This window comes from Chlorocebus sabaeus, chromosome 6 (assembly GCF_047675955.1).
Source record: "Chlorocebus sabaeus isolate Y175 chromosome 6, mChlSab1.0.hap1, whole genome shotgun sequence".
Lineage (NCBI taxonomy): Eukaryota > Metazoa > Chordata > Mammalia > Primates > Cercopithecidae > Chlorocebus > Chlorocebus sabaeus.
In genome coordinates, this window is record NC_132909.1 from 48,223,991 (window position 1) to 48,503,773 (window position 279,783).

Sequence of the window (279,783 nt, forward strand, 5' to 3'; positions counted from 1 at the left end):
AAGAATAAAATAGAACTTTATTTCACTCTCATGTTGCAACCCAGAAGTGAGCAGTTCAGGGCTAATAAAGAAGCTCTGCTCCACACAGTGTTTCAGGGTCTCAGGTTCTTTCTACTTTGTTGCTCCACCATCCTCTAGAAGGATGTTGCCCTTGTCAATATCCCATCCATGGGAAGGAGGTCATATAGGAGTTGCACGTGCCACATTTGCTCATACCTCATTGACTGATCTTGGTCACATGATAACACCTAGCTGCAAGGGAGGTGGGAAATGTAGTCTCTAACCAAGTGACCATGTGCCTTGTTTTAAAACTCAAAAGGGAAGAGATCTAACACTAAAAGGAAGATGAAAAGGGAGAAAAACATTCGTTACCGCCACACTACACAAAATGCACACAAGAGTATGTTTTTTATCAAAAGCAACCAACTCAGATTTGCTAATCCAACAGTTACTAAAAAGCTTAAATCATATAGAAACCCTAAAAATTAATCTGGTAATGTCACAAAGCTATATCCACCCCAGCCAATAGAGATCAATCTAGCTATATTAAATCACATGCTTAAATTACAAATTAAACTCTCTGTACACGTACCAATGTAAATATTTATCTCCAATTGTGTGTAATAGGTTCAATAAGAATCTAGATTAAAATATATTTTGTATAAAATTTCAAAATATCTTAAGGTATGAGTATTTTTATGTTGCAGCATCCATTTTAATTTGAGCATGTAATTTGTTGTTTTCATTTTAATCATAAAAATAAGACAAGTTTGGCCCGGCGCGGTGGCTCACGCCTGTAATCCCAGCACTTTGGGAGGCTGAGGTGGGCAGATCACACACGAGGTCAGGAGACGGAGACCATCCTGGCTAACACAGTGAAACCCTGTCTATACTGAAAATACGAAAAATTAGCCGGGCGTGGTGGTGGGCGCCTGTAGTCCCAGCTACTCAGGAGGCTAAGGCAAGCGAATGGCGTGAACCCGGGAGGCGGAGCTTGCAGTGAGCCGAGACTGAGCCTCTGCATTCCAGCCTGGGTGACAGAGCGAGACTCCGTCTCAAAAAAAAATAAAATAAAATAAGACAAGTTTGTTAAATTTTTTTCATAGTCTTTTGAAATATATACAGTAAAAAGTGAAAGTGACTGTCTCTTTTCCTGCTACTTTCACTTCTCAGGAAGCCAGAATTAACAGCCTGTGTGATATGTGAGATAAAATATCTATGACATTTTCCCAGAGCTTTCTCTGTGCACTTTAAGTAGAACAGACCGACACACACACAATAGCATCACACTATACAAATTGTTCCTCAATTAGTTTTACTCATTTATGTAATCTCCTTAATAATTAGGGATACATATAATGTACATATACATATATATGTGTATATATGCATACATATATAATATAATATATTCTATGCATATATAACATAATATATATTATATATACATATATAAATATACATATTTTTATATATACAATATATAGTGATTATATATTATGATAGGATATATAAAATATATATGTATATATATTATGTGTATATATGCTGTAAATACTATAAGTAGGGTGGCCTGATATCTCAGCTTACCTGGAACAGTCTCAGTTTACGTCTGTTGACACAATGTAATTATTAATAGTACCCCTTTTATTATTATTATTATCCTTATTGATACATAATATTTATATACATTTACAAAGTATTTGTGATATTTTGATTCATGCATAAAATGTGCAATGATCAAATCAGGGTATTTAAGGTATTCATTACCTCAAACATTTATTATTTCTTTCTGTTAGGAACATTACACCTCCTTTTGATCACAAAAGCCTTCCTGTTTGAATAACAAATTATATGACCCCGGCCGGGCGGGATGGCTCACACCTGTAATCCCAGCACTTTGGGAGGCCAAGGTGGGTGGATCATTTGAGGTCAGTCATTCGACATCAGCCTGGCCAACATGGTGAAACCCTGTCTCTACTAAAAATACAAAAATTAGCTGGGCGTAGCAGCACGCCTGTAATTCCAGCTACTCGGGAGGCTGAGGCTGGAGAATCACTTGAACCCAGGAGGCGGAGGTTGCAGTGAGCTGAGATCACACCACTGCACTCCAGCCTGGGCAACGGAGCAAGACTCCATCTCAAAAAAAAAAAAAAAAATTATATGACCCCTGTCTATAAATGACGAGAGTGAGAGAGAGAAAAAGCATCCAGGTTTTTAAATGCCTTATGTATGCAGCTAACACACCACTTCACATAATTTTGTCCCATACATTGTCCTAAATACTTTCTCCCATGTTAAAGTCTCATGTAATCTTTATAGCAACCCCATGAAATAGGACAATTATTAAGATAAGGGAACTGAGGCTGGGCACGGTGGTTCACACCTGCAATCTCAATACTTTGGGAGGCCAAGATGGGTGGATCTCTTGAGGTCAGGAGTTCGAGACCAGCCTGGTCAACATGGTGAAACCCTGTCTCCACTAAAGATACAAAAATTAGCAGGGCATGATGGTGCATGCCTGTAGTCCCAGCTACTGGGGAGGCTGAGGCAGGAGAATCGCTTGAACCCTGGAGACAGAGGTTGCAGTGAGTCGAGATCATGTCATTGTGCTCCAGCATGTGCAACAGAGCAAGACTTCATCTCAAAAACAAAATAAAATAAAATAAAAATAAGATGAGGGAACTGAGTTGCAAGAAGGTAAAGCAGCTTTCCCAAGATCACACAGGTAGCCAGTGCTGGCTTCCGTTTAAATCCAGGTAGTCTAACTCCAGAGTTCTCACTATTAACAGCTAACTAGAGGGGTGTTCATGCTCTTTATTAGTTTTTCAACATCCTAATCTCTGACTTCCTCCTCCCAGGATGCTGGCTTTCAAAGCAACAGCTCAGCTCTTTATCCTGGGTTGCACATGGTGTCTGGGCTTCCTACAGGTGGGTTCAGCTGCCCAGGTCATGGCCTACCTCTTCACCATCATCAATAGCCTCCAGGGCTTCTTCATCTTCTTGGTCTACTGCCTTCTCAGCCAACAGGTAAACACTGACCCCTTTCTTTGTTACTTTAAACTTAAGAAAAGTTTGGAAATGGAGTTTAATGGGGATTTAAGTCAACATTCTCTAAATGTTCCATATGAGATTATAATCCACCTATAAACACTCTCTATTTTCTCTACTTTAAAAATGCTACTAGTTGTTAAGATACATCATTTATTAACACATTTCAGAAATAATTGCTATGTCAAAAAAAATCATGCCTTCTTCTCAGTTTTCCCACTTGTAATAGTCAGCTAATGCTGTGTAACAAGCAACCGCAAAAATCTCATTGGTTTAAACACAAATATTTGCTTTTCTTATTCGTGGGTCTACGGGTCTGTTAGGGTTCACATGATCTTAGCTGAGCTCAGCTTGCCTTTGCTCCAGGATGCAGATCAAGTTTAGGCCTGCTCCTTGTGACTCATCCTGAGGCTCAGGAAGAAGTGGGAGCAACTCCCCAGCGAATATTCTTCTCCTAACAATGGTGAAATCACAAAGAGGCAGACCCTACTGGGCAAGGTCACCCAAGCCTGTGATTCTTCTTGCATTGCCTCCACTAATATCCCATTAGCCAAAGCTAGTCACACGGTCAAGCCCAAAGTCAATGGGAAAAGAACACTCAACCCACCAAGAGACTAAGACAGAGTGTAATACAACTACAAAGGAGTGAATCATGGAGATCAACAATGCAGCTAACACACCACTTCACATGAATTCTTTTTTTTTTCCAACTATTATTTTATTTACATTACTGTCTTAAGTTACATGGAAAAAGACACCTAAGCAGTTCTGCCTTATTTCAGAAAAAGTTTCCAATCGGCAGGGTGCAGTGGCTCATGCCTGTAATCCCAGCACTTTGGGAGGCTGACATGGGCAGATCACTTGAGGTCCGGAGTTCCAGACCAGCCTGATGAACATGGTGAAACCTCCATCTCTACTAAAAACTACAAAAAAATTACGCAGGCATGATGGAGGCGCCTGTAATCCCAGCTACTCGGGAGGCTAGGCAGGATAATCGCTTGAACCCAGGAGGCAGAGGTTGCAGTGAGCCAAGATCGCACCACTGCACTCCAGCCTGGGCAACAGAGCAAGACTCTGTCTCAAAAAAAAGAGAAAAAGGAAAAGCTTCCAGTCAATACCAAGTATATGGTGCCGGGATTACAGGCGTAAGCCACCATGCTGGGCTGATTTATCTCTTTTTGTTCAAGACATATCAGATGATACATGCCCCTCAGAGCCCTCACTGTCCCGAACTAGGTCACATTCCAGAATCACACAGCCTTCCTTGTAACACTGGCTGTCTTCAGGGGCAAACTCATAGATCCACCCCAGTCTGCTATTGCAATTTTTGCAACTCACATCTCAAACCATGGAACAGCAGTGGGCACGATGAGGTCTTGAACTTCACTGTACTGCAGGTTAACTGCCTTGTTAAAGAGAAACTGGGGCCAGGCACAGTGACTCATGCCTATAATCCCAGCACTTCAGGAGGCTGAAGTGGGAGGCAGAACTCATCTCCACTTGGTTCCCAGGGTCTGCTTCTGAGGTGCCCAAAACCAAGACACATTGAAGGGTACTACCAAAATATTATTGGTGATTTTCACTAGATCGAGGAATTATATGTAACTTCTAGTTTCTTCCTTTTGCATATGCATATCTTATAAATTTTCTATTTTTTTCTTTTCTTTTTCCTTTTTTTTTTAGACGAAGTGTCGCTCTGTCTCCTAGGCTGGAGTACAGTGCTGCGATCTCAGCTCACTGCAACCTCCGCCTCCCAGGTTCAAGCAATTCTCCTGCCTCAGACTCTGGAATAGCTGGGGTTACAGTCATGCGCCATGTCTGGCTAATTTTTGTATTTTTAGTAGAGATGGGGGTTCGCTATATTGGTCAGGCTGGTCTTGAACTCCTGACCTCAGGTGATCCGCCCGCGTCGGCCTTCCAAAGTGCTGGGATTACAGGTGTGAGCCACCACACCCGGCCATAAATTTTCTACAACAATTATATACCCTGTAATGGAAAACTTGTACTGTGGTAAAACATCTATAATATAAAATTTACCTTTTAAACCATTTTTAAGCATAAGATAGCATCACATTCGCAATGTTGTGCAACCATCACCAACATCCATCTCCGGAACTTTATTCATCTTCCCACACTGAAACTCCATCGCCATTAAACACTAACTCCCCACTCTCCTTCCCCCCAGGCCCTGGAAACCGCTATTCTACTTTATGTCTACATGGGTTTGACTACTTTAGGTACCTCATATAAGTAGAACCATACAGTATTCACCTTTTGTGATCAGCTTATTTTACTTAAGCTGATGTCCTCAAGGTTCATCCCTGTGGTAGAATGTGTGTCAGGATCTCCTTCCTTTATAAAATTGAATAATATTCCATTGTACGAATAGACCACGTTTTGTGAAAATCAATAAATAATAATACATCTCTATTCTCTTCCTGACTCACTGACCTTTCTGCTCTTCACCAATGTTAGCAAAACCCATCCAGGTATTTCCTTTGATGTTCCAGGTCCAGAAACAATATCAAAAGTGGTTTAGAGAGGTTGTAAAGTCAAAATCTGAGTCTGAGACATACACACTTTCCAGCAAGATGGGTCCTGACTCAAAACCCAGTGAGGTAAGTGAACATGTGAATTGTTCTAATGTTTTACATACTCCTCTCTTGACACTGCAAACTTCCTCTAGTTTGGGGGGTTTTGTTTGTTTGTTTGTTTGTTTTTAAGTTCCGAGGTTACACGTACAGGATGTGCAGGTTTGTTACACAGGTAAACGTGTGCCATGGTGGTTTGCTGCACCTATCAACCCATGAACTAGGTATTAAGCCCAGCATTGGCTGGGCGTGGTGGCTTATGCCTGTCATCCCAGCATTTTGGGAGGCCGAGGTGGGTGGATCACCTGAGGTCAGGAGTTCAAGACCAGCCTGACCAACATAGTGAAACCCCCATCTCTACTAAAAATACAAAAATTAGCCCGGCATGGTGGTGTGCACCTGTAGTCCCAGCTACTGAGGAGGCTGAGACAGGAGTATCACTTGAACCTGAGAGGCGGAGGTTGCAGTGAGCCAAGATTACACCATTGCACTCTAGCCTGGGTGACAGAGCGAGACTCTGTCCAAAAAAAAAAAAAAAAAAAACAGCGTGTATTAGCTCTTTTCCCTAATGCTCTCCCCCTCCAACCTCTCCCAACAGGCCCCAGTGAGTGTTGTTCCCCTCCCTGTATCCATTGGTTCTCATTGTTCAGCTCCTACTTATAAGTGAGAGCATGTGGTGTTTGGTGTTCTGTTCCTGCATTAGTTTGCTGAACTTCTTCTAGTTTTTTAACGTATATTTTCCTTTTTTTTTTTTTTTTTTTAAAGACAGGGTCTTGCTCTGTTGCCCAGGCTGGAGTGCAGTGGCGCAATCATAGCTCACTGCGGTTTCGACCTCCTGGGCTCAAGCAATCCTCCCATCTCAGCTTCCCGAGTAGCTGGGACCACAGGTGTGCACCACCATGCCCTGCTAATTTGTTTTTATGTAGAGAGAGATGGGGTCTCCCTATGTTGCCCAGGCTGGTCTTGACCTCCCAGCTCAAGCAGTCCTACCACCTCAGCCTCCCAAAGTGCTGGAATTACAGGTATGAGCCATCGCACCCGGCCTATATTTTCCCTTTTCAAAGATATGCTCATGTTATTCAATTTCCACAATGTAGGCCGGACACGGTAGCTCACGCCTGTAATCCCAGCACTTTGGGAGGCTGAGGCAGGTGGATCACGAGGTCAAGAGATTGAGACCATCCTAGCTAAAACAGTGAAACCCCGTCTTTACTAAAAATACAAAAAAATAGCTGGGCATAGTGGCGGGCGCCTCTAGTCCCAGCTACTTGGGAGGCTGAGGCAGGAGAATGGCGTGAACCTGGGAGGCGGAGCTTGCAGTGAGCCAAGATGGCGCCACTGCACTCCAGACTGCGAGACGGAGTGAGACTCCACCTTAAATTTCCACAACGTAAAATAACAATAATAAAAAGGAAGCCAGGGCCAGGTGCAGTGGCTCACGCCTGTAATCCCAACACTTTGGGAAGCCGAGGTGGGCAGATCACCTGAGGTTGGGAGCTTGAGACCAGCCTGACTAACATGGAGAAACCCCATCTCTACCAAAAATACAAAATTAACTGGGCGTGGTGGCACATGCCTGTAATCCTACCTACTTGGGAGGCTGAAGCAGGAGAATCGCTTGAATCCAGAAGGCAGAGGTTGCGGTGAGCCAAGATCGCACCATTGCACTCCTGCCTAGGCAACAAGAGCAAAACTCCATCTCAAAAAAAAAAAAAAAAAAGGAGCCAGGTGTTGTGGTGTTATAGTCCTAGCTACTTGAGAGGCTGAGATGGCAGGATCGCTTGAGCCAAGGAGTTTGACACCAGCCTGGGAAACATAGGGTAGCTTTGAGGAGCTAATCTGAGTACAAACTCGCTTTCCTGGAGGGTATGAGGAAGAGTCCTCTTCCTGATAACCTGGTTTGAGTTCCTCATTCTTGTTATATTTTTCCTCAGTGACTCCTCTCTACTCACTAACAGCACTTAGGCTGGTTTTCATATGTATTCTTGTTGTGCAAAGATGTATGAGTAAAACGTATCAAGAACCAATGCAATCTAACACAGACTCCCACTGGGGGAAATTTACAAGCATAGGCATAGCAGAGTGATCTTCTTCCCCCAAATGCCCCCTGTACATAAAGATGTGGATGTGAGCCCCACAGAGTGAGGGTACGCCATGGAAGAGGCTCCAGGATAGGGATTCTGCCCCAGTTGCTCTGCGTAATTACAGAGGAGGAGTGCAAGGAATCATGGGACCTTCCTGGGGGAGGAAATGGCCCTGTTAGAAAGACGATACTTCTGGAATCTGGTTGCTGGTATTCTGTTCTTCCACTGCACTAACTCAGGCTCAGTGTACCACAGAATGAGCTTCCTGCACTATGTGACATTTCGTTCCATATTTGGCTTTTTGAATAAATGACAGAATAGACGTTTAAAAAGAAGCTGGGCGTGGTGGCTCACACCTGTAATCCCAACACTTTGGGAGGCCAAGGCAGGAGAATCACTTGAGTCCAGGAGTTTGAGACCAGCCTGGGCAACATAGTGAGACCCCTGTCTCTTCTTTTCTTTTCTTTTTTTTTTTTTTTTTTTTTTTAGACAGAGTCTTATTCTGTTGCCCAGGCTGGAGTGCAGTGGTGCAATCTCAGCTCACTGCAACCTCTACCTCCTGGGTTCAAGTGATTCTCCTGCCTCAGCCTCCCCAGTAGCTGAGATTACAGGTGCCCACCACCACACCCAGCTAATTTTTTTGTATTTTTAGTACAGATGGTGTTTCACCATGTTGGCCAGGCTGGTCTCGAACTCCTGACCTCAAGTGATCTGCCCACCTTGGCCTCTCAAGTGCTGAGATTACAGGTGTGAGCCACTGGGCATGGTGGCAGGCATCTGTAATCCCAGCTACTCAGGAGACTGAGGCAAGAGAATCACTTGAACCTGGGAGGCAGAGGTTACGATGAGCCAATCTCACCATTGCACTCCAGCCTGGGCAACAAGAGTGAAACTCTGTCCTTAATTATTCTCAATAAGAGTAAAAGTGCTGACTGTTGACTGTGACCTATGAAAGGTTTCCCAGATAATCCAAAATAATTCCCAAAGCTGCCAGCATTCTAGATACTGGTTCTCCATAATGGAATAAGGAAAAACATTTTTATTACTATCACTTAACATTGTGGAAATTGAATAATATGAGTGTATCTTTGGATGGGGAAAATATCAAATATAACCTGGGTAATAGAGTGAGACCCTGTCTCTACAGAAACATCAAAGAATTAACCAGGTGTGGTGGTGCATGCCTGTAATTTCAGCTATTTGGGAGGCTGAGGCAGGAGGATTGCTTGAGCCCAGGAGGCAGAGGTTGCAATGAGCCAAGATCATGCCACTGCACTGCAGCCTGGGTGACAGAGCAAAACCCAGTCTAAAAAAAAAAAAAAGAAAAATTATATATATATATACACACACACACACACATATGCATATATATATATATGAATCTCTCTTTAAGGAATATATTAGCTTTGGCCAGATGTGGTGGCTCATGCCTGTAATCGCAGCACTTTTGAGAGAACAAGGTAGGAGGATTGCTTGAGGTCAGGAGCTTGAGACCTGCCTGGGCAACAAAGTAAGACCCCACCTCTATAGAAAAATCTCTGTGCTTCTATTTTTTAGGCACAAAGTTTGAGTAAAAAGCTAATGAAACTCTTCTTCTATGGACAAATTTGACCTTGGGTTAACTTTCTAACTCTGCTCCCAAGAAACTTGATAAAATTGGAAGATCAGTTAGGTTACTGGGCAATGTTCCCTATGGGAAAAATCATGCTTGACTTGTAAATTGCATCTGTGAATGAACCATAAATACCAGGAAGGAAGACATAACTTTGAACTTCTTGCACACAGCTCTTATAACTAGGCTAGGAACCGCTAACCTCATAGGCTTCTTCAGGAGATGTTGGTTCCTCTGTGGAGCTTGGGGCTGCTAAACCAAGCTGTTAGTTGTGGGGTGCAAAGAGACTATTTGTTGACTTCTACAGTGTGTCAGGCACTATGTTAGATAACGGGCATTCAAAGAGGAACAAAGCCAACAAGACTCTAACCTTTCTTCATAGACAAAAAACATCCAGGGGACTGAAATTCCAGAGTGGAATATTATGTCTGAAAATTTATCAAAAAGAATAATTCTTCCTGCTGAATTTTTGATAAGTCTTCCCACTCTAAGCCAAAGAAAACCACATCTGCCCTAGGATTTTTAAATGCTAAGAGATCATGCCATCCTTGCCTGCTGGTTCAAGCTGGGTTTAAATCACTCCTGCTCTTTCTCCATGTTGTTGATTTTTGTTTGTTTGCTTTATTTTACCCTTACATCCACCTTTAATCTAAACCTCTTTTATAGGGGGATGTTTTTCCAGAACAAGTGAAGAGAAAATAATAGAACTAGAACATTCAACTCCATATGGAAAATCATACCCATGGATCTTTTTGGCATTATGAAGAATGAAGCTAAGGACAAGGGACTTCATTAGACATATCATCCTTGGAGAGGAAATAATCAACCTTTACTTCCCACAGTGTTTGTTCTGCATTATAGGCTCTCAAAAAATGTGTGGTAAATTGCATTTCTCTTCACTATGCTGTATTCTGTCAATGCTTATCCCTGGAAACCCAAAACGTGACCACTGTAAATATTTCCTTGACTTTTTGTAAATGAAGAAGTCCTTTACCTCAAGTTCTTAGTCTCACTCATCCTAAACTTGCCCCTTTTTTTTTTAAGACAGGGTTTCACTCTGTCACCCAACTGGAGTGTAGTAGTATGATCATAGCTCACTGCAGCCTCAAATTCCAGAGCTCAAATGATTCTCCCGCCTCAGCTTCCCAAACTCCTGGGATTACAGGCATAAGCCACTGCAACCAGCCATAAACTTGCTCTTCTTTTTTCTTTTTTTTTTTTTTTTGAGATGGAGTCTTGCTTTGTCACCCAGGCTGGAGTGCAGTGGCACGATCTCGGCTCACTGCAAGCTGTGCCTCCTGGGTTCACAGCATTCTCCTGCCTCAGCCTCCCAAGTAACTGGGACTACAGGAACCCACCACCACGCCCGGCTAATTTTTTGTATATTTGGCAGAGAGAGGGTTTCACTGTGTTAGCCAGAATGGTCTCGATCTCCTGACCTCATGATCCTCCCACCTTGGCCTCCCAAAGTGCTGGGATTACAGGTATGAGCCACCGCGCCTGGCCTAAACTTGCTCTTTAAACTCACTCATTCCCTCAAACCGTTAGCTTCCTACTGGCTTTACTTCCTTGCTAGAAACAGGCTAACTTACTTTTTTTTTTTTTTTGAGATAGAGTTTCGTTCTTGTTGCCCAGGATGGAGTGCAATGGTGCAAGTGCAACCTCCACCTCCTGGGTTCAAGCAATTCTCCTGCCTCAGCCTCCCAAGTAGGTGGCATTACAGGCATGCACCACCACACCCGGCTAATTTTGTATTTTTAGTAGAGACAGGGTTTCTCCACGTTGGTCAGGCTCGTCTCGAACTCCCAATCTCAGGTGATCCATCTGACTTGGCCTCCCAAAGTGCTGGGATTACAGGCGTGAGCCACCGTGCCCGACCCAGGCTAACTTCTTTTTTTTTTTGAGACTGAGTCTCACTCTGTCGCCCAGGCTGGAGTGCAGTGGTGAGATCTAGGCTCACTGCAACCTCCGCCTCCTGGGTTCAAGTGATTCTCCGGCCTTAGCCTCCTGATCGCTGGGACTACAGACACATGCCCCCATGCCCAGCTAATTTTTGTACTTTTAGTGGAGACAGGGTTTCACCATGTTGGCCAGGCTGATCTCAAACTCCTGACCTCAAGCAGTGATCCACCCACCAGGGCCTCCCAAGGTGCTGAGATTACAGACATAAGCCATTGCACCTGATGAGAGATTTTAAGCGTTCTCACCACCAAAAAACAAAAAAAAAATTGTTATACGAGGTAATCATATATTGATTAGCTTGACTTAGTCATTCCACAATGTAGACATATTTCAGAACATCCTGTTGTACATGATAAATATATACATTTTTTGTCTATATAAAACAAATAAATGAATAAATATTTAAAGTGTAGAAGAGCCTGGACTCTAAATTATGCTGTCCCTCCAAATAAAAGTTTATTTTGCAAAAAGTAAAAAAATAATTAAAGAATATAAGAAGATTAAGTGCATGCCCAAAAGTTCTAGTTCTATGGAACTTAATAAAAAAAGAATACATTTAAGAAGAAATTTTGCTGGATGATTTTTATTTTTCTTTAGCACCTGTCTGCTATTGATGCTGAGTGATATTTTTTTTTTAAGTCATCACTCTCAAAAGCCAAATTTGAGTCTTTGAAGACCACGTGGGAGAAATAGCTCAAAGCACTGGGGAAAAAAGGCCAAAAGATTAAAATCTTGGAAGAATAAAAGGAAGACTGGGGTGTTTAATGTGAGAATAATAGGGATTTTGAAAGAAAAGAGAGGACACGGCCAGGCACGGTGGCTCACGCCTGTAATCCTAACATTTTGGGAGGCCAAAGCAAGTGGATCACCTGAGGTCAGGAGTTCGAGACCAGCCTAGCCAACGTGGTGAAACCCCGTCTCTACTAAAACTGCAAATATTAGCCAGGCATGGTGGTGGGTGCCTGTAATCCCAGCTACTTGGGAGGCTGAGGCAGGAGAATCACTTGAACCTGGGAAGCAGAGGTTGCAGTGATTCAAGATCGCACCACTGCACTCCAGCCTGGGCAACAGAGGGAAAGACTCTAAGAAAGGGGAGGGGAGGGGAGGGGAGAAGGAAAGAAGGAAAGAAGGAAAGAAAAGAGAGGACACATGTTCAGGCCCCTTCTATCCAAAAAGTCTCCCTTGATCTGCTTTCCTGCTACAATAGCCACTCTATCTCTCCTCCTCTTCACAGCCAAAATTCTAGAAAAAAAGGCCGAGTGTGGTGGCTCACGCCTATAATCCCAGCACTTTGGGAGGCCAAGCCAGGTGGATCACCTGAGGTCAGAAGTTCAAGACCAGACTGACCAACATGGAGAAAACCCCTCTCTACTAAAAATACAAAATTAGCCAGGCTTGGTGGCTCATGCCTGTAATCCCAGCTACTCGGGAGGCTGAGGCAGGAGAATCACTCGATCCCGAGAGGTGGAGGTTGCGGTGAGCCGAGATCGCGCCATTGCACTCCAGACTGGGCAACAAAAGCGAAACTCCATCTCAAAAAAAAAAAAAAAAAAAAAAATTCTAGAAAAAAGAAGTTGTTTCCACTGTGTGGTCTTCACTTCCTCCAACCTCCTCACTGTTCAACCACTGCAATTTAACTTCTGCTTCCAGCGCGCCAAAGGATGAATCAACGTTCCAAATGCTTCCTCGGTGCAAAGTCCACTGGTTATTTCTCAGTCTCACCAAACTTGACCATTGGGTCAACATCTGACTCCGTTGCTCAGTTTTTTTTCTTCTTGAAGCGTTCCCTTCTCTTGGCTTCCCTCATGCCACACTGTCCTATAAGGACAGTCAAGTCATTCTGGTTTTCCTAGGACTTTCCCAGGTTTAGTACCAAAAGTCCCACAATCCAGGAGTCCCTCAGTTCCAGGCAAACCAGAACCATTTCCCAAACTCATCTTTGATGATGACACTCATCCCATAGCGTCATCGTTTATGTTCTCCCAAAAGCAGACTCTGAGATAAGGAGTTTAGTGCATGCAGGTAGATTATTTTGGAGATGATCCCAGGGAACACCAGTAGAGGTGTGAAGAAATGAGGCAGGGCTGGGCGCGGTAGCTCACACCTGTAATCCTAGAACTTTGGGAGGCCGAGATGGGAAGATCGCGAGGTCAGGAGTTCGAGACCAACCTGGTCAATAGGGTGACACACCGTCTCTACTAAAAATACAAAAATTAGCAGGGCATGGTGGCATAGGCCTGTAGTCCCAGCTACTCGGGAGGCTGAGGCAGAAGAATCACTCGAACCCTGGAGGCGGAGGTTACAGTGGGCAACACAGCAAGACTCCATTAAAAAAAAAAAAAAGAAGAAGAAGAAGTGAGGCAGAGAAAGAACAAGATATGCTAAAAGATGTGTTATTGCTGGGCGCAATGGTACACATCTGTAGTCCCAGATACTCAGGAGGCGAAGGCAGGAGGATCGCTTGAGCCCAGGAGTTCAAGGTTGCAATGAGCTGTAATTGCACCACTGCACTCTAGCCTGGGCAACACTGTGAGAACCTGTCTCTAATTTTTTTTTTTTTTTTTAGCAGAATCTCGCTCTGTTGTCCAGGCTGGAGTGCACTGGCATAATCCCAGCTCACTGCAAACTTCGCCTCCTGGGTTCAAGCAAATCTCCTGCCTCAGCCTCCTGAGTAGCTGCGATTATAGGCACACATCACCACGCCTGGCTGATTTTTGTATTTTTTAGTAGAAATGGGGTTTTGACATATTGCCCAGGCTGGTCTCGAACTCCTGGCCTCCAGTGATCCACCCGCTTTGGCCTCCCAAAGTGCTGGGATTACAAGTGTGACCTACCATACCTGGCCAGAGATGTTGTCTCTCTAAAAAAAATTTTTTTTAATTAACCAAAAATGTGTTAGTTGAGCAGGCTCTGTGCAGGTGGAGCTTTACCCCAGTGGGGACTTTCAGGAGATAATTTGGAACATGCATCTCAGAGTCGTCTCTCCTGAGGAATGAGGGAGCTGGGGAGGGAGATGGAGGTTACAGTGAGCCGAGATTGTACCATTGCACCACTGCACTCACTCCAGCCTGGGCAACAGAGCAAGACTCTATCTCAAAAAAAAAAAAAAAAAAAAAAAAAGAAGATAGCTGTAGAAAGAGATCAACAGTGGGAGGCACAGATGGAATCTGAATCCCAGTTGTGCCACTTACCCACTAAATGACAATGGACAAACCCCCCAGGGCCTCAGTTTGCCCAGGTATAAAATGGGGTTGGTTAGCCAGGTGTGGTAGCACACACCTGTAGCCACAGCTACTTGGGAGGCTGAGGTGGGAGGATCACTTGAGCCCGGGAGGTTGAGGCCACAACAAGCTATAATTGCACCACTGCACTCCAGCCTGGGTGACAGAGTGAGATTCTGTCTTTAAAAAAAAAAAAAAATGGGGACTGGGCACAGTGGCTTAAGCCTGTAATCCCAGCATTTTGGGAGGCTAAGGTAGACAGATCACTTGAAGTCAGGGGTTCAAGATCAGCCTGGCCAACATGGCAAAACCCCATCTCTACTAAAAATACAAATATTTACCGGGCATCAGAGTGCACCTGTAATCCCAACTACTTGGGAGGCAGAGGCAGAAGAATCGCTTGAACCCAGGAGCCAGAGGTTGCGATGAGCCGAGATCACACCACTGCACTCCAGCCGGGGTGACGGAGTGAGACTCTGTCTAAAAAAAAAAAAAAAACAAAATAAATAAAATAAAAAGATTGGCAGGGGTTGGTAAATATTCCAATCTCACAAAGTTATGGTGAAGATTCAATAAGAGCCACTGCATTTATCTACCACCGAATATATGTTTGATAAACCATGGTTATTATTTTTATCCAACTGTTGCTCCCCTGGACCTAAAGTGGTAAAAAGTGACCTCTTTCATGTTTACCTCTCTGCAATTAGATAATCATGAGAGATGTGGAAGGAAGATAGGTTGGGACCAGCTCCACCAGGGGCCTCCTAAAGATGTGACCACAGACCCCGCTTCCCCATTTCTCAATACGCGTATCAGAAAACACTGAACTTCCCTCTTCTGATATATGGGAACTTCCCCAGACCCCAGATAAAGTTGCTTGGAACAACAGTCCCCTGGGTGGAGGGTTTACAGCAAGACACCCACACGCTCAGCAGGCTACAGACAGTACAGGAGCTGGCTTTGGTAGTGATGAGTCGGGGCAGGTGCAGAGGTGGGCGGAGGTGAGAAGAGAGGACAGAGAGGATCAAAACTCAGTAGTGGGGTCCTGCCTATGAATTGCCACTGCACTCCAGCCTGGGCAACATCTTGAGAACCCATTTCTTAAAAATAAATAAGGAAGCTGGGTGCAGTGGCTCCCACCTGTAATCCCAGCACTTTGAGAGGCCAAGGAGGGCGGATCACTTGAGGTCAGGAGTTCACGACCAGCCTGGCCAATGTGGCAAAACCCTGTCTTACTAATAATATAAAAATTAGCCAGATGCAGTGGTGCGTGCCTGTAATCCCAGCTACTCAGGAGGCTGAGGCACGACAATCGCTTAAACCCCGGAGGAGGAGGTTGCAGTGAGCCGAGATCTTGCCGCTGTATTCCAGCCTAGGTGACAGAGTGAGACTCCATCTCAAAAAAAAAAAAAAAACCTAATAACGAAATAAAAGAACAAATCAAAGAAACAGGAAGTGAAGTCAGCTCTGACCTCCCCCACCACCTCCTCTCCTCACAGTCTCCTTGCTATAATCACTTGTTCTCAGACAAAACAGGAAAGACTCTGCTATTAATTAAGGGTGCTTGTTGGTTAATAAATTGACCGCAATCCTTGCACTTTGGGAGGCTGAAGGAGGAGGATCGTTCAAGACCAGGAGTTTAAGCCCAGTCTAGGCAACAAAGCAAGACCCCTGTCTATACAAAAAATAAATAAAATAAAATTATCTGGGTGTGGTGGAGCACACCTGTAGTTCTAGTTATACAGGAGTCTGAGGAGGGAGGATCGCTTGAGCCCAGGTGTTTGAGGCTGCAGTGAGCTATGATTATAACACTGCACTGACAGAGTGAGATCTTGTCTCAAAAAATAAAATAAGGCCAGGCATGGTGGCTCACCCACTAATCCTAGCACTTTAGGGGGCTGAGGTGGGCGGATCACTTGACGTCAGGAGTTCGAGACCAGCCTGGCCAATACGGCAAAGCCCTGTCTCTACTAAAAATACAAAAATTAACCAGACGTGGTGGCAAATGCCTGTAATCCCAGCTCTTCAGGAGGCTGAGGCAGGAGAACTGCTTGAACCTGGAAAGCAGACGTTGCAGTGAGCCGAGATCGCGCCGCTGCACTCCAACCTGGGCGACAGAGCAAGACTCTGTCTCAAAAAACAGTAATAACAAATTGGTTGGTTTGGAGAATGTCTACTCACCCTTGGATGCAATTCAAGGATTGTTCAAAGGGAATATTATGTTGAGTTATACCTAGCTGGGGGTAGTACCAGCCCTCTAATTGATATTTTTTGGTTGTCACATGGCCAGGGCAGGAGGGTCAGGCGGGGGTCACTCTGACAGTTTGTGAATGTTATAGGCAAAATTGTGCCACCCCTCCCAAATGCATATGTTGAAATTCTAATTCCCAGGACCTCATAATATTGCTATATTTGGAGACAGGGTCTTTAAAGAGGTCATTGTAGGCCCAGCACAGTGGCTCATGCCTGTAATCCCAGCACTTTGCGGGGACAAGGTGAGCAGATCGCTTGAGCCCAGGAGTTCAAAACCAGTCTGGGCAACATGGTAAAACCCTGTTGCTTTAAAAAATACAAAAATTAGGCAGGCATGGTGGTGCACACCTGTAATCCCAGCTACTCGGGAGGCTGAGGCAGGAGGATGCTTAAGCCTGGGCGGTGGAAGTTGCAATGAGCTGAGATCACACCACTGCATTCCAGCCTGAGTGACAGAGCGAGACCCTGTCTCAAAAAAAAAAAAAGAAGAGGAGGAGGAGATTAGGACCCAGACACAGAGGGAGAACCAGGTGAAGACACAGGGGGAAGAGGATGATCTACAAGCCAAGACAGGAGGCCTCAGAAGAAACTAACCCTGACAACACCTTGATCTTGGACATCCAGCCTCCAGAACTGTGAGAAAATGCATTCTGTTGCTGAAGCCACCCAGTCTATGGTCCTTTGTTATGGCATCCCCAGCAAACTAACACACAGTAGACAAGGAACACCCAACAAAGTGGCATTTTGAGAAGCACTAACATTGCAAGAGCTAATAGCCCGAGAAAGTCCACACAGAAGTAAAGTGAATTTTTATTTTTATTTATTTATTTATTTATTTATTTATTTAATTTATTTATTTATTTATTTTTGTGAGATGGAGTCTTGCTGTGTCACCCAGGCTGGAGTGCAGTGGTGCGATCTCGGCTCACTGCAACCTCCGCCTCCTGGGTTCAAGCAATTCTCGTGCCTTGGCCTCCTGAGTAGCTGGGATTACAGGCACATGCCACCATTCCCAGCTAATTTTTTTGTATTTTTAGTAGAGACAGGGTTTTACCATGTTGGCCAGGCCGGTCTCGAACTCCTGACCTCAGGTGATCTGCCCACCTCAGTCTCCCAAAGTGCTGGGATTACAGGCGTGAGCCACTGTGCCCGGCAAATAAAGTGAACTATATCATCAAAGACGTTACAACCCACAGACAGCTCAAGGGCACATGTTGGCGGATATGTCCAGCGTTGTCCTGTTTGGATATGACCAGGTTATGGCCTGCCTGGCCACACGATGTAGGGGTCTTGCTTTTCAGCTGGTATGCCTTTCTAGAAGTTCCATGGACCAGCCAGGTATGAGGGTGAATGCCGGTAGTCCCAGCTACTTGGGAGGCTGAGGCGGGAGGATCACTCGAGCCCAGGAGACAGAGGAGGCAGTGAGCTATAATCGTGCCACTGCATTCCAGCCTGGGTGGCAGAATGAGACCCTGTCTCAAAAAAAAAAAAAAAAAAAAAAAAAAAAAGGATAGAATTTCCATGGGCCCAGTCTTCTGGCACAGGTCTGATTCTGCCACTTAGCTTGTGCAAACCTTACCCAAGACATTGAGAAAGTTGCTGGTCCAAAATACTTTTGATAGTTTCTGGGTTATTTGTGCTGTTTGAGACCAGGAAGGAAGCAGTGTCTGCAGAGGACAACATGGGGTAAGTCTAGAAGCTCTCCTGTCTTCTCTGCTGATGTTCTGTAATTTTTAGGTTTGTAATTTGCAAAGATGGCGGGGACTACATGAGGCCAGTCCCTTTAATGTATTTCTGTGCAAGGCAGATCTAGAGGTCTAGCTCTAAGGGAAATTTTGCTGTCACCACTTTCAAAGCTTTCATTTAAAAAAAAAAGGAAAAGATGGGGAAAGTAAAAATAAAAATAAAAATATCGGCCAGGTGTGGTGACACATGCCTGTGATTCCAGCACTTTGGGAGGCCGAGGCAGAAGGATTGCTTGATCCCAGGAGTTTGAGACCAGCCTGGGCAACAGAGTGAGACCTCATCTCTATAATAATAATAATAATTTTGAGCCAGGCACAGTGGCTCACACCTGTAATTCTAACAATTTGGGAGGCCCAAGTAGGAGGATCAATTGAGGCCAGGAGTTTGAGACTGGCCTGGGCAACATAGTGGGACTCCCTCTCTTTAAACACTACAAAAAATTGGCCAGGCATGGTGGTGGTGCGCATGTGTAGTCCCAGCTACTCAGGAGGCTGAGATGGGAGGATGGCCTGAGCCCAGAAGTTTGAGGCTGCAGAAAAAGGAGCCCAGTCCCAGCTCTTTGTGGTTCAGAGGCGCCAGGATATTTCATCCCAGGTTCAATACCAGCCCCAGGGTCTTCAGGGCTAGTATCACTTCCCAAGGGTCATGATCAGGAATTTGGTGAAGATCCGTTCAACCCCAGAACTGGGAGACCTCCCACCACCAAGCTCTGAGCGTCCTCCCAGCTCACCATCTACTAGCACAAGCCCAAGTCTTCACTCTAGAGGCAGCCTGACTTGCATCCCTGGGAATTTGCTGCATCCAGGGTGCCAATCCTGCGTGGGGCACATCTGTGTCCACTCATGAAGAGGCAAGGCCGTCCATGAAAGGGCAGGAGAGTCTCATCTCAAAGAGTGAGGGACGCTTGAATATGGACCCCCCAGCCTCGATCTGGGCTTCAACAGGAACATTTCCGCTCGCAAATCCAATACGTAGTTTTGTAGCAAGACAGATCATTCCAGGTGCCATCTTTGTTCATGGCAGCACAGTCCTCATTGTAGATGTTATTGGGTTCCTCTGGCTCCCAGAAGCTGGATGGAGGAAAAAGTGGGCAGAGGGACGGGGATCTTTAGGGGTGGTGAAACTCTTCTGTATAATACCGTAACGATGCATACCTGGCACTACGTATTTGTCAAAACCCGTGTTAAGCAGCGCGCGGAGGTTTACACCTGTGATCAATTTCTGAATCTGGTCAGTTTCTGTCTTGTCTTCCAAAGACTCTTTCCTTTACAACCTCCCAACCCAACCTTCCCAACCTTCTAAGAATTGTTTAGATCATGTAGGGTCTTGCTTAAAGCAGGGCCTGATTCAGGAACTCGAGCGTGTAGGATTTATTAAAGGATGTTCTTAGGAGAGAGGTGAGGGAAGCCAGATGGAATGGGGAAGGAATTGAGCAGGAGCATGGACTCAGATGACTCTAGCCTCAGCCCGACCCCAGCGGAGACCCCTGGGATGTGAACAGCACCAGGGTCATCCCAATTTGTCACAAGGGGTCCAGGCTTCTCTTAGGCTGTCACTGGTTGTGAGCTGACCCCAGTGGAGTTGGGTAACATCTTAGGTGAGCAGGCTCCCATTCAGCTGAGAACAGCTTTCCAGAAATGGCACTCCTGTGAGCCTTTAGCAGCCAATGTTCCACCAGGTGCGGTGGTTCACACCTGTAATCCCAGCACTTTGGGAGGCCGAGGCAGGCGGATCGCTTGAGGTTAGGAGATCGAGACCAGCCTGACCAATATGGTGAAACCCCGTCTCTACTAAAACTACAAAAATTAGCTGAGTGTGGTGGTGGGCAGCTGCAATCCCAGCTACTCGGGAGTCTGAGGCAGAGAATTCCTTGAACCCAGGAGGCGGAGCTTGTAGTGAGCCGAGATCATGCCACTGCACTCCAGCCTGGGTGACAGAGCAAGACTCCCTCCATCTCAAAACAAAGAAAAAGAAAAGAAACAGCTCCTGACTCCTTCAACCATGTACTCCATCACCTTCTCCCCTCCCCATGGTCAGGTCCCACAGAGGAAGCAGAGAGACCCCAGGAAACCCGAGCACTTGCCTTAACGTCACAGGAGACCCATCCAGCCACCTCCAGTCCCCTTCTTGCCCCCTGTCATTCAGCCCCAGCCAGTACACCCGTGGAGAGCCGTGAGCCTTGGCCACAAAATTCTGCAAATACAAACTCCATTCAGACAGCCATTCCTCTGCATGACCCTCAGGGTGAGGACCTGCCCTCTACCCCATCCCACACATTTAGGGCTTGGGAACGTCACCTCCCACAACCCGTCCCCATCCCCATGGTATGCAGAACAGGATCAATGTCTTCCTCCTACTGTAGCGTGTGTAGTGGGAATAATCGTGCTACTTTTTCTCATGCAACCTGTGAACTGCTCTGTGCCTCAGTTTCCTCACCTGTAAAATGGGTTAACAGTAGCTATCTCCTGGTAGTGTTGTGAGGATTTTTTTTTTTTTTTTTTTTTGAGACGGAGTCTTGCTGTCACCCAGGGTGAAATGCAGTGATGGGCTCTCAGCTCACTGCAGCCTCCGCCTCCTGGGTTCAAGAGATTCTCCTGCCTCAGCCTCCCGAGTAGCTGGGATTATAGCTACCAGGCCCACCAGGCCCAGCTAACTGTTGTATTTTTTAGTAGAGGTGGGGTTTCGCCATGTTGGCCAGGCTGATCTCAAACACTTGCCCTCAGTTGATTCACCTGCCTCAGCCTCCCAAAGTGCTGGAATTACAGGCGTGAGCCACCACACCCGGCCTAATTTTTTTTTTTTTTTTTTTTTCTGAGACAAAGTCTCACTCTGTCAACCAGACTGGAGTGCAGTGGTGCAATTATGGCTCACTGCATGTCCCAAAAGTCACTGTAAGTCTCCCAAAGAGCTAGCATTACAGGCATGGCCTCATACTGTGACGTCTTAGTATTTAGCATTATAACATTTAAGTGACATTTTTAGCAATAGTAACTGATGTTTTTTGGTTTCTCTTGCACTTTTGTGACACTCCATAGCCTTAATCTGCATCCAAACAGCACAGAAGTTCATTGTTCCAGGAAAAGAAAGAAGGAAGATGGAAAGTAGGTTTCCTGGCTTTGATATTTCAAAAGGCCAGGCCTTTGACAAACACTGCCTCATACCCGTAATCCCAGCGCTTAAGCCAAGGAGGGAGGATCGCTTGAGCCTAGGAGTTTGAGACTAGCCTGGGCAACATACTGAGACCCCCCATCTCTACAAAAATTTGTAAAAATTAGCCATACATGGTAGTGCGTGTCTATAGTCCCAGCTACTCAGGAGGCTGAGGTGGGAGGATCCCTTATGCCCAAGAGTTCAAGGCTGCAGTGAGCTATGAATGCACCACTGCACTCCAGCCTGGGCAGCAGAGCCAGACCCTCTCCCAAAAAAAATCAAAATCCCAGGCCTTTGGAAGAAAAGAAAGGACTTATGACAAAGATAAAAGATAGGGAAGAAAATATAGTTAGAAGCAACTCCTCTCCAGGCAAACTAATTTATGGCGAAAGAAACTAGACTGGTGGTTGCAAGTGGCGGCAGGGAAGGATTAACTAGAAAAAGGATATTAAAAAGCTTTCTAGGGTGGTGGAAAGATTATAAATATTGGTTAGTTTGACAGTTACACAGGCGTATGCATTTGTCAAAGTTCACTGAACATACACCAAAGACCTGCACATTTTACTGTATGCAAATCACATCTAACTCACCCAACTTACCACCAAACCAAGATTTCTTAAAATGTGGAGAGGTGGCCAGGCACGGTGGCTCACGCCTGTAATCCCAGCACTTAGAGAGGCGGAGGCGGGTGGATTACCTGAGGTCAGGAGTTGGAGACCAGCCTGGCCAACATGGCAAAATCCCATCTCTACTAAAAATACAAAAATTATCCAGGCCTGGTGGCATGCCTGTAATCCCAGCTACTCGGGAGGCTGAGACAGGAGAATTGCTTGAAACCGAAAAGCGGAGGTTGCAGTGAGCCGAGATCACGACAGTGCACTCCAGCCTGGGCAAGAAAACACGAAATCCCATCTCAAAAAAAAAAAAAAGTGGGGAGGTCAAAGCACTGGGATTACAGGCGTGAGCCACCACGCCTGGACCATTTTAGACTTTTTGACTGCCCTATGGTATCAGTATCAGTTAGCTAATGAGGTTAGGAAAACTTATGATTTTATAGTTTATCTGGCAATTGTTGCTGCACGGGTGTGAGTAACACTCATCCCAGCTTTCCACATCCTGGAATTATTTGTGCTTTAAGAATTTTTTACTATAATCTATTTCATGTGTTCTACTATAAGCAATGCCAATTGATATTTGCTTTTATTTACTTGCAGTTTTGATTTCTTCTTTAACCCAAAGTTATCTAGTGACTTTTAAAAAAAAAAAAATTTTTTTTTTGGAGACAGGGTCTTGCTTTGTCTCCTATACTGAAATGCAGTGGCATGATCCCAGCTCACTGCACCCTCTGCCTCCCGGGTTCAAGCGATTTTCCTGCCTCAGCCTCCTGAGTAGCTGAGATTACAGCCGCGCTCCACCATACCCAGCTCATTTTTGTATTTTTAGTAGACAGGAGGTTTCACCATGTTGGCCAGGCTGGTCTCGAACTCCTGACCTCAGGTGATCTGCCCACCTCGGCCTCTCAAACTGCTGGGATTATAGTGTGAGCCACTGCAGCTGGCTGACTTTAAACATTTTTAAGGTGATTGAAATTTTTGTAAAAGAAAATATTTCTGTCGTTATAGCATTGTGGTCAAAGAATGTGGGCAATAAAATTTCTGCTTTGAGGGAAAAAAAAAATGTGGGGAGGTAAGGTCACCATGGGAAGGAAATAATGAATGTGTAGACATGGAAGGCCCCTGAGAGAAGAATCTGGCATCTCATTTCCGGTGAGCATCAGGTCATGGTAAAAACCCCAGATGGGCTTGGAGACTAAAAAGCAGAAGGGGCCTGGGCACTATTTCCTGGGTAAAGCCCCAGGGAGGTGTCAGAAAATCAGAGAGCGGAAAGGGCTTCCTGTCCCATCAGATTAGATGGAGGCTTAGAAGGCCTCACAATGTCTTAGACCCCAGAATGGGGTAGGAGGAGCAGAAAGATCTCTTGTGCCCAAGAACAGCAGAAAAAGACCTCCAGGCCCAAAGGCTTTGCTGATGGAAGAGTGGGATGCCTCGGGGGCAGCCTAGGTGGTCCAAAGACTGAGCCCCAGAAAATCAGAAGACTGTTTAACATTTAGAGAGTCCTTGCTATTTCTAGGCGCCAAAATCAGAACAGTTTAAGAAGAGGGAACTCATATGTCTTGGTCATCTCTGGATCCCCAATATGTAGAATAGTCTCTAGCACATAGTAGGTGCTCAGGAAATGTTGGTTGACTTAATGAATTAAGAAGTGAGCTATGGACTAGGCATGGTGGCTCATGCCTATAATACCAACACTTCGGGAGGTCAATCAAGAGAGGCAGATCACTTGAGATCATTAACTAGAGAGCGACCTGGCCAACATGATGATACTCTAACTCTACTAAAAAAAAAAAAAAAAAAATACAAAACTTAGTTGGGAGTGGTGGCATGTGACTATAGTCCCAGTTACTTGGGAGGCTAAAGCAGGAGGATCACCTGAACCTGGGAGGTAGAGGCTGCAGTGAGCCAAGATCATGCCACTGCACTCCAACCTGGGCAACAGAACAAGACTCCATCTCAAAAAAAAAGTGAACTATGCTACTTTGCGCAAATTGTCTCATTGGATTCTTATCACGACTCACTGAAGCAAGTATTATCATTATGCCCGTTTTGCAGATGAGAAAACTGAGGCACAGAAAGGTTAAATAACCTTCCCAGGATCATTCAGTCTGTAGATGTCCCAGTAGATATCAGTTTGGAGTAAAGACAATAAAGACCCGATGTGTGCTTCCCTCCACCTTGACCCCATAAAAGCTGTCCCCATTTAGAAGTAAATTGGCGGACCCCAATTGACTGAGAGTAAATGTACACCAGTCTAGTAGAATGAAAACTCAAGAGAGAAACTAAAATGAGTAATTTAAAGGAAATTTAGTTGCATTTCTTGTGAAACTGAGTTAGGGAATATGATTTGTACCTGCCTCATTTACATTACCTAATTTAATTTCTTCAAAAGCCCTGTTTTGGCCGGGCACAGTGGCTCATGCCTGTAATCCCAGTACTTTGGGAGGCCGAGGCGGGTGGATCACCTGAGGTCAGGAGTTCAAGATCAACCTGGCCAACATGGAGAAACCCCATCTCTACTAATAATACAAAAGTTAGCCAGGCGTGGTGGCGCACACCTGCAATCCCAGCTACTCAGGAGGCTGACGCACGAGAATTGCTTGAACCCAGGAGGCGGAGGTTGCAGTGAGCCGAGATTGTGCCACTGCACTCCAGCCTGGGTGACAGAGTGAGACTCTATCTCAAAAAAAAAAAGAAAGAAAGAACCTCTTCTGACTGACATACTAATTTATAGGTTGTCCTGAGGATTGCACGTGTTAATGAATGTAAGATGTAAAATATTTGGAATACAACCTGAAACACAGAAAGTGCTACCTAACAGATATTCATTGTTGTATTTTCATGTTAGAGATAAAACTGAAACTTGAAACCTACAGTGAAATCAACACAATCAGAATTCGAACTCAAAAAACAAAGCATGTCTTCTTAACCTCTGCATGATACTATCTTAGGAAGAGCTTGCGGTTAAAGTTTTAGTAACTGAAAAGTATTTCTAATTTCTTGCCATCCGGGGAAGGGAGGGATGTGTGCACCCTGGAAGAGAAGCGGGCTGTCCCTGAATGTTCTCAAAGGTTCCGTGGGAACAACTCACGTGCTCAGCAAAGCTATTGATGATGACCAAGTGAGAGTAATTCTCCTGGCAGAACATCCGGGCTTCATCCCATGACTTGGTGATTGGGGAGAAGTAATAACACTTGCCCTCAAAGGGCAGCCAGCCTTCAGGACAGGTAACTCGGCGGCAGCCTGGGAACCAGAAAGAATGCTGTCAGGATGGCCCCAGAACCTGAGCCATGTACATAGTATGCCATGTACAATTGTGCAGGCTGTACACTGCTCAACTCCAGCAGGGAGACACCATTCGCATAGATTGCACTGAGAGTCACTTCACAATGGAGTGATATAATGCGCCAGTTCTGCCATGCCCCCCATCCCTGGGCAATTCCCCAAGTCTCACTCACCTAATAAGCCCCGAAGTTCCACCAAGGACTGGTTGGTGTCAGCTCTTACACGGTCAATGTCATGCTTCAGGCCAGCTAGCCCTGACATGCCAGTCACTGTCAGAAGGGATAGGCCTGAGGGTTAGAGATTCAAAACCCACCCTACCCATCCACCACGTACTGCAGACACATCGGAGAGAGAAGCAAGGTTTGCTCTCCCCACTATGTCCACATTCCAGTGGGTCATGCTTGCGCCCAAAAACCACATGTACGGTGCTTAGAATCCGAGAATGGCTCAGAGGAGGGATCAATCCCGGGGATGTGGGGAAGAGAAGGGGTGGTGGGCACCCTGGAGGAAGTGGGTTTTAAAGGAAGAAAGTTATTCGATAACTGTGAGGTAAGGAACAGGCATATTAGGCAGGGACTATCTTAAAAGCAAAGATGCAGGCTGCCCGCGGTAGCTCACACCTGTAATCTCAGCACTTCGGGAGGCCGAGGTGGGCAGATCATTTGAGGTCAAGAGTTCAAGACCAGCCTGGCCAACATGGTAAAACCCCATCTCTACTAAAAATACAAAAATTAGCCGGGCATGGTGGTGCATGCCTGTAATCCCAGCTACTCAGGAGGCTGAGGCAGGAGAATCACGTGAACACCGAAGGCAGAGGTTGCAGTGAGCCGAGATCACAACCCTGTGCTCCAGCCTGAGCGACAGAGCCAGACTTCGTCTCAAAAAAAAAAAAGCAAAGATACAGAGGCAAGTATGTTGTGGTAACCTGGCAAAGCCTATAAGAGTGAAGGGAAAACTCAGAAAAGCTTGAGATCAAAGTAGAATGAGCTCGGATGCCTGGATCCTTTATTTTATTTTTTTAGACAGAGTCCTGCTCTATCCCACAGGCTGGAGTGCAGTGATGCAATCGTGGTTCACTGCAGCCTCGACATCTTGGGCTCAAGTGATTCTCCCACCTCAGCCTCCTGAGTAGCTAGGACTACAGGTACACGACATCATGACTGGCTAATTTTTTTTTAATTTTTTGTAGAAACAGGGTCTTGCTAGGCCGGGTGCAGTGGCTCATACCCACAATCCCAGAACTTTGGGAGGCTGACGCAGATGGATCACCTGAGGCCAGGAGTTCGAGACCAGCCTAGCCAATAGGGTGAAACCCCATCTCTACTAAAAGTACAAAAGATTAGCCGGGAGTGGTGGCAAATGCCTATAATCTGAGCTACTCAGGAGGCTGAGGCAGGAGAATCACTTGAACCTGGGAGGGGGAGGTTGAAGTGAGCCGAGATCGCATCGCTGTACTCCATCCTGGGTAACAAGAGCAAAACTCTGTCAAAAGAAAAAAGAAAGAGAGAAAGAAAGCAAGAGTGCAAGAAAGTAACAAGGAAAGAAGGAAGGAAAGAAGGGAGGGAGGGAGGGAGGGAGGGAGGGAGGAAAGAAAGAAAGAAAGAAAGAAAGAAAGAAAGAAAGAAAGAAAGAAAGAAAGAAAGAAAGAAAGAAAGAAAGAGAAAGAAAGAAAAGAAAAGAAAGAAAGTTGGCCATCCAAAGTGCTAGGATTACAGACATGAGCCACTGTGCCCAACCTAGTATGTGGATCCTTGAATGCCAAGCTAAAGGTTTCACCTTGGACTCTGGACAATGAGAAGCCATTGATGGGATTTGAGCTTGCTTGTTATGAAGCACAGGGTGAGGCAGTGTGGAATGGAGAAATATTCAGACTTCAGCAGTCATGATGAAAGCCATGGTCAGAAGATTCTTCTGTAATTAATGTGTGTGTTATCACTACTCCCCCCATGAACTCTTCCCTTTTTCAATACTCCCTAGCTCAGTAGCTGGTCCTTCAGTTGGACAAAACGGAAACACAGGTTTTAGGCCAGGCACAGAACACTTCAGGAGGCTGAGGCAGGAGAAACACTTGAGGTCGCGAGTTTGAAACCAGCTTAGTCAACATAGTGAAACCTCTTCTTTAGAAAAAAAAAAAAAAATTAAAAATCAGCCGGGTGTGATGGCACGCGCCTGCGTCCCAGCTACTCAAGAGGCTGAGGCAGGAGGATCTCTTGCGTGCGATCATGGCTCATGATCAACCTCAAGCTCCCTGATTCAAGAGATGCTCCCACTTCAGCCTCTTGAGCAGCTGGGATGACAAGCACACACCACACACCACCACACCCTGCTAATTTTTTTTAGAGATGAGGTCTTGCTGTATTGCCCAGGCTGGTCTTCAACTTCTGGCCTCAAGCAATCCTCCTGCCTCAGCCTCCAAAAGTGCTAGGATTACAGGCATGTGCCACTGCCCCTGGCCCAGTGTGTATTTTATAGTTAGAGCACATCTCCATTTGGACTGGCCACATTTCAAGTGTTCAACAACCACATGTGGTTTGTAGCCACCATATTGGATGGTGGAGGTCTAGACACATATACACATGCACACTTCACAGGGACGGGGACTGTGTCTGACATGCTTACCATTTTACCCCCCTGGTACCTAGCACAGTGCCCAGCAAAGATGGGGATGAGGTTGGATTTTGGAGTTGGAGCTGAGGATTGGGTTAGGGCTCAATAGGAGTGGCATGAAGGAATGACTGAAAGTACTCACTATTTGCTCGCCACGTCATCTGCTGAAAGCTTAACATTCTCAGTTCTTCCATCAACTTCTGGTCTATGAAGACGAGTCCACATTGAGCCCAGATCCTCCTGTGCTCCCTCCCCAATCTCTCCCCATGTCCCATCATGGCCCTACTCACATTTAATCACGGTCACAGTGAGACCCAGGCAGCCCAGGAACAAGGAAGTCACCACCATCAGACACAGGTACATCATCCACCTCTTCTGGCAGCAGCCAGGACCTTCAGACATCTGATTGAGCCAGGGCGCTGGAGTTGCTGGGGAGTGGGCATGGGGACAAAGAAACTAATACTGGGGCTTCAGAGAGTGAGGAAGAGACTCTTAAGTCTTTCTCCAAGAGCAGGGGGCAGAAGTCTGTAGTCATGACTGTTTCAGCAGACAAGGTCAGCAAGAGAGGGTTAGGGAGAGTGAACCCTGGGGAGGCTCAGGATCTTTTTGATGCATTTACTGTGCGCTAAGCATCATGTTGCATCCTTCTCTTTTTCCTTCTTGAAACAAAGTTTCGCTCTGTCTTCCAGGCTGGAGGGCAGCGGCGCAGTTACAGCTCACTGCAACCTCTAACCCCTGGGCTCAGGCAATCCTCCCACCTCAGCCTCTCAAGTAGCTGGGTCTATAGGTGTGTACCATTAGGCCCAGCTAATTTATTTTATTTTTTTGTAGAGATGGGGATCTCGCCATGTTGCCCAGGCTGGTCTTGAACTCCTGGCATCAAGAGATCCTCCCTGTTTCAGCCTCCCAAAGTGCTGGGATTACAGGCGTAAGCCACTGTGCCCAACCTACATCCTTCTTATCTTATTGGAGTCTCATCCTTATGATGCAGGTTATAAGTATTATCTCCATTTTGCAAGTGAGTAAACTGAGGTTTCGTGAGGTTAGGCATGACTTGGACACAGCTTTGTTCTTCATATCTACGATGCATCATCTTCTACTCTCCAGAAGCCCTTGCCCAAGTTGCTCCTGGGTCAGGGAAGCTTGTGGACCACGGCTTCTAGAGCAGAGAACATTTCCCATATCATATGCAAGCAGACATCTGAGTTTCTGGAGATTTGGCCTAGACTCGGAAAGGAGCAGCTTCTTTTTTTCTTTTTTAACACGGTCATCACTGACACCACCACTACCTCCACCACCGCCACCATTATCACTCCCAACAACACCATCACCACCTCCATTACCACCATCATCTCTACCAACAACACCATCAGTACCTCCATCATCACCACCATCATCACTACCAACACCATCACTATCTCCACCATCACCACGATCATCACTACCAACATCGTCACTACCTCCACCATCACCACCATCACTACCAACAGCATGATCACTACTTCCGCCATCACCACCATCATCACTACCAACAGCACCATCACTATCTCCAACATCACCACCATCATCACTATCAACAACATCACTACCTCCACCATCACCACCATCATCACTACCTCCACCATCACCACAATCATCACTACCAACATCATCACTACCTCCACCATCACCACCATCATCACTACTGACATCATCACTACCAACACCACCATCACTACCTCCACCACCACCATCATCACTACCAACACCACCATCACTACCTCCACCAACACCACCATCATCACTACTGACATCATCAGTACCTCCACCATCACCACCATCATCACTACCAACAACACCATCACTACCTCTACCGTCACCACCATCACTACCAACATCATCACTACCTCCGCCATCACCACCATCATCACTATTGACATCATCACTACGTCCGCCGTCACCTCCATCGTGACTACCACCACATCATTACCAACAACACCATCACTACCTCCACCACCACCATCATCACTACCAACAAGATAATCACTACCTCCACCATCACCACCATCATCACTACCAACATCATCACTACCTTCACCATCACCACCATCATCACTACCAACATCACTACCTCCACCATCACCATCATCATTACCTCCACCATCACCACCATCATCACTACCAACATCATCACTACCTCCACCATCACCACCATCATCACTACCAGCAACACCATCACTACCTCCACTGTCACCACCATCATCACTACCAACAACACCATCACTACCTCCACCATCACCAACATCATCACTACCAACAACACCATCACTACCTCCACCGTCACCACCATTATCACTACCAACAACACCATCACTACCTCCACCGCCACCACCATCATCACTACCAACATCATCACTACCCCCACCGTCACCACCATCATCACTACCAGCAACACCATCACTACCTCCACCGTCACCACCATCATCACTACCAACAACACCATCACTACCTCCACCGTCACCACCATTATCACTACCAACAACACCATCACTACCTCCACCGTCACCACCATCATCACTACCAACAACATCATCACTACCTCCACAGTCACCACCATCATCACTACCAACATCATCACTACCTCTGCCGTCACCACCATCATCACTACCAACATCATCACTACTTCCACCATCACCATCATCACTACCAAAAAGACCATCACTACCTCCACCATCACCACCATCATCACTACCAACACCATCACTACCTCCACCATCACCACCATCATCACTACCAACATCATCACTACCTCCACCACCACCATCATCAGTACCAACAACACCATCACTACCTTCACCATCACCACCACCATCCCACTAACACTATCACTACCTCCATCATCACCACCACCAACCCACTAACACCATCACTACCTCCATCATCACCACCACCACCATCACCAACAACACCATCACTATCTCCACCCACCATCACCACCCTAACACTATCTCACTACCATTATCAATATTAACAGCACCATCACCACCTCCACCATTACCATCATCATCACTACCAACAGCACTGTCATCACCAACACCATCACTGCCTTCACCATCACCATCATCATCACCAACAACATTGTCATTGTCAACAATACCATCACTTACTTCTACCATCATCACCAACACCATCACCACCAACACCATCACTACCACCACTATCAGCATCACCATCCCACTAACACCATCACTGCCTTCACTATCACCACCACCATCACCAACAACATCATCACTACCTCTACCCCCCATCACCACCATATCACTGTCTCTACCATCATTACCATCATCAATACCAACAACACCATCACCATCTCCACCATCACCACCATCATTAGTATCTCCACCATCACCATGAGCACTCAACAATGCCATCACTACCTCTACCATCATTACTACCACCAACCATCCTCTTCCTTTCCATCATCTCCTTCTTCATCCTTCCATCACAATCACCAACAGAACCATAAGTACCATCATCATTATTAAAAACAAAACAACCACATAACTCTGGTCCTCAGAAGGACAAAAAAGAAAACATGTTTGCAAACTCTGATGTCAAAGAATGGCTTTCTCACTTAGAGCAGCGCCCACTGGAGTAACTCAGAACAGTGCAGCAGGTCCTGAAGGAGCAACTTCTTAAAGGAGAAGTTCCTCTGACTCAGGGTCTCACTGTAGAGTCATAGGTCTCGATCAGATACACTAGCCACTGTCAGAAGGGAAATGGGAGGACATTTGCAGGGGATAATAACTTACCGGCCAGGGATGGCTGCAATGGAGAAGGCTCAAGATGCACAGCTGGGAGAAAGGGGGAGAGAGGTTTATTCAGAAGATGCCAAAAGACTCTGTCTTCCAAGATCAACAACCTCTGCTCTGTTCTCTGGTGAGAATTTAGGGGGCTGGTTGGGGGCAGTGGCTCATGCTGTAATTCCAGCAGTTTGGGAGGCCGAGGCGGGTGGATCACCTGAGGTCAGGAGTTCAAGACCAGCCTGGATAACATGGCAAAACCCTGTCTCTACTAAACATACAAAACTTAGTCAGGTGGTTCGTGTCTGTAGTCTTAGCTACTCGGGAGGTTGAAGCAAGAGAATCACTTGAACCCAGGAGGCAGAGGTTGCAGTGGGCCAGGATCGTGCCACTGCACTCCAGTCTGGATGACAAAGCGAGACTCTGTCTCAAAATAAATAAATAAATAAAAATTGGGGAATTGAAAGGAAACATCCAGGTATCCCCTCTTAAGCATCTTAAAGGGTCTTCCCACTGCTCACCCAGTTGAGGAGGTGGACAGGTGACAGAGACGAGGTCCAGTCCTAGAAGAGATGAGAAAGTCATTTCAAGAAGGGCTTCAGCCAGGTGAGCAGGAAAACCCCAGCCCTCAGCACTCACCTGTCATGTTCCGGGGCTTGCAAGGAAGTGGGGGTTTCTCTGTTTCCTTTTCTGAGGAGGGAGGAATGGTTGCTGAGGCCCAGAGCAGGGCAAAGCCAGCTCTGGGTCTCCTACACTCCCAGCCCCAACTCACTTGCTCTTGGAGGTCTTGGTGGAGCACTTGAACCTGGAGAAGAGAAGCTCAGGGTGAGAGCTCGGCTGAGGATGGGAATGAGTCAAAAGGCAGTGATGGAAACAGGGTTAGGACTGCAGTGGAGGGTTGGAGATTGGGTTGGAGATGGGGTGGGACGTGAGAATGGAATTGGGATTAGGGATGGAGATAGGATTAAGCTAGGATGACCAACCAACCTGGATTGCCTGGTGTCTCCATTTTTTTTTTTTTTTTTTTCAGACGGAGTCTCTCTCTGTCTCCCAGGCTGGAGTGCAGTGGCGCAATCTCGGCTCACTGCAAGCTCCACTTCCCAGGTTCATGCCATTCTCCTGCCTCAGCCTCCCGAGTAACTGGGACTACAGGCGCCCGCCTAATTTTTTGTATGTTTAGTAGAGATGGGGTTTCACCGTGTTAGCCAGGATGGTCTCGATCTGACCTCATGATCTGCCCGCCACGGCCTCCCAAAGTGCTGCCATTATAAGCATGAGCCACCGTGCCTGGTCATTTTTTTTTTTCCCCCTTGAGATAGAGTCTTGCTTGCCCTGTTGCCCAGACTGGAGTGCGGTGGCGTGATCTCATCTCACTGCAACCTCTGCCCCCTGGGTTCAAGCAGTTCTGCCTCAGCCCCCCAAGTAGCCAGGATTACAGGCATATGCTACCACGCCCAGCTAACTTTTTTTTTTTTTTTTTTTTTTTTTGAGACAGAGTCTCGCTCTGTCGCCCAGGCTGGAGTGCAGTGGCGCAATCTCGGCTCACTGCAAGCTCCGCCTCCCAGGTTCACGCCATTCTCCTGCCTCAGCCTCCCGAGTAGCTGGGACTACAGGCGCCCGCCACTGTGCCCAGCTAATTTTTTTCTATTTTTTAGTAGAGACGGGGTTTCACCATGGTCTCGATCTCCTGACCTTGTGATCCGCCCGCCTCGGCCTCCCAAAGTGCTGGGATTACAGGCATGAGCCACCGCGCCCAGCCCAACTTTTTTATTTTTAATAGAGATGGGGTTCCACCATGTTGGCCAGGCTGGTCTCGAACTCCTGACCTCAAGTGATCCACTCACCTCAGTCTCCCAAAGTGCTGGGATTACAGGCATGAGCCACCGTGCCCAGCCATATATATATATATATTTTTTTAAAGATAGTGCCTTGCTCTGTCACCCAGACTGGAGTGCAGTGGTGCCATCATAGCTCACTGCACCCTTGAACTCCTGGGCTCTAGCAGTCCTATCACCTCGGCCTCCTGAGAAGCTGGAACAACAGGCACACATCCCACAACTGGCTAAATTTTTAATTTGAAAAAAAAAATGTTTTCATATAGCTGGGGGTTTCACTGTGTTACCCGGGATGGTCTCTTTTCTGGGGCTACATTGATTCTCCCACCTTGGCTTCCCAGAGTGCTAGAATTACAAGCATGAGCCACTCCTCCTGGCCCAAACCTCCACTTTTCTCTTTCTTTTTTCTTTGGTAGAGATAGGCGTCTTGCTCTCTATTGCCCAGGCTGGTCTGGAACTCCTGGACCCCAGTGAACTCATGGCCAAGTGATCCTCCCACCTTGGCCTCCCAAAGCAGTGGGACTACAGACACACACCATTGCAACCAGCCCAAACCTCCACTTTTACATCCTCTGATCAGACTCTTGCTGAACCCTGCGCTATGCCTTGGGTTTATTGAGATCCCAGACTAATAAAGCCCTGGGCTTTGAGTGGTAATGAGAGGAGACTGAGGATCCCACAGTCCACTCCCAGTTTCTCAAGCACCAGCTTTTATGACTCAGGGACTTTGTACCCCACAATTCTTTCCTGTGCTTCTCTACTTCAGAAATGTCTACTCGGCAGGGCGTGGTGGCTCATGCCTGTAATCCCAGCACTTTGGGATGCCGAGATGGGCGGATCACCTGAGGTCAGGAGTTCGAGGCCAGCCTGACCAATATGGTGAAATCCCATCTCTACTAAAAATACAAAACTTAGGCATGCATGGTGGCGGGCACCTGTAATCCCAGCTAATCAGGAGACTGAGGCAGAAGAATCGCTTGAACCCAGGAGGCAAGGTTGCAGTGAGCGGAGATTGTGCCACTGAACTCCAGCCTGGGCAACAGAGTGAAACTCCATCTCAAAAAAAAAAGAAACGTCTACTCATCCCTCAAGTCCCACCCCAAAGTCCCTTCCTCTAGTTGAGTCCGCAGTCCCCCTAGGATTTTGCCAGTCTCCTGACCCCTCCTTTCTCAGCAATGCTCAATAAGGCTGTGTCCAAAACTGCCTCCCCCATCAGACTAGTAGATCCTCCTGGCAGGGTGTGGGTTCCACGGTGTCCGGCATGGGCTGGGTAGAGAGGAGACTGACTGTGTGTCTACAATGCCCAGCCAATGTCCCCTGAAGACCCTGTTCCCTGTATTCCCCCACGTCACACTCCAAAAAGTCCTCTTACCTGGCTTGGGAGGAAGGTCCTTGTAGGGAGGTGTTGAGTTCTCATAGTCATCATCATCCTCCTCCTCCTTCATGGTCCCTTCCAGGGGAAGGGCAAGTTAGAGCCCAGCCATTCCCTCCTCCCTCCATCCCTCAAGCCCTGGTCTCTGCCTCCACTGCCCCATGATGGGAATTCTGTACCCTGGGTCCTGACCACACCTGGGCCCCAGCCCCAGCCCGGCCGGGGCCTTACCTGGTGGGTCCGGACACCCAGCGATAGTATGCAGGTTGTACATGGCTACAGTTAACACCAAGAACATGGCAAGTGGCAGCCAGGTTTGTCCCTCCTATTCAGGTGTCTAAGGCATCTGTCTGTTTCCCTCTCCTTTCAAAGTCAAGTACACGCAAATCCATCTTGGGGGAAGCCCCCAGACCTCACACACACACACACACACACACACACACACCTGTCTCCAGAGTTTGGATTCACACATAGAAGAAACAATGGGCCAGGTGTGATGGCTCACATCTGTAATCCCAGCACTTTGGGAGGCTGAGGCAGGCAGGTCGCCTGAGGTTGGGAGTTCAAGATAAGCCTGGGCAACCAACGTGGTGAAACCTCGTCTCTACCAAAAATACAAAAACTAGCCTGGCGTGGTGGTGCACGCCTGTAATCCCAGCTACCTATGAGGCTGAGGCAGGTGAATCACTTGAACCCAGGAGGCAGAGGTTGCAGTGAGCTGAGATTGTACCACTGCACTCCAGCCTGAGTGACAGAGTGAGATTCTGTCTCAAAAAAAGAGAGGAAGAAGAAACAATGACAATAACCCCCCTTGCAGTGAGCTGAGATAGTGCCACTGCACTCCAGCCTGGGCAACAGAGTGAGATTCTATTGAAGAAGAAGGAGGGGGAGGAGGAGGAGGAGGAGGAGCAATGACAACAGCCACCCCCTCCCCACTCCCCACTCCCAGTTGAGCTCCCCTATAGAGCACCAAGTCCTGGGTGGAAGAGATGGATAAGCTTCTTCCTTCAATCTAGACCAGAGACACAATAAACCAGTAAAGAGACATAGAAATAAGCTGGGCGCAGTGGCTCATGCCCATAATCCCAGCATTTTGGGAGGCCAAGGCAGGAGGATTGCTTGAGGCTAGGAGTTCAAGACCAGCTTGGCCAACATAGCAAGACCCTATCTCTGTTAAAAAAAAAAAAAAAAGAAAAAAGAAAAAAAAAGAAAAAACCATCCAGGCATGGTGGTGCACACCTGTAGTCCCAGCTATCAGGACACTGACGTGGGAGGATTGCTTGAGCTTAGGAGGTTTACGCAGCAGTGAGCCATGATTGCACTACTACACTCCCACCTGGGCAACAGAGGGAGATCCCACTCTTAAAAAAAGAAAAGAAAAGAAAAGAGGCTGGGCGCAGTAGCTCACGCCTGTAATCTCAGCACTTTGGGAGGCCGAGGCAGGCAGATCACCTGAGGTCAGGAGTTCGAGACCAGCCTGACCAACACGGAGAAACCTCATCTTTTCTAAAAATACAAAATTATCAGGGCACGGTGGCGCATGCCTATAATCCCCGCTGCCAGGGAGACTGAGTCAGAAGAATCACTTGAACCTGGGAGGCGGAGGTTGCGATGAGCCGAGATTGCACCATTGCACTCCGGCCTGGGCAGCAAGAGTGAAACTCCATCTAAAAAAAAATAATAATTGTAAAGAAATTAAGAAACATTAAAATATGTTTTTATATAGACTAAGTATTATTGCTCTAAACCTAATAAAACGGAGCAATGGGATAGGATAAAAGCTAACATAGAGAGGTAGTCAGCAAGTACCTCCTGGAAGTGGTAACATTTGTAACAAGATGTTAAGGGGATAGGTGCTAAGTATTCCCCCACATTCCAGGGTGAAGTACCAGCAGAGCACTGGGTCAGTTATTTATGGCTGTGTAAACAATTACCCCAAAACGTAGTGACTTTAAACAACCATAAGCATTTATTATCTCACAGTTTGTGTGGTTCAGGAATCTGAGAGCAGCTTAGCTGGGTAGTTCTAGCTTGAGATCTCTTGTGTGATTGTAGTCAAGACGTTGCCTGGGACTGCAAGTCATCTATCTGCAGGCTTGACTGGGGCTAGGGGATCTGCTTCCAAGATGATGCACTCACATGGCTGTTGGTGGGAGGCCTCAGTTCCTTGCCCTGTGAGCCTCTCCAAAGGGATGATTGGGCATCTTCACAACACGGCAGAGGCAAAGATAGAAGCCACCATGCTTCTATGATCTACCCTCACGACTCGCAAGGGATGGTCTCCGCTATACAGTATTCTGTTGATCACACGGACCAGCTCTGAGTCATTGTGGGAAGAGACTACACAAGGGCATGAATACGAGAATGTAAGGGTCATGGGGAACCCATCTTGACTATCACAGTCATCTCTGCAGAACTTACAGCACCTGAGAGTCGTATGAGCCATATATGCAGACCCTGAGCTTCACATGAGGCTTTACAGAGAGTGGCTCATGCCTGTAACCCCAGCTACTCGGGAGGTTGTAGTAGGAGGATTGCTTGGACCTAAGAGCTCAAGGCTGCAGTGAGCTATGATTGCACCACTGCAGGGCAGCCTGGGTGACAAGCAAGACCCTGTCTCAAAAAATTTTTTTAAAAAATTCTCTGGTTTCCTCTCATAAAACTAATGCGCAGACAATTCACAGTTCTCTGTGTGTCTCTTTGAGGGTTTGATTGAAAGGAGAAGGGAAGGAAGGGGATGGAGGGGATTTCAAAACACAAAAACACAGTTGAGTTTGAGGACGGGGATGAAGATGAGGTGGGGTTTGGATTAGCATTGGAGTTGGGATGGGGTGGGATGGGATGGAAGATGGGTTGGGGACAGGGGTGGATATGGGTAAGGTCACGATGTGGTTAGAATGATGAACAGAATCCTTGCCAGGTTTGGGAATGGGGAAGGAGTCGAGGCTGGGCTGCAGTAGAGAGGGTGATGAAGATGGATTGGAGAGTGGATGCGAGGTTGCATGTGGAGGTGAGGACAGGACTGTGCTTTTGGAGGAGACGTGGCCCTGAAGAAGGGAGTGGGATTGGTTGGTCATATATGTAGACCCAGGGCTTGAGGGTCACATTAGGACCATAAATTGGAGATGAGGCAGTGAAACAACACAGCCCAGTTCACCTCCTACCTCACGCAAGTCCCATCATATTTCTGGACCTCCCAGGTGGCCCTACTCTGGACCCAGAGATGAGGGATATACAGCCTTAGCCCTCACAGAATGGCCCCTGTCTAAGGTCACCTGGACCAGACTATCAGCATATCCCACGGATTTTGTGTTTTGGGCCCCCGGGATCTCTCACGGCCTCAGGGTCCCTGGTGGCAGTAAACCCTGGAAAACCTCAACAACCTCCAGTTTCATTTTCTTTTCTTTTTTTAGAAGTGGGGTCTCGCTATGCTGCCCAAGCTGGAGTGCAGCGGCTACTCACAGGAGCAGTCGCACTACTGATCAGCTCAGTAGTGTCCAGCTGCTCCATTTCCAACCTGGAAACCCCTCCTCAGACACCTTAGGCAACCTAGTGGTCCCCACCTCCCAAAACGTCACCATATTGATGCCAAACTTAGTGCAGATGCCCGATCACATAGTTCACAATAGCCTAGAACTCCTGGGCTCAAGCCATCCTCCTGACTCAGCCTCCCAAGTAGCTGGGACTACAGACGTGTGCCACCACACATGGCCCAAACCTCTACTTTTTTTTTTTTTTTTTTTTTTTTTTTTGGCAGAGACAGGGTCTTGCTATGTTGCCCCAGCTGGTCTCAAACTCCTGTCCTCAAATGATCTCCTGCCTTGGCCTCCCAAAGTATCGAGACTACAGACGCACACCACTGCAGCTGGCCCAAACCTCCACTTTTACAACCACTTAGACTCTTGTTGAACCCTGTGCCATGCCTTGGGTTTGAGATCCAAGTCTAAATAAAATCTGGGCTTTGGGTGGAAAGGTGAGGAGATTGGGAGCCCACAGTCCACTCCCAGTTTCTCAAGCACCAGTTTTTGTGACTCAGGGACTTTGCCCCCAACATTTCTCTCCTGGACTTCTCTTCTTAAGAAATGTCTACTCATCCCTCAAGTCTCACCTCAAAATCCCTTCCTCTAATTGAGCCCTCAATCCCCCAAGGATTTGGCCAGTCTCCTGACCCTTCCTCTCTCAGCCCTGCTCACCAAGACTGTGCCCAAACCTGCCTCTGCCATCAGACTGACAGGTCCTCCTGGGCAGGGTGTGGGTTCCACAGTGCCCAGCATGGGCTGGGTACAGAGGAGACCGTATATCTACAATGCCCAGCCAATGCCCCCTGGAGACCCTTTTCTCTGCATTCCCCCAGGTCATGCTTCAAAAAGTCCTCTTACGGCCGGGCGCGGTGGCTCAAGCCTGTAATCCCAGCACTTTGGGAGGCCGAGACGGGCGGATCACGAGGTCAGGAGATCAAGACCATCCTGGCTAACCCGGTGAAACCCCGTCTCTACTAAAAAATACAAAAAATCTAGCCAGGCGAGGTGGCGGGCGCCTGTAGTCCCAGCTACTCGGGAGGCTGAGGCAGGAGAATGGCGTGAACCCGCGAGGCGGAGCTTGCAGTGAGCTGAGATCCGGCCACTGCACTCCAGCCTGGGCGACAGAGCGAAACTCCGCCTCAAAAAAAATAAATAAATAAAAATTTAAAAAAAAAAAAAGTCCTCTTACCTGGCTTGGGAGGAAGGTCCTTGTAGGCAGGCGCTGAGTTCTCATAGTCATCATCCTCCTCCTCCTCCTCCATGGTCCCTTCCAGGGAAAAGGCAAGTCAGCGCCCAGCCATTCCCTCCTCCCTTCATCCCTCAAGCCCTGGTCTCTGCCTCAGCTGCCCCATGGTGGGGATTCTGTACCCTGGGTCCTGATCACACCTGGGCCCCAGCCCCTGCCTGGCCGGGGCTTTACCTGGTGGGTCCGGACACCCAGTGATGGAATACAGCTTATGCATGTCTAACACAAGGAACCTGACAAGTGGCAGCCAGGGTTTGGCAACCTCTGTCCCCTGTCTCTCCTACTCAGGCATCTGGGGGCTCTCTCAGTTCCCTTTTCCTTTCAAAGTCAAATACATGCAAATTCATCTTGACAGGAAGCCCTCAGACATCACACGTGCTCACCCAAACACACACACACACACAGAGCCTTTCTCCCCACTTTGGATTCACACACAGAAGAACAATGACAACTGACCTGGCGTGGTGGCTCACGCCTGGAATCCCAGCACCTTTGGAGACTGAGGTGGGTGGATCACTTAAGGCCAGGAGTTTGACACCAGCTTGGCCAAGATGGTGAAACCCCATCTCTACTAAAAATACAAAAATTAGCCAGGCATGGTGGCAGGTGCCTGTAATCCCAGCTACTCAGGAGGCTGAGGCAGGAGAATCGCTTGAACCCGGGAGGTAGAGGTTGCAGTGAGCCGAGATCACATCATTGCACACCAGCCTGGGCAAAAAGAATGAAACTCCATCTCAAAAAAATAAAATAATCCATATAAACTAATCCATTTCTGGCTGGGTGAGGTGGCTCACGCCCGTAATCCCAACACTTTAGGAGGCTGAAACGGTGGATCACTTGAGGTCAGGCATTCGAAACCAGCCTGGCCAACCTGATGAAACCCTATCCCTACTAAAAATACAAAAAAAAAAAAAAAAAGAATAGCTGGGCGTGATGGTGGGCACTTGTAATCCCAGCCGGCACCTGTAATCCCAGCTACTCGGGTGGCTGAGGCAGGAGAATTGCTTGAACCAGGGAGACAGAGGTTGCAGTGAGCCAAGATCTTGCCACTGCATTCTAGCCTGGGCCAAAGAGCAAGACTCTATCTCAAAATAGTAATAATAATAATCCATTTCCATTGTTCTGAGTCACTCAATGTATGGGAAATTTTTTAGAGTCACTATAGGAAACTAATATGTACCCCAAGGGACAAGACCCCAATTTTCCTTTGTAGGGGTTTTTACTAAAAGTAAGAGGAAATGCAACTCAAATTGGCTTCAACAACAATGAACATTCATCAGGCCCATGGGGAGCATTAGGTTGAGTTTCCATAACTGAGACTCAGAACAACAGTGTCTCAAACAAAACAGAATGTATTTCTTACCTGACAGGCTCACTATAAGCAAGTGAGGGTCTCCACAAATAGAAAAACCTTCCCCCGCACCGCACATGGGCAATGGGGTAGCCCCGGTCTTCATTGAGGCAGGAAGGCGGCAGCAGATTAACCTCCCTTTCCATTCAAAGCTGACTGCAGCCGCTGGGCTTTCCCCTGTTACATGGCCTGATGTCATAGAGCCTTCCCAACCTGTAGGAGGGCAAATATGACTGTACCCGTTCTAGAGATGGGAAAATGGAGGCCTGTCTGAGAAGGAAGAAAGAGCCCGTCTGTTTAGCCAACATCTGCTAAGCACACACAGGGCTAATCAGACTCCAGATGGATGGGGGTGGGGAGCAGATCCAAATAGACATAGGAGGATAGGAGAAGGGGAAAAGTAACAGGGGGAGGGACAGGTAAATAGGTCAAAAGGACTGACGGTGTATCTGCCAGTCAAGAGCACTTTTTGGGCTGAGCATGGTGGCTCATGCCTATAATCCCAGCACTTTGGCAGGCCGAGGCAGGAGGATCTCTTGAGGCCAGGAACTTGAGACCATCCTGGGCAACAAGGTGAGACCCCAACTACACAAAAAAGAAAATTTTTTAGGCCGGGCACAGTGGCTCATGCCTGTAATCCCAGCATTTTGGGAGGCCGAGGCGGGCCTATCACCTGAGGTCAGGAGTTCAAGATCAGCCTGGCCAACACAGTGAAACCCCGTCTCTACTTAAAAATACAAAAATTAGCCGGGTATGGTGGCAGATGCCTTAATCCCAGCTACTTGGGAGGCAGAGGCAGGAGAATCATTTGAACCCGGGAGGCGGAGGTTACAGTGAGCCGAGATCGAGCTATTGCACTCAAGCCTGGGGGACAAGAACAAGACTTCTCTCAAATAAAAAAATTTTTTAATAAGCTGGGCATGGTGGTGCACACCCGTAGATTGAGCTACTTGGGAGGCTGAGGTGGGAGGATCGCTTGAGTCCAGGAGATTGAGGCTGCAGTGAGCCACGATCACACCACTACACTCCAGCCTGGGCAACAGAGCAAAACTCTGTCTCCGGAAAAAAAAAAAGGCACTCTTAGAAGTGAGGGGACCTTTCTACAATAAAGGCTGGGTGGTCTCATGGTACAGGGATGATAGCTATATGGCCCATACCATCCCTCGGGACCTGGCACACAGTAGGTATTCAGGAACAGATGTTGGAATCCAGCCCCATTAACTGAAATAACAAGGCTATGAGCCCAGGCTGCTTCCAGCTCAGGCTCATTCTTGCTGTGTGACCTCAGGGGTGTAGAACAACATCTCTGAGCATTGGTCTCCTGATATGTCAAACAGATTCATTTGTTCATTCATCGATTCAACAGATAAGTACTGACCACCTACTCTGTGTTAGGCTCTAACACATAAGAACCAGAAATACATTGGTGAACAATAACAAAAAATTTTACCCATGGGAGCAGCAACAGGGAGAAAGAGAGTGAATAAAATAAATAACTCAACTATCTTAGAAGTTATGTTAGATAGTCATAAATAGAAAAAGAAGGAAAACACAGGTGCAGTGGCGTGAGCCTACAGTCCCAGCTACTCAGGAGGCTGAGATGGGAGGAGTCCTCGAGCCTAGGAGTTTGAGGCTGCAGTGCATTATGGTCAGCCTGTGAATAGCCACTACACTCCAGCCTGGGCAACATAGTGAGACCCCATCTCTAAAAACAAGAAAAGAAAAACAAGTAGATGGCCAGGCACAGTGGCTCATGCCTGTAATCCCAGCACTTTGGGAGGTTGAAGCCAGGGGATCACCTGAGGTCAGGAGTTCGAGACTGGCCTGGCCAACATGGTGAAGCCCTGTCCCTACAAAAAATACAAAAATGAACTGGGCAAGGTGGCAGGCACTTGTAATCCCAGCTACCAGGGAGGCTGAGGCAGGAGAATCTCTTGAACCTGGGAGGCGAAGGTTGCAGTGAGCCAAGATCGTACCACTGCACTCCAGCCTGGGCAACAGGAGACTCCATCCCAAAAAAAATAAAAAATAAAAAAAGTAGAAACAGAAAAAGAAGAAAAAGGAAGCCAGAGAAAGGAATCACATGTACATGGAGGATTGCAATAAGGAGGAGGATCAGGCTGGGCATGGTGGCTCATGGCTCACACCTGGAATCCCAGCACTTTGGGAGGCTGAGGCGGGTGGATTACCTGAGGTCAGGAGTTCAAGAACAGCCTGACCAACATGGAGAAAAACCAACCTGGGCAAGATAGGGAAGCCTTGTCTCTACAAAATTAATGAAATATCCCTCTGATATTTATCAAATCACAGGGCTTACACACTGTGATATTAATGAAAAAATTAACCAGGCATGTTGGTACACACCTGTAGTCCCAGCTACTCAGGAGGCTGAGGTAGGAGGATCCCTGGAGCCCAGGAACTTAAGGCTGCAATGAGCTGTGATTGTACCACTGCACTCTGGCATGGGCAACAAAGTGAGACCCTGTCTCAAAAAAATACAATAAAACTAAAATTCCAGATCAGCCCTTCTCATCCACTCTTGTCTGCCATTTTTCCCCTTAACCATTGTCAAAGTCTTATCATATCTCACATTGCACATACCTCACTTCCTAATCTTGTTCTCTGCGTGTCTTCCACCTATTAGCAGCTCAACTCCATGAGGGCAGGGATTTGTGTCTGGCTTGTTCCCTGCCTGCCATTCAGTAGGTGCTCAATGAATGTTTGTTGAATGAGTGAGTGATCTCCTGCCTGCCAAGCCCTGTCTAAGGCCACTCCTAAAGCCCCGCCCCTCCAGGCTCTCTCATCCCTCCAGTACCACCCAGCCACCCTCAGTGCACACAGCAGCAAACCTTGGGTGTCGGTAGCACTCCCGCCTGGATCAGAGACAAGTGTTCTGTCTGCCCCATAGGCAGAAGCGGGGCCTGCCCTGGGAGTCTTCTGCTGAGGCCTCACTGACCTTGTTTTTCCTGCTTCCGTAAAACTGAATCCCCCAGAGCATCTTGTCTCCCAACCAGCAGACTGTGGCAAGGTGCAGACACTACTCAGAATTTCCTTCCCCACCTCAGGTCCCACGTGGGCCCTCTGAGGCTGCTCTGCTCACAAAGTGCGAATACAGCCCCTTCTGGTGCAGACCAGATAGGGTGGGACAGGAGATCAAGGGAAGAAAGAAAGGGGAGAGGCGGGAGCTGTGGCCAATAAACCAGGTCCTGGCCGGGTGTGGTGGCTCACACCTGTAATCCCACCACTTTGGGAGGCCAAGGCGGGAAGATCACCTGAGGTCAGGAGTTCGAGACCAGTCTGCCTAACATGGTGAAATCCCATCTCTACTAAAAACACAAAAATTAGCCAGGAGTGGTGGTGGGCACCTGTAATCCCAGCTACGCAGGGGGCTGAGGCAGGAGAATTGCTTGAACCCAGGAGGCCGAGATTGCAATGAGCCGAGATCTCACCACTGCACTGCAGCCTGGGTGACAGAGCAAGACTCTGTCTAAAAAAAAAAAAAAAAAAAAAAAAAAAAACCATGTCCCCTGGGAGTGGTGGGCAAGGGACACAGGAAGGTCTCCTTGGTGGGTGGTTGATAAAGAAAACAACAGGAAGGATACGGATCATGGGTGATGGAGGCCCCCACATGATGCCTAAAATCACCCTCACCCTAGTATTGATACACAGGACACAGAAAGAAATTATTTAGGCAGATAGTGAGGGTAAAAGAGTCCTTGGCAGAGCTTTCCTTTCAATAAAAAGCATCCCAGGCCAGGCACGGTGGCTCACGCCTGTAATCCCAGCACTTTGGGAGGCTGAGGCGGGCGGATCTTCTAAGGTCAGAAGTTCAAGACCAGCTTGACTAACATAGCGAAAACCCGTCTCTACTAAAAAAATAATAATAATAATAATACAAAAAAATTATGGCCGGGCACAGTGGCTCAAGCCTGTAATTCCAGCACTTTGGGAGGCCGAGACGGGCAGATCACGAGGTCAGGAGATCGAGACCATCCTGGCTAACACGGTGAAACCCCGTCTCTACTAAAAATACAAAACAAAAAAAAATAGCCGGGCAACGTGGCGGGCGCCTGTAGTCCCAGCTACTTGGGAGGCTGAGGCAGGAGAATGGCGTAAACCCAGGAGGCGGAGCTTGCAGTGAGCTGAGATCCGGCCACTGCACTCCAGCCTGGGCGGCAGAGCAAGACTCCGTCTCAAAAAAAAAAAAAAAAAATTAGCTAGGCGTGGTAGCGGGTGCCTATAATCCCCGGTACTTGGAAGACTGAAGCAGGAAAATCACTTGAACTTGGGAGGCGGAGTCGACAGCAAGCCAAGATTGCGCCATTGTACTCCAGCCTAGGCAACAAGAGCAAAACTCCAGCTCCAAAAAAAGGAAAAAAAAAAAAAAAGCCCAAGAAATTTTTTTTTTTTAACAAAGAGCATCCTGAGAAATCGAGCTGCAAGCATAGGTAAGCAGGCTGGACGCTTGCACGAGAGGATGCCAGCAGCTGTGCCAATAGAAAAGGGCTACCTGAGGGCCAGGCATGTTCAACATGGAGACTCCATCTTCCCTTTTATTATCATGTGTACAGTAAAAAAAAAAAAAAAAAAAAAAAAAAAAAGAAAAAATAAAGCAAAAAATGGGCAACAGGGTGCAGGCCAGGCAGAGAACCTACCTGCATAATGAAAGATTAGGGTGAGGGGACTACCAGAAATTTGTGCCCTATGCAAATGGCACACCTAGTCCTAACCAGTTTTTGCGCCCTATGCAAATAGCACACCTGATCCAACCAATCTTTCAAGCCCTATGTAAATCAGACACTGCCTGCTCACCAGGCATCTATAAAACCCCTGCATTTCACCTCAGAACCGGCAACCTGTTCGGGACCTCTCTCTCCACAGCAGAGAGAGATATTCTTTCACCTATTAAACTTCCGCTCTTGGCCAGGTGCGGTGGCTCACGCCTGTAATCTCAACACTTTGGGAAGCCGAGGCGGGTGGGTCATTTGAGATCAGGAGTTCAAGACCAGCCTGGCTGACATGGTGAAACCTATCATCTCTACTAAAACTCCAAAAAATGAGGCAGGGCACACTGGCTCACGTCTGTAATCCCAGCACTTTGGGAGGCTGAGGCGGGCAGATCATGAGGTCAGGAGATCAAGACCATCCTGGCTAACACAGTGAAACTCCATCTCTACTGAAAATACAAAAAATTAGCCAGGTGTGGTGGTGTGCGCCTGTAGTCGCAGCTACTCAGGAGGCTGAGGCAGGAGAATGGCGTGAACTGGGAGGCAGAGCTTACAGTGAGCCAAGATGGTGCCACTGCACTCCAGCCTGGGTGACAGAGTGAGACTCCATCTCAAAAAAACATAATAATAATACAAAAAATTAGCCAGGTGTGGTGGCACGCACCTGTAATCTCAACTAATCAGGAGGCTGAGGCACGAGAATTGCTTGAACCCAGGAGGCAGAAGTTGCAGTGATCTGAGATCCTGCCATTACACTCCAGCCTGGGCAGCAGAGCAAGACTCCATCTCAAAAAATAAGCAAATAGGCCAGGAGGGTGACTCACACCTGTAATCCCAGCTACTTGGGAGGCTGAGATGGGAGAATCACTTGAACCTAGGAGGTGGAGGTTGCAGTGAACCAAGATTGTGCCACTGCACTCCAGCCTGGGTGACAGAGCAAGACTCCATCTCAAAAAATAAATAAATAAATAAATATAAACTTCCACTCTTAACCTCACTCCTTGTGTGTCCACATCCTTGATTTCCTCCACTGTAAGACAATGAATCTCAGTTATCACCCCAGACAATGGCCTTTTCAATATCATTCTCCCCACTTCCCCAGTGCTCAGTAAGGCTAGGCCAGGCTGAACCATTTGAGTCCCAGAAGCTTAGAATGGAATGGGCCACATGCCTCGGTGCCCACCCCTAGTCATGCCTGGCTTGAATCCCTTCAGCCTCCGGTGAAATGACTGGTCACAGTGGCCTCCTTTGTTTGGCTTTCTAGCGCTAGACTGTGACCTGGATGAAAGTAACAATAGTGAGCATGTATTGAGTGCCTACTGGATGCCAGGCACTAAGCGCTTTTCATGCAACCATCTGATTCTTCCACCTTCTCTATTTATTCGTGTGTGTATTTAACAAATTATTTATTTTATTGTATTGTTTTGTATTTATTTTCATAGACAGGGTCTTGCTCTGTTGCCCAGGCTGCAGTGCAGTGGCATGGTCATTGCTCACTGCAGCCTCAACCTCCTGGGCTCAGGCGATCCTCCCACCTCAGCCTCCCAAATAGCTGGGACTACAGGTGCATGCCACCAGCCCAGCTAATTTTTTTATTTTTTGTAGAGACAGAGGTCTCCCTATATTGCCCAGGCTGGTCTCAAAGTCCTGTTCTCAAGTGATCCTTCTGCCTCCACCTCCCAAAGCCATGCAATTACAGTTGTGAGCCACTGCACCCAGCCTATGCAACAAATATTTACTAAGCATCTGCTGCATGCCAGTTCTGTTCTAGGTGCAGTAATATGACAGTGAACAAGACAGACAAAATTCCCTGCTTCCCAGAGCTGAGTTGAGAGGAGAGACCAATGATAAACAAAATAAATAAGGCAAATGGATCACAGTTTAAATGGTGCTAAGTGCTAAGAAGGAAAATAAAGGCCCAGCATGATGGCTCACGCCTGTAATCCCAGCACTTTGGGAGGCCAAGGCGGGTGGTTTGCTTGAGCCCAAGAGGTTGAGATCAGCCTGGGCAATATGGCGAAACCACATCTCTACAAAAATACAAATATTAGCTGGGTGTAGCGGTGCACACCTGGAATCCCAGCTACTTGGGAGGCTGAGGCAGGAGGGTCGCTTGAGCCCAGGAGGCAGAGGCTGCAGTGAGCTGAGATCATGACACTGCACTCCAGCCTGGGTAATAGAGCAAGACCGTGTCTTGAAAAAATAAAAAAGTAAAGCCAGGAAAGGGGTGGAATCCAACAAGAGGGGCGCCCTTGCTGGCTGGGAACATTATGAGATAAGTATCACAAACCTCATTTTACAGATGAGTAAACTCCATCTCCGAGAAATGAAGTCACTTCTGGAGGTCACACAGGGAAAGTGAGCTAGTACTGTAATTTGGCTCTCTGGACTACCTTTGAGCTCTGACCTCTGGGTGAGCAGCTGAAGCACAGAGAAAGGGAGATTAAGGAGACACACCTAGAACAGGGCAGCGGTACCAGGTGCAGCTGTGCAGGTTGTACACTGCACAACTCCAGAAGTACCATTCATAGACATCACAATGTGAATACTTGCCCCCTTGAGTCTGGAAGGGCACAAGAATCACAAATTAATGTGGTGGCCTGGAGATAGGAACAGGTCACATAGGTAACCCTGGAGAGAAAGTTTCAGCCAGACGTGGTTCACGCCTGTAATCTCTGCACTTTGGAAGGCCAAAGTGGGTGGATTACCTGAGGTCAGGAGTTCAAGACCAGTCTGGCCAACATAATGAAACTCCATCTCTACTAAAAATACAAAAAATTAGCTGGCCATGATGGCACACACCTGTAATCCCAGCTACTCAGGAGACTAAGGCAGGAGAATCGTTTGAACCAGGAGGCGGAGGTTGCAGTGAGCCGAGATCACATCACTGCACTTCAGCCTGGGCAACAAGAGCGAAACTCCATCTCAAAAAAAAAGAAAGAAAGAAAGAAAAAAAAGTCTCTATTGCCAGCTGCCTATTCTCATAGCTTACTTTTTTCACTTAATATATCAGCAGCCACTTCCGCATGTCAACACATAAAGATCTAGCTGAGTAATTCTCCCAAAGTTGGTCACTAGACCTGGGCTGAAGCAATCCTCCTGCCTCAGCCTCCCGAGTAGCTGGGACTACAGGCGTGCACCACCGCACCTGGCTTTTTTTTTTTTTTTTTTTTTTTTTTTTTTAGAGACAGAGTCTCCCTATATTGCCCAGGCTGGTATCAAACTCCTGAGCTCAAGTGATCCTCCCATCTCAGCTTCCCAAAGCTCTGGGATTACAGGTGTGAGCCACCGTCCTGGCCCATATTTTTTTTTCCATTAGACTGTTTTTCTGTTCCATTAGACTGTAAGCTTGCAAGGCAGGAACCATGTCTGCCTGTCTGACCACTGGACCCAGCATACAGTAGATGCCTAATACATGCTTTGTCAGATTGGAGGAAAATATATATTAGATATTAATATTATATCTAATATATATTTTAAAATTATATAAAGATTACATGGATATATATAAAATCAATGTAATTTATTTAACATTTCAGCTTTAAATAATTGTTTTTGGCCAGGCACAGTGGCTTACGCCCATAATCCCAACACTTTGAGAGGCTGAGGCAGGAGGATCCCTGGAACCCAAGAGTTCAAGGTTACAGTGAGCTATGATTGTGCCACTGTGCTCCAGTCTAGGCAACAGAATGAGACCCTGTCTCAAAAAATAATATAATAATAATTGTATTTATGAATAACTTTTATTTAAATCAAATTTATCAAAATATTTCTTGGACAGGCGCAGTGGTTCATGCCTGTAATCTCAGCATTTTGGGAGGCTAAGGCAGGAGAATCACTTGAGGTCGGGAGTTCAAAACCAGCCTGGACAACATGGCAAAACCCCCGTCTCTACTAAAAATACAAGAATTAGGCCGGGCGCGGTGGCTCAAGCTTGTAATCCCAGCACTTTGGGAGGCCGAGATGGGTGGATCACAAGGTCAGGAGATCGAGACCATCCTGGCTAACACAGTGAAACCCCCTCTCTACTAAAAAACACAAAAAACTAGCTGGGCGAGGTGGTGGGCGCCTGTAGTCCCAGCTACTCGGGAGGCTAAGGCAGGAGAATGGCGTAAACCCAGGAGGCGGAGCTTTCAGTGAGCTGAGATCCGGCCACTGCACTCCAGCCTGGGCGACAGAGTGAGACTCCGTCTCAAAAAAAAAAAAAAAAAATACAAGAATTAGCTGGGTGTGGTGGCTGACGCCTGTAATCCCAGCTACTCAAGAGGCTGAGACAGGAGAATCATTTGAGCCCAAGAGGTGGAGGTTGCAGTGAGCGAAGATGGTGCCAGTACACTCCAGTCTGGGCGACAGGTACTGTGTCTCCAAAAAAAGAAAAAAAAAATTATTAAAGTAACTTTATTCAAAAGTACATACATTAACGATATAATCGATATTGTGCCTTTTTTTTTTTTTTTTGAGACAGAGTCTCGCTCTGTAGCCCAGGCTGGTGTACAGTGAGTGGCGCGATCTCGGCTCACTGCAAGCTCCGCCTCCCGGGTTCACGCCATTCTCCTGCCTCAGCCTCCTGAGTAGCTGGGACTACAGGCGCCCGCCACCACACCCGGCTGATTTTTTGTATTTTTAGTAGAGACGGGGTTTCACCGTGTTAGCCAGGATGGTCTCGATTTCCTGACCTCGTGATCCGCCCGCCTCGGCCTCCCAAAGTGCTGGGATTACAGGCATGAGCCACCGCGCCCGGCCGATATTGTGCCTTTTTTAAGATAAATGTTAATGTTTTAGAAGAAAAAACTTTTTGGAAAATGATATGAAAAATAATTTTAATACGTGCTTTAGCCTCGGGCTACCAGAAGAGCCCCAGATAGGGTCGAGGGAGGCCTCAGTCCTACATCTTCCCCTTCTACCCTGTCCAGATGGATTTCCACGCTCAGGGAAGTCCCCTCTCCGGTCCAACCACATCCTGCGAGGGGACGAAGCACCTGTCCCGCCTCCGCCTGTCCGCGAGGTGACGCCAGGCGGACCGGAGCGATCCTCTGGAGTCCTTCATCTCTATGATCTCCGCAACGGCCTAAGCGACCCGGAAGCCGTGTCTGGCTGAGGGGTCAGTGGTTCCGGGTAGGAGCTAGGTGACCCTCGGCTGCTGCAGGAACCTGTAGCGACTGCAGCCATGGGGGCGCACCTGGTCCGGCGCTACCTGGGCGATAGCTCGGTGGAGCCCGACCCCTTGCAGATGCCAACCTTCCCGCCCGACTACGGCTTGCCCGAACGCAAGGAGCGCGGTGAGGCCCAATGCGCAGGCGCGACCAGAGGGAGTGGGGCGCGGGCGCCTGAACCCCCGAACCCCTGGAACCCCAAGACTTGGCTCTAACTTCAGGTGTTGTGTCTGTGTTTGGGTCTAGACTAGGAGTCCAGAGGACGTGCGTGTCCCCGCCTGAGGGTGGAGGCGTTCCAGGCCAAGGGCACGGCTTGAGCAAAAGCCAGGGTGCAAAAATGAGACGCAAGTAGGGAATCGGGCAGGAATGCGGCGCGCAGAGCTCAGTCGAGTCTTTTTTTTTTTTCTTTTGAGAGGGAGTCTCGCTTTTTCTTTCAGGCTAGAGTGCAGTGGCGTGGTCTCGACTCACTGCAGCCGCCACCTCCCAGGTTCAAGCGATTCTCCTGCCTCAGCCTTGCGAGTAGCTGGGATTACAGATGTGTACCACCACGCCCGGCTAATTTTTTGTATTGTTAGTAGAGACGGGGTTTCACCCTGTTGACTAGGCTGGTCTTGAACTCCTGACCTCAAGTGATCCGCCTGCCTCGGCCTCCCAAAGTGCTGGGATTACAGGCGTGAGCCACCACTCCCGGCCTCGGGCCGAGTCTTGGGAGACGTGGGGAGTCACGGGAGGGCAGGGACATGTTCATTGTACCCCTTTCCTAATGTCGCAGCAATTGTGGTGCATGCACAAGAAAATAAGGAAGATTCGCGCCACGAATACCGTCCTGCAAAGTGCTTTGTTTTGCTTTGAGATGGGATCTTGCTCTCTTGTCCAGGCTGAATGCAGTGGTGCAATCACAGCTCACTGCATCCTTGACCTCCTGGGCTCAAGTTATACTCCTGCCTCAACCTCCCGAGTAGCTGGGACTACAGGAGCGTGCCAAGATGCCAGGCTGATTTTTTATTTTTTGTAGAGATGGGGGTCTTGCTATGTTGCCCAGGCGGGTGTCAAACTCCTGGGCTCAAGCGATCCTTCTGCCCAGCCTCCCAAAGTGCTGGGATTGGAGATGTGAGCCACTACGCCCAGGACAGTTTTTTGGTTCGTGTGTTTGTTTTTGCTTTTAATGTAATATCACAGGCATACCGAGAGCCAGCTCTGGGCCATGTCCCACATTAGGCACCGCGGATACAGCAGGGAACTGGAAGGATGCAGGCACTGTCTCCAGAGAACTCACAGCACAGTGGGAAAGATGGTGGAATCAGGCAGAGCTGGGTGGTGTCAAGGCAGGCTTCCAGTAGGCAGCCGCTGGAAACAAAGACGTGAAGGGTGGCCGGGCGCAGTGACTCATGCCTGTAATCCCAGCACTTTGGGAGGCTGAGGTGGGCAGATCACCTAAGGTCAGGAGTTCGAGACCAGCCTGGCCAACATGGTGAAACACCGTCTCTACTAAAAATACAAAAATTAAGGCCAGGCACGGTGGCTCATGCCTATAATCCCAGCACTTTGGGAGGCCAAGGTGGGCAGATCATGAGGTCAGAGGTTCAAGACCATCCTAGCCAATATGGTGAAACCCTGTCTCTACTAAAAATACAAAAATTAGCCGGGTGTGGTGGTGCGTGCCTGTAATCCCAGCTGTCTGGGAGGCTGAGGCAGGAGAATTGGCTGGAACCCGGGAGGCAGAGGTTGCAGTGAGCTGAGATTGGGCCACCACACTCCAGCCTGGGCGACAGAACAAGACTCTGTCTGGAAAAGAAAAAAAAAGATGTGAAGGGGCATGAGTAGGGGTTGACCAAAGAGAGGTGGCAGAGCCAAAACTTCTAGGCCGAGGAGGGACACAGTCAGGTTTGGTCAGTCAAAAGATCCCGCTGTCTGCTGAGCGGGCGACAAGCTTGAGACAGAGACCTCTAAGCAGCCTGGATTTGAGAGAAAGTTGGGAAATGGTATAATCGCTCCAGTGTCCTCACTCCAGGCAGTCCTTCCACCCCAGCTGAACCTGCAGTCCATTGGTCCGTCCACCTCCCTCCCATTGCCTCACATACCTTGCTTTGCCCAAGATCAGCTTTGCAAATGTTAGCGACCCGCTGCCCTTCTCTCGCTTGCTGTGGATAAACTCACCTCTTTCCCTTCCTTGGTGCCTATCCCCATGCAACTGAACATGATGCGGGGGAGATAAGAAAAAAACAGCTCTAAGCTAGGCAAAATGGCTCATGCCCAACGCTTTGGGAGACCAAGGCAGGAGGAGTGCTGGAGGCCAGAAGTTCAAGAATAGCCTGGACAACATAGCAAGACACTGTATCTACAATTTTTTTTTTTTAATTAGCTGGGTGTGGTGGCACATTCCTGCAGTCCCTGCTGACTGGTCTCCCGATTGGTTCTCCAGTGGATTCTTCATGCTGCCTGGCCTTTCTGTTACCTCCTGGATCCTTCACTCTCTCCCTCCCTCGTAGACCACTGTCCCCTGCCCTCTCTTTCCTCCTTCCCACCCCCTTTCAGCCAGTCACTTTGCTAACTGCAACATCCGCCTTCCTGGTTCAAGCAGTTCTCCCACGTCAGCCTCCCGAGTAGCTGGGATTACAGGTGCGCACCACCACACCTGGCTCATTTTTGTATTTTTAGTAGAGACAGGGTTTTACCGTGTTGGCCAGGCTGATCTCAAACTCCTAACCTCAAGTGATCCACCCGCCTCAGCCTCCCAAAGTGCTGGGATTACAAGCATGAGCCACCGCGCCCAGCCCATATTTATTTATTTGTTTATAGAGATGGGCTCTCACTCTGTTGCTTAGGCTGGAGTGCAGTGGTGCAGTTACCACCCACTGCAGCCTCAAACTCCTGGGTTCAAGCGATCCTCCCAAGTAGCTCTGCCTTCTCTGTGTGCACCACCGTGCCCAGATAATTTTATTATTTTTTCTAGACATGGGATCTTTCTGTGCTCCCCAGGCTGGTCTCCCTAATACTTAAGCACTGCCAGACACGCTGTGGTGCTCTGTCTTCTCTCTGTTCTGTGTCTCCCTCCGAGGGCAGGGACACTTGTGTGTTGTGTTCCGTGCTATATCCCCACCACTAAGCACACAGTAGGCGGTCTAAAGTCCTTGCTGCTAGCTGATTATAAGTTTGAGACAAAAGAGGGAGGAGTCTAGGATTGCCACCTGGAGCTCCAAGTGCAGATAGGGAACAGCCAGGGGCTGCAGGTGATACCCAGGCCTGGGGCTCAAGCGAGGTGTGGGGTGGAGGGACCACATCGGGCTCATCTACCTAAGGGGTGGCAGCAGAGAAAAAGGATCTCAGACTGGGCGTGGTGGCTAGCACCTGTAATCCCAGCACTTTGGGAGGCCAAAGTGGGTGGATCACCTGAGGTCACGAGTTCGAGACTAGCCTGACTACCATGGCGAAACCCTATCTCTACTAAAAATACAAAAATTAGCCAGGCATGGTGGTGGATGCCTGTGGTTCCAGCTACTTGGGGAGCTGAGGCAGGAGAATCGCTTGAACCTGGGAGACAGAGGTTGCAGTGAGCTGAGATCTTGCTACTGCCCTCCAGCCTGGGTGACAGAGTGTGAGACTCCATCTCAAAAGAAAAGAAAAGAAGAAGGCTCTCAGAACAAAGCTTAACGCAAGGCAGCCATAGAGATGGGAGGAAACCTGGGAAGGCGGGATGTGGGAGGCGGCACAGGAAAGAAGGAAGTGGGAGGCTGGGGTCCTGGGCTGTTGGGTGGCCCTGTGAGAGCCCCTGTCTGGGCAGTGAGAGGGTGGGGCAGAAGCCAGAGAATGGAACAAGGGGCAGGAGAGGAGGACCTGGGCCTGAGTGGGATGAGAGAATCACGGCTGGAAAGCAGAGGGGAGAGAAGCCAGCCTGGGATGACTGCCATTGAGATGTGAGTATGTCTCCTCTCACTTGCGCAAATGGGAAGGAGCTGGGACTAAGAAAGATGTGGACGTCAGGAGGGCTAGGGAGGCTGGGTCTGAGGGAGGCAGCGGGGAACAAGTGCAGGATTGCCAGGCACAGGCTCCAGGGTGAATGTCCAAGGTTCCTCAGGCTCCCATCAGCCTCCTGAAGGTTGATTTGTCCGGAGTCGGGTTTGCTAGGTGAGTGGGGCACCGGGACCCAGATACTACTCCAGCTGTCTTCTGAGCCCACGCCTAAGTATCTTACAGGTACTGTTAGCTCAGTGGATGCTCAGGTAACTTCCATGAGCTGATGGTCAGTTCTGAGGCTCAGAGAGAGGCCACGCCGCCGGCCAGTGCAGAGCCAGGACTCGGGCGGGTTGCAGACAAGCAAGGCTAGAAGTCTGAATGGAGCTGCAGGTGCAGGTGGAGAGTCTGAGGGGGTACTCTGGGAGAAGGTGGATTCTGAGAGCGGGGCTGTAGAGAGTTGGGGACGGGCATCCCTGCGGGAGGGGAGGCAAGGATCCAGCGCAGGATGTTGAGGTGCCTCAGGGTGATGGGGAGCCACCTTCTCCTATCTGGGCTTTGGTGTCTGGAGTTGCCTTTGTGCAAATTAGAAAAGGAGGCCCCTTCAGGACAGTGCGTCCGTCAAAGGCATCTGCCATCCACTACCATCTGCCACCTGGATGTTAATGGGGGACACCCCGAGCTGTGGCTTCCTGATGCCGTGTGCCTGGGTCCCCTGGGGATCCCTGGAATTGGGGTGGTAGGCCTTCAGCCTGGTTGAGCCGCGCCCACTCCCTGCAGAGATGGTGGCCACACAGCAGGAGATGATGGACGCGCAGCTGAGTCTCCAGCTGCGGGACTACTGTGCCCACTACCTCATCCAGCTGCTCAAGTGCAAGCGCGACAAGTTCCCCAACTTCCTGGCCTGCAAGCAGGAGCAGCACGACTGGCACTACTGCGAGCACCGCGAGTGAGAACCCCCACACCAGCCCCCCAAGACCCTCGGCCCGCAGCACCCCACACCCCCAGCCTTCCACAACCCCGGCCCACCCAAGCACCCCACACCCCCGGCTCGCCCGAGCCCCCTGCCAACACCCACAGCCTGCACCCCACCCAGGCCCTGGCCCCTGGCAGGATGTGGCTCCAGAGGCCAGGGACCTGAACTGCCACTGAGGTTTCTAGCCGGGCCCCACCTTAGTCCCAGAGAGGGCTTTCTAGGAGCCTGTTGGATGGCGACAGGACAGGTGGCTGAAGCCACCTAGGGGAGTGGCCAAGCCCAGGTTCCAGCGGGAAGCCCTGTCCTCTGCGTGGACAGACCCCAGACCTAAACCACAGGCACTCGGGTCTGTCTTCTTCAGAGGCCTCCCCCACAGTGCTGTGGGACAGCCCCACTACTTCCCAGGGCTTGGAGGGCGTGTCCTGGCCAGCGGCCCTGACAGCCCCTCTTGTGCTTTTCCCTCAGCTATGTGATGCGCATGAAGGAGTTTGAGCGGGAGCGGAGGCTGCTCCAGCGAAAGCAGCGGCGGGAGAAGAAGGCGGCAGAGTTGGCCAAAGGCCAGGGACCCGGGAAAGTGGACCCCCAGGTGGCCCTGTAGGGGGTGCACCCCCCACCCTATGGACCAGTCAAATAAAAACCTTCAGGCCCCTCACCAGAGTCCCCTCTTACGGCGCCAACGCGAGGGTGGGGAGAGAGCGAGGGGCATGTGGTGGTCCCCAACCTCGGACAGAAACACACGAAGCCCGAGTCCGACAGGGGCAGGCGGGGTTTATTCCGGGTGCTGGAGAGCTGTGGGCCCCACTCCTCCCCCAGAATGCCACCCGGTGAGGGGCTGAGCCCCAGCAGGGGCGAGCGCTCAGAGCAGGAAGGGGATGATGGGCATGCGCAGGGGCGGGTAGTCCCGGAACTCCTTCAGGTAGCTGCGGTGCTTGCCCTTGGCCCAGATGGTCATCTGGGTGAAGCCCACCAGGGAGAACAGGGCCACTGCAGGAAAGAACGGGCGTCAAGGCGGGGCTGCAGACCCGGAGGGGCAGGGCCCCGCCGAGGGAGGGCGGCAGGCTCACCTGGGAGACACTGCGTCATGATGGCGAAACCGATCCAGGACCCCACCTGTGGGCAGGGGCGGAGGGTGAGGGTGGCCAGGGCTGGACAAGGCCCGCTGTTCCGCCAGTCTCGCACCCTGTGGCTGTCCTGGACTCAGTCACCCACGTCCCCCTGCTTTCTGAGTCAGGGATGGGAACCCAATTCCAGTGGAGGCGGAGCTGTATACTGCGAAAGCCCAACGGCACATGCCTCCCGGCCCCCACAGCAGGGAGGCCGCGGTCTCTACCTCCCAATGCTCCCAGTGCAAAAGCAGCCGCCCAGTCAGGCGCCCCCTCCTAGGGGCTGGCCCCTCCATATGGGACCCCAAGTCCCAGGGCAGAGAGGGGTAGGGCAGCCCCTCACCTCGTAGGTGTAGTTGGGGCAGGACACCAGCAGGAAGAGCCACGTGAAGGGGTTCTTGGTGGGGTATGGGATCTTCCGGGTCTTGGACCCTGGCAGGCAAGACAGGAGAAAGTCAGACCCCCTCACCCAGCCCAGCTGTCCCCCTGCCCCAGCAGGCACTCACCAGCGGGCCGCAGGTCCCGCAGGGCCATGTGGATGGAGAAGTTGCCAAGCTGGCAGATCTGTCAGAGAAGCAGGATCAGCCTAGGGTCGCCCAGATTTCCCCCACCCCGTCCCCACACCCAGCCTCCTTACCACAAAGATGGCGAGCGCCAGTTTCACCTGCTGAGCTCCGTAGGCTGCAGAGGAAGCAGCGAGGGGAGGCCCATGAGGGGAGGACCCGGTGGGTGGGGGCCGTGGGGGAGGGAAGGACGGTCTGAGGTCACTTACTAGGCGGCGTGTAAAGAGGGTGGTTGATGTAATAGGCCATCCACGCGGCGAAGCCCCAGTAGTAGGTGCAGTTCTGAAAGGGAGCGGGGTAGGGATGGGACTTGGGCCAGCGCCGGGCAGGGCGGATTCTGTCTCATCCATAGGGGCCTAGGAGCATGGTGGGGAAGGGCAGGAGGGGCCTTGGGGCGGGGCTGGGGAGGATAGGTGGGGCCAAGGGGTGAGGCTAGGGCAGGGCTCTATGAGGGCGTGGTGGACAGGAGGGGCGTGGGGTGAAACTGGGGCAGGGCTCTGCAGGGGCGGGGCTGGGGAGGACGGGCAGGGCCTAGAGCCTCTGCGGGGGCGGCGCTGGGGAGTTAGGTGGGGCCTAGGGGTAGGGCTCTGCGGGGGCGTAGTGGAAGATAGGAGGGGCTATGGGGTAAGGCTCGATGTGGGCGGGGTGAGGCGGAAAGGCGGGGCTCAGGGGTGAGGCGGGGGCGGGCTCTCACCTTGAAGATGTTGCGCAAAGGCATGGTGCCATGGGAGAAACGGTGCACGAAGAGCGTCTCCAGCAGGCGCTTGACGTAGTGGAATGAGTGGCAGATGCAGGCGAGGCTGGTAGGGGGGGAGCGGGCTCAGCTGGGGGCTGGTCCGGCAGGTCTTCTGCCTTCCCCTACCCTCCTCCCGCCTGCCCCACTTACTGCACCACCGTGTGCCGACTGGACGTGAAGTCATATTTGTGGCCATAGATGAAGGGCACTCGGAAGTAAAAGAGCAGGTAGATGAAAAGGGGCCCCGCGTACTCTGTTAGGAAGACCTGAGGGTAGAGGGAGGCAAGATGAGTCACCCAATGTGGCTGATGGGAAAGGAGGCCATGGGTAGGGTCAGGACTCACCGTCACCCAGCTAATCTGGGCCCCCAGGTCCCGGAAGTAGAGCGTGGCCGTGGTGCCCACGGGCAGCTTCTGTAGAACATCCTCATCCTTCAGGGACTTGCCCTCTGCAGAGAGGCGGGCCAGGGCTCAGGGGCTGCCCGGGCCTTCTCCCACTGCCACCCAGGAGCCTAGGGGGCGGGCCGAGCAGACAGCTGTACTCACTGGGGTCCAGGCGGAGGGACTGGCGGGCGGGGTACCACTGCGGATCTGCGGGGAGAACAGGGCGGTCACAGCCCACAGACTGGCAGAGCTCAGCCGGTCCGCTGCCCCATCGCTGTGCCAACTTCTCAGGGTTCCCAGGGTGCAGGGACCCCAGGACTCCACAGCTCCTCCCACCCGGGGGCAAAGCCTCAGGCCTGTGCAGCTCCAGGACACAGGCTGGAAGAGCGCGGGCAGAAGCAGGATCTTGTCCTTCCCAGAGCCTAGCAAGGGCGTTCCTGCGGCGTGCCACGTGGGGGCGCCTGACCCAGTCACGCCCCAGAAGCCTAGGCCACGCTCGGGCATCTCTGCAGGCCCCTGGGAGAGGGGTGCAGGATGGGATCCCTCCCCCTCTAAGGTCCCTGGTCAGAGGGGCTGCAGGGGCAGTGTGGCCAGGCCTAGGACTCACGGGTCTTGGTGAAGAGGTTCTTGATCTCCGCAATGGTGGCGTGGGGCTCCACCTGGAGGAAGCACAGGCGCAGGGACGTCAGCTCTGCAGGGAGCCCAGACCCAGGATGGGGAGGTAATGAAGGGGATGGCAGGCTTGGGGTTGGGCTGCAGCTATGGGAAGGGGGAAGGGCTGGGGTCTGGAAGGCAGAGGCCTGGACAATCAGGGAAGAAGCAGGGAGGGCCCTGCCAGTGCAGTGACAGCAGGGGTCTGGGGCTCCAGTTTTACCCTCAGCCAGCAGGCCCCCAGCCCAGCTAGTGGCAGATTAAGCAAGGGAAGGCAAACGTGCTTCTCTGCCCCTCCTCGCTACTCCTCACCCATGACTTCCCTGGGTACAAAGGCTCTCTTTCCTCCCCAGGGACAGCCCAAGCCCCTTCCCCCAGGGGGAAGGCTCAGCAGGGGCAAGGCTCACTCCTCCACCACCCTCCCAGGACCAAAATCCCCGCAGGGTCTACTGAGACTCCCATGCCTCCATTTCCCCACCACACCCAGGGGATGGGGCTATCTACCCTACCCCAAGTGAGGGCATACCCCTCCACAGGGCCCCACTGGACAGCTCCTGGGCTAGAAGGAGGGGGATCTCGGGCCCAGCGCCCTTGGCCCAGTGCAGCCCATGTTCCGGTCCTACCTTGTCCAGGAAACACAGCTTCTCCCTTGTCTTTGCATCCAGAATCTCCACCTCGAAGAAGAGAACAGCCTTTTTAGGTTTCTTGGCCACCTTTGGGGGTGTGGGCCTGGGGAGCCCATTGAGGCCAGGGAGGAGACCTGGGGTGGCCTCCCGGGCCACCAAGTTCAAGCTCATGTCCATGCCGCCTGCCACCAGCCCTGCCGCTCGGCTCTGCCCACAGTGGCCAGCAGCCCCAGCTGCCAGCCGTCAGCCCCCACCACCGACCTCCCCACGCGAAGCAGCCCTGGGCCGGGCAAGCGCGATCAAATTCTGCCGCGGTGCTGGAAACGAGCCCGTGCCGGCCCTGGCACTGCCGGCTTCTGTGCCAGATGTAACCCGAGTGGCAACCACAGCCACAGCCCAGCTAAATATAAAACCACCCCGGACTGCGCCCCCCTCCCAGGAGCCGTGCCACAGAACTTCTCTGAGGGGGGTTTAGGAGTTGACCCCCGGGAGCCAGGCTGCCCTGAAAGCAGTTTTTGAGGGGTCACAGTCCCTCAACAGCACCAGCACAGGGAAAGCCCCAGGGGCAGGCATGGGACACCTCCCAGCCCCCGCCCTGCACAGAGCCAGTGGCCTGAGGAGAGTGAGAGGTCAGCAGGCCGTGCAGGCCCCAGCTCACAGCTCAGGCCTAGGGAGTTCACTGGGCTTGGAGAAATCCCAGCTATTTTGAGAATCCGAGAGACAGATCATCCATTTCCCCTTCGGAGCTGTAAGAGACACTTTGGATTATTTTCCTTGTGCATTTGTGTTACCAGGGAGGTGACAGATTCCGGAGTTATGGGTGCAGAGAGCTTCTCTCAAAGTGTGGAAAGGATCGGGGTGCTTGGAAGTTTTAGGCAAGCGCCTCCAGTCTGGGCTGAGGAGGCCTCCCCGACCTTCCTCCCCACCCACTTCTCACCTTGTAGCCACCTGTGAGGCAGGCTTCCCACCGAGTCAGCCCAAACACTGCACCCCTACCCAGGACCTGCACCCCACTAAAGCCCGGTGCTTCCTGCGTCCAAGAGCCAGGCCTGTGCCAGCCTCTGAGGGAGGAGTTCGGCCCAGCCCTCCCTGAGCTCCCAGGCCAGTGATGAACGATGGGGGTGCAGAGGGGCAGGGCTGGAGGGAGGCAGCCCCCGCGGATCTGACCCACCCTATGCAGGGGTCAGTGCAATCCTATCACACAGGGGTCGTGGCAAGCAGGCAGGCCTGATACCAAGTCAGCCACCGGCCAGCAATTCTTGGGGGACCCTTCCTACCCACAGAACCCCCAGCGGGGGCCCCCAGAGGCTGCCTGAGGAAAAGGAGCAGGACATAATGCTCAGAAACAAACCTCTGGGCCGGGGCCATCCCAGGGCAGGTCCACCCACCCAGAGCCCAGGGAGACTGGGCCATGGCAGCTAGGGCCCACCCTGAGGGAGAGGGCACCACGGTCAAGCCAGAGAAGGTGGGCACCCCTCCTGCACACTCCCAACGACAGTGGGAGACAAGGGGGCTTGGTGGCCTGCACTTGGGAACCGTAACCAGCCCTGCCTTGTAGTCCCTGGGGGACCCCAGGAATGTCACGTCTCTCTAGGCCTCAGAAGGGGGCAGGCAGGAAGCGGACTACCTCCCAGGACTGTGAGGGTCTCCTGCGATGGTGCGTGGGGTGCACCAGGTGACCCCTGACAGATGGGCGCACCCCATGGGATGGGAGGCGTTGTTGCCTGGGGGTTTGGTTCAGATCCCCACTCCCCTGCTGGCCTGGCAGTCACCACACCATGGGGGCCTATTTCCCCAGCTATGACACGCTCGCCCCCACTTCCTGGACAGGAAGGTGGGAATGGGCCCAGCAGCCAGGAAATTCTGGCCCGTGGGGCCTCCTGAGTCCCTGCTGTCAACTCCAGGCACTGCCTGGCCATGTGGCCTCTAGGGGAAGGTTACTGAGCTCCTCCAAGCCACAGCGATAACAAGGCCAAAGAGCTGGCACATGGAGGGGCCAAAAAAAAGAGCTCGGTCACACCACGCGGGACGTCTGACCCCACCAAGGGGATTTGTGGGAGAGGGACAGAGGACAGGGGGCGGGATGCACGGGAAAGGGTTAGCACAGCAGGGCCCTGGGCGGGCACGGGGCCTGGCCTGTGGCTGCAGGTATATTAATAGTTCCCGGGCCCCAGGCAGGCAGTGCCCACATGCTTCTGAGCCCGTGTGGCCCGCAGGAAGGCAGCCTGGCGTCCACAGGGAGAGGAGGCCTCCGAGTTCCTGCTGAACCACTCAACAGCTTAAAATACAACCAGCCCCTCTCCCTGTCCAGCCAGCTGCTAGGGGGAGGGGTGAAATCCTACCCTGCTCCCCCCAACCTGGGCACCGAACCAGGGCCCAGGAGGGAGAGTACGGCCATCGGGGTCCCGGCTAGCTGCTGGGAGAGGACGCCAGGCTGCGGCAGGAGGGGGCGGCCGAGAGAGGGGCCACACGCACAGCTGCAGCAGCGGCGCCCAGGCCAGCCTGAGCCCAAGGAGAGGAGACGCCCGAGCCTGCAAGGAGGTAAGCCCGGGCTGCAGGGGACAGGAATGCCCAAGGCTAGGGCCACCTGGGCAGGATGAGTCCTCAGTGGGACGGCTGCCCTTCTCCCGTTTCCTGCCCCAAATCCCCAGCTCATCAGCCATCTCCTCCTAGAGAGAGGACAGAAAGGCTCTGGGGGGAGCATGGGACCTCTCCATACTATTTTTGCAATTCCCCTTTTTTTTTTTTGAGACGGAGTCTCACTCTGTCACCAGGATGACCAGGATGGAGTGCAGTGGTGCGATCTCGGCTCGCAGCAACCTCCACCTCTCAAGTTCAAACGATTCTCCTGACTCAGCCTCCCGAGTAGCTGGGATTACAGGCACACACCACCACATCCAGCTCATTTTTTGTGTTTTAGGAGAGATGGGGTTTCTCCATGTTGCCCAGGCTGGTCTCGAATTCCTGAGCTTAGGCAATCCGCCCACCTGGGCCTCCAAAAGTGCTAGGATTATAGGCGTGAGCCCACCTGGCCCGGCCTGTAATTATTTCTAAGTAACAAAGTTAAATAAGATATTCCAGGTGGGGTAAAAGAAATGTTACGCTAAGTGAGACAAGCCAGACACAAAGGGTCCCATATCTATGTCAAATGCCCAGCGCAGACAACGGGCCAGGGGCTGGGCGGGGGCGGGGGAATGGGGAGTGGCTGCTGCTGAGTCTTCTTTCGGAGTGAGGAAAATGTTCTGGAACGAGACAGAGGTGGAGGCTGCACGATGCTGCGTGTGCACTCAATGCCACTGTTCACTTTTAAATCGGTTAGTTTCATGTTACGTGAATTTCACCTCAATAAATTATTTTTCAACAGGGTGTGGGGTAACAAACAGGCCCTAAATACCCATCAAAATAAAAACAGTCGGGTGGGAGGAGCAGGAGAGGTTCCCCACCCCCGCAGAGGGAGGGCCGAATGGGAGACCTCGAGGCCTCCGCGCCCCATATCCCACTGCCACTGCAACCTCTGCTCTGTGCCTGCCACACACACACACACACACACACACACACACACACACACATATACACACCTGCCCAGGCCTAAGGCCAGTAGGGGGCAGGGGCTCCCAGGGGAAGCCCAGGGCTGCAGAGGGCACAGGCAGCTGCTGAACAGAGCCCCAGGCAGGGGGTCCTGAGCACAGACAGGGAGGCGGCAGGCTCTGGCCCCATCTCCAGGAGAAGCGGTGAGTCAGGGAGGAGAGGCAGGCCCTCCTGAGGAAGCCCACAGAGCCACGGGGCTGGGAGGGGCTGAGATGCTCTGGGCGGATGAAGGGATACCTGTGGGAGGGGGCTACTGGTGTCAGCGAAGTCCCAGCACTGGCCATGGGCAAGGGCAAGGGGTGTGACCCCATAGCCTCAGGCACGATGGGCAGGGAGAGGGCAGGAACGGGCGGGCGGGCAGGCAGGCGCTCTGGCCTGGGGCACGGGCTGGTGGCTCTGCCGGCCTGTGGCTCTGTGATGACAGTTCCACTAGCCTGAGAGGAATTCTCACCAGGAGGCCCACGATTCCCGGGCCCAGCCAACAGCAACTCGTGGCAGCACGAGGTCAGGGCAGGGCCGAGCGCCAGGATGCAGGGTCGGGCGCGAAGCCCACGCTGCAGGAGGGGGGCAGGGCCGAGGTTTGTGCCTCCCAAGCCCGGAGGGGAGTGCCACAAGCAACAGGACCCCTGTCTTCACTGTCTTTGTGATCATGAAGATATTAATAATGGGGGCAGGAGGAGTGAAAAGGGGGACTCTCGTTTTCTAAGCACGTGTCACAGCTCCTGGGATTGCGCCCGCCTGGTGGGTGAACAACCCAGAGAAGCAGACCTGCCCATTTACTAGCTGTGTGGCCCTGGGCGTCACCCAACCTCTCCGAACCTCCATATCCTCATGGCAAAGTGCGCTGTCCCCATCTGCCATCTGACAGGGTTACCGTAATCATCCCCAGTTTAGGATGAATCTTAAATAAGAATAAATATGATGACTGGGCACGGTGGCTCACGCCTGTAATCCCAGCACTTTCGGAGGCCGAGGCGGGTGGATCACGAGGTCAGGAGATCGAGACCATCCTGGCTAACACAGTGAAACCCCATCTCTACTAAAAATACAAAAAAATTAGCTGGGCGAGGTGGCGGGCGCCTGTAGTCCCAGCTACTTGGGAGGCTGAGGCAGGAGAATGGCGGGAACCCGGGAGGCGGAGCTTTCAGTGAGCCAAGATCGCGTCACTGCACTCCAGCCTGGGAGACACAGCAAGACTCCATCTCAAAAAAAAAAAATAAAGAAAGAATAAATATGATGACTGGGCACAGTGGCTCATGCCTGTAATCCTAGCACTTTAGGAGGCCAAGGCGGGTGGACTACCTGAGGTCAGGAGTTCAAGACAAGCCTGGACAACATGGTGCAACCCCGTCTCTACTAAAAATACAAAAATTAGCCGGGTGTGGTGGTGCATGCCTGTAATTTCAGCTACTCAGGAGGCTGTGGCAGGAGCACTGTTTGAACCCAGGAGGCAGAGGTTGCAGTGAGCTGATACCGCACCACTGCATTCCAGTCTGGGAGACAGAGCAAGACCCTGTCTCAAAAAAATAAATAAATAAGTATGGTTAGACCAACACTAGCAGAACAGCCATTCCAGGTGCACAAGGGGGCCAAGCCCTGGCAGGACCCACAGGCCCCTTCTCCCGGGACACTGACCATGCTCTTGAAGAGGCCCATCCACAGGAAGCCAGGGCCAGAGAGCTGGTGCAGTGACGCCTCGCCCAGTTGGCCACAGTGAACCCAAACCCTAACAATAGCGAGATGCTTTCAGTGCAGAGGCCGAGCTGACCCGTCACCACTGGGATGACTGGCAGCAAGCAGCGGAGACCGCGACGCTCTCCACTGCCCCCTTGTGGCTGCACAGCCTCACTCCCGCCTGCTGGAAGGGCGTCCGCAGCAGCCGGCTCAGGCATAGTTCCAAAGCCGATGTCAGGGAGGGGGACAGCTCTGGTGCAGAATGGGACCTTAACCCTGGCCCTGCCACCAGCCAAGAGAGCTCAGGGAGCCTGCATTCATTTATCCATTCATTCATTCCTGCCTCCCTCCATCCCACATCCCAGGCCCTGTTCCAGCTCCCGGGATATGGCAGTGAAAAACACCAAGCCAGCCTCTGGGGTTCGTGGGACCTGAACTCTAGCCTGTGCGTGCTGGGGAAGCAGGGGGTGGGGTCAGACAGCCACTAGCATGTTTTGTCACCAAGAGTTGTGAACAAAACTAGAGGGTTGAGGGGGAGGTCAGATTTAGGTCAGATTTTTTTTTTTTTTTTTTTTTTTTTTTTGAGACAGAGTCTCGCTGTTGCCCAGGCTGGAGTGCAGTGGCGCGATCTTGGCTCACCACAACCTCCAAGAGGATGGCCATTTTCGAGTGGTCAGGGAAGGCCTTTCTGAGAAAGGGGCGTGTGAACAAAGGCCAGTAGACAGTGGGGGAACCAGTGCAGTCCAGGCAGAGGGAACAGGAAGTGCCAAGGCCCTGAGGCTGCACTATACGTAGCATGTCTGAACAGGAAGGAGGCCAGCGTGGCCTGAGCAGTGAGCCACGGAGACAGTGGGAGGAGGTGAGGGCAGAAAGGTGATGTGGCGGTCTGTGCCACAGTTTTGTGGGCCATGGGGAGGACGCTAGCTTTTACTCTGAGTGAAGTGGCAGCCATAGAGGGTTCTTGAGCAGAGGAGGGATGAGACTTGGCTCAGGTTCAAGACGTGGCTTCCCCAGCTTTACCTGCTTGCCACTGTTGGGTGGAAGAGCCTGGAGGAGTGAGGGCAGGAGCTGGGAGCAAAGAGGGAGCTGCAGAGAGGTGAAAAGTGGGCTGGGCGCAGTGGCTTACACCTGGAATCCCAGCATTTTGGGAGGCTGAGACAGAAGGACCACTTAAGCTCAGGAGTTCAAGACCAGCTTGGGCAAAATAGCAAGGCTCCACCTCTACAAAAATTATTTATAAAAATTAGCTGGGTTCGACCAGGCGCAGTGGCTCGCGCCTGTAATCCCAGCACTTTGGGAGGCCGAGGCGGGCGGATCACAAGGTCAGGAGATCGAGACCATCCTGGTTAACACGGTGAAACCCCGTCTCTACTAAAAATACAAAAAATTAGCCGGGCATGGTGGTGGGCGCCTGTAATCCCAGCTACTCAGGAGGGTGAGGCAGGAGAATGGCATGAAGCCGGGAAGCGGAGCTTGCAGTGAGCCGAGATCGCACCACTGCACTCCAGCCTGGGTGACAGAGCAAGACTTCATCTCAAAAAAAAAAAAAAAAAAAAAATTAGCTGGGTCTGGGCACGGTGGTTCATGCCTATAATCCCAGCACTTTGGGAGGCTGAGGCAGGCAGATCACCTGAGTTCAGGAGTTTCAGATAAGTCTAACCAACATAGTGAAACCCCATCTCTACTAAAAATACAAAAATTAGCTGGATGGGGTGGCGCACACCTGTAATCCCAGCCACTTGGGAGACTGAGGCACAAGAATCACTTAAACCCAGGAGACGGAGGTTGTAGTGAGCCGAGATTGTGCCACTGCACTCCAGCCTGGGCAATAGAGTTGAGACTCTGTCTAAAAAATAATAAAAATGAATAAATAAAAATACAAAAGAAATAGCTGGGCATGGCAGTGGGCACCTGTAATCCCAGCTACTCGGGAGGCTGAGGTGGGAGAATCGCTTGAACCCAGGAGGTGGAGGTTGCAGTGAGCCGAGATCGCACCACTGCACTCCAGCCTGGGCCACAGAGCAAGACCCTGTCTCAAAAAATAAAAATAAAAATAAAAAATTAGCCAGGTGTGGTGGCTCGTACCTATAGTTCCACCTACTCCTCAGGGGCTGAGGCAGGAGGATGCTTAAGCCTAGGAGTTCGAGGCTGCAGTGAGCCATGATTGCATTACTGCACTCCAGCCTGGGTGACAAAGCAAGGCCCTGCCTCAAAAAAAAAAAAACAAGGTCAGGTGCAGTGGCTCACACGTATAATCCCAGCACTTTGGGAGGCTGAGGCAGGCGGATCACTAAGTCAAGAGATCAAGACCAGCCAGGCTAACATGGTGAAACCCCATCTCTACTGAAACTACAAAAATTAGCCGGGCGTGGTGGTGCATGCCTGTGGTCCTAGCTACTCAGGAGGCTGAGGCAGGAGAATTGCTTGAACCCAGGAGGCGGAGGTTGCAGTGAGCAGAGGTCGCGCCACTGCACTCCAGCCTGGGCGACACAGCAAGACTCCATCTCAAAAAAAAAAAACACAAGGCAGAGACAAGTGGTGAAATTCGGGATTCTGGACAGACTATGGAGGTAAAGGCAACATGGCCTGAGAGTGGAGTGGGTGTGGGATGAGAGCTACAGGGAAGGAGGGAGGAGCAGGCACCACCTGAGCCCAGGCTAGAAGAGCTGAGCCTGCAACTCCCGCCCACCCCCTGGAGGCACAGCCTGCAGGCCTGGCGCACACAGCCAGGCACAGAAGGCCTCTAGAGCTTCGGCCGCAGCTTCACAAACAAGCCAAGCCTGGTGCTTCCCAGTCCCCTCCCAGCTGTAAACAAGCAGGCTCAATGGCCTTGCTGGCGGCAGAGTCCACATCACAGGACCCAGCAAGGTGCCCGCCCGCCCTCTCAGCCCCAGACTAGGGGCAGACCTGGGCCAGATGGGGAGCTGGGATTCTGGGCCGGCCTCACCCACCATGGCTTATGAACCTGCAACTTCTGTGTGTCCTAGGACTCGACCTGCCCGATGGTGACGGGTGAGAACAGCTACCAACAGTTATTTCACATTCCCTGCCCGGGGCTGGAACTGCCGCAGCTTCCCAGACGTCTCTCCTACAGCGGCCGGAGGGGAGCAGGAACCATTAACTCCGTTTCACAGATGAAGAGGCCAAGATCTAAGCAGTAAATCCCAGAGCCCAGAAGACCACGCATGCATGTTCAAAGCCAGGCCATACCCCACCACACATGGGCCTCCAAGGCCCCCTCGCAGAGCTGATGCAGTGCCACACAGCCCACCTCTTGAGCTCAAAGCTCCAGCAGGCTCTCTCGGACCCCACAGGGGACTGCACTCCCTGGTAGGAAGCATCTTCTCCCAAGTCTGGGGCACAAGAGGCCTGGCTGGAGGTGCGAGCCCTGGTCGGTGCAACCAGGGCCCCAGGTAGACACACAAAGGGTACGACAGGTCCTGCAGCTGGCCAGCCGGGCACTCACCGTCCCTGCGCCGGGCACAAGCACTGCTGCACTCACCGCCTGAGCTCCCTGTCCAGGCAATGCCCAGCACAGAGGTCGGAGGCCTGGCCCGATCATGCCCAGAGCCAAGCCGGCCACCTCACCCCCATCACCTCGCCCCCATCACAAATGCAGAGACTCCGACACATTCATCTGGACTCTGGCTCAGCGGGTCGGCCCTCTCGGCTCCCTTTCCTTCCCACTTCCAGAAATATCAAGTCAACCTGCTAATGCCAGGATGGCTGAGAAGACCTAGGGCTCAGCTGCCAGGAACCCTGCACAGGCCACGCCTGCTCAGCCAGAAATACCACCTTCCCCAGTGGCCTCAGCATGTGACCTCATTTCTCAGCAGCACCCGGGGGTGGCCGCACCTGCCTCCCCCAGGCGCCACGGCAGAAGCAGAATGTCACCCGGAGTGGGGAGGAACCCTGAGAGACACTGACCTCCCACTCCCAGGCCCCTGGACCACTCTGCTCCTGTCTCCCACCCGTGCGGGCAAGTCGAGAGGTGCCAGGGTCTCAATGCCAATGTCCCTAGGCTCTTGGATCTGAGGCCAGGGTCAGGTGCAGACACAGCGGTAGCCCAGGACCTGGAGAAGCTGGAATTGCTATTCCCACCCAGCGGAGCCCCAAGAGAGCAGGGAGCAATCCAGCCTTGGAGGATGGTCATCGGACGCACGAGCTCCTGGCTGGGGCGATGCAGCCACAGGAGTCGGAGGACGAATATGGCACAGGACAAACACAGCGGGAAGTCGGAAAACCTGGGTCTCAGCCCTGGGCCTGCCCCCATTCTCCGTGGCACCCATAGCCTACACCCCTCCCTGGGGCTGTGCCCTCGGGCCTCCGACGAGCACTGGGCCATGCAGAGCTGCGCCGCTCTGGCCTGTTTCATTCAGATGTGCCACCAACAGTGACATCTATCAGATGCTCACCCCGTACCTAGGACTGTGCTGAGACTGCCACCCAGGCCTCACCAAGGCACAGGACTGTGATGCCTGTTAAATGGCTCGGAAAACTGGGGCTTGGGAACGAGGAAGCCCTTGCCCGAGGTAAGTAGCCTGGAAGTGCCAATGTGAGTGTCCACCCAGCTTGCTCAGGCCCAAAGCTCCTACAATAAAATAACGCCTCCATTCTAGAGAACAGGGCTATATGCAACAGAGAAAGGAAAAGGCAGGCCGGGCGCAGTGACTCACACCTATAATCCCAGCACTTTGGGAGGCCAGTCTGGGAGGATTGCTTGGGCTCAGGTGGTCAAGGCTGCAGTGACCTATCATTGCACCACTGCGCTCCAGCCTGGGGGACAGAAGCCATGCTATCTCAAAAAAGAAAAAGAAAAAGAAAAAGAAACAGGCCGGGCACAGTGGCTCACACCTGTAATCTCAACACTTTGGGAGGCCAGGGTAGGTGAACTGCTTGAGCCCAGGAGGTCAAAGCTGCAGTGAGCTATCACTGCACCACTGACTGTACTCCAGCCTGGGTGACAGATGAGACCCTATCTCAAAAAAAAAGAAAGGCCAGGCACGGTGGCTCACACCTGTAATCCCAGTACTTTAGGACGCCGAGGGGGGCGGATCATGGGGTCAGGAGATCGAGACTATCCTGGCTAACACAGTGAAACCCCATCTTTACTAAAAACAAAAAATTAGCCGAGCGTGGTGGCACGCGCCTGTAATCCCAGCTACTCGGGAGGCTGAGGCAGGAGAATCGCTTGAACCTGGGGGCGGAGGTTTCAGTGAGCCAAGATCACGCCACTGAACTCCAGCCTGGGAGACACAGCAAGACTCTGTCCAACGAAAAAAAAAAAAAAGGAAAGGAAGAGAGAAAGAGAAAGAAAGAAAGAGAGAGAGAGAGCGCGCGGAAGGAAGGAAGGAAGGAAGGAAGGAAGGAAGGAAGGAAGGAAGGAAGGAGAGAGAGAGGGAGGGAAGGAAGGAAGGAAGGAAGGAAGGAGAAAAGAAAGAGAAGGGAGGGAGGGAAAGAAAGGAAGAAAGAGAGAGAGAAAGAGGAAGAAAGGAAGAAATAAATAAGGGTAAAACCAAAACCAAAAACAAAAAAAACACCACCACCACGCTGGATGCAATCCTCCGGCAGACACTGAGGACTGAGCCTCTGCCTGGCCTGACGACCCAGCCCGCTGGCCTCTGCCCCACAGCCTCACACAGCCAGGCTGTACCAGAGCAGAAGGTCTATCAGCAACTCATACCACAGGGGGGCCCAGGCAGGGTTTACAGCTGGACAATGCCTCCTGCATGTTTTCCTGTCACAAACTAAGACCGTCAATGGGCCTGGAAAAACAGGGGCATGTCCTCAATGCTGACTGAGAGGCACTGCCACACGGGGCGGTGTCAGATCTGCCTTGCCTGTCTGCTTCTCCAATTAGTAAATGGGTGTGCCTGCAAGAGGATCTAACACAGGGACTGCTTATGAATTAGGGAATTCCTGCAGCCTGGGCAACATGTCACAACTCCCGTCTCTTACACAAAATATAATAATTGGCCAGGTGCGGTGGCTCATGCCTGTAATCCCAGTACGCTGGGAAGCCAAGGCAGGTGGATCACCTGAGGTCAGGAGTTCGAGACTAGCCTGGCCAACATGGTGAAACCCTGTCTCTATAAAAATTAGCTGGGCATAGGGGTATGGGCCTGTAGTCCCGGCTACTTGGGAGGCTGAGACAGAAGAATCGCATGAACCCAGGAGGTGGAGGTTGCAGTGAGCTGAGATCATGCCACCACATTCCAGCCTGGGCAACAGAGCAAGACTCCATCTAAAAAAAAAAAAATTGATGCTCCTGGCCACTGGGGCCAGCTCTCAAGGAGCTCCAGTGCAAGAACCAACTACCCAACTCCCCAGGTCCCAGACCCCCGGGGAATGGTACAGAACTGCATCCCTGCACCCACGGCTGGGTGGCAGTTGGTGACCACACCTGGGTCTCTCTCCAGCTCAGGGCAGGAAGGCGCTGTCGGACCAGGAAGCTGGAAGGGGGCCAGAGGCTGAGCCCTGCGGACACAAACTGACTGAAGGAGCCAAGCCCCCCACTGCCCAAGTCCAGCAGACAGGTTAGTCCACCCCCATGAGCTCAGCTTGCCAAATAGCCTAGACCGGGATCTATGTGTCTGGCCTTATACAAGCAGCAGCAGCTACCACCACCTGCCCACTCACAACCAGCCAGGCACCGAGGCTTATCCTCAACACGAATCATCTCCTTTGCAATATATTCATCCTCTTTTGCAGATAAGGAAACTGAGGCTTGTTTGTTCACTGACACATGCCAGGCACTGTTAAGAACTTTGGGGTTCAGCTAAAGAAGGAAAGACAAAAATCCTTGCTCACATGAAACTGACATCTTAGCAAAGAAAGAATGACAATGAAATAAATCGCTATATGTAATATATCCAAACGTGACATGTGACATGGAAAGAAGAAAAAAAGGAAAGCGGACAGGGAGTGGCAGTTGATGGGGCCAGGTGTACAGTTTATTTTTTATTTATTTTTTTTGAGACAGAGTCTCACTCTGTTGCCCAGGCTGGAGTGCAGTGGCACAATCTCGGCTCACTGCAACCTCCGCCTGCCAGGTTCCAGAGATTCTCCTGCCTCAGCCTCCTGAGTAGCTGGGATTACAGGTGTGTGCCACCATGCCCAGTTAATTTTTGTATTTTTAGTAGAGATGGGGTTTCACCATGTTGGTCAGGTTCGTATCAAACTCCTAACCTCGTGATCTGCGCACCTCGGCCTCCCCAAGTGCTGGGATTACAGGCATGAGCCATCGCACCTGGCCTACAGTATTTTATAAAGTGGCCAAAAGCAGAGTGCAGGTCAGGTACACTGGCTCATGCCTGTAATCCCAGCACTTTGGGAGGCCAGGGCAGGAGGATCACTTGAGCCCAAGAGTTTGAGGCCAGGCTGGGCAACATAGCGAGACCTCTATCTCTACAAAAACTATTAAAAACTTAGCCGGGTTAGGAGGCCGAGGGCAGATCACAAGGTCAGGAGTTCAGCCTAGCCAAAATGGTGAAACCCTGTCTCTATGAAAAATACAAAAATTAGCTGGGCATGGTGGCACATGCCTGTAGTCCCAGCTACTTGGGAGGCTGAGGCAGGAGAACTGCTTGAACCCAGGAGGTGGAGGTTGTGGTGAGCCGAGATCGCGCCACTGCACGCTAGCCTGACGACAGAGTAAGGCTCCATCTCAAAAAACAAAAACCGTCCAATTAAAGGTTGTAGAAATAATTCTGTGAAGATAATGATGGCTTAGACAAAGGGGTCAGCAAACTACAGCCGAGAGGGCGACTCTGGTCTACTGCTGGCTTTTGAACAAACTAAAAATGGCTTTAACATTTGTTTTATCTTTTAAAAAATAAATGAGGTTTTTACCATTTTTAAGCGGGTGGAAAAGAAATCAAAGAAACCTATTTCATGACACGTGAAAATTAAATTCAAATTTCGGTGGCCATAAATAGAGTTGTATTGAACGTGCCATGCTCACTGGATGACGTCTGTATGTGATATATTCATATATGGCTGCCACTGTAGTGGTATCACTGCCACTAAGATGTCTGAGATGGTTGGATGCGGTGGCTCATGCCTGTAATCCCAGCACTTTGGTAGGCCAAGGTGAGCAGATCACTTGAAATCAGGAGTTTGAGACCAGCCTGGCCAATATGGCGAACCCCTGTCTCTACTAAAATACAAAAATTAGCTGGGCGTGGTGATGCGCACCTGTAATCCCAGCTACTTGGGAGGCTGAGACAGGAGAATTGCTTGAACCCGGCAAGCGGAGGTTGCAGTGAGCTGAGATCGCACCACCACACTCCAGCCTGGGCAACAGAGCAAAACTCCGTCTCAAAAAAAAAAAAAAGAAAGAGACAGCAGAGATGAGTAGTGCTGCAGAGACCCTTAGGCAAAGCCTAAGATCTTTACTAGCTGGATTAAGTTTGCCAACCCCTGGCTTAGGCCTGGTAACAGCAGTGAGGCTGATGCGAAGCGGTTAAATTCTAGAATGCTGAGCTAAGGGACGTGCTGACATTTAGACATGAGGTATGAGAGAAAGAGCAGAGTCAAACAGCTTAGGGCCTGGGTAACAGGCTGGAACTGCCACAAACTGGAGTGGGGAAATGCAGGTTCAAGGGGAAAAATCTGAAGCTCCATTTTGGACATGTAAAGTTTGAAATGTCCATTAGGGTCAGGCATGGTGGCTCACACCTGTAATCCCAGCACTTTAGGACGCCGAGGGGGGTGGATCATGAGGTCAGGAGATCGAGACTATCCTGGCTAACACAGTGAAACCCCATCTTTACTGAAAACACAAAAAATTAGCCAAGCGTGGTGGCATGCGCCTGTAGTCCCAGCTACTCGGGAGGCTGAGGCAGGAGAATCGCTTGAACCCGGGAGGTGGAGGTTGCAATGAGCCGAGATCACACCACCGCACTCCAGCCTGGGAGACAGAGCAAGACTCCATCTCAAAAAAAAAAGAAATGCCTATTAAACATCCACATGGTTGGGAAGCCACGGCAGGAGGATCCCTTGAAGCCCCCAGTCCAAGACCCAAGACCCAAGACCAACCTGGGCAACATCGCAAGACCCCATCTCTACCAAAATTAAACAAAAGTAGCCGGCTGTAGGTGGCATGCACCTGTAGTCCCAGCTACTTAGGAGGCTGAGGCAGGAGTATTGCTTAAGCCCAGGAGGCCCAAGCTTCAGTGAACTATATTAGCACCATTGCATTCCAACCTGGGTGACAGAATGAGACCCTGACTCAAAAAAATATACATATTAGGCCAGGCACGGTGGCTCACGCCTGTAATCCCAGCACTTTGGGAGCCCAAGGCAGGTGGATTACCTGAGGTCAGGAGTTTGAGACCATCCTGGCCAACATGGTGAAAACCCATCTCTACTGAAAACACAAAAAATTAGCCGGGTGTGGTAACACACGCCTGTAGTCCCAGCTACTCCGGAGACTGAGGCACAAGAATGACTTGAACCTGGGAGGCAGAGGTTGCAGTGAGCAGAGTTCGTGCCACTGCACTCCAGCCTGGGCAATAGAGTGAGACTCTGTCTCAAAAAACATAAAATAAAATAGGCCAGGCGCAGTGGCTCACGTCTGTAATCCCAGCACTTTGGCAGGCCGAGGCAGGCAGATCACGATGTCAGGACATCGAGACCATCCTGGCTAACACAGTAAAAGCCCATCTCTACTAAAAATACAAAAAACAAAAACAAAAAACCGGGCATGGTGGCGGGCACCTGTAGTCCCAGCTCCTCAGGAGGCTGAGGCAGGAGAATGGCATGACCCCGGGAGGCAGAGCTTGCAATGAGCTGAGATTGCGCCACTGCACTCCAGCCTGGGCGACAGAGCGAGACTCGATCTCAAAAAATAAATAAATAAAAAATAAAATAAAATAATAAAAAATCCACATGGAGAGATCCAGTTCATTGAGAAGCACCAGCTGCCACCACCCTCCCATCCTGAATCAGACAGAAATATCTGAGTGTGCAAACTCAGTGCTCTGCAAACTTTTTGCTCCTAAAATAATTTTGCAAATGTTATATACACCCCCAACATTTTTAAGGTGACATCTAGTATTTTTTACCTAAGCTTTAAGAGTTGCCAAAGATGTCATTTTTGGCCTACTGTCGGTATTAAAATTTTTACATAAACATTTACAGGGCTCTGTTAAATCTATCTACAGAGTCTAAATGCTTTAGTAATTTGAACCCTACCATTATCCCTTTAAAAAAAAAATAAGAGGCTATGAATAAGCTCTTTAACATTTGCTCTCTTTTTGCTTTGAAGTTGGTTTCTGTTCCCCTCCTTCATAGGATCTTATTCTAATACATGTTTATGACCGAAGGTTAGCACTAATTACCCTATCACATTGAATTGAAATTTAATTTTTAGGCTGGGTGCAGTGGCTCACGCCTGTAATCCCAGCACTTTGGGAGGCCAAGGTGGGCAGACCACTTGAGGTCAGGAGTTTGAGAACAGCCTGGCCAACATAGTGAAACCCTGTTTCTACTGAAAATACTAAAACTAGCTGGGTGTAGTGGCGTGCATCTGTACAGTCCTAGCTACCTGGGAGGCTAAGATGGGAGAATGGCTTGAACCCGTCCTCAGAGGCGGAGGTTGCAGCAAGCCAAGATTGCGACATTGCACTCCAGGCAGGGCAAGAGAGCAAGACTCCGTCTTAAAAAAAAAAGAAAAGAAAAAAAGAAATTTAATGTTTAAGAAATATTTCAGTGACCAAAGGTTCTAAACATAAAAGAAAAATCCAGGCTAGACATGGCAGTGCATGCAGCCAGGTCGAGATAGTGAGAGCCCTGTTTCTATAATAAATAATTAAGAAAAAGAAAATTTCTTCAGGAGGTTGCTCACTACAACCTCTCCCTCCCGGGTTCAAGCAATTCTCCTGCCTCAGCCTCCCAAGCAGCCAGGATTACAAGCACGTGCCACTGCACCTGGCGAATTTTTGTATTTGTAGTAGAGGTAGCGTTTCAGCATGTTGACCAGGCTGGTCTTGAACTCCTGACCTCAAGTGATCCGTCCACCTCGGCCTTCCAAAGTGTTGAAATTACAGGTGTGAGCCACCGCACCTGGCCTAGGGTGGAGTTTTCTTAGAGCAAAAAAGAATCCCAAATCTAGAATTACTTCCGAGTTAGATGCCCAAAAACTTTCACTGCGATCCACGATCGGAAATGTCTGTAATGATTTCCAGGCTGAGTAGCCCCCAGCCCTGCCCCCATGATTTTTCTGAAAGCAGATTTGTGACCACCCCAGGTGCAGCAGGACTCGGTCCCCAGGGATGAGCTAGCCTGGATCACTTCCTCACCTTCCAGGCAGGTCTCCAAGAGTCAAGTGGCATGGCGGGCATGACCTGGCCAGGGAGGGAGATCAGGGTCCCAACTCCTAGTCCAGCCATGTCCTGGGGGCTCTATGTGGCCCAGAGGAGCTCTGATCAAGCCTTGAATGGAACACTGAGCCACTCAGCTCTGCCTGAGGGCGGCTGCAATTACCTGCTGCGTTGTGACCCATTTCCAATGTTCCTCAGGGACAGCAGGAAGAAGCTGGGGAACCCACACAGCCCTTTCCCAAGCTGCAGCCCTTTCCCAAGCACAGCAGGGAGGTACTTGTCACATGGAGACCTACAAAGGGCTCAACCGTGTGCAGGGGTGTCTGTCACTCCCAAAAACCTTTTCTGCTAACTGTGCAGTTTGCAGTCGCCATGCAAGCAACCAACATGGACTGTGCCTCTTGCTGGGCCGGGCCTGCCTGTGCCAGTTGCTGGGCTCGGTGATGAATGGCAGTCAGGCGGGTCTACGTGTGACAGGAGCGTGCGGGCAGTGATCCAGGGGCCGGGATATGACAGTGTGCACGACTGAGAGAGGCCATCCCCCCCACCCCCCAGGCTTGCTGGTGCTCAATGGGACGTGAACAAAGCACCTATTACATAATACGGGGTCACGATGTACCAGGCGCTGTGGAGAGGAGACAGCAGGGCAGAGGGCCAGAGGGCCACAGTGGGTGTGCCTGGGAAGGCCCTGCTGAGGAAATGGGATTTCAGCAGAGGGCCAGCATGAGGTTCCCTGGCGGGGAATGCAAAGGCCCTGAGGTAGCACAGAGCTTTGGGGAAGCGGGTGACACCCGAGACTGGAACTGAGTAAACTGTAGGGGGAGCAGCTGAGCAGCAGGCTGGAGTGGAGCCAAGACAAGTGCTTTAGGTTTTACCCTTGAGCAATGAGGAATCGCTGGAGTGCCACAGGTTGCTTGGGTTTCTCGAAGAATCATCTCTGCTGGGGATAGAGGAACAGTAGGGGAGCAAATGTGGCTTCGGAGACAGCGGTGAGAGGCTTGGAAACAACCCAGGGCAGAGCCTCAGGTGGCTTGGACCAGGGAGGGAATAGAGGAGGGAAGTAGTGAAAAGGACACCCTAGTTCCCAGATTCTGAGGTGTCACTGGTTCAAAACAAGCCACCTGCTGGGCGTGGTGGCTCATGTCTGTAATCCTAGCACTTTGGGAAACAGAGGCAGGAGGATCACTGGAGCCCGTGAGTTCAAAACCAGCCCAGGCAACACAGCAAGACCCTGTCTCTACAGAAAATTTTTAAATTAGCTGGGCGTGGTGGCACGCACCTGTGGTCTCAGCTACTTGGGAGGCTGGGGCACAAGAATCCCTTGAACCCAGGAGTTGGAGGTTGTAGGGAGCCGTGATCGTGCCACTGCACTCCAGCCTGGGTGACAGAGCGAGACCCTGTCTCCAAAAAAAAAAAAAAAAAAAAGGAATGGCCAATCTCCACAGCAGCAAAAGATGAGCCAGGTTCAAGGAAGAGCAGAACCCTCCACTACTGTCATCAAGGATATGCTATAAGCTCAGGACCCACCCTCAAAGCCAGACCTGCCAGTCCCGCAGAATGGCCGCACACCCTGAGATCCTGCGAGCACCCTTGTCCTCATCAGCTGCAGTGACTTTTGAGGGCAGACATCAATTATGCGGCTGAACCCCTGAACCTGTCCCGTGCTTTGCTCTGTAGGACAGTGGCCTCTAACCAACATTCACATACTCATTCCACAAGTATCTGGAGACCCTCCCCAGGGCCAGGGTTACAGGGTAGAGCCGGGAGCTTACACAAACATGCCTTATCAGAAGGTGCCAAGTGCTGTGTGGTGAACTCAAACATGAGTGGTGACAAGGTGATGAGTACAGCCTGGGTGAGTCAGGGGCAGAGGCCTCTTGGAGATATTTTGTCACATTCAGACCAAGACCACACAGTCAGCCTCTCCAGAAACCGTCCCCACACCAGTATTTGGATCGGGATTCTCCAGCTCTGTCCTCTGTGGATCCCTCACCCCTGGCTGGGAGACTTCGTTAAAACTATTCTCTGGGCCCGGCGCATTGGCTCACCCCTGTAATCCTAGCACTTTGGGAGGCTGAGGCGGGAGGATCATTTGAGGTCAGGAATTCGAGACCAGCCTGGCCAACATGGTGAAACTCCGTCTCTACTAAAAATACAAAAATTAGCCAGGCATAGTGTGGTGCATGCCTGTAATCCCAGCTACTCAGGAGGCTGAGGCAGGAGAATCGCTTGAACCTGGGAGGCAGAGGTTGCAGTGAGCCAAGATCGTGTCATTGCACTCCAGCCTGGGCAACAAAGGGAGACTCCGCAGGGGTGGGGACCATTATCTGAAACAAGTAGTATATCGACAATACACTGTTTCCAACCATACATGTCTCCTCAGGAATTCCAGTATCTGTACACACACCCCCACCCCACCCTCTGCAATCCTCCAACCCCACCCAGCTCCTGAGAAACGTTCATTCAGCAGCTCCACCCACCTGCCCGCCTCCTGAGTTAGACACTTGAGGAGTGTCTGGAGGAACAGCTTCTCCCCAGGAGGAGCCTCGAGGCTCAGCTCCATGACTTCAGCCTGTTTCCAGATGGTTCCTGAAGCCCCAGGGCTTGTGTTAACTTCCCACCCCCACCCCCAACTTGGCCCCCACCCTGAGGACAAGCCCAGTTCCCACGCTCCGGCCAGTGATCCCTGTTCACTTTCAAATGGGGGGAAAAAAAAAAAGAATTCAGAAGGACCCAGGAGACCGCACAAAGCCCTGCAGTCTCTCAGGCAGTCTGTGAGTGGCTGCCTCGGCTTACATAAGAGCCTGGTTCGAGCAGGGACAGGGCCAGGTCAGTGTGACACAGCTACAGGGCCACAGAGACGGCCTTCACACCTTGCAGGGCTGGGAAACACTCATGACCCACGTCCAGCCAACCATGGAACTGGGGTAAGTCGATCTGCTCCCGGTAAACCCCACACGCAATCCACGGTACGCTTCTCAGAGTAAGGAGCAAGTGCTCTGTGCATTTTCACTACAAACACCATGGTGGCCGGGCACAATGCCTCAACGCCTATAATCCCAACACTTTGGGAGGCCAAGGCGGGTGGATCACCTGAGCTCAGGAGTTCGAGACCACCCTAGCCAACAGAGCAAAACACCGTTTCTACTAAAAATTAAAAAATTAGCCGGGAGTGGTGGTGGACACCTGTAATCCCAGCTACTCGGGAGGCTGAGGCAGGAGAATCAACTGAACCCAGGAGGCAGAGGTTGCAGTGAGCAGAGATTGTACCACTGCACTCCAGCCTGGACCACAAAAGTGAAACCCCATGTCAAAAACAAACAAACAAACAAACAAAATACACTATGAGGGTCCTCTAAGGATTTAAAAAATGAACTGCCCTCCAGTAGGGAACCTTTTAGGTAAAATACAGAATGTGGTCAGGCATGGTGTCTCACACTTGTAATCCCAGCACTTTGGGAGGTCAAGGCAGGAGGATCACTTGAGCCCAAGAGTCAGAGACCAGCCTGGGCAATATAACAAGACCCCGTCTCTACTAAAAATAATAATTCATAGGTAATTGAATAAAACAGGAAAGGAACTTTCATTGCCATCAAAATGAGGCAGGGCACAGTGGCTCACGCCGGTAATCCCAGCACTTTGGAAGGCCGAGGTGGGCGGATCACTTGAGGTCAGGAGTTCGAAACCAGCCTGGTGAAACCCTGTCTCTACTACAAATACAAAAAATAAGCCAGGCGTGGTGGCACATTAGCTGGTAATCCCAGCTAATCGGGAGGCTGAGGCAGGAGAATCGCTTGAACCCAGGAGGCGGAGATTGCAGTGATCCAAGATTGCGCCACTGCACTCCAGCCTGGGTGACAAGAGTGAAACTCCATCTCAAAAAAAAAAAAAAAAGAAATGAAGTCCACAGGTCTCTCTGGGTGGCTACAAAGCACTGCCCCGTCAGCCTCATCCCTCAACGTGGGACATCTGCAAACCCCGGGCTCCATGCCTCTGCACACACCACTCGGTTCCCTCTGCCTGGAACACCATTCTCCTCCCTGGCCCCTGGCCCCAAACCACTCAGTTCCCACTGCCTAGAACACCATTCTCCTCCCTGGCCCCAAAGACCTCGACCTTCAGGCCTTGGCTTAAATGAAAAGATCTTGAGGGCAGAGAAAGTGGTTCGTTCTTCCCAGGATTCTTAGCATTGATAAGAGGGAAAAAAACATGTTGGAACGAATGAACTAATGAATAAGTGATAGACTGGAAAAGAGAGGCAGGGCCCCATGACGGGAAAAGGCCTGGACCAGCAGAACCTGCCCACAACCTGTGTGGTGAGGGGCAGGCCCCAGTGTTGTCTTGGCAGCTTCCATCTCAGAAGGGCCCCTGTGCCAGGAGGGTTGAGATGATGGGGAACAGGACAGCCACGGGCAGGACAGGCCCAGGGCTTGTGGCCAAGAGGCTAGAAGAAGCTGGTTTCCAGCCAGGCACGGTGGCACACACCTAGAATCCCAGAGCTTTGGGAGGCTGAGGCAGGAGATCACTTGAGCCAAGGGATTCAAGACCAGCCTGGGCAACATGGTGAGTCTGTGTCTCTACCAAAAAAATCCTTTAAAAATTAGCCAGGCACTGGCCGAGTATAGTGGCTCATGCCTGTAATCCTAGCACTTCAGGAGGCCGAGGTGGGCAGATCACTTGAGCTCAGGAGTTCAAGACCAGCCTGGCCCACATGGTGAAACCCTGTCTCTACTAAAAATACCAAAATTAGCCATGTGTGGCCTGTAGTCCCAGTTACTCAGGAGGCTGAGGCAAAAGAATGGCTTGAAACCGGAGGCGGAAGTTGCAGTGAGTCGAGATCATTCCACTGCACTACAGCCTGGGCAAAAGCAACACTCCATCTCAAAACATAAATAAATAAATAAATAAAATAACAGTCAGACATAGTGGTACACGCACCTGCAGTCCCAGCTACTTGGGAGGCCGAGGCGGGCAGATCACTTAAGATCAAGAATTCAAGGCCATCCTGGCCAACATGGTGAAACCTCACTTCTACTAAAAATACAAAAATTGTGGCCAGGCATGGTGGCTCATGCCTGTAATCTCAGCACTTTAGGAGGCCGAGGCAGGTGGATCACCTGTGGTCAGGGGCTCAAGACCAGTTTGGCCAACACAGTGAAACCCCATCTTTACTAAAAATACAAAAATTGGCCGGGAGCAGTGGCTCACACCTGTAATCCCAGCACTTTGGGAGGCCGAGGCGGGCAGATCACAAGGTCAGGAGATCGAGACCATCCTGGCTAACACAGTGAAACCCCATCTCTACTAAAAATACAAAAAAATTAGCCAGGCGAGGCGGCATGCACCTGTAGTCCCAGCTGCTGGGGAGGCTGAGACAGGAGAATGGCGTGAACCCAGGAGGCAGAGCTTGCAGTGAGCCGAGATTGCGCCACTACACTACAGCCTGGGTGACAGAGCAAGACTCTGTCTCAAAACAAAACAAAACAAAACAAAAAAAGAACAAAAATTAAGGGGGTATGCTGGTGGGCACCAGTAATCCCAGCTACTCAAAAGGCTGAGGCAGGAGAATGTTTGAACCCCAGAGGTGGAGGTTGCAGAGGGCCAAGATCGCACCACTGCACTCCAGTCTAGGCGACAAAGCAAGACTCTGCCTCCAAAAAATATATTTTTTAATAAATAAATAAAAATACAAAAACTAGCCAGGCATGGCGGCAGGCACCTGTAGTCCCAGCTACTCAGGAGGCTGAGGCAGGAAAATCCCTTGAACCCGGGAGGTAGAGGTTGCAGTGAGCCGAGATCCCACCACTGCACTCCAGCCTGGGCAACAAGGCAGGACTCCATCTCAGAAAAAAAAAAAAGAAAGAAAACACAACCCAAGTCCAGATGGGCTGCGAAGGAGATGAGTGGGGTGGCGGGGTGACAGGCAAGGGGATGGACTCTAGATTGGATGGCCAAGGAAGGTCTTTCTGGGGGACATGGAAGCTGAGTGCTCGGTAACAGGAAGGGCCAGGCGTGAGAAAAGCAGAAGGAAGGGCATCGGGAGCCGAGGGAACAGCATGGACTCAGGGCAGGAACGTGGCTTTGGGTATCTGCAGAGATGAACGACAGCAGCGCAGTGACAAGTGAGGAAAGCAGGGGACAGATGACAAGAAGCCTCTGAGGGAGGGTTCTGAGTCATGGCACACTAAGATCCTCTCAATCACAGGCAAAAAGGCCTTCTGCCTGTGGCTGGGTGAGGGACAGCCAGCCAGGAGGGAGCAGGAACAGAAGCAGCATGCTCCTACTGAGGCAGCTGTGATAGGCACCTGGTGGCCAGACTGTCTTCCAGCCTCCACTTCCTGGGATGATTCTTTGTCATAAGAGATCAAAAACTGGCTCTGAGTGTGTTGTGACTTCCCCAAGGGTCTTCCCATGAGAAAAGAAAGAGCTGATCATCTCAAAATGTGACTTGCGGCCAGGTGCAGTGGCTCATGCCTGTAATCCCACTACTTTCGGAGGCCGGGGCAGGCAGATAACAAGGTCAGGAGATTGAGACCATCCTGGCTAACACAGTGAAAACCCGTCTCCACTAAAAATGCAAAAAATGAGCCAGGCATGGTGGCGGGCGCCTGTAGTCCCAGCTACTCGGGAGGCTGAGGCAGGAGAATGGCGTGAACCTGGGAGGTGGAGCTTGCAGTGAGCCAAGATCGCATCAATGCACTCCAGCCTGGGCGACAGAGTGAGACTCTGTCACACACACACAAAAAAAAATGTGACTTGCATAGTGTGTGACATTATATCAAAACTGAGGCACTGGCATCTGGGTTTCTTCCTCTATCTTCTGGGCATATATTTGGCATCAGTCTGTCTTCTGGCGCCTGGTGGACCTTCTTCATTAAGTTATGAGGCCTTTCTCAGCCAGGCGCGGTGGCGCGCCTGTAATCCCAGCACTTTGGGAGGCGGTGGCGGGTGGATCACGAGGCCCGGAGTTCAAGACCAGCCTGGCCAAGATGGTGAAACCCTGTCTCTACTAAAAATACAAAAATTAGCCAGGCACGGTGGTGCACGCCTGTAATCCCAGCTACCTGGGAGGCTAAGGCAGGAGAATCGTTTGAACCCAGGATGCGGAGGTTGTAGTGAGCCGAGATTACGCCACTGCACTCCAGTCTGGTCACAGAGTGAGACTCCATCTCAAAAAAAAAAAAAAAAAAAAAAAGTTTTGAGGCCTTCCAAAGAGGTCAGATGCCAAAAGCATCTCAGGCAGCCCTGGGGATGCCGACCTGTCCTTACCTGCCTAACGTGGGTCCCTCTCTGCTTAATGATGTTTACCCTGCCTGTGGGCCACGAAGCGTGCTGGGAACTTCACACTCCCCCACAGGCCTCCAGGTGTCCTTATCCTGGTCTCACAGGTGACAAAACTGAAGCTTAGGTTAAGTCACTGTCCCAAGGGCAGAGTGGGTGGCCTCCAAGTCCTTTACCGCCACCACACGCTTCATTCTTCCCCCAGTAAACGACCCACAGCAAAGCGCACTCTGGTTCTAAAAGAATCCCAGCTCTGCTACCCACTAGCTGTGGACAAGTCGCTTCACCTTCTGCGCCTCAGTTTCTCCATCAGTCAAGTAGAGATAAGAACAGCATCTATTTCTTATGTTTAGTATGACAGTTAGATATGTTACTAGATAAGAAGCACTGACACTGCGGGGCGCCGTGGCTCATGCCTGTAATCCCAACATTTTGGGAGGCTGAGCTGGGCGGATCACCTGAGGTCAGGCGTTTCAGATCAGCCTGGCCAACATGGTGAAACGCCGTGTCTACTAAAAATACAAAACCTAGCCGGGTGTGGTGGCACGCGCCTGTAATCCCAGCTACTCGGGAGGCTGAGGCAGGAGAACTGCTTGAACCCGGGAGGCGGAGGTTGCAGTGAGCCGAGATCGCGCGCCATTGCACTCCAGCCTAGGGGACAAGAGCGAGACTTTGTCTCAAAAAAAGAAAAAAAAAAAAAAAACCCACTTAGAATTAAGCACTGTATTCACCGTAATTTACTAGGACGATTACTATGTTCTGGCTACTGCGGGAAATGTCCCAGGTATTAAAATATTCTCAGCTGCCACTGTCAATATCAGCAAGAAGGTGTTAAGACTCGGCCTGAACTTGACCAACTAGCTCAAGGTCTCTGGCCTTTCTCACGCAGCCAGACTTGTCAGTGAAAGTGCAGGATTCCCGACCAAACCCAACCACCTTATCAGAGCTGCAAGGCCTTTCCAAGCACCGCCCTTACTCAAGGCTGTCAACCCTCCTCTGATCTCCTTAGGAATCAGTCAGTCCAGAGGGCTTTGCTGGGCCCAGCTGGTGGAGCCTCTAAACCCAACTGGGTGCGGCTGAAATAGCTACTGCACCTGGCACACACCAAAGCCACCACTCATCCCGTCCCACTTTCTTGCTACTCGGTCCAGTCTCCCCCACCCGGGTCCCGCCTCCCCCTCCTGGGTCCCACGGCTTCCTCCTTGCCCCGCCTCCTCCTCCTGATCCCCACCTCTTCCTCCTCAGCCTCGCCTCCCCATCCCTGGCCCCGCCTCTCACATCCCGGCCCCGCCTCCTCCACCTCAGCCCTGTCCCCTCCTCCTCCGGACCTGCCTCTTCCACCTCGGCCCTGCCTCCTCCTCCTCCGCAGGACACGCCTTTTCCTGCTCAGCTCTGCCTCCCACTCCTCGGGACCCGCCTCCCCCTCCTCGGGACCCGCCTCCCCCTCCTCAGCACCCTTCCCCTTCCTCAAGCCCCGCCTCCTCGGCCCCGCCTCCCCACATCTGCCCTACTGTGTCCAGAGGTGAGTAGGGTCGCACTACTTGTCAAATGTTAGCTGCTGCAAGGTGCTGCACCAAGCTGAGACTTTCCAGGCATGTATCTGCTCATCCAATGTTCACCAGACCAAGAACCCCTTCAAACAATAATAACCCTGGGATGCAGGGACAACTATCCTGGTCAATATGAACATCAGGCAGGAGACAGCAAGGGGCTTGGGCTGTAGCGCTTGCCACTTTCCGTGGTGTAAATACCCTACCTGTGACTTAGCGATGTCAGCCTGCTATCCCTGAACACAGAGTTGGGAAGATGCACACCATCAGACAATGTGAGCCGGGTCTCGCACACCCAGGTGTCATTTTATGGATGAAAAAGCTAGCTCAAGGCCAGCCGTGGGGGTTCACACCTGTAACCGAGGTGTGGAGGATCACTTAAGGTCAGGAGTTCGAGACCAGCCTAGCCAGTATGGTGAAACCCCATCTTTACTAAAAATACAAAAATTAGCCAGGCATGGCAGTGGGTGCCTGTAAACCCAGCTACTCAGGAGGCTGAGGCAAGAGAATCACTTGGACCCGGAAGGCAGAGGTTGCAGTGAGCCAAGATCATGTCATTGCACTCCAGCCTGGGCGACAGAGGGGGTACTCTGTCTCAGGAAAAAAAAGAAAAATACAACTAGCTCAAGAGGCTCAAGAACTTGCCCATGGGCTCCAAACCTTGTCAGTGGCAGTTAAGCATATGAGACCAGCACTGATCCAAAGCTCGCAGACACTGCCACCTTCCCAGGAAGAGTATCAACCATCAATACTGCCCAACCCAAAGGGGAACTGGCCTGCAGCCCTGGAAAAGGCCTTCTTCTGTAACTTTACAGAAGTTAAACAAGAAAAATTCCCTCAAGCCTGGGGCTCTGAGATTCTGAGTGCCTACAGCAGAGAAACTGCCTAAGCACAAAGCTACGTCCAGGAGAACAGAAGGGACTCCACCAGGAGAATCTGCCCAGTGAGTTACCATCTGCTCAAAGCAAGAAGCCTGCAGGAAAATCTGAAAAGCCTAAGAGCCTCCCCAACCCCCTGAGGAATTTGGCCTCAGTCCGGCTAATATAGGAAAGATCTTTATAGTTCACCACAGCTCAAGGCTTGCCACTTTCTGTTTTTTTGTTTTGTTTTTTTGAGACAGACTCACTCTGTTGCCCAGGCTGGAGTGCAGTGGCACAACCTCGGCTCACTGCAACCTCTGCCTCCCAGGTTCAAACGAATTCTCCTGCCTCAGTCCCCCGAGTACCTGTGATTACAGGTGCGTGCCATGATGCCCTGCTAATTTTTTTTTTTTTTTTTTTTTTTTTTTTTTTTTTTTTTTTTTTTTTTGAGACGGAGTCTGGCTCTGTCGCCCAGGCTGGAGTGCAGTGGCCGGATCTCAGCTCACTGCAAGCTCCGCCTCCCGGGTTTACGCCATTCTCCTGCCTCAGCCTCCGGAGTAGCTGGGACTACAGGCGCCCGCCACCTCGCCCGGCTAGTTTTTTGTATTTTTAGTAGAGACGGGGTTTCACCGTGTTCGCCAGGATGGTCTCGATCTCCTGACCTCGTGATCCGCCCGTCTCGGCCTCCCAAAGTGCTGGGATTACAGGCTTGAGCCACCGCGCCCGGCCGCCCTGCTAATTTTTATATTTTTATTGGAGAGGGGATTTTGCCATGTTGGCCAGGCTAGTCTTGAACTCCTGACCTCAGGTGATTCTCCTGCCTCGGCCTCCCAACGTGCTGGGATTACAAGCGTGAACCACTGCACCCAGCCAAGGCTCATCACCCTCAATCCTGCCCTTACTCCAAGGGGCAGCCCATCTGATTTTAGGGCAGACAGAGATCTTCTCCCAGCAGTCCACACTGACCCGCAGCACCTCACCCTCCCTTCAGGGATGCTCTGTCCTCTGAACATAGCAGGACAGCCACCAGCTGTCCTAGGGCAGCATCAGCAGAGAAGCCATCAGCGTGGAGAAAACTGGAGTCGGACAAACCCAGGTTCAGCTCCCCAGCTTCCAGGCTCTGTGACCTTGACCAGCTGAGTTTACCTCTCTGAGCTTGAGCTGCATTAACTGTAAAGTGGAACACTAGTTCCCATCCAACCAGGTGCTAATAAGACTCATCCCTGGGTGAGGCACGGTGGCTCACAACTATAATCCCAGCACTTTGGGACACCAAGGCAGGAGGATCGCTTGAGCCCAGGAGTTCGAGACCAGCCTGGACTAACATGGTGGAACCCCATCTCTACTAAAACTACAAAAATTAGCCGGGCGTGGTGGCATGCGCCTGTAATAACATCTACTTGGGAGGCTGAGGCAGGAAAATCACTTGAACTGGGGAGGTGGAAGTTGCAGTGAGCTGAGATCGCGCCGCTGCACTCCAGCCTGGGTGACAGAGGGAGACTCCGTCTCAAAAAAATAAAAGCAATCATCCTAAATGCGGGTTGTGGGGACCCCAAGAGGCTGAGGCTTCCTCACCTCTGGGTACTCGGCTGCGGGAAATAGGCAGCGACCTGAACAGCTGGAGGCTGAAGAGACTGATTTTCTCTGGAATTAACAGGCTCATTTACAAGATGTAGTGGCTGTTTTTCCAGTTGCTACTGGGCTCATTGCTTTGAGTCTCATCTGCAGTGGCAAAAACAGCAATAAAATAAATACATACGCACATACACACACACACACACACACACACACACACACACACACACAGCTGTGTCCTAGGATAAGCAGTTCGCTTACCGACCTAGCTCTGACCCCAAGACAATGCCAAGGCCTGCTCTGGCATTCTAAGAAGAGGGTTTCAGCCAAGGCCTGGAGGTGACCTGTTCTAGCTAGAGGCTTCACCTCAATCAGGCCACAGAATGGATAACTTTTCCTCTCAGATCAGATGAGATTTGGCAGTGATATGAAGCTACTATGGAAACAGCCACCAATCTCCCCTCCTGCTGGGATCCCAACTGCCATGATATCAGTCCTCAGCCAGACACTAATTCATTGTGTGACAGTCAGCGCGTCCTGCACCCCTCTGGGCATTACCTCTATCAACTGTAACTTGCACTTCATAATCTCCAAGGTCTCTCCAGGAGCCAAAAAGTCTTTTGAAGGGGGCTAACCTCTCAGTGGACAAGAGACTGCTTGAGGGTGGGAGGATGGATTTAGTCCCAAGCAGAAGTAGATTCTTTTTTTTTTTTTTTTTTTTTTTTTTGAGACAGAGTCTCGCTCTTGTCACCCAGGCTGGAGTGTAATGGTGCAATTTCAGCTCACTGCAACCTCCGCCTCCCGAGTTCAAGTGATTCTCCTGCCTCAGCCTCCCAAGTAGCTGGGATTACAGGCGCCCACCACCACACCCGGCTAATTTTTGGTTTTTTGGTTTTTTCTTGAGATGGAGTCTTGCTCTGTCTCCCAAGCTGGAGTGCAGTGGCGCGATCTCAGCTCACTGCAAGCTCCACCTCCCGGGTTCACGCCATTCTCCTGCCTCAGCCTCCCGAGTAGCTGGGACTATAGGCGCCCACCACCACGCCCAGCTAATTTTTTGTATTTTTAGTAGAGACAGGGTTTCACCGTGTTAGCCAGGATGGTCTCGATCTCCTGACCTCATGATCCGCCCGCCTCAGCCTCCCAAAATGCTGGGATTACAGGCGTGAGCCACCGCGCCCGGCCTAATATGTGTATTTTTAGTGGCGATGGGGTTTCATTATGTTGGCCAGGCTGGTCTCGAACTCCTGACCTCACGTGATCTGTCCACCTTGGCCTCCCAAAGTGCTGGGATTACAAGCATGAGCCACTGTGCCCAGCTGAAATATATCCTTTATTATTACTTTTTTAAAACGGAGTCTCGCTGTGTCACCCAGGCTGGAGGACAGTGGCGTGATCTTGGCTCATTGCAACTCCGCCTCCCAGGTTCAAGTGATTCTCATTCCTGAGCCTCTGAGCCAGTAGCTGGGACTACAGGTACGTGCCACCATGCCTAGCTAATTTTTTTGTTTTTAGTAGACACGAGGTTTCACCATGTTGACTAGGCTGGTCTCGAACTCCTGATCTCAAGTGATTCACCCGCCTCAGCCTCCCAAAGTGCTGGGATTACAGGCATGAGCCACCTCATCCGGCCAGAAATACATTCTTTGATGTAGATAAACCTTTTCTCAAATTGCTTGTTAAATGTGAATGAAAGCATCTTTTCTATTTTTATTGATCTATAATAAACACAGGCAGTTAAACTAATCTGCTTGCTATGCAATCCGCTAGGCCGGGAGACAACTGCTTCTCCCACCCAGAAGCCCTGTCACTTTCGCCTCCATGGGTACGTGGCAAAGGTTGGCAGCGAATAACAAAGAACACAGCAAAATATCAATTTATTATTTTCCTCCAAGGTCACTTTGAACAGTGAGTTTGAAGCTTCCCCCTTTTTTTTTTGTTTTTTGGTTTTTTTTGAGACAGACTCTCACTCTCTCGTTCAGGCTGTAGTGGCATGATCTCATCTCACTGCAACTTCTGCCTCCAAGTAGCTGAGATTACAGGCGTGTGCCACAACACCCGGCTCAATTTTGTACTTTTAGTAGAGACGAGGTTTCTCCATGTTGGCCAGGCTGGTCTCGAACTCCTGACCTCAAGTGATCCAGCCACCTCAGTCTACCAAAGTGCTCAATTACAGGCGTGAGCCACCATGCCCAGCCAAAGCTCCCCCTGTTTTCTGGGAGAGAAAAGGATTAAGTATGGTAGAGCATGTTCTCTAGTCCAAGTCTTGGGCCTCAGGCTGTGCCCAGCTTCCTGAAACAAAAGCGCTCACCCCCAGGGTGCTCAGAGGCCTACTTTATCTGACTGTTAACTAGCAAAACTAAACCAGCTACATTTTGCAAAATGCCATATGGATGTTCCAAACTGCATGTTTCAAGCTGGACGTGGTGGCTTTTTTTTTTTTTTTTTCTTGAAACAGGGTCTCTGTTGCCAAGGCTGGAGTGCAGTGGCCTGATTTCTGGACTCACTGTAGCCTCAACCTCTTGGGCTCAAGCCATCCTCCTGCCTCAGCCTCCCGAGTAGCTGAGACTACAGTAGTGGGACTACAGGTTTAGACACAGAGTTTGAGAGGGGAATCCATATCAGAACTTTATTCTAGAATGAAAACTTAAATGACATATTAGAGATTATTGAATACAAACCTCCTTATTCTTGATACCACGTCAAAAATTACAGGATTTCTGGGTTAAAGGTTTCTAAGCGGCCAGGCGCAGGGGCTCACGCCTGTAATCGCAAGACTTTGAGAGGCGAAGGTGGGTGGATCACCTGAGGTCGGGAGTTCGAGACCAGCCTGACCAACATGGAGAAACCCCGTCTCTACTAAAAATACAAAATTAGCTGGGCGTGGTGGCTCATGCTTGTAATTCCGGCTACTCAGGAGGCTGAGGCAGGAGAATCACTTGAGCCCGGGAGGTGAAGGTTACTTGAACCTGGAAGGTGGAGGTTGCAGTGCGCCGAGATCACGCCACTGCACTCCAGCCTGGGCAACAAGAGTGAAATTCCGTCTAAAAACAAAAAACAAAAAAACAAAGGCTTCAAAGGATTGTGGGTAAATTTCCAAAAATAATAACAATAAAGAGGGCAGGGAGTAGAGGTAGTAATACTCAACTTGTGAATACGAACAAACAGCCAAGCGTGCTAGCTCACACCTGTAATCCCACTACTTTGGGAGGCCAAGGCAGGCGAATCACTTGAGGTCAGGAGTTTGAGGCCAGCCTGGCCAACATAGTGAAACCCCCGTCTCTACTAAAAATACAAAAAATTGGCCGGGCATGGTGGCAGGCACCTGTAATCCTAGCTATTCGGGAGGCCGAGGCAGGAGAATCGCTTAAACCCAGAAGGCGGAGGTTGCAGTGGGCCAAGATCGCGCCATTGCACTCCAGCCCGGGCAATAAGACCGAAACTCTGTCTGTCTCCAAAAGAAAAAAAAAAAATTCCTTCTACGTATCCAGGGTACCTAGAGTAGTCAATTCATTGAGACGGAAAGCAGAATGGTGGTTGCCAGAGGCGGAGGTGACGAGGAATGGGGAATTAGTATTTAAGGGCTACACCTTCTGTTTTGCAAGATGCAAAGAGTTCTGGAGATGGGTGGTGGGGATGGTTGCACAACAACGTGAATGTTCTTAATGCCACTGAACTGTACACTTAAACATAGTTAAGATGATAACTTTTATGTGTATTTTGCCAGAATTTTTTAAATTGGAGGGGAAGTGAGAAACAAGAAATCGCTCCACCTGCTGTTTTTCGTTTGAGGACCAGCATGGCATAGTGGCTAGGAACTAAGACCTTGGCGTACTGAGTTCTCCTATCTGTTTTGCATTTACTAGCAAGGGGCCTCTGAACAAGTCACCTGATATCTCTGAGACTTTATTCATCCTTACAAACAGGAGTAATAATAGTTCTTATACAAGGTAACAGAATCTCACCAGCACAACAGTAAGCACTTGCTAAATTGTTCTTATTTTGAATTCTGGTAACAAATTTTATTATTTGATGATAGTTACTTAAAAGTCAGCAATAATTCAGGGACAATTGGTCGAATTATTAATATTATATTATCATCTAGGGCGATAAGCACATCAAACGGCTTCGTTTTAGGGGAAAAAGTGACCCAAGTTAGGAGTCAGAAGACATGGGCTTCAAGAGTGGCTGTGCGTGGTAGAAGATTTCTCCTTGATGACACCCAAGGGTTGACGGAGATGACCTTAGATAACCAGAAAGCAAGATCGGCTTCGCTGCTCTGCGAAAGCCAGCAGTGGAGCTGCACCTCCCTCACCGCCTAAGTCTCCCGGGAACGTCCCGGGCGAGGGAAGGGGTCCAAAGGTCATACATAAAAAGACTGATTGCAAAGCCCCTTCCTACGCTGGTGGCGGCAGCGTGGCGCAAGATTTGTGCAAGACTCCCTCGGATTGGGAGCAAGGGTCCCGCACCTTCGTGGCTCCCATGACAAAGTCTGCAACTCAGCCCGCTGGGGGAGCTACAAGGAACCTGCAAGCGTCCCAGCCCCTGCAGAGACCCCCCAAAAAAAGCACCCCCAAAACAGCCTGGGTTGCAGATTTATAAATACCTCCTCCGCACATGCGCACTGGAATTTACGAGTGGCCCGGGGCGCAACGCTTGCCCACTGCGCCTGCGCCGTCCGACCCTTCGGGGCACTGGACCAGAAAGTGGGGTTCCGTGGTCCCGCAAAGAAGGAAAAAGAATGGGTCAGCAGTGGCCACACGGTCCCTGTTTCTCGCTTCTTACCTCGTAGTGCTTCATGGCTCCCTCCCACGGCGGCTACTCCTCCGCGGCTGCTGCTGCCGAACTGCGCGGCACAGCACAGGATACCCAGAGCGCTCGCGACCGCTGCGCTAGACTAAACGCGACTCTGCGTCCGCCCCGCCCCTCCCGGCCGCGCGCGCCCCGTCGGCCAATCAGGGCACGAGGCGCCCACCTTCGCCCCAGCTCCTTGGGGCCGGTCCGAACCAAGACTAGGGCTAGCACCAGGGGATTGACCAATCAGCTTGCGAGAGCCACCGAAGGGGGCGTAGCGCCTGTAGGAGGGGCTAAAGAGAAGGGGCTTGACCATCCGCCAATCCAAAGGAGGCCTCTGCGCCGCGCGTCCCTTTGCCACGCCCCCTGATGGCGTCGCTGTGGAAACCAAGGTAAGCGACCGTTAGGCCAGACGGGGGGGCGGGGCAAGAAGTTGAGTGACAGGCAAGGCAGCATCCACATGACAGGCGGCGCCGATGGGGTAAATTCTGAGGTGGGAGGCTCCCGGGGTACAGCGGGAACAGCAGGAGAGGGCTAGGGACTGGGGTCGCGGGCTGCGGAGTCTGGATGGCAATGCCACTACGGGAGGAGACTCTTGAGTGGAAGGGAAGGAAGGGGGAAAATGGGGTGACGAAAAGCTCCCCATTTGGGAACCCCCAACCTGCAACCTTGAGCCCCAGCCCCATTCTGAAGGGGGTGGCTTCACTGCCGTTTTTAAGGAAAGCCCCCGCCCCACTTTGTTTTTTTGTTTTGTTTTGTTTTTGAAACACTTTCATTCTGTCCCCCAAGCTGGAGTGCAGTGGCACAATGACGGCTGACCGCAACCTCCACCTCCTAGGTTCAAGCGATTGTCATGCCTCAGCCTCCCGAGTAGCTCAGATTACAGGCGCCCACCACCACGCCCGGCTAATTTTTGTATTTTTTTAGTAGAGAGGGGTTTCGCCATGTTGGCCATGCTGGTCTTGAACTCCTGACCTCTGGTGATCCTCCCGCCTCAGCCTCCCAAAGTGCTGGGATTACAGGGGTGAGCCACCGCGGCCGGCCCGCTCCCCACTTTGCTCCACCCCATGGACAGGGGAACTACATTTGTCTCTGCTTGACTTGGTCCAGAATGCTGTCTAGTGGCTCCATGGGGCCACTGAGTCCTTGAAATGGGGCTGGTCTAGGCCAGGCGCGGTGGCTCACGCCTGTAATCCCAGCACCTTGGGAGGCCAAGGGGGGCATATCACCAGGTGAGGAGTTGGAGACCAGCATGACCAATATGGTGAAACCCCGTCTCTACTGAAAATACAAAAATTGGCCGGGCGCGGTGGCTCAAGCCTGTAATCCCAGCACTCTGGGAGGCCGAGAGGGGAGGATCACGAGGCCAGGAGATTGAGACCATCCTGGCTAACATGGTGAAACCCCGTCTCTACCAAAAAATACAAAAAAACTAGTTGGGCGAGGTGGCAGGCGCCAGTAGTCCCAGCTACTCGGAAGGCTGAGGCAGGAGAATGGTGTGAACCCAGGAGGCGGAGCTTCCAGTGAGCTGAGATCCGGCCACTGCACTCCAGCCTGGTTGACAAAGACAGACTCCGTCTCAAAAAAAAAAAAAAAAAAAAATCCCAGCACTTTGGAAGGCCAAGGCGGGTGGATCACGAGGTCAGGGGATCGAGACCATCCTGGCTAACACGGTGAAACCCCGTCTCTACTAAAAATACAAAAAAATTAGCCAGGTGTGGTGGCGGGCGCCTGTAGTCCCAGCCACTTGGGAGGCTGAGGCAGGAGAATGGCCTGAACACGGGAGGTGGAGCTTGCAGTGAGCTGAGATCGCGCCACTGCACTCCAGCCTGGGCAACAAAGCGAGACTCTGTCTCAAAAAACAAATAGAGAAAGAGAGAAAAGAGAGCGGGAGGAAGGGAGGAAGGGAGGAAGGGAGGAAGGGAGGAAGGAAGGAAGGAAGGAAGGAAGGAAGGAAGGAAGGAAGGAAGGAAGGAAGGAAGGAAGGAAGGAAGGAAGGAAGGAAGGAAGGAAGGAAGGAAGGGAGAAATGGGACGGGTCCAAATTGAGATGTACTGTAAATGAAAAACACATAAATTCCTGGCCAGGCACGGTGGCTCACGCCTGTAATCCCAGCACTTTGGGAAGCTGAGACAGGCGGATTACTTGAGGTCAGGAGTTCAAGACCAGCCTGGACAACGTGATGAAACCCCTCTCTACTAAAAATACAAAAATTAGCCAGGTGTAATGGCGGATGCCTGAAATCCCAGCTACTAGGGAGGATGAGGCAGGAGAATCACTTGAACCTGGGAGGTGGATGTTGCAGTGAGCCAAGATCACACCATTGCACTCCAGCCTGGGCAACAGAGCGAGACTCTGTCTCAAAAAAAAAAAAAACGACTTCTGACAGGCAAAGGAACAAGCAGTACCTGGCACACTTCTTTACCTCCTCTCCTTACTGTTGTTTCCAGATCCTGCCCCTGAGCTTTCATGAGCTGTTGAACCATCTGGAATTCACAGGCCTGCCATGAGAGACACGATGAGAAGTCCTTAAAGGTAGATCGCTGATTCACAGGGGAGCAGGCGGAGCCAAGGGTGAGTCAGTGCTTGGAACTCAGTCATCCAGATTCAGCTCTGGAAACTTCTGAAGCTGTAGCCTTTGGGGATCCCTGACTGCGAGTATAGGAAGCCAATGCTATGTGGTCTTCAGGAAACTCCTTATCTTTTTCACTGGCACTATCTGGGAAAAACAGATGAAAACATGAAGGTGTTTTGTATATGTGCTTTCAAAAGCAAGGATCTGGCCAGACGCAGTGGCTCACGCCTGTAATCCCAGCACTTTGGGAGGCCGAGGCAGGCAGATCACCTGAGGTCAAGAGTTTGAGACCAGTTTGGCCAACATGGCGAAACCCTGTCTCTACTAAAAACACAAAAATTAGCTGGGTGTAGTGGCAGGCACCTGTAATTCCAGCTACTCAAGAGGCTGAGGCAGGAGAATCGCTTGAACCTACAAGATGGAGGTTGCAGTGAGCAGAGATCACACCACTGCACTCCAGCCTGGGTGAGAAGAGTGAAACTCTGTCTCAAAAAAAAAAAAAAAAAAAAAAGCAAAGATCTTTTTCTGGTGGCAGTTTTGAGTTTTGAGGCCCTCAGTGTCATGACAGGCCCCACTCCCTACCCTTCTGGGGTGCTGGGGGAGAGTATTTGCTTTCAGGACACAAGTTAATTTTTTGGTAGAGATGGGATCTCATTATGTTGCCCAGGCTGCCCTGGCCTCAAGTGACCCTCCCTACTCAGCCTCCCAAAGCGCTGGGATTACAGGCATGAGCCATCCCACTCGGCCTGAGACCACAAGTTAAAATCCTATCGGATTGAGTTACCTGAGGTACTTGATTGTGAGGGGCTGTGGGGATAGGGTTTGAACCCCTAAGACCCAGCCACGTGTTGCTCCTTCACCAGTTATGCAAATTTTCAACTTATTTAATGTGATCGGAAGAGGTGACTCGTCTGTCTCTGGGTTGCAGCCAGATAGGGCATGACAGTGTACGAGTAGGTGTCATTTTGAAGAGATTCTATACATATTCCCATAAACTCAGAACATTTTGGAAATTCCCTTTTGAGACTGCTTTTCTGAGCCCCACACTTACTCAATAGGCGCCAAATCATCCTCGTGCACCTACTATGCTGTGTGTCAACCGGAACATACAAAGAATTTCCACCCCCTCCTCACCCATAAGAAGCTGGCAGAAAGGCAGGATCCAGCCTCCAAAGTAGAATTCCTCTTTGTTTTTGAGGGGTATTGCAGGCTCGAGGAACCCCTTGTTTGCCCATCTGGCTTGCGGTACCCAGGCTGTCAGCAGAAATGAAATCCACCCTTGGAATGAAGACTGGCCACTTTGTTCAAGCCACTGAGGACACTGTACTGTGGCCCACTGACGGTGCCTGTCTGTAGGGAAAGCTAGATCCTGCTGGTGTCTTCACAGTCCCAGCAGTGGCTGAATCACAAAGGTGACTGATAGATCTGTTGGGTGCTTGCTGAGCTGATTGTAACTAGCTCCTTTATTAAAGTAATTTCCAAGGGAGAAACTGCAAGAGATGGCCAAAGCTGTGGCAGCTTCCAAGGATGAGCTTTTTTGGACCTCAGGTTTGGGGGAACCCGAGATCATTTGAATGCCAGAGATGTGATGTGTTTGGTAATGTCGTGTCTCACAAGCTCCTTTTGTATTTCCCATGGGCAAGTCAGGTCGGCTCTTGACTTTTTCCAGAACCTGGCTTGGCTGGTTTGGGGTGTGTGTGAATGAGCTGGCTCGCCAGTGTGTGAGGTGATGTGAAGCTGGGACTAGACAAGCCAGGGCTGGTTAGCAAGTTTCTGCTGTGTCAGGAATCCCAGAAAGAAGTTTCCTAAGCCCTATCTTGTCTTGCCTGGGTTGTTTGGTTTTTCTCCTTCTTCGTTTTTTTTTTCACTGAAGTGTAATTGACATGCAGTAAAATTCACCCGTTTTAGTGTATAGCTCTGAACACATACAGTCATACATACAGTCATGCAACCACCACTACAATCAAGATATAGAACATTTACATCAACCCAAAAAATTCTCCAAACTACTCCATTTGTTGCAGGTCCCAGCCCCTGGCAAGCATTCATCTGCTTTTTGTCCTGATACTTTTGCCTTTTCCAGAAGGTTGAGTGAAATGGAATCATGCAGCCTTTTGAGCCTGGCTTCTTTCACCCACATAATGGATATGAGGTTCATCTGTAATGTTGCTTTTTTGTATCTGTAGCTCATTCTTTTTTATGGCTGAATAGTATTCCATTGTGTGGATGGATCACGTTTGTTTATCCATTCATCCATTGAAGGACAGTTAGGGTTTAACTGCTGTTAGTGATAACTAATAAAAGCTCGGCAAACATTCGCTCATTTTTTTTTTGAGACAGAGTCTTGCTCTGTCACCCAGGCTAGAGTGCAGTGGGACAATCTCAGCTCACTGCAACCTCTGCCTCCTGGGTTCAAAGTGATTCTCCTGCCTCAACCTCCCAAGTAGCTGGGATTACAGGCACGCACCCCTACACCCAGCTAATATTTGTATTTTTAGTACAGACTGGGTTTCCCATGTTGGTCAGGATGGTCTTGATCTCTTGACCTTCTTATCCTCCCGCCTCAGCCTCCCAAAGTGCTGGAATTACAGGCATGAGTCACTGCACACAGCCATGAATTTTTATATGTGAACAAAGGCTTTCATTTCACATGGGTATCTCATTAGGAGTGGGATTGCTGGCTCATATGGCTATAGTGCTTTTGAACGTCTTTTTTTTTTTTTTTTGAGATGGAGTCTTGCTCTGTTGCCCAGGCTGGAGTGCAGTGGCCGGATCTCAGCTCACTGCAAGCTCCACCTCCCGGATTCACGCCATTGTCCTGCCTCAGCCTCCCAAGTAGCTGGGACTACAGGCGCCCGCCACCTCGCCCGGCTAGTTTTTTGTATTTTTTAGTAGAGACGGGGTTTCATTGTGTTAGCCAGGATGGTCTCGATCTCCTGACCTCGTGATCCACCCGTCTCGGCCTCCCAAAGTGCTGGGATTACAGGCTTGAGCCACCGCACCCGGCCATTATTTTATTTATTTATTTTTTTTTTGAAAAGAAGTCTTACTCTGTTGCCCAGGCTAGAGTGCAGTGGCACCGTCTCAGCTCACTGCAAACTCCACCTCCCAGGTTCAAGTGATTCTCCTGCCTCAGCCTGCCAAATAGCTGGGATTACAGGCACACACCATCACACCTGACTAATTTATGCATTTTTAGTAGAGATCGGGTTTCACCATATTGGCCAGGCTGGTCTCGAACTCCTGACTTCAAGTGATTCACCTGCCTCGGCCTCCCAAAGTGTGAGATTACAGGCATGAGCCACCGCACCCGGCCTTGAAGATCTTTTCAAAATTTATTTGGATTTTTATTTATTTTTGAGACAGGGTCTCACTGTCTCTCAGGCTAGTGTGCAGTGGCACACCCGTAGCTCACTGCAGCTTGGCATTCCTGAGCTCAAGTGATCCTCCCACCTCAGCCTCCCAAGTAGCTGGCATGTGCCACCATGCCCAGCTGATTTCTTTTTTATTCTTTTTAGATATGGGATCTCGCTATGTGGGCCAGGCTGATCTGGAACTCCTGGGCTCAAGTGATCCTCCTGCCTTGGCCTCCAAAAGTGTTGGGATTACAGGTGTGAGCCACCACACCTGGCCTGAAGGTCTTTTTTTCAACAGGTGAAGAGCTGAAGACAGGAGTAATGCAATTTTCTTAAAATTAAGGCTTTATGGGCCCCAAGTAGTGGCTCACACCTGCTGGGAGGCTGAGGCGGGTGGATCATGAGGTCAGGAGATCAAGACCATCCTGGATAACACCGTGAAACCCTATCTCTACTAAAAATACAAAAAAATTAAACGGGCATGGTGGCGGGTGCCTGTAGTCCCAGCTACTTGGGAGGCTGAGGTGAGAGAATGGCGTGAACCTGAGAGGGGGAGCTTGCAGTGAGCCGAGATTGCCCCACTGGACTCCATTCTGGGTGACAAAGCGAGACTCCATCTCAAAATAAATAAATAAATAAATAAGGCTTTACGATCATCTGAGTCACATTATACACAAGCTGAGTGTCTACTGTAAGCACTCAGTATGCTAAACACTTCAGCATTTTACTCACTGAGTGACCCTAGGGAAGTCACATGACCTCTCACAATCTCCATCTCCCCACCTGTCAAATGGGTGTAATGATAGCCCAACCTCATGGGGCTGTTGTGACAATTATAGGAGTTAATATTCATTGAGTCCTTGGAACAGGTTTGGCCATGTCAGTGTTAGATGTTATCATAGGCCAGGCACTGTGGCTTATGCCTGTAATCCCAACACTTGGGGAGGCCAAGGCCAGGAGATCACTTGAACTCAGGTGTTTGAGACCAACCTGAGCAACAAGGCAAAACCCCATCTCTACCAAAACTATAATACAAAAAATTAGCCAGGCATGATGGCAGGCACCTGTGATCCCAGCTACTCAGGAGACTGGGGAAGGAGGATCATTTGAACCCGGGAGGTGGAGGCTGCAGTGAGCCAAGATTGTGCCACTGTGCTCCAGCATGGGTGACAGTGTGAGACCCCATCTAAAAAAAAAAAAAAAAAAAAAAAAGCAAGGCCGGGTGTAGGGCTCACTCCTGTAATCCCAGTACTTTGGGAGGCCAAGGTGGGTAGATCATGAGATCAGGAGTTTGAGACCAGCCTGGCCAACATGGTGAAACCCCTGTCTCTACTAAAAATACAAAAAGTGGTGGTGCACGCATGTAATCCCAGCTACTCAGGGAGGTTGAGGCAGGAGAATTGCTTGAAACTGGAAGGTGGAGGTTGCAGTGAACTGACATCACACCAGTGCACTCCAGCCTGGGCAACAGAGTGAGACTCCATCTCAAAAAAAAAAAAAAAAAGAAGTGGCCGGGTGCAGTGGCTCACGCCTGTAATCCCAGCACTTTGGGAGGCCAAGGCTGGTAGATCATGAGGTCAGGAGTTCAAGACCAGCCTGGCCAACATGGTGAAACCCCATCTCTACTGAAAATACAAAACTTAGCCAGGTGTGGTGGCGGGCGCCTGTAATCCCAGCTACTCGGGAGGCTGAGGCAGAGAATCGCTTGAACCGGGGAGGTGTAAGTTGCAGTGAGCCGAGATCGCACCACTGCATTCCAGCCTGGGTGACAGAGTGAGTGAGACTCCATCTCAAAAATAAAAATAAAAAAGATGTTATTATCATGTTCATTTCCTGGCTTCTCTCAATTTCATCCGCATAGCAACATCAGCAGGGTAAAATCTACTCTTTTTTTTTTTTTTTTTTTTGAGACAGAGTCTCACTATGTTGCCCAGGCTGGAGTACAGTGGTGCGATCTTGGCTCACTGCAACCTCCGCCTCCCAGGTTCAAGCCATTCTCATGCCTCAGTCTCCTGAGTAGATGGGACTATGGGCACATGCCACCACTTTCACCACCAGCTAATTTTTGTGTTTTTAGTAGAGACAGGGTTTCATCATGTTGCACAGGCTGGTCTCAAACTTCTGACCTCAAGTGATCCACCTGCCTCAGCCTCCCAAAGTGCTGTGATTACAGGCGTGAGTCACCATGCCCAGCCTAATCTACTCTTATCTCCAATTTATGGAGGACAGACCTAATGCTCCCAAAGATCAAGCAGGTTGTAGAAGATCACACAGGTAGAGAATAAGTAAACAGTTGGTCCAGGATTTGAACTAAAGCAACTGTCCTCAGATTCACTTGCATAGTTCCTACATCAGTCAGGATTTTACCAAAGAAACAGAGCCAGAGCCAGTAGCGGGGGGGGGGGGGGGGGGAGAGAGAGAGAGAGAGAGAGAGAGAGAGAGAGAGAGAGAGGGAGGGAGTGTGTGTGTGTGTGTGTGCAGAGATTTATTTCAAGGAATTGGCCTGCATGCTTGTGGGGGTGTCTAGACAACGCCAAAATCTGCTGGGTGGGATAGCAGGCCGTAAACTTAGGCAGGAGCTGATGCTTTTTCTGCTGAGAAACCTCAGTGTTTGCTTTTAAGGCCTTTCAGTGTTGGAAGGCCTTTCAGTGTTGGCTTTTTTTTCTTCTTCTTCGAGACAGAGTCTTGCTCTGTCACCCAGGCTGGAGTGCAGTGGCCAGATCTCAGCTCACTGCAACCTCTGCCTCCTGGGTTCAAGTAATTCTCCTGCCTCGGCCTCCCGAGAAGCTGGGATTACAGGCGCCTGCCACCATGCTCAGCTAATTTTTGTATTTTTAGTAGAGACGGGGTTTCACCATCTTGGCCAGGCTGGTCTCGAACTCCAGACCGCGTGGATCTGCCTGCCTCGGCCTTGCAAAGTGCTAGGATTACAGGCGTGAGCCACCACACCCGGCCTTAGTGTTGGCTTTTAAAGCCTCTAGACTGATTGGATGAGGCCTACTTACATCCTTACATCCTTGAGGATCATGTCCTGCTTTTAAAGGCAAGCAATTGTAGACATGTTCACCTAGATTAGTGTTTAGTTGAATAACTAGGTTCTAGAGCTTAGCCACGCTGACACAACAAACAACTATCACAGCTTCTCCAAGAGCCCAATATCCGCTGAAGTTTACGCAGAGGCCATTTTTTCAGTAATCTGAAGTTCTCAGTGAGTGTTCAGGTCACAGTACCATGTCTATTAGGAGAGAGTTACTGGGTTTGTTTGTTTTTTGTTTAATTTCCTGGCTCCTAGAACTGACTTAAAAAAAAATTAAAACTTCCCAAACTGGCCAGGCATGGTGGCTCACGCCTGTAATCCCAGCACCTTGGGAGATCAAGGTGGGTTGATCACCTGAGGTCAGGAGTTCAAGACTAGCCTGGCCAACATGGTGAAACCCCGTCTCTACTAAAAATACAAAAATTACCCAGGCGTGGTCGCAAGCACCTGTAATCCCAGCTACTTGGGAGACTGAGGCAGGAGAATCACTTGAACCAGGAGGCGGAGGTTGCAGTGACCCAAATTTGTGCCACTGCACTCCAGACTGGGCGACAAGAGTGAAACTCTGTCTCAAAACAAACAAACAAAACTTCCTGAACATGACCCAGGCTTACTTAAGGAGGGGAGAGTTCCCAGCCCTAACATTGACCCCAAGCACAAAAACATCCCTTGCGCAGTGTTTTTGGCAAAATGTTGCCCTCCAGTGTGGCAAAAACTTTATTTTTATTTGTTGAGACTCTCACTCTGTCACCCAGTCTGGAGTGAAGTGGCACAATCTTGGCTCACTGCAACCTCTGCCTCCTGGGTTGAAGCAATTCTTCTGCCTCAGCTTCCAGAGTAGCTGGGATTACAGGCATCTGCCACCACGCCTGGCTAATTTTTGTATTTTTAGTAGAGACAGGGTTTCACCATGTTGGCCAGGCTGGTCTCGAACTCCTGACCTCAGGTAATCCAGCCGCCTCGGCCTCCCAAAGTGCTGGGATTACAGGCATGGGCCACCGCGCCTGGCCTATGGTGAGAAACTTTAGAACAACCAGAAAGGTCCACCTGGAGCCATGTTAAGGCCTTTGGAGGCTGCTGCATTTGTAATTCTAAATTAAATTTACATTATAAAATAATAGCTTGTCAGTATATAAAGTCACAAGCTCTGGATTTTTCCCCATAATGCTCCTGACAGTTATTTAAGTTTTTTATGGGGAAGCTCAGGGTCTCACTGTCACCCAGGCTGGAGTGCAACTGGCACAATCATGGCTGACTACAGCCTCAAATTCCTGGGCTCAAGTAATCCTCCTGCCTTGGCCCACTGAGTAGCTGGGACTACAGGCTCATATCATTGCACCCAGCTAATTTTTTTATTTTTTGTATAGATGGGGTCTCACTATGTTGCACAGGCTGGAACTCCTGGCCTCAACTGATCCTCCCGCCTCAGCCTTCCAGAATGCTGGGATGACAGGCATGAGCCACTGTGCCCAGTCTAGTAACTTTTTACAAAATATCAAGTTCTCTCTCCCCATAATTGCTTCAGGACCCCTGCTCAAGTATGGTTCTTGATGTCTAGGGAATTTCAGCCCTATCCTCCCGGGTTGCCCAGTTGTAGTCCAGAGTTCTTGCTGATGCAGTTACCTCGGAGGTCAGTGAGTGGGCAGAGAGAACCAGATCTGCCTGCTGGATGCTCCTGATAGTTATTTATGCAACTATCCGCCATGATGCTCCTGATAGGTATTTATTTAACTTTTTTATGGGGAGGCTCAGGGTCTCACTGTTACCCAGGCTGCAGTGCAAGTGGCGCAATCATAGCTGACTGCAGCCTCAAATTCCTGGGCTCGAGCGATCCTCCCACCATGGGAGGCAGGAGGATGGTCTTCTTCCTCAGGAGTCCCTGTCTGCCCAGGGGCAGCTGTCACTGGAAGCTTCTAGCTGTGATACTGCCAGGAATGGGGTGATGGCTGAAGGGCCCACCACTAAGAAAATGGTTAGTCACCCCTTTGACAATTGCTTCCTTTGTGCCATGCCTGTTCTGAGCACTTTGCAAATGTTGACTCATGTAAACTTCAAAGCCCTCATGATGTGGGCACAACTGCTATCCTCGTTCCTCATTGTGCCGATGAGGAAGCTGAGGCCAGCAATGGCTAAGTAACTAACCCAAGGTTACCCAGCCGGGAAATGCTGGAGGCGGGAATAAGCCCGGCTATCTGGTTCCAGAGTCAGTGTTACATGGCTCTGACCTCCCAGGCAGTTCTTCCAGGAACCTCCCTCACTTCCCAGGGCCCTTCCTAGGTGGAACCCCTTTCTGAGCCTCCTTTTTCCCATCAGCCCTGTCCTTGACCGAGGCACGCCAGACTTTCAGAGCCAAACGCGATCACGTTGCCTACAATTGAAGAAACAGAGGCCTTGAAAGGTGTGTGACACACCTATGTCCCCACCAAATCATAAAGGTAGTTGGGGGAGAAAAAGCAGCACGTGTGTAAGAACGGGGAATATTTATGAGGTTCTCACTGCATTCCAGGCACTGGAGACCCAATGCAGACAGGACCTGGCCCCTGCCCAGGTGGCGATCTCAGACTGGGAGGGAGGACACATTGAAAGCCAAGAAACAAAATAAATTTCTAATTTAGCAGCAAGTGCTCTTGAGAGGGCAGTAAAGTGAAGAAGGCGGGACTGGGAGGACCTCGGGAGGTGAGCTTTCGCCCAGATCCTCACCTCGCTTTAGGAAGGGAGAACAGAGGCAGTCTTCTGTCCCAACATCCTTCTCCCCACAGTTGGAAGAATAGCGCTGGTGGATTGTTTGTTTGTTCATTTTATTTTACTTATTTATTTATTTATGTATTTTATTTTGAGACGGAGTCTCGCTCTGTCACCCAGGCTGGAGTGCAGTGTCCCGATCTCGGCTCACTGCAACCTCCGCCTCCCCGATTCAAGCTATTCTCAGGCCTCAGCCTCCTGAGTAGCTGGGATTACAGGTGCGTGCCACCACGCCCGGGTAATTTTTGTATTTTTAGCAGAGACGGGATTTCACCATGTTGGCTAGGCTGGTCTCGAACACCTAACCTCAAGTGATCCGCCCACTTCGGCCTCCCAAAATGCTGGGATTACAGGCGTGAGCCACCGCGCCCGGCCTGTTTGTTCATTTTAAAAAGAAACGGAGTCTCCTTATGTTGCCTAGGCTGGTCTCCAACTCCTAGGCCCAAGAGATTCTCCTGTCTTGGCCTCAGGAAGTGATGGAAATTACAGTCGTGAGGCTCCGTGTCAGGTTCTCTTACTGCCATATTGTAGAAGGAAAGAGACCCCTGGGTTAAGCAGACACGGGTTAGGTAGTTCGGCGTCACCCGGCGGAGGCCCACCGCAGGTCCCGCCAGACATGGGCTGGAAGGTTTATCACCTCCTGGGGAAAAGAGGGTAGTCCCAGGCCCCACCCCTTCCCGGAACATCACCTTCGCGACGGCTCCTGACCCACTGACCCAGGCGGAGGGCGGGACGCAGGGTCGCTGGGGCGGTGCAGAGTGTGAAAGAAGATCGCGATTGGCTCGTCCAGGAAGGTGGGCGGGGCCTCCTCCGACCTGTGCGCGCGCCGCGGGGAGGCGTTGTCGAGGGCGGAGCGGGAGGGGGCGTGGTCCCGCGCCTGCGGCCGTTGACGGCAAAGCCCCGCCCCGGATGTCGCGTGTCGCGGAAAGGGCGGTGGCGATTGGCCGGCGCCGCGGGCGGGGGGGCGGGGCGGAAGGTTCTGGAGGGGGCTGGCGGGCTCTGGAAGCTTCCGCCGGACGGGTATATAGAGTCCGGGACCGGGCGGCGGGGGAGCCGGGGGACGGCGACAGCGGGTTGGCGGGCCGCAGCGGGGGGCCATGGGCAAAGACTACTACCAGACGCTGGGCCTGGCCCGCGGCGCGTCGGACGAGGAGATCAAGCGGGCCTACCGCCGCCAGGCGCTGCGCTACCACCCGGACAAGAACAAGGAGCCTGGCGCCGAGGAGAAGTTCAAGGAGATCGCCGAGGCCTACGACGTGCTCAGCGACCCGCGCAAGCGCGAGATCTTCGACCGCTACGGAGAGGAAGGTGTGTGCGCGCGGCCAGGGGCGCGGTCCCGCCGTTTGACAGGGAAACCGAGGCATACCGGCCCCTCTCGGCGGCCCCCCGGGAAGGACGCCCCGGGCCCGGGGGCCGAGCTGCCCCGCCCTCCGGCCGCTGGGGCCTCCGCCCTTGGATTGGCGGCCGCGCGGTGGGAGGAGGAGCCTTGGCCCAGCCGCTCGCCCAGAAGCTTCTAGCATGTCTGGGGCTGCCCCTCCCCGGGTGCCTCTTCCCGCGGCCCCGAGCAGCCCCGGGGTGCGGTGCAGGGGGGTGGGGGAGCCGGGGGTGACGACGGGGACGGCACGGCGGAGCCTGCTGCGGACCCGGGCTCACCTGGGCTTAGCCGCCGGGGTCCGTAGGGCGGCGCCTCCGGCTCAGCTGCGGGGCGCGGGGCTGTAAATGCAGGCGCCGACCCCGCTCGTGGGCCTTGGGGCTGGGCTGGGGTGATTTCCGGGAAGTGATGACCTGGTCCCGGCCGGGCACGCAGGAGGCAGCGGCCGCCTAGATGCGGAGAGCTGGGCCGCCTGGGGGTTGGGGGGGACGGAGAGTGGGGCTTTTTGTCCCTGTGCCCCTTGATGACTCAGGCTGGTTTCTGGGCTTGATCTGGGACTGACATTATGCAAGGATGGTGGCAGTGAATGCTAGTGTGAGGGTTTAAAAACTCTCTTTTTTTTTTCGTTATATTTACTCTTCGTACACATCAGTAGTCCTAAAATGTTGAAAGTAAATACCGAAAGCCGACCCTGGACCGTGTGTCTTTAGCCATCCCTTGGTGACATTGCCAGGAGGATGGGTCAGTCCAGGAGTGGCAGGGCCCAGGTGGCACCTGTAGGTGGACCCCTAACCGCATGAGTTCTTTTCCACTGTCAGGCTACGCGGAAGTACTTGGTGGTGGGGGGGCGCCTCTGCTGCTGCAGTGAGGGGTAGAAGCTTGGGGTTCTTCCTTGCTCTCCCCTGGCAGGCTAAAAAAAGTTCCTCCCCCATGGCTTCCAAGCTTTTTTCCCCCGTAAGGGAAGCTCGAGAGGGAGTCTGCTGTCAGCCATCTGACTGCTTCTAATTCTGCTTTTCAGGCCTAAAGGGCAGTGGCCCCAGTGGCGGTAGCGGCAGTGGTGCCAATGGTACTTCTTTCAGCTACACGTTCCATGGAGACCCTCATGCCATGTTTGCTGAGTTCTTCGGTGGCAGAAATCCCTTTGACACCTTTTTTGGGCAGCGGAACGGGGAGGAAGGCATGGACATTGATGACCCGTTCTCTGGCTTCCCTATGGGCATGGGTGGCTTCACCAACGTGAACTTTGGCCGCTCCCGCCCTTCCCAAGAGCCCACCCGAAAGAAGCAAGATCCCCCAGTCACCCATGACCTTCGAGTCTCCCTTGAAGAGATCTACAGCGGTTGTACCAAGAAGATGAAAATCTCCCACAAGCGGCTAAACCCCGACGGAAAGAGCATTCGAAACGAAGACAAAATCTTGACCATCGAAGTGAAGAAGGGGTGGAAAGAAGGGACCAAAATCACCTTCCCCAAGGAAGGAGACCAGACCTCCAACAACATTCCAGCTGATATCGTCTTTGTTTTAAAGGACAAGCCACACAATATCTTTAAGAGAGATGGCTCTGATGTTATTTATCCTGCCAGGATCAGCCTCCGGGAGGTAAGGTGCCAGGTGGGGCGGTGTCTGTAGAGAGCGATGGCTGCTCTTTGAAGCAGTTGATTTAGGATTTGCTGAACACGGATTGGGGGTGTGGCGCTTGCCAGGCTTGGGGCACAACAGTGAACAGGACTGATCAGGGTGCTGTTCTGGAGCTTTCATGGTGGAGACATGTAGATTTGGGGGCCAGGTGTTGGCTGCAGAGGCCTGATGAGTCTTACTCTATGCCAGATGGTCTCCGGGCAAGAGCTGAGCCTCTTGAGCCAGCTTCCATCTAATGCTTATCCCTTTGCTTTTCAAGGCTCTGTGTGGCTGCACAGTGAGCGTCCCCACTCTGGACGGCAGGACCATACCCGTCGTATTCAAAGATGTCATCAGGCCTGGCATGCGCCGAAAAGTTCCTGGAGAAGGCCTCCCCCTCCCCAAAACGCCCGAGAAACGTGGGGACCTCATTATTGAATTTGAAGTGATCTTCCCCGAAAGGATTCCCCAGACATCAAGAACCGTACTTGAGCAGGTCCTTCCAATATAGCTGCCAGAGACTGACCAGGGACCTTTCCAGAGCTCAAGGATTTCTGGACCTTTCTACCAATTGTGGACCATGGGAGGGCCCAGGGAGGACTTTCATACTGCTGAATGTTTTCCAGAGCATATATTACAATCTTTCAAAGTTGTACACTAGACTAAAGTGGTTTTTCGAGCGATAGGGCATCAGGTGGTGGGAACAGCAGGAAAAGGCATTCCAGTCTGCCCCACTGGGTCCGGCAGCCCTCCCGGGATGGGCCCACATCCTCCTCCTCCAGTCCCTGTCCAGGGGTGAGAGGCAGACCAGCAGCTGGACTTGATCCCTCTGTGTCCCTTTGCTTTTGACTGGTAGATAATGTCAACCTGCTGTCTTGGTTCCCAGACCCTGTACACTCCTCTGTTTTCTGTTGTGTGATCAGTTCGTGGTTTATTCTGTATTTGTCTCCCATGTCTTGCTCTTCAGCTGGAGAATTCTGTCCTCTCTTTGGCCATCTCAAATTGAGAACCTAAACTATTCCTGCAGAACTGCCGGGCTGGTGCCCCACAAGCAATACCTCTTGTTCCAGCAGGACCAAGGGAACCAGCCTCCAGTGAGTGACTCCAGCAAGTGCAGCCACCTCTACCTTGAGTGTCTCGGAGCCTGGCCCCAGCAAGGGCCCTCCTGACTTCTGGCTCTAGTGAAGCTGAATGTCCTCACTTCGTGGGTCACACTCTCCATTTCTATAAGGCAATCTTGGCACACCTGGGGCTTACCAGTGGCCCAGGTAATTTTTTGTTTCATGGACTATGGACTCTTTCAAAGGGATCTGATCCTTTTGAATTTTGCACAGCCCTAGATATAATCCCTTTTGATAAAAGGGTCTTTGCTTCTGATTACAGGAGCACTGTGGAACGTCTGTAAATATGTTATTTTATAATTCCATGTATAGTTGGTGTACACTCAAATAAAACCTGTCCCCGGCAGCCACTGCTCTCTGTATAGGGCCATAATGAAATTCTGAAGAAATCTTGGGGAGGGAAGGGGAGTTGGAACAAATGTCTGTTCGCTGGAGGCCAGTCTGGTGCTCAGACCTTTAGACTCATTGTAAGTTGCCACTGCCAACATGAGACCAAAGTGTGTGACTTGTCAATGCAGCGCGACAGCATTAAAGACTGATGCTAAACCTCAGGGGAGCGGTCCTGCGACTCTGTTTGAGGGTTCTGCTGGTTTTGGGGGTGGATTGGGGACCTGGGCATCCCTCCAAATGCAGTCAAGGTGGGAGGGTGGGATGGGCGGGAGGCAAGTACCCTGCAAGGGAACGGTAAGTCACCCTTCCTGGGCCATAAGTGGGGTGGAGAACTTCCACCGAGACTCTGGGTCCAAGAAACCAGAGACCCAAGCACCGTGGCCTTGGGGATGGTTTTTTGGTGAAGGTTGCAGTCAAAGTAGAGGTGTGGGGAGGCAGGGTCTGGCTCCTAATTCCCCTGCCTTTCTTCAGGGCCCCTGGGTTTTTCAGTGGACCTTGGCTCTGGGGCCAAGGGGCCAACCCAGGGTTTGGCCTCTTAATTCCCTATCGCTCCTTTCCTGCTATAATGGGCTGGGTGTCCTGAAGGCTGGCCAAACCAGAGCTCAAGGCCTAGAGAAGACATTTCCTGCCTTGGCTTTATTTGCAGGCCACTGAAGCTGCTTTTACTTTGTAACTTTTTAAAAATAACTGGTTTAATTATAAGGTAAGTAGTTACTCAGGCTTAAAACAAGGTATTGCTGCTTTGATACAAAGTGTTCTAAAGTGGAAACACTGTATATAGACCAGGAGCAAGTGGCTTAGGCCTGTAATCCCAGCACTTGGGGAGGCCAAGGTGGGCAGATGACTTGAGCGCAGGAGTTTGAGACCAGCCTGGGCAACATTGTGAAACCCCATCTCTACAAAAAATGTAAAAATTCAGCTGGGGGTGGCAGCGTACACCTGTAGGCCCAGCTATTTATGGGACTGAGGCAGGAGGATCACTTGAGCCTAAGAGGTGGTGGCAGCAGTGAGCTGTGTTCGTGCCACTGCACTCCAACCCGGGTGACAAAGTGAGATCCTGTCTCAAAGAAAACTAAAACACAATATTCAAAAGTCAAACTGGGCCAGGTGCAGTGGCTCACACATGTAATCCCAGCACTTTGGGAGGCCAAGATGGGCAGATCACCTGAGGTCAGGAGTTTCAGACCAGCCTGGCAAACATGGCGAAACCCCATCTCTATTAAAAATACGAAAAAATTAGCCGGGCGTGGTGCCACGTGCCTGTAGTACCAGCTACGCAGGAGGCTGAGGCAGGGGAATCACTTGAACCTGGGAAGCAGAGGTTGCAGTGAGCGAAGATCCCACCACTGCACTCCAGTCTGGGTGACAGCAAGGCTGTGTCTCAAAAAAAAAAAGTGTCAAGCTAAGAGTTGCTTTCCCTTCCCACTGAAACAGTTTAAGCGCTTAAAACAGTCTAGGGGCAGCCCTGCCAGTCCAGGAGAACTTTCTGCGATGACTAGAATGTTCTGTGTACCATTTATTTAAACATCTTATAAATTCAATAAGAACAGAATCAGTTCCTCAGTCCTGCCACACTTCAGTTGCTCAGCAGCCACACATGTATGTGGTCAGTGGTAACTGTTGGACAGACTCAAGTCTAGAGGGCTTTTCCCCAAAGACATTGCAGGGGTGACTTTGAAGAGAAGCCACATTAAGCCAGGAGGCACCACCCCCGTCAGGAGGTGACCGTGGAATATCAGAGCTAAGAGATGTTTACCAAGGTATCCCAGGCACCAAGGTCACATTGTGGAACTGACCTGACCTCACTGGTGACACAAATCCCAGGGCTGCCATCCCCACCCCCAAGTCTCCATTGTACATCACGTCCCTGTGAACTGCATACTGAAGTGTCACAAACACAAAAGTGCATGAAGCCTTAAGGTATGGAACTTCACAAAATACACGGCCCAGCAACCTACCGGGTAGCAGTGTGAGGAGTGGGGCAGTGGGATTTTGAGGGCAAAATCTTAGTGGTAATAGGACCCAAAGACGACTTGCACATGCATTTTTTTGCTCAAAAGCCACTACTTGGCTTATCTTGGTCAGATATCTGGTGCACCCACATACAAACTTTTCCCAAAGTCTTGGGCTTTTTTTTTCAGATAGAGTCTCACTTTATCACCCAAGCTGGAGTGCAGTGGTGCGATCTTGGCTCACTGCACCCTTCACCACCCAGGTTCAAGCGATACTCAGCCTTCCGAGTAGTTGAGATAACAGGCGTGTGCCACCATACCCGGCTAATTTTTGTATTCTTAGTATAGAGATGGGGTTTCACCATGTTGGCCAGGCTGGCCTCAAACTCCTGACCTCAAGTGATCGGCACCCCCTCAGCCTCACAAAGTGCTGGGATTACAGGCCGAGCCACCATGCTCAGCCTTTTTTTTTTTTTTTTTTCTTTTTTTGAAGACAGGATTTCACTCTGTTGCCCAGGCCGGAGTGCAGTGGTAGCATCATAGCTCATTGCAGCCTCAAACTCCTGGGCTCAAGCAATCCTGCCTCTCAACCTCTTGAGTAGCTAGGACTACAAGTGCTCCACACCACACCCAGCCAATTTTTCTAATTTTTGTAGAGATGATTTGTTGATATGTTGATATCTTGGTAACTTCTTTTTTTGGGGGGGGGGGTGAGGGGGACGGAGTCTCCCTCTGTCACCCAGGCTGGAGTGCAGTGGTGCAATCTCGGCTCACTACAACCTCCCCCTCCCAGGTTCAAGTGATTCTCTTGTCTCAGCCTCCTGAGTAGCTGAGACTACAAGCATGTGCCATCACGCCCAGCTAATTTTTGTATTTTTACTAGAGACGGGGTTTCACCATGTTGGCCGGGATGGTCTCAATCTCTTGACCTCATGATCTGCCTGCTTTGGCCTCCCAAAATGCTGGGATTACAGGCATGAGCTGCTGCGACCTTCCTTTTTTTTTTTTTTTTTTTTTTTTCTGAGACAGAGTCTTGCTCTGTTGCCCAGGCTGGAGTGCAGTGGCACGATCTCAGCTCACTGCAACCTCCACCTCCTGGGTTCAAGCAATTCTCCTGCCTCAGTCTCCCAAGTAGCTGGGATTTCAGGTGTATGCCACCATACCTGGTTAATTTTTGTATTTTTAGTAGAGACGAGGTTTCACCATGTTGGCCAGGCTGGTCTTGAACTCCTGACCTCAAGTGATCCACCGGCCTCAGCCTCCCAAAGTGCTAGGATGACAGGTGTGAACCCGGACTGGCCAATATCTTGGTATCTTGATATATTGCTCTGGCCTCAAGTGATTCTCCCACTTTGGCCTTCCAAAGCTCTGGGATTACAGACTCAGCCTTGGATTTTCCTTGAATGGATTTATTTTCCTTTTCCATGCTGCCTCTCTGATCAGGTCTCAGAGCTCCTTCCATGACAGTACGTGTGCAATTGACTCATTCTTTGACCCATCTGCATTACAATCCATTATACCAGCAGCGTTTTATTTTTATATAATCATAGGACAGCACCCAATAGGTCCATTTGGCCTATGGTGAAAAGCTGAGTCCTCCCATCCCTCCCCTGGCCCTGAAGTTCCCCATCCTACTGCACCACAATAGACAAAGCATTGGTATCGCAGATTTTTTTTTTTTTTTTCCTTTTCTAATTTTTGAAAGAGTCTGGCTCTGTCACCAAGGCTGGAGTGCAGTGGCACAATCTCGGCTCACTTCAACCTCTGCCTCCCAGGTTCAAGTGACCCTCCTGCCTCAGCTTCCTTAGTAGCTGGGATTACAGGCGCCTACCACCACACCTGGCTAATTTTTGTATTTTTCGTGGAGACGGGGTTTCCTCATGTTGACCCAGGCTAGTCTCAAACTCCTGACCTCAAGTGATCCGCCCACCTCAGCCTCCCAAAGTGCTGGGATGACAGGCATGAGTCACTGCACCCGGCCTTTTTTTTCCTTTTTTTTTTTTTTTTTTTTTTTTTGAGACGGAGTCTCGCTCTGTCGCCTGGGCTGGAGTGCAGTGGCTGGATCTCAGCTCACTGCAAGCTTCCCCTCCCGGGTTTACACCATTCTCCTGCCTCAGCCTCCCGAGTAGCTGGGACTACAGGTGCACGCCACCTCACCCGGCTAGTTTTTTGTATTTTTTAGTAGAGACGGGGTTTCACCCTGTTAGCCAGGATGGTCTTGATCTCCTGACCTCGTGATCCGCCCGTCTCAGCCTCCCAAAGTGCTGGGATTACAGGCTTGAGCCACCGCGCCCGGCCTTTTTTCCTTTTAAAAAAAAAAAAAATGTTGTGCTTCCTCCAAGAGATGAGTCTGTGCTTACATAAGCATAAACACAATTTCTAAATTTTCAGTTTTATTTTTTGACTGTGTAATCACAATACAACACTGGAAAGGATACAGAGAGTGAAAGTCCTCCCTGCCACCCTGCCATCCGATCCCACACCCCCGAAGCGGGTACGAACGTCCCCAGTCTCTCCTGCGCCTTTCCTGAGATGCTGCTGCAGGGAATACATTTTTCTTTTTTTTAACACAAGGAGTACATACTGTATATTCTGCGCTTTTTTTTTTTTTTTTTTTTCCTCGCACAAGATGCTGTGAACATAAAGAGCTTCCTCATTCCTGTTCTATTCCACACCTTTATTCTGGCAGGCCCACCCAGATGGGCGTGAAGACCTGAGTTAGTGTTTGGCAACCCCTGACTCCTCTCACAGAGTTCTTCCTTCCGGATTTGAGTCCTAGTTCGATCACTTTCTTTTGTTTTTGGTTTTTTTTTCTTTTCTTTTCTTTTTTAAATTTTATTTATTTATTTATTTTTTTGAGACAGAGTCTCACCCTGTCATCCAGGCTGGAATGCAGTGGTGCCATCTCAGCTCACTGCAACCTCCGCCTCCTGGGTTCAAACAATTCTTCTGCCTCAGCCTCCTGAGTAGTTGGGATTATAGGCGCCCGCCACCACGCCCGGCTAATTTTTGTATTTTTAGTAGAGACGGGGTTTCACCATGTTGGTCAGGCTGGTCTCGAACTCCTGACCTCAAGTGACCCACCCTCCTAAAACATTGGCTAAGTGTTAGCCAGGTGTGGCGGCTCATGCTTGTAATCCCAGCTCTTTGGGGGGCCGAGGCAGGCAGATCACTTGAGGTCAAGAGTTCAAGACCAGCCTGGCCAGCAGGGTGAAACCCCATCTCTACTAAAAATACAAAAATTAGCTGGGCGTGGTGGCAGGCGTCTGTAATCCCAGCTACTCAGGAGGCTGAGGCAAGAGAATCGCTTGAACTTGGGAGGTGGAGGCTGCAGTGAGCCCAGATCCTACCACTGCACACCAGCCTGGGCAACAGAGAAAGACTCCGTCTCAAAAAAAAGAAAAAGAAAAAAAAGAAAGCAGAAGAAACAGGAAACAGAAGTGCAGCTCTCATAGAGATGCTGTGACATCTGGGCGAGGTGGTGCATTTAGGAAGCCAAAGAACATAGCCATGAAGAACTCAGCTTCTGGGGTGAGGGGGTGCCAAGTCCAAGTTCTGCTCACCACATTTCCTTGAACAAATGACAAAACCTTTCAGAGCCTCAGCTTCCTCCCATGGATAACAGAACTAATCATACATCGCAGCCCCTCCTTTCTCACTCTCCTGGAGCTAGAACTCAGACAGCTAATCCCTGAGAAGCGCTTTATCCAGGCCAGGAATAGAGCAAGTGTGAATAACATTAGCAAATATATCTAAAGCACTTAGCAGAAAACCTGTCCCAGGCCAGGCGGAGCAGGTCACGCCTGTAATCCCAGCACTATGGGAGGCCAAGGTGCATGGATCACTTGAGGTCAGGAGTTCGAGACCAGCCTGGCCAAAGTGGTGATACCCCATCTCTACTAAAAACTAAAATACTATATCTAAAAGTCAAGCTGGGCAGGGCACAGTGACTCATACCTGTAGTCCTAGCACTTTGGGAGGCCAAGGCAGGTGGATCACCTGAGGTCAGGAGTTTCAGACCAGCCTGGACAACATAGTGAAGCCCCATCTCTACTAAAAATACAAAAATTCGCCGGGCATGGTGGCAGGCACCTGTAATCCCAGCTACTCGGGTGGCTGAGGCAGGAGAAGTGCTTGAACCTGGGAGGCGGAGGTTGCAGTGAGCTGAGATTGCCCCACTGCACTCCAGCCTTGGCAACAGAGCAAAACTCTGTCTCAAAAAAAAAAAAAAAAAAAAAAAAAGAAAAGAAAAGAAAAAAAGAAATCTCAATGCACCAGACTTCCACTAAATACTAAAAATGGGCCAGGTGCAGTGGCTCATGCCTGTAATCCCAGCACTTTAGGAGGCTGAGGCAAGAGATCACTCGAGGTCAGGAGTTCGAGACCAGCCTGGCCAACATGTTGAAACCCTGTGTCTACTAAAAATACAAAAATTAGCCAGATGTGGTGGCAGGCACCTGTAATCCCAGCTACTCTGAAGGCTGAAGCAGGAGAATCACTTGAACCTAGAAGGTGGAGGTTGCACTGAGCTGAGATGGTGCCACTGCACTTCAGCCTCGGTGACAGAGCAAGACCCTGTCAAAAAAAAAAAAAAAAAAAAAAAAAAAAAAAACCTACAAATGGCACAACACAAACAAGAAGCATCTATCTATATTCTCTATTAAAATCTAGGCCTTGGCTGGGTGCGGTGGCTTGTGCCTGTAATCCCAGCACTTTGTGAGGCTCAGCCGGGTGGATCACCTGAGGTCAAGATCTCACCAGTGCACTCCAGTCTGGGTGACAGAGTAAGACTCTGTCTCAAAAAAATAAAATAAAAATCTAGGACTTAAAGAACATGCATTCATCTTCTCTCCCACAGACCTGAGAGCACTTTTTTTTTTTTGAGACGGAGTCTCGCTCTGTCACCTAGGCTGGAGTGCAGTGGTGTAATCTTGGCTCACTGCAACCTCTGCCTCCCAGGTTCAAGCAATTCTTCTGCCTCAGCCTCCCGAGTAGCTGGGACTACAGGTGCATGCTGCCACGCCTGGCTAACTTTTTTGTATTTTAGTAGAGACAGGGTTTCACCATGTTACCCAGGCTGGTCTCGGACTCCTGAGCTCAGGCAATCCACCTGCCTCAGCCTCCCAAAGTGCTGGGATTATAGGCATGAGCCACCACGCCCAGCTGAAAGTACTTTCATAGTCTGTTGACATCACACTTGCCCGAGAGGAAGTGGAGCCTGATTTCTCAAACTCGGTGATTATTAGGTGAGACACCTTCCCTCTTTGTCAGGGGAGCAGGAGGGACAACTGCAGGAGAATACTCAAAAACGTCCCCCAGTTTCTGGCAACTGTGAGTTCCCTTGAGGTCACCAACTACATCCTAATAATCTGCATCACCAGTTGCCAGAGTGACGCTTGCCCGAGAACTGACCCTTTGAGTGTTTGTTAAGTGAGTAATTAAGTGACAAAGTGATTCAGACAAGAGGACCTGCAACATTTTTCCTACGATAGTTCATGTCACTGTATGTGCAGAGGAAGGATAACCCAGCCCTGGGGTCTGCTGGTAGTCCCCACCACCCTTGCCAGGGATCCCATTCCCATACGCCAATTCCTTCAGCTCTCCTACCAAGGAAAAGCAGATATTCACTCAGGGAGAGCCCCTCTTTCCTGGGGGACCTGTTTCTTTTTTTTTTTTTCTTTCTTTTCTTTTCTTTTTTTTTTTTTTTTGAGACAGAGTTGTGCTCTGTCATCCAAGCTGGAGGTCAGTGGTATGATCTCAGCTCACTGCAACCTCTACAGAGCTCCCAGACTCAAACAATTCTCATGCCTCAGCCTCTTGAGTAGCTGGGACTACAGGTGTCCACCACCAAGCCCAGCTAATTTTTGCAATTTTAGTAGCGACGTGGTTTCACCATGTTGGCCAGGCTGGTCTTGAACTCTTGGCCTCAGTTGATCCTCCTACCTTGGCCTCCCAAAGTGCTGGGATCACAGGCATGAGCCACTGCGCCTGGCATGGGGGACCTGTTCCTACTTCATGATTTGTAGACTAGTCTACGGGCACAGTTCCCGAGGGACACCTCAGTGCTAGGCCTAGCAGATGCGCCAAGCAGAAAACTTGGCCATCTGGGGTAGAGGAGGGAGGAGGGAGCTTGTGAAACTCACAGTCTCCCAGGAAACACACCTGTGGGTTTCAGTTTCCTAGGGCTGCCACAATAAACCGGGTGGCTTCAAACGACAAGTAATTTGTTGCTGTTGGTAGTGATGGTGGTAGTGTTGAGGCAGAGTCTCACTCTGTCGCCCAGGCTGGAGTGCAGTGGCGCGATCTCAGCTCACTGCAGCCTCCGCCTCCCGGGTTCAAGTGATTCTCTTGCTTCAGCCTCCCAAGCAGCTGGGATTACAGGCACACATCACCACACCCAGCTAATGTTTTGTATTTTTAGTAGAGACAGGGTTTCACCATATTAGCCAGGCTGGTGTCGAACTCCTGACCTCAGGTGATCTGCCCACCTCAACCTCCCAAAGTACTGGGATGACAGGCATGAGCCACCACACCCAGCCTGCTTGTTTGTTTTGAGACAGGATCTCACTCTGTTGCCTAGGCTGGAGTGCAATGGCACAATCACAGCTGACTGAAGCCTCAGTCTCTTGGGCTCAAGCGATCCTCCTATCTCAGCCTCCCGAGTAGCTGAGACCACAGGCATGCACCATCATGCCAGGGTAATTTTTTTTTTTTTTTTTTTTTGAGACGGAGTCTCGCTCTGTCGCCCAGACTGGAGTGCAGTGGCGGGACCTCAGCTCACTGCAAGCTCCGCCTCCCGGGTTCATGCCAGGGTAATTTTTAAATTTTTTCTAGAGACAGGGTCTCACTGTGTTTCCCAGGCTGGCCTCGAACTCCTGGGCTCAAGCGATTCTCCTGTGTTGACTTCCCAAAGTGCTAGGATTACAGGCCTGAGCCCCTGTACCTGGCATTAACAAGTGGGGATGGCTTTCTTCTGGCTACTGGTGGATTCAGCGATCCTTAGCCTTCCTTGGGCTTGTAGCTGCATCGCTCCAGTCTCTGCCACTGCCCTTCTGTGGCCCTCCCCTCTGTGTGTCTCTGTGTCTTCTCCTTTTCCGTCTCTTGTAAGGACACCCGTCATTGGATTTCGGGGCCAGTCACCCTAATCCAGGATGATCTCATCTCGAGATCCTTCACTGACTTACATCTTTGAAGACACTCCAAGTCAAGTCACATTCACAGGTTCTGGAATGTGGACATATATTTTAGGGTGGGGCATCATTTAACTCATTAAACTGACCCAGCCACTTCCCATAGCCCACAGCGTGAAGGGGAAGACGCCTGGCAGGCCCTGGACACACAGGCCAAGGGACAGGAGCTTGTTAAGGTGCAGGGAGGGGCTCCTGCAACCGAGGCCTGGGGATGAGGCCCCCAGGCTGGGGATCCGGGAACCACTCCCCAACAGGGCCATCCACACACACACACACACACACACACAGCCCTGGTGCGGCTGGAACCGAGAGAACAGGAGACAGCAGGGCAGGGCGTGTCTAGGAAAGAGACAGGCCAGGCCCTGCGTTCTTGAGTTGGAAGAGAAATTGAGAGTTAGGAGGGACAAGGCCCGATTTGCTTTTACCCAGAAGTCAGAGCCGGGACCTGAGTGGTTTGCCTACATGGGGACCCAAAGTTCCCCAATCAAAGTTCCCCAATAATATTATGCTGGACATCAATGTAGCCAGGCGTGACACCTAAAAAAAAAAAAAAAAAAAAAAAAAAAAACCCTTTGGCTTACAGGAACGGGTTCTTTGGGGACACATGGCCTCCTTGGGGGAGGTCCTCCGAAGAGAAGGGAGGTGACCTGACTTGGGTGCTCACGGGCGCCCCCTGGCCTCTGTGCTGAGAACTGACTGTAGGTGTGAGGGCAGAGCGGGAGGACCAGGACCAAAGCCATTCGCTCCACCACCAGGCAGGAGGTGATACGGCTGGCTGGACCAGGAGAGGTGTGAGCAGGTGTGGGGAAAGTAGTCCAGGATTTTTTTTTTTTTTTCTTGAGATGGAGTCTCGCTCTGTCACCCAGGCTGGAGTGCAGTGGCGCAATCTCGGCTTACTGCAACCTCCGTCTCCCGGGTTCAAGCGATTCTCCTGCCTCAGCCTCCGGAGTAGCTGGGAGTACAGGCGTGTCCCACCACGCCCGGCTAATTTTTGTGTTTCTATTAGAGATGGGGTTTCTCCATGTTGGCCATGCTGGTCTCAATCTCCTGACCTCAGGCAATCCACCCGCCTCGGCCTCCCAAAGTGCTGGGATTACAGGCATGAGCCACTGCACCTGGCTGATTTTTTGTTTGTTTGTTTGGCTTTCCTTTGTTTTGTTTTGTTTATTAGAGACAGGATCTCATTCTGTTGCACAGGCTGGAGTGAAATGGTGCAATCATAGCTCACTGCAGCTTCAACCTCCTGGACTCAAGTCATCCTCTTACCTCAGCCTCCCAAGTAGCTGGGACCACAGGCACAAACCACCACACCCACCCAAGAATACATCCTGGGGCTGAGCACGGTGGCTCACACCTGTAATCGCAGCACTTTGGGAGACTGAGGAGGGCAGATCACTTGAGCTTAGGGGTTTAAGACCAGCCTGGCCAATACAATAAAACGTCATCTCTACTAAAAATACAAAAATCGGCCGGGTGCGGTGGCTCAAGCCTGTAATCCCAGCACTTTGGGAGGCCGAGACGGGCGGATCACGAGGTCAGGAGATCGAGACCATCCTGGCGAACACGGTGAAACCCCGTCTCTACTAAAAAGTACAAAAAAACTAGCCGGGCGAGGTGGCGGGCGCCTGTAGTCCCAGCTACTCGGGAGGCTGAGGCAGGAGAATGGTGTAAACCCGGGAGGCAGAGCTTGCATGAGCTGAGATCCGGCCACTGCACTCCAGCCTGGGCGACAGAGTGAGACTCCATCTCAAAAATAAAAAAAATAAAAAAAAAAAAAACAAAAATCAGCCAGTCACGTAATCCCAGCTACTTGGTAGGCTGAGAATCATTTGAAACCGGGAGACCAAGGTTGCAATGAGCTGAGATCTTGCCACTGCACTCCAACCTGGGTGACACAGCCAGACTTTGTCTTAAAAAAAAAAAAAAAAAAGGCACGGTGGCTCAAGCCTGTAATCCCAGCACTTTGGGAGGCCGAGACGGGCAGATCACGAGGTCAGGAGATCAAGACCATCCTGGCTAACACGGTGAAACCCCGTCTCTACTAAAAAAAATACAAAAAACTAGCCGGGCGAGGTGGCGGGCGCCTGTAGTCCCAGCTACTCGGGAGGCTGAGGCGGGAGAATGGCGTAAACCCGGGAGGCGGAGCTTGCAGTGAGCTGAGATCCGGCCACTGCACTCCAGCCTGGGCGACAGAGCAAGACTCCGTCTCAAAAAAAAAATAATAGCCGGGCGCGGTGGCTCAAGCCTGTAATCCCAGCACTTTGGGAGGCTGAGACGGGCGGATCACGAGGTCAGGAGATCGAGACCATCCTGGCGAACACGGTGAAACCCCGTCTCTACTAAAAATACAAAAAACTAGCCGGGCGAGGTGGCGGGCGCCTGTAGTCCCAGCTACTCCGGAGGCTGAGGCAGGAGAATGGCGTAAACCTGGGAGGCGGAGCTTGCAGTGAGCCGAGATCTGGTCACTGCACTCCAGTCCGGGCTACAGAGCAAGACTCCGTCTCAAAAAAAAAAAAAAATAATAATAATAATAATAATAATAATAATAAATAAATAAATAAATAAATACATCTTGGGCCAGAGATGAGATAGGTGGCTCCCTCCTGTAATCTCAGCTACTTGGGAGGAGGCTGAAGCAGGAGGTTGAGCCCAGGAGTTCAAAATCAGCCTGGGCAACATGACAAAACCCCATCTCTACGAAAAATACCAAAATTAGCTGGGTGTGGTAGGAGGATCACTTGAGCCTAGGAGGTCAAGGCTATGGTGAGTTATGATGGCACCACTGCACTTCTGCCTGAATGACAGAGCGAGACCCTGTCTAAAAAAAGAGAGAGAGAGAGAAAAGAAAAGAAAAAGAAAATATTGTGCCTGTAAGAAAAGCTTTTTTAAAACATCTGATGGGTCTGTGAGTTTCACTGTCATTGCTTGCCCACTGGGATTTAAAAAAGGGAAAAGAACAGAAAAGAAAGTAGCGCTGATAGGACGTGCTCCTGACAGAGCTGGAATCTGAGAGAAAGGTAGAAGTTGGCTAGGTGCGGTGGCTCACGCCTGTAATCCCAGCATTTTGGGAGGCCAAGGCAGGAGGATCATTTGAGCTCAGGAGTTTGAAACCAGTCTCGGCAACATGGTAAAATCCCATCTCTACAAAAACAAAAAACAAAAAACAAAAAAAACTAGCTGGGTGTATTGGCCTGTACCTGTGGTCCCAGGTCCTTGGGAGGCTGAGGTAGTAGGATTGCTTGAGCCCAGGATGTTGAGGCTGCAGGGAGCCATGATTTTGCCAGTGCACTCCAGCCTGGGTAACAAAGCAAGACCCTGTCAAGAAAGAAAAGAAAAGAAAAGAAGAGGAGAGGTGAGGAGAGGGGAGGAGAAGGAAAAGGAAGGAAGGAAGGAAGGAAGAGAGGAAGGGAGCAAGGGAGGGAGGGAGGGGAAGGAAGAAGGAAAGGAAGAAAAAAAAGAGAAGAGAAGGAAGGAAGGAAGGAAAAAAGGGAGGAAGGGAGGGAGGGAGGGGAAAAGAGAGAAAAGAAAGGAAGGAGAGAGCGGAAGGAAGGTAGGTATAGCCAAGACTCATTCCAAGGTTTGGGGCCTGATCAACTGAAAGTGAGAGTTACTATCACCATGCTGGGGAAGACAGTGTAACGGGCAGATTTGGGGTGTCAATCAAGACCTCAATTCCAGATGGGTTCAGTCTGAGATGCCCTGAGACATCCTTATAGAGAAAGCAAGACAGAGAAATACCGCAGGAATTCAGGGAGAAGGGCTGGTGTGGTGTTTTTTTATCAGCACTGTTGCCATTTGTTTCTCTTTGCTGCTGCAGAGACCTCTCTAGAAAAGAGTGTGACGTGCACAGCTGCTGGGTGTCACTTCCTAAAACCCGGCAGTCAAAGGCAGGTGCCAGGCTGGGCGCAGTGGTTCAAGCCTGTAATCCCAGCACTTTGGGAGACTGAGGCGGGTGATCACCTGAGGTCAGGAGTTCAAGACCAGCCTGGCCAACATGGCAAAATCCTGTCTTTACTGAAAATACAAAAATTAGTCAGGCATGGTTGCGGGCGCCTGTAATCCCAGCTACTCTGGAGCCTGAGGCAAGAGACTTGCTTGAACCTCCAGGAGGCAGAGGTTGCAGTGAGCCAAGATTGCGCCACTGCATTCCAGCCTGGGAGACAGAGCAAGACTTCTGTCTGAATTAAAAACAAACAAACAAGGCCGGGCGCGGTGGCTCAAGCCTGTAATCCCAGCACTTTGGGAGGCCAAGACAGGCGGATCATGAGGGCAGGAGATCGAGACCATCCTGGCTAACATGGTGAAACCCCGTCTCTACTAAAAATCTACTAAAAAACCCCGTCTCTACTAAAAACCCCGTCTCTACTAAAAAACCCCATCTCTACTAAAAAATTTTTTGTAAAAATACAAAAAATTAGCCCGGCGAGGTGGCAGGCGCCTGCAGTCCCAGCTACTCGGGAGGCTGAGGCAGGAGAATGGCGTGAACCCGGGAGGCGGAGCTTGCAGTGATGGCGCCACTGCACTCCAGCCTGGACGACAGAGCCAGACTCTGTCTCAAAAACAAACAAACAAGCAAAAGGCAGATGACAGTGCTGGGGCTGTAACCTGAGGCCACAGGACTCAGCCCTGTCTCCAGGATCACCTGGCTGGGGCTATGTCCCTCGGTGCTGTCCCTCCTGTCCCCTACATCTCAGTCCACCCTGTCACCAAAGTTGAAGAAAGTAGAACCCACTCCCTAGAGGGACGTCTCATGTCCTGGAGTTGGAGCTAAGATTCCACATCTATCAGTCACTGCATCCTTCGGCTCTTGTCACCCCCTCTCTGAGCCTCAGTCTCCTCCTCTGTAGAGTGGGGGTGATATCAGTCCCATTCCCAGGAGCTCAACATGATCCAGTGAGATTAGACACGAAAAGCGACCAGCACAGAGCCTGACACACAGCAAGGGTCCAATACAGGCTTCAATTTCTATGATGTGTCCATTATGACATATTGTATCTCTCTGTGGTTGTGCCCTCAGCACTTTTTTTTTTTTTTTTTTTTTTTTTTTTTTTTTTTTTTTTGCCGCCACCTCGCCTGGCTAGTTTTTTGTATTTTTTTTAGTAGAGACGGGGTTTCACCGTGTTAGCCAGGATGGTCTCGATCTCCTGACCTCGTGATCCGCCCGTCTCGGCCTCCCAAAGTGCTGGGATTATAGGCTTGAGCCACCGCGCCCGGCCCTAGCACATTTTAATAATAGCAGCTGGTATGCAGTTAGTGCTTACCACCATCAGGGGCATTTGACATGGAATAGCCCATTTAATCCTAACATGCTCATAACCACCTAAGGAGGTATGTACTATTATTTTTTTTAAATTATTTTTTTGGAGACTAAGTCCCGCTCTGTCTCCCAGGCTGGAGTGTTCTCAGCTCACTGCAACCTCCACCTCCCGAATCAAGCTCAATGCAACCTCTGCCTCCCGAGAATCAAGCTATTCTCCTGCCTCAGCTTCCAGAATAGCTGGCATTACAGGTGCACGCCACTGTGCCCAGCTAATTTAATTATTTATTTTTTAAGACGGAGTCTCGCTCTGTCGCCCAGGCTGGAGTGCAGTGGCATGACGCCTCACTGCAAGCTCTGTCTCCTGGGTTCACACCATTCTCCTGTCTCAGTCTCCCAAGTAGCTGGGACTACAGGCTCCTGCCACCATGCCCGGCTAATTTTTTGTATGTTTAGTAGAGACGGGGTTTCACCATGTTAGCCAGGATGGTCTCGATCTCCTGACCTCATGATCCACCCGCCTCGGCCTCCCAAAGGGTTGGGATTAAAGGCGTGAGCCACCATACCTGGCCTGTATTTTTACTAGAGACAGAGTTTTTGCCATGTTGGCCAGGCTGGTCCCAAACTCCTGACCTCAGGTGATCCACTCCCCTCGGCCTCCCAAAGTGCTGGGATTACAGGCGTGAGCCGTCATGCTTGGCCTTTTTCTTTTTTTGAGACAAGGTCTCAGTTTGTCACCCAGGCTGTAGTACAGTGGCATGATCTCAGCTCACTGCAACCTCCACCTCCCAGGTTCAAGCGATTCTTGTGCCTCCTGAGTAGCTGGGATTACAGGTGCACACCACCACACCTGGCTGATTTTTGGCATTTTTAGTAGAGACAGGGTTTCTCCATGTTGGTCAGGCTGGTCTTGAACTCCGGGCCTCAAGTGATCCACCTGCCTCGGCCTCCCAAAGTGCTAAAATTACAGGTGTGAGCCACCATGCCTGGCTGGGATGTATTATTATCTCCATTTTACAGATGAGGAGACTGAGGCACAGAAGGGGATGGGCCTCACACAAGGTCACGGAGCTGGTGAGCAGCACAGGTTATGGAGAAAAAACGATTCTACCCCAGAACCTCAGGTCGACTACAGATGGAATAAAGACTCAGGAAATGTAAAACCGTAGAATGGATTGGGTGCGGTGGCTCATGACTGTGATCCCAGCACTTTGGGAGGTCCAGGTGGGCAGATCATGAGGTCAGGAGTTCGAGACCAGCCTGGCCAATATGGTGAAACCCTGTCTCACTAAAAATACAAAAATATTAGCTGGGCATGGTGGCACAGCCTGTAATCCCAGCTACTCAGGAGGCTGACACAGGAGAATTGCTTGAGCTCAGGAGGCAGAGGTTGCAGTGAGCCGAGATTGCGCCACTGCACTCCAGCCTGGGTGACAGACTGAGACTCTGTCTCAGACAAAAAAAAAAAAAAAAAGAGGCCGGGCACGGTGGCTCACGCCTGTAATCCCAGCACTTTGGGAGGCCAAGGCAGGCAGATCACAAGGTCAGAAGATTGAGACCATCCTGGCTAACATGGTGAAACCCTGTCTCTACTAAAAATACAAAAAAATTAGCCAGACATGGTGGTGGGCACCTGTAGTCCCAGCTACTCGGGAGGCTGAGGCAGGAGAATGGCGTGAACCCAAGAGGCGGAGCTTGCAGTGAGCTGAGATCTGGCCACTGCACTCCAGCCTGGGCGACAGAGCGAGACTCCGTCTCAAAAAAAAAAAAAAAAAAGAATTTCCCTCCAATGAAGGAGATCGTGGATGAAACAAATTTTCACATGACAGAGTGGGAGGATAAATATACAATGTCTAAAACTGCACCTGTATGATCAGGAGAGTTAAATGGTTTAATAAATAGGAAGTTCTTGGAATGATGTCTGGCACATAGGAAGCTGTAACTCATAACTCACTGTAGCCTAGACTCCTCAAGTGATCCTCCTGCTTCAGCCTCCCGAGTAGCTGGGACTACAGGCGCACACCACCACAATTTTTTTGTAGAGATGGAGGTCTTGCTATGTTGCCCAGGCTAGACTCGAACTCCTGCCCTCAAGTGATCCTTTCAGCCTCAGCCTCCAAGTCGCTGGGATTAGAGGCTGCAGCCACTGCACCCAGCAAAACAATGATGTTCTAACTCACTCAACCTTCCCTTCTGCATGTGTTAGCTGGCATTCAAGGATGGAATTTTTGTTTTTCTGTTTTTTGTTTGTTTGTTTGTTTTTGTTTTTTTTTGAGACGGAGTTTCGCTCTTTCGCCCAGGCTGGAGTGCAGTGGCGCGATCTCCACTCGCTGCAACCTCCGCCTTCCGGTTTCAAGCGATTCTCCTGCCTCAGCCTCCTGAGTAGCTGGGATTACAGGTGTCCGCCATCACGCGTGGCTAATTTTTGTATTTTTAGTAGAGACGAGGTTTCACCACATAGGCCAGGCTGACCTCGAACTCCTGACCTCGTGATCCACCTGCCTCGCCCTCCCAAAGTGTTGGGATTACAGGTGTGAGCCACTGCACCCGGCCTCTTTTTTCTTTTAAAGGAACAGAGGTAGCACTCACATCTGAGCTGCTCACCGTTGGACTTCCCAGCCTCGGCTTTTAGGCATTCCCCTTGAGCTATAAAATCAGGAAGGAGGGCTGGGCACAGTGGCTCACACCTGTAATCCCAGCACTTTTGGGAGGCCAAAGAGGGAGGATGGCTTGAGCCCAGGAGTTCGAGACCAACTCTGCAACATGGTGAGACCCCGTCTCTATCAAAAAACAAACAAACGGGCCTGGCGCAGAGACTCATACCTGTAACCCCAGCATTTTGAGAGGATGAGGCAGGCGGATCACTTGAGGCCTGGAGTTCGAGCCCAGCCTGGCCAACAGGGTGAAACCCTGTCTCTACTAAAGATACAAAACTAGCCAGGTATGGAGGCGGGCACCTGTAATCCCAGCTAATCAGGAGGCTGAGACAGGAGAATAGCTTGAACCTGGGAGGCGGAGGTTGCAGTGAGCCGAGATTGCGCCACTGCACTCCAGCCCGGGCAACAAGAGTGGAACTCTGTCTCAAAACAAACAAACAAACAAACAAAGGAACAGGCCGTGCACAGTGGCTCATGTCTGTAATCCCAGCATTTCAGGAGGATGAGGCAGGTAGATCACTTGAGGCCAGGAATTCAAGACCAGACTGGCCAACGTGGCAAAACCCCGTCTCTATTAAAAATACAAAAAATTTAGCCAAGCATGATGGCGCACGCCTGTAATCCCAGCTACTCAGAAAACTGAGGCATGAGAATTGCTCGAACCTGAGAAGCAGAGGTTGCAGTGAGCTGAGACTGCACCACTGCACTGCAGCCTGGGCGACAGAGTGAGGCTCTGTCTCAAAAAAACAAACAAACAATAACAACAAAATTAGTCAGGTGTGGTGGTGTATGCCTGTGGTCCCAGCTACTCGGTAGGCTAAGATGGGAGGATTGCTTGAGCCTAGGAGGCGGAGGTTGCAGTGAGCCGAGATCCTGCTACTGCACTCCAGCCTGGCCGACAGAGCTAGACACTGTCTCAAAAAAAAAAAAAAAAAAAAATCAGAATAATCCCATAATCCCATCACCCCTTCTCTGGGCACTTCCTCATCAGGAAACAGGAGCCAGATGGAGTCTGGCTCAGGACTCTGCAGCCTCAGTCATGCTGTCCCCTGGGCTCCGCATCCTGTCCTCTCCAAGTGAGCAGGGGGCAGCTCAGATGCCAGGCTCAAGCAGGGCAGGCAGCACAGTCACACAGAGGGCACTGGCCAACCCAGGCAACTGATTGCTCAGTGGGATGGCAGAGGTCAGCAGAACAGGAAGGGAGGGACAATAGCCGTGCCTGTTGCCTGGCCTGCCACAGCAATCTCGGTGTTTGCCAGCTGGGAGGGGCCGGCCAGGCAATCCTCAGCAGCAAAGCTCAAGGTTCCATCTCCCCTTTCAGTCTGCCCCTCTGCAGGTCCTGGTGGGGCTGAGATGCACAACATCTCACCCTGGGAACTGCAAAGAACCAGTCTTTCTATGAAGCTTGAGCAGGGTCTCAACTCTTAGAGGCTTCCAGGAACTACAGTTCCCAGAACACAGGGCATTCAGCACTAGTTGCTGTACAAGTGGCTGGGTTTGAACTAGAACAAGGAAATCTCTCCTGTCCCAGGAACCGAGTGTCCTGGCCTGGTCCAGGTGCATTTGTGACTCTTGTTTCTTGGATCTGTGCCCACCTGATAAATCCCCCTTCCTTGTAAACTACCTGTCGTATTTGTCCACACAGGTTTGCTGAGAATCTGCTGTGTGGCAGCCTGAGGTGGGAGTGAGGGGTTGACAAGAGAGACTCGGCCTCCACTCTCACAATCAGATGGAGGAGACAGATCTATGAAAGGCTGGCTGGGCACCCTGTGTGACCTAGCCCATAGTAAGAGCCCAATAAACCAACAAGCAAATAAACTATCTCACCCTTGCCTTTCATTCCATCTTGCTTTTCCACACTGATTTACTAGCTCCCACGATATTGCACTATCCTAAAGCGTGCTGTACCGCTCTGTTCGGCTTTCACACGCTCTGTTACCTCTACCAGGAGCACATTAGGCTTATTCACTGACGCGTCTGCAGAGGTAGGACAGAGCCTGGCACGGAGCAGGGGGCACATTAAATATTTGATGAGTGAGTGAATGAATGTCCATTGTACAGCCCAGGAAGCAGGGACACTCGGGACCCTCCCTATTCATGTCGGTCCCCCGCCCGCCCCCAGAGAATGAATGAATCTTTTTATCCGCTCCGAGGATGGCCGGGCTGGGGCAGAAGAGGCCGGGCGGGGAACTGGGTTGGGGGCTGCCATTGACCGCCACCCAGGCCTCCTAAACGGTCCGCTTTCCTGGACGTCGGAAGTTCGAATCCTTTCCACGAAACCTGGCCTAGGTCACCTGACTCCCCCGCCCCTCACCACCCAGGGCACCCCAGACGGGCACTCAGCCGACAGCACGTGGTTCAGGGGCCCCAGCTTCCTTTCCATTGGCCGCTCGGCTCCTTCCTCCTTCGCGATTGGCCGGGGCCCAGCTGCAGCTCCCCCCCTCCTCAGCCCTCCGTTGGTACAGCCTGCCGCGGCTTAGGCAGGGCGGGACGGTCCACTGCTTCGCGGCGCGGGGGGGAGTCGGGAAGAGCCGGGCGAGGCGGAGGGATCCCTCTGGAATGTTTCCGTCGGGTCCACCCGAAGCGGACGACGCGGATTGGCCGCAAGCACCGGGAGGCAGCCGCTGATTGGCCGGCCGCGGGTGTCGGCCCCGCCCCCCCAGGCGCCGCTGCGGGAGAGGCCCGGGCTGGAGTTTGCGGAGGGCCGAGCCGGGTGCGCACGGGGAGGCGGCGGCGGCGGCGGCGGCGGCGGCGGCGCAGGTGAGTGACCTCGGCGGGAAGAATGTGTCTGCTCCGGGCCCCCGGGGGTCGCGGACCTGCGAGGATCCGGTCGATCGTGCAGGGTGGGGCCGGCTCCGTGGACGCGACTGGAGGTCTAGGCTGCGCGCGGGGATGCCGGAGGCCCCTTTCCGGGGAGAGCGGGGGTGGGGGGTGGTGGGGGCAGCTCCCTTCCTGCTGGGGGTCAGGGGACAACGCCTCCCAACGCTGGGCTGGGGTCTCTGGGCTTGCCCCTCCCCCCGTCCCCTTTCTGGATGGTCCCCATCCCAGCGTGGACAGGCTCGGGGTCGGTGTTTCTGACCCTTTCCTGGGCACTTCCCCTCAGCTAACAGCGTCTGAACCCTCCAGGGTCTCGAGCGGGGACGCAGTGAGAACCAGGGTCTGGATAACAATCATGAAAAACTCCACTCCAGCTAGCATTTATCGGAGGGCTTCCGTGTCAGGTATTTACCATGCGGATCATTGACTCTAAACATCTAAATGGGAGGTGCTGTGCCTTGTAAAAAAGGTGAGGCAGCCGACCCAGAGAGGTGGAGTGACTTGCCCAAGGTCACACAGCTAGTAACTGGCACATCTGGCGCTGGAACTCATGCCCCAGGGTCCAGAACTGGAGTCACAGCCTCTAGACTGGATACCAATAACTCATGGCTCAATTGTTGCTGAGTAGCTTCGGCCCCCTACCCCTCCCACCCCTACCCCGTACTCATCATAAGGGCCACACCTGCTGGTCTTTTGCTTTACCAGCCACTCAAACAGGAAGCTGCCCTCCTGTCCCTTCTCCCCTGACCTGGAGAGGGCAGGTCTGACTACCTGAGTCCAGAGAAGAGAGTGACGTCTGCAGGGGGCCAGGATGCTGGGGTCCTGGGCCCCCTGGGTCCCCCCTGGCAACCTGGGCCGAGGTTGGGAAGTAGGCGTTCTCCCCGGAAACACCCAGGAGCCGGTTTTTCAAGAGTGAATCAGAGGCCTCTCTCCCTCCTTCTCTCCAAAGCAATACTGTGCTGGAAGGGGGAGCCTGGGCGTGGTTTTCCCCTTCCCCTAACTTCTGTGTGCTCCCAGGAACCCGGTTCCCCTCCTCCTGCTGGCCACACTGTGTTTCTGTGTGGCGGTGGGGTTGCTAAGTTTCAGGCCCTTGCCAGGATGAGGGGGTGAGGATGCTGAAACTCCAGCCCATACACTGTATATCCGGGCTGAAGTGTCTCTTATTCATCTCTGTGTTCAGGTGTGAGGGGAACTGGGTAAAGTGGGGAGGCCAGTACAGTTAGCAGCTCCACAGCAGGCACGTTTGGGGGGCTGTTTCGAGGATGGAGGAGCACAGAGAGCAATCAGAATGAGGACCTGAGACACATTCATTCATTCACTTAGTCTACAAATATCTCGTGAGCACCTACTATGTGCATGTGCTAGGCACTGTTCTTGGCATGGAAAATACAATAGTGAACAAAGCAAAATTTCTACTTTTGAGGAGTTGGCACTCTGAAGGGAAGCAGCCAACAAACAAGTTAGCAAGTAAATAAAGAAGATAATTTCAGATGAATAAAATATGAATAAAATACGAGCAGGTGGCACTGTAGAGAGTAGTTGTGGGCAGGAGGTGCCAGTCCTGCAGAGATCAGACAAGGAGGCTGGGCGCGGTGGCTCATGCATGTAATCCCAGCACTTTGGGAGGCCGAGGTGGGTGGATTGCCTGAGGTCAGGAGTTTGAGACCAGCGTGGCCAACATGGGGAAACCCTGTCTCTACTAAAAATAGAAAAATTGGCCGGGCGCGGTGGGTCACGCCTGTAATCCCAGCACTCTGGGAGGCTGAGATAGGTGGGTCAAGAGGTTATGAGTTCGAGACCAGCCTGATCAACATGGTGAAACCCCCTCTCTACTAAAAATATGAAAATTAGCTAGGTTTGGTGGCGTGTGCCTGTAAGCCCAGCTACTCAGGAGGCTGAGGCAGGAGAATCGCTTGAACCCAGGAGGCGGAGGTTGCAGTGAGCTGAGATTGTGCCACTGCACTCCAGCCTGGACTACAGAGTGAGACTCCATCTTAAAAAAAATTAAAATAGGCTGGGTGTGGTGGCTCATGCCTATAATCCCAGCACTTTGGGAGGCCGAGGCAGGTGGATCACCTGAGGTCAGGAGTTCAAGACCAGTCTGACCAACATGGAGAAACCCCGTCTCTACTAAAAATACAAAATTACCCAGGTGTGGTGGCACATGCCTGTAATCCCAGCTACACAGGAGGCTGAGGCAGGAGAATCACTTGAACCCGGTAGGTGGAGGTTGTGGTGAGCCAACATCGCGCCATTGCACTCCAGCCTGGGCAACAAGAATGAAACTCCGTCTCAAAAATAAATAAATAAATAAATAATAAAAATACAAATACAAAAATTAGCAAGACGTGGTGGTGCGTGCCTGTAATCCCAGCTACTCGGGAGGCTAGGGCAGGAGAATCGTTTGAACCCAGGAGGTGGAGGTTGCAGTGAGCTGAGATCATGCCACTGCGCTCCAACCTGGGTGACAGAGTGAGACTCTATCTCAAAAAAAAAAAAAAAAAAAAAGATGGGCAAGGCCAAGGTCTTTAGGCTGGACCAAGCTTGGAATCGTGTGGTTGGCGCAGAAGATGAACCCAGAGCAGCGATTCTGCAGGGGTTTGTGGATCACAGTAAAGAGTTTGCAGTTTTTCTTCCAGAAGGTGGGAAACTGTTGTAAAGTTTCAGGCAGGGCAGTGATGCCATCTGGTTTACGTTTTAAAATAGAGACATGAAGTTAAATGACAGCCTGAGGCTGGAAGACAAGAGTTCTGCCAGGGCAGCATACAATTAGGTTCATGGGCCTGAGCCGTCTGTACCACAGGGGCGGTTCCAGCTTGCTGGGGCAAGCCTGGGAGGCTCCCTGGAGGAGTGGGCCTGGAGTAGGTATTGGCAGGCAGAGAGGGCTGGGATATTCCTGGGCAGGGCAGGGCAGGGCAGAGGAGGAGACACCCATAGTAATGACAACAGTGTCCTTAAATGGAGTTTGAGGCAGAGTGTAGATGAAATACACGAGTAATCTCTTTGGATTTCCACAACCACCTTGAGAGTGACAGGAATTCCACCCATTTTTCAGATGAAGAAACTGAGGCCCTGTGACGTGAAGTGACTTGCCCCCGGCCACACAGCTGGTAAGTGGCAGGGGTGGGATTTGAACCCAGGCCACGAAGCCTCTTATGGCCGTGGCAGGCAGATTCATTAATCACTCACTTCCCTCACTGCTGTTAATCCTTCCTTACAGATGGGGACATGGAAGCCGGCATGAACCAGGGCAGTGGGTGTGGGCAGAGAAAGAGAGTAAGGCTGGGAATTGGTGGTCAGGATGTAGGGATCTTAGGAAAAGGAGGAAGCTTGAATCTTGGTACAGATGGCAGTAGCAAGGCCGGGCGCGGTGGCTCACACCTGTAATCCCAGCACTTTGGGAGGCCGAGGTGGGCGGATCACGAGGTCAGGAGATCGAGACCATCCTGGCTAACATGGTGAAACCCTGTCTCTACTAAAAATACAAAAAATTAGCCGGGCATGGTGGCGGGCGCCTGTAGTCCCAGCTACTCAGGAGACTGAGGCAGGAGAATGGCATGAACCCGGGAGGCAGAGCTTGCAGTGAGCCGAGATCACACCACTGCACTCTAGCCTGGGCAACAGAGCAAGACTCTGTCTCAAAAAAAAAAAAAAAAAGATGGCAGTGGCAGTAATTGTCACCAATATTTATGCAACCCTTATTGTGTGCCAGGACTGTTCAAACACATGCATGATTTCCTTTGAGCTCAGAGAGGTTAAGACCCTTGCCCAAAGTCACACAGCTATTAAGTGATGAAGCCAGGTTCCAGATTCATGTTTTTAACTTCCTGCCTCCCAGTGCATAGAGCTAGCGGAGTTGGAGGGATGATGAGGGGTCTTTTCTTTTTCTTTTCTTTTTTTTTTTTTTTTTTTTTTTTTGAAACAGAGTCTTGCTCTGTCACTTAGGCTGGAGTGTAGTGGCACGATCTCGGCTGACTGCAAACTCCGCCTCCCGGGTTCATGCCATTCTCCTGCCTCAGCCGCCTGAGTAGCTGGGACTACAGGCGCCCGCTGCCACCATGCCCGGCTAATTTTTTTTTTTTTTTTTTTTTCTTTAGTAGAGACAGAGTTTCACCGTGGTCTTGATCTCATGACCTCATGATCCGCCCGCCTCGGCCTCCCAAAGTGCTGGAATTACAGGCGTGAGCCACCGTGCCCAACCTCTCTTTTCTTTCTTTTCTTTTTTTTTTTCTTTTGAGACAGGGTCTTGCTGTTGGCCAAGCTGGAGTGCAGTGGTATGATTGTGGTTCACTGCAACCTCCACCTCCCAGGTTCAAGCAATTCACCTGCCTCAGCCTCCAGAGTAGCTGGGATTTCAGGCATGTGCCAGCACACCTGGCTAATTTTTCCGTGTTTTTAGTAGAGATCGGGTTTCACCATGTTGGCCAGGCTGGTCTCAAACTCCTGAACTCAAATGATCCACCCTCCTTGACCTCCCAAAGTGCTGGGATTACAGATGTGAGCCACTGTGCCTGGCCCCAGCTAATTTTATTTTAATTTTTAGTAGAAATGGGGTCTTGCTATGTTGTCCAGGCTGGTCTCAAACTCCTGAGCTCAATCCATCCTCATGCTTCAGCCTCCCAAAGTGCTGAGATTACAAGTGTGAGCCACTGCGCCTGGCCAGTGAGTGCCTGTTGTGTGCTAGCCTCTGTGATGGGTGCTATGAATAGAGAGATGAGGGAACCAATACAAGACTAGTATCCAGAATATATAAAGAGTTCTCACAAATCAATAAGAAAAAGGAGAGGCCATGCAATTAAAAACAGACCATGCATTTAAAAAAAAAGTGGGCAAAGACAGGCAGTTCACAGAAAGACAAATCCAAATAGTTAAGAAGTATATGGCTGGGTGTGGTGGCTCATGCCCGCCTTGGCCTCCCAGAGTGTTAGGATTACAGGTGTGAGCCACCATGCCCGGCCGACCCTAGTTTTTCTTTCCAGCGAGGTCAGAGCCCGGGGAGGGGTCAGAGCAGAGACAAATGTGACGTGACTTATATTTTACAGGACCATTCTGGCTGCTGTCTGGACAAGAAGTCGTGGGGGGTTAGGGTGGAAGCTGGGAAGCCCACAGGAGCCAACCGCACTAGTTTAGGTGAGTGATGGTGGAGATGGACCAGGTGAGGTGAGAGGGTGTGTTAGGGGACAGACGAATGAATAGATGCATGAACAAACGGATACATGAGACTGGGTGCAGGCTGGGTGCAGTGGCTTACGCCTGTAATCCCAGCACTTTGGGAGGCCAAGGCGGGCAAATCACCTGAGGTCAGGAGTTCCAGGCCAGGCAGGTCAACGTGGAGAAACACCATCTCTACTAAAAATACAAAAATGAGCCAGGCGTGGTGGTACACACCTGTTATCCCAGCTACCCAGGAGGCTGAGGCAGGACAATCGCTTGAACCCAGGAGGTGGAGGTTGCACTGAGCCGAGATCGCGCCATTGCACTCCAGCCTGAGTGACAGAGCGAGAGTTCATCTCAAAAAAAAGGAAAAAAGAAAAGATTGGGCCGGGCACGGTGGTGCAAGCCTGCAATCCCAGCACTTTGGGAGGCCGAGACGGGTGGATCACGAGGTCAGGAGATCGAGACCATCCTGGCTAACACAGTGAAACCCCGTCTCTACTAAAAAATACAAAAAACTAGCTGGGCGAGGTGGCAGGCACCTGTAGTCCCAGCTACTTGGGAGGCTGAGGCAGGAGAATGGCGTGAACCCGGGAGGCGGAGCTTGCAGTGAGCTGAGATCTGGCCACTGCACTCCAGCCTGGGCAAGAGAGCGAGACTCCATCTCAAAAAAAAGAAAAGATTGGATGCGGCCAAGCTGAATCCAGTATGATCTCCTGGAAGAGAGCATTGGATAGGAGGCGCCAGGAAGTCCCTTTTACATAAGGAAATACAGGCTGGGCGCAGTGGTTCACATCAACCTCCTTTGGCTCACACCACGATGGCTAGGCTGGTCTCGAACTCCTGACCTCAGGTGATCCACCCTCCTCAGCCTCCCCAAGTGTTGGGATTATAGGCGTGAGCCACCACCGCTGTGCCCAGCCTAATTCCTGTATTGTCTTTCTTTCTTTTTTTTTTTTTTTTTGAGATGGAGTCTCGCTCTGTCGCCCAGGCTAGAGTGCAGTAGCGCCATCTCGGCTCACTGCAAGCTCTGCCTCCCAGGTTCACGCCATTCTCCTGCCTCAGCCTCCCGAGTAGCCAGGACTACAGGCGTCTGCCACCACACCCGGCTAATTTTTTTTGTATTTTTAGTACAGACAGGGTTTCACTGTGTTAGCCAGGACGGTCTCGAACTCCTGACCTTGTCATCCTCCCACCTCAGCCTCCCAAAATGTAGGGATTACAGGTATGAGCCATCACACCTGGCCAACTACTGTATTTTCTAGATAACTAATCCAGGCTCTTGAGAGCAAGCACTCAGTGCTTCCAGAGCTGCTTCAAGCCATTCAGGAGAGATCTGTCTCCATAACACAGATACCTCCTCCTAGGCCCCACCTCCCAACACCACACCACCCCTTTGGAGATCAAATTTTAGTATGAGTTTCAATGGGGCAAACCTTATCCAAACCATCGCAGGCTGGGTGTGGTAGCTCATGCCTATAATCCCCGCACTTTGGAAGGCTAAGGTGGGAGGATTGCTTGAGCCCAGGAGTTCAGGACCAAACTGGGCAATGTAGTGAGACCCATCTCTACAAGAAATAAAAATTAGCTGGGCATGGCAGTGAACACCTGTAGTCTCAGCTATTCAGGAGGTCGAGACAGGAGGATTGCTTGAGCCTGGGAGTTTCAGGAGGTAGTGAGCTGTGATCATATCACTGCACTGCAGCCTGGACGACAGAGTGAGACCCCATCTTTAAAAAAAAAAAAATCAAGACAACATAGCAACCGTGTTACCTCCCTGCCCTCATGTTCTCACTATCCCCCCTTCACTCACTGTTCCAACCCCACAGGCCTCCTCACTGTTCCTCAAACATGCCAATTGCATGCCCAGTTCAGGGCTTTGCTTTTCTTTTCTTTTGTGTGTGTGTGTGTTTAGACGGAGTCTCACTCTTTCGCCCAGGCTGGAGTGCAATGGCACGATCTCAGCTCACTGCAACCTCTGCCTTCCAGATTCACATGATTCTCCTGCCTCAGCCTCCTAAGTAGCTGGGATCACAGGCACGGGGCACCATGCCCAGCTAATTTTTGTATTTTTAGTAGAGACAGGGTTTGCATGCACCACCATACCCGGCTAATTTTTGTATTGTTAGTAGAGACGGGGTTTCACCATGTTGGTCAGGCTGGCCTCAAACTCCTGACCTCATGATCTGCCTGCCTTGGCCTCCCAAAGTGCTGCGATTACAGGCATGAGCCACTGTGCCTGGCCAGGGCTTTTCTTTGTTTTTTTGAGATGGAGTCTCAGTTTTTCACCCAGGCTGGAGTGCAGTGGTATGATCTGGGCTCACTGCAACCTCTGCCTCCTGCATTCAGGTGATTCTCCCGCCTCAGCTTCCCGAGTAGCTGGGATCACAGGTGTGCACCACCACGCCCACCTGTGTATTGTATTTGTAGTAGAGATGGGGTTTTGCCATATGGGCCAGGCTGGTCTCGAACTCTTGACCTCATGTGATCCATCAACCTCGACCTCCCAAAGTGCTGGGATTACAGGCTTGAGCCCCCATGCCCAGCCCCAGCTCAGGGCCTTTCTACTGGCTGTTCTCTCTACTTGGAACATTCTTGTCCCAAATCATTGCATGAATGCTTCCTCCTGTCGTTCAGGTCTCAAGTTCAGCTTCACTTGCTCAGAGACACCGTCACTGATCTTGTCCGTAGAACTTGTCTTGCTTTGTCTCCATATCACTATTAAAAATTATATGAGGCTGGGCACAGTGGCTCATGCCTATAATCCCATCTCTTTGGGAGGCCAAGGCAGGAGGATTACTTGAGCCCAAGAATTTGAGACCAGCTGGGATAACATAGCAAGACCCTGTCTCTAAAAAATAAAAATAAAAAAATTAGCAGGGCATAGTGGCAAGCACCTGTGGTCCTAGCTACTCAGGAGGCTAAGGTGGGAGGATCACTTGAGCCCAGGAGGGCAAGGGTGCAGTGAGCTCTGATTGCACCACTGCACTTCAGCCTGGGCAACACAGGAAGACTCTGTCAAAAAAAAAAAAAAAAAAAAAGGAAAATAAAGGGAAAAAATTATATTAGACATTTACTCATTTCCCTTCTCACTGTGCATTTCCTCTTCTGGACTGTCCACTTCTGGAGGTCACAGGCAGAGCCCCAGCTAGCCTGTATAGCATCTGTGAGTGAATTAGACATCTCTTTGGCCAGGCGCTGTGGCTCACGCCAGCAATTTGGGAGGCCAAGGCGAGCGGATCACGAGGTCAGGAGTTCGAGACCAGCCTGGCCAACATAGTGAAACTCCGTCTCTACTAAAAACACAAAAAAATTAGCCGGGCATGGTGGCGTGTACCTGGGACGCTGAGGCAGGAGAATTGCTGGAACCTGGGAGGTGAAGGGTGCAGTGAGCAAAGATTGTACCACTGCACTCCAGTCTGGGTGACAGAACGAGACTCTTGTCTCAAAAAAAAAAAAAAGGAAAGAAAGACATCTCTTCCTCCTGGCAGACACCACACCAAGAAATGTAGCTTGGCAGGCAGTGTGTAGGCCGAATTTCAGTCCTACTTGTCACCTTGGTCTAGTAATTTTGCACAGTGCACAACTTGTGTAACTGAACATGGTGGCCCTAGTCAAGGATCTTGCTTTTTTTGTTGAAGACAATATCTAAAATGGTGTGTAAAATATAGTAAGTACTTAAAAAAAAAATGTTTGAAGGGAGTGGAGAATGGAGAAAAAGAGAAATAAAGAAACAGGCCGGGTGCAGTGGCTCACGCCTGTAATCCCAGCACTTCAAGAGGCCAAGACGGGTGAATCACTTGAGGTCAGGAGTTCAAGACCAGCCTGGACAACATGACAAAACCCCATCTCTACTAAAAACACAAAAATTAGCCAAATATGGTGGTGCGCTCCTGTAGTCACAGCTACTTGGGAGGCTGAGGCAGGTGAATTGCTTGAACCCAGGAGGCGGAGGTTGCAGTGAGCTGAGACTGCACCACTGCACTCCTGCTAGGGTGACAGAGCAAGACTCTGTCTCCAAAAAAAAAGAAACAACAAAAAAATGTATGTCCATCAAGACAAGTTTTGCTGTAGAAAACAACCCCACAAGGCTTAGTGGCTGAATTCAGCAAAGATTGCTTTTTTTTCCTGCTACACTTCCATTGTGGCTCAGCAGGGGGCGCCATTCACTGTAGTCATTCAGGGCCTGGCCTCAAGAGTCGCCACCATATCAAATGTGGCTCATCACCCTGCCTGGGAGAGAGAGATCTCTGGAGGCTCCAGCACTTAAATGCCTCAGCCCAGAAATGTCATGTGCCGCTTCCTCTCACAACCCATTTGCCAGAAAGAATCATTTAGCTGCTCAGTCACAAGGAGGTCAGAAAGTGCCATCTACCTGTTTGGTCCAAAGGGGGGAGAGTCCGAAATTTTTTGCACACAGTGTTAGTGACTGTGGCTGATAGGAAAACAGAAGCTTAGTCGCTTTGCGGCTCCATTTCTCTCATCTGTTCAGTGAGCATCATGACTGCATAATGTGATTCCTATGTTACAGTGTGGTATGAGGGTTAAGGAAGGTCACAGGCTGGGCACGGTGGTCCATACCTGTCATGCCAGAGCTTTGGGAGGCCAAAAGCTCCTTGAAGCCAGGAGTCCCAGACCAGTCTGGGCAACATAGAAAGATCTCCTCCTTGCCGGGCGCGGTGGCTCATGCCCGTAATCCCAGCACTTTGGGAGGCTGAGGCGGGCGGATCACGACGTCAGGAGGTCGAGACCATCCTTGCTAACATGGTGAAACCCGTGTCTACTAAAAATACAAAAAATTAGCCAAGCGTGGTGGCAGGTGCCTGTCGTCCCAGCTACTCTGGAGGCTGAGACAGGAGAATGGCGTGAACCCTGGAGGTGGAGCTTGCAGTGAGCTGAGATCGCGCCACTGCACTCCAGCCTCGGTGACAGAGTGAGACTCTGTCTCAAAGAAAAAAAAAAAAAAAACACTCCGTACTATATATATATATATATATATATATATATATATATATATATATATATTTTTTTTTTTTTTTTTTGAGACAGAATCTATCTCTGTCACCCAGACTGGAGTGAGTGCATTGGCACGATCTCTGCTCACTGCCAAACTTCGTCTCCTGGGTTCAAGTGATTTTTCTGCCTCAGCCTTCCCAGTAACTGGGACTACAGGCATGTGCCACCACACCCGGCTAAGTTTTGTACTTTTAGTAGAGATGTGGTTTCACCATGTTGACCATGCTGGTCTCAAACTCCTGACCTCAAGTGTTCTGCTCACCTCAGCCTCCAAAAGTGCTGGGATTACAGATGTGAGCTATTGCCCCAGGCCAAAAAAATAATAATTGGGTGTGGTGGTACACGCCTGTAGTTCTAGTCACTTGGGAGGCTGAGAACGGAGGATGGCTTAAGCCCAGGAGGTCAAGGCTGCAGTGAGCCATTATCATGATCAGCGCACTGCACTCCTACCTGGGGGACAGAGCAAGAAGAGACCCTGACTCATTTTTTTTTTTTTAAGACTGAGTCTTGCTTTGTTGCCCAGGCTGGGGTACAGTGGTGCAATCTCAGCTCACTGCAATCTCTGCCTCCCGGGTTCAAGTGATTCTCTCGTCTCAGCCTCTCGAGTAGCTGGGATTACAGATGCCCGCCACCACGGCCAGCTAATTTTTGTATTTTTAGTAGATATGGGGTCTCACCATGTTGGCCAGGCTGATCTCCAACTCGTGACCTCAGGTGATCTGCCCACCTCGGCCTCCCAAAGTGCTGGGATTACAGGCGGGCACAATGGCTCATTCCTGTACTCCCAGCACTTTTGAGAGGCTGAGGCAGGAGGATTGCTTGAGCCTAGGAGTTTGAGATCACTTTGGGCAACATATTGAGACACCCCCCACCCCCCGCATCTCTTAAAAAGTTTTTTTTTTTTTTTTTGGAGATGGAGTCTTACTCTGTCACCCAGGCAATAGCGCAGTCTCAGCTCACTGCAACCTCCGCCTCCCAGGTTTAAATGATTCTCCTGCCTCAGCCTCCTGAGTAGCTAAGACTATAGGCACATGCTACCACACCCGGCTAATTTTTGTGTTTTTTTAGTAGAGACAGGGTTTCACTATGTTGGCCAGGCTGGTCTTGAACTCCTGACCTTGTGATCCACCCACCTCGGCCTCCCAAAGTGCTGGGATTAGACCACCACGCCTGGTCTGCAAAAAGTTTTAAAACATTAGCTGAGTGTTAGCCAGGTGCAGTGACTCATGCTTGTAATCCCAGTACTTTGGGAGGCTGAGGTGGGTGGATCACTTGAGGTCTGGAGTTCAAGACCAGCCTGGCCAACTTGGTGAAACCCCATCCTTACCAAAAGTGTAGAAATTAGCCCGGTGTAGTGGCACACACCTGTAATCCCAGCTACTCGGGAGGCTGAGACAAGAGAATTACTTGAACCCGGGAAGCAGAGGTTGCAGTAAGCTGAGATTGCACCACTGCACTCCAGCCTGGGCAATACAGCAAGACTCAGTCTCAAAAAAAAAAAAGGTCAGGATCTCCTCAAGAATCGCTTGAACTCGGGAGGTGGAGGTTGCAGCGAGCCCAGATCACACCACTGCCCTCCAGCCTAGGGGACAAAGTGAGACTCCATCTCAAAAAAATAAAATAAAATAAAGGTTAGCTGAGCTTCATGGCATGTGCCTATGGTCCCAGCTATTTGAGAGACAAGCGTGAGGATCCCTTGAGCCTGGGAGATCAAGGCTGCAGTGAGCTTTAATTACACCACTACACTCCAGTCTAGGTGACAGAGCAAGACCCTGTCACAACAACAAATGAAACAAGCAAACAAGGTCACAAAGCAATAATCCTGGCTGCTGCTGTTATTATTTTTGAGACAGAGTCTTGCTCTTTAGCCCAGGATGGAGTGCAGTGGTGTGATCTTGGCTCACTGCAACCTCCGCCTCCCGGGTTCAAGCAATTCTCACGCCTCAGCCTCTTGAATCGCTGAGATTACAGGCGTGCTTGGCTACTTTTTGTGTATTTTTGGTGGAGATGGGATTTCGACATGTTGGTCGGGAATCTTGAACTCCTGACCTCAAGTGATCCTCCCGTCTCAGCCTCCCACAGTGCTGGGATTACAGGTGTGAGTTATTTTATTTTATTTTATTTTATTTATTTATTTTTTGACGGAGCGTTAGTCTGTCACCCAGGCTAGAGTGCAGTGGCGCGATCTCGGCTCGCTGCCACCTCCACCTCCCAGGTTCAAGCTATTCTTGTGCCTGAGCCTCCCGAGTAGCTGGGATCACAGGTGCGCACCACCACACCCGGCTAATTTTTATATTTTTAGTAGATGTGAGGTTTCACCATGTTGGCCAGGCTGGTTTCAAACTCCTGACCTCAAGTAATGCGCCCACCTCAGCCTTCCACAGTGGTGGGATTACAGGTGTGAGCCACTGCACCCAGCCGTGTTACTACTTTTATATAAAAGTGTCCCATCACTATACTAGAGATGAGGATTTCAACCGAGGCCACTTTGTTCTCTGAGTACTTCCTTGGGCCTGTCTGGTTTGAGTAGTGTGGGAGGGGCACCGAAGGCCCTTGCCCAGGCCCTGAGCCCCACTTCCTCTCCTACAGATCCTCTGGTGACCCCACTTCTCGCTGCTCATGCCGCTGGGACTGGGGCGGCGAAAAAAGGCGCCCCCTCTAGTGGAAAATGAGGAGGCGGAGCCAGGCCGTGGCGGGCTGGGCGTGGGGGAGCCAGGGCCCCTGGGCGGAGGTGGGGCGGGGGGGCCCCAAATGGGCTTGCCCCCCCCTCCCCCAGCCCTGCGGCCCCGCCTCGTGTTCCACACCCAGCTGGCCCATGGCAGTCCCACTGGCCGCATCGAGGGCTTCACCAACGTCAAGGAGCTGTATGGCAAGATCGCCGAGGCCTTCCGCCTGCCAACTGCCGAGGTACCCACTGGGGAACTGGGCACCAGGGTCCCTGATGGTGGGCCAGAGGCCTGGGCCTGCATCCCGTTTGTGAGCTCGGGTTCAGATGCCAAAGCTACAGATACTAAGCCTGTGCCCCGCTCAATGGCGGGAGCCAAAGGCCTGGACTGGATCTGAGTTCCCATCAGGCACTGGGAGGCCTGTGCCCCTGTGAATTGTGGGGAACTGGAGGCCAGGGCTGGCTGCTGAGTTCCCCTCAGGCACTGCGAGGCCTGTACCCCAGTGGATTGTGGGAGCTGATGGCCAGGGCTGCGTGCTGACATCCCATCAGGCACTGGGAGGCTGTACCCCCAGTAGATTATGCAAGACTGATGGCCAGGGCTGGCTGCTGAGTTCCCAGCAGGCACTGGGATACCTGAGCTTCAGTGGACTGCGGGAGGCCAGGGCTGGATGTATTGATTGGATGGATGGATTGAGAGGCCTGCATCCCAGTCTATTGTGCAAGACTGACAGCCAGGGCTGGACGCTGAGTTCCCATCAGGCTTTAGGAGGCCTGTGCCCCAGTGAAGTATGGAGAACTGGAGGCCAAACCTGGATGCTGAGTTCCCATCAAGCATTGGGAGGCCAGTGCCCCAGGAGATGGTGGAGGCTGGAGGCCAGATACAAGATGCACTTCTCCGTGATTCCTTGGAGAATCCCAACACTGTGGGAGGCTGGCTTGCCTGGCACCAAGCACTGTGGGGATGGATGGGAGGGGGGCAAGGATGGCAATAGTGGGTTTGAACAAGTAGATGCAGGGGTCTCCATAAGTGGGGTGAGTTTCTGTGTCCTCCACAAGTATTTCCTGAGCACTCACTGTGTGCCAGGCTCCATTCCCTGAAAGCAGCAATGAATTTTATTTTATTTTATTTTATTTTATTTTTGAGATGGAGTCTTGCTCTGTCATCTGCAATCGTGTAATCTTGGCTCACTGCAACCTCCACCTTCTGGATTCGAACCATTCTCCTGCCTCAGCCTCCCAAGTAGTTGGGATTACAGGTGCCTATTACCACGCCCAGCTAATTTTTGTATTTTTAGTAGAGACAGGATTTTACCATGTTGGTCAGGCTGGTCTTGATCTCCTGACCTCGTGATCCACCCGCCTCGGCCTCCCAAAGTGTTGGGATTACAGGTGTGAGCCACTGCACCCGGCACAGCAATGAATTTTTGCTAGGACAGAAATCCTAGCTGGGTACAGTGGTGCACACCTATAGTCCCAGCTACTTGGGAGGTTGAGGTAGGGGGGATCACTGGAACTCAGGAGTTCCAGGCCAGCCTGGGCAACATAATGAGGCTCTCATCTCTAAAAAAAATTATTTTAACTATGTAGGTGTGGTGGCATGTGCCTGTGGTCCCAGCTACTCGAGAGACTGAGATAGGAGGATCACTTGAGCCCAGGAATTGGAGACCAGCCTGTGCAACATAGTGAGACCCCATATCTCCACAAAAAAATACAAAAATTAGCCAGGCATGGCTAGTTGTAGTTCCAGCTACTTGGGAGGCTGAGGTGGGAAGATTGCCAGAATCTGGGAGATTGAGGCTGCAGTGACTATGATTGCACTGCTGCGCTCCAGCCTGGGTGACAGAGCAAGACCTTGTCTGAAAATAAAAAAAAGGAGGCCGGGCACGGTGGCTCAAGCCTGTAATCCCAGCACTTTGGGAGACTGAGACGGGCGGATCACGAGATCAGCAGATCGAGACCATCCTGGCTAACACGGTGAAACCCCGTCTCTACTAAAAATACAAAAAACTAGCAGGGCGACGTGGCAGACGCCTGTAGTCCCAGCTACTCGGGAGGCTGAGGCAGGAGAATGGGGTTGAGGCGGAGGTTGCAGTGAACTGAGATCCGGCCACTGCACTCCAGCCTGGGCAGCAGAGCGAGACTCCGTCTCAAGAAAAAATAAAAATGAATTTAAAAAAAATAAAGGAAAATTAAATCCTAGTCCTAGCAGAGCTGACACGTAATGTGGGCCCTGCCCTGGCCCTGGCTCAGTGGGTGATCGGGCACTGGGATGGAATGCCCCTAGTCTTCTCCCAACTCTCTCCCTTCGCCCTCCAGTGGTGATTAGCAAAGGGGGAGGGAGGGGAGAGAGGGTTCAGCATCTCCCACCCCTGCAGGTGATGTTCTGCACCCTGAACACCCACAAAGTGGACATGGACAAGCTCCTGGGGGGCCAGATCGGGCTGGAGGACTTCATCTTCGCCCACGTGAAGGGGCAGCGCAAGGAGGTGGAGGTGTTCAAGTCGGAGGATGCACTCGGGCTCACCATCACGGACAATGGGGCTGGCTACGCCTTCATCAAGGTGCCTGGGGAGACGGGGCACCTCGGAGGTCTGGGAGTGAGGGTGGGCCACGGGACCCTGGAAACCAAGGCAGAGCCCCAAGGGCTGATGACTTCCCATCCCCGCAGCGCATCAAGGAGGGCAGCGTGATCGACCACATCCACCTCATCAGTGTGGGCGACATGATCGAGGCCATTAACGGGCAGAGCCTGCTGGGCTGCCGGCACTACGAGGTGGCCCGGCTGCTCAAGGAGCTGCCCCGAGGCCGTACCTTCACGCTGAAGCTCACGGAGCCTCGCAAGGCCTTCGGTGAGGAGCCGCCCCGTGTACCTCCCCAATGGCGCTTCTCACGTGGGCGCAGGCGGTGGTGCCGGGAGCGGCCAGCAGGTGGCGCCCGAGCCTGGCCAGCCGAAAGGGAAGTGGGTGCAGCTCCTCCCGGTCCCGAGACGAGGTGCTGGTCCTTGGCCCAGCCGGAGAGAAGGGCGGGGGCAAGGAGGAAGGTGTCCTCACCCCTGGCCAGCCCCCACCCCCAACAGACCAGGCTTGGCCGCTCAGTACCAGCCCCCCCACTTTTCCATCTGGCTTCACTAACTCTAAGGAATGGGCCCCAGGCCCCTGAGATGGGGGTGGGGGACTGAATCACTTCCCCGGGCAGGTAGGGCTGGTCTGTGGCCCAGGAGCCATACCCCCTTGGCCAAGAGGAGACGGACTCAGGCAGCTGGAGACTTAGGCTGGGGTACACCCGCTTCCTGTCCCAGGCCCTGGGAGCAGAAGTGGCCCCTGCAGTCTCCCCTCTAGCATTTCCTATTCCTGGCCCCCAGCTGTCCCCCCTGCTCTGCGCCACATCCATGCCAGGCCTCAGTCAGGATTCCTGCCCTGGCCCCAGCCCCCAGGAACTTGGAGAAGTTTGGGGTGGTGTCGAAAGCCAGGAGGGCCAAGTTCCTGCCCAGAGCGTGCTAAAACCGAGCTTCCCCCACACGCACCCCTCTCCTACCTCCCACAGACATGATCAGCCAACGCTCAGCGGGTGGCCGCCCTGGCTCCGGCCCACAGCTGGGCACTGGCCGAGGGACCCTGCGGCTCCGATCCCGGGGCCCTGCCACGGTGGAGGATCTGGTGAGTGAGTGCTCCAGCTGGACCCTATCTCCAGCATTCCTTCCCTTTCTTTTTCTTGAGACAGAGTCTCACTGTTGTCACCCAGGCTGGAGTGTAGTAGCGCGATCTCGGCTCACTGCAACCTCAGCCTCACAGGTTCAAGCGATTCTCCTGCCTCAGCCTCCCAAGTAGCTGGGACTACAGGCGCCCGCCACCATGCCCGGCTGATTTTTGTATTTTTAGCAGAGACGGGGTTTCACCGTGTTAGTCAGGCTGGTCTCGAACTCCTGGCCTCAGGTGATCCAACCTCCTTGGCCTCCCAAAGTGCTGGGATTATAGGCGTGAGCCACCACCCCCAGCCCTCCCTTCCTTTTCATAATAGGCAGCATTACCTGTGAGCTGAGGGGACTCTGGGCAGACAGCCTGGATTCTAGTCCACTTCTGCCACTTCCCAGCTCCCAGGGACCTTCCTTGGGCACGCGGGCCTCAGTTTGCCCATCAGTAAAATGGGGATGAGATGAACACCGATACCTCCTTCTCAGGGTTGTCCTGAGGTCTAAATAAGAATATATGTAAAGTGGTGACAAGGGCGGTCAGTCCAATTACAATGTATATTCACATCGTTATGATGTTGCTGTCACCCCTCCTGGCCCCCAGCCCTCCGCCTTTGAAGAGAAGGCCATTGAGAAGGTGGATGACCTGCTGGAGAGTTACATGGGTATCAGGGACACGGAGTTGGGTAAGTGAGGGCTGCCTGCGGGGGCATGGGGGGGGCAGCATCTAGGTCTGGTGCTGGCTGAATCCACCCTGAGCCCCTTGGTCCCTGGTGTCATTTGTGCCTCCATTCTGCCCCCTCCCCCAATAGCGGCCACCATGGTGGAGCTGGGAAAGGACAAAAGGAACCCGGATGAGCTGGCCGAAGCCCTGGACGAACGGCTGGGTGACTTTGCCTTCCCTGACGAATTCGTCTTTGACGTCTGGGGTGCCATCGGGGACGCCAAGGTCGGCCGCTACTAGGACTCCCCCCGGACCCTGCGATGATGACCCAGGCCCAACCTGGTGGAGGCCCCCAGCAGGGACACTGACATCAGGACTCAAGCCTCCAGCCTGAGCCTAGCTCAGCAGCCCAAGGATGATGGGGAGGGGAGGTGGGGCCGGGCCCCCTGCCCCGCTCCAATCGGTACCGTCCCCTCCCCGGTTCCCAATCTGTCCGGGGTCCCCGGCCCCCCTGTGCCCTGTTCCCCACCTACCTCAGCCGGGTCAGGCACGGGGAGGGGAGGGATCAGCCAAATTGGGCGGCCACCCCCGCCTCCACCACTTTCCACCATCAGCTGCCAAACTGGTCCCTCCGTCTCCCTGGGGCCTTGGGTTCTGCTTGGGGGTCATGACCTTCCTAGTTTCCTGACGCAGGGAATATAGGGGAGAGGGTTGTCCCTCCCCCCAGCAAATGCAATAATGCCCTCGCCCCTCCTGAGAGGAGCCCCCTCCCCATGGAGCCTGTTACCTCCGCATTTGACATGAGGCTGCTGTGAACCCCCCAACCTCCTCCCCAACTCCCGTCTCCCCCTCCAGGCCTATCCCTGGCCCAGAGCAGGAGGGAGGGAGGGACGATGGCGGTGGGCTTTTGTATCTGAATTTGCTGTCTTGAACATAAAGAATCTATCTGCTGTTGGACCTGTGTGGCTTCGGGGTGGGAGAGGGGGAGGGTCGGGGCTGAGAAAGAATTCAGCAGCTGAAATCCATCTTCCGCAGGCTCCAAATTGAATTAGGAGCTGGCACCAGGCCGCCTGCCCCCTCCCACTGTTCCTCCTGGCTGCAGGCCACCAGACTTCCAGGCAGGGCCAGAGCTTCCTGGACTACTGAGGGTTCAAATCCTGCCCCCTCTCCCACAAGGCCTCCCGCCCCCTGGAGCTTCACAAGGCTGCCGTCTGCAGCCGGTGACAACCCCTGGACTGGGGGGAGTACCAGGGCATTGAAACTTGGCTTGGAAATGGAACCTCCGGCCTGCCAGAGCCCCATCCCTACACCGGGAAGTTGGGGGCAGACACGATGCAGCCCCCACCCCACGCGGCCCAATGCTGGACATGCAGGCGTCCATGGGGCACCCTGCTTACTAAACCCGGCATACTTGTTTTGACAACCCACTCATCTTCAAGGATTGAGGGTGATCAGGGAAAGGCGGGGTGGGACCCTGGCCAGACCTGGAGACAAGGGAAGGGATTGAAGCAAGGGGTGCTGGGCCACAGGGCCCCACAGGAATGTTTGGGGGTGAGCCGAGAGGCTGTGGGGAAGTCTGAGGCCAGCTTGCAATCCTCGTTCCAACAGGCGGGCTGGCACTGGGCTACCAGGAAGAGGGGAAGGGGGAAAAAGGGAAGACCCTCGGGGCTGGGTGTTGGTGTGCAGACCCGGGTGGAGTGGGGGAGCCACTGTCCTGGTGACTCGGGGCAGACCTGAGCACCTGTGGGCTCCTCGGGTGTCTGTGCTGGGAGCCGGCTGTGGTGGTGAAGGGGTGTGGCTGTGTGCGTCTCGGGGGTTGGGTAGGACGGTGCGTCTATCAGAGTGCTGATGGCTCATGGCACGGGGAGGGTGAGGGAGGGCTGTGTTGTGGGTGAGGGATGTGATCACTGGCTCTGTGTTCCAGGGCAACTGCAGGTGTAACTGGCAGTGTCTGGTGGTGGGGAGTGCAATGGAGTGACTGTCAGCGTGTCCTGGGATGTGGGTGTGTGTGTCTTAGGGTGCTGTTGTTTCTGGGGCAAGGAGGGGTGCCTGGCTAGGCCTCGGGGTGTTCAGGGGTGTTAGGGTATGTCTCAGGGTGTTGCTGTTTCCTGGGTGGGGGTGCTGGCTAGGTCTCGAGGTGTCTAGGGAGGCAGGTGTGTGTCTGTCTCAGGGCGTTGCTGTTTCGGGGTGAGGGTGGGGGTGGCCAGCTAGGTCTCTGGCGTCCAGGGGCAGGGGGTGTCACTTCTTGTGCCTTAGGTGTACGGAGTGTGCTGGTGGGGCCTATCTGGGATTGTTGGGGGGTCATTACAAGTCATACAGAGTGTGACCAGGGGCAGTTTTGGCAGTAAGGAGTGTGTGTGTGTGTGTGTGCGCGCGCGCACGTGTGTCTGTCTCTCGGTGCCAAGCGAGACCCTATTTCCCAGCACTAAGGAGTGTGATGTGGGTGCTCATCTCAGAGGTCTGCATTTTGGGGTGTTGAGGGGAGGGCTGGAATTGAGGTAGTAACTCTGGGTGTGTCCTGGCGCTGGGGGTAAGACCCTGAGTTCAGGGATGTGGTGGCAGCAACCTGGCTGTGCTGAGATGGGGACAGGATGAAACTGAGTGGTAAGTGACAGGATTGTCTTAGGGTGTGAGACTGTGCCAGTGTGACCCTACTTCTCAGGGCAGGAGGCGAGTCTTTGTGGCTTAGGACGTGTGTCCCAGGTGTCACTCAGCCCATCTTAAAGCAGGAGCCAGACACTGGGGAGAGTCCCCAGGTCGCCAGGCCTCCTGGTTCCCCTGCCCCCTTTCAGCCGCCTCCTCTCGCCTCCCAGGATATGACTCGCTGTGGCCCTAGCCGGGGCTTAAGCCCCTGTATAAATAGTAGGCGGATCCCCTGGCCAGGCTGGGCCTGACCCAAGCCAGTCTGCCCGAGGCCTTGCCCACCAGCACCCACCCCAATGTCCATGAAGGCTTTAGCAGGGCAAGGGGGCATTGCTGCCCCCACAGAATTGGAGTTAGCCCCTCTAGTCCCAAAGCTCCAGGGAGGGGGGCAGTGGCACCCCCTGCAGCTGCCCCAGCCTGCCCCAGACGACACTCACATTTTCCAGTGTTTAGATTTTATCCACTTTATTAATGAGGCAAGAGGCCCGAGCCTTGGGGGAAGGGGGCTACTCCCGCCCTGCTGGGAGGAGGGGGTCACAGGGGGCCAGAACGACTCCAGGGAGCCTCCCTCCTCATGGAGGGAGCCGCTGGGGCCCAGAGTGGCCCCCATCCATTGCCAGGAGCAGAGAGGGGGGTCCCTGCCATTCCAGGCCCCAAGCGGGCGTGCGCGGGGTGGAGCGGCCCCTGGAGGCCAGCAAGGGCTGCGGGAGGAGCCGAGGAGCCGCCCCAGGAAGAGGGAGGGAGGAAGCGGCCTGCCGGAGAGCCAGGGCGCAGTGGGCAGCAGGGCTGAGCGGCCAGTGATGGGGACCCCGCATCCCAGGCAGTGCTGGGTAAGCGGGTTGCGCATGAGGGTCCCTGGCTGGGGAGGAGGAGGGCATGAAGGGGTGGGGCCATGGCCACCTGTCTGTCCATCCTGTGTCCCTGGGCTCTTCCCCCCGATCTGTGTGTCCCTGTCATCGTCTGTCCATCCTCTCTTCCCATCTGGCCTGGTGGACGGTTCCGCCCTTTCCACCCTCACCACCAGGATATCAAAGAGTGGATGGTCATGGCCTCTGGGGGCAGGGACATGGAGCGGAACCGTGGGCAGCCAGGGTGAGGCAGAGGTGATCGCGGTGGGGCCTGGCGAGAGACCGCAGTGGATCAGAGGCAGGTCCATGGGGCAGGGGTAGAGATGGGTCCATGGCACGGATGTAGTTGTGCCATGTGGGGTCGGAGATGGGTCCATGGGGGACAGGGACATGGCCGTGGGGAGAGATGTGCCCATGGTGGTAGAGATGGGGCTGGGGTATCTCGAGGATGGGACTGCAGTAAAGCTGATATGGGGAAAGTCAGGTAGGACCACAGGGGCAGAAATGGGTGAGACCTATCAGATGGAGCCACAGGCCCCAGGAATTTGCTACGGTGTAAAAATGGAAGGTGGGGGTCAGAGGGGGATCTGTGAGGCCCGGAGGCACTGGCAGAGATGCCTGAGGGCAGGGCTCGGGGGAATCTTGCAGGAAACCATGAAGGACAGAGAAGGGGCCAGTGGGGACAGAGGGAGGCCCTGGAGCAGGAGATGGGGCGGTGAGAGGCAAAAGAGAGGGAGGAGGGTTTCCAAATGGAGTGGCCAGGTCATTTGGAGTTGCCATAGGCAGAGGGGCTGCCTGATAACGCCAGGGAGTCAAACGGGCCTGATGTTCTGAGATGGCACCGTGGGCTGGTCCCCGCCCGGGCCCAGCCAGCCTCACTCTGCCCTCTTCTCCTCTACCCAGCACTCCCGGCGCCTGACATGAGCCCTTGCGGGCCCCTCAACCTGAGCCTGGCGGGCCAGGCGACCACATGCGCGGCGCCCTGGGTCCCCAACGCGTCGGCCGTGCCGCCGTCGGGCGCTTCGCCCGCGCTGCCCATCTTCTCCATGACGCTGGGCGCCGTGTCCAACCTGCTGGCGCTGGCGCTGCTGGCGCAGGCCGCGGGCCGCCTGCGACGCCGCCGCTCGGCCGCCACCTTCCTGCTGTTCGTGGCCAGCCTGCTGGCCACCGACCTGGCAGGCCACGTGATCCCGGGCGCGCTAGTGCTGCGCCTGTACACTGCGGGGCGCGCTCCGGCCGGCGGGGCCTGCCACTTCCTGGGCGGCTGCATGGTCTTCTTCGGCCTGTGCCCGCTGCTGCTGGGCTGCGGCATGGCGGTGGAGCGCTGCGTGGGCGTCACGCGGCCGCTGCTCCACGCCGCTCGGGTCTCGGTCTCCCGCGCGCGCCTGGCGCTGGCCGCGGTAGCTGCGGTGGCCTTAGCCGTCGCGCTGCTACCCCTGGCGCGCGTGGGCCGCTACGAGCTGCAGTACCCGGGCACGTGGTGCTTCATCGGCCTGGGTCCCTCCGGCGGCTGGCGCCAGGCACTGCTCGCCGGCCTCTTCGCCGGCCTCGGCCTGGTGGCTCTCCTCGCCGCGCTGGTGTGCAACACGCTCAGCGGCCTGGCCCTGCTACGCGCCCGCTGGCGACGCCGCTCCCGAGGGCCTCCCCCGGCCTCGGGCCCCGACAGCCGGCGTCGCTGGGGGGCGCGCGGACCCCGCTCGGCCTCCGCCTCGTCCGCCTCGTCCATCGCTTCAGCCTCCACAGCCTTTGGCGGCTCCCAGAGCCGCGGCTCGGCACGCAAAGCTCGCACCCACGACGTAGAGATGGTGGGCCAGCTTGTCGGTATCATGGTGGTGTCGTGCATCTGCTGGAGCCCAATGCTGGTGAGGGGCGCACCGGCCCCTCGAGCCACGCTCCTTCCCGCTCCCTCTCAACACCCTCCGCCCTTCGTTGTCCCAGGACACCTTGGGCCTCCGTCCTGGACCCAACCAAGGCCCCGGCCCCTGGAGACCCCATCCCACCTGCCCCGAAAGCCAGCATGGCCTTCTCCATCTGACCTGCCATCCTTCCTCCTAGCCCCCCTCTCTTCTTCCTTTTTGGGGTCTCTGTAGCGCACCCCGACCCACACAAGCCTCCTCTCCTGCCCAACCATTATAAGCCCCGCGCTTCATTCCCTAGTCCTTTCACCCAACCCCCTCGTTTTTCCTCTTTCCGGGACACCTGAGACTCCTCTCCGGCCGGAGCCTCCACCCACTGAAGGTGTTTGTTTTTTTGCCTCCCTCCTTTTTTCCCGCATCCCCTTCCCACCTGGATCCCGATTCACCCTGCCTGCGACGGCTCGCCCCTCCTCCCAGGCTTTTACCTTCCAGCCACGCCCCCACCATCCCTGCGCCCCTCTGCGCCCGCGCCCGCCAAACGGCTCACACCGGCTTCCCCCGCAGGTGTTGGTGGCGCTGGCCGTCGGGGGCTGGAGTTCTACCTCCCTGCAGCGGCCACTATTCCTGGCCGTGCGCCTTGCCTCCTGGAACCAGATCCTGGACCCTTGGGTGTACATCCTGCTGCGCCAGGCCGTGCTGCGCCAACTGCTTCGCTTCCTGCCCCCGAGGGCCGGGGCCAAGGGCGGCCCCGCGGGCCGGGGCCTAACCCCGAGCGCCTGGGAGGCCAGCTCGCTGCGCAGCTCCCGGCACAGCGGCCTTAGCCACTTCTAAGCACAACCGGAGGCCCAACGACGAAGCCAACCCACCCTGGGGCCGGGCCCAGGTGCGCGGCGCAGAGCCTTTGAGGAATAAAAAGCCATTCTGCGAGCCCAGACAGAGCGGTTAGTCCCGTCGGGGCTTCGGCATCCACTGGGGCCGCGCAAGGGGCAGCAGAGGCGCCAATGCGCTTCCAGGGTGGGTGCAGTTCCGGGGCCTACCAGAAGATGGCGCGGAGACACCGGGGTGCGGTTCTAGGAGGCTTGAGGGTGCCCGACCGTGGACTTCCGAAACCATTCTGCTCACTGTGGCTTTGAGTTCTTCCAATACAGCCCCAAAACCCTGTCCCCAAACCATTTTGCCCCATGTCCCTGGGCGCCCCCCAACACAATCCCCACCCCCTCCCATCTCAGCTTACCCACGCTCCCCACTATAAGAACAGCTCCGAGTCCACGCCGCCCCTTGATCCTCTTCAAATGACACCCCCATCACTGGAGACTCCCACGATCAACCAGCCACCTGCCCCCAAACGTCCACACCTCCAAGCACACCCCCACCGCCAATGACTGCACACAAGAAGACACGCAAGATGCATGGATCAGGCAAATCCCAAAGGCCTTTTTAAAAACTAACAGCTCTCGGGCAGGGGAAGGGGCAGGGGAGGGGGCTAGCAGCCCCCCGCCACGAAGTCGAAGTCCAGGAAGGCCGCCTGCTCCGCGGCTGTGAGGGGTCGCGCGTCACGGGGCAGGCTCAGTGTGGGGGCCTCCCCGGTGAACTCCTCATCAAAGTTGCTGACGTCGGTGCGGCCAGACAGCGTGGGCACAAAAGGCGGCGGCAGGCGCCGGGCCAACAGGGCTTCCCAGCCCAGAGTCTGCAGGGGAGGGAAGCGGAGGGGAGGGTCAGCCTAGGAGGCTGAGGAGGGGGCATGCTGCAGTGGGGACCAGTCCTAGGGCTTGGGGACCCCGGAGAGGAGTCATCATATAGGGAAAAGTGGGGTGGGGGGACTGGGGCTCAGGAGGGATCACCTGCGATAGCCTGGTGGAGAAGCGGGATTAGGAAACAGTGGAGGCCAGGCGTGGTAGCTCACATCTGTAATCCCAGAACTTTGGGAGGCTGAGGTGGGAGGATCACTTGAGGCCAGGAGTTCAAGACCAGCCTGGCCAAAGTGGCAAAATCCCGTCTCTACTAAAAATACAAAAATTAGCCAGCTGTGGTGGAGTGGTGGGTGCCTGTAATCCCAGCTACTCGGGAGGCTGAGGCAGGAGAATCCCATGAATCTGGGAGGCGGAGGTTGCAGTGGGCCGAGATTGAGCCACTGCACTCCAGCCTGGGCAACAGAGTGAGACCCTGGCTCAAAAAAAAAAAAAGAGGCAGAGGAAAGTGGAGATGTGGGATTAGGAGGGTCCCTGGGGGGAACAAAAGTGGAGGAGGGAAATCGGGGTGTCAAAGGAGGTGACGATGTTGCCCTGGAGGTGCAACGAGGCCTTTGAGGCAAAGCGGCTAGGCCTGGGGGGCGTCGGGTGTGGGGTGATGAATTGGCCCCGGGGGAGGGCCGGGGTCACTGAGGTCCTTGTGGGGAACCTCACCCTGAAGAAAGGCTGTTTCTTCACATCTTCTGCATCTCTCTCGCTAGATCCCAGCCTCCGCTCTGGGTTCCTCCGCAGCAGCTTGGAGGAAGGAGCACTGTGTCAGGATCTGTCCCCTTCTGGGCCCCAGTGCCCCTCCCCAGGCCTGCCCCACATGGGGGGTCCTCACCCTTCTCATGATGCCGATGGCTTCGGCGGACAGGAAGCGGGGGTAGCGGACCTCATCGTTGACGATGCTATCGAAGACCTCCTCCTCGTCATCCCCTGGGAATGGGGACTGGGGAGAGGGAGGCCCGGGGTGAATGGGGCCTCTCCTCTGGCTGCTCCAAACCCAGCCCGGCCTGAGCCTTACACTCTGCTGCAGCTCTTGGGTGCTGGCTAACTCGGGCAGGGAAATGTCCCATTTTATAGAGGCGGAAACTGAGGCCAGGGACGCAGAGCCAGCAGCCCTCAATCACACAGCACTTGGTGGAGGCAGACTTGGATCCCACCCTAGGGCACACGCAGTTTCCAGTGAGATCCGAGACACACAGGGGTGGGGTCTCACCTCGCCAACCAGCATCTCGTAGAGCAGCACACCCAGCCCCCACCAGTCCACAGCCCGCGTGTATGAAGTGTCCGTCAGCACCTCAGGGGCCAGGAACTCCGGGGTCCCACAAAATGTGCTGGTCCGGTCCCCATAGCCCATCCCTGGGGACAGCAAGGCCATGTGAGGTTATGGGGGCCAGAGGAGTCACTCAGCCCAATGTGGGGTTGTCCACACAGCCAGCCCTGTGCCAGGGTCAAGGTGCGGGGTACCCCAAGTAGGGTTAGGGACCCCATTCCTTCCCCCTCCTTTGTCTAATCCCGAGGCCAGTCCCTCACCCTCCTTGCAGAGGCCAAAGTCTGTGATCTTGACGTAGCCCTCGGTGTCCAGAAGCAAATTGTCCAACTTCAGGTCCCTGTTGGGGGTTGGGGGGTGGAAAGAGGGATGAGCGGGGGTCTGGGCCCTGTCCCCACAACGGGCAGTGTGCACATGCATGCGCGCACCCACACACCTGTAGACAATCTTGTGTTCATGAAGAAACTGTAGGCCCAGCACCACGCAGGCGGAATAAAAGCTGCAGAGAGAGAGAGACTGCTGAGAGGGGTGGGGCCACCCTGCAAGCAGGGAGGGTCACATAAGCCTGGCTCCCACATCCTCAAAAGCCCCCCCGTCTCCCCAAAGCTCTGGGAGGCTGGGGGAAGCAAGGCCTGAGGGTGGAGGGGGGAGAAGCAGGCTGCCAGCCTCTGGGGGGGACTGAAATGTCAGACGCTGTGGAGGGAGGCGGGGCCCGGGCTGGGGGGCCAGGCTCACACGGCACGGGGCTCAGAGAACACGTCGCTGTGGATGTGAAGCATCAGGTCCCCACCGGCCGAGTACTCCATCACGAAGCACACGTGCTCCGGTGTCTGGAAACAGCCAAAGAGGTTCACCAGGAAGGGATGTCCCGCATTGGTCACTGCCGCCAAGATCCGCTTCTCACACATCAGGCTGGGGAGGGGTGGGGGACAGAAGTCAGAGACCATGGCCGCCGCTTACCCCCGACTCCCAGACGGCAAGCAAAGCCCATACAGAGGGAAGCAGAACTGAGAAATGTCATCTCAGCACCTGGATACAGCCATGCCTGAAGGCAGCCCACTCCTGGACTTTTCTGATGCAGACCAATACATTTCTTTACTTGTTTCGGCCTTTCTGAGTTGGGTTCCTGATTATCAAAAGAATGCTGGGAAGACCAAGGACAATCTCAGTGCCTGTACTGAATGTTTAGAGGGGTTAGGCACTATGTACACAGCACCTGACAACCATGTGTGGAAGGCAGCAGCACTCCGCTTCTCCACATCAAGAGGGGTTCTTTTTTTTTTTTTTTTTTGTGAGACAGAGTCAAGCTGGAGCGCAGTGGCTCACTGCAACCTCTGCCTTCTGGGTTCAAGTGATTCTCCTGCCTCAGCCTCCCAAGTAGGTAGGACTACAGACACCCACTACCATGCCCGGCTGATTTTTGTATTTTTAGTATAGACGGGGTTTCACCATGTTGGCCATACTGGTCTCGATGTCCTGACCTCAGGTGATCCATGCACCTCGGCCTCCCAAAGTGCTGGGATTACAGGCGTAAGCCACAGTGCCTGGCAAAGAGGCTGAGGTTCTAAAGAGAGAAGTGACCTCCCCAGGATCTCCAAGCCCATGCTGCAGACGTGAGATTTGAACCCAGGATCCTGACCCCAAAGCAGAGACTGTATGTTTGCACCACGAAGGGCACAGGCTTCAGAACCTGAGTCTCTAGCTTTGAATCCTGGACCTGCTGCTTACTGGCTGTGTGACCTTGGATAAATTGCTCAACCTCTCTGTGCCATCAGTATTTACCTTATAGGGCAACATGGAGGAACAAACGAATAACTTCTATAAGAACTATTATTATCTTGGTATTAGGCTAGTAGGTATTACTGACTTTTTATTTGTTCTGAGACAGGGTCTCGCTCTGTTGCCCAGGCTGGAGTACAGCGATGTGATCTTAGCTCACTGCAACCTTGACCTACTGGGCTCAGGTGATCCTCCTATCTCAGCCTCATGAGTAGCTGGGGCTACAAGCATGTACCACCACACTCAGCTAATTATTTTGTATGTTTTGTAAAGATGGGGGTGTCGCCATGTTGCCCAGCCTGGTCTTGAAATTCTGAGCCCAAGTGATCCACCTGCCTCGGCCTCCCAGAGTGCTGGGATTACAGGTGAGAGCCACCGTGCCTGGCATTAGTGACCACTATGAGTCACTCTCCCTGCAGCTCCAAGGAGAGAACTGCTCTGTCATTTCCCAAAAGAGAAGACAGAGGTCCCCAGAGGACCACGGCAGGTCCCCACCTCTCCACCTCGTCTCGGGCCACAATGTCCCCTTTCTTCAGAGCCTTGATGGCGAACAGCTCCCCACTGGGCCGGAATTCGGAGAGCAGCACCTGGAACCACAGTGGGCAGGGGTGGTTTTAGCGGCCAGCCTGGGACCTGGGCGGGGGGTCTCCCAATTCCCTGCCCTCCACCTCACCTTCCCAAAGTGACCCCGGCCCAGCACCGCCAGGAACTTGAAATCCTCAAGGGTCAGGGGTGACTTCCTCAGAGGGCTGTGGAGAGAGGCCACTGGTGAGGACAAGGACAGCAGGCAGGGGTGGGTGGTGGGCAGGGGGCCGGGGAGTGGTGTCACCTGCACAGGGCGGGGCCTGGGGTCTCCTGGGTCTCCGAAGGCAGCTTGGGAGTGATGGAGGAGGATTCCTGGATCGGGGAGCTCTGTGGCGGAGAAGAGGCCAGAGTAAGGGGAGTCAGAGATGCCCTCATAACCACAACAGCCTCTGAGGCCCTGCAAGATCTGCCCCCGACCTCTCTGTCCTCACCTCTCCTCCCACGCGGCCCCTCACTCACTCTCCTCCAGCCACACGCCTGCACCGCCACGCCTGGCTAATTTTTGTACTTTTAGTAGAGATGGGGTTTCACCATGTTGGCCAGGCTGGTCTGGAACTCTTGACCTCAGGTGATCCACCCGCCTCGGCCTCCCAAAGTGCTGGGATTACAGACGTGAGCCACCACGCCCAGCCCGAATTTTCTTTCTTTTTTGTTTTTTTTAGAGACAGAGTCTTGCTCTGTCGCCCAGGATGGAGTGCAGTGGCACAGTCATAGCTCAGTGCAGCCTTCAACTCTACCTCCACCTCCTGAGTAGCTGGGACTAAAGGCTTGCACCACCATACCCAGCTAATTTTTTTTTTTGAGACTGAGTTTCATTCTTGTTACCCAGACTGGATGGAGTACAATGGCACGATCTCCGTTCACTGCAACCTCCGCCTCCCGGGTTCAAGTGATTCTCCTACCTCAGTCTCCCAAAGAGCTGAAATTATAGGCATGTACCACCAAGCCAGGCTAATTTTTTATATTTTTAGTAGAGATGGGGTTTCTCCATGTTGGTCAGGGTGGTCTCGAACTCCCAACCTCCGGTGATCTGCCCGCCTCAGCCTCCCAAAGTGCTGGGATTACAGACGTCAGCCACCACGCCTGGCCTAATTTTTGTAGAGATGGGGTCTTGTTCTGTTGCCCAGGCTAGTCTCAAACTTCTGGCTTCAAGCGATCCTCTTTGTTCAGCTTCCCAAGTAGCTGGGACTACAAGCGCAAGCCATCATGCCTGGCTCGACAATGTCCATTTTTTATTTTTTGAGACTGAGTCTCACTCTGTCACCCAGGTTGGGGTACGGTGGCATGATCTCGGCTCACTGCAACCTCTGCCTCCTGGGTTCAAGCAACTCTCCTGCCTTAGCCTCCCAAGTAGCTGGGACTACAGGCGCCTGCCACCATGCCCAGCTAATTTTTGGATTTTTAGTAGAGACGGGGTTTCACTTTGTTGGCCAGGCTGGTCTCGAACCCCTGACCTCGTGATCCGCCCACCCTGGACTCCCAAAGTGCTGGGATTACAGGCGTGAGCCACCGTGCCGGGCTGACAATGTGCATGTTTAGCTCAGCCAGCTATAGCCTGCACTATATGCACTGCCTGCCTGAGGAGAGAAATCGATTCTCACGCCTCCACCGAGTGCCCATTTCCCCACAACCTCCCCAGCATTATGTCATCAACCTTTTGGATTTTCTGCCACACTCATCTACTTTAATGAGGTATGTCATTTAATAGAATGCCATGAAGCATTTATTATTATTACTTCTACTTTCTTTTCTCTTTTTTTTTTTGTTTTTTTGAGACGGAGTCTCGCTCTGTCACCCAGGCTGGAGTGCAGTGGCACGATCTCGGCTCACTGCAAGCTCCGCCTCCCGGGTTCACGCCATTCTCCTGCCTCAGTCTCCTGAGTAGCTGGGACTATAAGGCGTCTGCCACCACATCCAGCTAATTTTTGGTATTTTTAGTAGAGACGGGGTTTCACCATGTTAGCCAGGATGGTCTCGATCTCCTGACCTCGTGATCCTGACCTCGGCCTCCCAAAGTGCTGAGATTATAGGCATGAGCCACCACGCCCAGCCTATTACTTCTACTTTCTAAAAAATTAGATATATAAAAAATGAGCCGGGTGTGGTGGTACATGCCTGTAGTCCCAGCTACTTGGGAGGCTGAAGTGGGAGGATCACCTGAGCTCAGGAGGTTGAGGCTGCAGTGAGCCATGATTGCACAACTGCACTCTAGCCTGGGTGGCAGAACAAGACCCCGTCTCAAAACAAAACAAAACAAAACAAAAAGATAAAAGATAAAATGCATTCAGGCTGGGTGCAGTGGCTCATACCTGTAATCCCAGCACTTTAGGAGGCCGAGGCAGGGAGATCACTTGAGGTCAGGAGTTCAAGACCAGCCTGGCCGACATGGTGAAACCCTGTCTCTACTAAAAACAAAAACTAGTCGGGCATGGTGGCACATGCCTGTAGTCCCAGCTATTCGGAGGCTGAGGCATGGGCATCCTTTGAATCTGGGAGGCAGAGATTGGAGTGAGCGGAGATTGGAGTGAGCTGAGATCGTGCCACTGCATTCCAATGAAACAGAGTGAGACTGTGTCTCAAAATAAAGAAAGAAAGAAAATGCATTCAGTGAGGTGGGCAAGAGGAACAGGTTACATATGCATCCACCCAGGAAACCATCTGTCAGTCTAGGAGTTGGCAAATGTTGGCTGGTGGGCTAACCCATTTTTATAAAGTTTGTAAGAGCTAGGAAAGGCTTTCATTTTTTTTTTTTTTTTTTTTTTTTAAAGAGATGCAGTGGCTGGACGCAGTGGCTCACACCTATAATCCCAGCACTTTGGGAGGCTGAGGCGGGCAGATCACCTGAGGTCAGGAGTTCAAGACTAGCCTGGTCAACAAGGTGAAACCCCGTCTCTATTAAAAATAGAAAAATTAGCTGGGTGTGGTGGCGCACACTTGTAGTCCTAGCTACTCGGGTGGCTGAGGCAGGAGAATTCCTTGAACCCAGGAGGTGGAGGCTGCAGTGAGCCCAGATCACACTACTGCACTCCAGCCTGGGCAACAGAGTGAGACTCCATCTCAAAAAAAAAAGATGGAGTTTCACCATGTTGTTCAGGCTGGACTCCAACTCCTGGACTCAAGTCATCCTCCTGCCTCAGCCTCCCAAGTAGCTGGGACCACAGGTGAAGTGATTTTTGCATTTTTAAATCGTTGGGGGGAAAAAAAGTAAAAAGAGGAATAATATTTCATTGCCCGTGAAAGTTCTACGATGTTCAGACTTCCGTGTGAACTACCAATCAGGTTTTACCGGAATGGAGACACGCTTATGGTGTACGAATCGTCTGTGGCTGCTTTCCAACTACAAAGCAGACAGGGACTGTCTAGCCCACAAAGCCAAAAATATTGACTCTCTGGCCCTTTCCGGAAAATGCATGCTGACCTCTGACCTAGATCAAGACAAGGAACATCTCCATCACCCAGCAGGTCCCCTTGTGGCTCCTCTTGTGGCAAGAACCTCTGCCTAGAGCACAGCACTCTCTCGATCACTCTGTCATCGACATGAGTTTTAAATATGCTCGTTCTGCAAAGCGGTACACTGAGGCACAGAGAGGTGAAGCGCAGCGCCAAGAGGTGGCAGGGCAGGGATGGGAACCCAGGCGGTCCAGCCCCCGAGCTCACAGTTTTATTTATTTATTTTTATTTTTTGAGACGCAGTCTCGCTCTGTCACCCAGGTTGGAGCGCAGTTGGCATGATCTTGGCTCACTGCAACCTCTGCCTCTCAGGTTCAACTGCCCCAGTTGCCCGGGTAGCTGGGATTACAGGTGCCCACCACCGCACCCGGCTAATTCTTATATTTTTAGTAGAGACGGGGTTTCATTGCGTTGGCCAGGCTGGTCTTGAACTCCTGGCCTCAGCCTCCCAAAGTGCTGGGATTACAGGTGTGAGCCACTGCGCCCGGCCTGTTTTATTTTTTGAGATAAGATTTCCCTATGTTGCCCAGGCTGCCGTGCAGGGGCAGGATCATGGCTCACCGTGGCTCACTGTGTTGCCCAGGCTGGTCTCAAACTCCTGGGCTCCAGCAATCCTCCCATGTCAGCCTCCCAGAAGTGCTGGGATTATAGGCATGAGCCGTTTGTTAACCAGGATGGAGATCTGGGCACAGGTTTTAACCAGCATAGAGATCTGGGCCCTGGTTCTGCCACAGACATGCTGTGGGGCTCCAGGGAAGTTCCTAGTGGTCTCTGAGCCTGGAGCAGGACCCCTGACGCTGCCCAGGCCAGGCCTAGCGGGGGAGAAGGAGGGACCCTCACCAGGCTTGATGGGCGGGAAGGAGGATCCCGCGAGCTCTTCTGAGGTGAGCCGTCCGAGTCAGTGCCGAGGTTCAGCTTCTCCACCGATATGTCACTGCCGCAGACGAGAGGAGGGTGTGTCTGGGACCCAGGACCCTCGCAGGCTTCAAGGGGCAGCCGGGACCCTGGGGCCCTCCTTCCTTACCCCGTGGTCCGGGCCTCAGATCCCGGAGAAGCCCCAGGGCTGAAGGTGCCTGTGCCCGTGGCATTGGGGATGAGCCTCCGGAGCAGCCGCACCCACGTGGCGACGTCGATGTTCATCTGCCTAGCGCGCTGGAACGCCTTCCCTGGGGGGACGGGGGCAGGCATCACCCTCCATGACACTCCCAGGACCCCTGGCCTCTCCCCCAGGAGGCCTGGAGCACCCTCTCACCTTGCTGCTTGGAGAAAATTTTCTTCTGCCGTCGGAGCCGAGGAATCCTCTCAATGACAGGGTTGTGGAAGGTGACCTGGGAGAAGTGACCAAACGGTGAGGACCCCTGCCCACCTGCAGGCAGACAGCTTGGTAAGGAAGCCCCTAGGAGCACGGGTGTGCGTGCCCCAGTGGGGTTCTGGTCATGTGGCATCAGATTCAACCCGAGTACCAGGTGACAATGAAGAGGCCATCAGTGCCACCCACGGCTCCCCTCCTGAGGGACGTCCTGGAAAAGCAAGAAGCAGACAACCGGGTCCCCTTCTAGAGATGGGGAGAGAGCATCTGATCCAACAAGACTGACAGACAGCGACCACAAACGGACGCCACACCATCCCACACCCCGATTCCCCACATGTGCTCCCAGACCCCAGACCTGCAGTAGCAGCAACACCTGGGAACTTGCTAGAAACGCAGGTTTCCAGGCCCCCCCTTTGACCTACTGAGCCAGAAACACGGAGTGGAGGAAGCGCGCTCTGTGTGTGTGTGTGTGTGTGTGTGTGTGTGTGTGTGTGTGTGTATCTATACATATATATATATATATATATATATATATATTTTTTTTTTTTTTTTTTTAGACAGGGTCTTGCTCCATTGCCCAGGCTGGAGTATAGTAGTGCAGTCTCGGCTCACTGAAGCCTCCACCTCCCAGGCTCAAGCGATTCTCCCACCTCAGCCTCCTGAGTAGCTGGGACTACAGGCATGCACCTCCATGCCTGGCAAATAGTTGTATTTTTTACAGAGACGGAGTTTCACCATGTTGGCCAGGCTGGTCCTAAACTCCTGGGCTCAAGTGATCTGCCCACTGTGACCTCCCAAAGTGCTGGGATTACAGGCGTGAGCCACTGCGCCCGGCCTTAAAGCACTCAATATTTCAACAAGTCCCCAGGAAACGCTGGTGCCCACCCATCTACGGAAGTCACCCATCAAGTTTAATTCTCCCAACTCTAACACAATTTCTAGAAGATGCCGAAGTCACAGAACTGCAGTGTCTGGTACGGTTTCACATGTGGCGATTTAAATTTAAATTAGTGAAAATGTCAGTGAAATTAAAACTTTGAGCCGGGCGTGGTGGCTCACGCCTGTAATCCCAGCACTTTGGGAGGCTGAGGTGGGTGGATCACGAGGTTAGGAGATCGAGACCATCCTGGCTAACACGGTGAAACCCCATCTTTACTAAAAATACAAAAAATTAGCCGGGCGTGGTGGTGGGTGCCTGTAGTCCCAGCTACATGGGAGGCTGAGGCAGGAGAATGGTGTGAACCCGGGAGGCAGAGCTTGCAGTGAGCTGAGATCGTGCCACTCACTCCAGCCTGGGCGACAGAGCGAGACTCTGTCTCAAAAAAAAAACCAAACCAAACCAAACCAAAACAAAAACTTTGGTTCCCTGGTCGCTCGGGTTGCATTTCAGATAGAGAACATTTCCATCTACAACAGAACTCAGCCACTGTGGGTACATCAACAACAGAGCTGCAGAAAGTTCCCTTTTTTTTTTGAGATTCTGTTGCCCAGGCTGGAATGCAGTGGCGCAATCTGGGCTCACCACAACCTCCACCTCCCAGACACTAGAGATTCTCCTGCCTCAGTCTCCCGAGTAGCTGGGGTTATAGGCACCCACCACCATGCCCAGCTTTCTTTTTTTTTTTTTTTTTGAGACAGAGCCTCACTCTGTTGCTCAGGTTGGAGTGCAGTGGTGCGATCTTGGCTCACTGCAACCTCCGCCTCCCCGATTCAAGCGATTCTCCTGCCTCAGCCTCCCAAGTAACTGGCATTACAGGCATGTGCCACCACGCCCAGCTAATTTTTGTATTTTTAGTAGAGACTGTGTTTCTCCATGTTGGCCAGGTTGGTCTTGAACTCCTGACCTCAGGTGATCTGCCTGCCTGACCCTCCCAAAGTGCTGGGATGACAGGCGTGAGCCACCACACCCAGCCTAATTTTTATATTTTTGGTAAAGACGGGGTTTCACCATGTTGGCCAGGCTGGTCTCAAACTCCTGACCTCAAATGATCCATCAGCCTCAGCCTCCCAAAGTGCTGGGATTACAGGCGTGAGCCACAGCGCCCAGCCAGAGCTGCAGAAAGTTCTATGGAATGGTGCTTCTGTAGAGGCATAAGAACAAAATAGAATGCCACAGAGAGACCTTGAAGGCGAGGAGAAACGCTTTAGAATGTGTCCCCCAGGTCACCCACCATCACTTTCCATTTGATTTGGGCTGTGTTCTGAATGGGAGAACAATTTCAAAGCTCTGCCATCTGAGTCAACCTTTCTCCACGTCCCTTTCTTTCTTTCTTTTGAGACAGAGTTTCGCTCTCGTTGCCCAGGCTGGAGTGCAATGGTGTGATCTCGGCTCACTGCAACCTTCGCCTTCAGGTTCAAGCGATTCTCCTGCCTCAGCCTCCTGAGTAGCTGGGATTACAGGCGCCTGCCACCACACCCGGCTAATTTTGTATTTTTAGTAAAGACAGGGTTTCACCATGTTGACTAGGCTGGTCTCAAACTCCTGACCTGGTGATCTGCCTGCCTCGGCCTCCCAAAGTGCTGGGATTACAGGCGTGAGCCACCGTGCCCGGACCAGCCCCTTTCTTTCAGTGGTGCTTGATGGTCAGACCAGGGGAGAACCTCTGCTTGGGGATATGGATATAGAGAGATGGATAAATAGACACAGAAAGAGACAGATATAGATGCAGGTAGATAGAGAGGGGCATGGATGGAAGGGTAGTTACAGATAGAGTAAGAGAGAGAGGCCGATAGAAGCAGGGATACATACAGATAGAAAGAAGGATGGATGGATGGATGGATAGATAGATACAGCTATCGAGATAAAAAGAGAGAGAGGAACAGATAGATATAGACGGGGATAGATAGAGACAGAGAGAGGAAAGGGTAGATATAAACAGAGATAGAGGAATATACAGAGATGGATGGATAGAGGGATAAGCATAGATAAGATAAATGGATGGATGGATAAGATGATAGATAATATAGATGGATAGATAGATAATATGGATAGATAATATAGACAGATGGGTAAATGGAAAGATAGATTAGTTGATAGATAATATAGATAGATGGATGGATAGATCTAGCTACAGAGAGAAAAATTAGAGGCACAGATAGATACAGAGAGGGATAAATAAAGATAAAGGAATGGGTAGATATATATAGAGAGAAATATACAGAGATGGATGGATGGATGATGCATGTATAAGATTGATGGATAAGATGACTGACAGATAATAGAGACGTATGCATGGAAAAATAGATTGGTTGATAGATAATATATAGAGAGATAGATAAAGGGATAGATGGATTAGATAAATAGGTAATATAGATACCTAATATAGATGGATACATAGATAAGACAGATAGATAATATAGGTTTATCTATCAATGGATAAAGGATGCATTGATAAGATGGCTGGGCCGGGCGCGGTGGCTCACGCCTGTAATCCCAGCACTTTGGGAGGCTGAGGCGGGCAGATCACGAGGTCAGGAGATCAAGACCATCCTGGCTAACATGGTGAAATGCTGTCTCCACTAAAAATACAAAAAATTAGCTGGGCATGGTAGCGGGCGCCTGTAGTCCCAGCTACCTGGGAGGCTGAGGCAGGAGAATGGCGTGAACCCGGGAGGCAGAGTTTGCAGTCAGCCGAGATCGCACCACTGCACTCCAGCCTGGGCGACAGAGCGAGACTCCGTCTCAAAAAAAAAAAAAAAAAGATGGATGGATGAATGCATAGACAGACAGACAGAGTGGATGGATGGACAGGTATGTGGGTAAATAATAGATAATATGTGTTTATACATATATAAGTAATCTATTATGTATATATGTAAAATGGGGTACACATATAGGTCAGCGGAAGATTAAGAGTTTTTTAGGATAATTTGGCTAAATGAGGGGTCAAGTCACTTTCCTTCTCTGTGCCCTAGTTTCCTCCTCTGTCAAATTTGAGTGATAACAGTCCCTCTTTTGCGAGTTGGTTGTGAGAATTAAAAAGTTCACGTCGCCAAAGCACTCGCTACACAGCCTGGCTTATGCTAGGGGAACTCAGCTAGAAATGTCATTCGGACCAGGGGTTCCCAGCCAGGGAGCACTAAACAATGTCTGGAGACCTCTGGGCTGCCAAAACTCAGGGGGAGCGGGTGCTACTGACATCCTGTAAGCAGTGGGCAGAGGTGCTGCTAAACATCCTCTAGTGCACAGGACAGCCCCACCACAGAGGATGATGTGGCCTCAGATGTCAACAGTGCCAAGGGGAGGCCACCTCAATTCAGACCTTCACCCTCCCACGGCTGTGGAAGGAATCGCTTTCTCTTGACTGCGGCTCTGGTAGCAATCACCACGATATGTTGCCAGGTTTTGTATCACTTTTCCGGCTGGATGAAATTTTATAATTTATTTCCTTTTTTCTTTAAACATTTCTAAATTTGGAAATCAGCTTCTTCTTTTCTTTTTTTTTTTTTTTAAATATCTTGCCTCAGAACAAAACCAATCCCAGCTAAGGTTATATCACTGATGTGGCTAATTAGAAGTTCTTTTCTTCTTCTTTTTTTTTTTTTTTGAGACAAAGTCTCACTTTTGTTGCCCAGGCTGGGGTGCGATCTCAGCTCACTGCAACCTCCGTCTCCTGGGTTCAAGCAATTCTCCTGCCTCAGCCTCCCGAGTAGCTGGGATTACAGGTGCCCACTACCATGCCCAGCTAATTTTTGTATTTGTAATAGAGATGGGGTTTCACCATGTTGACCAGGCTCGTCTGGAACTCCTGGCCTCAAGTGATCCACCTGCCTCGGCCTCCCAAAGTGCTGGGATTACAGGTGTGAGCCACCGCGCCCAGTCAAGGTGTGCTTTTCTATCAAGGTTCAGAGACAGATCTAAAATGTATCTTCCCCTTCTAGAATACACTGATCTAAAACATACCTGCCACTTCTAAAGGAGCCTGATCTAAAACTATCTTTCCGTACTAAGAGAAACCAGATCTAAAACATATCTTATGCTTCTAAAAGAGCCTGATCTAAAATGTACCTTCCCCTTCTAGAACAGACAGATCTTTTATTTTATTTTTGAGATGGAGTCTCGCTCTGTTGCCCAGGCTGGAGTGCAGTGGTGGGATTTTAGCTCACTGCAGCCTCCGTCTCCCGGGTTCAAGCGATTCTCCTGTCTCAGCCTCCCGAGTAGCCGGGACTAAAGGCACGTGCCACCACACCCAGCTAATTTTGTATTTTTAGTTGAGATGCGGTTTCACCATGTTGGCCAAGCTGGTCTCCCTGACCTCAGGTGATCCACCTGCCTCGGCCTTCCAAAGCGCTGGGATTACAGGCATAAGCCACCACGCCCAGCCTAGAACAGGCAGATCTAAAGCCTATCTTCCCTTTCTAGAAGAGCCTGATCGAAAACATACATTTCCCTCTACAAGATATCTATTTAAAATGTATCTTCCCCTTCTAGAAGAGGTAGATCTAAAACATATCTCCCCCTTTTAGAAAAACCTGACCTAAAACATGCCTTCCCCTTCCAGAAAAGGCAAATCTAAAACGTATCTTCCCTTTCTAGAAGAGCATGATCTAAAGCCTATCTTCCCTTTCTAGAAAAGCCTGATCTAAAACATCTTTCCCTTCTAGAAAAAAGCAGCTCTAAAACGTCTCTTCCCCTTCTAGAAGAGCCTGACCTAAAACATATCTTCTCCTTCTAGAAAAGGCAGAGTTAAAACATATCCTCTGTTTCTAGAAGGGCTGGATCTAAAATGTGTTTTCCTCTTCTAGAAGAGCCTGACCTAAATCGTATCTTCCCCTTCTGGAAGAGCCAGACCTAAAACATATTTTCCCCTTCTAGGAAACTGGGGATGGGGGAGTGAGGGAGAAGAAGCACTTTCTCAGGATCGGGGCGGGCTGTACCTCGGCCACCAGGCAGCCCTGGGGTTCCATGTCCAGCTGCACCTCATGCCTCTCGTTGTCCAAGAAATCCTCCAACTTCAGGAATTTGAGGGCACACAGGCCCCGCTGGTCCCGCCAGAACACAGCCAACTCCAGTTCCCGTGCCTGGAGGGAGAGGAAGAGGGCCGTCACTCAGGGTGCCAGAGGCATGGAACCCCTCCTCCTCCGGGCCCTGTTGTCCTCCAGCGCAGCTCACCCTCTCCAGCTCCAGAGTGAAGCTCTGGTCCCAGGCATTGGGGCCACATGGCTTCCAAGACGTCTGCCCCACCACTGTGTTATCCAGCTTAAGCACAGTGCTGACTTCACCTGAAATGGGGGAGAGGGCCCAGTCAGAAAATGCTGGCAGCGGCCAGGCAAGGTGGCTCATGCCTGCAATCCCGGTACTTTAGGAAGTCGAGGCAGGCAGATCAATTGAGGCCAGGAGTTCAAGACCAGCCTGGCCATGATGGCAAAACCCCATCTCTACTGAAAATACAAAAAATTAGCTGGGTGTGGTGGCGCATGCCCGTAATGCCAGCTACTCGGGAGGTTGACGCAGGATAATCACTTGAACCCAGGAGGCAGAGGTTGTAGTGAGCCGAGATCATGCTACTGCACTCCAGCCTGGGTGACACAGCGAGACGAAAGAGAGAGAGAGAAAGAGAGAAAGAAAACAGAAAAGAAAAATGGCCATGCACAGTGGCTCGTGCCTGTAATCTCAACACTTTGGGAGGCTGAGGCAGGTGGATCACCTGAGATCGGAAGTTTGAGACCTGCCTGACCAACATGGTGAAACCCCGTGTCTGCTAAAAATACAAAATTACCCAGGTGTGGTGGCGCATGCCTGTAATCCCAGTTACTCGGGAGGCTGAGGCAGGAGAATCACTTGAACCCAGGAGGCCGAGGTTGCAGTGAGCTGAGATCACGCCACTGCACTCCAACCTGGGCAACAAGAGCGAAGCTCTATCTCAAAAAAAAAAAGAAAAAAGAAAGAAAGAAAATGCTGGCAGAAAGGGGCAGGTCTATTATCTTTTTCTTTCTTTTTTTTTTGGTAGAGATGAGTCTTGTTATGTTGACTATGCTGGTCTCAAACTCCTAGCCTCAGGTGATATTCTCCTGCCTCAGCCTCCCAAGTATCTGGGATTACAGGCATAAGCCACCAGGCCTGGCTGTCTGCTATCTTTTTAAAATAAATCCTCCTCTCCATTACTTTTCTCCAACTGTGGAGTTTTGCATTTGACATTGAAGGCTTTTTTTTTTTTTTTTTTTTTTTTTTTGAGATGGAGTCTCGCTCTGTAGCCCAGGCTGGAGTGCAGTGGCGCGATCTCAGCTCACTGTAAGCTCCGCCTCCCGGGATCACACCATTCTCCTGCCTCAGCCTCCTGAGTAGCTGGGACTACAGGTGCCCGCCACCGCGCTCGGCTAATTTTTTGTATTTTTAGTAGAGACAGGGTTTCACCGTGGTCTCGATCTCCTGACCTTGTGATCCGCTCACCTTGGCCTCCCAAAGTGCTGGGATTACAGGCGTGAGCCACTGCGCCTGGCTGACGTTGAAGCCTTTAATCCAGTTGATTTTTTTTTACCATGGTGTGAGGTGAGGCAGGGATCCAAATTCAGTTTTATTCTACATGGAAGTCCCAGCAACATACTCCTAAGAATTTATTTATTCATTTATTTTTTGAGCCAGAGCCTCTCTCTGTCATCCAGGCACGAGTGCAGTGGCACAATCTCAGCTCACTGCAACTTCCACCTCCTGGGTTCAAGCAATTCTCGTGCCTCAGCCTCCAAAGTAGCTCAGACTACGGGCACACACTGCCATGCCCAGCTAATTTTTGTGTTTTTAGTAGAGATGGGTTTTTGCCATGTTGGCTAGGCTGGTCTTGAACTCCCGACCTCAAGTGATCACTGGCCTTGGCCTCCCACAGTGCTGGGATTAAAGGCGTGAGCCACCATGCCCAGGCCCTCCTAAGAATTTACCCTAGCAAAATGCATGCATGTATACATCAGTAGATACATTTATATAAAGTATATATATAAAACGGTCCAAAATAGAGGCATCCCACAGTCCATTAACAGGAGAATTAATATTTTAAAACTGCGATACACTCTTAGTAGCTAAAGTACAAAATTGCTGATATTTAACTATTTTTTTTTTTGGTTTCAGAAAAAGGCAATTCGATATGGCTCAGTCTAACATAATGGATTATTAAGCAGGAATAAATATGAATTAACTATAGCTTCTCAAAACAAAATGGATGAGTCTCCCAAAACAATGCTTTTTTTGTTTGGTTGGTTTTGTTTTTGTGCATTTTTTTGTAGGATGGGGTTTCATCATGTTGCCCAGGCTGGGCTCAAATTCCTTGGCTCAAGCAATCCCTCCACCTCGGCCTCCCAAAGTGCTGGGATTACAGGCTTGAGTCACTATGCCTAGCCCCGAAACAATGTTGAATGAAAAAAGCCATGTGATAGAATACAGTCTATATGAGCCTATCAATGTAAACTTCTAATACCAGGCAAAATTAAACTAAAGTTTTTGGAGATGCAAACATGGAATTCTACAACTGCGAATTATAGCAAGGAAATGATAAAAGTCGGGACAGTAGTCACCTCTACGGCAGAGGAAGGAGCTGGAATTGGGGAGGAGACAGGAGGGGGCTTCTGGAGAGCTGGAAATATTCTATTTCTTTTCCTTTTTTTTTTTTTTTTTTAAGATGGGGTCTCGCTCAGTTGCCCAGGCTGGAACGCAGTGGTGCAATCACGGCTCACTGTAGCCTTGACCTCCTGTATTCAAGTGATCCTCCCACTTCAGCCTCCCGAGTAGCTGGGACTGCAGGCATAAGCCACCATGCCCACATCTGGTTAATTTTTGGTTGGTCTGTCTTTGCTTTTTTTCCCTTTAGTTTTCTTTTTTTCTGTGACACAGACGCAGGAAGGCCTGATGACATGTGCCCCATTTTTTTTATTATTTGTAAAGACAAGGTCTTGCTGTGTTGCCCACGCTGGTCTTGAACTCGTGGGTTCAAGTGATCCTCCTGCAAATCCCAAATTGCTGGGATTCCAGGCACGAGCTGTGTCCCCTGGCTGCCATATTCTATTTGCTAATGCAGGTGGTGGTAACATGGGTGTCTGCTCTCCCGTGACTCCTCTCCACACTCCCTTTTTTTTTTTTTTTTTTTTTGTACATATATATTAATTTTCTTTCTTTGTCCTTTCTTTAGCTGCGAGATTAGGAATCAAATTTTCTTTTAAAAAAATTATGGCCGGCCGATATCGGTGGCTCATGCCTGTAATCCCAGCACTTTAGGAGGCCGAGGCGGGTGGATCACGAGGTCAGGAGATCGAGACCATCCTGGCTAACACGGTGAAACCCCGTCTCTACTAAAAATACAAAAAAAAAAAATTAGCCGGGCGCGGTGGCGGGCACCTGTAGTCCCAGCTACTCGGGAGGCTGAGGCAGGAGAATGGCGAGAACCCAGGAGGCGGAGCTTGCAGTGAGCCGAGATCGCGCCACTGCACTCCAGCCTGGGCGACTGAGCAAGACTCCGTCTCAAAAAAAAAAAAAATTATGGCCAACATGGCGAAACCCCGTCTCCACTAAAAATACAAAGATTAGAAAATTAGGGCCGGGCGCGGTGGCTCACGCCTGTAATCCCAGCATTTTGGGAGGCCGAGATGGGCGGATCACGAGGTCAGGAGATCGAGACCATCCTGACTAACACGGTGAAACCCCGTCTCTACTAAAAATACAAAAATTAGCCGGGCGCGGTGGCGGGCGTCTGTAGTCCCAGCCACACGGGAGGCTGAGGCAGGAGAATGGCGTGAACCCGGGAGGCGGAGCTTGCAGTGAGTGGAGATTGCGCCACCGCACTCCAGCCTGGGCGACAGAGCAAGACTCCGTCTCAAAAAAAAAAAAAAAAAAAAAAAAAAAAAAGAAAATTAGCCGGGCGTGGTGGCACACGCCTGTAATCCCAGCTACTTGGGTGGCTGAGACAAGAGAATCGCTCAAACTGAGGAGGCAGAGGTTGCAGGGAGCTGAGACCGTGCCACTGCACTCCAGTCTGGGCAGCAGAGCGAGACTCCGTCTCAAGAAAAAACAAAATTATGGTAAAATACATATAACATAAAATTTACCATCGTAATCATTTTTAAGTGTCCAGTTCGGTGGCATAAAGTACATTCACGTTGCTGTGCAACCATTACCACCATCCATCTCCGGAACTTTCAGCTTACAAAACCCAAACTCTGTCCAAATGAAATAATAAACTCCCCATTCCCCCTCCCTCTACTCCCCAGCATCCATCATTCTACTTTCTGTCTCTGTGAATCTGACTACTCTAGGAACCTCGTATAACTGGAATCATACAATATTTGTCTTTTGGGGACTGGCTTATTTCACTTAGACTAATATCCTCAAGGTTCATCTATGTTGCACGATGAGACAGGATTTCTTTCCTTTTTTTTTTTTGAGACAGAGTCTCACTCTGTCACCCAGGTTGGAGTGCAGTGGCATGATCTTGGCTCACTGCAACCTCCGCCTCCTGGGCTCAAGCGATTTTCCTCCCTAGTAGCTGGGATTACAGGCGTGCGCCACCACCCCTGGCTAATTTTTGTATTTTTAATAGAGACAGGGTTTCACCATGTTGCCCAGCCTGGTCTCGCACTCCTGAGCTCAAGTGATCCACCTGCCTTGCCTCCCAAAGTGCTGGAATTACAGGCAGGAGCCACTGCGCCTGGCAGGATTTCTTTCCTTTTTATTTTATTTTATTTTATTTTATTTTATTTTATTTTATTTTATTTTATTTTTTTTGAGACGGAGTCTCGCTCTGAGGCCCAGGCTGGAGTGCAGTGGCCAGATCTCAGCTCACTGCAAGCTCCACCTCCCGGGTTCACGCCATTCTCCTGCCTCAGCCCCCCAGTAGCTGGGACTACAGGCGCCCGCCACCTCGCCCGGCTAGTTTTTTGTATTTTTTAGTAGAGATGGGGTTTCACCGTGTCAGCCAGGATGGTCTCGATCTCCTGACCTCGTGATCCACCCATCTCGGCCTCCCAAAGTGCTGGGATTACAGGCTTGAGCCACCGCGCCCGGCCTCTTTCCTTTTTAAATCGGAGTAATGTTCCATTGTACGGCCGGCCCCCGTTTTGTTTATCCATTCATCTACTGGTGGACACCGGGTTGCTTCCATTTTTGGCTTTCATAGTGCTGCTGTGAACACAGGTATACAAATATCTCTGAGACCCTTTTTTAAAAAAATATTTTTCTATCACTAGTTTTAAAACCGACAAAAATTATATATTTATCATGTACAACATGTTGTTTTGAAATATGTATACATTATGGAACGTCCGAGGCCCTGTTTTTAATTCTTTTGGGGATATGCCCAGAAGTAGCTTTGGATCATATGGTTATTCTTGGTTGTTTTTTTTTTTTTTTTTCTTCTTTTTTTTTTGAGACAGAGTCTCATTCTGTCACCCAGGCTGGAGTGCAGTGGCACGATCTCTGCTCACTCCAACCTCTGCCTCCTGGATTCAAGCAACTCTCCTGCCTCAGCCTCCAGAGTAGCTGGGACTACAGGCGCACACCACCACCACGCCCGGTTAACTTTTTTTTTTAGTAGAAATGAGGTTTCACCATGATGGCCAGGTTGGTCTTGAACTCCTGACCTCAGGTGATCCACCCACCTTGACCTCCCACAGTGCTGGGATTACAGGCGTGAGCCATTGTGCCTGGCCTGCTTACTCTGTTTTTAATCATTTCAGGAACTGCCAATATTTATCTCTCTCTCTCTCTCTCTCTCTTTCAGACAGTCTCACTCTGTCGCCCAGGCTGAAGTGCAGTGGCTCGATCTCGGCTCACTGCAACTTCTGCCTCCTGGGTTCAAACGATTCTCCTGCCTCAGCCTTCTGAGTAGCTGGGATTACAGACACAAACCACCATGCCCAGCTAATTTTTGTATTTTTAGTAGAGAAGGGGTTTTGCCAGGATGGCCAGGCTGGTCTCGAACTCCTGACCTCATGTAATCTGCCCCCGCTCAGCCTCCCAAAGTGCTGGGATGACAGGTGTGAGCCACCACGCCTGGCCATGCCAATATATTTTCCATAGGGCTGCACCATTTTACATTCCCACCAGCAGTGCACAAAGGTTCTGATTTCTCTCCACATCCTAACACAGTTGTTATTTTCTGTTTGTTTTGTTGGGTTTGTAAAATAGTCATCCTAATGAGTATGATATATTGGTTTCTTGTTTGGTTTTTCCTTTTTAAAATTTTATTTATTTATTTATTTATTATTATTTTTTGAGATGGAGTCTTGCTCTGTCGCACAGGCTGGAGTATGGTGGTGTGATCTTGGCTCACTGCAACCTCCACCTCCTGGGTTCAAGCAATTCTCTGCCTCAGCCTCCAGAGTAGCCGGGATTACAGGCACCCACCACCACGCCTGGTTAATTTTTTTGTATTTTTAGTAGAGACGGGGTTTCACCACACTGGCCAGGCTGGCCTTGAACTCCTGACCTCATGATCCACCCGCCTCGGCCTCCCCGAGTGCTGGGATTATAGGCGTGAGCCACCACACCCGGCCTTTTTTTTTTTTTTAATCTAAATAACCTTGATTTTTTTTTTTTAATTTAGAGACAGGGTCTCTCTGTCATCTAGGCTGGAGTGAAATGGCTCAATGACAGCTCACTGCAGCCTGGAGCTCCTGGGCTCAAGTGATCCTCCCACCTCTAGAATAGCTAGGACTACAGGTGTGGGCCACCACATCTGGCTAATTTTTACATTTTATTTTTTGTTGAGACAGGGTCTTGCTATGTTGCCCAGGCTGGTCTCAAACTCCTGGCCTCAAGTGATGATCCTCCTGTCTCAGCCTCCCAAAGTGTTGGGATTACAGGCGTGAGCTGCTGCACCTGGCCTGTTTTGTTTGTTTTTGTTGTTTTTGTTTTCTTTTGAGACAGAGTCTGACTGTGTCACCCAGGCTGGAGGACAATGGCACGATCATGGCTCACTGCAACATCCACATCCCGGGTTCAAGTAATTCTCCTGCCTCAGACTCACAAGTAGCTGGGATTACAGGTGTGCACCACCATGCCCAGCTAAGTTGTATTTTTTTTTTTTTTTTTTTTGAGACGGAGTCTCACTCTGTCGCCCAGGCTGGAGTGCAGTGACCGGATCTCAGCTCACTGCAAGCTCCGCCTCCCGGGTTTATGCCATTCTCCTGCCTCAGCCTCCCGAGTAGCTAGGACTACAGGCGCCCGCCACCTCACGCGGCTAGTTTTTTGTATTTTTTTAGTAGAGACGGGGTTTCACCGTGTTAGCCAGGATGGTCTCAATCTCCTGACCTTGTGATCCACCCGTCTCGGCCTCCCAAAGTGCTGGGATTACAGGCTTGAGCCACCGCGCCCGGCCAAGTTGTATTTTTAAGTAGAGACTGCATTGCACTATGTTGGCCAGGCTGGTCTCAAATTCCTGACCACAAGTGATCCGCCTGCCTTGGCTTCCCAAAGTGCTGGGATTACGTGCGTGAGCCACCACACCCGACCCTTGGCCTATTTTTTAAAGGTTTACAAATATGGGGCATTCCGGGTCCCCCATGCCACCCCATTTCTCAGGGCCCACGATGCCCACTCACTGGTGTTCTCAGCTTCTGCTTTGAGGCTGCTCCGGCCACTGAGGCTTCCGCTTCGGCTGTAAAGGCCCCGGGCTGGGCGGCTCAGGAATGGGGGGCGGCTGTCTGGGGTCCCAGGTCCACCCCCTGAGGGCGTAGGGTTCCAGGGGATGGTCTCTGGGAGGTCTCTGCAGCCCACCACGCGTACCTCCAGGGTCCCTGCAGGAGGGGAAAGCTCAGCAGGGGGCCACTTCTGGGGCAGGCTGAGTGGAGGGGACCACAGTGGGGAGGGGAGACATCGAGACGCAGCCATGGTACAAGTGGGAGCCAGTGAGGGACAACCAGGGTGGAGCACGGGGCCTGAGGTCCGTGCTGGAATAGGAGAACATGAGACAAGCAGTCCTTCCGGGAGGAGCTCCGATGCGGAAGTTTAGGGACAGAAGGGAGGTTCAGGGTGCAGGCCAGGGCTCAGGCAAGCAGGAACAGGGTAGGACTAGGGGTTCTAGGGGAGGACTCGGTGGACGACCTGAGGCCTGAGATGGGCTAGGGGTCTACGGTGGGACTGGTCTGGAGGGGTAGATAGCTGAGGGGTCTGTGGAAGGTGGGGCTGGCTGGTCTGCAGCAGGGGGATAGGAGGCTCAGGGCTGAGCGTTGTGAGGCTGAGGTGGGGCTGGGGGACAGCGGCTGGGGGAAAAATACTGGGCCAGGTGAAGAGAGATGGAGAAACTGAGAGGTGGGGAGGGGGCAAGAGCTCAGAATCAGAGGGCAAAGTAGGGTGAGAAGTCCAGGGTGCAACGGGCTGTCTACTGGAGAGGGGAGGAGACAGTGGGATGGGAGTCCAGGGTTGGGGAGAGTGGAGATCCAAGTCGGGGTTCCCAGGAATGGGGAAATCAGAGCAGTCGGAGGCCCAGGGCTGCGGGAGTGGGGCAGGTCTCAGGCCCACCTGTGAGCGGCGCGGGCTTGCACAGGGTGCTGTAGTGCGTGGCGGGAAAGGGCCCGGCCAGGCGGGCGCTAAAGGCGGCGGACGAGGCTGCAGCGAGCTCTTCTCGCAGCAGCCGCCCCTTGGGGTGGTCGGCGGGCAGCTCCCCCAGCCTCCGCTCCAGAGCCTCCCGCAGCAGCCCCAGCTTCTGGTTGGATTCTGTCAATTTCTCCTGGGCCTGCGGTGGGAAGTGTCGGGCTGGGGACGGGACCAGGCTTGCCCCTCCCCAAGTGCAGCCCTATGGCCCATCCTCAGACTGACAGTCTCGCACTGAATTCCTCCCTAGAGGGCTAAACCTCAAACCAATTTGGTCCCACCTCTGGGAAAACTAGGCCCCACCCCCTGCAGAGACCCCGCCCCTCACAGTGGCACTGTTCCTGGCTGATGCCCCGCTTCTCACAGCAGTCTACCCCGGCTGAGGCCCCACCCCATATAAAGGTCACATACCCTTTAAGGCTCCACCCCTCAAACCAGGGCCGTTCCTGGAGAAATCCCCGCCGCTGGCTGAAGCACCGCCCCCTGCTAAAGCCCCGGCTCTAATGAAAGCTCCGCCCCTCACCTCGCTGACTGCCTTGCGGTCCGGGGCCTTGGCAGCGCTGAGCAGGCGCAGTACGTTCTTGGCACCCTCGGCCACCGCGTGCTCCACTCGGAAGTGGTGCCGCAGCTCTTCGATGCGCAGCTCCACGGCCCCCAGGTCAGGACTTCCTGTGAGTGTGGAGTACAGGGCAGTAAGGCTAGCGTGCAGCGCCCCACCAACCTAGTCCCAGACACACTGCCATTCGCAGCAACAGGCACGGGCCGCAGACAAACCGTCATGAAGATGCATCACTCTTCCCCCAAGGGGCAGGCACAGTGACACTGTCGCACTGTCACCTGCAGGCAGCCACACTTCCACCCAGACTCTTCTATCCAAACACCATCACTCACAGGGCCAGTCTTAGGGAAAAAGTTACCCTGTTACGGGGGACAGTCTGAGCAATGACACACAGGCACACTGTCACCCCAGGCTTACCGACAGACACATTGTCACGGTCCCTCTTCACCTCCAGGGATTTGCACAGGGACAGACGCAGGCACACTGTGGCCCCCAGGGACAGCCACATTATCTAGATTTAGACACTGTCACCCAGGGGCTGTCACCCAAAGAGACAAGAACACATAAATCATAGGCCAAGCACGGTGGCTCAGGCCTGTAATCCCAGCACTTTGGGAGGCCGAGGCGGGTGGATCACTTGAGGTCAGGGGTTTGAGACCAGCCTGGCCAACATGGTGAAACCCTGTCTCTACTAAAAATACAAAAATTAGCTGGGTGTGGTGGCGCATGCCTGTAATCCCAGCTACTCGGGAGGCTGAGGCAGGAGAATCACTTGAACCCAGGAGGCGGAGGTTGCAGTGAGCCGAGATTGCACCATTGCTCTCCTGCCTGGGTGACAGAGTGAGACTCCATGTCATAAAAAAAAAAAAAATCATACTGTCATACCCATGTTGACACACCTCATTCCCCAATGAACAGTCACCAGGTTACACAGTCAACCAGGTACGGTGACACTCATGGGCATCTGGACAACCACAGACATACGACTACACTCACACAGATGCTGTCAGTCACAAAGACACTGTTAAGAGACTCAATGTTTGTCTCCTACCAAATTCCTATGTTGAACCCCTAATTCCCAGTGGGATGGCACTTGGAGAAGGGGCCTTTGAGAGGTAATTAGGATTAGAGGAGGTCATGGAGGGAAGGCTATCATGATGGGATTAGTGCCCTTATCAGAGGAGGAAGAGGCTGGGTGCAGTGGTCCATGCCTGTAACCCCAGCACTTTGGGAGGCTGAGGCAGGAGGATCACCTGAGGCCAGGAGTCTGATACCAGCCTGGGCACCATAGAGAGAGCTTGTCTCTACTAAAAATAAAAAATAAATTAGCCAGGCGTAGTGGCGTGTGCCTGTAGTCCCAAGCTATTCTGGAGGCTGAACCAGGAGGATCACTTGAGCCCAGAAAGTCGAGGCTGCAGTGAGCTGTGATCACACCACTGCACTCCAGGCTGGGTGACAGACCAAGACCCTGTCTCAAAAAACTAAAAATGAAAAATAAGAAGAGGAAGAGGCACTAAGGCTGTCTCTCCCTGTGAGGGTACAGTAAGAACGGAGCTGTCTATAAGCCAGGAAGGGCGCCCTCACCAGGAACTGACCACGCTGGTACCCTGATCTGGGACTGCCAGTCTCCGGAACTGTGAAAAAAATAAATGTCTATTGTTTAAGCCACTCAGCCTATGGGACTTTGTTATGGCAGCCCGAACAGAGTTCAGACAGGCACTGTCGCACTGACACTGTCACACGGTCGCCCACAGGGACACATGGCATTACCACTTTGTCACCAGCGTAGGCACACTATCACCTGCAGGCAGAGGAACACATACTCTGTCACAAAGATGCAGTCACCCTGCCACATAGAGACACTGTCATGAGTCAGATTCTGTTACACAGACACGGCCCTGTCATCTTGGGCACAGGGACACCATTATCGGGGCAGAGAAACACAGTCACAGACACAAATGCATATATGCCAAAGAACAGGGTCAAGAAAAGGGGCACAGGCCAGGCACAGTGGCTCACGCCTATCATCTCAACACTTTGGGAGGGTAAGGCAGGAGGATCACTTGAGGCCAGGAGTTTGAAACCAGCCTGGACAACACAGCAAGATCTAGTCTCTACAAAATATATATATATTTTAATAAGCTGGGTGTGATGGCACATGCCTATGGTCCCAGCTACTCAGCAGAATTGCTTGAGCCCAGAAGGTCAAGCCTGCAGTGAGTTATGATCACACCACTGCATTCCAGCCTGGGCAACAGAGCGAGACCCTGTCTAAACAAAAAAAGTGTATCAGCCGGGTGCGGTGGCTCACGCCTGTAATCCCACCACTTTGGGAGGCCGAGGCAGGTGGATCACAAGGTCAGGAGATCAAGACCATCCTGGCTAACACAGTGAAACTCTGTCTCTACTAAAAATACAAAAAATTGGCCGGGTGTGGTGGCTCAAGCCTGTAATCCCAGCACTTTGGGAGGCTGAGGTGGGCGGATCATGAAGTCAGGAGATTGAGACCATCCTAGCTAACATGGTGAAACACCGTCTCTACTAAAAACACAAAAAAATTAGCCAGGCGTGGTGGCAGGCGCCTGTAGTCCCAGCTACTTGGGAGGCTGAGGCAGGAGAATGGCATGAACCCGGGAGGCGGAGCTTGTAGTGAGCCCAGATTGCGCCACTGCACTCCAGCCTGGGCGACAGCAAGACTCCGTCTCAAAAAAAAAAAAAGAAAGAAAAATTAGCCGGGTGTGGTGGCTGGCGCCTACAATCCCGGCTACTTGGGAGGCTGAGACAGGAGAATGGTATGAACCCGGGAGGCAGAGGTTGCAGTGAGCTGAGATCGTGCCACTGCACTCCAGCCTAAGTGACAGAGGGAGACTCCGTCTCAAAAAAAAAAAAAAAAAAAAAAGTGTGGCCTGGGGTGTATGTCAGTGCGATGGTGCATGTGATTGTGTGCCTGCACTGTGGATACCCGCATGGATTGTGCAGTGACTATGTGTGATGGTAGGATCACACATTCCTTCGTCTCTGGGTGTTGTCGCAGGGATGGGTGACTAGATGACTTTATTCCTAAAAGTCCCAGTGACTGATGAACCGCCTTGTGGCAGCAGGTCTAGGGGTGACAGTGAGACTGTGTGTTTTTTTGTGTGTGTGTTTTTGAGACGGAGTCTCGCTCTGCTGCCCAGGCTGGAGTGCAGTGGGGCGATCTCGGCTTACTGCAACCTCTGCCTCCCGGGTTCCAGTGATTCTCCTGCCTCAGCCTCCTGAGTAGCTGGGACTACAGGTGCATGCCACCATGTCCAGTCGATTTTTGCATTTTTAGTAGAGACAGGGTTTCATCATGTTGGCCGCTGATCTCGAACTCCTGACCTCAAATGATCCGCCCACCTCGGTTTCCAAAGTGCTGGGATTACAGGCGTGAGCCACTGCACCCAGCTGAGACTGTGTTTATAAGGCAACATGCCTGTGACTATCAGCTTCCTTGGAACTGTGTCTGTGTCATTGGTGTCCAGGTGAGTGACACATGTGGACACAGTGTGACTGTGAGTGTGACTCTCTGTGACCAAGTGCCAGGGTCATTATTCAGAATAGTCAGGCAGTCAAAAACATAGTAAATAAATGGGTGTGGCTGGGTACCAATAAAACTTTATTGACAACAAACAAAAAAAGACAATGGATTGACCAAAAAAAAAAAAAAGACAGTGGATAGATTTGGTCTGAAGGTGGTAATTTACCAACCCCTGATGTAATCCAAACTCTGCATGGGACAAAATGGAAGCTCTGGCCCAGAGAGGGTCAGGAATGTGTTGAAGTCTCACACTGGGTCACAGGATCCACCTCCCTGCCCCTGAAAGGGACTCATTATGGAGCTGGAGGCTGAGCCCTGCAAGGCAAGATGCGGGCTAAGCTGTCTGGAAGCAAGGGACTCACCTTGGGTCTCATCCGGGGCTGCCTGGTTTTCCAGCTGGCCCGCCTGCAGCGCCCGGCGGAGTTGCATGCGGATGATGTCAATCTTGGTCTTACTGTCCTGTAACATCTGCTGGGCTGTCAGCAGCAGCTTCCGGTCCTGGAGGCAGAGACAGTCTGAGAGAGGAAGGCTGGGTGGTTGGGGTCTGGCTACACCATGCAGGTCCCAGGTGGCTGTGGCAGTGTTCACATGTGGATGTAACAACACGCATTTGCAGGCCAGGCACGGTGGCTCACGCCTGTAATCCCAGCACTTTGGGAGGCTAAGGTGGGTGGACTGCTGAGCCCAGGAGTTAAAGACCAGCCTGGGCAACATGGCAAGACCTTGTCTCCACAAAAAAAAAAATGCAAAAATTAGCTGGGCGTGGTGGTGTGCACCTGTGGTCCCAGCTACTCAGGGGGCTGAGGCAGGAAGATCACTCAAGCCCAGGAGCTAAAGGCAACATTGAGCTGAGATTGCATCACTGCCCTCCAGCCTGGGCAACAGAGTGAGACCCTGTCTCAAAATAAATAAATAAGTAAATGAATGCACTTCCATGCATTCCTGGATACAGTGGGATGATGTAGTAAATGGGGTTTGAATCCTGGCTCTGTCACTTAACATCTGTGTGACCTCCAGCAAGCCATTCAACCTCTTTCGGCTGCAATTTGTTTTACTGATTGATTGATTGGTTGAGACGGGGTCTCGCTCTGTTGCCCAGGCTGGAGTGCAGTGGCACAATCTCAGCTCACTGCAGCCTCCACCTGCTGGTTTCAGACGATTCTTTTGCCTCAGCCTCCTGAGTAGCTGGGATTACAGGCGCCCACCACCACGCCCAGCTTTTTTTTTTTTTTTTTTTTTTTTTGAGACAAAGTCTCGTTCTGTCACCCAGGCTGGAGTGTAGTGGCGTGATCTCAGCTCACTGCAACCTCTGCCTCCCAGGTTCAAGCGATTCTCCTGCCTCAGCCTCCCGAGTAGCTGGGATTACAGGCATGTGCCCCCATGCCTGGCTAATTTTTGTATTTTTTTTTTACTAGAGTTGGGGTTTCGCCACGTTGGCCATGCTGGTCTTGAACTCCTGACTGCAAGTGATCCGCCCACCTCAGCCTCCCAAAGTGCTGGGACCCACGCCTGGCCTACTCTATTCATTTTCATCGGGTCAGTATCACCCCCGAGGGGGCAGAAATTCTTAGGGGGTGAGAAACTCTTATTCTTTTTGTGTATAATGCTCAGATACACGTAAAAAGATAACAGTTGTTCCAGGTTTTAAATTTTCATAGAATGGTGTTCAAATACTTGTACATGGGTGTTCATAGCAAAACTATTCACAATCGCTAAAAACGTGGAAACAACCAAATGTCTATCAATTGATAAATGGGGCGCAGTGGCTCACGTCTGTAATCCCAGCACTTTGGGAGGCCAAGGCAGGAGCAATGCTTGAGCCCAGGAGTTCGAGTCCAGCCTGGGCAACACAGACCCCTATCTCAATAAAAATAAAAAATAAATTAAATAAATAAAATAATGTTAGGCCAGGCAAGGTGGCTCACATCTGTAATCCCAGCACTTTGGGAGGCGAAGTGGGCAGATCACCTGAGGTCAGGAGTTCGAGACTCGCCTGGCCAATATAGTAAAACCCCATCTCTACTAAAAATACAAAAATTAGTGGGGTGTGGTGGCACGTGCCTGTAATCCCAGGTACTTGGGATGCTGAGGCATGAGAATCGCTTGAACCTAGGAGGCGGAGGTTGTAGTGAGCTGAGAGCATGCCACTGCACTCCATCCTGGGTGACAGAATGAGACTCTGTCTCAAAAAAATAAATAAAATCGTGTCATTAAAAAAATCCATGCAGTCTGTCCTCCCATGTGACATTCACGTGGAAGGACAGGCGCACACCAGCCTGTGGGTCTGGACGTTAATCCTCTAGCTGTAGGTCAGCCTGTGCTTGTGGTGTCAGAATTTCTGGGTGCTGATGGAGACCTGTGTGTTCCTGGGACTGACAGGCAGGATGGGGGATGTGTGTGTGTCTGGGCGTCCGTGTGCACCAGTCTCTGGGTATGAATATAAGTGTGTGTATATATCCAGATGTGGCAACATCCATGTGTTGTTAGATGTTGTTACCGCTGTGTGTCTAGATGTTATGACAGCATGTGTGTGTGTGTGTCTAGATGTTATGATGGTGTGTGTGTGTGTCTAGATGTTATGATGGTGTGTGTGTGTGTCTAGATGTTATGATGGGGTGTGTGTGTGTCTAGATGTTATGATGGGGTGTGTGTGTGTCTAGATGTTATGACAGCGTGTGTGTGTGTCTAGATGTTACGACAGCATGTGTGTGTGTGTCTAGATGTTATGATAGTGTGTGTGTGTGTCTCTAGACGTTATGACAGCATGTGTGTGTGTGTCTAGATGTTATGACAGCATGTGTGTGTGTGTGTCTAGATGTTATGATGGTGTGTGTGTGTGTCTAGATATTATGATGGTGTGTGTGTGTGTCTAGATGTTATGATGGTGTGTGTGTGTGTCTAGATGTTATGATGGTGTGTGTGTGTGTCTAGATGTTATGATAGCATGTGTGTGTGTGTCTAGATGTTATGATAGTGTGTGTCTGTGTGTGTGTGTCTAGATGTTATGATGGTGTGTGTATGTGTCTAGATGTTATGATGGTGTGTGTGTCTAGATGTTATGATGGTGTGTGTGTGTGTGTCTAGATGTTATGACAGCATGTGTGTGTGTGTCTAGATGTTATGATAGTGTGTGTCTGTGTGTGTATGTCTAGATGTTATGATGGTGTGTGTGTGTGTGTCTAGATGTTATGACAGCATGTGTGTGTGTGTGTGTCTAGATGTTATGACAGCATGTGTGTGTGTGTGTGTCTAGATGTTATGATGGTGTGTGTGTGTGTGTCTAGATGTTATGATGGGGTGTGTGTGTGTCTAGATGTTATGATGGTGTGTGTGTGTGTCTAGATGTTATGATGGTGTGTGTGTGTGTCTAGATGTTATGATGGTGTGTGTGTGTGTCTAGATGTTATGACAGCATGTGTGTGTGTGTGTCTAGATGTTATGATGGCGTGTGTGTGTGTCTAGATGTTATGATGGTGTGTGTGTGTGTGTCTAGATGTTATGACAGCATGTGTGTGTGTGTGTGTCTCTAGATGTTATGATGGTGTGTGTGTGTGTCTAGATGTTATGATGGGGTGTGTGTGTGTCTAGATGTTATGATGGTGTGTGTGTGTGTCTAGATGTTATGATGGTGTGTGTGTGTGTCTAGATGTTATGATGGTGTGTGTGTGTGTGTCTAGATATTATGATGGTGTGTGTGTGTGTGTCTAGATGTTATGATGGTGTGTGTGTGTGTCTAGATGTTATGATGGTGTGTGTGTGTGTCTAGATGTTATGACAGCATGTGTGTGTGTGTGTCTAGATGTTATGATGGCGTGTGTGTGTGTCTAGATGTTATGATGGTGTGTGTGTGTGTGTCTAGATGTTATGACAGCATGTGTGTGTGTGTGTGTCTCTAGATGTTATGATGGTGTGTGTGTGTGTCTAGATGTTATGATGGGGTGTGTGTGTGTCTAGATGTTATGATGGTGTGTGTGTGTGTCTAGATGTTATGATGGTGTGTGTGTGTGTCTAGATGTTATGATGGGGTGTGTGTGTCTAGATGTTATGATGGTGTGTGTGTGTGTCTAGATGTTATGACAGCATGTGTGTGTGTGTCTAGATGTTATGATAGTGTGTGTCTGTGTGTGTGTGTCTAGATGTTATGATGGTGTGTGTGTGTGTGTCTAGATATTATGATGGTGTGTGTATGTGTCTAGATGTTATGATGGTGTGTGTGTCTAGATGTTATGATGGTGTGTGTGTGTGTGTCTAGATGTTATGACAGCATGTGTGTGTGTGTGTCTCTAGATGTTATGACAGCATGTGTGTGTGTGTGTCTAGATGTTATGATAGCATGTGTGTGTGTGTCTAGATGTTATGATAGTGTGTGTCTGTGTGTGTGTGTCTAGATGTTATGATGGTGTGTGTGTGTGTCTAGATGTTATGATGGTGTGTGTGTGTGTCTAGATGTTATGACAGCATGTGTGTGTGTGTGTCTCTAGATGTTATGACAGCATGTGTGTGTGTGTGTGTCTAGATGTTATGATGGTGTGTGTGTGTGTCTAGATGTTATGATGGTGTGTGTGTGTGTGTCTAGATGTTATGATGGTGTGTGTGTGTGTCTAGATGTTATGATGGTGTGTGTGTGTGTCTAGATGTTATGATGGTGTGTGTGTGTGTCTAGATGTTATGATGGGGTGTGTGTGTGTCTAGATGTTATGATGGTGTGTGTGTGTGTGTCTAGATGTTATGATGGTGTGTGTGTGTGTGTCTAGATGTTATGATGGTGTGTGTGTGTGTCTAGATGTTATGATGGTGTGTGTGTGTGTCTAGATGTTATGATGGTGTGTGTGTGTGTGTCTAGATGTTATGATGGTGTGTGTGTGTGTCTAGATGTTATGATGGGGTGTGTGTGTGTCTAGATGTTATGATGGTGTGTGTGTGTGTCTAGATGTTATGATGGTGTGTGTGTGTCTAGATGTTATGATGGGGTGTGTGTGTGTCTAGATGTTATGATGGTGTGTGTGTCTAGATGTTATGACAGCATGTGTGTGTGTGTGTCTAGATATTATGATGGTGTGTGTGTGTGTCTAGATGTTATGATGGTGTGTGTGTGTGTCTAGATGTTATGATGGTGTGTGTGTGTGTGTCTAGATGTTATGATGGTGTGTGTGTGTGTCTAGATGTTATGACAGCATGTGTGTGTGTGTGTGTCTAGATGTTATGACAGCATGTGTGTGTGTGTGTGTCTAGATGTTATGATGGTGTGTGTGTGTGTGTCTAGATGTTATGATGGTGTGTGTGTGTGTCTAGATGTTATGATGGTGTGTGTGTGTGTCTAGATGTTATGATGGTGTGTGTGTGTGTCTAGATGTTATGATGGTGTGTGTGTGTGTCTAGATGTTATGACAGCATGTGTGTGTGTGTGTCTAGATGTTATGATGGCGTGTGTGTGTGTCTAGATGTTATGATGGTGTGTGTGTGTGTGTCTAGATGTTATGACAGCATGTGTGTGTGTGTGTGTCTCTAGATGTTATGATGGTGTGTGTGTGTGTCTAGATGTTATGATGGGGTGTGTGTGTGTCTAGATGTTATGATGGTGTGTGTGTGTGTCTAGATGTTATGATGGTGTGTGTGTGTGTCTAGATGTTATGATGGTGTGTGTGTGTGTGTCTAGATATTATGATGGTGTGTGTGTGTGTGTCTAGATGTTATGATGGTGTGTGTGTGTGTCTAGATGTTATGATGGTGTGTGTGTGTGTCTAGATGTTATGATGGTGTGTGTGTGTGTCTAGATGTTATGATGGGGTGTGTGTGTCTAGATGTTATGATGGTGTGTGTGTGTGTCTAGATGTTATGACAGCATGTGTGTGTGTGTCTAGATGTTATGATAGTGTGTGTCTGTGTGTGTGTGTCTAGATGTTATGATGGTGTGTGTGTGTGTGTCTAGATATTATGATGGTGTGTGTATGTGTCTAGATGTTATGATGGTGTGTGTGTCTAGATGTTATGATGGTGTGTGTGTGTGTGTCTAGATGTTATGACAGCATGTGTGTGTGTGTGTCTCTAGATGTTATGACAGCATGTGTGTGTGTGTGTCTAGATGTTATGATAGCATGTGTGTGTGTGTCTAGATGTTATGATAGTGTGTGTCTGTGTGTGTGTGTCTAGATGTTATGATGGTGTGTGTGTGTGTCTAGATGTTATGATGGTGTGTGTGTGTGTCTAGATGTTATGACAGCATGTGTGTGTGTGTGTCTCTAGATGTTATGACAGCATGTGTGTGTGTGTGTGTCTAGATGTTATGATGGTGTGTGTGTGTGTCTAGATGTTATGATGGTGTGTGTGTGTGTCTAGATGTTATGATGGGGTGTGTGTGTCTAGATGTTATGATGGTGTGTGTGTGTGTCTAGATGTTATGATGGTGTGTGTGTGTGTGTCTAGATGTTATGACAGCATGTGTGTGTGTGTGTCTAGATGTTATGATGGTGTGTGTGTGTGTGTCTAGATGTTATGATGGTGTGTGTGTGTGTGTCTAGATGTTATGATGGTGTGTGTGTGTGTCTAGATGTTATGATGGTGTGTGTGTGTGTCTAGATGTTATGATGGTGTGTGTGTGTGTGTCTAGATGTTATGATGGTGTGTGTGTGTGTCTAGATGTTATGATGGGGTGTGTGTGTGTCTAGATGTTATGATGGTGTGTGTGTGTGTCTAGATGTTATGATGGTGTGTGTGTGTCTAGATGTTATGATGGGGTGTGTGTGTGTCTAGATGTTATGATGGTGTGTGTGTCTAGATGTTATGACAGCATGTGTGTGTGTGTGTCTAGATATTATGATGGTGTGTGTGTGTGTCTAGATGTTATGATGGTGTGTGTGTGTGTCTAGATGTTATGATGGGGTGTGTGTGTGTCTAGATGTTATGATGGGGTGTGTGTGTGTCTAGATGTTATGATGGGGTGTGTGTGTCTAGATGTTATGATGGTGTGTGTGTGTGTCTAGATGTTATGATGGTGTGTGTGTGTGTCTAGATGTTATGATGGTGTGTGTGTGTGTGTCTAGATGTTATGATGGTGTGTGTGTGTGTCTAGATGTTATGATGGTGTGTGTGTGTGTCTAGATGTTATGATGGGGTGTGTGTGTGTCTAGATGTTATGATGGGGTGTGTGTGTGTCTAGATGTTATGATGGTGTGTGTGTGTCAAGGTATTGATATGACTGTGTGTGCCTGTAACAGGAGACACCATCAGCAGTGAGAGGCTGCATGTTGCCCTGACTGTGGATGGGCCTGAGGCTCTGCAGGAGACCATGGGAGGAGGGGAGACAATCTGCCACGTGTCTGTCTGACAACGCCCATAGTCACGCTTCCCATATGCCCGCATGAGCTGCCTGTGCCTTAGTCCTGACACCAGGTTACACCCATCAGCCAGTATGTCCCCAATCCAAAGGCTCCCAGCCTCCCATGGGGACAGCTGTAGGCTACACCCTATGCCCCCAGCCTGGGATCTGCTCACACCTGTGCATGTATACAGCTGTATACATGTGCAGTGTGTGTGCAGATACACGGGTGGGTGAGTGTGTACATGTGGGTGTGTACGTGTGTGTGCACTGCAAATGCGTATGCAGGTGCAGGTGCACAGGCAGGTGTGTGTGCATATGCAGGTGTGTGTGCACATGGGGGTGTATGTACACATGCTGGTATATGCACATGTGGGTGTGTGCAAGTGTGCATGCATGTGCAGCTGTGTGTGCACGTTCAAGGGTGTGTACACATGCAGATGTGTGCACATGTGGGTGTATATGTGTGCGTACATGTGGGTGAGCGTGCATGCATGCAGGTAGGTATGTGCATGTACAGATGTGGGGGTACATGCCAGTGTGTGTGTGCACGTACAGGCGTGGGTGCACACTCCAGTGGGTGTGTGCACATGCGGACAGGTGTGTACACATGTGGGTGGGTGTGCACGTGTGGGGTATGCATGCACAGGTGTGGGTGCACACTCGAGTGGGCGTGTGCACACGGGGACAGATGTGTACACATGCAGGTGGGTGTGCACGTGTGGGTGGACTGTACGTGCACAGGTGTGGTGTGTGCACACGGCGTGTGTGCGTATGCTGCCTCACCTTGGTGCTGCCATTGCTATAGGTCTGGATCATGTTCTCCGCCCCCTGCTTCACCTTCAGCTCAATGGCCAACTGCTTCTCCAGGCCTGCCACGCGGCTCAGGTTGGTGGCCGAGCAGGTGGGGCCACCCACACCGGGGGACTGGGGGCCATCTACAGGTCACAGGTGGAGAGAGTCATCACGCATGGTCACCTCGGTCTGCCTGGGAGGCTTCATCCTCAGCCCAGCCTGGGCATTGCCCCTGAGGCACGGGGAGGGGGAGCTGGGGACCAGCAGGCAGGCAGGCAGGGGGACACCAGGGCCCAGCAGTCTACCCACCCACCCACCCGGGGAAACTCCTCGGGGCTGGGGCAGGACTCAGGATGAAAGAGTGCGGGCGAGCACCCAGGTGTCTTAGTGTGTCCTTGGTGCTGGGTCCACTGCATCTGGGAGGCCCGTTAGTAACTACGTACACGGCTTGTGTGAGCCTGTGGGTGTGGGAGTGGTGCCATCTGTGAGCTGCAGGGTGTTGGCATGGCTGAGTGTGTGTCTCCCTAGGTGTTAGTGTAACTCTGTGAGACGCCATGTGTTAGGATGACTGAGATCGTGGGTGTTGGGAGATGCTCTGCGTATATCTCTGACTGTTGCTACAACTGTGACTTCAGATCTCCAGGTTGGTATGACTGAGTCTCCGGGTGTTGGCACATCCGGATGCATGTGTCTGCGTAAGTCTCTGGAGAGTGGTGTGATGCTCGAGGGGACCCTGGGTGCAGAAATGACTGAGGCTGGGCGCAGTCATTATAATCCCAGCACTTTGGGAGGCCGAGGCAGGCGGATTGCTTGAGGTCAGGAGTTAAAGACCACCCTCGCCAACATGGCAAAACCTCGTCTCTACTAAAAATACAAAAATTAGCCAGGCGTGGTGGCTTATGCCTATAATCCCAGCTAATTGGGAAGCTGGGGCAGGAGAAACGCCTGAACCTGGGAGGTGGAGGTTGCAGTGAGCCGAGATTGTGCTATTGCACTTCAGCCTGGGTGACAAGAGTGAAACTCTGTCCGTCCCCCTCCCCCCGCAGAAAAAATTTAAACTGCTGGGCGAGGTGGCTCACAACTGTAATCCCAGCATTTTGGGAGGCAGATCACCTGAGGTGGGTGGATCAGTTGAGGACAGGAGTTTGAGACCAGCCTGGCCAACATGGTGAAACCCCATCTCTACTAAAAATATAAACATTAGCCGGGCATGGTGGCACATGCCTGTAGTCCCAGCTACTCAGGAGGCTGAGGCAGGAGAATCGCTTGAACCTGGGAGGTGGAGGTTGCAGTGAGCTGAGATCACACTACTGCTCTCCAGCCTGGGCAACAGAGCAAGAGTCCGTCTCAAAAAGAAAAAAAAAAAGAAAAAAAAAATGTAAAACCAATAAAAATTTTTTAAATTGAAAAACAATCTGGGTGCAATGGCTCACACCTGTACTCCCAGCATTTGGGAGGCCAAAGCAGGAGGATCACTTGAAGCCAGGAGTTCTAGCTAAGCCCTGGCAACATACCAAGATCCTGTCTCTACAAAAAGAAAAAAAAGAAAGAAAGAAATTAAATCAGCCAGGCATGGTGGTATATGCCCATAGTCCCAGCTACTTGGAAGGCTGAGGTAGGAGAATTGTTTGAGCCCAGGAAATTGAGGCTGTAGTGAGCTTTGATCACACCACTGTACTCTAGCCTGGGTGACAAGGCAAGACCCTGTCTCAAAACAAAAACAAAAATAAACAGTCTTTAGGCATCATCCATGTAATTGTGAGAGTTTCTGGGTATTCGTGTGACCGTGTGCACACCCTTGAGTGTTGCCTGGGTGTTGGCGTGGCTGTGTCTGGAGGTATTCGTGTGACAGTATGTGCACCCTTGGGTGTGCCTGGGTGTTGGTGTGGCTGTTCTTTTAGGTGTTTGTGTGAGTGTGTGTACATCCTTGAATGTTGCCTGGGTGTTAGCGTGGCTGTGTCTAGAGGTATTCATGTGACAGCGTGCACAGTCTTGAGTGTTACCAGGTGCTGGTATGGCTGTATGCACCTCTCTGGGTGTTGGTGGCTGCGTGGGTCATGGCATGCGTCTCCCTGGGGGTCCGCGGAGATGGGTTATCCTGGCTCTGAAGACCATGTGTGAGCCAGTGAGCAGTGGAACCCCCGCCTGGAGTCCCACATCCCCAGAGGCATCCCAGCTCACCATGGGTGGCCGCCGGGTCGGGCAGCACCACATGGGCGTGCAGCTCCTGCAGCTGCTGGTGCAGCAGGTCGAGGCGGCGCGAGGAGCCCCGCAGCAGCAGCTCCACGGGGCCCAGGCTGCGGCCCAGGTCGGTGGTGGCCCGCCGCAGGTTCTCAGCACCCTCCTTCAGCTTCAGCTCCTTGCGGATTTCCCGCCGCAGCCGCTCCCGCTCCAGCTCCAGCTGCTGCTGTACCCCAGGGGCCGCCAGGTCTGCCCCGGCCAGGCCCAGCTGCTCTAGCAGGGACCAGCTGCGAGGCTCACTCTGCGGGGGACACAGCAGGGTCAGTGGGGTTAGGAGGACTCTGGGTGCAGACCACATGCAGCCAGCCTGGCCCAGCCTCTGCCCTGGATTGGGGCTCCCAAGACAGGGCCTGCTCTACCTCCTCTGACTCTCAAAACTGGAAGGTGACAAGACCCTGCCACTGCTTCCTGACCTCCCCAAACTGGGAGGTCTCAAGAGCAGGGCCTTCTCACCCCTGCCACCACAGGGTCCCCCACATTAAGGGGGTCTCAAGAATAAGATCTGTCTCCCTTCTGCTGCCTCCCCCAAATGAGAGGGTCCCAAGGGAAGATTCCTTCTTTTCTCTGCTGCTCCCCAAAACTAAGAGGGCCCAAGGGCAGGCCCTGTCTTCTCTCTGCTGTATCCCCAAAACTACAGGGTCCTGAGGACAGGCCCCATCTTCCCTCACCTGTACCCTGAAACTATGGCATCCCGAGGGCAGGCCTCATCTTTCCTTGGCTATACCCCCAAAACTAGGGCATCCCAAGGGCAGGCCGAGTCTTCTCTCTGCTGTACCCCCAAACTATGAGGTCTTGAAGACCCTCATCTGCTCTTCTCCTATCTTCAACAACTGGGACCCTAAAGAGCAGAGCCTGGACTCCTTCCTCCTGTCTCTCCCCAACCTGGGAGCCCCGAAGGGCCCTGGATAGTCTCATCCTCCAAACAGAGAACTCTGAGGCCAGCGCCCCATCTCCTCTCCTTGTTCCCAAACAGAGAGGTACCCAGGGAAGGACTACTGGCCTATGCCACTTGGGGTCCCCTTCTGCCTGCCCCCACAGGGACCCTGGACCCCACCTCCAGCTCCTGCTCCGAGGGGGTATTGGCCTCCGCCATCCTGGGTCCGGGCTGAGGGCTCCGCCCTCTTCCTGAACCTCAGCCCCACCAGGGCCTCTCGGCCGCCACTTCCTCTTTCCTGTCAACTCCCAGCACCCCTCGCGCGGGGCCAACTCCAGGGCATCTAAGGGACCTTCCCTTCAGCCACCTCTGGGGCCAAGCCTGCTCCTCTAGATGAAACCCAGGGACAGTCCTTGCTCCCTGTCCCTAGAGAATGTCCGAAGTGTAGGCAGTTTGTACATTCACACACTCATGGTGTATGAGGGGATGCAGGCTCTGGGGACTGACTTGAGTATGCAAACACTTTCAAATACATATGTGGATATGCACACAACACAGGCTCACAAGTGTTTGCACACTTTCTTTTTCTTTTTTTTGAGATGGAGTCTCCCTGTGTTGACCAGGCTAAAGTGCACTGGTGCAATCTTGGCTCACTGCAACCCCCGCCTCCCAGGTTCAAGTAATTCTCTTGCCTCAGCCTCCCAAGTAGCTGGGATTACAGGCATGTGCCGCCACGCCCAGCTAATTTTTGTATTTTTAGTAGAGACAGGGTTTCACCATGTTGGCCAGGGTGGTCTCGAATTCCTGACCTCAGGTGATCTGCCCTCCCCGGGCCTCCGAAAGTGCTGGGATTACGGGCGTGTACTACCGTGCCTGGCCTGTGTTTGCACACTGCTATGGCTGCAGGTGTGTGCCTGCAACACAGGCTCACACGTGTGCACACTCCCATGCCTGTGTGTGTGGATGAAACAAAGATCCACACACAGGTGCACACTTCTACACCTGCAGATGTATGCCTGGAAAATGGGCTCACAGTGTACCCATGCCCATGCCCACCACATATGCACTTATTTGCAAACACATACAAGTGCTTATGAGTTTCACTCTAGAACCCATACAAGACACACTCCCACCTGCCCGAGAGGGCACAGCCCACATGCTCATGCGTGTGCACATGCTCACACACGTATGCACGCTCCCCGAGGCCCCTGCAGCGCGTCCATGCTCCCACAGACCTCCAGCCTTGCGACTATCTGCATATGTCCCTACAGCCAGACTCTTTCAGCCACCCCTTGTCCCCGGCTTCCCCTTCAGGGTCAGAACAGCCACTTCTTCAGAGGCGAGGCCCCCTTCCTGCAGACGGGCCGTCCCAACTTCCTGCTTCCTCTCAGTCCAGTCACCAACTGTTATTGACCATAGCTGAGAGGCCCAGGGTCCCAGCCAGCCCAGTGGCACCTCCCTCAGGCCAACACAATTAGGGGACAGCACTGGGGGACTAGGATAAGAATTTGCAAAACCAGGCCAGGCACGGTGCCTCACGCCTATAATCCCAGCATTTTGGGAGGCTGAGGTAGGTGGGTCACCTGAGGTCGGGAGTTCGAGACCAGCCTGACCAACATGGAGAAATCCTGTCTCTACTAAAAATACAAAAAATTAGCCGGGCATGGTGGCGGGCGTCTGTAGTCCCAGCTACTCGGGAGGCTGAGGCAGGAGAATGGCGGGAACCCAGGAGGTGGAGCTTGCAGTGAGCTGAGATCGTGCCACTGCACTCCAGCCTGGGCAACAGAGCAAGACTCTGTTTCCAAAAAAAAAAAAAAAAAAATTAGCCCGGCATGGTGGCGCATGCCTATAATCCCAGCTACTCGGGAGGCTGAAGCAGAATTGCTTGAACCCAGGAGGGAGAGGTCGAGGTGAGCCAGGATCATGCCATCGCACTTCAGCCTGGGTAACAAGAGCAAAACTCTGTCTCAAAAAAAAAAAAAAAAAAGAATTTCCAAAACCATGCCAGGCGTGGTAGCTCACATCTGTAATCCCAGCACTTTGGGAGGGTGAGCGAGGCAGATCACTTGAGGTCAGAAGTTCGAGACCAGCCTGGCCAACATGATGAAACCCCATCTCTACTAAAAATTTGAAAATTAGCCAGGCATAGTGGCACGTGCTTGTAATCCAAGCTGCTTGGGAGGCTGAGGCATGAGAATCGCTTGAACCTGGGAGGTGGAGGTTGCAGTGAGTTGAGATCACACCACCGCACTCCAGCTGGGCGACAGAGTGAGATTCTATCTCAAAAAAGAAAGAAAGAAAGAAAGAAAGAATGCCCCAAATCAGTGGCCTACAAAACCACTTGCTAAGCACACAATAACGTTCAAGAACAACTTATGATGGGGTTACTTCCTGACAAGCTTGTCATAAGTTGAAAATATCATAAGTCAAAAATGCATTTAATACACTTTACCTACCACACATGATAGCTCACCCTGGCCTACCTTAAATGTGCTCAGAGCACTTACCCACACCTACAGTTGGGCAAAAACATCTAACACAAAGCTACTTTACAATAAAGTTGAATATCTCATGTAAATTGTTTTCTTTTTTTTGAGACAGGGTCTTACTCTGTCACCCAGGCTGGAGTGCTGTGGTGTGATCATAGCTCCTTGCAGTGTCTACCTCCCAGGCTCAAACAGTCCTCCCAGCTCAGCCTCCCAAGCAGCTGGGACTATAGGCATGTGCCACCACACCTGGCTAACGTTAGTATTTTTCATAGACATGGGGTCTCACTATGTTGCCCAGGCTGATCTCAAACTCTTAGCCTCAAGTAATCTTCCTGCCTCGGCCTCCAAAAGTGCTGGGATTACAGATGTGAGTCGCTGCCCCGTGACTGGGGCCTTGATTTAAAATAAGAGCACCTAGATTCCAAATGCCCGCTAGGAAATAGCCCCCTGGCATTATCTCCTTCAGCTGGGAGCATCCATTTCACAGACAAGGAATGTTTTTTTTTTTTTTTTTTTTTTTGTGAGACGGAGTCTTGCTCTGTCGCCCAGGCTGGAGTGCAGTGGCCAGATCTCAGCTCACTGCAAGCTCCGCCTCCCGGGTTTACGCCATTCTCCTGGCTCAGCCTCCTGAGTAGCTGGGACTACAGGCGCCCGCCACCTCGCCTGGCTAGGTTTTTGTATTTTTTAGTAGAGACAGGATTTCACCAGGTTAGCCAGGATGGTCTCGATCTCCTAACCTCGTGATCCACCCGTCTCGGCCTCCCAAAGTGCTGGGATTACAGGCTTGAGCCACCGCACCCGGCCAAGGAATGTTATCCTTGGCTCCTGAGGGATCGCAAGAGCAGCTGCCCCCAGGGAGGAATGCCACAGACCAAGTGTATCACTCCCACCATCTTCCCAACCCCTCTCTACTAATCCTGAGTAGCTGCCAAGAATCTCACCACTTCACAGATGAGGAAACTGAGGCTCAAGGAAGTAACAGTAGTATTTTTTTGTTTTTTTTTTTGTTTGTTTGTTTTTTTTTGAGACGGAGTCTCGCTCTGTCGCCCAGGCTGGAGTGCAGTGGCCGGATCTCAGCTCACTGCAAGCTCCGCCTCCCGGGTTCACGCCATTCTCCTGCCTCAGCCTCCCGTGTGGCTGGGACTATAGGCGCCCGCCACCGCGCCCGGCTAATTTTTGTATTTTTTAGTAGAGACGGGGTTTCACCGTGTTAGTCAGGATGGTCTCGATCTCCTGACCTCGTGATCCGCCCATCTCGGCCTCCCAAAGTGCTGGGATTACAGGCGTGAGCCACCGCGCCCGGCCTTGTTTTGTTTTTTGAGACAGTGTCTTGCTCTTTCGCCTAGGCTGGAGTGCAGTGGCGCGATCTCGGCTCAGTGCAATCTCCACCTTCCGGGTTCAAGCGATTCCCCTGCCTCAGCCTCCTGAGTAGTTGGGACTACAGGCACGTGCCATCACGCCCAGCTAATGTTTTGTATTTTTAGTAGAGACGGGATTTCACATGTTGGCCAGGCTGGTCTCAAACTCCTGATCTCAAGTGATCAGCCAGCCTCAGCCTCCCAAAGTGCTGGGATTACAAGTGTGAGGCACTGTGCCTGGCCAGTAACAGTTTTCCATGGAGGGGAGATTTTCTCCCCATACCCAGGGACATGTGGCAACATCCAGAGACATTTTTCGTTGTCATGACTGTGGGTAGGGAGATGGCTTCTATCAGGGTGAGGCCAGGGATGCCGCTCAACGCCCTGCAGTGCGCAGGACAGCCCCTACTGCAAAGAATGACCCAGCCCTCAATGTCAGTAGCGCTAAGGCTGAGAAGCCTACTGTTAAGGGTCATAGATTTGGCCAGGTGTGGTGGTTCACATCTGTAATCCCAGCGCTTTGAGAGGCTGAGGGAGGAGCAGTGTTTGAGGTCAGGAATTGGAGATCAGTCTGGGCAACATAGCAGGACCTACAAAAATCTCTACAAAAAATCTTAAAAGTATTGGCCAGGTATGGTGACTCTGCCTGTGATCCTAGCACTTTAGGAGGCCGAGGCCAGAGAATTGTTTGAGCTCAGGAGTTCCAGACCAGCCTGGGAAATAGCGGTGAGACCCCATCTCTACAAAAAATATGAGAATTAGGCAGGTGTGATGGCGTGTGCCTGTAGTCTCAACTACTTGGGAGCCTGAGGTGGGAAGCTCGCTTGAGCCCAGGAGGCAGAGGTTCCAGTGAGCTGAGATCACACCATTGCGCTCCAGCCTGGCCAACAGAGCCAGGCTTTGTCTCAAAAAAGAAAAAAAGAGGCCTGGCGCAGTGGCTCATGCCTGTAATCCCAGCACTTTGGGAGGCCAAGGCGGGAGGATCACGAGGTCAGATCAAGGCCATCCTGGCTAACACCATGAAACCCTGTCTCTACTAAAAAAAAAAAAAAAAATTAGCCAGGTGTGGTGGCAGGCGCCTGTAGTCCCAGCTACTTGGGAGGCTGAGGCAGGAGAATGGCGTGAACCTGGAAGGTGGAGCTTGCTACACTCCAGCCTGAGCGACAGAGTGAGACCCTGTCACAAAACAAAGAAAAAGAAAAAGAAAAAAGAAAAAAAGGCTAGGTGCAGTGGCTCACACGTATAATCCCAGCACTTTGGGAGGCCTAGGTGGGCAGGTTACTTTGAACTCAAGAGTTCAAGACAAGCCTGGGCAACATGGCGAAACCCTGCCTCTACTAAAAATACAAAAATTATCCAGGCGTGGTGGTGCGCACCTGTAGTCCCAGCTACTCAGGAGGCTGGGGTGGGAGAACCGCTTGAGTCTAGGAGGCAGAGATCATGCCGCTGCACTCCAGCCTGGGTGACAGAGTGAGACCCCAGTCTCAATTTAAAAAAAAGAAAAAAAGAAAAAAAAAATCAACCAGGTATGGTGGTACATGCTTGTAGTCCTATAGATCAGGTGTTTGAGGCTGCAGTGAACAAGACTCTCGCCATTGCATTCCAGCCTAGGTAACAGAGCGGGACCCTGTCTCTACAAAAGTAAAAGGAAATTAGCCAGGCATGTTGGTCTGTGCCTTTTGTCCCAGCTACTCGGGAGGCTGAGGCAGAAAGATCACTTGAGTCCCAGAAATTGGAAATCAAGGCTGCAGTGAGATAGGATCGCACCGCTGCACTCCAGCCTGGGTGACAGAGCAAGACTGTCTCCCCCAAAATAAATAAATATAAATAAGTGAATCAATCAGTAAGGACACAGATTCACACCCTGAGCTGCTGACCAGGACGCTTACCAGTAATGACTTCACAGCAGCCCCGCCTGCCAAGTGCTGGCCAGGTCTCGGTCTCTCTCTCTCCCATGAACACCCTCTTAGTCCCATTTTTCCTAGGTCAGAACCGAGGCTCAGAGAGGCGAAGGCACTGGGCCCAGGACACACAGCAAGGAAGTGTCAGCGTCGGAATTTAAGCCCAGGCTCACCAAATACCACCCTCAGTCAGGACCCACCCCATCCCCAGCAGGCAGAGGGAGGACACAGCCAAGAGCGGGGTCAGCTCAACTGGGGAAGTCCAGGCAGAGAGGAGAGGTGGCCTCCCTCGGCCCCACCTCCAGCAGCTGAGGTCTGTAATGCAGAGAGGGAGGGAGGCTGGGCTCCTGAGTTCTCCTCCCCTGAGTGACTCACTTCTTCCCAGGGCATACAGGTCACCTGAGGGCCACCAAGGCAAACCTAGGACTCAGGGGCCGGGCCTGGCCTATGGAGAACCCCTCCTCCTCTGCTGCCTACCATGGAGCGGAGACCTCAGACCCAGAGGACCTGCCTCCCAGAACCCCCTTCTTGCCAGAGCAGCCAGGGACCTAGACCCCCACATCCGGAGATTTCAATGCCTTGGGCGTTTCCGGAATCTGGACAGGACATCCGTTTGCAGGACACAGAACAGACAGGCACACGTTGGGACAGACAGAGGGACAGGGCGGCAGGCCCAAGCAACCATGAGAGAGGGATGACCAGGAGGAGGGAAGAGACTAAGGAGGAGATGGGAAGGGGGGACCAGGGCGTGGGTCCAGCCTCACTGCAGGAATCACAGCCTGTCTGGGTCATGTGTGGGACGCGCCAAGCGCATGCATGCGCCCGGGGATTCCTACACAGCCCTCCCTGGGCCGGGGGTAGAGGCAGGGACCCCGGCCCATCCCGGCCCTGAGGTCTGACCTTGTGTGATCGGCAACACCAGATACGCCCAGCTCCTCGGCAAGGCCGGCAGGCCATCAGCAGGACTGGGGAGGTGGGAGGGACCGGGGGTTACAGGGGAGACACAGAGGGGCAGGGGGCAGGTGCAGAAGGAGACGAGAACCCAGTTACACAACAGCCACAGGACGATGAACTGGATGGTGAGGTGCTAATGGGTGCACCGAGGCACAGACATTTCTCAGATTTGGGTCACTTGAACCAAAGAAGGTTGGCAGTCACGCTGGCCCTGCTTGTCACAGACAGGGAAGATGAGTCCAGGTCAGTGATACCCACCAGGTGGCACGGGGGAATCTGGCTGGGCGGAAGGCTGGTGCCAGTCACGTGTGTGTGTTAGGAGGGTGGGGGTGACCCAGCCCTGCCCAGCCACCATGCAAAAAAGTAGGATTCTATATATGGGAGCATCCCTGGCCTGTTGACTGAGGCACTCCCCACCCGGGAGAAGGTTCCACCTGACAGTCCAAGAGTGGGAGCGGGGGTCCCCAGTCCCCCGACCTAATGCAGTGACTCGGGTACTTCCGCCAACAGGTGCCAATCTCGGTGGCGTCTGGAACACTATAAAGCTGTCTAGAGGCGGGGGTGGCTGGAGCTTTGTTATGCGGGGGAAGGGCACGGGCCGGGCCCGGCGGCCTCCTCCCCTCCCACGGCACTGCGCCAGGCACCTGCCCCAGGTGGAGCGGCACCTGCCGGGCACCCAACCCTGGGGAGGGGGATGAGTTTGGGGGCGGACGAGAGGCACCGGGACTCCCAGCCAGCCACAGACACCCGAAGTAGAGCCTCCGCCGCGCCCCTTCTAGTTCTCCGGGAGAGGCCGAGTTTGGGGGTGCAGCGGGGGTTGCCTCCGAGATTGCCCCCAAACCAGCCCCGTCCACATCGCCACCTGCCGAAAAGGGGGCCTCGCTGGCTCCACAGTCCCGGCCCAGGGAGGGGGCGCTGGGCGCTCCGGAGGTCCCCGCCCTAGCCATCGCCACCCGAGTCCCGTTCGGGGGGAGCTGGGGGGCTCCCCCGGGAGCGCGAGGGCGGGGTCCCCCGGAGCCGTCCGGTCGCCCCGGGACTCCAGATGCAGGTGCGCCTACCTGCAAGGCGTCGCTGGCCATGTCCTCCTGCCGCCCGCCAGGGGTCCCCGCGCGGAGGGAGGGGCGGCCAGAGGAGCGCGCGTGCGCCCCGGGCGTGGCGGGGAGGGGGCGGGCGCGGCGCGACCCTCCCCGGCGCGCGGCCCGCTCCGGCCTGCTAGGCTCCCGCCTCGCCTGCCCAGGCCGCCGCGTCCCCGCGCCGCGCCCTCCAGCCCCAGCGGCCGCCGGGCCCGGTCACGTGACCCCGGAGGTCGGCGCCCGGGGAGGGGGCGGGGCCGAGGGGGAGGGGCTCCCAGAGGCCCCCGGGGCTGCGGGGTCCCGCCCGCCCGCCCCCTCAGTCTCCCGAGCTCGGAGCACCCTGATCGGCTCCCCACCTTTCCTCTTTCCGGGTCCTGCGACGACCGCACGCTGCCGAGAGGTCCCCCATTGGAGCGCGCGGGAACCCGAGGAGAACGGTTCCTCGCGTTCAACCCGAGAGCGGCGGAGGCCTTTGGGCCTCCCAGGACCCCTGAAAAAAAAACACAATAACCCCCCACCCCACCCCACCCCTGTGCATTTGCAAGCTCGGGACGCCTGCATCTGTGGTCCCCTATTCAAGGGCATGGAAGTTTCCCCGTTACCTGGAGACCAGCTCTGGGCAGATCTGCATTCAAGTGCCAGCGCTTTACGCCTTGGGGAAGCCAAATCCTTCCAGGCACCTCATCTGTGAAATGGGAATGATGCGCTCACCTCCTAGGTGTTGGCAAAATTCAATGAGACAGTGCAGGCCAAGAGCTGAGAACACACCAGACGCTCCATAAGTGTTGGCTGCTGTCACTTTTAATGTTATCGTAATTGTTTGTTGTTTTGCTGTTTTGGGACAGAGTTTCGCTCTGTTGCCCATCCTGGAGTGCAGTGGTGCGATCTCGGCTCACTGCAACCTCTGCCTCCCGGGTTCAAGCGATTCTTCTGCCTCAGCCTCCTGAGTAGCTAGGATTACAGGTGCCCGCCATCATGCCCGGCTAATTTTTGTACTTTTAGTAGAGATGGGGTTTCATCATGTTGGCCAGGCTGGTCTCAAACTCCTGATCAGGTGATCCGCCTGCCTCGGTCTCCTAAAGTGCTGGGATTACACAGGCCTGAGCCACCGCGCCCGACCTCTATTATCGTTACTGTTATTAAAAGAGGTTTGAATCTCAACTCGCTGTTCATCCTGGGAACCCCTGTGGGCTCTGAGTCTCAGTTTTCCCCACAATAAAATGGGCACCGCCTTCTTTTTCGGGGCTGCTGCATGCAGATGGCGCTCCATAAATGCAGACTCGTGCCCAAGTGGAGAGTGGAGGCCTCTGCGGAATTTCTAGGGGGATCTCCGGGGTCTGCAGAACGTGCAGCTTTGTTTGTGGCTGCCGTCGGACCCTCACTCCTTCGGAAACCAGGCGAGGGAGCCAAACCTTGGTCTCCGGGGCTCCGGCGGGGAGCGCTCCCTGGCGGCGGTGCCTGCACACTGGCGCCCTTTGGGACCCAAGGAAGCGCCGTGGGCTGTGGGTACCTTAGCTACGCGTGACTCTGCGTGGTTTCAGTCGTCCCGGAAACCAGGGCGCGATGTTTTCTCTCTTATTTTTTCCTCTGAGCAACTCTTTGGGGGATATTAACAACAGAAAGAGAGAAGGAGGAGAATATTCTGATCTAGAATCCATCCACCCGGGCATGGTAGCGCATGCCTATAGTCCCAGCTACCAGGAGGGTGAGGCAGGAGGATCGCTTGCGCTCCAGAGGCCGAGAATGCATCACTGTGGGGAGCAATCATGATGCCCCTGCACTCCAGCCTGGGTGACAGAGCGAGACCTTGACTAAAAAAAAGAAAGAAAAAAAAAGTCTGGGTGCAGTGGCTCACCCCTGTAATCCCAGCCCTTTAGGAGGCCAAGGTGGGTGGTGGGTGGATCACTGGAGGTCAGGAGTTCGAGACCAGCCTGGCCAATATGGTGAAACCCGTCTCTACTAAAAAATATAAAATTAGCTGAGTGTGGTGGCACGTGCCTGTAATCCCAGCCACTTGGGAGGCTGAGGCAGGAGAATGGCATGAACCCAGTAGGCGGAGGTTGCAGTGAGCCAAGATCGCACCACTGCATTACCCCCTGGGTGACAGAGCAAGACTTTGTCAGAAAGGCAGGAAGGAAGGGAGGGAGGGAGGGAGGGAAAGGGAAGAAAAGAAAAGAGAAAAGAAAAGAACTCTGCGAGCTGGGCGCAGTGGCTCACGCCTGTAATCTCAGCACTTTGGGAGGCCCAGATGGGCGGATCATGAGGTCAGGAGGTCAGGACCATCCTGGCTAATATGGTGAAACCCCATCTCTACTAAAAATACAAAAAATTAGCCGGGTGCAGTGGCGGGCGCCTGTAGTCCCAGCTACCCCAGAGGCTGAGGCAGGAGAATGGCGTGCACCCAGGTGGCGGAGCTTGCAGTGAGCCGAGATCGCACCACTGCACTCCAGCCTGGGGGACAGAGCAAGACTCCCTCTCAAAAAAAAAAAAAACAAACAAAAACAAAACAAAACAAAAACAACTCTGCAAGCTAGCTATTTGATATTTATGTATTTGTTTGTTTGTTTATTTATACAGAATTTCACTCTCGTTGCCCAGGCTGAAGTGTGATGGCATGATCTCCACTCACCGCAACTTCTGCCTCCCTGGTTCAAGCAATTCCCACCCTTAGCCTCCCGAATACCTGGGATTACAGGCATGCGCCACCATAGCTGACTAATTTTGTATTTTTAGTAGAGATGGGGTTTCTCCACATTGGTCAGGCTGGTCTCGAACTCCCGACCTCAGGCGATCTGCCCACCTCGGCCTCCCAAAATGCTGGGATTACAGGCATGAGCCACCATGCCTGGCCCAATATTTATTTATTTAGAGACAGAGTCTCACTCTGTCACTCAGGCTGGGGTGCAGTGGCACCATCACAGCTCACTGCAGCTTCTTCCTTGCAGGCTTAAACAATCCTCCTGCCTCAGCCTCCCAGGTAGCTGGGACCACAGGTGTGCGCCACCATGTCTGGTTAGTTTTTTCAATTTTTTTTCTTTGTAGATACTGGATCTCATAATATTGCCCAGTCTGGTCTTGAACCCCTGGGCTCAAGCAATTCTTCTGCATTGGCCTCCTGAAACGCCAGGATTACAGGCATGAGCCATCACGCTTTGCCCAAACTAGTTCTTTTGCTCCAGTTTTGCAAGTGAGTGAGCTGAGAAGCCCCTTACTCCAATCATCAAGCCAGGATGTCTATGGCTCTTTCCCTGAGAGACGAAGTAGCGCCCTCTGGTTCTCCAGCCCACCCATTCTACAGATGAGGAGGACAAGGCAGAGTGAGGTTTCGTGGGGGCCAAGGGATTGGCTTGTCTGGAACCACCTTGCACAGGGATGGGCCTTCCCTTCCCCGCCTGCGAGGTCCCAGGCTGCCTCCCCAGATGGACCTGGGGAAAACAGCCAAATTCTCACTCCACCCTTCGCGCATTCATTTACTCAGTGATTATTTATGGAGACCCACTGGGGAGTTTGGTGGCACTGGAAATAAAGTTGCAGTTCAGGCTTTTTTTTTTTTTTTTTTTGAGACAAAGTCTCATTCTGTCACCCAGGCTGGAGTGCGGTGGGTGACATCACAGCTCACTGCAGCGCAGCCTCAACCTCCCAGGTTCAAGTGATCCTCCCACCTCAGTCCCCTGAGTAGCTGGGACTGCAGGCATGCACTACCATCCCTGGCTAATTCTTTTTTTTTTTTTTTCAGAGATGAAGTCTCACTGTGTTGCCCAGGATGGTCTTCAACTCCCAGCCTCAAGTGATCCTCCCGCTTCGGCCTCCCAAAATACTGGGATTACAGGTATGAGCCACCACATCCAGCCATACTTTGCAATTTAAAAGGGGAGATGTAGCCGGGTGCGGTGGTTCAAGCCTGTAATCCCAGCACTTCAGAAGGCTGAGGTGGGTGTGGATCACCTGAGATCAGGGGTTTGAGACCAGCCTGGCCAACATGGTGAAACCCCATCTGTACTAAAAATACAAAAATATTAGCCAGGCCGGGTGTGGTGGCTCATGCCTGTAATCCCAGCACTTTGGGAGGCCGAAGCGGGTGGATCACGAGGTCAGGAGATCGAGACCATCCTGGCTAACACAGTAAAACCCTGTCTACTAAAACCCAAAAAATTAGCCGGGCGTGTTGGCGGGCACCTGTAGTCCCAGCTACTTGGGAGGCTGAGGCAGGAGAATGGCGTGAACCCGGGAGGCGGAGCTTGCAGTGAGCCAAGATCGCGCCACTGCATTCCAGCCTGGGCAATAGAGCGAAACTCCGTCTCCAAAAAAAAAAAAAAAAAAAAATTAGCCGGGCATGGTTGTGAGCGCCTGTAGTCCCAGCTACTCGGGAGGCTAAGGCAGGAGAAACACTTGAATCTGGGAGGTGGAGGTTGCAGCAAGCCAAGATTGCACCATTGCACTCCAGACTGGGCAACAAGAGCGAGACTCTCAACAAACAAATAAAAGGGGGGCAGGGAGACATAGCCTGGCATGGTGGCTCATGCCTGTAGTCCCAGCTACTAAGGAGGCTGAGGCACCAGAATTGTTTGAACGTGGGAGGCAGAAGTTGCAGTGAACCGAGATCCCGCCACCGCACTCCAGACTGGGCAACAAAGCAAGACTTCGTCTCAAAAATATTAAAAAAAAAAAAAAAAAAAAAAAAAAAAAGGAATGGGGGGTGGTTGCCAGGCACAGTGGCTCACGCCTGTAATCCCAGCACTTTGGGAAGCCGAGGCAGGCAGATCACCTGAGGTCAGGAGTTCGAGACCAGCCTGGCCAACATGGCAAAACCCCGCCTCTACTAAAAATACAAAAATTAGCCGAGTGTGGTGGCACACATCTGTAATCCCAGCTACTCAGGAGGCTGAGGTAGGAGATCGCTTGAACCCAGGAGACGGAGGTTGCAATGAGCCAAGATCGTGCTACTGTACTCCAGCCTGGGAGACAAAACAAGACTAAAAAAAAAAAAGCATTGGGGCGAGACACACTAATTGTACAATCTCAACAAAACATGATAACTGCACCGGCACATCCTTGCAGCTGTTCTTACCCCTCTCTAATTCACTCAGGGGCCTTGGAAATCCTAAATCACACCATCACCATCCCTGCTTCTCCCTGCTAGAAAATGTGCCTGCCCCTGGTTTCCTAGAAGACTTAGGAGAAACTTCATACTCCTTACCTGGTCTACAAAGTGGTCTTGTCAGACTCCTCTGCCTACCTGTCCAAACACTTCACTCTCCTCACCCCCATCCAGCAACATTAGCCTTCACTATGTTCTTCAAACAGTCTCACCTTGGCCAGGTGCAGTGGCTCATGTCTGTAATCCCAGGACTTTGGGAGGCTAGGTCAGGTGGATCACCTTAGGTCAGGAGTTTGAGACCAGTCTGGCCAACATGGTGAAACTCCATCTGTACTGAAAATACAAAAAAAAAAAAAAAATTAGCCAGCTGTGGTGGCAGACGCCTACAATCCCAGCTACTGGGGAGGCGGAGGCTCGAGAATCGCTTGAACCCAAGAGGTGGAGGTTGCAGTGAGCCAAGATTGCACCACTGGGCCGGGCGTGCCTGTAATCCCAGCACTTTGAGAGGCAGAAGCAGGTGGATCACCTGAGGTGAGTTCAAGACCAGCCTGACCAACATGGTGAAACCTGTCTCTATTAAATACAAAAAATTAGCTGGGTGTGGTGGTGGGCACCTGTAATCCCAGTTACTTGGGAGGCCAAGGCAGAAGAATCACTTGAACCTGGGAGATGGAGGTTGCAGTGAGTCAAGATCGCGCCATTGCACTCCAGCCTAGGCAACAAGAGTAAAACTCCATCTTAAAAAAAAAAAAAAATTAGCTGGGCGTGGTGCCAGGTGCCTATAATCCCAGCTACTCAGCAGGCTGAGGCAGGAGAATCACTTGAACCAGGGAGGCAGAGGTTACAGTGAGCTGAGATCATGCCACAGCACTCCAGCCTGGGTAATAGAGCAAGACTCTGTCTCAGGGGAAAAAAAAAAAAAAAAAAAAGGCCAGCGATTGGCTCACACCTGTAATCCCAGCACTTTGGGAGGCTGAGGCAGGCGGGTCATGAGGTCAGGAGTTCGAGACCAGCGTGACCCACATAGTGAAACCCCCATCTCTATGGAAAATACAAACATTAGCTGGGCGTGGTGGTGCTCACCTGTAATCCCAGCTACTTGGGAGGCTGAGGCAGGAGAATAACTCGGACCTGGGAGGCAGAGCTTGCAGTCAGCTGAGATCATGCCATTGCACCCAAGCCTGGGCAATAGAGCGAGACTCCATCTCAAAAAACAAAAAAAAAAGGCCAGGTGCAGTGGCTGACACCTGTTATCCCAGCACTTTGGGAGGCCGAGGCGGGTGGATCACGAGGTCAGGAGTTCAAGACCAGCCTGGCCAAGATGGTGAAACCCCATCTCTACTAAAAATATAAAAATTATCCGGGCGTGGTAGTGGGTGCCTGTAATCCCAGCTACCTGGGTGGCTGAGGCAGAGAACTGTTTGAACCCGAGAGGCAGAGGTTGTGGTGAGCCAAGATAGTGCCATGCACTCCTGCCTGGGTGACAGAGCAAGACTCTGTTTCAAATAAGAAACAAACATCATGCCACTGCATTCCAGCCTGGGCAACAGAGTAAGATCAAAGAAACAAAAAAAGCAAACAACCTCCCATCTCCAAAAAAAGCCAAAAACAAATAGTCTCACCTTACTTCCAGCCACATGGCCTTTGCACAGGCTGTTATCTGTTCTGGAATGCCCTTCTATCACATCTCTCCAAGGCTGGCCCCTTTTGTTCATTTAGTTATCTGTTTAAATGTAACATCTTGTGAGCAATCTTCCCAGACCACACCCATGTCATTTTGGGCCCTTGGCCCTGTTTGATTATTTTGCATGTTACTCTTCCCTGAAATTGCACAGTGCCTGTGCTACTTCCGTCTTTGTGAAAGGAATGAGTGGACGCAGTTTGAGGTATCAGGTGAAAGCTATCCCAGACCTGCAAAGGCCAGAGCGGGTAGCCATCTCATTTCAGAGGAAGCAGTCAGTGTAGGCTTCCCTGAAGGGCAGGTACTGGAGTAAAATTGGGAAAGACAAGCTAGAAAATTGCAAGGTGGGCTGGGCGCGGTGGCTCATGCCTGTAATCCCAGCACTTTGGGAGGCCGAGGCAGGCGGATCACGAGGCCAGGAGATTGAGATCGTCCTGGCTAACACGGTGAAACCCCGTCTCTACTAAAAATACAAAAAAAAAAAAAAAAGGCCAGGCACAGTGGCTCACGCCTATAATCCCAGCACTTTGGGAGGCTGAGACGGGAGGATCACAATTTCAGGAGTTGGAGAGCAGCCTGGCCAATATGATGAAACCGTGTCTCTACTAAAAACATAAAAATTAGTCAGGCGTGGTGGTGGGTGCCTGTAGTCTCAGCTACTAGAGAGGCTGAGGCAGGAGAATCGCTTGAACCTGGGAGGTGGAGGTTGCAGTGAGCCGAGATAGTGCCACTGCACTCCAGCCTGGGTGACAGAGCAAGACTGTGTCTCAAAAAAAAAATAAATAAATAAATAAATAAATAAATAGGACTAAACATAAAGCCTCAGGCCTGTAGTTCCAGTACTTTGGGAGGCACAGGTGGGAGGACTGCAGAGGACAGGAGTTCAGACCACCCTGGGCAGCACAGAGAGAATCTCATCTCTAGTAATTACTATTATTGAGACAAAATCTTGCTCTGTCACCCAGGTTGAAGTGCAATGGCACGATCTCGGCTCGTTGCAACCTCTGCCTCCCAGGTTTAAGCAATTTTCCTGTCTCAGCCTCCCGAGTAGCTGGGATTACAGGCGTGTGCCACCACGCCAGGCTAATTTTTTGTGTTTTTAGTAGAGACGGGGTTTCACTACGTTGGCCAGGCTGGTCTCAAGCTCCTGACCTCAAGTGATCCACCTGCCTCAGCCTCCCACAGTGCTGGGATTACAGGCAGGAGCCACTGGGCCCAGCCTCTAGTTATTTTTTAATAATGATACTAAAGACAAAGAAAGAACCAAAATAATGCAGTCTGATACCATTTGTATCAATCTCACACACACACACACACACACACACATATATATAAAGTGAAAAAATGTATAAAGTAAAGGAGGCTGGGCGGGGTGGCTCATGCCTGTAATCCTAGCACTTTGGGGAGGCAGAGGCGGGAAGATTGCTTGAGTTCAGGAGTTCCAGACCAGCCTGGATAACATGGCAAAACCCCATTTCTTCCAAAATATACAAAAATTAGTGGGCCCAGGAGATAGAGATTACAGTGAGCTGAGATCTCACCTGGCATTATGGCCCGAGTGACAGCCAGACTGTTTATTTTTTTTATTTTTATTTATATTATTTATTTATTTATTGAGATAGAGTCTCACTCTGTCGCCTAGGCTGCAGTACAGTGGTGTGATCTCAGCTCACTGCAGCCTCCACCTCCCGGGTTCACAAGATTATTCTGCCTCAGACAACTGAGTAGCTAAGATTACAAGTGCCTGCCACCATGCCCAGCTAATTTTTGTAGTTTTAGTAGAAACGGGGGAGGGTTCTCCATTTTGGCCAGGCGGGTCTTGAACTCTTGACCTCAGGTGATTCACCCTCCTCGGTTCCCAAAGTGCTGAGATTACAGGCGTGAGCCACTGTGCCCAGCCCAGACCATGTTTGAAAAGAAAAGAAAAATTAGTCGGGCGTGGTGGCAGGTGCCTGTAATCCCAGCTACTCAGGCTGAGGCAGGAGAATCACTTAAACCCAGGAGGTGGTGGTTGCAGTCAGCCAAGATCGCGCCATTGCACTCCACCTGGGCAACAAGAGTGAAACTCTGTCTCAAAAAAAAAAGAAGGAAATGAAAGGAAATGTATATGAAGTAGCTTTTTAGTTTTTTTTTTTTTTTTTTGGTAGAGATAAGGTCTCACCACATTGCCCAAGCTAGTCTTGAACTTCCTGCCTCAGCTTTCCCAAGTTCTGGGATTACACGTGTGAGCCATTGTACCCAGTACCTTTTCTATGTTTTGATATGTATAGATATCCAAATACCTACCATTGTACCATCACAAAGAAGATGAAGGTAAAAACAACAGAACAAATACTTAGCATTGTGTTGCAATTGCCTGCAGTATTCAGACGGTTACACGCTGTGCAGGGACCCTGTTAGGGACCAGGCCACACAGCAGGAGGTGAGTGATGGGTGAGCATTACCTACCGCCTGAGCTCTGCCTCCTGTCAGATCAGCAACAGCATTAGGTTCTCATAGCAGCTCAAACCCTATTGTGAACTATGCATGTGAGGGATCTAGGTTCCCCGTTCCTTATAAGAATCTAACTAATGCCTGATGATCCGAGGTGGAACAGTTTGATCCCAAAACCATCCACCCTCCTTACGTCCATGGAAAAACTGTCTTCCATCAGACAGGTCCCTGGTGCCAAAAAGGTTGGTGACTGCTGGGCTACACCACATAACCTACATGTACACATGTAGCCTTCCTATATGTATAGTAGCCATACCATGTAGGTTTTTTGTTTTTTTTTTTAGATGGAGTCTCACTCTGTTGCCCAGGCTGGAGTACAACGGCAGGATCTCGACTCACTGCAACCTCCGCCTCCCAGGTTCAAGTGATTCTCCTGCTTCAGCCTCCTAAGTAGCTGGGATTACAGAAGCGTACCACCATGCCCGGCTAATTTTTTGATTTTTAGTAGAGACTGGGTTTCACCATGTTCACCAGGCTGGTCTCAAACCCATGACCTCATGATCCACCCACCTTGGCCTCCCAAAGTGCTGGGAGTGAACCACCATGGCCAGACCCATCTAGGTTTATCTAAGTTCACTTGTCTAGGTCAGTTTGCATTGCTATAAAGGAATACCTGAATCCGGGTAATTTATAAAGAGGTTCATTTGGCTCACAGTTCTGCAGACTGTACCAGAAGCATGACACTAGCGTTTGTTTCTGGGAGGGCCTCGGAAAGTTTCCAATCATAGTTGAAGGGGAAGGGGAGCAGGCATTCCATGGTGAGACAGGAAGGAAGCCAGATGGAGAGAGGACAGCGGTGCCGTGCTCTTTTAATCAATCAGGAATCTCATGAACTAATAGAGGGAGAACTCACTCTACCGTGGAAATGTCACTAAGGCATTTATGAGGGATCTGCCCTCATGATCAAAAAGACCTCCCACTAGGTCCCACATCCAACATTGTAGATCACCTGTCTGCCTTCCTTCCTTCCTTCGTTTCGTCTACCTTTTTTTTCTGAGGCAGAGTTTCACTCTTGTTGCCCAGGTTGGAGTGCAATGGCACGATCTCGGCTCACCGCAACCACCACCCCCTGGGTTGAAGTGATTCTCCTGCCTCAGCCTCCCAAGTAGCTGAGACTACAGTCATGTACCACCACGCCTAGTTCATTTTGTATTTTTTCTAGTAGAGACGGGGTTTCTCTATGTCAGTCAGGCTAGTCCTGAACTCCCGACCTCAGGTGATCCGCCTGCCTCGGCCTCCCAAAGTGCTGGGATTACAGGCATGAGCCACCGTGCCTGGCCCGCCTGCCCTCCCTCCCTCCCTCCCTTGTTCTCTTTCTTTCCTACTCTTTCTTTCTTTCTTTCTTTCTTTCTTTCTTTCTTTCTTTCTTTCTTTCTTTCTTTCTTTCTCTTTCTTTCTTTCTTTCTCTCTCTCTCTCTCTCTTTCTTTCCTTCCTTCCTCCCTCCCTTCTTTCTCTTTCTTTCTTCTTTCTGTTTTATTCTTTTTTTCTTTTTCTTTTTTCTTTCTTTCCATTACTTTTATTTTTTGTTTTTTTATTTTTATTCTTTCTTTCTTTTCTTCTTTCTCTTTCTTTTGTTTCTTTCCTGCTTCTTTCTTTCTTTTCTTTTTTTTTTTTTTTTTTTTTTTGAGACAGTCTTGCTCTCTCGCCTAGGCTGGAGTGCAGTGGCACAATCTCGGCTCACTGCAGCCTCGGCCTTCCGGGTTCAAGCGATTCTCCTGCCTCAGCCTCCTGAGTAGCTGGGATTACAGGCGTGAGCCGCCGTGCCTGGCCTTCTTCTTTTTTTTTTTTTTTTAATGAGTCTTGCTCTGTCACCCAGGCTAAAGTGCAGTGACCAACCTTGGCTTACTGCAAGCTCTGCCTTCCGGGTTCACGCCATTCCCCTGCCTCAGCCTCTGGAGTAGCTGGGACTACAGGCGCCCGCCAACACGCCTGGCTAATTTTTTGTATTTTTAGTAGAGACGGGGTTTCACTGTGTCAGCCAGGATGGTCTCGATCTCCTGACCTTGTGATCTGCCCACCTGGGCCTCCCAAAGTGCTGGGATTACAGGCATGAGCCACCACGCCTAGCCTCTTTCCTCTTTTTTTTTTTTTTTTTTTTTTTTTTAGAGACAGTCTCACTCTGTCGCCCAGGCTGGAGTGCAGTGGCACAAACGTGGCTCACTGCAGCCCCAACCTCCTGGGCTCAAGGAGGATCACATTTCAACATGAGATTTGGAGGGGACAAACATCCAAACTATATCAAACTCCATGACATTCATACAATGACAAGATTGCCTAAGGAGACATTTCTCAATATGTCCCTGTCATTATGTGACCCAATGACTGTAATTCTTGTAAAGTTGGGTGCAGTAACTGTTCAGTACAACTGTTTTTCTTTAGGACATTGTTTCTGTACTGAAAGGAAAGGAATCAGAGTGAAGCACAAGTGACTTCAACCTTTTTTTTTTTTTGAGACAGAGTTTCGTTCTTGTTGCCCAGACTGGAGTGCAATAGTATGATCTTGGCTCATTGCAACCTCCGCCTCCTGGGTTCAAGCAATTCTCCTGCTTCAGCCTCCCCAGAATAGCTGGGATTACAGGCATATGCCACCAGGGCCGGCTAATTTTCTATTTTTAGTAGAGACGGCATTTCTCCGTGTTGGTCAGGCTGGTCTCGAACTCCTAACCTCAGGTGATCTGCCTGCCTCGGCCTCCCAAAGTGCTGGCATTACAGGCGTGAGCCACCACACCCGGCCGTGACTTTGACTTTAATTACCATGTGTTATTTATTCATTTATCTTACAGACTGGGGCTCACTCTTTCACCCAGGCTAGAGTGCAGTGGTGCAATCATAGCTCACTGAAGCCTCAAACTTGTGGGCTCGAGCAATCCTCCTGCCTCAGCCTCCCGAGTAGCTGGGAGTACAGGTATCAGCCACCACGCTTGGCTAATTTTTATTTTATTTTATTTTACTTTTTTGTAGAGATGAGGTCTCACTATGTTGCCTAGGCTGGTCTTGAATTCCTGGCCTTAAGTGATCCTCTGGCCACAGCCTCCCAAGTGGGTGACATTACAGGTGCATGCCACTTTGCCAGAACTGCTTCTGCTCCTTCCCAGGCAACCTCCTCAAATAGACTCTATCACCATAGATTAATTTTTTCTCTTCTTGATTTTTTTTTTTTTTTTTTTTTTGGAGATGGAGTCTTGCAAGCAAGACTCTTTCGTCCAGGTTGGAGTGCAGTGGGGAGACCTCATTTCACTGTAACTTCCGCCTCCCAGGATCAAGTGATTCTCCTGCCTCAGCCTTCCCAGTGGCTGGGACTGCTGGCATCTATCACCACACCCAGCTGATTTTTGTATTTTTAGTAGAGACAGGGTTTCGCCATGTTGGCTAGTCTGGTCTCCAACTCCTGACCTCAGGTGATCCGCCTGCCTTGGCCTCTCAAAGTGCCGTGATTAAAGACATGAACCACTGAGCCTAGCACGTATCAATAGTTTTTCTTCTTTTCTTTTCTTTTCTTTTTTTTTTTTTTTTGAGAAGGAGTCTCGCTCTGTTGCCCAGGCTGGAGTGCAGTGGCCGGATCTCAGCTCACTGCAAGCTCTGCCTCCCGGGTTTACGCCATTCTCCTGCCTCAGCCTCCCAAGTAGCTGGGACTACGGGCGTCCGCCACCTCGCCAGGCTAGTTTTTTGTAATTTTTTTTTTTTAGTAGAGACAGGGTTTCACCGTGTTAGCCAGGATGGTCTCGATCTCCTGACCTCGTGATCCGCCCGTCTCGGCCTCCCAAAGTGCTGGGATTACAGGCTTGAGCCACCGTGCCGGCCTTTTCTTTTCTTTTATTTGAGACAGGGTCTCACTGTTCTTTGAGATCATGGCTCACTGCAGCCTCAGCCTTCCAGGCTCAAGTGATCCTCCTACCTCGGCCCTCTGAGTAGCTGTGACTAGAGGCATGCACCACTATGCCTGGCTAATTTTTATTTATTTATTTTATTTTATTTATTTATTTTTTTGAGACAGAGTCTCTCCCTGTTGTCCAGGCTAGAGCACAGTGGCACGATCTCAGCTCACTACAACCTCCGACTCCCGGGTTCATGCCATTCTCCTGCCTCAGCCTCCCGAGTACCTGGGATTACAGGCATACACCACCATGCCCAGCTAATTTTTGTTTTTTGCAGAAACAGGGTTTCGCCATCTTGGCCAGAGTGGTCTAGAACTCTTGACCTCAGGTGATTCACCTGCCTCAGCCTCCCAAAGTCATGGGATTACAGGCGTGAGCCACTGCGCCCGGCCAGTCTTTTGCTTTTCAGGCATTCAGATAAGCAAGCTTAAAATTTTTTTTATATATTTCAGGCTGGGTGCAGCAGCTCACACCTGTAATCCCAGCACTTTGAGAGGCCAAGGCAGGCGGATCACCTGAGGTCAGGAGTTTGAGACCAGCCTGACCAACGTGATGAAAACCTGTCTTACTAAAAATACAAAAAAAAAAAAAAAAAAAAAAAAGCTAGCCGCACACGGTGGCAGGCGCCTGTAGTCCCAGCTACTCAGGAGGCTGAGGCAGGAGAATTGCATGAACCCAGGAGGCGGAGGTTGCAGTTAGCCGAGACGGTGCCACTGTACTCCAGCCTGGGTGACAGAGTGAGATTCCATCTCTAAATAAATAAATAACTAAATAATAAAAATAAAATAAAATTTTTATATCTTTCCGTGTGCAGGAAGGAGCGAAAAAATAAATAATTAAAAAAAAAATCTTAAATGATTCTGAAGTGAATGAAGCCGATATGACAGATGTTAACATTTGTTAATCTTGGATTGTGGGTGTAAGTTAGGAGGCTCTGATCTGTTCTGCATTTAACATTTGTTTTTCTTTTGTTGAAGAAGAAAACAGAAGCTCCTCCTGTCTGCATGGATGGTAGGTGAGCTGGGGGTGTTTTCCTGTTTTCTCAGACCTCTCAACTGGACTTAACTGGGTTTGACAGTCTCTTCTATTTATTTATTTACTTTTGAGATGGAGTCTTGCTCTGCAGCCCAGCCTAGAGCGCGATGGCGCGCTTTCGGCTCGCTGCAACCTCTGCCTCCCAGGTTCAAGCAATTCTCCTGCCTCAGCCTCTCGAGTAGCTGAGATTACAGGTGCCTGCCACCGTGCCTGGTTAATTTTTATATTTTTAGTAGAGACAGGACACATTGGCCAGGCTGGTCTCGAACTCCTGACCTCAAGTTATCTACCCGCCTCAGCCTCCCAAAGTGGTGGGATTACGGGCATGAGCTATCGTGCGCAGCCTGCCAGTCTCTTCTATTACTCAATACAGATGATCCATGATACTCCAAAATTGCCTCCACCTGCTTTGCTGGGGCATTTCTTCTCTCCTTAGGGACTGGTTTTCCCCAGGCTTCCAAGTTGCCTGGCTTTGGTCTCTCTCTCCACCTTTGCACAGTGCATTCCAACAGTGGGAGATGGCCTGGGCTTGGATCCCTGCCAGCTGTGTGACCTTGGGCCTGAGATTAATGTGCTCTGAACTTTACTTCACACACCTGGCCACGAATATGCTAATGCCCTCATGTCATTTGCTTCCCTTAAGGATTAAATCTATTTTTAATTTTAATATTATTTTATTTATTTTTATTTTTATTTTTATTTTTTGAGATGGAGTCTCGCTCTGTTGCCCAGGCTGGAGTGCAGTGGCGTGATCTCAGCTCACTGCAAGCTCCGCCTCCCGGGTCCACACCATTCTCCTGCCTCAGCCTCCTGAGTAGCTGGGACTACAGGCGCCCGCCGCACCCAGCTAATTTTTTGTATTTTTAGTAGAGATGGGGTTTCACCGTGGTCTCGATCTCCTGACCTTGTGATCCGCCCGCCTCGGCCTCCCAAAGTGCTGGGATTACAGGCGTGAGCCACCGCGCCCGGCCTATTATTTTATTTTTGTACTTGGGAGACAGAGTCTCCTGTTGCCCAGGCTGCAGTGCAGTGGCACAATCACAGCTCACTGTGGTCTTGAGCTCCTGGGCTCAAATAATCCATCTACCTCACCCTCCACCTCACCCTCCACCTCACCCTACTGAGTAGCTGGAACTACAGGTGTGCAACACCACACCCAGTTAATTTTTTCTTTTTCTTTTCTTTTCTTTTTATTATTACTATTTTTTGAGACGGAGTTTTGCTCTTGTTGCCCAGGCTGGAGTGCAATGGCATGATCTCAGCTCACCTCAACCTCCACCTCCCGGGTTCAAGTGATTCTCCTGCCTTAGCCTCCTCCTGAGTAGCTGGGATTACAGGCATGTGCCACCATGCCCAACTAATTTTGTATTTTTAGTAGGGGTTTCTCCATGTTGATCAGATTGGTCTTGAACTCCCGACCTCGGGTGATCCACCTGCCTCGGCCTCCCAAAGTGCTAGGATTACAGGCACGAGTCACTGTGCCCAGCTTTTCATTTTTGAAACTGAGTCTCGCTCTGTCGCCCAGGGTGGAATGCAGTGGCGTGATCTTGGCTCACTGCAACCTCCACCTCCCAGGTTCAAGCGATTTTCCTGGCCCAGCTTCCAGAGTAGCTGGGATTACAGGCATGTGCCACCATGCCTGGCTAATTTTTTTTTTTCTTTTTTGAGATGGGGTCTCTGTTGCTTAGGCTGGAGTGCAAGGGCGCGATCTTGGCTCAGGGTAACCTCCACCTACTGGGTTCAAGTGATTATCCTGCGTCAGCCTCCCGAGTAGCTGGGATTACAGGTGCCCGCCACCATGCCCAGCTAATTTTTTGTAGTTTTAGTAGAGATGGGGTTTCACTACATTGGCCATGCTGGTCTCTAACTCCTGACCTCAGGTAATCTGCCCACCTCGGCCTCTCAAAGTGCTGGGATTACAGGCATAAGTCACCGCGCTGGCCTTTGGTAGGAAAATTTAAGAGGGTGGCAAAAACTTAAGATACACAAAATGTTTGTACAATTTTTTTATCTGTTTATTTTTTATTTTTTGAGATAGGGTCTTGCTATGTTGCCCAAGGTGGTCTGGAATTCCTGGTCTCAAGCGATCTTTCTGCTTCAGCTTCCTGAGTAGCCCCAAATAGCCAATAGTTATTGTTGCTGTTTTTTGTTTTGAGACTGAGTCTTGGCTCTGTCACTCAAGCGGGAGTGCAAGGGCGCGATCTGGGCTCACTGCAACCTCCACCTCCCGGGTTCAAGCATTTCTCCTGCCTCAGCCTCCCGAGTAGCTGGGATTACAGTGTACAGGTATGTGCCACCATGCCCGGCTACTTTTGCATTTTTAGTACAGACAGGGTTTCTCTATGTTGGTTAGGCTCTCAAACTCCTGATCTCAAGTGAACCTCCCTCCTTGGTCTCCCAAAGTCCTGGGATTATAGACGGGAGCCATGGTACCCGCCTGATCCTTTCTTTACTTGGCATTTTCTTTTTTTTTTTTTTTTTTTTTTTTTTTGAGACGGAGTCTGGCTCTGTCACCCAGGCTGGAGTGCAGTGGCCGGATCTCTGCTCACCGCAAGCTCCGCCTCCTGGGTTCACGCCATTCTCCTGCCTCAGCCTCCGGAGTAGCTGGGACTACAGGCGCCCGCCACCTCGCCCGGCTAGTTTTTTGTACTTTTTAGTAGAGACGGGGTTTCACCGTGTTAGCCAGGATGGTCTCGATCTCCTGACCTCGTGATCCGCCCGTCTCGGCCTCCCAAAGTGCTGGGATTACAGGCTTGAGCCACCGCGCCCGGCCCTTTTTTTTTTTTTTTTTTTTTTTTTTTTTTTTTTTTTTTGAGACAGAGCGTTGCTCTGTCACCCAGGCTGGAGTGCAGGGGCGCCATCTCGGCTCACTGCAAGCTCCGCCTCCCGGGTTCATGCCATTCTTCTGCCTCAGCTTCCCAAGTAGCTGGGACTACAGGCACCCGCCACCACGCCCAGCTAATTTTTGTGTTTTTAGTAGAGATGGGGTTTCACCATGTTGGCCAGGGTGGTCTTAAACTCCTGACCTCAGGTAATGCATCCACTTTGGCCCCCACAAAGTGCTGGGATTACAGGTGTCAGCCACCACGCTCGGCCTGCAAAACCCCACCTTTACAAAATTTTTAAAATTAGCTGGGCATGATAGGTAACAGAGTCACACCCTGAAGAAGGAAAGAGGAAAGTGGAGGGAGACAGGGAGGAAGATAGGAAAATACATCTGCCAGGATCTAATGAAGCTCAGTGACCATGCCACCATGCTACTCCTAGGTATTTAAAAGAAATGAAAATTTATCTTCCCCAAAATACTCTTACAGTACAAGTTTATTAACAGTGGCCAAAGACCAGAAACAATCAATTAGCCAAGAACAGGTGGGTGAAACTATATTGGCTACGTTACAGTATAGCCACACAATGAAATACCACTCAGCAATGAAAACGAGCTGTTGATATCCCCACAACACAGACACCTCTCAAAAACACTTTGTTGGGGCCAGGCAGAATGGCTGATGTAATCCTAGCACTTTGGGAGGCTGAGATGGGCAGATCACATGAGGCCAGGAGTTCGAGACCAGCCTGGCCAACATGGCGAAACCCCGTCTCTACTAAAAATATGAAAATTAGCCAGGTGTGGTGGCGGGCGCCTGCAGTCCCAGCCACTCAGGAGGCTGAGGCAGGAGAATTGCTTGAACCCGAGAGGCGGAGCTTGCAGTGAGCCGAGATGGCGGCCCTGCACTCCAGCCTGGGTGACAGAGCAACGCTCCGTCTCAAAAAAAAAAAAAAAAGTTTTGTTGAGCAAAAGTCACACACAAAAGACAACCTATTGCATGCTTCTACTTATGTGAAATTCAAGGAGACAAAACTATCATGGAGTGATAGAAATCCAAATACTGCAAAATGTTCTCTCCACTCGAATCATTCCAAGCTCCCTATTCTTTTTCAGAGCCTCCACTGTGGAGGACCCCAGGCCGCCGATTGATAGCAACTGGGAGAGTTCTGGTTTCAGCGCCCAGCGCAGAAGCCACGCTTCGAAAGGGTGGGGCACACGCCAAGGGGCAACCATCTGGTCTTCAGTTATCAGTACTAAACATGGCGGCTCCCACCGAGCACCACACCCAGATCACGAGACCACGCGCTGCCGGCCCCAGTCTGTCGGCTCACTGGGGCGCGCCTACTTTTAGATTGACCAATGAACGCGAGGCGTAGGGCACGCCCTCTTTCTTCCCGTCTCCGCCAATAATCTCCCGCTCCCTTCCGCAGGACCCAATCACTGCTTCAGCCTCTCTTGAATGAAAAGGCAGCGGTCCAGTGAGCAGCGCAGCAGCCCGACGCAAGAGGCAGGAAGCGCGGCAGCTCGTGTCTGAGCGCCCGGCGGAAAACCGAAGTCAGAAGGCTCTCTTAGCAGCACGCGGAGAAGAACGGGGAGCTAGGTGAGCGGCGGATCCCGGGCGCGGGGCAGCGGTGTGGGGACGTCTGACCTGAGAGCGAGAGGACTAGGGGAGACGTTGGGAGCTAAGGGGAGGAGGAGAAAGGGTCGCGAGACGAGGGGGGGCGGGGCGGTTGGTGTGTCAGAGCGCTGTGTGTTGGCCGTTGCGGACCGGGGCGCATGCGCTACGGGTGGGCCGGCGGTTGGCGCGCGGGGCTCGGGGCCCGCTTCTGGGAGGGGCTGTCATGGCCGACGGCGCTCCGAGTCCCACTTGGAGTCCGTCAGTCCGTCCGAATAGACCCCACGGCGGCCTGGGGCCATTTGGAGAGGGACGAGGGGGTGACGCCGGGGTCTGGGGCCTGGGTGGGAGAAGTCGGAGCTTCCAGTTTTCAGGGGTTTCTTTGGGTCCGAGGGACTTGACCCCTTTCCCAGTTTACTTTCTTCTTGGTCTACTTTTTACGGGTTTCGGGGTTCTGAGATTTGGGGCACATAAGACTTTCTTTTGGAAGGCCGGGCGCGGTGGCTCTTGTAATCTCAGCACTTTGGGAGAGACCAAGGAGGGCAGATCCCTTGAGGTCAGGAGTTCGAGACAAGCCTGGCCAACATGGTGAAACTCCGTCTCTACTTAAAAAAAAAAAAAAAAAAAAAAAAGCCGAGCTGGTGGCGGGCGCCTGTAGTCCTAGCTACGCGGAAGGCTGAGGCACGAGAATCGCTTGAACCCGGGAGGCAGAGGTTACAGTGAGCCGAGATGGCGACACTGCACACCAGCCTGGGTGACCGAGCGAGATTCTGCCTCAAAAAAAGAAAAAAAGACTTTGTTTTGGAAATAGGAGTCCCCAGGTGGGAATAAACTCCGGGGTGGAAAGCCTACCTGGGGACACTTGAGGGTAAATGGGTATACGTGGCGTGTCTGGGTTGTGAGTTCCGTGCTGTCACCTTTCAAGTTCATCCGCTTCTGGCGCCTCGGCGGTCCTGGCCACCCACTTTGGGCGGGGAAAACCCCGCCGGATCCTGTTTTGAGTTTTAGATCCTGTCCAGCCCGGTTTCTCGAAAATTTTGTGTGTTAACGGATTCAGATTGCCCCAATTTATGTTTCTTTGTCTCTCTCTCTCTCTCTCTTTTTTTTTTTTTGAGACAGTCTCGCTCTGTCGCCCAGGCTGGAGTGCAGTGGCACTATCTCGGCTCACTGCAACGTCCCTCTCCCGGGTTCAAGCAAGCACATCCGGCTAATTTTTGTATTTGTAGTAGAGACGGGGTTTCACCATATTGGCCAGGCTTGTCTCTTAATTCCTGACCTCAAGTGATACGCCCGCTTCGCCTCCCAAAGTACTGGGATTACAAGTGTGAGCCACCACGCCCGGCCCCAATTTCTTTTTTTACGTTTATGTTTCTTGAGAAAGGGTCTCCCTCTGTCACCCCGGCTGGAATGCTGTGGCGCCATCACTGGCAGCCTCGACCTCCTGGCTCAAGCGATCCTCCCCGGCACAGCCTTCCAAGTAGCTGGGACTACAGGCCCATGCCACCACACCCGGCTAAATTTTTTTAAAAATTGTTTTTGTATAGACGGGGTCTCGACTTATTGTCCAGGTTGGTCTCGAACTCCTGGCCTCAAGCCATCCGCCCACCCTGGCTTCTCAAAGTGCTGGGATTACAGAAGTGAGCACCATGCCTGGCCTGCCGCAAATTCCTTTCCCCACTAACAAAACAACTTTGCTTTATTTCCTTAAAATACAGCATCTCTTGGCCACCTAGATGTGGAGCCCGGAATAGACTGTGGCTCTTCTCTACCCATGGATTGCTCAGGGGAGGTTCCTGTCTTGTGGCATGTCCCACCCTTTCTTTCCTTACCTCATGCCCCTACCCTGGTTACTTCTCTTTCATTTGATGACTGGTTTTCCCTGCTGCTGGTCTTAACCTCCCCCTTCATCTGTGGAGTAAATTACAGTACTTTTGGGCAGATCGTGATTGAGTGACTCAACTCCAACCTAATTAGCAATTCCCTATTGCTTAGCAAGTACACATGCCCAGGCTGGGCGTGGTGGGTGGCTCATGCCTGTAATCCCAGCACTTTGGGAGGCAGAGGCAGGAGGTTTGCTTGAGTCCAGGAGTTCACGACCAGCCTGGGAAATATGGTGAAACCCTGTCTCTACTAAAAATACAGAAATTAGCCAGCGTGGTGGCATGCACCTGTAGTCCCAGCTACACAGGAAGCTGAGGTGGGAGACTCACTGGGTCTGGGAGGTCGAAGCTCCAGTGAACTATAATTGCACCACTGCACTCCAGCCTGGGTGACAGAGCGAGACCCTGTCTCCAAAAAAAAAAAGGAAAAAAAAGAAAAAACATGCCCTGTGGCCGACCAGCTCTTCCAGCTTTCTCTTCTGCCCCGACGCCAGCCAGCTAGTCCTACTCTCCATACCCCAAAAGGCTCTGGTGCTTTTTGGACTGACCTTTCTTGGCTCATGTTTTCCCTGCTGCCTGGGAAGTGACCCCTTCAGATTGCCCGTTTGAAGGGTCAGATAAAGAAACCTGCTCAGCTCTGCCTGAACGCCTTTATTCTAGTTCCATTTATTCAGCCTATGCTATGGAGTGCTTATTAGCTGTTCTCACAGGGCAGGGCTGACTGGAAGTGGTGCTGTTTTATTTGGGGCTGTAAGGAGATGCCTTTCTGGAGCAAAGGAGGCCCAAAAGAAGTGGGGGATTTGTGACCCAGACAGCAGGAACAGCAAGTGCAAAGGTGCTGAGGTGTGTTTGAGACACAGTAGCAAGGCCGGTGAGTGAGGGGCAATAGAGGAGATGAGGTCTGAGTATAGAGGAGTCAGGTCAGGAGGGGCCTGGTAGGCTGGCTGTGTGGAAACTTGAGTTTTTTTCTAAGCACAGTGGGAAGGAACCCATTAAAAGTTTTGAGCAGAGCAGTGATGTACTCAGGCTTTTTTTTTTTTTTTTTTTAATTTATTTATTTATTTTTTGAGACAGTCTTGCTCTGCCGCCCAGGCTGGAGGGCAGTGGTGTGATCTTGGCTCACTGCAACCTCTACCTCCTAGGTTCAGGTGATTCTCCTGCCTCAGCCTCCCGGGTAGCTGGAATTACAGGTGCCCGCCACCACACCCGGCACATTTTTGGTATTTTTAGTAGAGATGGGGTTTCACCATGTTGGTCAGGCTGGTCCTGGACTCCTGACCTTAGGTGATCCACCCGCCTCGGCCTCCCAAAGTGCTGGGATCACAGGCGTGAGCCACTGGGCCTGGCCGTGACTTAGTTTGATAGGATCTTTCTGGCTGCTCTGGGGAGGGGCTGGGCGATGGCAACAGGGAAACCAGGGAGGAGGCTGTTGGCTTAATTCAGCCAAGAGATGATGGCCTCTGCATGTCCAGCTGACAGTGGTTAAGCAAAATGTAGTATATTGATGAGATGGAACATTAGGTGACCATGGAAAGAAATGAGGCCGGGTGTGGTGGCTCACACCTGTAATCCCAGCACTTTGGAAGGCCAAGGTGGGTGGATCGCCTGAGCCCAGAAGTTGGAGATCAGCCTGGGCAACATGGTGAAACCCCATCTCTGTTACAAATACAAAAATAGTGGTGGCGGGTGCCTGTAGCTTCTGCTACTAGGGAGGCTGAGGTGGAAAGATCGCTTGATTGAGCCTAGGAGGCAGAGGTTGAAGTGAGCTTTGATTGGGCCGCTGCACTCCAGTCTGGGCAACAGAGCAAGACCTTGTCTTAAATGGGGGGGGGGGGGGGAAGGGAATGCTGATGATGTGCTAGAGCACATTGTGCTGAGTGAAGAAGCCAGACACAGAATGTCACAAATTGTAAGATTTCATTTATGTGAAATATCCACAACAACAAGCAAATCCATAGAAACAAAGCAGATTAGTGGTTGCCCGGGGCTGGGGTGGGGTATTTAGGGTATGGATGGGTAAAGGGTACAGGAGCTTTTATTTCAAGGTGATGAAGTATTCTAAAATTGCACGTGTGGTAGTGGTTGCACATGCTGGTTCTACACTAAAAACCACTGAATTGTCTGCTTTAAGTGGTGAGTTGTATAGCATGTAAATATCTCTGTGAAGTTGTTTTTTTTTTTTTTTTTGGCTGGAGTAAAGTGGCATGATTTTGGCTCATCACAACCTCCGCCTCCCGGGTTTAAGCGATTCTTCTGCAGCAGCTTCCCGAGTAGCTGGAATTATAGACCCCTGCCACCACACCTGACTAAATTTTTGTATTTTTAGTAGAGATGGGGTTTCATCATGTTGGTCAGGCTGGTCTGGAATTCCTGACTTCAGATGACGCGCCCGCCTTGGCCTCTCAAAGTGCTGAGATTACAGGCGTGAGCCCCCGCGCCTGGCCTGTAAAGCTGTTCTAATTAAAAATAATAATAACAAGGCCAGGCGCAGTGGCTCACGCCTGTAATCCCAGCACTTTAGGAGGCCTAGGCGGGCGGATCACGAGGTCAGGAGTTCGAGACCAGCCTGACCAACATGGTGAAACCCTGTCTCTACTAAAAATACAAAAATTATCTGGGCGTGGTGGCAAGCACCTGTAATCCCAGCTACTCAGGAGGCTGAGGCAGGAGAATCTCTTGAACCCTGGAGGCGGAGGTTGCAGTGAGCCGAGGTGCCACTGTGCTACAGCCTGGGTGACAGAGCAAGATTCCGTCTCAATAATAATAAAAAACAGGTAATAGCACATTGGGGCCAGCATGGTAGCATAGGTAAGAACTGACCAGAGGGCCTTGGTGGGATTCACTGTCTCATGGGCAGGGATGTTGAGAGAGAGAAAACAGCCATTGAGAGAATGGAATTGCTGTTTCTGGGCTGGGATTGAGTGACAGCGGGGCCAGAAGTGGCTTAGGATCCTCAGCATCCAGCCTCAGGAAGAATTGTAGCAGCTGCAGCCCTCTGCTCTACCCCCCACTGGAGTCTGGGGTAGGGGAGGAGGATGAAAGACAATTGTCCTCATGTTTGGGTCCCTTGCACCCAGCAGGCACTTGGTATGCATTAGATTAATAAAGCAAAGAGGTAGGCAGACTTTGTATTAATTCCATTTTCCATCTTCTCAGCTTTATTTTTATTGGCCCAGGCCCAATAGGAGGCCTTTCATGAGAGCACTTAATTATTCCCCTGTGCAGACCACAGAGAGTGGGAGAAGCTGGGGCTGGGCAGATACTGCTTGCTCTCTTGCAAACTTAGTTCCCGCCAGCATCCTGGCAACCCTACCCCTGGGCTCTTTGGGCTCCTGCCCCATGCAAGCCCAGTGGGTTCCTTGTGCAGTGATAGGGAGGGGGCTGCTCTGGGCTAGGTAGCCTGAGGAGGTTCACTGGAGCTGAGGCTTGCATGTGGAGAAGAAGGCATTTGTGCAGAGACCTGGGGCCTGAGCATTGCTGGTGGTGACAACCGGGTTCAAAGGCTTGGGGCAGGAGCTGCAGGGGTCTGAGCAGCTGAACAAGGCTGGGGGGTGGTGTGGGATGAGGTGGGCAGGGGTCAAACCAAGGGGATTGCCTGACGTGTGGTGAGAGTTGGGATTTTAACTCTGCAAGCCATGGGAAGCCCTTGGAGGTGGAGGGTGTTCTGTCTGTGGGTGTGGCAAGCGGGGCATGGGGGAGAGATGGGGCGGCTTGGGGGTGCGGAGGTGAAGACAGGGCGAAGCTACGAGATGCAGCCCAGGTGGAGCTGACGGACTGGCTTATGGAAGGAGGTGGTAGAAAATGCCATTTGAATGAAGCTTCATCATCCTTCTGTGCCCACTCGCGGGACCCTGCCTCTCTCTCTTCTCAGCATCATGGCAGAACAGGATGTGGAAAATGATCTTTTGGATTACGATGAAGAGGAAGAGCCCCAGGCTCCTCAAGAGAGCACACCAGCTCCCCCTAAGAAAGACATCAAGGGATCCTACGTTTCCATCCACAGCTCTGGCTTCCGGGACTTTCTGCTGAAGCCGGAGCTCCTGCGGGCCATCGTGGACTGTGGCTTTGAGCATCCGTCTGAGGGTACGCCTTCTGGGTGTCATCCTCTTGCCCAGGTCCTCACCAAGACAAGACCAGCCCTACCCGCCCAGAGCGGTGCTGCCTCCAGTGTGCTGTGGGTGAGGGAGGGGCCTGCCCACCCCTTGGATCAGTTGTACCCAGCGGGGCCTATGGCTGCTCTCAGCACCGGGGTGCTCTGCTTTGACCAGGCGGATACCCTAGCCCTGCAGGTGTCTATGGCCTTGTCCGGACTTGGCCTCTTCTGATTGCCCTCACTGTGGGCCCCCCGGTCAACTGGTGAGCAGCCTGCACGGGGGTGTGTCCAGGTTCTCGTCCCTCACGCTCTGCTTCTCCTGCAGTCCAGCACGAGTGCATTCCCCAGGCCATCCTGGGCATGGACGTCCTGTGCCAAGCCAAGTCCGGGATGGGAAAGACGGCGGTCTTCGTGCTGGCCACCCTACAGCAGATTGAGCCTGTTAACGGACAGGTGGGTGGGCTCCTCCCTTCCCAGCCCCACCCTACCTGTGGCGGCCGAAGTAGAGTAGGCTGGATGAGGTGGCTCACGCCTGTTAGCCCATCGCTTTGGGAAACTGAGGCTGGAGGATCGCTTGAGGCCAGGAAGTCGAGGCTGCAGTGTGCTATGATCCTACCACTGCACTCCAGCCTGGGTGACAGAGGGAGACTCTATCTCAAAAAATAGAGTAATCAGTTATAACAAAAATCAGAAATTGCCAATAAGCCAAAATAACTGGAAAGTGCCCACAGTTTGCCCCTTGCCCCAGAGGCATTGCTGCTGTTTTGCTGTGCCACCTACCTAGAGAGTGTCCATCTATGAAGGTTGGGTTGCCCCGAATACAGCTGTCACTGCTGTCCTTGCTGTTAGGCCCTGGCTGTCTTCTCCCTTTATCTTGTGTGCCATTGTCTTGGGGAGACACTTCAGTGAATTCTGGTGTCTTGCTCCTGAGTCAGGTCGGGTGCACATCTTTGGGCCTCATATTGGTGCCCATGTCAGGTCGGGTGCACATCTTTGGGCCTCATATTGGTGCCCGTGCACTCGTTATCTGAGAGCACATCCTGAGGGATGAAGGTGCCGTGGAGAGCTGTGGTGTGGGTGGCATGGGTGGGAAGGCCGGGGCTGGGGCTGCCTGAGTGCCGAGATTCAGGAAATCCTTAAAGAGCTGGGTCCCACGTCACCCGGGCAGGCCAGGTCTAACCATTATGCAGGCCATTTTCTGTTTCTCGTTGCGGGTCCTGGTGTTGGGAGACAGGTTTCAGTAGCTGTGGGAGAGTATAGGGAGTGAGGGTTGGAGAAGGGCCGTGAGAAGGGGGAGGCATTTGGACCGGGTCTTCAAATGGCCTATGATGTTGGGTGCAGTGTGTTGGGGGGACTGGGTTGGGTAGACTCTGGTGGGGGAGGGGTTTAGGATACTACCTGAAGGCCCTTTTCTCGTGCCACTTCCCAGGTGACGGTCCTGGTCATGTGCCACACGAGGGAGCTGGCCTTCCAGATCAGCAAGGAGTATGAGCGCTTCTCCAAGTACATGCCCAGCGTCAAGGTGAGCCCCTCAGGTTGGACTTGGTCAGGCGCCGCTTGGTTTCTGCAGCTTTGTTAGCCTCGGCTCTGGCCCAGCCAGCATTTACCAAGCTTGGCAGGGGCAGCTGCCTTTGAGGTTTGCGGTGGTTTTTGCTCCTTAAAAGCCTGATGAATTATGCATGGCTCCCAGGGGCCTGTGCAGGTCCCAGCCTGGGGCTTCCTTTGAGTGGAGCCCTGGGAGGCCCTCAGGCCTGCCTTGGTCCCCTGAGGCCTCCTGTTCACAGGTGCTGGGGTTGGGTATTAGGTGCCCTCAGGGCTGCTGGGGCTGAGCTAGTTGGGGCCTTGGGCCGGGTATCAGCATGGAGCAGCTTCCTCCTCCTCCCCGTAGGTGTCTGTGTTCTTCGGGGGTCTCTCCATCAAGAAGGATGAAGAAGTGTTGAAGAAGAACTGTCCCCATGTCGTGGTGGGGACCCCAGGCCGCATCCTGGCGCTCGTGCGGAACAGGAGCTTCAGCCTAAAGAATGTGAAGCACTTTGTGCTGGACGAGTGTGACAAGATGCTGGAGCAGCTGGGTGAGTCATCTGCCCTTGCAGCCTCAGCTGGAGAGTCAGCGACTAGGCGGGCCCCATAGCAGGCAGAAGACTCTTGAGTGGGTCACATGGGTGGCTGGCAGGCGGGGCTCCTGTGGTGATCTTAGGGAAAGCTCTGCTGCTGGCAGAGGGACGTGCTGTTTCTGAGCCCGAGCCGAATGGGACCACGGGACCCAAATAAGCCCCCGTCCCTCCTGGACGTAAAGGCACGCGCACATACCTCTAGGAGTGTGAGACTTCTGCCACCTGTTGGGTTGGTTCTAGGCCCCACCTGCCCTCAGGGAGCCTCGACAGGGCCGGTGGGAGATGGGCTTGTGTCCTGGGAGGCAGCTGCAGCTCTCACCCCAGCGGCTGTCTCTGCCTCAGGCTCCCCTCCCTGAAGCGTGTCTCGAGGCGCACGGGCACGGCTGCTCCGCGCCAGCGCGTAAGTGGATTGCAGCTCCTCCCGCGCCTGCGCTCGCTGGCCACCCCCCAGCCCCTCAGGCACCAGGACTGGCCACTCCCGCGGCTCACTCTGCCCTCGTCACGGTGCCACTGGCTCCCTGGCACAGGTTGGGAGGGGTCTGGGTCTGGTCTGGGGTGGGGGTCCTGCATGGCAGATGCTCATGCCCACGCATGTCTTGCCCTCCCCACCCAGACATGCGGCGGGACGTGCAGGAGATCTTCCGCCTGACACCACACGAGAAGCAGTGCATGATGTTCAGCGCCACCCTGAGCAAGGACATCCGGCCTGTGTGCAGGAAGTTCATGCAGGATGTGAGTAAGGCGAGAGTGGCAGCTTCGGCCTTCCCCAGGGGCCTGGAGCCTGGGGCCCCAGGACACCCGCACAGCCCACATGCCTCGGAGGATGCTGGGATGCTGGGAGCCGGCGGAGCCTCCTTTCCTCCCCTCGGTCTTGTCAAACTGGGAGTCAAGCTTGGTCCACACCTGAGCCGGGCCAGAGCTTACATCCAGGTTTTGAGTGATGTTTACTGAGGTCCGGTGCAGGAGGCCCTCTGGGAAGCGTCGCACAAAGGAGTCGCCCACTGGAAGGTTCTGGGCAGGCGAGATGCCCAGAGGTGATCCCTGCCCGCCCCTCCCACCTCCCTCCCCACACAGCCCATGGAGGTGTTTGTGGACGACGAGACCAAGCTCACGCTGCACGGCCTGCAGCAGTACTACGTCAAACTCAAAGACAGTGAGAAGAACCGCAAGCTCTTTGATCTCCTGGACGTGCTGGAGTTTAACCAGGTGACACTTCCATCAGCCCTTCCTGGGGCTCTGGACCATCGGGAGGTCGCTGGGCCGCCAGACTGTGTGGCCCTGACCGCCACTCCTTCCTTCAGGTGATAATCTTCGTCAAGTCAGTGCAGCGCTGTATGGCCCTGGCCCAGCTCCTCGTGGAGCAGAACTTCCCAGCCATCGCCATCCACCGGGGCATGGCCCAGGAGGAGCGGTGAGTGCGAGCCACCCGCCAAGGCTGCAGGGAGCGCCACCCAGGAGCCCAGTGTCTGACGGCCTCCACTTGTTTCTCCTGCACCCCAGCCTGTCACGCTATCAGCAGTTCAAGGATTTCCAGCGGCGGATCCTGGTGGCCACCAATCTGTTTGGCCGGGGGATGGACATCGAGCGAGTCAACATCGTCTTTAACTACGACATGCCTGAGGACTCGGACACCTACTTGCACCGGGTGAGCGGCCTCACGGGCATGTCGCTTTCCCCTGGTGGTGGGGTGGGGCGCCAACCCTGCTTTTCCTCAAGTCCTGAGGTGGTATCTGTGGCCTGACCCTGATCCTGTCTGTCTGCAGGTGGCCCGGGCGGGTCGCTTTGGCACCAAAGGCCTAGCCATCACTTTTGTGTCTGACGAGAATGATGCCAAAATCCTCAATGACGTCCAGGACCGGTTTGAAGTTAATGTGGCAGAACTTCCAGAGGAAATCGACATATCCACATACAGTAAGTGCCTTGGGCAGGGCAGGGGGCTGAGGCAGAGGGTTCCTACCTCGGCCCTTCGGTTCACCACTTCCTGTGTCTTACAGTTGAGCAGAGCCGGTAACCACCACGTGCCCCGCCAGTCCAGAGCCGCCCACCCGGAGCTGCCCACCTGGAGCCGCCCGCATGCAGCTTCACCTCCCCTTTCCAGGTGCCACTGTTGAGAAGCTAGAAATTGTGTGAGAATAAACTTGTTATTACGGAAACCTGGCTCCCACACCATCTGTTTCTTAGTCATCTCGGCCTTTGACGGACACCCTGGGTCTGGCGTCTGAATCACCACCAGCAGGCAAGGCCATCTTCTGTATGCATGTGTTTAATTTTAAGTGTCAACATTGAAAAGTTTGAACAGATAAAAACACATTACACAACATCCACAACCTTCACAACAGTGAGAACCTCCTGCCTGGGCAGGCAGGGCAGGCCTCTGTACCGTGAGCCTCAGGCAGTGGCCCCAAGGGGCTCTGCCATGGGGCCTCTGACATCAGTCTTCGCTTAAGAAGGAAGCTGAGCCCCAGCACCTAGTCTCTTCAGTTCTGCAGCAGACGTGAGAGGAAAAGTCCAGGCCAGGACGAGCCCACAGTCTGTCCTGAGTACTAGCCCCAGGTGCCAAGGCAACACGCTGCAGCCCTGGGCTAGCCCCTGTACTTGCCCTGGGTCATAAGGTGGAGGAGAGAGGCAGCCAGCAGTAGGACCAGTGGCTCCGGCTCCACCCCACTGGGTGTCCTGGGCTTTGGTGCCAGACTATAGCTGCCACTCCCTCCTGGTGGCACACACGGGGCTTAGGGAGGGAGGGTGGAGGGAGCAGAGCAGTGGACGAAGGGAGGATGGATGGTCTTCGTGTACAAAGCTGCTGCGGCCACAGGAGCTGCTGGACCGTCCAGAACCATGTGCTTTCATATGCCAGACTCTGACGCCCGGAGGGCCTGGAGAGGAGAGCCCAGTGAGGCCTGAGCCCTGCCAGCCCTGGCGCCTTCCTGCCCACGCACCCGCCCCAGGCACAGCCCCTTACCCGGGTCTGATTGTGGCCAGTGCCAGACGTGGTAGAGGTGAATTCTGAGTACTTGCTCCCGCTGGCAACTAGGCAGGCCCACTTCCGGTATTCTTCCCGAACCTGCTGGCCCAGATAACCCGGTCAGGGCAGGAGCAGGCCCTGGGACCGTGCATGCTCCTCCCCATGCTCTGCCCTTAGCCCCACCTTGGTGTTTTTGTGGTTTTTTTTTTTTTTGAGATCGGTTCCCCCTGTCGCCTGGGCTGGAGTGCAGTGGCACTATCATAGTTGACTGCAACCTTTAACTCCTGGGTCCAAGTGATCCTCTTGCCCCAGCCTCCTGAGAAGCTGAGGTTATGGGTATTCACCACCACACCCGGCTATCTTTTTTTTTTGAGATGAGTCTCACTGTCACCCAGGCTGGAGTGCAATGGTGCCATCTTGGCCCACTGCAACTGCCGCCTCCCAGTTCAAGTGATTCTCCTGCCTCAGCCTCCCAAGTAGCTGGGACTACAGGCATGTGCCACCGTGCCCCGCTAATTTTTGTATTTTTAGTAGAGACGGGGTTTCACCATGTTGGCCAAGGCTGGTCTTAAACTCCTGACCTCAGATGATCTGCCCACCTCCGCCTCCCAAAGTGTTGGGATTACCGGCGTGAGCCGCCTCGTCTGGCCTCACCCTGGCTATCTTTGAATTTTTTTGTAAAGACAGTGTCTGGTTATGTTGCCCAGGCTGGTCTCGAACTTCTGGACTCAAGCAATCCTCCCCCCTCCGCCTCCCAAGTAGGTGGGAGGATAACAGGTGTGTGCCACTGTGGCCAGGCCCCCACCTTCTTGTTGAGCAGGCAGTGCAGCAGGTAGAGGAAGGCGCCCTGCAGGCAGTTGAGGATGGTGAACACATAGGTCAGCACCAAGCTCCGATCGTTGAAGATGAACAGTCCAAAGACCCAGGTGCAGCCCAACAGGAAGAGTTGCGCGATGGCTGTGATGGTCAGCGCCCTGCAGGGAGGGGGGGTTGCAGCGTGGGCCCCCATATCACCTCCAGCTTCATTCCCCTCACCCCGGCCCCGCCTCCAAGTCGTCCCAGCTCCTCCTCTCACCTCGCCTTCTTTAATTTCTTCATGTCTGGATTGATTTCAGAAAACTTCTGAGTGAGCTTCCAGACAGTGGTCACGAAAATGACAGCATTGCACTGGGCAGGGAGCAGATTGTGGGTTAGAGGGCGAGAGCGATGGTCCAGGCGGGCCTGGGCCCATGACGCTTGGGCTTTGGTGGAGGGGGAGTGGGCACTTACCAAAATGATAAAGGTCACCGGCCCCAGGAAGCTCCAGAGGAAGCCCTGCTCCAAGTCCAGCCAGCAGCTGGGAGGTAAGGGAGGGGTCCCATCAGTGCCCCAAGAAGCCAGAAGCAGAACCGAGGGCAGCTGGACATCATCGTGCGTGGCACTGCTTGTGAGCCCCGGGCCTAGCTCCCCGCCCTCCCCCTGCCCCACCTCGTTGCACTCACTATCTGGGGCGGCCGTAGCCCTTGCTGTAGACGGCAGCCGAGACGCCCACGATGAGCAGGGGCACGCCATAGCCGATCAGGCAGAGCCAGCGCGTACTCAGGCCCTGGCCCTGAAACACGCGCACCACAAGGAAGTAGAGCTCCAGGCCCTCGAGGCTCATCCAGCAGAAGGCGGCCAGAAAGCAGTAGTGCAGCAGCCCGGCCACCAGGCGGCAGCGCAGCCCCACCTGCGGGGCGGGAACGGAGGGGCGGGGCGACGTCAGCGCGGGGCGGGGCATGCGGCGCCAGGGCCCGAGAGTGGGCGGGACCACAGCCGAAGGGTGGGCGGGTCTGGAGCCGGGCCAGGCTCCCCTCCAGGGCCCATCCCCAGCAACGCTCATAGAAGCGAGCTGGGACTCGGGGCATGGCCAGGCGGCTCCAAGGCCAGCGCCCTTTAAAGAGACAACCCGACCCCCGGTGGGCGGGGCCAGATCCCGGGCAGGGGCGGGGCCTCATGCCTCCAGGGCCCGCCTACCCGACCGAGCCCCGGGAGTGGGCGGGGCTAACCCCTCCCAGGCCTCCCTGACCCCAGAGCTCAGGTGGGAGCCGGGCGGGACCTCACCTGGCCGCCTTCGTTCTCGATGCCGGCCAGGAAGATGGTGGAGCCCACGAAGAGGCAGATGCAGAGGTGCAGGTGTATGGTGGTGCGCGAGCCCTGGATGGGCCGCACCAGCAGAAAGGTGAGGATGCACAGCAGCAGGCAGAAGAGTGACAGCGCCAGTCCCACCCTGGTGATCAGGGTCAGCTTCCAGTCCTAGGAGTGACACCAGTGCTCAGGGTTCCTTCAGGACCTGAGGCCTTCCTGCCCTCTTTGTGGTCCTTTTTCCGCCAGCATTCTGACGGACCCACCTCTCTGACCTCCTCCCTTGTCCCTCCTAGATCTGGCCACACTTACCAGCTGGCAGGGGAGTCTAGGGATTTCACATTTTTGTGCTTGCTGGGCCTATGGCCTGGACCACAGGCGCCCCCTTTCTCTGCCTAATTGCAGTTTTCGACAAGGCCCGGCTTCACTATGGATCCTACTGAAGTCACATACAGAAAGTGGTGCTCCAGGCTGAGTGCGGTGGCTCACGCCTCTAATCCTAGCACTTTGAGAGGCTGAGGTGTGTGGATCACCTGAGGTCAGGAGTTCGAGACCAGCCTGCCCAACATGGTGAAACCCCCGCCTCTACTAAAAATACAAAAATCAGCTGGGCATGGTGGTGTGCACCTTTAATCCCAGCTACTTGGGAGGCTGAGGCAGGAGAATCGCTTGAACACGGGAGGCAGAGGTTGCAGTGAGCCAAGATCACACCACTGCACTCCAGCCTAGGTGATACAGCAAGACTCTGTCTCAAAAAAAAAATAAAATAAAAAATAAAAACATTTTTAAAAGCCGGCACAGTGGCTCACACCTGTAATCCCAGCACTTAGGGAGGCCAAGGTGGGCGGATCACCTGAGGTCAGGAGTTCAAGACTAGCCCGGGCAACATGGTGAAACCCTGTCTGTATTAAAAATACAAACATTACTCAGGCATGGTGGTGCACGCCTGTAATCTCAGCTACTCAGGAGGCTAAGGCAGGAGAATCCCTTGAACCTCACTAGCTGAGACTGCGTCACTGCACTCCAGCCTGGGAGACAGAGTGAGACTCCGTCTGAAATAAAAAGGGCAGGTGGTGCTCCCTTGGAATGCTCTACACGGGGAGCTTTTACTTGACATCTCACAATTGGTACGGGACAGCTACTGGCTGCACCCGATGTATAGTTCCTGGGTTGTAGAGAAGAGGCCAAAGGAAGAGGATGCGAGGGGTGTGATGTGGGGACACCTGGGCTGTGCAACCATGCAGACTTATCTGAGCAACCAGCAGGGTTCCACGGAGAACTAGCTGCCTGTCTGGTTGCTGCTGGACCTTGTTACCTGTGGGCGCTTGAGGATGGCCCCAGCTGCTCACCTCCAGGTCATAATGAGCCATGAGGATCGCAAAGCTGCTCAGGTGGCTGCATTGGCAGGTGGTGCTGCCGTTCTTGCTACCCAGCACACGGCAGCCCTCGGTGGCCCAGTGCCCTCCCCTGTTGCTGTCACTCTTCCAGAAGGCACAGATCAGCTCCTGCCGTGGCCCAGGCATCACGTCCTGTGGGCAGATGGGGGTGGTCAGAGAGGTTGGCCTGGAGCTCACTCTTAGGTTCTGGGCTTGCGCTGAGCCCAACAGGGCTGCTTGTTCACTAGATGAGTATTGACTGAGCGCCTACTGAATGTAACAGTTTGGAGACACAGCAGTGAACACCGCAGACACAAGCACCTACCCTTGTGAGGTTGACATAAGAGTGGGAGAGGTGGCCGGGCACAGTGGCTCATGCCTGTAATCCCAGCACTTTGGGAGGCCGAGGCGGGCGGATCACCTGAGGTCAGGAGTTTGAGACCAGCCTGGCCAACATGGCAAAACCCCGTCTCTTACTAAAAAATACAAAAATTAGCTGCGCGTGGTGGCAAGCACCTGTAATCCCAGCTACTCGGGAGTCCCAGGCAGGAGAATCGCTTGAACCTGGGAGGTAGAGTTTGCGGTGAGCCGAGATTGAGCAACTGCACTCCAGCCTGGGTGGCAAGAGTGAAACTCCATTTCACCAAAAAAAAAAGTGGGAGAGGCAGATTATGTCATAAACCTAATGAATAAGTAACATACATAGTACATTAGAAGGTGGCCAGGCGTGGTGGCTCTCGCCTGTAAGTAATTCCAGCACTTTGGAAGGCCAAGGTGAGAGGATTGCTTGAGGCCAGGAGTTTGAGACCAGCTTTGGCAACATAGCGAGTCCTCCATCTCCATTAAAAAAAATTTTTTTTAAAATTAACTGGGCATAGTAGTGCACACTTAGAGTCCCAGCTACTCAGGAGGCTGAGGCGGGAGGATCACTGGAGCTCAGGAATTCTAGACCATCCTGGGAAACATAGTGAGATCCCTGTTTCTATCAAAAATAAAAAAGTGGCCGGGCGCGGTGGCTCACGCCTGTAATCCCAGCACTTTGGGAGGCTGAGACGGGCGGATCACAAGGTCAGGAGATCGAGACCATCCTGGCTAACACGGTGAAGCCCCGTCTCTACTAAAAACATAAAAAACTAGCCGGGCGAGGTGGCGGGCGCCTGTAGTCCCAGCTACTCGGGAGGCTGAGGCAGGAGAATGGCGTGAACCCGGGAGGCGGAGCTTGCAGTGAGCTGAGATCCAGCCACTGCACTCCAGCCTGGGCGACAGAGCGAGACTCCGTCTCAAAAAAAAAAAAAAAAAAAAAAAAAAAAAAAATTAAAAATAAAAAAAATAAAAAAGTTAACTGGAAGTGGTGGTGTATGCCTGTAGCCTCAGCTACTCAAAACTCTGAGGCCAGAGGAATGGTTGAGTCCAGGAGTTCGAGGTTGCAGTGAGCTATAATCGCGCCACTGCACTCCAGCCTGGGCCACAGAGTGAGACCCTCCTGTCTAAAAATATAAATAAATAAGAAAAGAAAGGCCGGGTGTGGTGGCTCATGCCTGTAATCCTAGCACTTTGGGAGGCCGAGGCGGATGGATCAACTGAGGTCAGGAGTTCGAGACCAGCCTGACCAACATGGAGAAACCCCGTCTCTGCTAAAAATAAAAAATTAGCCAGGCGTGGTGGCGCATGCCTGTAATCCCAGCTACTCGGGAGGCTGAGGCAGGAGAATCGCTTGAACCCGGGAGTCAGGAATTGCAGCGAGCCAAGAACATGCCACTGCACTCCAGCCTGGATGACAAAGTGAGACTCTGTCTCAAAAATATAAAATAAAATAAAACAAAAAGTAAAATAAAATAAAGTAAATAAAATAAGTAAATAAGTAATGAGGTCAGGGAAGGCCCAAACAAGAAGACCGGAATCATAAAAAACGGAGTCACATGGGGAAAGAACTTTCCAGGGAGGGGCCCAGCACATGCAAAGACCCTGGGTTATCTTTGAGGAAGGAGCAGAGTGAACAGAGACCTTGGCAGGAGGGTCTCTTCCCTCCTCCCCACTGGAGGACTCAAGGTGGGAGAAGGCGAACAGGATGGGGAAGTTGAGTTCCTTGGTGTTGTTGTGGCTCAGAAAGACGGAGTTGACGGCCGACAGGCGTCTGAGTCGGACACCGCGGATGTTGCTTTCATAGATCTCCTCCAGCTCAGCTTGCTTCTTGGAATGCAGGTTCAAGGAAGCATTGGCCAGCAATGTCGTCATGTTCTGGATGGAGAGGATGCCCGCCACGGCGGGGCCTGGGGAACAGACACGCTCGCTGCCTACTCCTATCGTCCTCCTCCCATGCTCTATCCTCCCTCCCAAGATGGCCCAACTCAGGCTCAGCCAGCCCACCACGATGACGCCAGGAGTCCCTCCCGATGAGTCAGTTTCTAGCTCTTCCTTTATTTATTTATTTTTGAGACGGAGTTTCGCTCTTTCGCCCAGGCTGGAGTGCAGTGACGCAATCTTAGCTCACTGCAACCTCCACTCCCCAGGTTCAAGCGATTCTTCTGCCTCAGCCTCCCGAGTAGCTGGGATGAAAGGCACCTGCTACCACACCCAGCCAATTTTTGTATTTTTAGTAGAGACGGGGTTTCACCATTTTGGCCAGGCTGGTCTCGAACTCCTGACCTCGGGTGATCCACCTGCCTCGGCCTCCCAAAGTGCTAGGACTACAGGCATGAGCCACTGCGCCTGGCCTTTTTTTTTTTTTTTTTTTTTTTTTTTTTTTTAGACAGGGTCTCACTATGTCGCCCAGGCTGGAGTGCTTTGGCGTGATCATAGCTCATAGCAGCCTTAACTTCCTGGGCTCAATTGATCCTCTCACTTCAGCCTCCCGAGTAATTGGGACTACAGGCACAGGCCACCATACCCAGCTAATTTTTGTATTTTTTGTAGAGACTAGGTTTCACCATGTTGCCCTGGTCTTGAACTTCTGAGCTCAAGCGATCTACCCACCTCTGCCTCCCAAAATGCTGGGATTGCAGGCATGCCCGGCTGAACCTCACCCTGGCCCCATCCCAGCTCCTCCATCTCTTTCCCACGGGCTCCCGTTCCAGACGGCCACTGCTACCTGGGTCCTTGGCTCCAGCTGCCACAGCCCAATTCAGCTTCATGCGTGCATTGCTCTGACCCATAGTGACGTTCTTGTCCCCCTGCTTCTGGATCATCAGGGTCAGCTCTGAGGGGAGAGGGGCAGTAGTGATTAGGGACCCCGGGTACCAGGTGGGACCTAGGGTTGGGGCATGGCAGGTCAAGGTCTCACCTGTGTTCGAAGGGGAAAGGTAGGTGAAGGGGCCTTCAGGCAGGGTCTTGGCCAGGATCCTCAGGATATCTTCAAGGTTTGAGAGCAGCTGGGTGGCTATGAGGTGCCGGACAGGTGGGGCCAAGGCCTCTATGTCCCCAGGAGCTTCCATCAGTTCGTCCACCAATTTGATGAGGTTCTAGGGGGTGGCGGGTGACAGAATCGCTGGAGCATCGGACAACAGGGATTGCCTGAAGGACCTGGATCTCAGCCCCCCGCCCACCAGGGGACATCCTGGAGACCCACAGGCACAAGGGAATCACTGAGATCATGCAGTAACCAGAAAACAAGTGGCGGATTGAGTATATGCCTCCATGTATGTATGAATCACAGTGCTTAACACTGGTTGGGCACAGCCTGCCTGCCAGGCTCTGTTTTGATTTTCTGTTCTTTTTTTTTCTTTTTCTGAGACAAGGTCTCGGTCTGTCTCCCAGGCTGGAGTGCAGTGGCATAATCATAGCTCACTGCAACCTCCACCTCCCAGACTCAAGCGATCCTCCCACTTCAACTTTCTGAGTAGCTGGGACTACAGAAGCGTGCCACCACACCCGGCTAGTTTTTGTAATTTTTTTTTTTTTTTTTTTTTTGGAGATGGAGTTTCACTCCTGTCCCCCAGGCTGGAGTGTAATGGCACAATCTTGGATCACTGCAATCTCCGCCTCCTGGGTTCAAGCAATTCTCCTGCCTCAGCCTCCTGAGTAGCTGGGATTACAAGTGTCCACTACTATGCCCAGCTAATTTTTGTACTTTTAGTAGAGATGGGGTTTCACCATGTTGGCCAGGCTGGTCTCGAACTCCTGACCTCAGGTGATCTACCCACCTCTGCCTCCTAAAGTGCTGGAAGTACAGGCGTAAGCCACTGCACCCGGCAATTTTTGTACTGTTTTGTGGAGATGGATTTCACAATGTTGCCCAGGCTGGTCTCGAACTCCTGGGGTCAAGAGATCTGCCCACCTTGGCCTCCCAAAGTGTTGGAATTACAGGCGTGAGCCACCGCACTTAACCTTTTATTTTATTTTTGAAGACGGGCTCTTGCTATGTCACCCAGGCTGGAGTGCAGTGGGGCAATCCTAGCTCACTGCAGGCTCCCACTCCTGGGCTCAAGGAATCCTCCTGCCTCCCCAGTAGCTAGGATTACAGGTGGCCACTACCATCCCCGGGAGGGTCTGTTCTAACTCTGTCCGGCACTTTTAATGCATCTGAACCTGCTCTGGAGTGTAAAATACACAACAGATTTCAAAGACTTATTCTAAGAAAAAGAATACAAAATATCTCAGGGTTTAAAAAAATAATTCCCGGCCAGGCGTGGTGGCTCACGCCTGTAATCCCAGCACTTTGGGAGGCCAAGGCGGGCGGATCACCTGAGTTTGGGAGTTCGAGACCAACCTGACCAACATGGAGAAACCCCGTCTCTCCTAAAAATACAAAATTAGCCGGGCATTGTAGTGCATGCCTGTAATTCCATCTATTCAGGAGGCTGAGGCAGGACACTTGCTTGAATCGGGAGGCGGAGGTTTCGGTGAGGCGAGATCATGCCATTGCACTCCAGCCTGGGCAACAAGAGCGAAACTCTGTCTCAAAACAAAACAAAGCAAAACAAAAACAATAACTTTGATTGGGCGCGGTGGCTCACACCTGTAATCCCAGCACTTGGGGAGGCTGAGGCGGGCAGATCACGAGGTCAGGAGATCGAGACCATGCTGGCTAACATGGTGAAACCCCGTCTCTACTAAAAATACAAAAAAGTAGCCAGGCATGGTGGGCGGTGCCTGTAGTCCCAGCTACTTGGAAGGCTGAGGCGGGAGAACGGCAGGAACCTTGGAGGCGGAGCTTGTAGTGAGCCGAGATGGTGCCACTGCACTCCAACCTGGGCAACAGAGTGAAACTCCGTCTCAAAAACAAAACAAAACAGAACAAAACAAAAAATCATTCCACGTTAAAGTGGTTAACATGTTGGATCTATTGGGTTAAATGCAATCTTAACTTTATTTATTTATTTATCTGAGACTGAGTCTCACTCTGTCTCCCAGGTTGGAGTGCAGTGGCACGATCTTGGCTCATTTCAACCTCCGACTCCCGGGTTCAAGTGATTCTCCTGCCTCAGTCGCCCTAGTAGCTGGGACTACAGGTCCCTGCCACCAGGCCTGGCTAATTTTTTTGTTATTTTAGAGACGGGGTTTCACCATGTTGGCCAGGCTGGTCTTGAACTCCTGACCTCAGGTGATCTGCCCACCTCAGCCTCCCAAAGTACTGGGATTACAGACTTGAGCCACCATGCCTGGCCTGCAATCTTAACTTTAACTTAACTTTATTTTTACTTTATAAAGTGTAGTTATTGGACAACAGTCACGGTGGTGCACACCTGTACTTCCAGTACTTTCGGAGGTTGAGGTGGGAGGATCACTTGAATCCAAGAATTCAAGAACAGCTTGGGCAACATAGCAAGACCCTCATCTCTACAAAAAATGAAAAATTAGGCACAGTGGCTCACACCTGTAGTCTCAGCTCTTGATACTCGGGAGACTGAGGCGGGAGGATCGCTTGAGGCCAGGAGGTTGAGAATGAAGTGAGCTGTCATTGTGCCACTGCACTCCAGCCTGGGTGACAAAGCAAGACCGTATCTCTAAAATTAACTAACTAAATAAATAATCTGGCCACTGGAAAAGTTAAAATGATGTTAAGTGGCTCACATCATTTTTCTACGGTGCTAAACACATACGGGAAAACTTTTTTTTTTTTTTTTTTAAACAAAGTCTTACTCTTGTTGCCCTGACTGGAGTGCAGTGGCGCAATCTCGGCTCACTGCAACCTCCCCTCCCAGGTTTAAGCGAATCTCTTGCCTCAGCCTCCTGAGTAGCTGGGATTACAGGTACACACCACCACGCCCAGCTAATTTTTGTATTTTTGGTAGAGATGGGGTTTCGCCATGTTGGCCAGGCTGGTCTTAAACTCTTGACCTTTGGTGATCTGCCTGCCTCAGCCTCCCAAAGTGCTGGGATTACAGGCGGGAGCCACCGTGCTTGGCCGGGAAAGCCTTTCTATAAGGCTTATCATGTGTCAGGCACTGTTCTCTGAGTCTTACCACTATTAGTTTATTTACCCTTCACACTGACTATATGAAGGAGGCATTATTTTAATGCCTGTGTTGCAGATTAAGGCCACGCACAGTGGCTCACGCCTGTGATCCCAACACGTTGGGAGGCCAAGGCAGGAGGATCACTTAAGCCCAGGGATTTGAGACCAGCCTGGGCAACATAGCAAGACCCCTATCTATAAATATATTAAATAAATAAAATAATAAATAAATAAATTAGCCAGGCATGGTGGTGTGTGCCTTTGGTCCCAGCTACTTGGGAGGCTGAGGTGGGAGGATCACTTGAGCCAGGGAGATTGAGGCTGCAGTGAGCCATGATCGTGTCACAGCCCTCCAGAATGGGCAACAGAGCCAGACCTTGTCTCCAAAAAAAAACCACACACAAACAAAAACAAACAAAAACCACCACAACCCCAAAAACAGATGAGGAAACCGAGGCCCAAAGAGGGTGGCTCACTTGCCTGAGATCACATAGCAAGAAGTGGCAATGGGGGGATTTGAACTCCTGTGGCCCATCTCCAGGTTCTTAAGTGCTGCACTCTGTTGCCATTATACCTGGGGTGTGTGTGTGTGTGTGTGTGTGTGCGTGCGTCTTCACGTGTCCGGGTGTACATACGTTTGTGTACATACTGTATGTAGTGTGTGTATCTTATGCGCATGTACATTTCTGACCAGAGGCCCCGGCTTGGGTTGGGCACTCTCTCTGGCCACACGGAAGCCTCCCCCAGCTGATTCTACACTGTCCTAGGGTCCCCCAGCATCCTGCCCTTACCTGGATGGTGACATTGGCTGAGCTTGTCTTGAAGTCTCTGCCCAGGTCCTGGACTTTGTTGAAGAATTGGGAAAGCGTCTGCAGAGACAGATGTGGGGGTCAGAGAGCCTGGACGGTGGGTGGGAAGCTTAGGACAAGGAGACAGATGCGGTGCTGTGTGGATGGAGTTCCTGCCACCTCGTCCCTGTGGGGGCCACTCACCTGGCTGTGGACTCCAGGGGGCGGGGTCCAGGTGAGGAAATTCATCTCTGCAGGGAACAAGACAAGCGGCTCATTAGGCGGGAGAGTGTCTGTGTGTGTGTTGAGGGTTGGGGAGCTTCTAGGGTCAGGTCGTACCTTCACACACAGTGTCCTTTTGGTTATTCGGGATTCCGTGTTTGGGCTCCCAGCCTGGGCGGCAGCGGCAGGTGTACGAACCCACGGTGTTAAAGCAGATGGTGGAATTGTCACACTGATGCAGACCGGAGCTGCACTCGTCCACATCTGAGGACAGGAAGAAGGGAGTCAGGCCCTGTCTGAGCCCAGAGAAGGTCCTGTCTCCTGTCTGTGCCCCCAGCTCGTTCTTCCTGGCATTAGTGCCCCCCTTGGAGTGGCGGACACTGGGTTATGGAAGCGTGGAGAGGCCTGGGCACAGCAGGTGTGCCCCGTGCAGATGTGCAGTTACGAATATGGTGAAACGTGTTCCTCCCAGTGAGTCATCAGCTGTTGCCTGGGGTCCCCCTGAGCCTCCCCCCTCAGTACCCCAGCTCCTTCCCGGGGAGCCCTGCTCTTTTCTCTTCTAGCCTCAGAAGAACGAGCGCCTGGCACAGCCGGGCGCCTCCAGCGTTCATTCCGCTTGGTTTGTGGGGTGCCGTTGAACATGTGGTTAGATGTTTGTGGGTCTCTGGGAACGTGGGATCTGAGCTCTCGACCTTCACAGACGGTATTGTTTGGACCATTGGGGGACCCCGGAATCGGTTGCCAGCCCGGGCGGCAGCGGCACTGATAGCTGCCCACGTTGTTGAGGCAGTGGGTGGAGCTGTGGCATGGGTTTTGTCCGGAGGTGCATTCATTCACATCTGAGGACAAAGCCAGAGGGTCAAACCCTGTCCCTGACCAGCCCAGCCCTGCCCTCCACTCACTGCACCCACTTCCCTGTCTTTTCATTGCCCCGGACTGAAGACCATTACTGCACGTGTCGCCACCTGGTGACCTTCAGCTTCACCTTCAAAGCATCTTATAATGGTCTTCCTACCAGAAGGGTACAGCAGGGACCATGGTCCCCAGTTTATAGGAGGTGAAAGCAAAAGGGAAACTGGGTCATGGGAGCCAGACTTCCATGACTAAAAACTAAAACCTCTCATCTGCTCCCTCCCTGGTCATGGTGGAGGTTCCCCTTCTCAAAACTGGAAGTGACACCTTCTTCCACTCACACGTGACAGACGAGGAAGGGGTGAGGTCTGGGGGCCCACAAGGGCACTCTGAGCCCCAGAGGCCCTGCCGCCTCCCTGCTGTGGCGGGACCTTCCTAGGAGGTGAATCCTTAGGCAGGGGCTTAGCAGGTCCTTGACCTTGTGGGAACCTGCGGATCTTCTCCCTCCTCCTCGGCTGCTTTGCAGGACCTGCCTCGGCTCCATCCCCAGCTCCCGTCCAGCCTCACAGCATCTTCCCGGGGCCTCTACCTGTGCAGAGCTTCGGGTCCTCAGGTTTGAACTTGAAGCCAGGCAGACACTGGCAGGTGTAGCCGCCGACGGTGTTGACGCAGGTGCCGTAGCTTTTACAGAGCCTTGGGTTCCGCTGACATTCGTCCACGTCTGCAAGAGGAAGGAGAGGGTAAAGGATGCCCACAGCTGTGAGCAGCTTTCGGGGCTGAGGGTCCGCCACGTTTTCCGGCACGGAAGCATCTGGAAGGCACCACTGTCTCCTCCCTTTTCCAATCCACACAGAGGCATCCTATGGTGAGGGTGGTGGCCCAGGCCCTCTGTTGTCCAGATGTGGCCAGAAGCAGCCAAGTCCTCCTTCTGCTCTGCCTTTCTGGGCAGCTCCAAGTGGGTATGTCACAGCCATCTGTGTCCCAGCCTGAGGATTCTGGGCAAAGGCCAGGGTGGGGCCTTCCTGAGAACCAAATGCAAGGGACATGCCGTGCGCCTGGGCAGGACGCATCTTGGCTCCCAACGGTGGCCCTGGGCCTGACTCCCCAGGATGGCAGCTCGCTGGCCAAATACTCAGAATCCTGGTGGCCCTGGCAGGACGGCGCTGTCCCATCCACACTAACTCTGAGAGCCCAGCTTCATGGGCATGGGCCAAGACCCCTCCCTGAGCCAGGGCCCCCATGATGCAGTGCAATGGCAGGGGTGGGGTGAGTAAGCGATGGTGTGGGACAGGCTAGGGCTGCCTGGACAGTGGACACCAGGCTGGGGTGGACAGTGGGGGCTGCTGTCCAGCCAGGCAGCCCTGAGTCTACAAAGATGCTTTTTTTCTGATCCCCAGGAAGGGATCTATGGGTATGGAAATAGCAGGATGTGGGGAGAATCCATATCTGAGCAGAGCTGGCCGTGAGCAGGGGCTTGTGGCTGGAGAGGGCACCGGTGCCGATGGGTGAGGGGTGGCAGATGTATCTGTCCTCTCATCCCTTGTCATTCCACCAGGGACAGAGACCTGTGGGCCCTGCTGAATGGGGTTCAAGCTTCCATCTCTGTCCCCAAGTGGTCCAAACCAGGACTGGGCTCGGAAGAGGATCAGGCCTGGGGCGATGGTCCCCAGTGACACTCTCTCTTGCCATCTAGTCCAGGCTGGAGCCGCTTCCTTCATCCAATCCTCTGAGTGTTTCTGTTTTTGTGGTTTTTTTTTTGTGAGGCAGCGTCTCTCTCTGTCGCCCAGGCTGGAGTGCAGTGATGTGATCTCAGCTCACTGCAACCTCCGCCTCACGGGTTCAAGCAATTCCCCTGCCTCCGCCTCCCGAGTAGCTGGGATTACAGGTGTGCACCACTACACCCAGCTAATTTTTCTATTTTTAGTAGAGACAGGGTTGCACCATGTTGGTCAGGCTGCTCTCGAACTCCCGACCTCAAGTGATCCTTCCACCTTAGCCTCCCAAAGTGCTGGGATTCCAGGCATGAGTCACGGCGCCCGGCCCTCTGAATCCATTTATGGGGTTCATGTCACCCTGCCCACCCCTGGCCACAGCATCCTCCCAAGCTTTGGTCACTGGAGATGCGTTTAGGGCCAGGAATTATCAGAGTGGGTGAGGGTGGAGCCTTGAATGGGGAAATGGATGAGGGCTAAATGGCCAGGAAGACGGTCAGGAGGCATCTTCTCCAAGCAAGGTTGTTGGCTGAGATTCCCTCCTCCTGAGTTTCTGGACAAGGTTTTGGGGTTCATTATGGTAGGAGTGGGTGTCAGAGGGGTTCCAGGTGTGGCTGAGCTCATGTGAGCCCCAGTGGCGGCAAGTCTCATCCTGGCAGTCCCCGGCGATGGCAGAAAGGATGGATACTGTACTGGAATGCGCCATCCCACGCCATGTCATGAGTCCATGAAATATCCTGAGTGCCAGCCCCCTTTTGTTTTATGCAAATAAGATGCCAGATGGGCAGGGGGATGTTCTGAGCTTCCGATGTGGCCCCCTGTGGAGGCTCCTGAGTCTCAGGCTTGGGACAAAGATGGGTGATCAGGTGTCTAGGATGGCCCTGAGACGCCTGGAGACAGTGGGGTGAGGAGTGGAGGGAGCCACCCCAGGTCTCTGGCCCAGATGTCAGAGGTCCCATGGGCTGTGACATTGGGTGCACGTGTCCTCAGGTGCAATAGTGAAGCCTGGAGTGCCGAGGGATAAAGGGAAGGACTCAGGCCCCTCTGAGCTTCTCGTCTCTGGTGACAGGTCCTGCTCCAAACCAGCAGGCTGCTGTCTCCATCACCTGCCTTGATGTCCGTGGAGGTCCCTCTATCACCTCAGCCCTGCTGTCCACGTCTCTGCCCAGCTGCCTGGCTGAGTCCCCTTCTCTCAGCCCAGGCCTGTTTCTAACACAGCAACACACCTCCTCCATAACCACAACCACCATCCCAAGCAGGGGGCTCATAGCAGCGGGTGGGCAGCACCCCTAGCCGGGGCACCCTGGGAGGAAACCATGATCGTCAAGTACAGTTGTGCAGGTTGCTCACTGCACAAAGGTATTGGGCCAGTGAGATGAGCAGGGGCTGAAAACCAGTCCACTCTTTGTTTGTCAAATGTGTCCACTGGGAGAGGGGGATCTTTTTCCAATTCACATGAAGACTCTGTCCTCTGGCCAAGTCACATGCATGTGGGGCAACACGAAGTCCACTTGCAAGGGCCCCTGGGGACTAGCCGTGTGGTGGACAGAAGTCTCCTGCTGGGCTCCATGCAGGTTCACGTCCCAGGTACATGCGTCTCTGTCTTGTCCCCCACCTTACCTCCCTCTTCGTCCCTCTGCACTCTGCCTGAATGCAGAGCAGGAGAGGTGGAGCTGGGATCTGGGCTGCGGGCCCTTTCTTCTCTCTGCAGTCTGAGTCTCATCACCTCCCACCTCTGTGCCACTCCTCTTCCTGATCTTGGTACCCTGCACTAACTCCCTCTCTTTGAATGAGTCGCTCTCAGCTGCCCACTGCTGGCTCCCATCTGTCCCTGTGGATCCCAGAAGCCCCTCCCCTGCCCAAACAGCTTCCCTGAAAAAGAGGCAAAGCCTGGAGTTCCAGTTTCTCCTGGCCTGAGCTATGGCCTCAAGCAAGACCATAGCAAAAGCTGTGGCCTCTGTGCAGGGTTAGAGCCTTGCAGCTGCTCTCTGATCTCGCACGCTACAGTACCCATCCTGGGGGTGCATCAGATCAGAATTACAATAAAATCCCCAATAGCCATTGCTGATAGAGTACATCTGCAAGCCAGGAGCTTTTAAGTGCTTTTTTTTTTTTTTTTTCTTTTCAGACGGAGTCTCACTCTGTTGCCCAGGCTGGAGCGCAGTGGCAAAATATCGGCTCACTGCAACCTCCGCTCCTGGGTTCACGCCATTCTCTTGACTCAGCCTCCCGAGTAGCTGGGACTACAGGCGCCCGCCACCACGCCCGGCTAATGTTTTGTATTTTTAGTAGAAACGGGGTTTCACTGTGTTAGCCAGGATGGTCTCAATCTCCTGACCTCATGATCCACCCGCCTCGGCCTCCCAAAGTGCTGGGATTACAGGCGCGAGCCACCGCGCCCAGTCTTCTTTTTTTTTGAAATGGAGTTTCGCACTGTTACCTAAGCTGGAGTGCAGTGCTGTGACCTCCACTCACTGCAACCTCTGCTTCTCAGGATCAAGCGATTCTCATGCCTCAGCCTGCTGAGTAGCTGGGACTACAGGCGTAGGCCACTATGCCTGGCTAATTAATTTTTTTTTTTTTTTGGTATTTTTTGTAGAGATAGGATTTCACCTGCTTGCCCATGCTGGTCTGGAACCCCTGGGCTCAAACAATCTACCTGCCTTGGTCTCCCCTTTTATAGGGGTGGGGTCTTGTTATGTTGCTATGGGCTGGTCTTGAACTCCTGGCCTCAAGAGATCCTTCCGCCTCAGCCTCCCAAAGCGCTGCAATTACAAGCATGATAATGTTATCACATCTCACATGTGGACAGAAGTTTCTCAATAAGTATCCTGGCCAATGTCATACACTTGGTTTTCAGGATTTGTCCCAGGCAGCTGGTCCCAGAGTCAGCCCTTAATCCTCACATCATTCTGCCTCTCTGGGGTGGTGGGGTAGGTACATGCACACCTGTCCCATCTCAGACCCCAGGCGCTGACCCTATAACCAAGGCCCTGCTCTCTGGATGCTGCCAGAATGGCTCTGGTGACCCCAAATCTCATGGATGGAGAGTCAGAGGACGTGGGGTGGTTCTTACCTTGACACGTGTTCTCGCTCTCATTCTTGAATGTTTTTGCCCCAGAAACAAGCTCATATCCCGGGTTGCACACGCAGTCGTAGCTCCCCTCTATGTTCCTGCAGTCCGAGAATTTTCCGCAAGACACTTTCGACGGTGGCGCACACTCATTGATGTCTGGAACACAACAGGACAGGGAGTCACCTCCCAAAGATGTGAGTTCCGTCAGGGCAGAGACCCCCATCCTGACTCCCCAACATGGGGCCTGCTGCTTAGTATCTTTTGGAAAGAATCCTAAGTTGCAGTGCACAGGCTGTGCTGCAGCTGGAGCAAGCCATTCCTGAAGACCACACTTGATCTCAGTTCTCTGGCTGGCATCCTAGATTTGGACACAGTGAACAGAGCTGAGGTGGGGGATGAACAGGAAGCTCCACATCCCCATCCCCAGTCTTTTTGTAGAAATTTAAACCCATGGTGGCCGGGTGCAGTGGCTCATGCCTATAATCCCAGTACTTTGGGAGGCTGAGGTGGATGGATCCCCTGAGGTCAGGAGTTCGAGACCAGCCTGGCCAACATGGCGAAACCCTGTCTCTACTAAAAATACAAAATTAGCCGGGCATGGTGGTGCATGCCTGTAATCCCAGCTACTCAGGAGGCTGAGCCAGGAGAATCGCTTGAACCTAGGAGGTGGAGGTTGCAGTGAGCCAAGATCGGATTACTGCACTCCAGCCTGGGAGACAGACTGAGACTCTGTCTCACAAAAAAAAAAAAAGGGGGGCAGGAAAAACTCATAGCCAGAATGTACCCCTCCCCAGTCTTAAGGGTAAACTGAGGCACAGACTCCAGATTCCTAAGCACCCAGCTTCTCTCTCCCCGGGAAGCCATGCCTAGTCACTTCTTACTTCTCCCCCTTCATATTTTTCCCTTATTTTCCCCTTCATTCCTCCCTCCCTCCCTTTCTTTCCCTCCCTCCCTCTCTTTCCCTCCCTCCCTCCCTCTCTTTTTCTTTTCTTCTCTTTTTTTTTTTTTTTTTGAGACAGAGTTTCGTTCTTGTTGCCCAGGCTAGAGCACGATAGCGCGATCTTGGCTCACGGCAACTTCTGCCTCTCGGGTTCAAGCGATTCTCCTGCCTCAGCCCCCGGAGTAGTTGGGATTACAAGCATGAGCCCATGTGCCACCATGCCTGGCTAATTTTGTATTTTTAGTAGAGACGAGGTTTCTCCATGTTGGTCAGGCTGGTCTCAAACTCCCGACCTTCCCAACCTCAGGTGATCCACCCGCCTTGGCCTCCCAAAGTACTGGGATTATAGGCATGAGCCACCCCGCCGGGCCTATCTCCCTCCCTCCCTTCCTTCCTTCCTGCCTGCCTGCCTGCCTTCTTTCCTCTCCCTTCTCCTCCCCGTACCCCTCCCCCTTCCCCTCTCCCTCTTCCTCATCCTCTCCCTCTCCCTCCCCTTTCCTTTCCCTGAGACAGGATCTCACTCTGTTGCCCAGGCTAGAGTGCAGTGGTGCAATCATAGCTCACTGTAGCCTCAAACCCTTGGGCTCAAACAATCCTCCCACCTCAGTCTTCTAAGTAGCTGGGACTCCAGATGTGTGCCACCATGCCCAGTTATTTTGTGTATTTTTCATAGAGACAGGGTCTCGCCATGTTGCCCAGGCTGGTCTCAAACTCCTGACCTCAAACGTTCTGCCCGCCTCAGCCTCCCAAAGTGCTGGGATTACAGGTGTGAGCCACCACGCCTGCCCTCTTTGTCTTTTCTCTGTCCATGATGATAGTCTGGAAGGTGAGGCTGTGGCCCCTAACAACAACCTCTGTCCCCACTGGCACCGGGCAAAGCCTCATAATCTCAGATGTACCCTGTGCTGCCCTCAAGCCTCTGTACCGTCACAAATCTCCGTGGGGGAGGTGAAGATCTCAGATGAAGAGTTGAACCCTGGATTGCAGCGACAGGCGGTGGCGTTGACACACGAGGAGTTCTCAGGGCACCACCGGGCACAGTCTGCAAGAGCAGGGAGCACGGTCAGAAGGTGAGGGGCAAGGGGACACACAAAAAGGGGGCACTGAGGGAGATGGGGCAGGGCGCTGAGTTTCCCGTGCACGAGGCCTCTCTTTCCCTGGGCTGAAGGGGGGCTGGGCGGGGGTCCAGGGCCCTCCCCAGACTCTGGCTGTGGACTGTGCTTTCTGCTTCCCAGCAGACTCACCCCTGGAGTCCTGGGTTTCAGCTCCCAGCAGAGTCAGCCAGACACAGAATGCTGCAACAGAGAAAGGAAAGGGGGTCAGAGGGAATCCCAGGGTGGGAAAGGAGGCGTAAGGGGGATGCATTTTGGGGGAGGAGGATGCTGACCCCTCTCAGGCTGAGATCCTGCCCGTCGTTCAAACAGAGTGGGCAGATGTCACGTCCCACTCGGATGCTCAAAGCCAAAGAGTCTGTCACCCTGTCCCCATAGGGGCTGTTTTTTTTTTTTATTATTGTTTTTGTTTTTGACACAGGGTCTCACTTGGTCACCTAGGCTGGGGTGCAGTGGTGCAATCATAGCTCACTGCAGCCTCCAATTCCTAGGCTCAAGCAATCCTCCTGCCTCAGCCTCCCAAGTAGCTGGGACCACAGGTGTGCACTAAAAAAAAATTTTTTTTTTTTTGAGACAGAATCTTGCTCTGTTGCCCAGGCTGAAGTGCAATAGCACGATCTTGGCTCACTGCAATCTCTACCTCCTGCGTTCAAGTGATTCTCCTGCCTCAGCCTCCCAAGTAGCTGGGATTACAGGCGCCCTCCACCACACCTGGCCAATTTTTTGTATTTTTAGTAGTGACAGGGTTTCACCATATTGGCCAGGCTGGTTTCACCGTATTGGCCAGGCTGCCTGCCTCAGCCTCTCAAAGTGCTGGGATTACAGGCATGAGCCACATTTCCTGACTCAAAAATTTTAAAATAATTTATCATGCCAGGTCAAAAAATTAAAAATACTTTTTTTTTTTTTTTTTTTTTTTGAGACGGAGTCTCACTGTCACCCAGGCTGGAGTGCAGTGGCATGACCTCGGCTCACTGCAAACTCCGCCTCCCGGGTTCATGCCATTCTCCTGCCTCAGTCTCCCGAGTAGCTGGGACTACAGGCGCCCACCCCCTCGCCCAGCTAGTTTTTTGTATTTTTTAGTAGAGACGGGGTTTCGCCGCATTAGCCAGGATGGTCTCTATCTCCTGACCTCGTGATCTGCCTGCCTCGGCCTCTCAAAGTGCTGGCATAAGCCACCGTGCCCAGCCTGCCATCTTCATTTCCTTAGGTAAAAATGAAGACGTGGTCGGACATGGTAGCTCAGGCCTGTAATCCCAGCACTTTGGGAGGCTGAGGCAGGCGGATCACTTGAGGTCGGGAGATCAAGACCAGCCTGCCCAATATGGTGAAACCGCCTCTCTACTAAAAATACAAAAAATTAGCTGGGCATGGTGGCAAGTGCCTGTTATCCCAGCTACTTGGAAGACCGAGGCATGAGAACCACTTGAACCCGGGAGGGAGAGGTTGCAGTGAGCCGAGATCATGCCACTGCACTCCAGCCTGTGTGACAGAGCAAGACTCTGTCTCAGAAAAAAAAAAAAAAAAAAAAAAAAATGACGGTGTTGGATCCCCCAGGCTCTAAGATGCCCTGGACCTCCACGCTTCCTCGAGGGACACAGGTACATACACACCACACCCACAACCGCCACCAGCCCTGGCGGTCTGTCCTGGGACCCAGTGGTGATATTTCACACCCTAGGTGCCCCTCCCACAGGAAGACACTGTGGCCGCCTGTTGGGGTGCACATGGAGTGGCGGTTCCCAGCGCTCAGGGGGTTCCCCCTCCCAAGCCATGTCCTGGGGGACTCTCCTCAGATCACCAGGGGATTCAGAGATGGGGACCTAGGGATCTCCTTGCTGTTCACCAGAGAGATAGAGTCAAAGAAGCAGGGGTGGAGAGAAAATAGAGATTAGAGAGAGAGAGAGAGACAGGAAGAGAGAGAGACAGAGGGAGAGAGAGAGAAAGAGACAGAGAGACAGAGAGCGAGAAAGAGTCAGAAAGAGAGACACAGAGAGAAAGAGACACAGAGAGAGAGAGAGACAGAAAGAGAGAGAGAGAGAGAGAGAGAGGGAGGGCTGTGCACGGTGGTTCACGCCTGTAATCCCAGCACCTTGGGAGGCTGAGGCGGATGGATCACTTGAGGTCAGGAATGTGAGACCAGCCTGGCCAATAGAGATATTGAAACCCCATCTCTACTAAAAATACAAAAAATTAGCCGGGCGTGGTGGCACGCACCTGTAATGCCAGCTACTGTGGAGTTGGAGGCAGGAGAATCGCTTGAACACAGAAGGCAGAGGTTGCAGTGAGCTGAGATCCTGCCACTGCATGCCAGCCTGGGCAACAGAGCGAGACTCTCAACAAAAAAAAAAAAAAAAAGAAAGAAAAGAAAAAAGAGAGAGAGACAGAGAGACAGAAGGACAGAGATGAGAAAGGAGACAGAACTGGAGAAAGAGAGAGGGGGAGACAGAGAGGAGAAAGAAGACAGCTAGAGAAAGAGAAGACAGAGAAGGAGACAGAGACACGGAGAGATGGAGATAGAGACACGGAGAGATGGAGAGATACAGAAATTACATGGCGAAAGAGAGAGGTGGAGAAACAAGGGGCCCATAGAAAGCAGGAGAGGAAACAGGAGGAAATGGGACAGAGAGAGAAACAGCGAGGAAGAGAGAAAATCATGAGAAAGGAGGGTGGATGGAAACAGAAGGGAAGGGCGGGGGAAGGGAGGGCATTGGGATCTGAGCAGCAGGTGGGGCCTGGGGCGGGCTGGGGGGGGATGTCCAGTCCCTGCTGATCTGGGAATCCTGGGGACCCCAATAATCCGGGAGACCTGAAGGGGGGTGTCGGGCAGAGGGATGGGGACCAGGACAACGGCTGGGCATGAGTCACTTCCTGGGCCTAAGGGAAGGAATGACTCATCACTCATTTGCCCCAATTCGACCCTGGAGGAGCTCCCAGGGGAATTCTGGGGTCTGTTGTTGTGAGCACAGCTTCAGAGGGCGGGTATTTGGGGTGCAGATTGGAGGTCCCCTGACCACTCAGCCCCTGTGTTCAAATTTCGTACCCCTTAGGTGGGTGGAAGGCAGAGATCCCCACTCCCACCTCCACACTTCTTCCAGCTGGGTTAAACCCCGCTGCCCAAGCCCATGCTCCCCGCTTCTGTCAGGATTCTCCTCTTCCTCCTCTCTGGCCACAGGGCTTGGCTAGTTCCTCCCTCGGCCAGAACCCAGTTCCTCTTTGCAGAACAGACCACAAAATGACCTCCCCTGGCAGGACAGGATCTAGGCAGATTCATCTCCAACTCCCAAAGCCCCAGGTAACTCCTTTAAAGCTCAAAACCACTCTAGGAGGCAGGGGCTGTGTTGATGCCCATTCTACAGATAGAGAAACTGAGGCTTGGAGCCCAGAAAAGGATCAGGAAGAATCCAATGAACAGAAGAGGCTGGGGAAGGAGGAATTGAGGGATTGAGGTTCCCAGGGCCCTGGGCAGGGTTCCTTTGTGCCCCAGCCCCTCTGCATGGGCTGGGTTCTCTACTCCCACCGTGAGGCTACAGGGCCTGGCTGCCTCCATCTGGGGCCTTGGAAGTTGCCCAAACAGAAGCTGGGAGAGAAGCTGCTGTTCTGGTTTGAGTTTCATCTGGTTTGCATTCTCTGGGCTGAGCCCTAAGCAGTCAGTTTCCTGCATAGAGACCCTGGGGTGGGGGGCGGGGCAGTCACTCCTTCTTTAGGCTTCCTCCTAAGGACCCCCAGACAATTCCCCAGACCTACCAGCGTCTTACCAGAATTTAATAATCATCATAATTTATTATTTATTTCATTTATTTTGAGACATGGTCTCACTGTCGCCTAGTCTGGAGTGTAGTGGCGTGATCTCGGCTCACTGCAACCTCCACCTCCCAGGTTCAAGTGACTCTCCAGCCTCAGCCTACCGACTGGCTGGGATTATAGGTGCCTGCCACGATGCCCAGGTAATGTTTGTATTTTTAGTAAAGACAGAGTTTCACCATGTTGGCCAGGCTGGTCTTGAACTCCTGACCTCTGGTGATCTGCTGGCCTGAGCCTCCCAAAGTGCTGGGATTACAGGTGTGAGCCACTGCACCCGGCCTTATTATTTATTTATTTATTTGTTTTTTGAGATAGGCTCTTGCTCTGTCACCCAGGCTGGAGTGCAGTGGTGCAAACATAGCTCACTGCAGCCTCAACCTCCTGGGCTCAAGGGGTCTGGGTCCTCCCACCTCAGCCTCCTGAGCCACTAGGGCTCACTAGGACAGGCACATGCCACCAAGCCCGACTAATTAAAAAACATTTTTTTGGCCGGGCGCGGTGGCTCACGCTTGTAATCCCAGCACTTTGGGAGGCCGAGGCGGGCGGATCACAAGGTCAGGAGATCGAGACCACGGTGAAACCCCATCTCTACTAAAAATACAAAAAAAATTAGCTGGGCGTGGTGGCGGGCGCCTGTAGTCCCAGCTACTCGGGAGGCTGAGGCAGGAGAATGGCGAGAACCCGGGAGGCGGAGCTTGCAGTGAGCCGAGATCGCGCCACTGCACTCCAGCCTGGGCAACAGAGCGAGACTCCGTCTCAAAAAAAAAAAAAAAACAAAACAAAAAAAAAAAAAACATTTTTTTTGGCTGGGCATGGTGGCTCATGCCTGTACTCCCAGCACTTTGGGAGGCCAAGGCGGGTGCATCACCTGAGGTCAGGAGTTTGAGACCAGCCTGGCCAACATGGTGAAACCCCGTTTCTACTAAAAATACAAAAACAAACAACAACAACAAAAAAACAACTAGCCGGGCATGGTGGCAGGTGCCTATAATCCCAGCTACTTGGGGTAGGGGCGCGAGGCAGGAGACCCGCTCAAACCCGGGAGGCGGAGGTTGGCAGTGAGCGGAGATTGCACCATTGCACTTCAGCCTGGGCGACAAGAGCAAGACTTTGTCTCAAAAAAAAAAAAAAAAAATTTTTTTTTTGGTAGAGGCAACATCTCAATATGTTGCCCAGCCTGGTCTCCAACCCCTGGGCTCAACAGATCCATCTACCTCAGCCTCTCAAAGTGCTGGGATTGCAGGTGTGAGCCACCGTGCCCAGCCAACACTTTTAAAATGCTATTTACCTAATTCTTACTGTGAACCAGGAATAGTTTGTGTCCTAACTCACTCAACCCTTAAAACAATCTAAGATGGAGACGGGTTGTGCTCCATTTTATAGATGAGAAAAGTGAGGCGTAGAGGCACTCTGACTTGGCCCCGGTGACACAGACAACCAGGGCGTGGAACCACTGGGAAGCCAGGTCTTAGCAGCTGCCCCCACCAGGTGTGCCCCCAAGAACCCCAAGGTGGGCTTTTGTCTCTCGCTTTCGAGCCCAGGGCGCAGTGCTGAGCTGACACCTGCCACCTGGGGCTGGCCCAGGGAAGCTGTGTCCCTGTGGTCCGGGAAGTTCTGGGTTTTGCCCCAAATGTCATTTCTTCACTCTCTTTGTTGCTCTGTTGCTTAGGCAACGAGTTACCCTGATAACCGTTACAGTCACCTTGGGTGGGGCGGGAAAGGGAGTCCCCGGGAAGTCACAACAAAAATCAAATTCAAACCCACAGCCAGCCAAAGTTCCTTTGATCCACAGCTGAGCCCCAGCCAGGTCTGCGGGGAGCAAGAACTGGGGACTCTGGGGCTGCCCCTGCTGCTGAGACTGCGAGGGACAAATTGGGGGTCCCCTGCAGTGAAGAAGTCCTGGTCTCTAGCTTCCCCACCCCCGCCCATGTCCGTCTATGCGTTACATTAAGCACGGCGGCTCTCAGGGTCCCAGCACTCACTTTTTGACCCTTTCCTTCCCCCGTGCCTCAGTTTCCCCTCCTTAGGGAGCAGATGCCAAATTGGTTCCAGTAGAAAGCTTGAGGATACCTCCGGCAGAGTAGCAGGCTCCAAGAGCACCCTGGAGTTCCTCCCGAGGTGCGGGGGTGTCCAAGCACAACCAGCCCTTCTCCCCATGTGCCGAGAGTGCCTGCTTGACAATGTGGCTTCCTCCATCGCAGGCCCCACAGCCACCAGGGGCGCCTCCCGTTTCTCAGACGCAGCCAACGGTACCGCTGGAGCTTCCTCGCCCCTCCCAGCGGGGCCCCGAAGTACTTACCGAGAAAGACGCGGCCTCCCATGGTTCGAGCTGCCGGCAGGAGCGGTAGGGGAAAGAGTGAGTGGGACAGGTCTGTCCTGTCTCCCTAGGCTGGGCAGCTCTGCGGGCTGCCCCGTCTCAGGCTGGGTAGCTGTGCGGACTGTCCCGAGGCCAGGACTTTATGAAGGAGGTGGGGACTGACAGCCGCTGGCCCAGGGCCCTCCCCGGAACTGGCGGTGCAGCTGGAAACCAGCAGGAAAGTGCAATAAAAACACAGACCCAGGGGCGCTGCAAACACACACACACACACACACACACACACACGCGTGCACTCCCTCAGCAAGAATGAAGTGCAACCTGCTTTCAAAACCCTCTGCTGGAGTTTCCACCATGTGGCTCTGACGAACCCTCTGGCCTCTGTGTTCGGGCTGGCTGCTCTGGACGGGAAGGTGTGGCAGCCGGGTGGGGCGGCAGGCCCCAAGCCTGGGGCCACTTGGCTCTTCCCTGGGCAGGCGCAAAGGGGCCTTTTCAGAAATAGCTCTGGGCGCCCACGCTGGTGGGGCTCGCCCTGTGCCCAGAGCTTTGGCATGCCAGAGTTGGCAGAGCCAGTGTCTCAGCTGGCAGAACCTTCCCCTGCCATTTTCCAGATGAGGAAACAGGCCAGGTGCAGAGGCTCACACCTGTGATCCCAGCACTCTGGGAGGCCGAGGCAGGAGGATCACTTGAGCTCAGGAGTTTGAGACCAGCCTGGGCAACATGGCGAAACTCTGTTTCTAAAAAAAAAAAAAAAAAAAAAAAAAAAATTATTCAGGCTGGTGGCAGACATCTGTGGTCCCAGCTACTACTACTCAGGAGGCTGCGGCAGGGAGGATCACCCGAGCTGGGGAGTTTGAGCTATGATGGTGCCAGCTTGGGTGACAGAGTGAGATCCTGTGTCAAAAACAAAAAGACAGAAAGAAAACTGAGGCATTACAGTGTCCACACAGGAGACCAGGAAGGAAGAAGGGGCCCCCTTCCGATGCCAGGCAGGTGCCAAGAAGAGAAGCTTCACTACGCGGAGCAGACCCCCCTGATCTTTCTGGTCTTTCTAAGTCAGTTTCCCCCTGTGGGAAACTTTTATTTCAGAGGCCCCTGGGCACTTCGTTAATCAACAGAGAATCATGTGATAGGAGGGTTCTTTCCTTTTTGGATAAATCACATGATTAGCTTGTCTCTTGAGCTACCTAATACTTTTTTTTAATGTTATTTTTTGGCTGGGTGCAGTGGCTCACGCCTGTAATCCCAGCATTCTGGGAGGCTAAGGTGGGCGGATCACCTGAGGTCAGGAGTTCGAGACCAGCCTGACCAACATGGAGAAACTCCGTCTCTATTAAAAATACAAAATTAGCTGGGTGTGGTGGTGCATGCCTGTAATCCCAGCTACTCAGGAGGCTGAGGCAGGAGGATTGATAGAACCCAGGAGGCGGAGGTTGTGGTGAGCCGAGATCGTGCCCTTGCACTCCAGCCTGGGCAACAAGAGCGAAAATATCTAAAAACAAACAAACGCTATATATTTTTTAGGAGATCTTACTCTGTCACCTAGGCTGGAGTGCAGTGGGACTATCACAGCTCACTGCAGCCTCAAACTCCAGGGCTCAAAGGATCCTCCTGCCTCAGCCTCCTGAGGAGCTGGGACTACAGCTATGCACCATCATGCCTGGCTAGTTTTTTCTTAAGTTTTTTTTTTTTTTTTTTTTTTTTTTAGATGAGGTCTCGCTATGCTGCCAAGAAAATGCTATTATTTACAGAGCACTTAGTCTGCACTAGGCCTGGTCATAAGTTTTGTTGTTGTTGTTATTTTTAAATCTATTTTAACTCATTTACTCCTCAAAACATCTGCAATGATGTCATTCCCATTTGACAGAGGAGGAAACTGAGGCACAAATGACTGACCCAGCTGAGAAGATCCACAGGCGGGCAGCGCAGCCCCGGAGTCCCTGCGATGCGCCCAGGAGAGAGTCTCTATGGGCGCTAACACGTCTTTGCGCCTCCGCGGCCCTGAGGCTTAGCAGGCGTCTGTGTCCAGCCAGAATTCAAGGACTCGGTTTTCTGTTCCTTATATTCATATTTATTTTTAGGTTTCCCTACTATTTGGGGCAATGAGGAGGGATTTTCAATGAGGATGCCGAAATCAAGTCTCCTTGTTACACGAATAAATTCAAGATGCAGAAGTGATGAATGCTAAGGAAAATATAGTTCAATTGTTCAAAGGGGGAGATTGCAGCAATGGGGGAAAAAAAGTCACTAATGACTGGGGAGTAACCAAACATCCCCAGTCCTAGAATTTACCCCTTCCTGTCCCAGACTCCTGTGGGGGTGGCCACGGGCTGTGAGGGAGGGGAATGAACATCAGCAGAAGCTGGAAGGAGAGAGGCCAGACCAGCTCTGGAGGGATTTTGCCTTTTTTTACTCAGAAAGCCAGAAACTCCAGCTAGAACCCCAGGGCTCAACGTTCCTTCTCTGCAGATCAGACGGGTAGGTCAGACAGCTGGCGTCTGCAGAATCTCAGGGAGGCAGGAGGTGCTTCCCGATGCCGGGGGTTGTCCCTACACCCCTTCATAGAGATCATCGACATTATTTTATTTTATTTTATTGTACTTTATGTTAGACACAGAGTCTGCTGTTGCCCAGGCTGGAGTGCAATGGCACAATCATAGCTCACTCCAGCCTCAAACTGCTGGGCTCCAGCGATCCTCCCACCTCAGCCTCCCGAGTAGCTGGGATTACAGTTGAGCACAACCAGGTCCTCATTTTTAAGTTTTTATTTATTTTTATTATTATTATTTTTTGAAACAGAGTCTCGCTCTGTAGCCCAGGCTGGAGTGCAGTGGCACGATCTTGGCTCACTGCAGCCTCCGCCTTCCAGCTTCAAGCGATTCTCCTGCCTCAGCCTCCCAAGTAGCTGGGGTTACAGGCATGTACCACCATGCCTGGATAGTTTTTTGTATTTTTAGTAGAGACGGAGTTTCATCATGTTGGCCAGGCTGGTCTCGAACTCCTGACCTCAAATGATCCACGCGCCTCAGCCTCCCAAAGCGCTGGGATTACAGGCGTGAGTCACCATGCCCTGAGGCTTTCTTGAGTCTCTCCGATACTTCTCACTCTCTCCCTTCTTCCCTTGCAACCATCTGCCCTTGAGCCGCATTAGGCTGTCAGCCCCCTGAGTGACTTTTGTCTTGTTCTCTGCAGAGCACGAGCACAGACCCTGTACTGAGTGGAGCCCCATATGGTAAACCATGCAAATTAGTACTCCTGCCACTCCACTGCCGCCCAGCTAAGGGAAGCCTCCTTCAGCCTTGCTGATCCGGTCCCTGCCGGAGTGTCTGCCTATGTTTATCCACTTTCTCTTTGTCCTGAAGTCTCAGTCCGGCTGACTTATTTTGCAGCTTCTGGACAACCTCAAAAATTGTTCTGCAATGATGGGGGATGGGAACATGGTCCTCATCTGTCAAAAGGGGAACTGGCACCTGGGGGTTTTGGGCCACTGGCCCCAGGTTGCTCAGCTCAGAAGTAACCCAAGATTACCCGTAATCCCAGCTGCTTGGGCGGGCGAGGCAGGAGAATTGCTTGAGCCCAGGAGACATAGATTGCAGTGAGCTGAGATCGTGAGATTGCGCCACTGCACTCCGGCCCGGGCAACAGAGCAAGACTCCGTCTAAAAAAAAAAAAAGTAACCCAAGATTATCCAACCAATAATAATAATATAATAATAATTATATAATATAATTATAATAATTATATTAGTATAATTTTTTTTTGAGACGGAGTTTCGCTCTTGTTGCCCAGGCTGGAGTCCAGTGGTGCAATCTTGGCTCACCACAACCTCCACCTCCCGGGTTCAAGCAATTCTTCTGCCTCAGCCTCCTGAGTAAGCTGGGATTACAGGTGCCTGCCACCGTATTGGGCTAATTTTTTTTTTTTTGTATTTTTAGTAGAGATGGGATTTCTCCATGTTGATCAGGCTGGTCTCGAACTCCCGACCTCAGGTGATCCGACTGCCTCGGCCTCCCAAATTGTTGGGATTACAGGCGTGAGCCACTGTGCCCGGCCTAATTTATTATTATTATTTTAGAGACAGGGCCCCTGTTGCCCAGGCTGGAACGCAGTGGCACAATTACGGCTTGAGGCAGCCTGCACCTCCTGGGCTCATGCCACCCTCCCACCTCAGCCTCCCAAGTAGCTGGGACTACAGGCACATGCCGCCATGCCTGGCTAACTTTTTTTACTTTTTTTTTTTGAGACGGAGTTTCGCTCTTGTTGCCCAGGCTGGAGTGCAGTGGCTCCATCTTGGCTCACCGCAACCTCCGCCTCCCGGGTTCAAGCGATTCTCCTGCCACAGCCTCCTGGGTAAGCTAGGATTACAGGCGCCTGCCACCGCACCAGGCTAATTTTTTTGTATTTTTAGTAGAGATGGGGTTTCACCATATTGGCCAGGCTGGTCTCAAACTCCTGACCTCAGGTGATGCAGCCTCCTCAGCCTCCCAAAGTGCTGGGATTACAGGCGTGAGCCACTACACCCGGAGCTCCCTTTTGGGTTGTGTGGTCTCAGGTAGGTGATGTGGCCTCTCTGGGCCTCAGTCTCCCCATCTGTGAAATGGTCAGAACTTCTCCAGGTGCCTGTGAGGACCAGACTGGAGGGAACGAATTGCAGAAGCGCAGCTGGGTGTGGACCCTCAGTAAACAACAGGGGGGGTGGTTAGGATGATCTCCGAGTGGGGTGAACTCTTTGCTGTCCTCTGCAATGGGGAGGGAGACCAAGAGACCCCCAACGCCCCACTCCCCAGCTTCTTATGCCGCCAGTTCATGCCCAGCACCCGCACAAGCCTGGGCTGAGGCGGGGGGTCAGATGGGGTCTCCGGGTGGAGGGGGGCATAACAGGATGCCCCCTGGCTGGGAGACAATGGCAGAGGAAGGGGCCGGGCAGCCCCCACGCGGATGAGCCCCGCAGCTGGCTCCAGGAGGGCGGCGCAGCTATTGTGAGACCAGACGGCTGTCCCTGCGCCAGGAAGCCCCAGAGAACGGGGGAGAGGGTGGGAAGCCGGCTGGCCAACCCTGGTCCCCGACCCGGGGCAGGTCCCACTACGGTCTCTTTGTCTCCTCCAGCAGGCTGAACACCTGGGTTCCCTGGAGCCTGGCCCGTCAGTGTGCACCTGGCTCAGGGGGCCCTCACTGCAGACCCCATCTGACCCCACTGACATCTCCCTAACTCCTTGCTCCCTACCCATCCCAGCCTGACCTGGGGATTTTGGAGGCTGCACTGATCTGTGCTGTATTTATAGTTCCCTGGTGTTGCTGAGCCAGCTTCTAAATATAGAAGTCCAGCTATTTGGGGCCTCGGCCCTGGAGCAGAGTGGGGAGGAGCCAGCCCTGCACATGTGTGCCTCCCCCCGCCCCCGCCCTGCCGTCCCAGAGACCACCCAGGCCTCTCAGTCTCCTGAGGTCCGGGCTGCAGGGGTCTCCGGTGCTGAAGGGAAGTCCAGGAGGAGCCCAAACATAATGAGGGCAGAAGCGAGAGGCTGCGATGGCTCAGAGGGACAAGGCAGCCAGGCCCTGTGCTTCGGGGCTGATGGGGAGTGCATGTGTTTGCACCTTGGGGTCTTAGCACCTGGTTCCTCTTCTTCCTCTTCGCCCCATGACCCGCTGTGGGAAGAAAGGGGGGGTGATCTGGCAGCTCAGTGTTCTCAGCTTCTAGGAAATGAAGCCCTTCAGGAAGCGGCAGCGGCACCCCCAAACCCCAAACAAACTCTAGCGCCTAGTAACCCACTTCCCCTTCCCCATGGGCACTGAGTTCACTGGTTGCCCTGGCAGGGGGCAGGTGACGTGGAGTGGGGGGGGTGGGGTTATAAATAGACGGTATATAAGCAACCGCGGGGATAGCTGAGCAGAAGTGGCCGAAGCAGAAGTGGGGTCCTCATGGGCAGCTGGGAGCAAAAGTGTCCCCAGTCTTGGCCCCTCCCAAAGATCACCAAGATTTCGGGCAGTAAGGAGGAAGAGGGGGTGAAATGTTTAAAAGGGCATCATTGGCCGGGCGCAGTTGCTCAAGCCTGTAATCCCAGCACTTTGGGAGGCCAAGACGGGCGGATCACAAGGTCAGGAGATCGAGACCATCCTGGTGAACACGGTGAAACCCCGTCTCTACTAAAAAGTACAAAAAAACTAGCCGGGCGAGGTGGCAGGCGCCTGTAGTCCCAGCTACTCGGAAGGCTGAGGCAGGAGAATGGCGTGAACCCGGGAGGCGGAGCTTGCAGTGAGCCGAGATCCGGCCACTGCATTCCAGCCTGGGCAACAGAGCGAGACCCCGTCTCAAAAAAAAAAAGGACATCATTAATCCTTCAAAGCAATCTATGAACATGATGGTCATTAAGTCATTAATAAAACCCTAGCACTTCCTCAGTGGTAACTTTATAAAGTACTTGGAATATTATACAGCTGTGAAAAAATAACTCCAAGGGTGTGCAATTTTTTGGGGGGAATGGAGTCTTGCTCTGTTGCCCAAACTAGAGTGCAGTGGCCCCATCGGGGCTCACTGCAACCTCCGCCTCCTGGGTTCGAGCAATTCTCCTGCCTCAACCTCCCTAGAAGCTGGGATTACAGGCATGTGCCACCACGTCCCGCTAATTTTTGTATTTTTAGTAGGGATGGGGTTTCACCATGTTAGCCAGGCTGGTCTCGATCTCCTGACCTTCAAGTGATCTGCCCACCTCAGCCTCCCAAAATGCTGGGATTACAGGTACACAGCACCATGCCTAGCCACGCCCCTTTCTGAATGATGTCGGGGGAAGAAAAGTCTTAAATTGCAGTGTGACAGTTTCCATGATAGAACCTTGAGTAGAAAAAGTCTCCAAAGTCCCACAGGAAAAAGCCACCTGGTGAAAAAGCTCAGACACAAAGATAATAAAATGGGATTTGGTTTCAGGATACAAACATATGCAAGAAGACTTTGAAAAATAAACAAGGCGGCTGGGCTCCATGGCTCACTCCTGTAATCCCAGCACTTTGGGAGACCGAGGCGGGCAGATCACCTGAGGTCAGCAGTTCAAGACCAGCCTGGCCAACATGGTGAAACCCCGTCTCTACTAAAAGTACAAAAATCAGCCAGGTGTGGTGGCGGGCGCCTGTAATCCCAGCTACTTAGGAGGCTGAGGTGAGAAAATCACTTGAACCCAGGAGGCAGAGGTTGCCGTGAGCTGAGGTCGCACCACTGCACTCCAGCCTGGACGACAGAGCAAGACTCCATCTCAAAAAAAATAAAAATAGCCGGGTGTGGTGGCTCACGCGTGTAATCCCAGCATTTTGGGAGGCCGAGACGGGCGGATCACGACGTCAGGAGATCGAGACCATCCTGGCTAACATGGTGAAACTCCGTCTCTACTAAAAATACAAAAAATTAGCCAGGCATGGTGGCGGGCACCTGTAGTCCCAGCTACTCGGGAGGCTGAGGCAGGAGAATGGCGTGAATCCGGGAGGCGGAGCTTGCATTGAGCTGAGATCACGCCGCTGCACTCCAGCCTGAGCGACAGAGCGAGACGCCATCTCAAATAAATAAATAAATAAATAAATAAATAAATAAATAAATAAAAATAAATAAGGCTGGGCCAGGCGCAGTGGCTCATGCCTATAATCCCAACTACTTGGGGAGGCCAAGGTGGAAGGATCACTTGAACCCAGGAGTTCGAGACCATCCTGGGCAACAGAGTGAGACCCCCATCTCTCCAAAAATACAAAAAAAAAATTTGCCAGGCGTGGTGACTTGCACCTGTAGTCCCAGCTACTCAGGAGGCTGAAGTGGGAGGATGCCTTGAGGCCAGGAGTTCGAGGCAGCAGTGAGCTGTGATCATGCCACTGCACTCCAGCCTGGGTGACAGAGCAAGACTCTGTCTAAAAAAAAAAAAAATTAAGTAACTGAGCAAAGGAATAAGGGGCAAAGAATATTCGGAGTGGTGGTAATCAGCAAGATAAACATGGGAGCATGGGGACAAGGTGATGTCTCAGTTCTTGGTGACGAGGGAGGCTTGTGCATGTGCCTTCTTTCCCTTTTATTTTTAAATTTACATATGTTTTGCAAAGTAAAATTCTTTTTTTTTTTTTTTTTGAGACAGAGTCTCGCTCTGTCGCCCAGGCTGGAGTACAGTGGCCGGATCTCAGCTCACTGCAAGCTCCGCCTCCCGGGTTCACGCCATTCTCCTGCCTCAGCCTCCCGAGTAGCTGGGACTACAGGCGCCCGCCCCCTTGCCCGGCTAGTTTTTTGTATTTTTTAGTAGAGATGGGGTTTCACCGGGTTAGCCAGGATGGTCTCGATCTCCTGACCTCGTGATCCACCCGTCTCGGCCTCCCAAAGTGCTGGGATTACAGGCGTGAGCCACCGCGCCCGGCCCAAAGTAAAATTCTTTATCCCCACAAATTGTGAACCACACACATAGAAGTTTCCACATGTAAATGTTTCCTAAAATGATGGCTGGTTTGTTTTGTTTTGTTTTGTTTTGTTTTGTTTTTTTGAGACAGAGTCTCTTGCTCTGTCAACAGACTGGAGTGCAGTGGCACAATCTCGGCTCACTGCAACCTCCGCCCCCCGGGTTCAAGCCATTCTCCTGCCTCAACTTACCAAGTAGCTGGGATTACAGGCGCACACCACCATGTCCAGGTAATTATTTTTGTATCTTTAGTAGAGATGGGCATGAATCAATGCGGCCAGTCAAAATGATGGCTGTTTAACATAATGTCATGTAACGCAGGTATGTGGTGTTTTGTGATTATATGCAGATGTGATTTTATCAGAGACCAAAGCAAAAACAAAGAGAATTCTGAAAAGAGTTTCTATTTATTTATTTATTTTTTTGAGACGGAGTCTCACTCTGTCGCCCAGGCTGGAGTGCAGTGGCCGGATCTCAGCTCACTACAAGCTCCGCCTCCCGGGTTCATGCCATTCTCCTGCCTCAGCCTCCCGAGTAGCTGGGACTACAGGCGCCCGCCACCTCACCCGGCTAGTTTTTTGTATTTTTTAGTAGAGATGGGGTTTCACCGTGTTAGCCAGGATGGTCTCGATCTCCTGACCTCATGATCCACCCATCTCGGCCTCCCAAAGTGCTGAGATTACAGACTTGAGCCACCGCGCCCGGCCTGAAAAGAGTTTCTATCAAGGAAGATAAAATGGGCCAGGGAGAGTGGCTTATGCTTGCCATCTCAGCACTTTGGAAGGCCGAGGTGGGAGAATCCCTTGAGCCCAGGAGTTCGAGACCAGCCTAGATAACACGGTAAAACCCCATCTCTACAAAAAAAAAATGCAAAAATTAGCCAGGAGGGGTGGCGTGTGCCTGTAATTCCAGCTATTCAGGGGCCTGAGGTGGGAGAATCTCCTGAGCCTGGGAGTTTGAGGTTGCAGTGGGCTATGATCTCACCACTGCACTCCAGCCTGGGCCACAGAGTGAGACTCTGTCTCAGTAAATAAGTAAGTAAAATAAAGCTGACCATGGATAGACGGATGGTCCCAAGAATTACATTGTTTCATGGATTCTATAAACCTGAGGCTCTGTACAAATATTTAAAAAAGAATTTTAAAATGTTTAAAGGTTTTAAGGAGAAGCATTTAGAGAAAGCAAAGGAGATAGTAGGGTGGAGGAGGGAAACAGCTCGGGGCGAGGGGGCGGGTGGCTGTGGGGGTGGGGAACTGGTGGGAGCCAACAAAAAGCCCCGAGCTAGGAATGCTGTGTGACACTTGGTGGCATTTTTGTCACTTTCTTGCAGCTCTCAGTGTCTTCCCCTTTTGCAAAGGCTTCTGAGCTGGGTGGTGCCGATGTCCGATAAGGATGGGGTCAGGTTTCTGGGGGCACTGGGAGGACGGAGGTCTCAGAATCCTTCCCTTGACTTTGGATGGGTGGGGAAGGGCAGGGGAGGAAGGGGGCTTATTTAGGCTGGGTGCTCACCCGGGTCAACCCCTCCTCATGCCTCTGGGCCTCTTCTGTTGTGGGCTTGTGGGTTCCCGAGAAATAGGGTCATGGATGGCACTGCCGGTCCCAGCCAGTCCCGGAAAGAAGCGACAGGAAAGTGTTGGTGAGAATCAGTCCATCCCCAGGGCTCTGTCCCTCGGCTGGAGCTCTCCCTTTCACTTCTTTCCAGTTTGCGGCTCCTCAAAAAATTACGTGTAGAGTGACCCTGTGATCCAACCATTCTGTTCCTGGGTATACACCTGAGAAAACTGAAGGCAGACACTCAAACGGATACTTACGTTTACTTTTATTTTTTGAGACGGAGTCTCACTCTTGTCCAGGCTGGAGTGCAGTGGCGCGAGCTCAGAGCTCATTGCAAACTCCACCTCCTGGGTTCAAGTGATTCTCCTGCCTCAGCCTCCCGAGTAGCTGGGATTACAGGCACCCACCACTATGCCTAGCTAATTTTTGTATTTAGTGGAGACAGGGTTGCACCATGTTGGTCAGACTGGTCTCAAACTACTGACCTCAGATGATCTGCCCGCCTCAGCCTCCCAAAGTGCTGGGATTCCAGGCGTGAGCCACTGTGTCTGACCTCAAACAGATACTTGTACACCCATGTTCATAGCAGCAAGGTTCACAATTACCATAAAAAGTGATTTTTAATTCAACCATATAAAGGAATGAGGCTCTGATCCATGCTACAGCGTGGATGAACCTTGAAAACATGATACTGAGTGAGAGAAGCCAGACACAGAAGGTCACATAGGGCACAATTCCGTTTATACGAAATGTCCAGAATAGGCAAATTCATAGCCAGAAAGCAGATTGGTAGTTGCCAGGGGCTGGGGAGGAGGAATGAGGAATGACTGGTAATGAGGACGGGGTTTCCTTTTGCGGTGTTGAAAACATTTTGGAACTAGATAGAGGCGATGGTTGCTCAATGCAGTGAATATACTAAATGGTGCTGAACCATGTACTTTAAAAGGATCTATTTTATGTCATGTCAACCTCACTTCCATAAAAAAAAAAAAAAGAAACAGGCCGGGTGCAGTGGCTCATGCCTCTATTCCCAGCACTTTGGGAGACCAAGGCAGGCAGATTGCTTGAGTCCAGCAGTTCGAGACCAGCCTGGGCAACATATCGAGACCTCGTCTCTACAAAAACTCTAAAAATTAGCTGGGCATGGTAGTGTGCACCTGTAGTCTCAGCAACTTGGGAGGTAGAGGTGGAAGGATCGCTTGATCCTGGGAGGCAGAGGTGGCAGTGAGCCGAAATCACACCACTGCACTGCAGCCAGGGTGACAGTGAGACGCTATCTCAAAAAAAATAAAATAAAATAAATACATAAATAAAATAGACCAGGCACTTATGCTTGTAATCCCAGCACTTTGGGAGGCTGAGGTAGGTGGATTACTTGAGGTCAGGCGTTCGAGACCAGTCTGGCCAACATGGTGAAACCCTGTCTCTACTAAAAATACAAAAATTAGCCGGGCGCGGTGGCTCAAGCCTGTAATCCCAGCACTTTGGGAGGCCGAGACGGGCGGATCACGAGGTCAGGAGATGGAGACCATCCTGGCTAACACGGTGAAACCCCGTCTCTACTAAAAATACAAAAAACTAGCCGGGCGAGGTGGCGGGCGCCTGTAGTCCCAGCTACTTGGGAGGCTGAGGCAGGAGAATGGCGAGAACCTGGGAGGCGGAGCTTGCAGTGAGCTGAGATCCGGCCACTGCACTCCAGTCCGGGCTACAGAGCAAGACTCCGTCTCAAAAAAAAAAAAATTAGCCGGGCATGGTGGTGCATGCCTGTAATCCCAGCTACTCAAGAGGCTGAGGCAGGAGAATCGCTTGAACCTGGGAGGCAGAGAGGTTGCAATGAGCCGAGATGGTGCAACTGCTCTCCAGCTTGGGCGACAGAGCGAAACCCTGTCTGAAAAAAAAAAAAAAAAAGTCTGAGTTTTTCACAGCTATATCTCTGACACCTCTAAACACTTCAGTCGTCGCTTTTGGTTTTTAATTTCCTTCCCCACTTTTTTTTTTCTTTACTTTTTTATAGAGACAGGGGTCTCATTGTGTTGCCCAGGCTGGTCTTGGACTCCTGAGCTCTAGCAATCCTCTCGCCTCTGCCTCCCAAACTGTTGGGATTACAGACATGGGCCACTGCACCTAACCTATTTCTTTCCCTTTTTGTCTCTTTTCAGTTTTTTTTTTTAAACAAAAAGAGCAGTCTCTTTGATCCAGAGCTTCACGGGAGGGTGAGACTGTGGCTCCCAGGGTCCTGCGAGTGAGCGACTCATTACATTTTACACCTGGGCACCTCCCTCTCCCTACCCTAGTCCCAGCTCTGAGGCTTCAACCAGGCGACAGCAGGAAGCAAATTTAATTTCACCCCCACCCCTACCAATATAGGTCCTTTTGCTGTTGCTTTCTACTTATGGAAATGGCCCTGGTTTCCTTTTGTGGTGGTGGCATAAAAGTTCCTTCCCAAATAAATTTATTTAAGTTTTTTTTTTTTTTTTTTTAAAGGAAAAGCAAGTTGATTGAAGGAAAAATCTGTGGTCTGGGGAGATGTTCCAAATCCTGGAGGTGGAGAGGAATGAATGACGTTTGTGGCTTGCAGATCAACTCCCCGCAGCGGGCGTGACGTCATTGCAGCCAAAATTGTCCTCCACGCACTGCTACGGTGAGTCAGGGGGAGAGGGGCCCCTCTGGGCAGATGGCAAAAGGCATTTTTGAGTGTACAAGGACGCCTTTTTCTGAGAGCATTTCCTGTCGGTACCCTCCTATGTAGGGGCGAAGGTGTCACTGGGGCTTCCTGGGGCCTTTGGTGTGGGTCTTAGTGACAAAGTTCAGTGGCAATCTGGCATTTCCCTAGTGGAGTTGTCACTCCCACGACAGCCTCTCATGCCCCGCTTCTGTCCAGCTGGAGGGGCCAGCTCTGGGCACCCCGAGGGCTTCCTGCCATCCACGAGGTCAGGCGGCCCTGACATTGGCAAGAAGATTGACACCCACGCTCTGTGCTTCCTTTGAAACAGAGTCGTTAAAATTCCAGGCCAGACAAATGGCCAATGGGCCTATGAAAAGATGCTCAAAGTCACCAATCATTAGGGAAATGCAAATCAAAACCACAGGCCAGGTGCGGGGGTTCACACCTGTAATTCCAGCACTTTGGGAGGCCGAGGTAGGAGGATCACTTGAGGCCAGGAGTTTTGAGACCAGCCTGGGCAACATAGCAAGACTCCATTTCTATAAATAAATGAATAAACAAATAAAAACCACAGTGAGATAGTACCTAACACCCATTAGGATGCCTACTATCAAAACAACAACAATAACAAAAAAAACCAGAAAATAGGTTAGGAGTGGTGGCTAACAACTGTCATCCCAATGCTTTGGGAGGCCAAGGAGAGAGGATCACTTGGCCCAGGAGTTCAAGAGCAGCCTGGGCAACAAAGAAAGACTTCATTGCTAAAAATATTTAAAAATTAGCTCAGCATGGTGGCCCGCACCTGTAGTCCCAGCTACTTGGGAGGCCAAGGCAAGAGGATCACTTGATCCCAGAAGGTCAAGGCTGCAGTGAGCTATGATCGTACCATTGCACTCCAACCTGGGCAACAGAGAGAGACCCTGTCTCTAAAAGCAAAGCAATCTGGGCATGATGGCTCACTCCTGTAATCCCAGCATTTTGAGAGGCCGAGGCAGGAGGATCACTTGAACTCAGGAATTCGAGACCTGCCTGGGCAACATGACAAAATCCCGTCTCTACAAAAAATACAAAAAAATTAGGCCGGGCGCGGTGGCTCAAGCCTGTAATCCCAGCACTTTGGGAGGCCGAGACGGGCGGATCACGAGGTCAGGAGATCGAGACCATCCTGGCTAACACCGTGAAACCCCGTCTCTACTAAAAAATACAAAAAACTAGCCGGGCGAGGTGGCAGGCACCTGTAGTCCCAGCTACTTGGGAGGCTAAGGCAGGAGAATGGCGTGAACCCGGGAGGCGGAGCTTGCAGTGAGCTGAGATCCGGCCACTGCACTCCAGCCTGGGCGACAGAGCGAGACTCCATCTAAAAAAAAAAAAAAAAAAAAAATTAGCCAGGCATGGCAGTAAATGCCTGTAGTTCCAGCTACTCGGGAGGCTGAGGCAGGAGAACTGCTTGAGCCCAGGAGGTCGAAGCTGCAGTGAGCTGTGATCTGTGATTGTACCACTGCACTCCAGCCTGGGCAACAGAGTGAGACCCTGTCAAAAAAAAAAAAACAAAAAGCAAAGCAAAACAAAATAAAACCCCTTAAAATTGAAACCATTGTGGGCTGGTGGTGACAATGTAAAATGGTGCCGCCACTGTGGAAAACAGTATGGAGAGTCCTAAAAAATTTAAACATAGAGGCTAGGCGTGGTGGCTCACACTTGTAATCCCAGCACTTTGAGAGGCTGAGGTGGGTGGATCATTTGAGGTCAGGAGTTCCAGACCAGCCTGGCCAACATGGTGAAACCCCATCTCCACTAAAAATACAAAAATTAGCTGGGCGTGGTGGCGGGTGCCTGTAGTCCCAGCTGTTTGGGAGGCCGAGGCAGGAGAATCACTTGAACCTGGGAGGTGGAGGTTGCAGTGAGTGGAGATTGCACCACTGCACTCCAGCCTGGGTGACAGAGCCAGACTCCATCTCAAAAAAAATAAAAATAAAAATAAATTAAACATAGAATTGTCATATGATCCATCAATTCTACTTCTGCGTATACACCCAAATTGAAAACAAGGTTCAAAGAGACATGTGCACGCCTATGTTCGCAGCAGCATTAGTTACAATAGCCAAAAGTTGAAAGCAACCAGTTTCCATGACAGATGAATGGGTAAACAAAATGTGGTCTGTCTATACAGTGGAGTATTACTCAGCCTTAAAGAAGAAGGAAATTCTAGTATCTATAACATGAATGTACCTTGAGGTGCTAAGTGAAATAAGCCTGCCACAAAAGAACAAACACTGTATGATCACATTTACAGGAAGTAACTAAACTCATCAAATTCATAGAAACAGAAAGTAGAATTGTGGTTTCCAGGAACTGGAGGGAGGAGGAACGGGGAGTTGTTTTATGGATACACTTTTAGTTTTGAAAGATGAAAAAGTTCTAGAGATGGATGATGGTGTCGGTGGCAACTATGAGAATTTTTTTTTTCTGGTTTTTGTTTTGTTTTGAGACAGGGTCTCACTCTGTTGTCCAGGCTGCAGAGCAGTGGCACAATCTCGGCTCACTGCAACCTCCGCCTCCCGGATTCAAGTGATTTTCGTGCCTCAGCCTCCCAAGTAGCCGGGATTACAGGCGCGCACAACCACTCCTGGCTAATTTCTGTATTTTTAGTAGAGACAGGGTTTTACCATGTTGACCAGGCTGGTCTCAAACTCCTAATCTCAGATGATCTGCCCACCTTGGCCTCCCAAAGTGCTGGGATTACAGGTATGAGCCACTGTGCCTGGTGGCTCGAGACTTTTCTTTTCTTTTCTTTTCTTTTCTTTTCTTTTTTTTTTTTTTTTTGAGACAGAGTCTCGCTTTGTCACCCAGGCCGGAGTGCAGTGGCTCGATCTTGGCTCACTGCGACCTCCGTCTCCTGGGTTTAAGTGATTCTCCTGTCTCAGCCTCCCGAGTAGCTGGGACTACAGGCGCACACCACCATGCCTGGCCAACTTTTGTATTTCTAGGAGAGACGGGGTTTCACCATATTGGTCAGGCTGGTCTTGAACTCTTGACCTCAAGTAATCTGCCCACCTTGGTCTCCCAAAGTGCTGGGATTACAGGCATGAACCACCATGGCCGGCCTGAGAATTTTCTTAATGTAACTGAACTGTACACTTAAAATGGTTAAGACAGAACATTCCATGTCATGTGCATTTCACTACAACTTTTATCCAGGCTGAAGGACAGGCACAGTGGCTCACTTTGGCAGACTGAGGCAGGAGGATCGCTTAAGGCCAGGAGTTCGAGACCAGCTAGGGCAATATAGTGAGACTGGCCCCCACCCCTGTCTCTACAAAAAATGTTTAAAAATTACCCAGGCCTGATGGCATATGCCTATGGTCTCAGCTACTCAGGAGGCTGAGGCAGGAGGATTGCTTGAGCCCAGGAGGTTGAGGCTACAGTGAACTATATGGTTACACCACTGTACTTGAGATCTTGTCTCAAAAAAAAAAAAAAAAAAATCCAGGGCCAGAGGGCTCAGAGGAGACTGGGGCAGGAATCCCATCCTGTGGGTCCTGGCAGGTGACCCCCATGTCTCCTCCACAGTAGGGGGTGATCAGGCCCTCCAAGAAGTCAATACCAATTATATCCCAAAGCCTCTTACATGTCTCTACCTGGACCTCCCTGTCTACCTCCAGACATCCACCTGCCTCTGGACCTCACCCAGGGACGCTGCTATGATCACTGAGCCATTCACCAATACTCCAGCCCTTTCTCCCTCCAGGTACAAGGTAGGAAGGCATTGCTCCACCCACTTGTGTGGCCACGTGACTTGCTCTGACCAATGGCATGTGAGCGGGTTTGACATGTGTCACTTCTGGGCAGAGGCTTGAAGAGCTGCTGCAGAGCCTGCTATATGTTCTTTTTCTTCCGCCTTGGCAACGGGCAACATGCCAGATGCTGGCTGAGTGAAAAGTGAAACCTCTGATGTTTTAAGCTCTTGAGATTTGGGGCTTAAAGTAGCTGGGACCACAGGTGTGTGCCACCACGCCTGGCTCATTTTTTCCCCCGGCTTGTTACTGCAGCAGAACTGAGCCTTTCTTGAGTCCAATGTGGCAGCAGAATCTGTAGATGTCATTCATCCAGTCCTCTCTTGCGCACGATGATGGTCTCATATCATTAAGCTCTAGGGCTGGAATGAGGCAAGGTGGATGCTTGACTTGGGAACAAAATTTCAGGGGGTGTCAAAGAACTCAAGAACTTTGTCCTGAACTCATAAATATTATTTTATTGTGATATTTGGTAAAAGTCAAGATTAATACAAAACCATGATGAATAAAATAGTAACATAAACACACACACACACACACACACATCGGCCAGGTGTGGTGGCTCATGCCTGTAATCCCAGCACTTTGGGAAGCCAGTGCAGTTGGACTGCTTGAGGCTAGGAGTTCGAGACCAGCCTGGCCAACATGGTGAAATCCCGTCTGTACTAACAGTACAAAAAATTAGCCGGTTGTGATGCTGCATGCCTGTAATTCCAGCTACTTGGGAGGCTGAGGCACAAGAATCACTTCAACCTGGGAGGCAGAGGTTGGAGTGAGCTGAGATCACACCACTGCACTCTAGCCTGGGCAATAGAGTGAGACTCCATCTCAAAAAAAAATTATACATATATATAAATATATATATATATATGAATATGTGTGTGTGTGTATATATATATGAAAGAGACAAGGTCTCACTCTGTCACCCAGGCTGGAGTACAGTGGCACAATCACAGCTCACTGCAGCCTTGACCTCCTGAGCACAAGCAATCCTCCCACCTCAGCCTCCCGAGTAGCTGGAACTACAGGTGTGCACCACCTTACCCGGCTAATGCTTTAATTTTTATAGAGATGGGATCTTGCTATGTTGGCCAAACTGGTCTCGACCTTCTGGGCTCATGTGATCCCTCTGTCTCAGCCTCCCAAAGTGCTGAGATTATGGGCATGAGCCACTGCTCCTGGCCTACACTGTCCTAGTCTATCGTTAGAAGCAAGTTATTGGGTCCAGCTCAGGATGGATGCAGACATCGTGCAGACATCAGGAGGTGGGAATCATGGAGGAGTCTTGGAGCCTGTTTGCCTCACCTTTTCTCCTCAATATTTCTAATTTTTCTTTCTTTCTTTATTTTTTTGAGATGGAGTTTTGCTCTTGTTGCTGACTGGAGTGCAATGGCAGGATCTCGGCTCGCTGCAACCTCTGCCTCCCGGGTCCAGGTGATTCTCCTGTCTCAGCCTCCCGAGTAGCTGGGATTACAGGCACCCCCTACCACACCTGGCTAATTTTTGTATTTTTAGTAGAGACGGGGCTTCACCATTTTGGTCAGGCTGGTCTCGAACTCCTGACCTCAAATGATTCGCCTGTCTGGGCCTCCCAAGGTGCTGGGGTTACAGGTGTGATTCACCACACCTGGCCCCTTTGCTGATTTTCATCTGTACTTTTCACTGTAATAAACCACAACTGGGAATAACACCACTTTTCTGAGATCTGTCAATCTCAGCAAATCATTGACCCTGAGGGTGGTCTCAGGGACCCCCGACACAAGCCCCATTTTCCAGCCACCATCTTTTGCAATCTTCATTGCCCTAGTCACCAAATGGCATATTCTTATCCATTTGCTATTTCCTGCCTCTCTCTTCTGGATCAAAGGCTCCGGAAGGTCAAAAACTCATCTGTCTTTCCCATGAGAGGCTGAAGAACAAAATGGTCAGGGGTCAAGTCCTGGCTCTGTCATTTTTTGGTTACTGCTGAGTCCCAGGCTGGAGTGCAGCAGTGCAGTCACAGCTCACTGCAACCTTGAACTCCTGGGCTCAATCAATCCTCCCACCTCAGCCTCCCTTGTGGCTGGAACTACAGGCACATGCCACCACACCCAGCTAATTTTTATTTGTTGCCCAGGCTGGAGTGCAGTGGTGCAATCTCAGCTCACTACAATCTCCACTTCCCAGGTTCAAGCAATTCTCCTGCCTTAGCCTCCCCAGTAGCTGGGATTACAGGCACCTGCCACTAAGCCCAGCTAATTGTTTGTATTTTCAGTAGAGACGAGGTTTCACCTTGTTGACCAGGCTGGTCTTGAACTCCTGACCTCAAGTGATCCGTCCGTCTCAGCCTCCGAGAGTGCTGAAATTACCGGCGTGAGCCACCGCGCCCGGCCTGAAGGTTAACTTTTAAGTGTGTTGGTTAATTTATCTCCTTAGTAGCTAGAGCAGGGTCCAGGTGGCCAGGATTCAGTTAAAAGCAGTTGATTAAGGAGATTCCTCTCGGGACTTTGCGATGGAGAGGCAGGAGGGTCCACGAGCGGGGGTGGGGAAGAGGAGAGGGCACAGAGGCCAGCGGATGAGAGAGACACCAGCGAGCGTGGGATGCCTGCCCGAGGCTCTGGCCACGCCCATGCCCTGCCTGTCCCGCTAAGGTGAGCGAGTCCCTCTGTGATCTCCCCGGCAGGAGGCCTACAGGAGCTGCAGAGCTGAGTAGACAGGGAACGCGCCGGGGAGGCCAAGTCCCACGGGTCTGGGCTTCCAGGAGGAAACGTGTGGGAGGTTGCGGCGGGAGGCGTGGGGGCTGGTGGGGCGGGCAGGGCAGCTGGAGCCGGGGCTGTGGTCGGGCGCCGGCCAAGCCCCAAAGAAAGCGTGTGTTGGGCAGCATCGGGTCTGGCCTCGCCTGGGAGGATGGCTCCCTGCTGCTGGGGCGCCCTGGAGATGCCGACTTTGCTCTGCACCCCCGGGAGGAATGTGACCCCCTCCCCACCCAGAGCCTGGAGATTTTTCCACATAAGGCTTCGGGGGTGCTCATGCCGCATGAGTTCAGGACAAAGGAATCAAAAGCACATGGAGTGGATTCCCTAGGGAGGAGAAATTCTGGAAATAAGACCAAGAGGAGGATAAAGGGGCCCGGGGGCGGGGTGAGGGGGTGGGGCGGGGATTGGGAGACGGCGGGAGAAGGTGCCTGGCTCCTAGTGGCCTTAGACTGGGGACACATCTCCGCTGGGGATGAGGGCCACTGTGGCCCCGGACCGCCAGGGCAACTCCCTGGACCTCTCTGAGCCTTGTTTCCTTTCTATTGGCCCAGATGCTCGGGGCAAAATACTTGGAGTCCTCCATGTCTCTGTCTCTGTTTGCTTTCTTCTGTTTCCTTCCTTCTTTCTTGTCTGTCTTTCTTCTTTCTGTATCTCTTCTTCCTTCTTTCCTTCCTCTCTTCCTCTTTCTTTCTTTTCTTTCCTTTCCTTTCTTTCTTTCTTTCTCTTTCTTTCTTTTCTTTCCTTTCCTTTCTTTCTTTCTTTCTTTCTTTCTTTCTTTCTTTCTTTCTTTCTTTCTTTCTTTCTTTCTTTCTTTCTTTCTCTTTCTTTCTTTTCTTTCTTTCTTTGCCATCCTTCTTTCTTTCCTCTATCTCTATCTCTCCTTCCTTCCTTTCTTTCTCCTTCCTACCGTACCTCCCTCCCTTTCTTTCTTCTCTATCCTTCTTTCTTTCTTTCCTCTATCTCTATCTCTCCTTCTTTTCTTTCTCCTTCTTCCTTTCCCTCCCTCTCTCCCTTCCTTTCTTTCTTCCTCTCTTTCCTCTCCTTCTCAGGTCTCACTTTGTTGCCCAGGCTGCTCTTCAACTCCCAGGCTTCAGTGACCCTCCTGCCTCTGCCCCGCAAAGTACTGGGATTACAGGAGTGAACCACCATGCCTGGCCTCTATCTCTGCCCCGTCCCTTTCTCTCTCTCTCTCTCGTATCAGCAAATCCCGAGGGCTCTGTTTTCAAAATCTATCCAGCATCTACCCACTTTTCACCTCCACGGCCCCCACCTGGTCCGGCCCCATCAACTCCCCCTTGGCCCAGTGCAGGCTCCTCTGCCCTGGTCTCCTGGCTCCCGCCCTTGCTCACTCCCTCCATGCTTTTCTGTCAGGGCACGTCCCTCCTCTGCTCAAGGATGCTCCAGGGCTCCCACCTCACCCAGTGCAAAAGCCAAATTCCTCCTTGTGGTCCACAGGGTCCTGCAGAATCTGCTCAGCACTTATCTGCCCTCACCTCCTCCTCTTCCCTTTGCTCATTCCCTTCAGCCACGCCAGCTTCCTTGCCTTTGGGCAAGCTCCTACCTTAGGGGTTTGTAGGGCAGTTCCCTCTCCACTTGTGGCACCACCTCCTCCTCCAGATCCCCACATGGCTTTCTCTCGCCCCCTTCAGGTCTTTTTTTTTTTTTTTTTTTTTTTTTTTTTTGAGACGGAGTCTCACTCTGTCACCCAGTCTGGAGTGCAGTGGCACAATCTCGGCTCACTGCAACCTCCGCCTCTCGGTTTCCAGTGATTCTCCTGCCTCAGCCTCCCAAATAGCTGGGATTACAGGCACACACCACCACGCCCAGGTAATTTTTGTATTTTTAGTGGAGACGAGGTTTCACCATGTTGGCCAGGCTGGTCTCGAACTCCTGACCTCAGGTGATCTGCACGCCTTGCCTCCCAAAGTGCTGGGATTACAGGTGTGAGCCACCGTGCTTGGCCCAAGTCTTTTATTTGTTTGTTTGCTTTTAAGGAGATGTAGATATTAGTTCTTTATTTCTCTTTTTTTCTTTTTCTTTTGAAACAGGGTCTTGCTCTGTTGCTCAGGCTGGGGTGCAGTGGTGCAATCTTGGCTCACTGCAGCCTCAACCTCCTGGGTTCAAGTGATCCTCCTGCCTCAGCCTCCCGAGTAGCTGGGACTACAAGTGCACACCATCACACTTGTTTAATTTTGTTTATTTTATTTTTCGTAGAGATAGGGGTCTTGCTATATTGCCCAGACTGGTCACAAACTCCTGATCTCAAGCGATCTTCCTGCCTCAGCTTCCCAAAGTGCTGAGATTATAGGCCTGAGTCACCGCGCCTGACCACCCTGCTAGATTTCTTTTCTTTTCTTTTTTTTTTTTTTGAGATGGAGTCTCAGTCTGTCACCAGACGAGTACAGTGGCGCAATCTTGGCTCACTGCAACCTCTGCCTTCTGGGTTCAAGCAATTCTCCTGCCTCAGCCTCCCAAGTAGCTGGGATTACAGGCATGAGCCACCACAATCAGCTAATTTTTGTATTTTTAGTAGAGACGGGGTTTCACCATGTTGGCCAGGCTGGTTATGAACTCCTGAGCTCAAGTGATCTGTCTGCCTCAGCCTCCCAAAGCACTGCGATTACAGGCATGAGCACCGCACCCAGCCCACCCTGCTAGATTTTAATTCTTTTTTTTTTTTTGAGGCAGAGTCTCGCTCTGTCACCCAGGCTGGAGTGCAGTGGCACGATCTCGGCTCACCGCAAGCTCCGCTTCCTGGGTTCAAGCGATTCTCCTGCCTCAGCCTCCCGAGTAGCTGGGACTACAGGTGCACGCCATCACGCCAGGCTAATTTTTGTATTTTTAGTAGAGACGGGGTTTCATCATGTTGGCCAGGTTGGTCTCGATCTCCTGACCTCAAGTGATCCGCTCGCCTCTGCCTCCCAAAGTGCTGGGATTACAGGCGTGAGCCACCACCCCCGGCTAGATTTTAATTCTTGATCTTGCTCCCTGTCTGTCTCCCCGTGAGAACGTCAGCCCCATAATTTTTGTCTGTTTTATTTCCTGCTGTGCCTCCAGGGCTCAGAAAAGGGTCAGGCACTGTAAGGACTTGTTGAGTCAATAGATTGGGTGGGACAAACCCATAGCTGAATTTTTAGGGCAACATTTTTATAGCCTTATTGAGGGATAACTTTTTTTTTTTTTTTTTTTTTTTTTTGAGACGGAGTCTCGCTCTGTCGCCCAGGCTGGAGTGCAGTGGCGCAATCTCGGCTCACTGCAAGCTCCGCCTCCCGGGTTCACGCCATTCTCCTGCCTCAGCCTCCCAAGTAGCTGGGACTACAGGCGCCCGCCACTGCGCCCGGCTAATTTTTTCTATTTTTAGTAGAGACGGGGTTTCACCATGATCTCGATCTCCTGACCTTGTGATCCGCCCGCCTCGGCCTCCCAAAGTGCTGGGATTACAGGCGTGAGCCACCGCGCCCGGCCTGAGGGATAACTTATATAGCCTAAATTCGCCCATTACAAACCTACAGTTAGATGACTTCTAGTAAACTCACCTAGTTGTGCAGGTATTACTACAATCCAGCGTTTGAGAACACTTTGATTACCCCCCAAATCCCCATATTTGCAATCCATCCTCACTCCCAGCCTCAGCCCCAGGTAACCACTGATCTGCTTTCTGTCTCTAGAGCTCTGCCCTTTCTAGAAATTTCATATAAATGGAATTGTACAATATGTGACGTTTAGGGTCTGGCTTCTTTCACTCAGCATGATGTTTTTGAGGTTTATCCACGTTGCTGCGTTTATGAACAGTTTGTGGCTTTCTGTTGCTAACTGGTGTTTCCTTGCATGGGAGGGACCGTAGTTGTTTGTCCATTCATCTGTTGATGGACACTTGAATTTGTCAACATAAAAGGAAAAGGCTGGGCTGGGCGTGGTGGCTCACGCCTGTAATCCCAGCACTTTGGGAGGCCGAGGCAGGCGGATCACAAGGTCAGGAGATGGAGACCGTCCTGGCTAACATGGTGAAACCCTGTCTCTACTAAAAATACAAAAAATTAGCGGGGCGTGGTGGCAGGCGCCTGTAGTCCCAGCAACTCGGGAGGCTGAGGCAGGAGAATGGCATGAACCCGGGAGGCGGAGCTTGCAGTGAGCTGAGATAGCGCCACTGCACTCCAGCCTGGGCGACAGAGCGAGACTCCATCTCAAAAAAAAAAAAAAAAAACAGAAAAGGAAGAGGCTAAGCATAAAAGATGATTTAAAGTTTTACTTGGAGCCAGGTATGGTGGCTCATGCCTGTAATCCCAGTGCTCTGGGAGGCCGAGGCGGGAGGATAACCTGAGGTCGGAAGTTTGAGACCGGCCAGACCAACATGGAGAAATGCCTTCTCTACTGAAAATACAAAATTAGCCAGGCGTGGTGGCGCATGCCTGTAATCCCAGCTACTCAGGAGGCTGAGGCAGGAGAATCGCTTGAACCCAGGAAGCAGAGATCATGCCATTGGACTCCAGCCTGGGCAACAAGAGCGAAACCCCCTCTCAAAAAAAGAGTTCACTTGGCCGGGCGCGGTGGCTCAAGCCTGTAATCCCAGCACTTTGGGAGGCTGAGATGGGTGGATAACGAGGTCAGGAGATCGAGACCATCCTGGCTAACACGGTGAAACCCCGTCTCTACTAAAAATACAAAAAAATTAGCCGGGCGTGGTGGCAGGCGCCTGTAGTCCCAGCTACTCGGGAGGCTGAGGCAGGAGAATGGCGTGAACCCAGGAGGCGGAGCTTGCAGTGAGCCGAGATAGTGCCACTGCACTCCAGCCTGGGCGACAGAGCAAGACTCCGCCTCAAAAAAAAAAAAAAAAGAGTTCACTTGAGGCCAGGCATGGTGGCTCATGCCTGTAATCCCAGCACTTTGGGTGACTGAGGGAGGAGGATCACTTGAGCTCAGGAGTTCGAGACCAGCTTAGGCAACATGGCAAAACTCCATCTCTATAAAAAATACAAAAAAATTCTCAGCACCTTGGGAGGCTGAGAATCACTTAAGGCCAGGAGTTCGCAACCAGCCTAGCCAAAATGGCAAAGCCTAGTCTCTACTAAAAATACAAAAAAAAAAAAAAAAGCTGGGTGTGGTGGCATATGCCTATAATCCCAGCTACTCTGTAGGCTGAGGCAGGAGGATCACTTGAACCCAGGAGGCGGAGGTTACAGTGAGCTGAGATTGTGCCACTGCATTCCAGCTGGGCAACAGAACGAGACTCTGTCTCAAACAAACAAAAAATTAATCGGGCATAGTGGCGCATGCCTGTGGTTCCCAGCTACTACTTGGGAGGCTGAGGTGGAAGGATCACTTGATCCCAGGAATTCAAGGCTACAATGAGCTATGATTGCACCATTGCACTCCAGCCTGTACGACAGAAATAGACCCTGTCTCAAAAAAAAGAAACCCCAAAACCCAACTTAGCCAGGTGTGGTGGTGTCCACCTGTAGTCCTAGTGACTTGGGAGGCTAAGATGGGAGGATTGCTTGACCCAGGAGGTGGAGGCTGCAGTGAGCTATGATTGCGCCACCGCACTCCAGCATGGGTGACAGAGTGAGACTCCATCTCAAAAATAAAAAATAAATCTTAGCTCTTCTAATAGATGTATGAAGTGGTATCTCCTTGTGGTTTTAATTTGCATTTCTGTAACAACTAATGATGTTGAGTGTCTTTTCATATGCATATTTGCCATCTAAATGTCCTCTTTGGTGAAGCATCTGTTCAAATCTTTTGCCCATTTTTAAACTGGGATTTTTTTTCCTTCTTATTGTTGAGTTCCGTATATATTCTTATATAAAGAGTTTTTATTTTAAGAGTTCTTTATATATTCTGGATACACATTCTTTCAGAAAAATGATTTGAAAATATTTCCTCCTAGTTGGAGGCTTGTCTTTTTATTTTCTTTATGTCTTTTGAAGAGCAAAAGTTTTCATTTTGATGAAGTCCAATTCACTCATTCTTTTTTTCTTTTACGGATTGTGGTTTTGGTGACATAGGTAAGAAACCTTTGCCTAACCCATGGTCTCAAAGATTTCTTTTTCTGTTTTTACTCCTGAGACGGAGTCTTGCTCTGTCGCCCAGACTGGAGTGCAGTGGTGTAATCTCGGCTCATTGCAACCTCTGCCTCCCCGGTTCAACTGATTCTCAGGCCTCAGCCTCCCGAGTAGCTGGGATCACAGGCATAAGCCACCACGCTTGGCTACTTTTAAAATATTTTTAGTAGAGACTGGGTTTTGCCATGTTGGCTAGGCTCATCTCAAACTCCGGACTTCAGGTGATCCCCCTACCTGAGTCTCTCAAAGTGCTGGGATTACAGGCATGACCCACCGTGCCTGGCCTCATTTAGTTACTTTTTGTGTATGATTATGAGGTAATCATACACAAAAAGGTCTAAGTTCTTTTTTTTTTTTTTTTTTTGAGATGGAGTCTCGCTCTTGTTGCCCAGGCTGGAGTGCAATGGCACGCAACCTCGGCTCGCTGCAACCTCTGCCTCCCGGGTTCAAGTGATTCTCCCTCAGCCTCCCAAGTAGCTGGGATTATAGGTACCTGCCACCATGCCCGGCTAATTTTTTTTTTTTTTTTTTTTTTTTGAGATGGAGTCTTGCTCCCATCACACAGGGTGGAGTGCAGTGGCTCAATCTTGGCTCACTGCAACCTCCACCTCCCATGTTCAAGTGAGTCTCCTTCCTCAGCCTCCCAAGTAGCTGGGATTACAGGCATGCGCCATCAAGCCTGGCTAATTTTTGTATTTTTAGTAGAGACAGGGTTTCGCCATGTTGGCCAGGCTGGTCTTGAACTCCTGACCTCAGGTGATCTACCCGCCTCGGTCTCCCAAAGTGCTAGGATTACAGGCGTGAGCCACCATGCCCGGCCTAATTTTTTGTATTTTTAGTAGAGATGGCGTTTCACCATGTTGGCCAGGCGGTCTCGAACTCCTGACCTCAGGTGATCCACCCACCTCAGCCTCGCAAAGTGCTGGGTTTATAGGCATAAGCCACCGTGCCTGGCCGGGTCTAAGTTCTTTAATTATTATTATTTTTTTTACATGTGTATATCCTATTCTTGGGAAAATTT

At 51.8% G+C, this 279,783-nt stretch overlaps 10 protein-coding genes across 27 annotated transcripts in view; 6 read left to right on the forward strand and 4 right to left on the reverse strand.

Annotated features, from left to right (window-relative positions):
- ADGRE3 (adhesion G protein-coupled receptor E3) overlaps nt 1-10,336 on the forward strand; it is a 62,165-nt gene extending 51,829 nt beyond the window's left edge. The window contains exons 14-16 of the mRNA XM_073016857.1: nt 2,862-3,030; nt 5,562-5,669; nt 10,005-10,336. Of these exons, the coding sequence (XP_072872958.1) occupies nt 2,862-3,030; nt 5,562-5,669; nt 10,005-10,040 (313 nt within the window). The 3' untranslated portion in view covers nt 10,041-10,336. The remainder of the gene's footprint in view (nt 1-2,861; nt 3,031-5,561; nt 5,670-10,004) is intronic.
- A 7,934-nt stretch (nt 10,337-18,270) lies between these two features.
- On the reverse strand, nt 18,271-40,195 carry CLEC17A (C-type lectin domain containing 17A). 2 transcript variants are annotated; one of them, XM_073016858.1, is made up of 13 exons: nt 40,107-40,195; nt 39,876-39,953; nt 35,166-35,243; nt 32,731-32,763; nt 32,598-32,648; nt 32,480-32,521; nt 31,968-32,009; nt 28,467-28,604; nt 28,319-28,381; nt 25,743-25,838; nt 25,376-25,527; nt 20,604-20,713; nt 18,271-19,590 (listed from the first exon to the last, which is right to left on the reverse strand). In XM_073016858.1, exons 1-13 carry the CDS (start codon nt 40,147-40,149, stop codon nt 19,458-19,460), a joined length of 1,059 nt encoding a protein of 352 aa, XP_072872959.1. In that variant the 5' UTR covers nt 40,150-40,195; the 3' UTR covers nt 18,271-19,457. The 2 variants fall into 2 exon arrangements, with proteins under 2 accessions (XP_072872959.1, XP_072872960.1); XM_073016859.1 differs by lacking the exon at nt 35,166-35,243.
- Nucleotides 40,196-51,068: 10,873 nt separating this feature from the next.
- NDUFB7 (NADH:ubiquinone oxidoreductase subunit B7) lies at nt 51,069-56,742 on the forward strand. Its single transcript, XM_007995541.3, has 3 exons — nt 51,069-51,289; nt 55,895-56,063; nt 56,556-56,742. The coding sequence occupies exons 1-3, from the start codon at nt 51,178-51,180 to the stop codon at nt 56,686-56,688; spliced, it is 414 nt and encodes a 137-aa protein (XP_007993732.1). The 5' UTR covers nt 51,069-51,177; the 3' UTR covers nt 56,689-56,742.
- Nucleotides 56,743-56,838: 96 nt separating this feature from the next.
- TECR (trans-2,3-enoyl-CoA reductase) lies at nt 56,839-95,296 on the reverse strand. Of its 2 annotated transcripts, none has more exons than XM_007995539.3 (13): nt 95,204-95,296; nt 60,150-60,200; nt 59,483-59,534; nt 59,038-59,082; nt 58,837-58,940; nt 58,643-58,758; nt 58,451-58,556; nt 57,966-58,038; nt 57,831-57,874; nt 57,700-57,757; nt 57,537-57,625; nt 57,155-57,200; nt 56,839-57,074 (listed from the first exon to the last, which is right to left on the reverse strand). In XM_007995539.3, exons 1-13 carry the CDS (start codon nt 95,279-95,281, stop codon nt 56,947-56,949), a joined length of 990 nt encoding a protein of 329 aa, XP_007993730.1. In that variant the 5' UTR covers nt 95,282-95,296; the 3' UTR covers nt 56,839-56,946. The 2 variants fall into 2 exon arrangements, with proteins under 2 accessions (XP_007993730.1, XP_007993731.1); XM_007995540.3 differs by lacking the exon at nt 95,204-95,296 and adding an exon at nt 92,787-92,926.
- A 10,223-nt stretch (nt 95,297-105,519) lies between these two features.
- DNAJB1 (DnaJ heat shock protein family (Hsp40) member B1) lies at nt 105,520-109,166 on the forward strand. 2 transcript variants are annotated; one of them, XM_007995538.3, is made up of 3 exons: nt 105,520-105,813; nt 106,896-107,476; nt 107,775-109,166. In XM_007995538.3, the coding sequence occupies exons 1-3, from the start codon at nt 105,603-105,605 to the stop codon at nt 108,003-108,005; spliced, it is 1,023 nt and encodes a 340-aa protein (XP_007993729.1). In that variant the 5' UTR covers nt 105,520-105,602; the 3' UTR covers nt 108,006-109,166. The 2 variants fall into 2 exon arrangements, with proteins under 2 accessions (XP_007993729.1, XP_037848317.1); XM_037992389.2 differs by lacking the exon at nt 105,520-105,813 and adding an exon at nt 106,095-106,176.
- A 19,547-nt stretch (nt 109,167-128,713) lies between these two features.
- Nucleotides 128,714-147,022, forward strand: GIPC1 (GIPC PDZ domain containing family member 1). Of its 3 annotated transcripts, none has more exons than XM_037992250.2 (9): nt 128,715-128,821; nt 131,934-131,988; nt 133,921-134,008; nt 141,638-141,955; nt 144,092-144,277; nt 144,385-144,565; nt 145,260-145,372; nt 146,009-146,090; nt 146,217-147,022. In XM_037992250.2, exons 4-9 carry the CDS (start codon nt 141,668-141,670, stop codon nt 146,366-146,368), a joined length of 1,002 nt encoding a protein of 333 aa, XP_037848178.1. In that variant the 5' UTR covers nt 128,715-128,821; nt 131,934-131,988; nt 133,921-134,008; nt 141,638-141,667; the 3' UTR covers nt 146,369-147,022. The 3 variants fall into 3 exon arrangements, with proteins under 3 accessions (XP_037848179.1, XP_037848178.1, XP_037848177.1); XM_037992249.2 differs by lacking the exon at nt 128,715-128,821 and adding an exon at nt 129,214-129,282; XM_037992251.2 differs by lacking the exon at nt 133,921-134,008 and having other exon boundaries at nt 128,714-128,821.
- A 2,119-nt stretch (nt 147,023-149,141) lies between these two features.
- Nucleotides 149,142-152,713, forward strand: PTGER1 (prostaglandin E receptor 1). Of its 2 annotated transcripts, XM_073016862.1 has the most exons (3): nt 149,142-149,541; nt 150,463-151,421; nt 151,980-152,713. In XM_073016862.1, the coding sequence occupies exons 2-3, from the start codon at nt 150,480-150,482 to the stop codon at nt 152,244-152,246; spliced, it is 1,209 nt and encodes a 402-aa protein (XP_072872963.1). In that variant the 5' UTR covers nt 149,142-149,541; nt 150,463-150,479; the 3' UTR covers nt 152,247-152,713. The 2 variants fall into 2 exon arrangements, with proteins under 2 accessions (XP_072872963.1, XP_007993723.3); XM_007995532.3 differs by having other exon boundaries at nt 149,142-151,421.
- Nucleotides 152,714-152,829: 116 nt separating this feature from the next.
- Nucleotides 152,830-199,393, reverse strand: PKN1 (protein kinase N1). Of its 4 annotated transcripts, none has more exons than XM_007995529.3 (22): nt 199,157-199,393; nt 190,463-190,763; nt 188,273-188,424; nt 180,534-180,669; nt 176,577-176,722; nt 175,982-176,195; nt 175,063-175,257; nt 167,657-167,766; nt 167,422-167,565; nt 161,485-161,560; nt 161,257-161,398; nt 161,073-161,166; nt 157,027-157,109; nt 156,871-156,946; nt 156,693-156,784; nt 155,154-155,330; nt 154,855-154,917; nt 154,682-154,758; nt 154,365-154,507; nt 153,987-154,094; nt 153,818-153,898; nt 152,830-153,102 (listed from the first exon to the last, which is right to left on the reverse strand). In XM_007995529.3, exons 1-22 carry the CDS (start codon nt 199,175-199,177, stop codon nt 152,899-152,901), a joined length of 2,835 nt encoding a protein of 944 aa, XP_007993720.3. In that variant the 5' UTR covers nt 199,178-199,393; the 3' UTR covers nt 152,830-152,898. The 4 variants fall into 4 exon arrangements, with proteins under 4 accessions (XP_007993720.3, XP_007993716.3, XP_007993719.3 ...); XM_007995525.3 differs by lacking the exon at nt 199,157-199,393 and adding an exon at nt 197,133-197,262; XM_007995528.3 differs by lacking the exon at nt 199,157-199,393 and adding an exon at nt 191,577-191,630.
- Nucleotides 199,394-217,660: 18,267 nt separating this feature from the next.
- On the forward strand, nt 217,661-228,036 carry DDX39A (DExD-box helicase 39A). Its single transcript, XM_007995524.3, has 11 exons — nt 217,661-217,781; nt 223,548-223,759; nt 224,095-224,222; nt 225,199-225,291; nt 225,658-225,841; nt 226,497-226,615; nt 226,958-227,089; nt 227,185-227,294; nt 227,384-227,528; nt 227,647-227,794; nt 227,878-228,036. Exons 2-11 carry the CDS (start codon nt 223,552-223,554, stop codon nt 227,892-227,894), a joined length of 1,284 nt encoding a protein of 427 aa, XP_007993715.1. The 5' UTR covers nt 217,661-217,781; nt 223,548-223,551; the 3' UTR covers nt 227,895-228,036.
- A 94-nt stretch (nt 228,037-228,130) lies between these two features.
- ADGRE5 (adhesion G protein-coupled receptor E5) lies at nt 228,131-253,953 on the reverse strand. 9 transcript variants are annotated; one of them, XM_037992254.2, is made up of 22 exons: nt 253,860-253,953; nt 253,524-253,744; nt 247,553-247,603; nt 247,234-247,350; nt 245,369-245,524; nt 244,956-245,057; nt 241,170-241,301; nt 240,421-240,567; nt 239,846-239,992; nt 239,711-239,757; nt 239,510-239,587; nt 235,605-235,782; nt 235,410-235,520; nt 234,329-234,594; nt 232,298-232,477; nt 230,928-231,119; nt 230,327-230,553; nt 230,115-230,181; nt 229,921-230,012; nt 229,651-229,819; nt 228,843-228,944; nt 228,131-228,756 (listed from the first exon to the last, which is right to left on the reverse strand). In XM_037992254.2, exons 2-22 carry the CDS (start codon nt 253,543-253,545, stop codon nt 228,727-228,729), a joined length of 2,613 nt encoding a protein of 870 aa, XP_037848182.2. In that variant the 5' UTR covers nt 253,546-253,744; nt 253,860-253,953; the 3' UTR covers nt 228,131-228,726. The 9 variants fall into 9 exon arrangements, with proteins under 9 accessions (XP_037848182.2, XP_037848183.2, XP_072872964.1 ...); XM_037992255.2 differs by having other exon boundaries at nt 235,413-235,520; nt 253,524-253,942; XM_073016863.1 differs by having other exon boundaries at nt 253,524-253,942.
- Nucleotides 253,954-279,783: the final 25,830 nt, after the last annotated feature.

Bases quoted from the DNA above. Each gene is read 5' to 3' on its own strand.
- CLEC17A (XM_073016858.1), bottom strand. From the start codon at position 40,149: ATGCATAAGCTGTATTCCATCACTGGGTGTCCGGACCCACCAG. The intron at 39,954-40,106 runs GTAAAGCCCCGG...TTTCCCTGGAAG, and splicing joins TGGGTGTCCGGACCCACCAG to GGACCATGGAGGAGGAGGAG. The intron at 32,649-32,730 runs GTGAGTTGGGGC...CTCCCTCCTCAG, and splicing joins ACCAAGACCTCCAAGAGCAA to AAAAGGAAACAGAGAAACCC.
- NDUFB7 (XM_007995541.3), top strand. From the start codon at position 51,178: ATGGGGGCGCACCTGGTCCGGCGCTACCTGGGCGATAGCTCGGTGGAG. The intron at 51,290-55,894 runs GTGAGGCCCAAT...CACTCCCTGCAG, and splicing joins GCCCGAACGCAAGGAGCGCG to AGATGGTGGCCACACAGCAG. The intron at 56,064-56,555 runs GTGAGAACCCCC...CTTTTCCCTCAG, and splicing joins CACTACTGCGAGCACCGCGA to CTATGTGATGCGCATGAAGG.
- TECR (XM_007995539.3), bottom strand. From the start codon at position 95,281: ATGGTTCAACAGCTCATGAAAGCTCAGGGGCAGGATCTGGAAACAACA. The intron at 60,201-95,203 runs GTACTGCTTGTT...CTCTTCTTCGAG, and splicing joins GAGGTAAAGAAGTGTGCCAG to GTGGAGATTCTGGATGCAAA. The intron at 59,083-59,482 runs GTGAGTCCTAGG...TTCTCCCCGCAG, and splicing joins GAACCTCTTCACCAAGACCC to ATCCGCAGTGGTACCCCGCC.
- DNAJB1 (XM_007995538.3), top strand. From the start codon at position 105,603: ATGGGCAAAGACTACTACCAGACGCTGGGCCTGGCCCGCGGCGCGTCG. The intron at 105,814-106,895 runs GTGTGTGCGCGC...TCTGCTTTTCAG, and splicing joins CGACCGCTACGGAGAGGAAG to GCCTAAAGGGCAGTGGCCCC. The intron at 107,477-107,774 runs GTAAGGTGCCAG...TTGCTTTTCAAG, and splicing joins CCAGGATCAGCCTCCGGGAG to GCTCTGTGTGGCTGCACAGT.
- GIPC1 (XM_037992251.2), top strand. From the start codon at position 141,668: ATGCCGCTGGGACTGGGGCGGCGAAAAAAGGCGCCCCCTCTAGTGGAA. The intron at 144,566-145,259 runs GTGAGGAGCCGC...TACCTCCCACAG, and splicing joins GGAGCCTCGCAAGGCCTTCG to ACATGATCAGCCAACGCTCA. The intron at 146,091-146,216 runs GTAAGTGAGGGC...CTCCCCCAATAG, and splicing joins TATCAGGGACACGGAGTTGG to CGGCCACCATGGTGGAGCTG.
- PTGER1 (XM_007995532.3), top strand. From the start codon at position 150,480: ATGAGCCCTTGCGGGCCCCTCAACCTGAGCCTGGCGGGCCAGGCGACC. The intron at 151,422-151,979 runs GTGAGGGGCGCA...CTTCCCCCGCAG, and splicing joins TCTGCTGGAGCCCAATGCTG to GTGTTGGTGGCGCTGGCCGT.
- PKN1 (XM_007995525.3), bottom strand. From the start codon at position 197,219: ATGGGACTAAGAGGGTGTTCATGGGAGAGAGAGAGACCGAGACCTGGC. The intron at 167,566-167,656 runs GTGAGCTGCGCT...CTCTCCCTCCAG, and splicing joins TCACTCTGGAGCTGGAGAGG to GCACGGGAACTGGAGTTGGC. The intron at 156,785-156,870 runs GTGAGGTGGAGG...CTGTGGTTCCAG, and splicing joins GCCGGGGTCACTTTGGGAAG to GTGCTGCTCTCCGAATTCCG.
- DDX39A (XM_007995524.3), top strand. From the start codon at position 223,552: ATGGCAGAACAGGATGTGGAAAATGATCTTTTGGATTACGATGAAGAG. The intron at 223,760-224,094 runs GTACGCCTTCTG...CTTCTCCTGCAG, and splicing joins CTTTGAGCATCCGTCTGAGG to TCCAGCACGAGTGCATTCCC. The intron at 227,090-227,184 runs GTGACACTTCCA...TCCTTCCTTCAG, and splicing joins ACGTGCTGGAGTTTAACCAG to GTGATAATCTTCGTCAAGTC.
- ADGRE5 (XM_037992254.2), bottom strand. From the start codon at position 253,545: ATGGGAGGCCGCGTCTTTCTCG. The intron at 245,525-247,233 runs GTACAGAGGCTT...GTTGTGTTCCAG, and splicing joins CCCCACGGAGATTTGTGACG to ACATCAATGAGTGTGCGCCA. The intron at 245,058-245,368 runs GTAAGAACCACC...TTGTAATTGCAG, and splicing joins GAGCGAGAACACGTGTCAAG to CGCTTTGGGAGGCTGAGGCG.